At 51.1% G+C, this 282,051-nt stretch overlaps 4 protein-coding genes, 1 long non-coding RNA gene and 1 pseudogene across 18 annotated transcripts; 3 read left to right on the plus strand and 3 right to left on the minus strand.

The window, feature by feature from the left end:
* Positions 1-30,660: 30,660 nt before the first annotated feature.
* On the minus strand, positions 30,661-39,282 carry CCDC177 (coiled-coil domain containing 177). Its single transcript, XM_070065640.2, has 2 exons — positions 38,938-39,282; positions 30,661-38,059 (listed from the first exon to the last, which is right to left on the minus strand). The coding sequence occupies exon 2, from the start codon at positions 38,029-38,031 to the stop codon at positions 35,935-35,937; it is 2,097 nt and encodes a 698-aa protein (XP_069921741.2). The 5' UTR covers positions 38,032-38,059; positions 38,938-39,282; the 3' UTR covers positions 30,661-35,934.
* Positions 39,283-82,824: 43,542 nt separating this feature from the next.
* On the plus strand, positions 82,825-181,118 carry SUSD6 (sushi domain containing 6). Of its 3 annotated transcripts, XM_008248579.5 has the most exons (7): positions 82,825-83,052; positions 126,042-126,097; positions 127,762-127,966; positions 170,642-170,839; positions 171,858-171,996; positions 175,177-175,604; positions 177,299-181,118. In XM_008248579.5, the coding sequence occupies exons 3-7, from the start codon at positions 127,846-127,848 to the stop codon at positions 177,322-177,324; spliced, it is 912 nt and encodes a 303-aa protein (XP_008246801.3). In that variant the 5' UTR covers positions 82,825-83,052; positions 126,042-126,097; positions 127,762-127,845; the 3' UTR covers positions 177,325-181,118. The 3 variants fall into 3 exon arrangements, with proteins under 3 accessions (XP_008246801.3, XP_008246800.3, XP_002721709.3); XM_008248578.5 differs by lacking the exon at positions 126,042-126,097 and having other exon boundaries at positions 82,826-83,052; XM_002721663.6 differs by lacking the exons at positions 82,825-83,052; positions 126,042-126,097 and adding an exon at positions 127,347-127,483.
* A 40,949-nt stretch (positions 181,119-222,067) lies between these two features.
* On the plus strand, positions 222,068-226,865 carry SRSF5 (serine and arginine rich splicing factor 5). 12 transcript variants are annotated; one of them, XR_016226529.1, is made up of 9 exons: positions 222,068-222,308; positions 223,024-223,168; positions 223,443-223,513; positions 223,630-223,728; positions 224,016-224,085; positions 224,359-224,893; positions 225,316-225,389; positions 225,826-225,936; positions 226,029-226,865. XR_016226529.1 is itself a non-coding variant. In XM_008248574.5 (8 exons), exons 2-8 carry the CDS (start codon positions 223,043-223,045, stop codon positions 226,306-226,308), a joined length of 831 nt encoding a protein of 276 aa, XP_008246796.1. In that variant the 5' UTR covers positions 222,068-222,308; positions 223,024-223,042; the 3' UTR covers positions 226,309-226,865. The 12 variants fall into 12 exon arrangements, 7 of the variants coding, with proteins under 7 accessions (XP_008246796.1, XP_089178305.1, XP_008246794.1 ...); XR_016226528.1 differs by having other exon boundaries at positions 222,068-222,183; XR_016226527.1 differs by having other exon boundaries at positions 224,359-225,389.
* Positions 226,866-229,821: 2,956 nt separating this feature from the next.
* On the minus strand, positions 229,822-245,225 carry SLC10A1 (solute carrier family 10 member 1). Its single transcript, NM_001082768.1, has 5 exons — positions 244,847-245,225; positions 237,777-237,987; positions 232,448-232,626; positions 232,150-232,346; positions 229,822-230,067 (listed from the first exon to the last, which is right to left on the minus strand). Exons 1-5 carry the CDS (start codon positions 245,200-245,202, stop codon positions 229,964-229,966), a joined length of 1,047 nt encoding a protein of 348 aa, NP_001076237.1. The 5' UTR covers positions 245,203-245,225; the 3' UTR covers positions 229,822-229,963.
* LOC149120084 (uncharacterized) lies at positions 229,854-232,236 on the plus strand. The gene is made up of 2 exons (XR_016226531.1): positions 229,854-231,166; positions 231,541-232,236. It is a non-coding gene; the product is annotated as an uncharacterized LOC149120084 (long non-coding RNA).
* A 27,284-nt stretch (positions 245,226-272,509) lies between the features above and the next one.
* LOC127484631 (guided entry of tail-anchored proteins factor CAMLG pseudogene) lies at positions 272,510-274,391 on the minus strand (annotated as a pseudogene).
* Between the last annotated feature and the right edge of the window lie 7,660 nt (positions 274,392-282,051).

Here is a 282,051-nt window from a genome sequence, read left to right on the forward strand (position 1 = left end):
CATGGGAGACCAGGAAAAGCACCTGGCTCCTGGCTCCTGCCAGGATCAGCGCGGTGCGCCGGCTGCAGCGGCGGCCATTGGAGGGTGAACCAACGGCAAAGGAAGACCTTTCTCTCTCTGTCTCTCTCTCTCTCACTGTCCACTCTGCCTGTCAAAAAAAAAAAAAAAATTTTATTTTTGAGAGGCACAGAGAGGCATGGAGCTCCCGTCTGCTGGTTCACTCCCTGGATGCCTGCAGCAGCAAGGGTTGGGTCAGGCTGAAGCCAGGAGCTGGGAATTCCATCCAGGTCTCTCACATGGGTGGCCGGGAGCCGAGTATTTGAGCCATCGCTGCTGCTGCCCAGGGTGTGCATTAGCAGGAACCTGGAATCGAGAGTCCCCAGCCCAGGTGGCAGAGACTCCGTTATGGGGCCGTCATCTGCTGCCTCCAGAGGCACTATCAGGCGGTTGGATGGGAATCAGAACACTCTTATATGAGATGCGGGTGTCCCAAGCAATAGCTTAACCCGTTGCGCCACAATGCCTGCCTCCTTTTTAAAACTTAAAAATATATATATTTACTTATTCAAAAGGCAGGGTTACACTGAGAGGGGAAGACAGAGAGAGAGAGATCTTCCATGTGCTGGCGCACTCCCCAAATAGCCACATAAGCTGGGGCTCGGCCAGGCAGGAGCCAGGAGCTTTATCCAGGTCTCCCATGTGGGTGCAGGGGCCCAAGGACTTGGGCCATCATCTACTGCTTTCCCAGGTGCATCGGCAGGGAGCTGGATTGGAAGTGGAGCAGCCAGGACTCAAACCAGTGCCCATATGGGATGCTGGCACTACAGGCAGCAGCTTAACCCACTGTGTCATAGCACTAGCCCGAATTTTTTTTTATTGTAGTAAAACACATCTGACAAAATTTATCATTTGAACCACTTCTAAGTGTGCAGCTCAGCAATGTTAAATATATTCACATTGTTGTATAGCCAATTTTAGATTTTTAATCTTGCAAAATGTAAACTCTACCCATTAAATAATGAGTTCCAGGGCCAGTGCTGTGGCATAGTAAGATAAGCCTCCACCTGTAGCACTAGCTTCCATATGGGAACTGTTTCATGTCCCAGCTGCTCCTTTTCTAATCCAGCTCCCTGCTATGGCCTGGGAAAGCAGAAGGTGGCCCAAGTCCTTGGGCCCCTGCACCTGCACGGGGGACCAGGCTTCAGATCTGCCCAGCTCTAGCAGTTATAGCCAACTGGGGAGTGAACCAATGGACAGAAGACCTCTCTCTGCCTCTGTCTGTCTGTGGCTCTGCCTCTCAAATAAATAAATATTTTTAAGATTTATTTTATTATTTATTTGAAAGTCAGAGTCACACACAGAGAGAAGGAGAGGCAGAGAGAGAGAGAGAGAGACACACAGAGAGGTCTTCCATCCGGTGATTCACTCCCAAGTTGGCCGCAACAGCAGGAGCTGTGCCAATCCTAAGCCAGAAGCCAGGAGCTTCTTCCAGGTCTCCCACGTGGTTACAGTGGCTCAAGCACTTGGGCCATCTTCTACTGCTTTCCCAGGCCATAGCAGAGAACCGGATTGGAAGTGGAGCAGCGGGGACTCGAACCTGCACCCATATGGGATGCCAACACTGGAAGTGGTGGCTTTACCCGCTACACCACAGCGCCGGCCCCAATAAATAAATCTTAAACAACAAAAGAAGAAACAATTAAGTTCCCTATTATCTCCACCCACCTCCAGACCCTGGCAAGCAGCCCTGTAGTCCCGTCTATAAATTGAAGTACTTTAGATACTTCAGATAAATAGAATCACTCAGTATTTATATATATTACTTATTTGGGAGAGAGTGAGAGAGAGCACGCGCTGTCATCCACTGGTTCAATCCCCAAATGCCCCAATGGCTGGGGCTGGGCTGCAGTCAAAGCAGGATCCAGGAACTCCATCCAGACCTCCCCTGTGAGTAGCAGGAACTCAATTACTCAAGCCGAGCCATCCCCTGCTGCCTCCCAGGGTCTGCATTAGCAGGAAGCTGGAGTCAGGAACTGAGGGTGAGTGTTGAACCCAGGAGCTCCAGTTTGGGATGTGGCCGTCTTTTTTTTTTTTTTTTTTTTTTTTTTTTTTTTTTTTTTTTTTTTGACAGGTAGAGTTAGTGAGAGAGAGAGAGAGACAGAGAGAAAGGTCTTCTTTCCGTTGGTTCACTCCCCAAATGGCCGCCATGGCTGGCGCTGCGCCGATCCAAAGCCAGGAGCCAGGTGCCTCCTCCTGGTCTCCCATGCGGGTGCAGGGCCCAAGCACTTGGGCCATCCTCCACTGCACTCCTGGGCCACAGCAGAGAGCTGGCCTGGAAGAGGGGCAACCGGGACTAGAACTCGTCGGGGATGTGGCCATCTTAACCAGTGTCTCCAAGGCTTGGCCAAGCACCCACCCGTGGTGTGAGTGAGTGAGTGAGTGTGTGTGTGTGTGTGTGTGTGTGTGTGTCCTTAGGGGTTTTTTCTAGCACGAGCCAAAATTTCCTTCCTTTTTAAAGCAAATAGCATCCCATCACTTAGATTTAAGAGGAAAACCTGATTGCAATCTTATGCTTCTGATGGGGAGAGCCCTGCCTGTCTTAGAGGACAAGAGAGTCACAGCTGAGGGGAACCGGGTCCCTACCCCAACTTCCCCCAACCCCGGCCCACAGCCTGGTGCTGGTGCTGTCATGTGCACTTCCTCATTCTCCCCAGCAGATGGCAGCATGCCATCTGGGAAAGCGAGCTGAGGCTCAGTAGGAAGGGGCGGGCTTTGGGCTGAGGCGGTCCTGAGTGGTTGGTGTTGTCTCCAGTTGCTCTGTCTTCAAGATGAGAAACAAAAGACTGCTCCAGCCATCGCTGATTACGAATTCACCACGGACCATGCCCTTTCACACTGATTCTCTCGCTTTGTCCTCACAACATCCTTTTCTTTGATTTAGAGGGAGAGAAAAAAAATGAAAGCAGGTGCACTTGGAAGTCCAGGCCCAAAGCAAGTGTTCTCTCTGGCAGCCCCTGAACAAAGGTGCATTTTTAAAGGGAGAGTCATTCATTCACTCATTCAGTAGATCAGGCGCCTCTCTGTCTAGGTCCCAGGAATCTCTCCTCAGGTCTTTTCTGGATTGGCTCAGCTGCGTCAGAGGGTGCTGCTCTCCACCTCTGGCTGGTCCTGCTCACTGAGGACCCTGCCCCAGGCCTGGGCTGTCTCCATCCGGTCCCAGGCTGCCCTCCTGACATTTCACCTTCCACCTTCCCCATGCCCAGGGTCCCACAGAGCACAGACCCGTGACAGGGAGGAGGCAGCCAATGGGGACACCTGGGAACTGGGGAGGCTTTCTGGGGGGTCCTGAAGAGACCCAGCCTCCCCAGGGCCAAGGGAGGCTGTGCACTGACAGTTGTGTGCCCCACGAGCCAGGGCACCCCTTCTTCTGAGAACCGTGTGGTCAGGTGACTTAGTGGTGCGCCAGCATCACAGATTGCACCTACCCCAGCAGAAGGTCTGCGACGTCACCAGGCCACCTGCTCTTAGGGGACAGCGTGGCACACGCGGTCTGTCGCTGACACCGTTAGGTGCCGTGTGACTGTCGACGCTCTCCTGCCTGCCTCCAGCGCTCCCGTCACTCCCAGGCCTTCCCACCGGGGAGAGGTCTTCTGGAAGAATGTCAGCTTTGCACGCGATGAACAGCAACGCCTTGTCTTCATACGTGCTGCATGGAGTCAGTGGCACTTACACCACTGGGCGTGACTAAATGCCTCCTCGTTGCTCCTCTGTAACCTCGCACCTCCACCTGTCTGAGACAGCTTCCTGTGCGTGGCATCCATCGCAGGGCATCTGCCCACCTAGGCCACTGCAGCAGGTGCAAGCAGGGGGCCTGCGTGGTGACCCATCCGAGCACAGCGAGTCCACCTGTAGCATTTCCCGTGAAGGACTTTCTTCTCCGGGGAAGGAAAATGACGTCTTCCCTGGTTCCGCTGCTCGGACTGACCCTGGTGCCCCCACTTCCCTGAGCTCAGGGATGTCACATCACGGCCACGTGAGCAATTGGGAGCTCCACAACTTGGAGGGGTGATGGTGGCACTCTCGCTTGTCCCCTGCAAGCTTTGGTGATGTGGTGGGAAGTGGACACACAGATGGACTGCTCTGGTTTTAACCTGAGTAACTAAACCTCTCCAGAAAGGAATCTGCAGATAAAAATCACGCATGCAACAAAGAAAAGGAAGTGCTGACCCTTCTGCCACTCAAACCAGGGAGGAACAATACCAGACCTAGCTCCCCTAGGTTTGAAAGGCTCCAAACGCCGAGGGCATTTGGAGCAGCGGGTAAGACGCAGCGTGGCGCGGTGTTGTAGTGCAGCAGGCTAAGCCGGCATCCCATAGCAGAGTGCTGGCTCAAATCCCAGCTGCTCTGCTCCCATCCAGCTGCCTGCTCACGCACCTGGGAAGGCAGCAGAAGATGGCCCTGCCACCCTCATGGGAGACCTGGGTGGAGTTGCTGGCTCCTGGCTTCAGCCTGGCCCGGCCCTGGCTGTTGTAGTCACTGGGAGAGTGAACCAGCAGAGGGAATCTCTCTCTTTCCCCCTCCATCTCTCTGTCACTCTGTCTTTCAAATACATAATAAATAAATAAATCTTTTTTTAAAAGCCAGATAAATGCAACTTGGAACACCACACCCCATGTGGGAGTTCATGGGTTCAAGTCCAGCCGATGGATGATCTCTTTGTTGCTCTGTCTGCCTTTCAAATAAAGATAAAGAACTTTTAAATGAGCCCAGCAAATGTAACACTTGGCTCATGTGCAGAGTCTGTTGAGAGAGGCTTCCGACGCCCCAGAGGTTGATGGTGTGGGAGAGAAGGTGGCCACTGCCAACCGAGAGAGAGAGAGAGAGAGAGAGAGAGAGGAGTCAGATGGGGAATGAGAATTTCTAGAAGTACCTTAGCCGACTTATTTCACTTCTGCTTCCTGTGCAATCTGTGACGGGAGAAAAAAAATCCATGACTCATTGAGTCTATAAACGGCCCCTCTGTAAGGACAGAATGAGACTCCTAGGTGGAAGCGTGGAGCCGCGCTCCATCGGGCAGCTTCTCTACTTCCCGCGGCGCATCAGGTGACGACGTGCCTGGCGCTGTGGGCTGTCCCGGGCGCTGGTGCTGGGGGAGGACCGCGGACAGGGGAGCGCGGGTTGACCGTGGGGCCCTGTGCGTGTCATCCGGGGTCTACACGACAGCCACGCTTCCATCACCAGCCAGAGTTCACCAAGGTTGCCCTGCCGATACAGTCTCCAGTTGTTCATAAGGATTTTCCTTTTCCATGGTGCGTGGACGTGGCCCAAAGCTCCTCTTTCCTTTTTAAAAATTTTTGTTTTATTTAAGAGACACAGAGAGGTCTTCCATCCATTGGCTCATTCTCCAAATACCTGGGCTGGGCTGAGTGCCGGAACTCAACCCAGGTCTCGACTGGGTGGCAGGGACTGAACTACTTAAGCAATAAACTTCTCTCTGCCATGCTGTGTGCATTAGCAGGAAGCTGGAATCAGAAGTGGAGCAAAGACTCAAATCCAGGCACTGATACGGGAGGCAGCCACCCCCACCACCTGTTTCCTTTTTCTTTTCTTTTAACATGTATGTGAGAGACAGACAAATAGGGAGAGCTCACATTCGCTGGTTCCCTCCCTCAAATGCTTGCTGTGGCTGGCACTGGGCTGGGCGGAAGCTGGAAGCCAGGAACACAATTTAGGTCTCCTAAGCATGGGGCCTCCCAGGGTCTGCATCGGCAGGAAGTTGGAACTGGGAGCTTGAGCCGTGTGTGAACCCAGGTACTCTGGGGTAAGGCACAGGTGTGTCAGCCTGCGTCTTAACCACTAGGCCCAAAGTCCACCCCAGAGCACCTGCTTTTATTTATAGGTTAAACTCTGTCACACGGCCACATCTACCTGCCGGGGAGTCTGGGAAATGTAGTCTGGCTGAGCTTGCAGGGAAAAGGGGCTGTGGTGGATGCAGATGCTGATGAGCAGGGGGGTGGGGGGCTTCACACTGCAGGGAGCAGCGAGCCTGCAGTGGGGGTGGGGGAGGCTCCCAGCAGCCCAAGCCTCCCCAGAGCCAACAGAAACTGCAGCCCGCCCCTCCTGCCTTCGGCTCTGTGCGGATGCCGTCCCCAATCTCAGACACAATGAAGTGGCCGCATAGGTAACCAGGCCTAACAGATCTGGTTACCCGTGGGTCTGTCTCTGGTGGGGCTTATCCCAAACCGTGGGTCTCCTCTGCAGAGTTCCAGGCGGAAGAGGTTTTCCAGGGCTGTCCGGAAAGTTCCATCACCTAGCCCTGCTGATTTCTCCCATGCTGTCCGCTCAGCAGGGCTGCTCGCTCGGCCCAGGGTGTGCTGGCGACTCCAAACACAGGGCTCCGGAGGCGCTGGGAGACTGTGTACAGCTTGGGTTTCAAGCAATGGCTGGAGCTGAGCTGGTATGAAACCAGGAGCTAGGAGCCTCTTCCGGGTCTCCCACCCAGGTGCAGGGGCCCAAGGACTTGGGCCCTCCTCTGTTGCTTTCCCAGGTGCATAGCAGGGAGCTGGATTGGAAGTGGAGCAGCAGGGACATGAACCAGTACCCATATGGGATGCCGGCACCACAGGTGGAGGGTCAGCCTACTACACCACAGTGCCGGCCCCCTGGGTTTGACATATATAAGCCACTTGTTGGAGAGCTTGTCCCCCTCCTTTGGGTGCGCGTGCACACACACACACACACACACGTGCTCATGTGTGCCAGAGATTGTTCCATTTGGCACTGAGGGCAAAGCCTGTGACTCGGAGCTGGGGAGCTAAGGTCTCCGAGGAGAATCCCTAAGGAAGGTGGAAAGCCGAAGGCCAGCATTGTGGCGCAGCAGGCAAAGCCGCTGCCTGCAGTGCTAACGTCCCATTTGGGCACCTGTTCGAGTCCTGGCTGCTCCTCTTCCCATCCAGCTCCCTGCTAATGCTCCTGGGAAAGCAGCAGAAGATGGCCCAAGTCTTTGAGCCCCTGCACCCGCATGGGAGACCCAGAGGAAGCTCCTGGCTCCTGGCTTTGAATCAGCTCAGCTCCGGCCATTGCGGCCAATTGGGGAGCGAACCAGCGGATGGAAGCCAACCCCCCCTTTCTGCCTCTGTCTTTCTGTGACACTGCCTTCCAAATAATAAATAAATCTTGAAAGAAAGAAAGAAAAGAAAGAAAAGTTGAAAGCCGGGGGCTGCGGCTGCCCTCGCCTCTGCATGGCAGCAGGATGGGTCTCCCTGGGCGGCAGCCTGCTATGACTGGCCATGCTGCCTGCCGCACGCCCTGCAAGGGCTGTGGGTGCTGGCGCCTCTGTCTCCCCACCTCTCTGCAATGCAAACCATTCCCGTCATGGGACTGTGGCCAAGTCTGGCACCAAGCAGTCCCTGTTCCTGTCCCAAGCGTTCGCTGCTCCTAACAGCTCCTAAAGTGGGAAAGATTGGAAAGGAGAGGCATCTCTGCACCGGGGAGCTGTGCAAATTACGGCACAGGGAAAGGAAGTGGTTTCTTACAAAAAAGATTTATTACCTGGATGACAGATCCTGGTGGGCCAGGGGGAGAGGACGGGGTGGGGGAAGAGAGGGAGAGAAAGAGAGAGAGCAAGTTTCCATCCACTGGATCCCCAAATGACCGCAACAGCCAGGGCTGGGCCAGGCTGAAGCCAGGAGCCAGGAACTCCATCCGGGTCTCCCATGTGCGTGGCAGGAGCCCAAGCACTTGGGCCATCTTTGGCTGCCTCCTTCACTTATTAGTAGGCAGCAGCTGGGACCCTAACCGGCGCTCTGATATAGGATGCCGGCATCGTGGGTGGCAGCTTAACCTGCTGTGCCACACCGGCCTAGGGAGTGATTTCTGCAGATGCGACCAGAGGGGTGGGTGGGTGGGAGCTGAGGAGACTCCACTTACAGAACCTGGGGGCTTGCAAAGCTGAGAGAGCCTCTGGGACCAGTACCAGCCGCAGGCACCAGGGCCCAGACCGGGGGTCTCACTGCCACGGCGGGGGGTCAGCGCGCTCTGCTCTTCTTTGCTTCTTTGTGCAATGACCTTGCTCTCTCCCGCTGCAGGGACAGGGCCACCAGCACTCCCCGCTTGGCACCTGTAGAGGGCAGACACAGCTTCTTTCTTGAGCTCCCTGAATTCATCCTGCAGCCCAGGTCACCCCCGACTTGGTTGAATCACGTGTGGGTGGAGGGCGGGCTCAGGCTAATGCACCAAGCAGGGTGGGAGCGGTGGAAAGGGCATGTGCAGAGGACCGACACAGGTGTGTGCATTGTGTGCATGTGTGTGTGCATTGTGTGCATGTATGTGTGTAAGTGTGTGTGCATTGTGCGCATGCATGTGTGTGAGTGTGTGTGTGCATTGTGTGCATGCGTGTGTGTCAGTGTGTGTGCATTGTGTGCATGTGTGTGTGCATTGTGTGCATGCGTGTGTGTGAGTGTGTGTGCATTGTGTGCATGCGTGTGTGCATTGTGTGCATGCGTGTGTGTGAGTGTGTGTGCATTGTGTGCATGTGTGTGTGCATTGTGTGCATGCGTGTGTGTGAGTGTGTGTGCATTGTGTGCATACGTGTGTGCATTGTGTGCATGCGTGTGTGAGTGTGTGTGCATTGTGTGCATGTGTGTGCATTGTGTGTATGCATGTGTGTGCATGTGTGTGTGCATTGTGTGCATGCGTGTGTGAGTGTGTGTGCATGCGTGTGTGTGAGTGTGTGTGCATTGTGTGCATGCGTGTGTGAGTGTGCATTGTGTGCATGTGTGTGCATTGTGTGTATGCATGTGTGTGCATTGTGTGCATGTGTGTGTGCATGTGTGTGTGAGTGTGTGTGCATTGTGTGCATGAGTGTGTGTGTATGTGCATTGTGTGCATGTGTGTGTGCATTGTGTGCATGCATGTGTGTGCATTGTGTGCATGTGTGTGTGCATTGTGTGCATGCGTGTGTGTGAGTGTGAGTGTGTGCATTGTGTGCATGTGTGTGTGCATTGTATGCATGCGTGTGTGAGTGTGTGTGCATGCGTGTGTGTGAGTGTGTGTGCATCGTGTGTGTGTGTGTGTGCGTGTGAGATCTGCAGCCTGCCGGCCCCTTCCGCTGCATCCGAGAACGACTGACGTGGGCGGCGGCGGCCGCAGAACTGCATCCTTGCTGGCCTCCAGCTCCTGCTTCTGGGAGGCTGGGTCAGCAGCAGTTGTCATGGCAACCGTCTACCAAGTGGGTCTTAAAGACTGAGGCTGGAGTGTTTTGACTGATACTTGCCTGTTGGGGGGGAAAAGGAAAAAAAAAAGGAAGGAAGACAAAGCCCAGCTATATGGGTGCCGGTCATGGGAGGGCAGAGACAGGGGTGGGGTGTGTTGTGCTGGGTTTGGGCTTCGCTCCCTGGGCTCACAGGGGAGGGCTGGTGCTGGTTCCGCCTGGGCGTGGCTGTCACGGGGGGGAGGGCACAGGTGTGTGTTTCTGCGCTCAGTATGTCTCACAGGGCACACAGGTGGGAGCTGACCTGCCACGGGGTACACCGGGCTGGTGACACAACTTCTCCCCAAAGCTTCCCTTCCTCCTCCAGCAGCCGCCCAATTGCTAACAAGTAATTCCCACCAGCTTGCTTTCCCTGCCCGGGTCCCTCAGTGACTCCAGATTGCCAACAGAATAGAGTTCAAGGGCCTGAGCAGGACAGTCCTTGTCCTCATGATCTCATCATCTCCTTGCAAACTGGTATCCCCAGATAGCTGCACACCTCTGGACCTTGGCACATGCTGTGTGCCTAGGAGGTCTTCCCACTTCCACTGGAGAAATTTGGCTCCTTCTTGAAGCAAACTCTGTGACTTTCAGACGGGGACAGCGCCAGTCACCTGCCCTTGTCTTGAATCTCCTAGGCCACCTGCTCCCCTCTGGCTACCTGAGGCCATGGCCAGGTCCACCCAGCCCCTCAGTCTACCCCTTGCCAGGCTGGGCTGCTTCCCCTTTAGAGACAAGCAGTTCCAGGGTAGATAAAACCTCCGCTCCTAGGCTCCCTTTGCAGTTTTGAGCAGGACCCATCGTTCCTTCCCTCGACAATGAATCAGTGAGTGCCCACCAGGCAGCAGGCACTGTTCTGAGCCCTCGGCTACACCAGGGAGCAGAGTAGAAGTCCTTGTGCTCATGGAGCTGATGCTGTAGCAGGGGAGACAGACAGACAGACAATATATAGAGGAAGAGTCATTCCATCGTTCATTTCAAGGCACAAAGGGCTATGGGAACAAACAGCAAGTGAGGGAGTTGGGAGCCCCAGGCAGGGGGGCTGGGGCAGGTGACAGTGGGTCATAGGGTAGCAGGATCTGCCTTCTATCTGTCAGCCAGAATCCCTGGAAGACACCCTGGTGTGGGGTGAAGGGGAGCTCTAAGCAGTAGACATCTATTTCTCACAGATTTGGAGATGGCCTTAACAACCAGCGCTGGGCCAAACCAAAAGTCAGGAGCCAGGAACTTCATCTGGGTCTCTCATGTGGGTGGCAGGAATGCAAGTACTTTGGGCCATCTTCCATTGCTTTTCCAAGGCCATTAACAGGGGAGCTGGGTCCGACGTGGAGCAGCCGGGACACGAACCAGCGCCCATATGGGATGCCAGGGACACAGGCGGCTGCTTTACCCACCACGCCACCATGCAGACCCACTGATGGCATTTAAAACTATAAGACTCAAGGAGATCATCCAGGGAGTGAGAGGAGTCAGAACAAAGGGGTGACCCTGCAGCACCCCAGCAGGGAGACAGGTGGCCTCAGAGATGGACAGCGAGGTTGAGATGCTCCAATACCCAGAGGAGGACGAAAGGGAGAAGCAGGCAGGACCGAGGCACAGCCGGTTTATGCTGCTGCTTGGGATGCCCGCGTCCCAAATCAGAGCGCCTGAGATGGGCTGCTCCCCCTCGAGCTCCCTGCTAATGCACACCCCGGGAGGCAGCAGGTGGTGGCCCAAGGACTTGGATCCCTGCTACCATGTGGGAGACCCAGATGGAGTTCCTGGTTCCTGGCTCCCGGCATGGTCCCGGCTGTTGTGGGCATTTGGGGAGTGAACCAGGGGTTAGAAGATCTTGGCTGGCGCCGCGGCTCAATAGGCTAATCCTCCGCATGTGGTGCCAGGACACCAGGTTCTAGTCCCAGTCGGGGTGCCGGATTCTGTCCCAGTTGCTCCTCTTCCAGTCCAGCTCTCTGCTGTGGCCCGGGAAGGCAGTGGAGGATGGCCCAAGTGCTTGGGCCCTGCACCCGCATGGGAGACCAGGAGAAACACCTGGCTCCTGGCTTTGGATTGGCATAGTGTGCTGGCCGCAACGCGCCAGCCATGGCGGCCACTTGGGGGGTGAACCAACGGAAAAAGGAAGACCTTTCTTTCTAACTCTGCCTGTCAAAAAAAAAAAAAAGCCACCTCTCCCCTTCTGTATCTCTGCTTTTCAAATAAATAAAAACATCCTTTTTTAAAAGGGAAGTTGACCACCAGAGACTACTTACTAGCGTCTCAGAGAGACGGGTTTCTGACTGTGCCATTCCTATCACAAGGTCGTTTTTCCGCCTGTGCCCTAATATTAGTAGGCTGTGGTCTAGAGTTGCTCTGTGTTTTTCAGTCATCGGCCTTTTTAACGTAGATGTAAGCATAAATTGGAGATTTAGAGCTAGAGGGTCACACTTGGACCACTCCGATTTCCACCCTGCAGGGGCCAAGACAGACGCCTCCGAAGTCTCCCTCCCCTCCACATGCTCCACTTTATAGACTCCAGCGGGGCCTCCCCAACAGCCCCCTCTTGGCACCTGCCGCACCCCACCCCTGGGCGTCTGCTGTCTGTTTCCCCTCCAGCGCCGGGCATGCTCGGTGCTGGTGCTCCCGTGCAGAGCTCACCTAACTCCTTGGAGCTTCAGGGCATAATTAATAATGAGGACACCCCAGGGACCCTCCAGGAAGGGACGCTATTAATCACTAGATTCCCGGCTGTCATCTGCGAAGCCAGGGTCGGTCTTCTAGGGAGCCTGTGCCAGGGAAAGCGCTCTCTTGGTTGAGACCGCAGAGGTAGAAGCGTGGTGCTTGGACCACAAGGTCGCCTGCATCTCCCCGGGGGCCTCCCCTTGTTGCACCACATGTTCCCCGCCAGGGGGCGCCAGGCACCCTTTCTGCGCAGGTCCCGTGGTGCCCTCAGATAATCTTTCCTTAGGCAGCTGGCTGGAGCCAGCTGTGTCCAAGAGGGGTCTCCTCACCCCAGATCCACCCTCATAATTGTGAAGACAGGGTTAGGAAATGAATCCCACCCTTTCCTGCTCAGGTTTATAACTGGCACTTATTTCTTGTGCCACTCACCTCCTCCCACAAACAGGCTGAGGCGGGGTGGGGAGGTGAGGAGGCATTGTGTGTAGGGGGTTAAGGCACTACTCGCGACGTCCGCATCCCACATCCGTCCAGCTTCCAATCCAGCTCCAGCCAATGTGCCTGGGAACCTAGCGGACAATGGCCCAAGTGCTTGGGCCCCTGCTACCCACGTGGAGACCCGAATGAAGTTCTTGGCTCCCGGCTTCAGCCTGACCCAAGCCTGGCTACTGTGAACATTTGGGCAGTGAACCAGCAGACAAAAGATATTCTCTCTCTCTCTCTCTCTCTCTCTCTCTCTCTCTCATTCTGCCTTCAAATAATTAAATAAATGAATATACATCTTTAGAAGCACAAAACAGGCTAGGCCATATGAGCACAGTGTCCGGCATTCTTACTGCTGTGAAATTGATTCAAGATAGCAATGATGTTGGGCCGGCGCTGCAGCTCACTAGGCTAATCCTCCACCTGCGGCGCCTGCCCTCTGGGTTCTAGTCCTGGTCGGGGCACCGGATTCTGCCCCGGTTGCTCCTCTTCCAGTCCAGGTCTCTGCTGTGGCCTGGGACGGCAGTGGAGGATGGCCCAAGTGCTTGGGCCCTGTACCGGCATGGGAGACCAGGAGAAGCACCTGGCTCCTGGCTTCAGATTGGTGCAGCGCACCAATTTGGGAGTGAACCAACGGAAAAGGAAGACCTTTGTCTCTCTCTCTCACTGTCTAACTCTGCCTGTCCAAATATATATATATATATATATATATATATATATATATATCACAGGTACAACAGTCTATTGGTCGAGGTCCCCCCACAGCAGTGATTTGTGAGGAGGTGGACATGGAAGGGGGACTTCTGGGAGGGGGTGGGGTGGAGAGCAGAGTTTGGAAATACCTCCAATACTCTAATAAAATTAATGGGCTTGTTGTGGTACAGTGGGTTAAGTTGCTGCATGCGGTGCTGGCATTCCATGTAAGCACTGGTTCAAGTCCTGGCTCCTCCACTTCCAATCCAGCTCCAAGCTAATGCACCTGGGAAGGCAGCAGATGATGGCTCAAGTACAAGGGGCCCCTGTCACCCACATAGGAGACCTGGATAGAGCTCCGGGCTCCTGGAAATCTTTTTAAAGTCAGTATTATAATTGTGTTAATGATGATCATAACAATTATCCAGGTAGTAAAGCTAGATAGAATTGCTGTGGGTGAGATGCTGAGAATCAGGGCCCCAGACACTGCTGGCTGCCAAGTTCTCTGCTCATGGGGGCTGGAGTCTTCCTGAAGAACAGAGCTGGCCCTGGGACTGTGACCCCGGTCCTGCCCATCACAGAAGGAAGGGCAGCTCCCAGGGCTAGAGAGGCCTTCGGTGGGTGAGGGGGTGCTTGGGGCTTCAGCTGTCGGCACATCTGGCCAAGGAGGCCAAAGTCCAACACGAGAACGCCACCAGGCCAGCTGTGACCTAACTCGCCGTGTGTTTTCTCGGCAGAACAGTCTATGGGAGGTCAAGGGCTGTCAGGAGAGTGACAGGTCCAGCCCACCTGAAGACTCGGGGCCCCAGGTGTCCATCTGGAGACAGAGACTCCAGATGAGGAGGTCACGGGGGGGCAAGGACCATGCACTGGTCCCAGAGGAGGAGACGACGCCCAGGGAGCTTGCCCAGTGTCCTCTGGCTTCTGTCTTTTTCCAAGAGAAACTTCCCCTCTCTGCCTTCGTCCACGGAGTGGCTTTATGCAGTCCTGGGAGATGTGTGCCCTGTGCAGAAGAAGGGGCGCTCTACTGCCGTGGAGAACGGCCTTGGGTTGCGGACTGGGGGGCGGGGGGGCTCGCAGCCCCTTCCCAGGATCCACCAGCATCTGCAGGAGTTTTTGCACCTGCAGAGTTACGGACCAGACGGCAAGTCGTCATGACCCCATGGGAGGCTGAGGCTGCCGGGCGTCTGATTGGCAAAGTTGTGAAACTGTTCTAAAACACTTGTGCTAACTGCACACACCATCTGCAGTGCTAAGCGGGGGCCAGATGGCTCGCCATCTCATGGTGTTCCCTGAGGGTGTCGCAGGAATGTGTTTTGTTCTCAGCGATCATTTAAGCAGGTTGCAGGCAGGGGCTGTACCCACGCACGGGGTGCCCATCCAGGCAGCCCGCCCAGCCCTGATGTGTGCTGCCTACTGGCGATCGAACACGTTCACCTCCGTTGCTCCACTCTCTCCCCAGCCACCCGCTGGGGCTGGTGCCCGTACAGCTCTCTTTCTAAAGAGGAGGAGGCTGAGTCACAGAGGGCTGGCTGCCTTGAAATCGCATCCCGCCCACCTCCCAGATGCCCACAGCCGCCAGGAACTCAATCCGGGTCTCCGATGTGGGCGGCGGGAGCCAGCACCGCTGCCTCCCAGGGTCTGAATTAAAGGAAGCTGGAGTCAGAAGCTGGAGCCTGGGTATCAAACCCAGGCCTGACCACTCTCCCTAAGGAGCAGAATGATGCCAGGACGGAGTTGTTCAAGTGCCCAGGGAAGGAGGTAATGCGCTAGGTCTACCCAGCGGGGAGGGGTCCTCCGGGGCTCCTTGCTCCGTGTCCAGAGACTTTCCTTCCTGAGTGCACATGAGACGGGTGGACTGGCCCTGGGAGCTCAGGCAGAAATCCTGGCCCACTTGGCGTGCTTTTCCTTACCGTGGGCGTGTCAAGTAGGTTTGGGATTCAGGAGAAAAGAAAAGTAAGAGCCTTAAGGGGAGCCCCCAGGCTGGCCCAGCAGGAAAAGAAAGCTTCCGTGAGGCGCAGTTTGCATTTGCCGGCCTGTGGTGGGACGGGATTCCGGGATCTCTGGGCAGACCCGTCTCCACCCCGCTCACCCCACGCACTGGTGACCCCCTCGTAGCGCCGAAAGGCAGAACTGGGGCCGGAACCCTCGAGTCACCATCTCCTTCCTCTGGCCTCTGCTAGTCCGGAATCAGGGCTAAGTCGGGGCGGAGCCTTGGGTGTTCTGAGATGAGGTTTCATATACACAGCTTCTAGGTTCCTTCTTAAGTTTGTGGCTCGGGGCTGGGCGAGCTCTGCACCCCGCCCCTTCACCCTGCAGCCGTCCCAGGAGGCAAGGTGACCCTGTCACCCCACGCGGCTCCCACAACCAAGCTTCGGCTGAAACCCAGTCCGAGCTAAAGTCCTGGGGTGCTTCTAAGATGGGTTGTCCTCTGAGACGCTGTATCTTCCTGCCAACACTCCTCCCACCCCCCCCACCCCGCCCCTCCCGTCTATTCACTCAGACCGGAGCAGACGCATCCCTGCCGCATGCCTTCCGCTGTTTCTCTAACTCAGAAGCATGAGAAACCGAATACTTCCCCTGAGTCGGGAGCCATGCTGAATAATTCATAGGCCAAATCCATCGCAAATCTCAGGGCGATTTTTCTTCAAGGTTGTGGCTAAGAGGCTCCGAGTGAAAGAAGCGATGAACATGCCTGGCGTTCATGGAGGGAAGAAATCAGACAACCCAGGGTCCCCGTCTCCGGGAAGAGAAACGCCCCCACACAGCGGTTCACTGCAGTGGCCTTGGAGGTGGGGGGCGAAGCTCTGGGCTCTGTGAGCTCTCGCATCTCTGGATGGACGGGTTATGTGTTTATGAGTGGATAGCCAGACCTCATGTGGACCAATCAGAAAGGCGTCAGGGACGCTGGCTGGGAAGGCGGTGAGGCACACGGAGTGTGCCCGAGTCCCAGTGGTGCGCCACCTGCAGGTGTGCGGTGGGAGGGGCTCCTGCTCTGGGCAGGTGGGGGGATGAGACATCTGTGGATGATCCTCCACAGCCATCCTGCCGATGGAGCCATCTTAGGATCAAGATCATCCTCCGACCTGCAGGCCTGGAAGGTTCTGACCAACTCGGACTCAACCACTAGGCGTGAAGAGGCCTCAAAGTAAAACCTCCACTTTGCTTCTCCTAGACTCAGAAATGGTTGGCTTCCCCAGGTGTCGCATCACCCCCAGCCCCTTGCGTTCGTCTTTCTGGGCTGTGCTGCTCCATGGACCCTTCTCCCACTCCTCTGATGCAGACTTCTCATTGTCCACCCGTGCCCAGGCCACCTCCTTCCCTTTTCGCTTTACCTTCACACATGGCCACTTGGTTACACGCTGTGTTTGACAGCCAGGATATCCAGATGTATCACCTGGCTCTCCCTCTCCTTGCAACCAGGAGTCACCGTGGGATGAAAACAAAAGCAATGTTTAACGTGGGCATTTGGCCCAGCTGTGGAGACACCAGTTAGGGGATAGGCGTGTGGCACAGCAGTTAAGTTGCTTGCATTCCAGACCTGAGAGCCTGGGTTGAGTCCTAGCTACTCTGCCTCTGACCCACCTCCCTGCTAACGCACACCCTGGGAGGCAGCAGGTGACGGCTCAAGTACTTGGGTCCCTGCCACCCACATGGGAGACTTGGATGGCGTTCCAGTTTCCTGGCTTCAGTCTGGCCTTGCCCTGGGCATTTGGGGAGTTAACCAGTGGATAGAAGACCTCTCTGTCTGCTTTTCAATAAAATAAAGATAAATAACTAAAACAATTTTTTGTAAAAAAAGATGCCGGTTAGGCTGATTTGTGTCCTGGCTGCTCCACTTCTGGTCTAGCATCCTGTTAATGGCCTGGAAAAAGCAGGGGAAGATGGCCCAAGTGTTCGGACCCTGCACCCACGTGGGAGATCAGGATGAAGCCTGTGGCTCCTGGGCTCAGGCTGGCCCACTCCTGAATGTTGCAGCCATTTGGGGAGTGAACCAGCAGGTGGAAGATCTCTGTCTCTCCCTCTGTCCCTGTAACTCTGACTTTCAAAAATAAATACATAAGTCTTTAAAAAAAGCTGCCAGGTAGGAGCCTGGTGTCCCTCTCCGGAATACTTCCATTTACTTCTGAACTCTGGCTGCTGACTCTAGCTTGCTGCTAATGTAGACCCTCAGAGGCAGTGGTGACGGCTCAAGTGACTGTGTTCCTGCCACACACGTGTAGGAGATCTGGGCTGAGTTCCTAGTTCAGCCAGCCTAGCCCTGGCCATTGTGGATATCTGGGGAGTAAACCCATGGATAGGAGCACTCTATCATCTGTCTATCTATCTATCTATCCATCTGTTCACCTCCTATCTATCATTGATCTGTCTCACCCTCAAATAAATACATTTTTTTTTAAAAATGGCATATGCAACTTTTATGGGAGGAAATTGTTGGTCACCCACTCCCTCTATTTGCTGGCATGTGACAGCAATGCTGGTGAATTATCTTTGGTCAAATGAGAACACCCTAGAAGATGGCAGACTAAGGTAGAAAGAGGGACAGGCATTTGACCTGGCTGTTAGGATACCTTCACCCATATTAGAGTGCTTGGCTTTGCTGCTTCTGAGTCCGTCTTCTGTTCATGGGGACCCTGGTAGGGCAGTGGTGATGGCTTAAGTCGCTGAGTTCCTGCCACTCGTGTGGGAGACAAGTACATAATTAAATAAATCAAAGGTGGCAGCACATACCTGCAAATGGCCTTAGTCTTTGTCTAAAGGGATTTTTTTTAAAGATTTCTTTTTTATTTGAAAGTCAGAATTACAGAGAAAGGAGGAGAGACAGGGAGTTTAAAGAAGATCTTAAACACTTGTTTAAAGAAGATCTTAATCACTTGTACATATTTAATCCTAAGCAAAAACTGGAGAATTCTTTTCTTCCTTCCTCCAAATGCACCCAAAGGTTTCTTCCATATCCTGTTGGCCAGAGTGGTCTCTGGAAAGGAATTCTCACCAAGGGGATTGTTGACATGGCCAGTCTCCAGTCTATGTGAATTTATCTCCATAGACCTCCTGTGAGCAGCAAAGGTTCCACCCCAAGGTGAGGCCCGGTGGTGCTCTAAGCTCATAAAGTGTAGCAACAGTTACCTTCATTAGATTATTTTTGCCTTAAAAACCTAGACAAAAACAATTTTGATAGGAGGGAAATTCATATATAAAGTTAAAAATTTTTATTTATTTTTATTTGAGAGACAAAGGGGGAGAGAGAAATAAAGAGGGAGACGCAGAGATTTCCCATCCACTGGCTTACTTCCCAGCTGGGTGGAAGCTGGGAGCTGGGAACTCAGTTTGGGTTCCCCACGTGAGTGGCAGGGACCCAACTATTCCAGCCATCCTTTGCTGGCTCCCAGGGTGTGCATTAGCAGGAAGCTGGAATCAAGGGCAGAGCTGGGCTTGAACCCAGACTCTGATGTGGGACGGAAGCGTTTCAAGTGGGATCTTAGGTACAATGTCCATGCCAGCCCCTGCATCAAGTTCAACTGGAGAAGGCAGGCAAAGTCTTTTATAATTTGTTCTCCTCTTCTGTGCAGCCGTGGAGGTCTATTTCTAAACCCAGCATAGGACAGAGCTGGTAGATTTCTCTGGTCATGGCACGGAGGGACGTAGGCACCCTCCAAGGCCTTGGCAGCCAAGTCTGCAAGCCACGGACCTGACCCCCAGCCAGCCTTTCCTTGAAGACACGTCCCAAGGGCATCGACCCTGGCAGCATTTAGACGCTGCTGCATTTTTGTTAGTGCTTCCTTCTCTTTTGCTAGACCCTTCTTGGAGTTCAGTGGCTCTCATTACAACTGAGGTTCAGAAGGACACGGCCCGCCTGCCTCACCCCATCAGTCTCTGCTTCCGGGACTGAACTCAGCATCACCCACACTGCTACTGTAGCGAAGACTAACTTTTCAGCACATGAATTCCAGGCACCATATTCAAACCATAACAAAGCCCATCATAGAGAGGAGTCCCCAGGCACCACTAATCCCCTCTGCACACTCCTCATGAGCTATGCAAGCCACTGTTGCAAGTTCATGTTCACTTTTCTTAAACCCTTGTAGTCATGAAGTTCTGCGGTCGTAAGCTTTAAAACAGTCCACATAGGGCCCAGTGCTGTGGCACAGTAGGCTAAGCCTCTGCCTGTGGTACCAACATCCTACTTGGACACCAGTTTGTGTCCTGGATGCTCCTCTTGCAATCCAGCTCCCTGCTAATGTGCCTGGGAAAGCAGTAGAAGATGGCCCAAGTTCTTGGGCCCCTGCACCCTCATGGGAGAAGCTCCTGGGTCCTGGCTCCTGGCTCTGGATCAGCTCAGCTCTGGCTATTTGGGGGAGTGAACTGAGCTCCTGCTCTGATGCCAATAGCAGCTGTCCCTGCAGGCAGGGGAGTGGACAACTCCTGTGGCTTTTGCTTCTTGTGGCCACTTACTGGCCACACAAATAGAATGGACAAAAGGAGGGCCCCGGGCATGCCGGCTGTGCTCTGGATTAGGTCACAGTTACAGTTCAGTTGTGGCTCTTTGGGGAGTGAACCAATGGATGGAAGATCTCTCTCTCTCTCTTGCTCTCTCGCTCTCTGTATCTCCCTCTGTCTATCTGTAACTCTACCTCTCAAATGAATAACAAAATCCTTTAAAAAACAGTTAATATTGTTGGTTTGAAATGATCACTATTTTATATTCCACTGTCACTCCTTATATTCTGCATCTCCTTCTCACTCTGTGTAGCTCTGACTTTCAAATAAATAAATCATTTTTTAAAAAATACTGGTTACACTCAGAATTACAAACTCTAGAAACTGCATCTCCCGGTACGTTGTGTCTCCAGCCTCTTCTTTTTAATAATTATTTTAAAAAATATTTTATTTATTTATTTGAGAGACAGAATCACAGAAAGAGAGATAAACAGAGAGAGAGGTCTTCCATCCGCTGGTTCACTCCCCAAATGGCTGCAGCAGCCAGAGCTGGGCTGATCTGAAGCCAGGAGCCAGGAGCCAGGAGCTTCTTCTGGGTCTCCCACGTGGGTGCAGGGGCCCAAGCACCTGAGCCATCTCCTACTGCTTTCCCAGGCCACAGCAGAGAGCTGGACCAGAAGAGGAGCAGCCGGGACTAGAATGGGAGCCCTTATGAGATGCTGGTGCCACAGGTGGAGGCTTAGCCTACTACACCACGGTGCCAGCCCCGACAGCCTCGTCTATCAGATAAAATGACTTAGCAGGGCCAGCTTCCTAGAGGCCACCCAGACAGTCACACAGGGAGGGCTCTGTGCTTAGGAGGGCCCACTCTTGCTTTTATGTCCTGTTGTTGCTGTCTTGGAAATTCTTAACAAACAGCAGGCCATGCATCTCCATCCTGCCCTGGGCACAAGCCATGCATCTCCATCCTGCCCTGGGCACTCTGCAAGTCCTGCAGCCTCTCTTTCAGTCCAGGGGGCCAAAGTCATGTGCTAAGACAGACGGCAGCTGTCACCATGACCTACTCCAGAGCACAGCCCGCACGCCCAGGGCCTTCCTCTTGTCCACTCAGGAGTTGTCCACTCCCCTGCCCTGCAGGGACAGCTGCTATTGGCCTCAGAGCAGGAGCTCAGTCCTCCAAAAATCCCAGGAGAATGGGGGCAGGTGCCTCAGGGCTCCCTGAGTTTGAGGTGGCAAATGGCCTGATTTGCACGCCGCTGACGCAAATGCAGCCTTCTGGTCCCAGGTTGCACGGGGAGGCAGGAAGACGGACATGACCCTGTGTGTGAGCGGGGCCTACAGAACACAAAGCACCCCCTGGAGAGGAAAGTGGCAGTGTCCAGCAGCCTGGGAAGCAGCCACGTATCTTACCCCACGCGTCCTGCCCATACCCTTCTTCCTTTACAGGTGGTCCCAGGCTTCCCCCAGGGGAGACTCTGCTCTGCCTGGCTGCCAAGTGGGCCACCCAGTCTGACAACACTGGGTGATAAAGCCTTGGGAGGCATTGTGCCCATTTCACACCCAGCAAGCCCTTTGTCCAGGAGCAGAGGGTCAGGGGAAGGAGAAGGACCCCGTTCCCTTATAAGCCCCAGTCTGAATCCCACTGTGCTCAGCCCTTTCCTGAGGTGCCTGCCTGGCCTATCAGTGAACTCTCTCCGTTCAGCTGTGTAACCTTGCTCACCCCTGCCTGAATGTCACTCTCTGGGGCTCTGTCTGGAGAGGGGCCCATCTGTCCTGATGGATGCCGTGCCTCGTTACACCTTGCCACCTGCTGACCACGACTCCCTGTCGCAAGGCTGAATTCCTTCTTGCACAAAGACCAGTTGGATGGCTGGTGCCGCGACTCACTAGGCTAATCTTCCGCCTGCGGCGCCGGCACCCTGGATTCTAGTCCCGGTTGGGGCGCCGGATTCTGTCCCGGTTGCCTCTCTTCCAGTCCAGCTCTCTGCTGTGGCCAGGGAGTGCAGTGGAGGATGGCCCAAGTGCTTGGACCCTGCACCCGCATGGGAGACCAGGAGGAAGCACCTGGCTCCTGGCTTCGGATCGGCGCAGCGCGCAGGCCGCAACACGCCAGCTGTGGCCACTTGGGGGGTGAACCAACAGAATGAAGACCTTTTTCTCTCTGTCTCTCTCTCTCACTGTCCACTCTGCCTGTCAAAAAAAAAAAAAAAAAAAACAGTTGGAATGCAGAGGTTTCAGTGGCCCCTGTTCTGAAAGTGAACCACTGAACCCCCAAACTATTAAAGAGGGCTCTGTCTGCTTAAACAAGAGGGCAGAGGGCGAGAGCGAGGTGCAGTATGAACAAGGCAGGGGCCAGGAAGCAGCCAGCGAGAGAGCCTGGCTCCCCACTGAAGGCGTCTTCAGGGATTCCACCACTTAGTCCTTGTGTGCGGTTTTCCCCTAAGGAAGCTCCAGGGGAGGTGGAGTTGGGAGCAAGAATCGGTGCCATCTGTGATCGGCTTTCAGTCCTTTCTCTAATTCACAGATATGCCCCAACCTTGCTCCTGTGGCTTTCCCCCCGATATATTGTTTAAAATTTTACTTATTTATTTCAGAGGCAGAGAGAGAGAGAGAGAGAGAGAAAGAGAGGTAGGTATCTCCCATCTAATGGTTCGTTCCCCCAGAGACTGGACTGGGCTGAAGCTGGGAGCCAGGAATTCAATCCAGGTCTCCTGTGTGGGTTCAGGGACTCGATTACTTGAGCCATCACTGCTGCCTCCCAGGGTCTGCATTAGCAGGAAGCTGGGGTCAGGAGCCGGAGGCTTGCATTGGACCCAAGTTCTCTGATATGGGACGTGAGTATCTTACCTAGCTTATTTGCTATGCTCAAATGCCTGCCCCAGGTGGTTTTCTCTGACAACTTCCCTCACCCCAGAAAGTCAGCTTCAAGACAGCTCGCTGTAGATGCTGGGTCTCCATTACCATCTCCACTGCACTTGACATTCTGCACCAAGGCTTGGGGAGAGAGAGGGTAGGAATTCCGGTTCTTTTAAGGGTTCTGGCTACTGTGAGGTCAGCTGGGACTTGGGGTATGGTGGGGTGACATCTGCGAGACACACCACCTGGACAAGCTTTAGACGTGTAAAGAATTAGTCCAGTTACAAGGCACTGGCAGCCCATTTAAAAGCCCAAGCATTTCCTGGCTGGATTCTCACAGTTTCTCTCCCCTATGCAGCTACAAAAGATTTTGCAAGAAGAAAGGCAGCCCAGGCTGTACTGTACTCTCTGGCCCGTGTGCAAACATGAAGGTCGTGGCATACGGTTGTCAGGCCCCCGGCTCCCACGGTTTACTCAGCCTCCAAACCGCTCCCCCCGGAATTCAGAGTGCACTAGCCCCCCCCCCCACGCCGCTCACTGCTGAAGCAGCATGAAGCTGGCGTCCCCCGCTGCCCCTGCGCCCCTCTATGCTGTCTGCCCCAGGGCCTCCCTCGGGCTGGCTCCGAGCTGGCAGCCTGCTCACCACTCTGCGTTGTCATGGAGAAGGCTTTAGAAGCATCTTGTTGGGTGGCAGGCGTATTTCTGCCACCTGGAAACAAGTAGGATGGTGGAAAAGCCACAATGGAGGGAGAAGAAGGACTCCCGGGGGGCAGAGCTGGTGCCAGGAACGCCGGCTGCGGCGCAGGGACGTGGAGCCTGTGCAGCCGCCCGATGTTGGGTATTCTGGGCAGGCAGCAGCGTGCCGATAGCCTGGCTTCCTGCAGGACTCTTGGGAGCTCGTGTCAGACAGAAGCTCGCAGCCTCTGCAGACGCATTTGCAGATTGTAGGCAAAGAAGCTGCCTGCAGCCCACGCTGCGGGAGGAGACCAAGAGGGTGCCCAGCAGTTACGCTTCGTGCAGGCAGAAACGCGCTGTCAGCCCATGAACGTCCACAGGCTGTCCTTGACCTGTCTGCTGGGCACCACTCCTCCACTCCCTCACACCCGGTTCCCACAGGGCCTTCGAACAGTCTATTTAGGGGCATCTGCTGCTCTCTAGGTCAACACTGGGTGAATATTGACAATTCCACGTTGTTCAACAGAATTGAAAGCTTCGGGGAAATTTGGCATCTTTTACCAGGATTCGATATAAGGACATTAAAGAAAATCAGCTGTAGATCAACTCTTCCCATTAAATAGAGTCTATGACCTTCTAAATCATTCTAGGGGCCAGTGTTGTGTTGCAGTGGGTTAAGCCATCGCTTGTGGTGCCAGCCAGCATCCCACATCCCCATACTGGAGCACTGGATACTCTACTTCTGATCCAGCTCCCTGCTAATGTACCTGGGAAAGCAGCAGAAAATGGCCCAAGTCCTAGGGCCCCTTTCACCCATATTGGAGACCTGGATAGAGTTCCTGACTCCTGGCTTAAGCCTGGTCCGGCTCCAGCCTGTTGCAGCCAGCTGAGGAGTGAACCAGCTGATGGGAGCTTTCTCTCTGTTTCCCCTCCTCCTCTTCTTCCTCCTCTTCCTCTTCCTCCTTTCCTTCTTCTCTCTATCTCTCCCCCTCCCCACCCCGACTCTGCCTATAGAATAAATAATAAACCTTTTAAAAAGATTTATTTATTTATTTATTTGAAAGGCAGAGTTAGAGAAATGGAGAGACAGAAACAGCAGTTTTTCCACCCTCTGGTTCACTCCTCAAATGGCTGCAACAACCACAACTGAGCTGATCTGATGCCAGGGGCCAAGAGCTTCATCCAGGTCTCCCATATAGGTACAGAAGCCCAAGCACATGGCACCCATATGGGATGCTGGCACTGCAGGAGGCGACTTTGCCCACTATCCCACAGTGCCAGCCCCTAAATACACCTTTTTAAAAAATAAAAAATGAGAGGCTGGCGCTGTGGCGCAGGGTTAAAGCCCTGGCCTGAAGTGCCGGCATCCCATATGGGCTCCAGTTCTAGTCCTGGCTGCTCCACTTCCAATCCAGTTCTCTGCTATGGCCTGGAAAGCAGTGGAAGATGGCCCAAGTCCTTGGGCCCCTGCACACACATGGAAGACCCAGAAGAAACTCCTGGCTCCTGCCTTCGGATCGGCACAGCTCTCACCGTTGCGGCCATTTGGGGAATGAGCCAGGGGATGGAAGACCTTTCTCTCTCTCTCTCTCTCTCTCTCTCTCTCTCTCTCTCTCTTTCTGCTTCTCCTTCTGTCTCTGTAACTCTGACTTTCAATAAATTAATAAATCTTTAAAAAAAGAAACCAGTAGATGAAAGATCTCTCTTTTGTCTCTGTCTCTCCCTCCATCTCTCTCTGTAAATCTGCCCTTCAAATAAATAAATCTATGAAAATAAATAAATAAATCATTCTAAAGTCCGATGCCCTGTGCACACATCAAGTCTTCACCTTCCAAATACCGTACATGGTATCAAAGTGCCTCCAAGTTACAGAGCCTCCTGCCCTTCCCTTGAAAGGGTCTGTGCACTGGTTTTCCTATTTGAGGTACAGACCTGATCCATCCTGATGCCCACATGGAGAAGAGGTATCTCAGAAGCAGCTTCTCATGGAAAAAGATTTGTTAATTGTTCTGATCATAAGCAAAAGCAATCATATATTTTCATTGCTAGTATTTTTTTTTTTTTTTTTTGTAAAGGAGAGGGAGAGCAGAGAGACACGGTGCCATCCTCTGGTTTATAACCCAAATACTTGCAACAGTCAGAGCTGGGCAAGCCTGGAGCCTAGAGACAGGAATCCAGAGAGAGAGAGAGAGAGAGAGAGAGAGAGAGAGAGGTCCTCCATCCACTAGTTCACTCCCCAGATGGCTGCAACAGCCGGAGCTGCGCCCATCTGAAGCCGGGAGCCAGGTGCTTCTTCCTGGTCTTCCATGTGGGTGCAGGGCCCAAACACTTGGGCCATCCTCCACTGCTTTCCCAGGCCACAGCAGAGAGCTGTATTGAAAGTGGAGCAGCCAGGACCTGAACCAGTGCCCATATGGGATGCCAGCACTGCAGGCAGCAGCTTTACTTGCTACGCCACAGCACCAGCCCCAGACCTGGACCTCTTAATCGGTGTCTTAAGCCAAGCACCCACTCCTGTACTTATTTTAATAACCTTTCATAAATCAACCTTGTCCCTTTGTCCCTTTCTATAGAGATTTTTGCTTACCCCCCTCCCTCCCTCTGATGTGTTCTACTTCTTTTAGTGGCTGTAGGAAGTGGAAACCCAGGTCAAATTCTTGGTCCACCTGTGGCAACAGAGGCCTGCTATGAGACCTAGGATCAGGGCTTTTGGCTGGACCCACATCAAACAAATTGCTTCAACCCTGCATTTCTAGCAAGAAGTGGGAAGGGCCTGTGTATGCGACCGGTGTGGCAGTGGGAGTAGGTCCAGCCCTATGGCTGCAGGTGAACAGCTAGAGTTCCTCACGCAACCTCTGGCTCCATCTAATAATGAAAGAAAACAGTGAGCTGTGTATGAACAGCGAGGACTGAATGCAGACAATACCCAGAGAACAAAACTGGGCAGTTGGAGGCTCAAAATCAAAGAAAGCAGAGGGTAGATTTCATCAAGCCATCCTAACGGACAGCTTTTTTTTTTTTTTTTCTGCCTTCAGTGGGATGAAGCCTTCTAGAAAATCACATACCTAGAGAGAGTCAAGGTCAAGTCCTGGACGCATACAACCACCCCAACCAGATCAGAATGCAAGGAACGAGAACGCGTGTAGAGAGGGAGCCCTGGCAGAGTGTCGGTCAAAAGAGGGGTGGAGGCAGATGTTGGGTCCAGTGGTTAGGATGCCCATGTCCCATGCAAGAGTTGCCTGGGTTCAAAATCTGCCTCCAGCTTCTGGGTCCAGCTCCCTGCTAGTGTAGACCTTAGGAGGCACTGGTGATGTGTGGGGAGCAACTGGGACTAGACTAAGTTACTGGAATTAAGACTTATTCTATGCATCTGCTTTCCCACAATATGGCGCTGAGAAGGGAAACAGCTTCTACACAGCTGCCTCCAGTTCAACCAATAAACTGTAGGACTTGCTCCTGATTGGAGGAGAGCAGCGTACTCGGCGTGTGGGTAGCAGAGTTGGGATTGGCGGAAGAGGACTATAAAGGAGGAGAGAGACAACATGCACCAGGAACATCTAAGGGGAACATCTATCTGAAGGAACACCTGTGCAGCCCCCGAGAGAGCCGGCCGGCGGTGTGCCGCTCCCCCGCGGAAGTGGGGAATGTGGCAGGGGGAACTGCCCTTCCACGGAGGTGGAAGGGTCGGTAGCCAACCCGGGAAGAACCAGCAGCAAACCCGGGGAGGGCCGAGCAGACGAAAGAACAGCGCAGGGTTCTGTGTCGTTCCTCCACGAAGACGGGGAGCGACATAATGGTGCCGTGACTCGGATATGAAGCCTAGGCAGGGTTTAGTGTCGTTCCTCCATGAAGAGGGGGAGCGACAGTGATGACTCAAGTATTTGAGTCCCTGCCACCAATATGGAAGACCTGGATTGAGCCCCTAGCTTCCAGCTTCAACCCCAGCCAGGGTCTGTTGTGGACATTTGAGGAATGACTCAGTGGGTGGGAGTGCTCTCCCTCTCCCTCTCCCTCTCCCTCTCCCTCTCCCTCTCCCTCTCCCTCTCCCTCTCCCTCTCCCTCTCCCTCTCCCTCTCCCTCTTCTTTTCCCTCTCCCTCTTTCAAATAAACAAAAGTAAAATAGGATGGGTGGTGTATAACTTCCCTATGGGCTCTAAAATCTCACGATCTGGTGGCCCAGGAAATTGAAGACTCATCCCAATTAACTAAACTCCTATCAGGAAGGAAAGGGTGGCGTGTGTGGGGTGGGCCTGCTTTCTGCACGGTGTTTCTCAAGCTCGAATGTACGCTGTGCATCTCCTGGGGACCTTGCACGGAAGCAGATTCAGAAGGTCTGGGGTGGCGCCTGAGTTCTTCATTTCTAGTGAACTCCCAGCTGATGCCAACGCTGCCCTAGAGCTTTCTACGGGGACGGCAGTGTTCTGTATCTTTGTTGTCTGGGGTGGCGGCCACCAGCCATGTGTGGATACTGAACACTTGTCATGTGGCTAGTGTGATGGAGGGGCTGAACTTTTAGTTTTATTTTAAACTTAACTAGTTCACATGTAAATAGGTATACGGGGTTCATGACTCCTGGATTGGAAAGCAGACGTGTTCCCATGTAAGTGCACATCCTAAGCACCTGGAGAGCTGGTTACAGCCAGAGTAGGGTCCCAGCTGCAGGTGACGTGACGCTGAGCTGCCAGGAATGATACCTATAACACAGGGGTCCTCCCGAGTGTCCTGGTGCCAGACACTGGAATCATCTACTGCTAAGCCCATGTGTGAGATCGCAAAGAGAAAGCTCAGGCCTCACTAGAACAGATGGACCCTGCTGGCACAGAGGGACAAGACGAAGGCTCACGCAGGCTCACAGCTGGAGACAGGACAAGGGCCTCTTGCATTGCTGGCCCTGGGATGGTGCATGCTGTAGAGCAGACACTTCAAGCTCAGCATCACGTGTCCTGGGGGCGGGACCTTGGTGCCTCCGCTTTATCATCTAAGGTGGGAATAGCAATGGTCCCTGCCTCATAGGGATCTCATAGGTGTAGTGCTTTAGAGTCCCCTGTACTTAGCATACAGTCATCACCCTGCAACCCCAGCCCTGGCAAAATCATCCCCTCCTGTTCGGGATTTTGCTTCACCCTTCAGGTTTCTTCAAACAAGGAGCTGTTCCTGGGAGGCACATTCTGCCTGTTCCGCTGTTGCTGAGGGATGAGGATGCTTCTGAGATCCTCTGGGGCCTCTCTCTAGGGCAAACAAGGGTAGCAGGGTTCCCACTTCCCCATGCACAGCCACTGTGGGTCAGCCTACTGTTTTTGTTTTTGTTTTTTTGTTGATTTTTTTTTTTTGACAGGCAAAGTGAACAGTGAGAGAGAGAGAGACAGAGAGAAAGGTCTTCCTTTTGCCGTTGGTTCACCAATGGGAGAGCAGCCGGCGCACAGCGCTGATCCAAAGGCAGGAGCCAGGTGCTTCTCCCGGTCTCCCATGCGGGTGCAGGGCCCAAGCAGGGCCATCCTCCACTGCACTCCCGGGCCACAGCAGAGAGCTGCACTGGGAGAGGGGCAACCGGGACAGAATCCGGCGCCCCGACCAGGACAAGAACCCGGTGTGCTGGCGCCGCAGGTGGAGGATTAGCCTAGTGAGCTGCAGCGCTGGCCTGGTCAGCCTACTGTTCACCCTGCACACAACTGAACATCACGGGGGAGATGCAGCTGCCTGTAGGGCTGGGGGCCAGCAATGGAGACCGGGGCATTGCTGAGGCTTCCCAGAGAAAGCCGTTTGTCGAGGATGAAGTGATGCTAAGGCACATCCACCTTTTTCCTTCCTGCTCCTACGAGTCAATCAGCACACTCCCAGGTTGGGCTAGTCCCACACCTTCTTCCTCATTCCCATGTGGGCAGAGCAGAGATAGCCATAGGTCCCAGAATCCCTGCCAGCTGCCACCACACCCTCCACCACTGGACCCCACTCCCCCTCTGCAATGGTGGTTCTCCAGTCTCTCCTACTTGGTTCTGCTAAAGTTGCTATCACAGAACTTGGAGTATCACCAGGACAAAAGCACACCATCATTTGCCCAAGAAAGACATATATTTTAAAGCATCTTGTCATTTTAGCCATCGTTTAGGAAATCTCAAAATAAAATTTCCAAAATTATCATCAGATGTCAGTTTTATTGCCAAACAAGGTAATTTGGTAAACAAGGCAATCCCACACCCATCCCAAATCCCAGGCTACTGTGTATTACTGGGGGACCACTAGTCCACAGCCACTTCCTTTGCAGTGGTTGGGGGGCTGCTGCCCCAGAAGGGGCACCATGTGGACCTGGTGTCCACCTGGCTGAAGCTCAACCTTCCTTTACTGCCCTCCCGAATCCAGAATCACAGCGCCCACCCGTTGAGCATCAGGGGCCTTCAACTGTGCTGCTTCGAAAGCATTTGCGTCTTTCACGGTCCTCTGCTCTGTTGTCTCCATGTTACAGACTCTTTGCTTTGAAGGTGTAACGACCACACCACACGGACTGCATTTTCTGGACTTTGGGTTTGTCAGTTACCCTGTTCCTCTGCTGTGTTCCCAGATGGCAACATTTTGGCATCCAAATTCCATTTTCCATTCAATCTCTCACCACACATGAGCGGACACTCCGGGAAGGGGACGTATGGTGGCAGCGTGAACACCTTTTGTGACTCACGAGGCCCAGTAATGGATCTGGGAAATACAGATACCAATTCACAGCCCAGAGCCTGGAGGCAGCCTTGGGTCTGGAGGTAGGTGGAAGCCATGAACGACCACCAAGAGGCAGCTCGATCTTTCCAGAGCTTACCCTTTCTTGGAAGGAAAAGATGGCTACAGATTCCCTTCCTCTGCAAGAACATGGAAGCGGGATGGGAGAGGTGTGTGTGTGTGTGTACATGTGTGCTCACATGTTGTGGACAGTCCCGTGAATCGTGCAAGTGTCTGACACAAAAGTGTGCCATCAAGACTGTTAGTCGGAGGAAGAAAGGTGAGAACATTCCAAGATGGCAGCTTGGAGCAGGTTTTCATGCTTACGTGGGACATGACTGTTTGAGAGTACTTCATAAAATGTGTGGAAAACGGAATTAGAAGGTAAATTTATTTTGGTGCAAAAATATTTGAAATCCATGTAATTTTAATGTAAAAAATAATATGCATTTCCATGGATTTTTGAAGACCCTTCATAGGCATGGATTTCAAAAATTTGTTGGCAACAAAATAAACGTATCTTTAAATGTTATTTCTCATGAACTTTTTAAAGTGACCTGATATGTGCTGAATTGCAAAGGAGCAACACTGCAAACGATGACATTTCCGCATGCCTCAGAAAGATGCCATCCCCCATCCCACACCCTAACCGCAGCTGTCAGTTCTACCCTCTGTTCCAGCCCTGACCCATCGAAGCTAGGGCATTAGTAGTGAAGCGGTGCTGGGAGGAGCTCCCTGTAGCCGAGGACACACCTGGGTCAGTGAGGTGCTGCCTTTTAAAAACACATCACCAAAGCTTGTGTTCAGCTCTGATAGATGTGCTACACCAAACACCCAAAGCCAAATATAGCACGTACTCATATAAAAATGTCCCTAAAACAGATTGTCAACTGCTGGGTCCCTGGAACCTCTTTTTTTTTTTTAAGAGAAAATTTTATTTACTTATTTTCATTGTATTTGAAAGGCAGAGAGACACTGGTTCACTCCAAACACCCACAATGCCAAGGCTGGACCAGGCCAAACCCAGGACCCTGGAACTCAATCTGGTTCTCCCACGTGGGTGTCAGGGATCCAAGTACTTGAGCCATCACCTGCTGCCTCCCAAGGTGGGCACGTAGCAGAGAGCTGGATCAGAAGTGTCAGAGCTAGGACTCGAACCAGGCACTCTGCTGCGGGATGTGGGTGTCTCAAGCGGGGTCTTAACTGCTGTGCCGAAGCCCCCCCCCCCCCCCGAGAGCCCCTTTCCAGGCCACCAGAAGCAATGCAAAGCTGCTTTTGTGTTCCTCTGCCAAGTGTTTCCAGGACACACAGGGTGCAGATATGATCACACAGTGGAGGAAAGGCAAGTCTACCCAGCAACTGCAAACACAAGGCTTAAAAGTGGGATATTCTGGCTTACTGAATTTTCTCATCAACTCAGTAATGACCAACGTTCTCTTCTTGTTGAGAGTGGGCATTTGGCACAGTGGTTAAGCTGCCTGGATCCCATGTCCAAGTGCCTGGGTTTGAGTCTGGACTCCACTTCCAATTCTAGTTCCTGCTAACGTGCACCCTGGGAAACAACAGGTAATGGCTCAAGTACCTGGATCTCTACCACCCATGTGGGAGACCCAGATTGAGTTCCAGGTTCCTGGCTTTGGCCTGGTTCAGCCGTGACTGTTGCGGGCATGTGGGAAATGAATCAGAAGATGGTGTGTGTGTGTGTGTGTGTGTGTGTGTGTGTCTGCCTTTCAAATAAATGAAAATGAAAAAAGAAACTTGAAATACTTGAACAAGGTTGACCTCATCTCAGCAAGAACAGCTGAAGGATGGAGCCAGTACCCTTCTGGGCAAACTGCTTGTACAAGGCCTGAGGCTCAGTTCTCTGGATCCACAATTACTATGCATGCTGCTTCTCTCAAGGGCATAACAGATAATGCCCTGCAAGGTGATTAATCTCTTTTTATTGTGATTTAGAGCGGATTAGGAGCATGACGTTACGAATTTGAACTGATTAATCAAGGCACCTCTGAAAGAGAGCAACAGGGACTTGGTGCTGGTTGACAGGTGCATGGTTGGTCCCCAAAAATGGAAAAGGCTTGAGGTTACCTCCCTGGGTGGCAAGGCAGGCAAGCCCAGTGGGGAAACAAAGATATCTGTTCATGATATCACGGCACTCATGATTCCGAGGGCCAATCAGCAAAGAGACTCAGTGTTTCAGCAGCAGCAAGAGCAGTGCCTGGAATACAGCAGGTGCTCAGTGAAAATCTGTTGACTGGCTGGAGGACTGTCTGCCTGATTTGTTCTATACAGATGGACTCTGGTCACCTGTCACATGCCCGTTATTTACCGCTCCCTCTACCTAGTATTAATGTGCTTTCCATGTGGGAGGTGCTAAGCCACAGGCTGCACGGGGACTCAATGGCAAGCAAGAGACAGCCCCTTTGTGCACCACCCTTCTGTTTTCAGCAGACTTTTTTCAAGGGGGCGGGGCAATGATGAATGGTGGCCTCTACAGAATGGACTGAACACAAATCGCATTCTCGTCGCTGTGGTTTGGATATTGCTTGTCCTCCAAAGGATCCCATCCGGGTCCCCAGTGAGGCAGGGGTGGGGTGTGGGACTGCAAAGCGATGGAGCCTAGTGGAAGGTCATTAGGTCCTGTGGGGATTCCACCCTCAGAAAAGAACTGATGCAGGTTTTGCACAGTGGGTTGCATCTTGAAGGAGTGGATTAATTCCCATGAAAACCAGCTGACATAAAGGAGGAAGACTGGCCCCTCCCCCTCTCCTGCTTCCTATCTCCTATTGCGACTTCTCTCTAGCACCCGTCACGTGATGCCATACGCCACGAGGCCCTCACCAGAGACGAGAAGATGCCAGTGCCATGTTCTTGGACCTCCAGAATGGTGAGCTAAATACACTTCTTTTCTTTACAAATTACTCAGCGGCCTGTATTTAGTTACAGCAACACAAAGTGGACTAAGACACTTGTCTAGCTTCAGCTTCTCACAGATTCTTCGTCTTCCCCACATCCTGGTTACTGCCCCCTATTGAAGGTTCAGTCTGTGCTTTCAAGATGAAATTTCCATCTCCCTGTCCAGATGTGGCCTGGGCATTGCTCACTGCCTGAACAGGATACTGGGCTAGTTTCATTGATGATTTCATCTGAAATGGTTTGTCTCGCTTGTTTCCTTGGTAACCAACCCAAGAAAAGCTTCTTCCAATCCATCCCCTTCCTCCTCTCTCCACTTCACATTCCCTCTTTTCTGAACAAGATGTTCCAAGATGGGAAATGTCGAAGACCTGTGGGCATCTCAAGGCTGCAACTTCGTGGGCACAAGGAAACGTCCAGCACGGTGCTTTCAGGCCAGTTCGGGGTGTTTGAATGTCACTCAGGGTCAACACTGCCCATCAGAATATACATCAGGAGCCGCTCTCCACTCGTCTGCCCTGGGCCCCACACAATGTTGTCTTGCTGCATTTAGGAATAAGAAACACCCACAAAGAGCCCAATGAAGATTCTGGAAAAAGCTCCTCTTTCGAAACACGAACTTCTCCTAGAATACAGAGTAGATGGGCCAGAATTTGGGGAAGCCATTCCTTCCTGTGCGGAGGTTTGGTTTCTGTATTTGCTTTCATTCTACGTGGTTATATGGATTTTTTTTATTTCAAAATCTTTGCCTTTGCATGGTGCTTCTGTCCAAGCACAAACCTCTAATTTGCTGACATTCAGGCTGGGCCTTTGCATCACACACAGCACTGTGATCTGCCATGTGCCTTTCAAGACCACCGTGTGCAAGGTCTTCCCCGGGCATTGCACTCTCTGGCCACAGCACAGTCATGTGACCCTCAGTACAGTCATGTGACCCTTCTGTTTACAGCAGTTGCACCTGCAGCTCCACAGCCATAGCACTGCATTCTGATTCATCCGCACAGCGCTTGTGTGCAGAGCAGGGCAGCAGTCACAATCCCCCCACCCTAGAGTCAGGGGGACCAAAGCCAGAGAGGTGATCCACCCAAAGTCACCCAGGGAGTCAGGAAACAAACTGGGCAAGGGCCACATAAGATCATCTGTGTACCTTCTGGTGTCTCATCCCAAAGACCAGATTGTCTCCTCACATGAGTGCACACGCTTTGGGAGTACGTGGTTTTGGGGTGGAACATTCTTGAAGTTTTCAGAAGCCCTACAGCAACTCAGGAACCACAAGGGAAGAACCAGAATCACATGAACCTTTCAGTTCAATGCCCCTGACTCACAAGCCACACAAGTTAGTACAGCTCACTGACAACCTGGTCACCAACAAGAAGAAATGTTAAGGGACAAGTTTACCATTCACTAAATAAGCCTTAGTACACGGCTCCTTTCCTAGATTCACAACATTTTCAGTGCAACAACTAACCCCTACTTCTTTCTACACAACACTTCCTATCCGTGTTTGGCATTCGAGGGGATGGGGTTGGGGGAGGAGATTGACAAGTGATGTGTGTGTGTGTATGTGTGTGTAATAACCAGCCATTGTAGGGAGAATTCTGCCTGGCAGAACACACATGAAACATGTCTAATGTAGCAATTCTCTACCCTGATTCCTTGTATTTTTCCTTTCTGGTATTTTTATTTCCTGATCCTAATTTATCATAAAAAGTGATGTTTTACTTCCGACCTTCTCTGGCAAACGCAGAGTTCACAGGTGGATAAGGCTGGGGGCCAATCTTGGCTTCATGGAAGGGAAGCACTCAGAAGGGTACAGTCGCCTGCTGACAACTGGCCATGGCCTCTTGGCCCTGGTATTGCAAGTATTCCCCCCCAGAGGCTAACTGACCATCTGGCCGTGATGCAACGCCAGGAACCCAAGCTCCCAGAAACCAGCTGGGCTCACAGCAGTCCTCCTGCCTCCCAACTCCAGGTCAAGAAAGGCACAAAGAAGACCAACAGAGAATACTGAGGCGGGGCTTTGGGTCCAGGAGACCTTGAGGTCCCGGGAGAGGAGTACTGATGGCCCCATCTGGTGGATGGGGATGAGGCACCAAGAGAGGGATTAAACACCTTTCGGTTACAGCTGAGAGGGTACCCGGAATTTCAGAGGGGGAAGGGCTACCCCACCAACCACAGCAAGCACAGGCCTCAGCAAAGAGGCAACTCCAGCTTCTGCGGCCATGGTCAAGCGGCCACAGGTACCCTTGTTGTCCTCAGGGCGCTTGGGACGATTCCTTCACAGAGGGCCCCCTGCACCCCAAGCTCTCCAGGGCCCACCCTTGAGTCTGCTTTCAGGGCCAGAGATGCCAGCTGGATCGGCCCTGGCAGGCACATAAGGTAGCTCTCCTTCTTAAGGCATGGCTGCCGTCTGTGAACAGTGGGCGTCTACTGGGAGCTGGGCGTCAGACGCCGCCTCCCCTGAACCCACCCTGCAAGGAAGTCTAATGGGGTGCGACGCTGCTGCCTAAGGACCCCACCTCCTCCAGGGGCTGGGCGCTTCCGTTAAAGCTAAACAGCATCACCAAACCAACCCACTTCCTGTGCCACTTGGGAGAATTAGGAAAGAGACAACAAAAAGACACAAAGGGGCCACTATCTGCAGATGATTGTCTAACTAGAAAACCTAGAGGACTAAGATGGAAACTTGCTCAGGTGGCCAAGTAAAAGGCAAGCGTACCCAACGCGCCACAGCTGCTTGGGTCACTTGGGTGCACCCTGTCACCTTCAAAGAGCTGTGCTTTTTTTTGGAGGTTGCCAAGTTTTGTGCAATTTGCCTTATTCTGAGATGTGGAGGTGAGCCAAGGAGACGCCCCCTCCGCTGCAGCAACCCAATGTTATCCCAGACATCAGCGTCCCAAAGGTGCCTGGAGCAACTAGTGCAGGAGGGGTGGGAGCCATCACCCCCACTCCCTCCGCCCCTCACCCCAGAACCTCTCTAGTCCAACCCTCAAGACACAAAGAGGAATTTGGCAAGGGCCGGTGTGGGAGCCACCAAGGGCAGGCATGGGCAAGGATTGTGCCATGTCATCTCCAAAGGAAATAAGTGTTTAAAAACAAAGGAGGGGCCGACTGACAGGTCCCACACATCCGTCCTCTCAATGCCTCAGCGTCAGCAGCCTAGTGAGGCCATAGTATTGTGCTCCAACTGGGGACTCCCACGGTTTGGTCAAAGCGGCCTCGGGAGGCCCTACCCTGCAGAGCGTGCCACCCTGGCCGGCGCAGGGCTGCAGTCACTTGCGATCCAGGCTGGCGTGGAGCTGGGCCTCCCGCACCATGCGGTCGAAGGAGCGCGTGTTGGTCTCCTCGCGAACCTTTTCGCGCACGTGGAAGGAGGCCCGCGCTGTGGAGCGGGCACTCTCCAGCGCGCTGCGCCGCTCCCTCGACAGCTGCTCGCTGCGCTCCAACTTGCGCCCGATGGCCTGGATCAGTTCCCGCCGGCGGCAGTCTTCGTCCCTCTCCACCTTCTTCTTGTTGGCGCGCTGGGTCCGCTCCTTCTCCAGCCGAGTCTGGACGGCGCGCCGCGCCTTCTGCTGCACCGCCTCCTCGGCTACCTGCGCCGCGTGCTGCAGCCGACGCTCCCCGGCCCGGGCCAACGCCTCCAAGTGCGCCTGGTGCTGCCGCTCTTGGCGCTCGGCCGCCTCCTTGGCCCGCCTCCCCTGCAGCTCCTCCCGCCGGGCCCGCTCCCGCAGCTCCCGGGTGCGCTGCTCCACCATCTGCTCGTAGTTCTCCTGCGCGCGGCCCAAGCTGGCCTCCAGGGAACTCCGCAGGCCCTCCTGCTCCTCGCGCTGCCGCCGAGCCCGCCCCTGCAGCAGCGCCTCGTGGCGCGCGCGCTCCGCCCGGCCGAGCTCCCGCTTCTCCCGCCGCAGCTGGCCCTCCTGCGTCTGCTTGGCGCGGGCGGCGCGCTGAGCGCGCTCCCTGCGCACCTGCTCGGCCCGCTCGCGCCCTTCCTGCAGGCCCTCCTCGCGCTGCTTCAGGTTCTGCTCCTGCTGCAGCTTGCGCAGCCGGTCCTCCCGCGCCGCGCGCTCCACCCGCTCCCGCCGCAGCAGGCCCTGGCGCTCGGCCAGCTCCCGCCGCCGCTCCTCGCTGCGCTCGCACTGCTGTTGCCGCTGCCGGGCCGCCTCGCGCTCCTCGCGGCCCCGGCGGCCTCGCCGCTCCTCCACCTGCGCGGCCCACGCGCGGCGGCCCTGCTCCAGCGCGCGCTGCTTCTCGCGCTCCTCGCGCTCCCTCCGCTGCTCGGCTCGCACGCGCTGCTGCTCCCACTGGCCGTGGGCCGCGGCGCGCTGCTCCAGCAGCAGGCGCTCCTCCTGGTGCCGCGCCAGCATGAGCGCCGCGATCTTCCGGTCACGCTCGGGCACCCCGCGTAGGCCGCGCTCGGCGCGCACTTGGCGCACGATGCGCTCCACGTGCTGCGCCGTCTGCGGCGAGTGGCTCAGGTCGCCGAGGCTGAAGCTGCGGCCGGTGATGGGAACTAAGGTCAAGGCGGTCGGGCGGCCCAGAGGGTTGGGGGCCGAGGCCGCCGACCCCGCCGGGTAGCTGTTCCGGGCCGAAGCCCGCGGCGGCCAGCGCAGCTCCCGCAGGCTCTCCCCGCTGTAGGACGACGACGACGCACCAGACTCGGAGCTGAGGGCGCCCTCCCGCCGGCGGGACAGCGAGTCCAGCGAGTGGCTCTTCCTACCTGTCCGAGAGCCCGCGGGCGGAGGTTGGGTCCGGGCTGGGGAGGGACTGGAGGAGGCCTTGCGGGCCGCGCGCGGTGCCGGCGAGGCCGGGAGGCTGGCGCTGCTGCAGCTGCTGCTGCTACCCGCACTCGGCGCCGGGGCTGCGGCCGCCGCGGGGCCCAACGGCGTGAAGAGGCGCCTCTTCTCCTCGCGCACGATGCGCTCGCGCTCCGCCCGGCACTGCTGCAGCTTGGCGCGCCGCTCCGCCTCGTACGCCTCGTACAGGCCGGTGGCCACCCGCATGGAGCGGCCCGGGGCCTCGCGCACCAGGTCGGCCAGGGCCCGCGGCAGCAGCTCCACGGGCTTGACGGCGCAGCGGGCGCAGGCCTCCAGAGAGCGCGGGCTGGTCAGCACGTAGCGGCTGCCCTCGGCCTCTGGGCAGTCGAAGTTGAAGAGGTCCAGGTGCAGGAGCGGCGACTGCTCCCGCCGCCCGCCTTCTGCTGCGCACGTGACCTCGGCCTTGCCGGGCGCCGCCGCGGACGCAGACGCAGAGGCGGCCTCGGGCTGCTGGGCGCCTTGGGCGTCCGGGGGCACGGACGCCGCGGCCGCGTCCCCTCCCGCCCCGCCGGGCTCCGCGCCTTCCTTCTCCTCCTCGGGCACCGGGTCCACCATGGCTGAGCCGCGTGCTTTGTCGGCGTCTCTGCGGGTGACAGGGAGGGAGTAGAGGAATACATCTGAGAGCTGTCGCCCCCTCCGCACCCACGGCCACCCCTCCCGATTTAATCCGTTTCCTGGATTAGGCTCAGAGGTCTGGTGGAACGTAAATCCTAAACCCGATGGCCTGGAAACCCAGGCCGGGCGGCCTGGGTGGGGGACGCGGGGGCTCGGAGCACAGCCTCAGCTTCCCCCGGCCCCGGCGTGCTGGGCGGAGGTCTGCGGCGATGCCCCCCACCCCTCCCCGCGGCGCCCGGCCCGCTGGATGCAGCCCCTTCATGCTGCAAGTTAAAATGGAAAGATCACGGTGCAGGCAGCGAGGGAGGCGCTGGAGGATTCCCGGGAGGATTAGCGTATTTGTTTGTAGCTTAGGCGGGCTGCCGGGCTGCAGTTTTGCAGGAACACACAAAAAAAGAGAAGAGGCCTGTGCATCCAAAAGTGCATTGCTGCGAGGACCCCGTTTACCAAGGGAAGAAGTTTAGGGTTGATTTCCCACTGCCAAAGGAGACCCATGGCTCAGGGCCCACGGATGATGGCAGGGCTGAAAGAAATCCCCAAGGACGTGCCGGGAGGGGTGGTGGATACTTGCTCCTGCCTCCCGGGCAGGGCTTGCTAGGAGCTCTGCCCGCCTCTTGTACCCCAACCCCCACCGGGTGCATGCGAGGGATGGAGAAGGTGCCTGCAGCCTTCCGAACGCACCCGATCTCCTCCGCAAGTCGGAAGGTACGACAGGGACCATCCACCCAGCCTAGGCTCGGACACTCGCCCCCAGATGCTCACCAGATACCTCCCAGCGCACCCCCAGCGGATGGGCTCTGGGAGCGCCAAGAGCCCGGCGCGCCCGTGCCCGCCGATCCGACTTACCCACGTCCCAGGCTCCGGCCCCGCGCCGCGGGCTTTTGTTCACAGCTCGCCGCTCTCCCCGGCGCCTCTTCAGTCCCCGCGCCGGCGGGGTCGGGTTACTGCCTGCTGCAGCCGCGAAAGGAGCCCCAGCTGCCGCCTCCGGCGTCTCTCCATGGGGTCCGCGAGCGGGGCGCGCACACCCGGGGCGCTACCTACTGCGGGAGGGGGAGTGCGACCGAGTCTCCCCAAAATAACGCGGCTCTGCGCGCTTCGCTCACACAGATTCTTTAAAAAGGAAGCCCCGTTTCCATCGCTGCTGCATCCATCGCCACCTCTATCACCGCCAAGGTACCGCAGGTCCTTTGCCTCCCCTGGCGCCTCCTGGTGGACAGTAAGGGATGTTGGTTCTGTTGGCTTGGAGGACCAAGAAATCAAATAAACATGTATGTACACATGTATTACAGTATACGTAATATTTATGTAGCCGGGATACTTGGGGAGGTATGCGATATCTGTGAACAACTCGTACCTGCGTGCTACACGCTTATGGAATTATATGTTCGTAGATACACATCCATCACCCAGGAACCGGGAGACCTGGAGCTGTTCACTGAGGAGAATGAAGGCATCTCTGCGCTTGTTTCTCAAGGAGACCCTGAGAAGCGGAGAAAAAAAAAGATGATAGCAAATAGCTGGGTAGAAATGCACCCGATACAAACTATGATTTTATCTTTTAAGAAAAACCAAGTGCACTCAGTGTGGGTTTGAGGCAGGCAAAAAGCTGGTAGCTGGTGTTTCATGCAACCTTGATTTCCTGGTTCCAGATAATAGAACTAAAGCCAGTTAGCGCCGGTGCCTGGGTTTTATTTTGAGGCAGCTCCTCCCCACCTCCTTTCCAGAGACAGATGGGAGAAATCCTCGAGGGAGGGACTGAGGGGGACATGGCATCGAGGAGCACAGTGGGCTGTGTGGTCACACGATGCTGACGTGCACAGCGAAGCAGGAAAGTGGCCCGATTTGCCTTGTGTTTTAGGAACAGAGAGGTGGAGGCTTCACAGGGCCAAGAGGAGGCTGGAAGTGCAGGTAGCAGGACGCTGCAGTCGCCCGGGGCAGGAAGGCTTGGGACACGAGCAGGAGTGGGTCTGAAGAGGAGGGGATATGGATTCCATAAACAGCAGAAGAGGCAATGCTCAAAGATAGCTTGGCTCTGGGGCGTGAAGAACAGCAGGGGTCCTGGGGACGACAGCTTGAGTTGGAGGTGCCGCTGCTCACCAGGGGGCTGGAGAGCTTGTGTCAGGAGCTAGAATCTGGGGTGTCATCACCATGTACAAGGGTCTTGATGGCCACAGCGCGAGATCAGCCAACAAGGGCAGGTGGAGCCACAGAGAGAGGCCAGCAAGGCATCTGGGGAGAGACAGATCAGGGAGAGGCAGGAGTGTGGTTTGTGCATTGCAGAGCACTTCGGAAGGAGGATATACCCCTAGCATCAAGGGCTGCAGAGGGCGGAAGGGATTTGCCCAGGGGTAAAACACGCTGAAACTGGAAGTTATCTGTGTTTGGTGACACTGACAAAAACGGTTTTGTATCCTACTGGGAGCCAACGTTCAGGAGATTGAGGTACAATGGGAGGTGACACAGGGAGAGTTACTGATTCTTTTTTTTTTTTTTTAGATTTATTTATGTATTTGAAAGAGTTACACACAGAGAAAAAGAGAGGCAGAAAGAGAGGTACTCCATCCGCTGGTTCACTCCCCAGCTGGCTGCAAGGACCAGAGCTGTGCCAATCCGAACCCAGAGCCAGGAGCTTCCTCCAGGTCTCCCACGCGGGCACAGGGGCAAGCACTTGGGCCATCTTCTACTGCCTTCCTAGGCCATAGCAGAGAACCGGATGGGAGGTGGAGCAGCTGGGACTCGAACTGGCATCCATGTGGAATGCCGGCAATGCAGCTGGCGGCTTCACCCGCTACACCCAAACGCTGGCCCCAGTTACTGATTCTTTTGACAGTTCAATGATAGTGTTAAAACCTCAAAAGGGGCCGGCGCCACGGCTCACTACGCTAATCCTCCACCTTGTGGCACCGGCACACCGGGTCTAGTCCCGGTCGGGGCACCAGATTCTGTCCCGGTTGCCCCTCTTCCAGGCCAGCTCTCTGCTGTGGCCAGGGAGTGCAGTGGAGGTGGCCAAGTACCTGGGCCCTGCACCCCGTGGGAGACCAGGATAAGTACCTGGCTCCTGCCATCAGATCAGCACGGTGCGCCGGCCATGGCGGCCATTGGAGGGTGAACCAACGGCAAAGGAAGACCTTTCTCTCTGTCTCTCACTCTGCCTGTCAAACAAACAAACAAACAAACAAAACCTCAAAAGGGTTTGGGATCTTGTTCTCACCTGCTCATGAGTTAGCCCACCACAGTTTCACTGGTACTGGAGGAGGATCTGAGACTCCTGGGTCAGAAACGAAAGACTTTGCTACTGGTAGCACAGCAGGAAGCAGAAGATCCTGTTTCTGTTAGCTCCCCTTGCTCCACAAGCATCGTGGAGAAGTCGCCGGGCTTCTGTCCCAGCTGCACAGCCCCAAGCTTGGTGACGGCCTGATCTTTTATGGGGAGCCACTAGCGCAGCTGCTCAACCTTTGCCCCAAAAGGAGACATTATCTTTATTACTCTGACCTGGAGGCAAACAGTATCTCTGCCAACTAGGGGTGCTTACTTTACAAACATCCCTGGAACAAACTCCTTCACAAGACACGCAGAAATGTTGGAAAAAATTGTTCTTAACAGGGGCCAGCACTGTAGCACAGCAGATGGAGCCGCCAACTATGACACCAGCAACCCATGTGAGCAGAGGTTCAAGTCCCTGCTGCTCCATTTCTGATCCAGCTGCCTGGTAATGCACCGGGAAGGCAGCAGAAGATGTCCAAGTGTTTGGGCCCTGCCACACACATAGAAGACACAGATGGAGTTCTGGGCTCCTGGTTTTAGCCTGGCCCAGCCCTAGTCATTGTGGCCATTTGGGGAGTGAAATAGAGGATGGAAGATCTCTTTCTCTGTGTCTCTCTGTCTTTGTTTCTCTCTCTCTCTCTCTCTCTCTCTCTCTCTCTTTCTGTATGTGTTTATGTGTGTGTGAACTCAGCCTTTCAAATAAATAAAATAAATCTTTTTTTTTTAAAAAAAAAGCTGTGATTGGTCACATGACTAGCAAGTAGTGGGACTGGGATTTGGATGTGGTGCTGTCTAATCCCGAAGTGAATGCCATGTTTTGTATTTCCACACCACCCTGAGCTTATGCAAAGATGTGGATCCAGAGAAAGAGATGAGCAGGTGGCAAGCCCACCTCTCCAAACAGAATCCCTTTACACGGAAGCCCCTTAACTGCCTCCTCGATCGGTTGATCACATCCATGGAACAGCTATGTAAACGTAATCTTTGTCCCCCAGCACTCCTATTTGTTCATTGGGTAGGAAGTCCTACCTTCCAGGGTTGTTGTCACAGTGCAAAGACCATTTGTAAAGAAACTAAACCAGCACACTGTCAATGCTTGGGGATAAAATTGCGACCATTTACTTTGCTAATCCTGATCTTGCAGATGTGGTCAGAACCCACAGGGAAACATCTGTAGTGTGTGTAACTTCTTAACACGATGCCCAACAAATGTCCCACCCTTGATTGGGGAACATCCCACCACCCAGCAAGGTCATGGCAGGAGAGGCATCTGGAGGGGGCCTGGAAATAGGGCTCCACTTGGGGAGCTGACTTAGCAGTCAGTGGGGTGCCACCCAGCGGTCAGAGCTCTCACCTCCCATCTCCAAGTGCCTGGGCCATTTCAGGAGGTGCGTTCACACAGGTGCGTGCTGATTTCCTTCAGCATGGGCACCCCAGGCTGCTGAAGGTCAGGGTGTTACATCCGATTTCCTTACGACAGCCAGAAAAGGAAGCAGCACAGTTTCAGAACACGCCGCTGCCTCCCGGGGTCAGGGAATGGACGTGATGGGGAGCAATGCAGCCAGACTGAGAGTTCAGATTCCACGTCCACCCAAGTGTCTCACTCTCTCTGAGACTCAACTCCCTGTGTTTATTTTTATTTGTTTATTGTTTTTAAAAATTTTTTATTTGAAAGGCAGAGTTACAGAGAGAGAGGGCGGAGGAGAGACAGAGAGATCTTCCATCTGCTGGTTCACTACCCAAATGGCCACAGCTGGCTGAAGCCAGGAGCTGGAACTCTATCTGTGTCTTCTACGTGGGTGGCAGGGGCCCAAGCATTAGGGCCATGGTGTGCTGCCTTCCAGACACATTACAGAGAGCTGGATCAGAAGCGGAGCAGCCGGAACTCAAACCAGTGCTCATATGGGATGCCATTGTCACAGGCAATGGTCTAACCTGCTACACACAATGCTGGCCACTAACTTCTATTCTGTAAAAGAAGAAGGTGTGACAGAGACTATACAATTCTTACAGATAATAATTTATTAGGGACATTGTCAGAACATTTAATATAAGAGCTCATCAATGTAGATGAAAAACCACTCAGTGCAGACAATATCGGCTCTACCTAAATCCCTTCGCTCAGCACTCACCACTCTGTGCACCGGCGCTCATTCCCCTTCCTCCCTACAGATTCCTTTGGATAGGTTCTTGTCGCTCTAAAGTTCTATGCCAGGAGTTGCTGAACTACCATCTGTGGGCCAAACCAGCTGCCTGCTCGCGCGCTCTTTTCCTTCCTTCCTCTCTCTCTTCCTCTTTCTCTCTCTCTCTCTTTTTTTTTTTTTTTGACAGGCAGAGTGGATAGTGAGAGAGAAAGACAGAGAGAAAGGTCTTCCTTTGCCGTTGGTTCACCCTCCAATGGCTGCCGTGGCCGGCGCACCGCGCTGATCCGATGGCAGGAGCCAGGTGCTTCTCCTGGTCTCCCATGGGGTGCAGGGCCCAAGCACTTGGGCCATCCTCCACTGCACTCCCTGGCCACAGCAGAGAGCTGGCCTGGAAGAGGGGCAACCGGGACAGAATCCGGCGCCCCGACCGGGACTAGAACCTGGTGTGCCAGCGCCGCAGGCGGAGGATTAGCCAAGGGAGCCGAGGCGCCGGCCTACTCTCGTTCTTTCTTTCTTTCTTCCTTCCTTTCTTACTTTCTTCTTGACAGTGAGACACAGACTGAGACTGACAGACAGAGATTTTCTCTCCGCTGATTCACTCCCCAAATGCCCACACTGCAGAGCTGTGTGGCCAGACCAAAGCCAGGAGCCTGGAGCTCCATCTGAACTCAGTCTGGGTCTCCCACATAGGTGACCAGGAAACAAGTACTTGGGCTATCATCTGCTCTCCCCATCCCCACCCGCAAGGTATGCATTAACAGGAAGAGAGAGAGAGGGAGATCTTCCACGTGCTGGCTCACTTCCCAGAGGGCCACAGTGGATTGGAAGCAGAGCTGGGACTTGAACCCAGGAACTCTTCTAAGGGACATGGGTATCTCAAATGGCATCTTCACTACTGCACAAAGCACTCACCGCCACTGCCTGTTTTTTTTTTTTTAAGTGAAACTTTATTGGAAGACAGTCATGCTTATTTGTTTACTAATATAAATACTTTAAAAAGTGGATGGAAACTGGAATTAAAAGATAAGGACCTGCATCCCATTTTGGATGGGTGCAAGTCCTGGCTCTGTTCCCAGTTCCAGTTTCCTGCTGGTGCTCACCATGGGGACAGCAGGTGACAGGTCAATTACTTGGATCCTCGCCATCATTATGGGAGACTTGGATTGAGCTGGAGGCTCCTGGCTTCAGCCTGGCCTCATTCTGGCTACTGGGGGGCATTTGGGGAGTGAGCCAGTAGAAGAGAGCTCTCAGTCTGTGTGTCTATTTGCCTCTCAAGTTAAAAAAAAAAAAAGATAAATTTATCTTATTGTAAAAAATTGAAATTCATTCACACAAAGTGATCTACAAAAGTTCATGGGAAAACTAGAAAATGACACCATGGCACAGCAGGTTAAGCCACCTCTTGGAGCACCAGCTAGAACCGCAGCGCCTCTGCTTCTGAGCCAGCTCCCTGCTAATGTGCCTGGGGAGCAGCAGATGATCACTCAAATACTCGAGTCCTAGCCACTCGTGTGGGAGACTCAGATGGAGTTCTTGACTCCTGGCTTCAGCCTGGCCCAGTCCTGGCCATTGTGGCCCTTTGGGGGAGTGAACCAGCACGTGGAAGATCTCTCTCTGCTTTTCAAATAAATACAATAATTTTGGGGGATTTTTTTAAAGGTTTATTTATTTATTTCAAAAACAGAGTCACAGACAGATAGAGGGAGAGACAGAGAGAAAGGGCTTCCATCCACTGGTTCACTCCCCAAATGGCTGCAATGGCCAGAGCTGAGCTGATCTGAAGCCAGGAGCCAGGAGCTTCTTCCAGGTCTCCCACATGGGTGCAGGGGCCCAAGGACTTGGGCCATCTTCCACCGCTTTCCTAGGCCATAGTAGAGAGCTGGATCAAAAGTGTAGCAGCTGGGACTCAAACTTGTGCCCATATGGGATGTCTGCACTGCAAATGGCAGCTTTACCTGCTACGCCACAGTGCCGGCCCCTACAGCAAATTTTTAAAAGAAGAAAACGTGAATAGGTTTCTATTTTTTGCACCAAAATAAATTTACATTTTAATTCCACTTTTTCTTCCTGCAAATTTTTGGTGCCCCCCGTATTGTCTGCACTGCCTCTGTGCAACAATGGGGCTGGCCTCCCCGAGTCATTTAGCTGAGACTGAATAGCCCACGAAGCTTACACTACTTCCCGTGGAGCCCTGTACAGAAGAAGCCGGCCAGCTCCTGTCTTAAAGATGGCTTGTGGGCCGGCTCCACGGCTCACTAGGCTAATACTCCGCCTGTGGCGCCGGCACACCAGGTTCTAGTCCCGGTCGGGGCGCTGGATTCTGTCCCGGTTGCCCCTCTTCCAGGCCAGCTCTCTGCTGTGGCCAGGGAGTGCAGTGAAGGATGGCCCAAGTGCTTGGGCCCTGCACCCCATGGGAGACCAGGAGAAGCACCTGGCTCCTGGCTTCGGATCAGCGCGGTACGCCGGCTGCGGGGGCCATTGGAGGGTGAACCAACGGCAAAGGAAGACCTTTCTCTCTGTCTCTCTCTCACTGTCCACTCTACCTGTCAAAAAATAAAAATAAAAAATGAAAAAGATGGCTTGTGTATTATCAGTGGGTTGTCTCATGACTCCAAACTCCTGGCAGCACCCTCTCTGGAGTGATGTGCTGCAGGCACTGGCCAGTGAGCCCAAGATGAGGGTTTGCCAGTTTGCCAGCAGAGGGAGCCTGAGGGACACTGCCTTCCTCATAGCCTTCCTGCTGACGACACCGACAGGAAGGGACCGGGACTAAGAGATGCAGCCTGGTTCAGCCTATGTAGCAAGAAACCAACCTTGTCAAGGTGTGGAGCATCCAGCCACTTTGGTGAATTCTTGCAGTGAAGCATTTAAAAATCTTTTAAATGATTTTTTTTAATTTACAGGATTTTTTTCAGTATTTACTTATTTGCAATACAGAGAAAGAGGAGAGAGGGAGAGGAGAGGGAGAGGAGGAGGCGGAGTGGAGAGAGAGAGAGAGAGAGAGAGAGAGAGAGAGAGCTCTCCCATCTGCTGGTTCATTCCCCAAATGTCCACAACAGCCAGGACTGGGCCAAGCCAAAGCCAGGAACTCAGAACTATATCTGGGTATCCCGTGTGAGTGGCAGAGACCCAAATATTACGCCCTCATTGCTGCCTCCCAGAGTGCGCACTAGAGGGAAGCTGGCCTCACGAGTGGAGCTGGAACTTGAAGCCTGGCTCTCTGAAATGGAATGTGAGCATCTCAAGTGGCATCGTAACAGCTATGCCAAATGCCTGCTCCTAAAAGGACTTTTAAAAACTTATGTGTTTGGGGCCAGCATTGTAGCACAGTGGATTAAGCTGCCACCTGCAATGCTGGCATTCCATATCAGTGCCGGGTTGAGTCCCAGCTGCTCCACTTCCAATCCAGACCCCTGCTAATGTGCGTGGGAAAGCAGCAGAAGATGGCCCAAGTGGTTGGGCCCCTGACACCCAGGCGGGGGACCAGGATGAAGTTCTAGGCTGCTGGCTTCAGCCTGGCCTGCTCCCCAAATGACTGCAACAGTTGGGGAGCAAACTAGTGGATTAAAGATCTATTTCTCTGTCTCTCCCCACCCCCACCTGTCATTCCTCCTTTCAAATAAATTAAATAAATATTTAAAGAGATAGCTAGAGATAGTATCTCATCTACTGGTTCACTACTTAAATGTCCACAAGGGCTAGGCCAGGGCTGGGCTGGGCCTGAAGCCAAAGCCAGGAGCCAGGAACCCAGTCCAGATTTCCTAGGTGAGAGGCCGAAACCCAACTACCTGCTTCCCAAGGGCCGCATTAGCAGGAAGCTGGAATCAGAAGCCAGAGCAGGAATTCAGACCAGGGTCCTCTGACGTGGGACACAGAGATCTCAACTGCTGGGTCAGATTCCTGCCTCAGAGCGCAGCATCCTAAGCAGGTGATGCTCACGTTGCAGACTGTCCCGCAGGACAGGAGACCAACCTGCCCTGAACCATGGAGGTGCAGCACAAAGAAAGCTACAGGGAGCTTAGGATGAATCCCCCGGGGTTTGCTCTCTCTTCCAGAAGGGCTGCGCCTCATTCCACCCCCGCCCGTTTGTGTGATGCCGCACACGCAGGAGGGCTGTGTATGTGGGGGAGGGTCGTGCTGCCCCACAGGCATTTCAGCTGTGAGCTATTGTGGAGCTGCTGGAGCATAGCCTATGGCTAGGGGCTAGGCTCATCTCTGCCCATCTTTCTGGGTCTTCTGCCTCTAGCATAAGCTGCCTCCCTGCTTCATGCTTTAGGCCCCTTCCCTTTCCAAAGGGGCTACCCTGAAGCTAATGGTACTGCTCCCCACAGCCTGCTCCCCCAAACTCTATGGGCTGATGGGTAAGGGTGCACCTGCAGGCATGCACGTGCACACACGTACACACACACAAGCACACACCCAGATTTTTGGTTTTTTATTGGACAATCCTAACTTCAACTATTGTGCACCACTGTTTTCCGCAACGGCTTAGATAAGTCATCCCCGAGTCTATATCTGGAGATTCAGAGATGAGTCAGGTTCCATTTCTGGATTCGGTGGCCCCATTGCATGTTTCCCTTGGAGACCAGGCCTTTGCCACCAGGCTCCTTTTTACCCATCCAAATGTGTCAATCACCTAGTAGTAACAAACACAAAATAAAATAATGACTCTGAAAAAAATAATAACCTAAAGTGCAGGGTTAAAAAGCACCAAGCTCAGCCAGGAGGGGTGAGAATGGTGACAAGAGTAAGATGGGGTTCTTACCCTGTGTGCTAGTGGGAGTAACAAGCCCCACACAATCAAGAAGTTAAATAATAAAATCCAAGGTGGTCAGGAAGAGTTGGTCAACAACATGAAGGAGTGATCACAAGGCAGGATGTGTTCCCTGCCTTACCAAGTGGCTCTACAGCACACGGCCTTCAAACCCTTTCAGTCTGATTTCTTCTCTTGATAGAATTCATTTGCAAGGAATATTGCAAGAAAATTTCACAATGCAGTGGCCCAAGCAACAGAACGTTACTATCTCACAGCACTGGAGGCTGTGAGTCTGGCCTGACGTGGTCTCCTGAGGCCTCTCTCCTGGCTTGTGGCCGGCCGCCTTTTTGCTGTGTCCACACCTGGTTGTCCCTCTGTGTTTTCTAGGTCCTACTCTTCTTTCTCTCTCTGTTGCTCTCTCTCTCTCTCTCTCTTTCTCTTTCTCTGTAACTCTACCATTCACATAAATAAATAAGTTTATCTTTTATTTTATTTTTTTAAAGATTTACTTATTTGAAAGAGCTACAGAGAGAGGAGAGGCTGAGAGAGAGAGGTCTTCCATCCGATGGTTCATTCCTGGTTCCTGGCTTCGGATTGGTACAGCTCCGGCCGTTGCGGCCATTTGGGGAGTGAACCCACGGAAGGAAGACCTTTCTCTCTGTCTCCCTCTCCCTCTGCATAACTCTGCCTCTCAAATAAATAAATAAAATCTAAAAAAAAAAAAAAAAGTGGAGCAGCCAGGTCTTGAACTGGCACCCATATGGGATGCCAGCGCTTCAAGCCAGGGCATTAACCCGCTGTGCCACAGCTCTGGCCCCATAAATTTCTCTTTTAAAAAATCTCTAGAAAGAAAACCCACAGGGGCTGATGTTATGGTGTATCAGGTTAAGCTACTGCCTGTGACACTGGTATCCCACATGGGTGCTGATTCTTGTCCTGGCTGCTCCTCTTCCGATCCAGCTCTCTGCTATGGCCTGGGAAAGCAGTAGAAGATGGCCCAAGTGCTTGGGCCCCTGTACCCATGAGGGAGGCCTGGATGAAGCTCCTAGCTCCTGGCTTCAGCCTGGCCCAGCCCTGGCCATTGCAGCCATTTGGTGAGTGAAACAGCAGATGGGAGATTCTCTCTCTCTCTCTCTCTCTCTCCCTCCCACCCTCCCACCCTCCTTCTAACTCTGCCTTTCAAATAAATATATAAATCTAAAACAAAAAAAGAATCATGGAGCCTCCATCCTAATACCTAACATAATCTAATCACTTTCCGAAATGCTACCTCTAATCACCATAGTCAAATTAAGTTTCCATCCTCTAAGTTACCTTGTAACTTAGGACTTGAGGTTTAAACCTATGCCTGAGTTCAGGGGCCAGAACATGTTCAAACCATAACAGGTTCAACAAACAAATTTTGAGAGACACAAAATAATGAAATGGAAATAATGATTCCTGACTATCATCAATCATTAAAATATTAATTGAGCGGCTCCTGTGACCAAGCACTGGGATTAGGGTGGCAGAGCCCTAATGTCATGGTGACTATAATCACCATGATTCTATCACACGGTGCTGGGAAGGAGAGAGGTTGCTGGGCGTGCGTGTAATCGAGCAGAAGGTGGCCACGGCCTCAACTAAGGCAGCACCAGTAGGAGAGAGAACATAGAAAATACTTAGACATCCAGGTGGGCTTTTGGTGTAGGGGTTAAGATGCAGTTAAGATGCTGATAGCCCACACCTGCTCCTGATTCCTGCTAATGTGCACCCCGGGAAGCATCAGTGACGGTTCAAGTGACTGAGTTTCTGACTCCTGGTTTCAGCCTGGCCCAGTCCCTGCTGTTGTGGGCATTTGAGGAGCGAACCCATATATGGGAGCTCTCTTTCTCTCTGCCACTCTTTCTCTGTCTCTCAAATAAATAATAAATAAAAGTTTAAATGAAAGGCATTTATGATACAGAATTAACAAATTAAGTGAGTGATTAGGCATGGGGCCAAAAATCCCGAGTTTTTGGCTTGGGCAGTGGGATTAGGGGGCAGGTAGTGCCATTTGGAGAAAGAAGATGGGAAAGACGATGTGACCAACTTGAACTTGCTTAATGGCCATCTCCAACAGGTGTCTAACCTGAAGGTTAAGAGCATGAGCAGGAGCCAGTGTTGTGGTGCAGTGAGTTAACCCACCGATTGCGATGCTTCTGCTTCCACCCCCTATTTGAGTGCTGGTTCCAGTCCTGGCTGCTCTGTTTCCAATCCAGCGTCCTGTTAATGCACTTGGGAAGCATTAGATGATCAAGCAAGTATTTGGGCTCCTACCTCCCATGTGGGAGACCTAGATGGAGTTCCTGGCTCCTGGTGTCAGCCTGGCCCAGCACTGGCTGTTGAGGTCATTTGGGGAGTGAACCAGTGGGTGGAAGATGCCTCTCCCTCTTTCCTGTCACTCTGCCTTTTAAAGAAATAAAAATAAATAAATATTCTTTAAAGAAGAGCATGTGTTTCAGAATCCAAAGACCATCGTTCAAATCCCAGCTTGTCCATATCCTGGCTGTGATCCTTGTTGTGAGGGGCACCAATTAAAACACAGAGAGACTTTGGGATCAAATTAGGCATCTTTATTAGCCAGCTGGCGACTGCTTTTCTCACAGAGCAAGTCTTGAGAAGACAGCAGCAAGTTGCAGGAGCAGGGAGTTCTTAAAGCAAAACCACATTCTGCTATCAGCAGTTAATTGCAGGAGCAATCGGGAAGCAGTTAGCCAATCAGTAATCAGCACCTATTCCCGCCTGACGTCAGTGGCTGGCGCCAGGTGTCCAGCATCCGATGTCCTCCGTACCAAAGGTTTCCTTAATGTTCAGTCCACACAGCCCACCCACCTTTACTTTGACTGGCTTGAGGTTTTAAATTTTTAGAACACCCCACCTTGTCACATCCTGAGAGAGTTACTTAACGTCACCGAACTGCCATTTGTTAACTATAAAATGGGCGTAATAGTTTCCGCCTTCTGAGGCTGCTGCTGCTGCTGCTGAGAAATAAGTGGGATTAGCTCTGCTCGCCATGCTCCAGGGTCCCCGTGTAACCAGCACGTGTTGGTGCTCTATAAATGGGAAGTCGCTAGCGCTGGATGAAGTGCTGGGCAAACCCACACCTCCTTTTGGTCAGTTTCTTCTGTGCTCACAATCACATCTCTGCCTTGGAGTTCAGTTCTGCTCCGTTCGGAAGCGTTGAGCTCCACTAACTTTGCCTTTCTGGAGATCAGAGGGTTTTCCTGATGCTCAGCTCTTTGATAGAGTTGCATCCGGAGATCCGATGGCTTTGTCTACAGAAGGCAAATCTTGAGAACTGCACTCTCTCAGCTGCAGGTGGCGCCCCACTTCTGCTCATTTACTTGAAGTTCTAGTGTTCATCCCACAAAGTGAGAAATCAGGCCTGAAAAATTACAAGCAAACCCTTACAACCTAGAGGATGTGGCTTGCGCTTAAAGGACAATTTTACAAGGGGTCTTGAAGTGACTTCTTCATTCTGACCCCAGGTACCGACCTGTGCCTGCAGTTCTCTTTGGAGGCCATGCTGTCTCATGTCTGAGTTTCCGTGTGAGGATTTGGCAGGTAGGTGACGCTTGTCCTTTGTCACTTTGGATGTCACCTCCCCAGTAAAGTCTTTCTTGAGTGGCGTTTTTTAGTTTGGGTTGGGCACCTCTCCATTGTATTCTCACCACACCCTGTGCATAGATAGCACTTGGGTGGGGCTACAACAGAGTTTCACATTTATTTAGAGAATTTCAAATATAGAAAATTTAGCACAAATGATCTAATAATCCCCCAATGTCAGTCTTGCTAAACTGTATTTTTTTTTTCATTTCCTTTTTCCATTCACCCAATTAGATGGTGACACCATGAGGAGAGGACCTGTATTTTATGACATTTTGTCCCCAGACCCTGTGCCTGACATAGATAACTAAAAAAAAAAAAAAAAAAAAAAAAGGCCGGCGCCGCGGCTTACTAGGCTAATCCTCCGCCTAGCGGCGCCGGCACACCGGATTCTGTCCTGGTTGCCCCTCTTCCAGGCCAGCTCTCTGCTGTGGCCAGGGAGTGCAGTGAAGGATGGCCCAAGTGCTTGGGCCCTGCACCCCATGGGAGACCAGGAAAAGCTCCTGGCTCCTGCCATCGGATCAGCGCGGTGCACCGGCCGCAGCGCGCCGGCCGCGGCGGCCATTGGAGGGTGAACCAACGGCAAAGGAAGACCTTTCTCTCTGTCTCTCTCTCTCTCACTGTCCACTCTGCCTGTCAAAAAAAAAAAAAAAAAAAAAAAAAAAAAAAAAAAAAAAAAAAGGTTGATGGAGGCGGGCGCTGTGGCACAATGGGTTAAGCTGCTGCTCAGAACGTCTGCATCCCATATGGGAGTGCTGGTTTGAGTCCAGGCTACTGGTCTTCAAACCAGCCCACTAATAACATACCATGGAAGTAGCAGGTGATGGCTCCAATGCTTGGGCCCCGCCATCCATGCAGGACACCTGGATGGAGCTCCTGGTTCCCAGGATTCAGACTCTTCCCCCTCTTTCCTTTGAGTCTTGAGTCAGTCTTTGCAGGGTGAGCAGGGCACCCACAGTCGCCCCAAACAGCGCTGAGGACCATGGGCGTCTAATGGCACCTCGCCCACAAAAGCTCGCTGTGCTAGAAACAGCCCAAGGTGAGGGGAGTAGCAGTTGGCACAGTTGTTAAGATGCTGCTTGGGACACAGCATCCTACTTTGCAGTGCCTGGTTTGAGTTCCAGCTCAGCTCCTGATTCCAGGTTCCTGCTAATGCACACCCTGGGAGTGATGGCTCAGGTGCTTGGCTCCCTGGTACCCACAGAGGAGATCCAGATGGGTTTCTGGCTTCCTGGCTTTGGCCTGGGCCATCCTGGGATGTTGTGGGCATCCGTGGAATCAGTGGATGGGAGAGTTATCACACGTGTTTCTCTCTCTCTCTGCCTTTCAACCAAAATGAAAAATTAATTAAAACAAATAAAGTATTTTTTTTTAAAAGAAACAGCATGCTTCCAAATTTCAGTTCCTTTCTCTCTTCTTTCCAGTTTTTATAAAAAATTGTGTTGATTGATTTGAGAGGCAAAGAGAGTCGGTGTCCTCCCTCCCTCCCTTCCTCCCTTCCTCCATCCTTTTCTTCCTTCCTTTTCTCTCTTTCCCTCTCCTCCTCTCCTTCTTTCTTTCTTTCTTTTTTTTTTTTTTTTTTTTGACAGGCAGAGTTAGACAGTGAGAGAGAGAGACAGAGAAAAAGGTCTTCCTTCCGTTGGTTCACCCCTGATGCGAAGCCAGGAGCCAGGTGCTTCTCCTGCTCTCCCATGCGGGTGCAGGGCCCAAGCACTTGGGCCATCCTCCACTGCACTCCCGGGCCACAGCAGAGAGCTGGATAGGAAGAGGAGCAGCTGGGACAGAATCAGCGCCCCAACGGGGACTAGAACCCGGTGTGCCGCAGGCGGAGGATTAGCCAAGTGAGACTCTCCTTCTTTCTTATGAATGTAGCAAGCTATTTAACATCTCCCAGCCTCAGTTGTGCTATCTGTAACAATAGGAACTGCATTTGCATTGCAAAGTGGCTCTGAGACTCAAACATCTGTATCCCACCTCACAGCACCTGTTGGAGTCCTGGCTGCTCTGCTTCTGATCCAGCTCCCCGCTGATGTGCCTGGAAAAGCAGTGGAAGATGGCTCAAGTGCTTGGGCCCCTGCCACCCACATGGGAGTGGACATGGGATGGAGTTCCTGGCTCCTGGCTTCAGCCTGGCCCAGACTGAATTTATTTGTCCTTCCAATAAAGAAATGTCTTAAAAATAAAAGAGCAGATTCTGAACACTGAGGACCTCAGGCCTCGCTGGCCAGTGTTCTGCTGACTCCGCCCTGGGCAGTCTTGTGCCCTCTGTGCTGATCTTCCTTCTCTTCCTGCATCACTGTGCCTCTTAGCCTCTCCCAACCAGAGCAACGAGGCAACACCCTCAGCCTGTCCTTCCTGCCAGGGGCCAGGGATTGGCGAGGGCACGCAAATGTTTCCTTCCTAGGCAACAGGACTCAGCCCAACCAAGGGCAAAAAATGAACTTGACGTCAGCCCTGGGTGGGGTCAGCCAACAAACGTTCTGTGAGCTTCAAAAGGAGAAAGGGAGGGCCAAGAATGAAGCCGGGCTGCTTTCCCTTTCTTTGTTTGACTAGGCCAGCAGATGAGGGCAACGTTGGCAGACAGAGGAGAGATCCTGGGTGCTCTCTGCCCTCGCGGCGGGGAAGTATGTGCCTGGTCGGACTACAGCCATAGGATGACTTCTCCAGGAATGGTGCTGTCCTGAATGCCGCGCTATTTAAAGGTTTTGTAAACAACTTGAATGCAGATAGGAAGAGCCGAGGTAACGCTAATCTGAACAGGGACATAATAAAGTCATTATAGCCACCATTTATATGCTAGGCATTTCTCACTTTACCACTCACCTTTTTTTTTTTTTTTTTTTTTTTTTTTTACAGGCAGAGTGGACAGTGAGAGAGAAACAGAGAGACAGGTCTTCCTTTGCCATTGGTTCACCCTCCAATAGCTGCCGCGGCCGGCGTACCGCGCTGATCCGAAGCCAGGAGCCAGGTGCTTATCCTGGTCTTCCATGGAGTGCAGGGCCCAAGCACTTGGGCCATCTTCCACTGCACTCCTGGGCCATAGCAGAGAGCTGGCCTGGAAGAGGGGCAACCGGGACAGAATCTAGTCCCCGACCGGGACTAGAACCCGGTGTGCCGGCACCGCTAGGTGGAAGATTAGCCTATTGAGCCGCAGCGCCGGCACCACTCACTTTCAACTTGTTATTCTATTCTCTTGAAGGCCCTTAGAGGGGCCAGTGCTATGGCGTAGCAGGTTAAGCCTCCTCCTGCAGTGCTGGCATCCCATATGGGTGCTGGGTTGAGTCCTGGCTGCTCCACTTCTGATCCAGCTCACTGCTAATGGCCTGGGAAAGCAGTGGAAGACCGTCCAAGTGCTTGGGCCCCTGCACCCACGTGGGAGACCCAGAAGTTCCTGGCTTCCGATCGGCCCAGCTCTGGCAGTTGCAGCCATTTGGGGAATGAACCAGCAGATGGAAGATCTCTCTCTCTTTCTATATTTTTGCCTTTCAAATAAATACATTTTTATTTATTTATTTTTTATATTTTTTTTGACAGGCAGAGTGGACAGTGAGAGAGACAGAGAGAAAGGTCTTCCTTTGCTGTTGGTTCACCCTCCAATGGCCGGTGCGGCCGGCGCGCTGCGGCCAGCACACTGCGCTGATCCGATGGCAGGAGCCAGGTGCTTCTCCTGCTCTCCCATGGGGTGCGGGGCCCAAGCACTTGGGCCATCCTCCACTGCACTCCTGGGCCACAGCAGAGAGCTGGCCTGGAAGAGGGGCAACCGGGACAGAATCCGGCGCCCCGACCGGGACTAGAACCCGGTGTGCCGGCACTGCAGGCAGAGGATTAGCCTATTGAGCCATGGCGCTGGCCAATAAACAAATCTTTTAAAAATGAGTAATAAAATTAAAAAGGCAAGTTCTCAGAAGTACTATAAAAGGTAAAGTGGGGTAATACGGTAGGGCTACTTTACACTGAGTGATTAAACAAGGTGGCTTTGGCATCTTTGAGAAACAGGGCAGGACTGATTTAAATGGATTCCAAGTGAGATGTAATTCTATACTGAGTTTTGACAAATTCATTGGACGGAAACAAAAACCAGAGAGAGAGAGAGAGAGAGATGATAAAGATCCTAAGAAATAAAATGACAATTTTCTTTAAAAAAAAAAAAGCAAAATAAATAAATAAAGGGACAAACATTTAGCACGGTAGTACCCAAGTCCCATGCTGGAGTGGTTGGTTCAAGTCCCAGCTCCAGCTCTTGTCTCCAGCTTCCTGCCAGTGTGCACCCTGGGAGGCAGCAGTGACAGCTGAGTAGCTGGGTCCCTGCCACCCATGTAGGAGACCAAGATCGAGTTTCTGGCTCCTGGCTTTGGTCTGGTGTGGCCATTTGGGGACTGAGCCAGAGGATGGGAGCTCTCTCTTGCTTCTGTCTGTCTCTGCTTCTCCAATAAACAGATTTTCTTAGAAAACACATTTAAAAAATAAACTTAAAAATATGAGAAAGAAGCAATTGGTTGGGATAAATGTCAAGTGCTGCTCATGGACTCAGAATGGCAGCAGCCTAGGTACTAATGCTGCAGAGCTGCCTCTGCGTCTGAGCCCAGGAAGCTGGCCTGCAGCTGACCTGGCAAATCGACACGTCTGGAGTCACCTGATCAAGCAGAATCCGGGTGATGAAGGAGATGCTCTTGTCCTCTCTGTGCAGGTAAGCGGCTGTGAGTTCTGCATCAGAGACAAATGGACTACCCCGACAGCAGCAGGGTGGAGAGCAGGCCGGGTCAGCAAAACCAGTTCTTCCAGATAGGGGAGATGTGGGGAAGTACAAGAGTCCACGTGAAGGAGTTAGAGGAATCGGATTCCTTTTCTTCCCTTTCCTTCTTTTGAAGAATCTGTGTAGACAATTCCTAAATAAGAAAAACAAAGTATTAAAATGAAGGAAGAGAAATTATTTTTTAGATTAATTATTTGAGGGATGGCACTGTGGAGTCGTGGGCTAAGTTTCTACCTGCGATACAGGCATCCCATATGGGTGCCGATTCTAGTACCGGCTGCTCCTCTTCCAATCCAGCTCTCTGCTGTGGCCTGGGAAAGCAGTAGAAGATGGCCCAAGTGCTTGGGCCCTTGCACCCAAGTGGGAGGCCCAAAAGAAGCTCCAAGCTCCTGGCTTCGGATCGGCACAGCTCCAGCGTTGCAGCCATCTGGGGAGTGAACCAGCGGATGGAAAACCTCTTTCTCTCTCTCCCGCTCTCTCTGCCTCTGCCTCTCTGTAACTCTGCCTTTCAAATAAATAAATAAAATCTTTTAAAAAATTAATTATTTGAGGAGAGAGAGAGAGAGACCTTCTATCTGCTGATTCGCTCCCCAAATGGCCACAACAGCTGGGGCTGGGTATGCTGCGGCCAGAAGCCAGGAACTCTATCCAGGTCTCCCACGTGGGTGCAGGGCCCCAAGTACTCAGACCATCTTCTGTTGCTTCCCCAGGCATGTCAGCAGGGAGGTAGACCAGAAGCAGAGCCGCCAGAACTTGAACCAGCGGCTTAACCTGCTGCACCACAATGCTGGGCTTCATCTTGAAATTCCTGAAAATTAAAAATATATATTATTTTCATTTTATTTGAAAGGTAGAGAGAGAGAGAGAAAGACAGAGATCTCCATCCTCGCACATCGCAAATGCCTAGAACAGCCATAGTTAGGCCAGGTGGAAACCAGGTGTCAGGAATTCAATCTACAACTCCCTTGTGGGTGTCAGGGCCCCAGGTACTTGAGCCATAACCTGCTGCCTCCCGGGGGTGCACATCAGCAGGAAGCCGGAGTCGGCAGCGGAGCCAGGACTCATGCCGGGCTCTCCAACACAGGACACACATGTCCCAAGCAGTGCTGTGACCACTGCACCCAGTGCTCACCCTGTAACTCTTCATATTTTTTGAGAGAAGGGTTCCATCTATTCATTTTGCACTGGTCTCTGCCATTGTTAAAATATTTATTATTTATTTGACAGACAGAGACAGAGAAAGTTCCTACCTCTGGTTTACCCCTCAAAAGCCCATAATAGCCGGGGCAGAGCTGGGGCTGGAGCTCGGCCAGGGCCGACGCCTGCGGCCAGGAATGCTATCCAAGTTTCTCACTTTGGAGGCAGGAATCCAACCGCTTCAGCCATCACTGCTGCCTCGCAGGATCTGCGCTGGGGCTCTGCCATTCTCGCTCCTGTCTTTTGCAGGAGAGTGGTGACACAGGCTTGGCCACGATGCACAGATTTTTGCTGCCTTAACTCTGCAGAGGCAGGACCCTGCATCTGCCTGCAGGCCTCCTGGGGCTTGTCTTGAGGAGAGATGTGGTCCCAGGGGGCTTCACTTTGAGGACGAGCAAAGGATGAGCTAGAACTTTGGAGAGATTTGGAGGCCACCTGCCCTGACAGCTCACTTCACCACTATAGGGAAATGCCAGCCCCAAGGGGAAATATGCAGCCAGCAGCCAGGAGGCACTGGTGCTCCAGGCCTTGATGTCCCCACTTACCTGAGGAGGAAGCTGAGGCTCCACAGGGCTCTGTCATTGATAATACAAATAAACAAATCACAAAAGCAGGGCCTGTGTTGTGGCATAGAGGGTAAAGCCACTGCCTTCAACATCCCGCATCCCGCATCCCGCATCCCGTATGGGTGCTTATTCGAGAGCCGGCTAGTCAGCTTCCAGTCCAGCTCCCTGCTAATGCCCTGGGAAAGGAGCAGAAGATGACCCAAGTGCTTGGGCCTCTGCTACCCAGGTGGGAGACCCAGAAGAAGCTCCAGACTCCTGGCTTTGGCCTGGCCCAGTCCTGGCTGTTTCTGCCATTTGGAGAGTGAATCGGTGAATGGAGCATTCTCTCTCTCTCTCTCTCTCTCCCTCTCTCCCTCCATCTCTTCCTCTCTGTGTAACTCTGACTTTCAAATAAATAAATCTTTTTAAAGACCCCACAAAAGTATAAGCATTATGCAGGGGCTACCTCTAGGGACACCCATATCCCATACCCAAGAGTCTTGGCTCCCTGTGCTTCCAATCCAGCTCCCTGCTAATACTCCTGGGAGGCAGCAGATGATAGCCCAAGTATTTGGACCCTGCCACCCGTGAGGGAGACCTGGATGGAGTTCCTGGCTGCTGGCTTCTGCCTGGCACAGTGCCAGCCGTTGTAAGGGCATTTGGGAAATGAACCAGCAGATGGATGATCTCTCTCTGTCATTCCCTCTCTTTCTGTCACTATGCCTTTCAAATAAATAAATAAATCTTTAAGAAAATTACACAAATATCATCTGTTCCTTAAAAATTTATAATAGAGGCCAGTTCTGTGGCTTAGCGGGTAGTTTCCACTTGCAACACCAGCATCCCATATGGGTGCCAGTTCGAGTCCCAGCTGCTCTATTTCTGATCCAGCTTCCTGCTAATGTGCCCGGGAAAGCAACAGAAAATGACCCTAGTACTTGGGCCCCTGCACTTACATTGGATAACTGGAAGAAGCTCCTGGATCCTGGCTTCAGCCTGGCCCGGACCTATTTGGGAAATGAAACAGCAGATGGAAGATCTCTCTCTCTCTCTCTCTCTCTCTCTCTCTCTCTGTAACTCTGCCTTTCAAATAAATAAATACAGGCTGGCACTGTGACATAGCACCATATGGGTGACAGTTCAAGTCTCAGATGCTCTACTTCCAATCCAGCTCTCTGCTATGGTCTGGGAAAGCAGTAGAACATGGTCCAGGTCCTTGGGCCCCTGCACCCATGTGGGAGACCTGGAAGAGGCTCCTGGCTTCGGATGGACACAGCTCTGGCCATTGTAGCCAATTGGGGAGTGAATCAGCAGATGGAAGACCTCTCTCTCTCTCACTCTCTCTTGCTGCCTCTCCTTCTCTCTCTCTGTGTGTGTGTGTGTGTAACTCTTTCAAATAAATAAATAAATCTTTTTTAAAAACCCAACATTCTTTTTTTTAAAGGTTTATTTTACTTATTTGAAAGACAGAGTTACAGAGAGGTAGAGACAGAGAGAGAGGTATTCCATCCACTGGTTCACTCCCCAGTTGGCTACAATGGCTGGAGCTGTGTCCATCCAAAACCAGGAGCCAGGAGCTTCTTCCAGGTCTCCCACATAGGCACAGGGGCCCAAGGACTTGGGCCATCCTCTACTGCTTTCCCAGGCTATAGCAGAGAGCTGGTTTGGAAGTGGAGCAGCCGGGACTCAAACCGGTGCCCACATGGGATTCTTGGCACCACAGGTGGCGGCTTTACCTGCTATGCCACAGCGCCGGCCCCCAACTTTCTTTTAAAAGAACTTTTTTAATTTGAGAGGGACAGACACACACACACACACACACACACACACACACAGAGATACAGAGAGATACAGAGAGGGGGAGAGAGAGGGAGGGCCCCCTCCCATCTGTTTATTTCCTCCACAGCCCTGCAACTGCCAGGGCTGAAGCCAGGGGCCCAGAATGCTCTGCAGGTCTTCCTTGTAGGTGGCAAGAATTCAACCACTTGGGCCATCACTGCTACCTGCCGGAGTCTGCATCAGGAAGAGGCTGAAGTCAGGAGCCAGAGACAGGACTTGAACTTGGAAACTCCCAGGTGAGATGAGGGCATCTTAACCTCTCCACCAAACGCCTGACCCAGAGAGTTAATTATGCAAATTGACTTTTGTCAAAGTACTTCTTGTTTTGTTTTGTTAAAGATTTGTTTATTTATTTGTTTATTTATTTGAAAGGCAGAGTTACGGGAGGTGGGGGGAGACAGAAAGAAATCTTCCATCTGCTAGCTTACTCTCCAAATGGCCCCAATGACTGCGATGGGTCAGGCCTGGGCCAGGCTGAAGACGCCAGGAGCCTGGAACTCCATCCGGGTCTCCCATGTGGGCACAGGGACCCAAGCACTTGGGCTGTCTTCTGCTGCTTTTTCAGGCACGTTAGCAGGGAGCTGGATGGGAAGTGGTAGGCTGGTGCTGATACGGGATGCTGGTGTTACAGGTGGTTTAACCATTGAGTCACAACCCTCGTTCCAAAGTATTTCTTGTTTTTGAACATCCATCTCACCACTTCTCACAAAAGTCTTCTCCTTGGGCTTGCACTGTGGCATAGCTGATAAAGTCGCTGCCTGCAGTGCCACCATCCCATATGGGTGCCAGTTCAAGTCCTGGCTGCTCCACTTCCCATCCAGCTCCCTGCTAATGTGCCTGAAAAAGCAGCAGAAGATGGCCCAGGTCCTTGGGCCCCTGCACTCACATGGGAAGACCTGGAAGAAGCTCCTGGCTCCTGGCTTTGGATCAACTCAGCTCTGGCTGTTTCAGCCACTTGGGGAGTGAACCAGCAGATGGAAGATGTCTCTCTCTCTGCCTCTGCCTCTTTATAACTCTTTCAAATAAAGAAATAAATCGAAAAAAAAAAAAAAAAAAAGCCTCTTCCTCTGAGATACCGCAGAGCAACACTTTCAGATAATCTGTGAAGCTGGGGACCCCAGAGGGTAGCACTGTAGCAATTGTCAGTAGGCCAAGATGATCACAAAGTATTTAAATGCCCCCTAACAAGATGGAAAGGCGCATTCATAGACACTTCCTAAGTGCAAAAGATACAAGGGTGCATTCTCAGATGGCTCCTTACTGCAAATTCCCCAACACATTGCTAGAACTGACAACTACTCCTGCTTGGGGTCAGCATCAAAAATCAGGGTTCAGTGATGTCAATCCCCTCCAGCCACTGTGACTCCTCGAGGCTGTCCAGAGTCTTCCGGCCCTGGGAGGAAGTCCTGGGCTCGAACGGGCCTGTGCAGGCCTTGCTCTCTTCTCCTCTTCCTGCCTCCTTCCTCCATTGTTAGCCCTCCCCAGCAACAGAGATCAAAGGCGCTCCCCAGGCCATCCCGAGCCGCTGCTGGAAAAGCCACATGCACACTGCGGCTTTCTGCTGACTGGGCCTGGGAGCGGTGCCAGGCCAGAGATTTTGGAAAGGAAACCTTCCAAAAGCTGGATTGAGCCTGGAACAGATGTTGCCTGTGCACGGACAGCATGCACAGAAGTGGGCACGCCACAGGCAAGGCTCTGGGATTTGGATAGCTTAAAACAAAGCCACGGAACAAAGACCTGTAGACACAGCACTGATGGAGAGACTGAGGGAGGGCCTGCTGTCAGGGGCGCCCAGGGGGGCCCGCTCAGTCCTCCAAGAGACTCAGACTCCGTGAGTTTCACACATGACAGCAAGGGCACAGAACAGCGCTCCTGTGACTTCCTCCCCGGCACCTGAGCCACGGAGGACTCAAGAGACATCGCTCCCTCTTCCAGATTTACCCTTAGCCTCCTCACTTTTTTTTTTTTTAAGATTTATTTATTTATTTGAGAGGCACAATTACAAACAGAGAGAGGGGGCCGGCGCCGCGGCTCACTAGGCTAATCCTCCACCTTGCGGCATTGGCACACCGGGTTCTAGTCCCGGTTGGGGCGCAGGATTCTGTCCCGGTTGCCCCTCTTCCAGGCCAGCTCTCTGCTGTGGCCAGGGAGTGCAGTGGAGGATGGCCCAGGTGCTTGGGCCCTGCACCCCATGGGAGACCAGGAAAAGCACCTGGCTCCTGCCTTTGGATCAGCGCGGTGCGCCAGCCGCAGCGGCCATTGGAGGGTGAACCAACGGCAAAGGAAGACCTTTCTCTCTGTCTCTCTCACTGTCTGCCTGTCAAAAACAAACAAACAAACAACAACAACAAAAAAAAAAAACAGAGAGAGGGAAAGAGAGAGCAAGCGAGAGTGAGAGCTAGAGAGAGAGAGAGAGAGAGAGGTCTTCCATCTGCTGGTTTACTCCCCAAATGGCCGCAACAGCCGGAGCTGCACTGATCTGAAGCCAGGAGCCAGGAGCTTCTTCCACATGGGTGCAGGGGCCCAGGCACTCAGGACATCTTTCCACTGCTTTCTCAGGTGCATTAGCAGGGAGCTGGATCAGAAGTGGAGTAGCCGGGGCATCACGCTGATCCCAAGCCAAGAGCCAGATGCTTCTCCTGGTCTCCCATGGGGTGCAGGGACCAAGCACTTGGGCCATCCTCCACTGCACTCCCTGGCCACAGCAGAGAGCTGGCCTGGAAGAGGAGCAACCGGGACAGAATCCGGCGCCCCGACCGGGACTAGAACCCGGTGTGCTGGCGCTGCAGGCGGAGGATTAGCCTATTGAGCCGCAGCGCTCTGCCTCCCTGTTTTTTAAAGTGGGAAATGACTGCCTGAAACTCGCAAAGAAGTCAGGATTTGAGGAATGGCAGACATCACGGAGGTGCTGTATCTGTAAACCACGTTTTGGCCCACAAAGCCCAGTGGCACAGATAGAGCTGATGCTACTGCCTAATGGGACAGGTAATTCGAGGGACAGAGAAGTGTGCCAACCAGAAGACGTCCCCTCCACAGCATGCCTGAAATTCCACCACTGCCAATGGGAACGACTGGGTAGCTGATTAGAGCAAAGAAACGAACAAAAAAACAAAAATTAGAGACCTGGGGGCGGGTGTTGTGGTGCAGCTGGTTAAGTCACCACTTGGCTACTGGCTTCCAATATTGGAGTACTGGTTTGAGCCTGGCTGCTCCACTTTCCTTTTTTTTTTTTTTTTTAAGATTTATTTATTTTACTTGAAAGGCAGTTATAGAGACACAGAGGTTGGGGATTCCAACCACTGGTTCACTCCCCAAATGGCTGCAATAGCCGCAGCTGCGCCGATCTGAAGCCAGGAGCCAGGTCTCCCATGCAGATGAAGGGGCCCAAGGACTTGGGCTATCTTCTACTGCTTTCCCAGGCCATAGCAGGAAGTTGGATCAGAAGTGGAGCAGCCAGGGGCCGGCACTGTGGTGTAGTCAGTAAAGCTGCCATCTGCAGTGCCGGCATCCCATATGGGCACTGGTTTGAGTCCTGGCTGCTCCACTTCCAATCCAGCTCTTGCTATGGCCTGGGAAAGCAGTGGAATATGGTCCAGGTCCTTGGGCCCCTGCACCCTGGTGAGAGACCAGGAAGAAGCTCCTGGCTCCTGGCTTCGGATTGGCACAGCTCCATCTGTTGTGGCCATTTGGGGAGTAAACCAGTGGAGGGAAGACCTCTCTCTCTCCCCCCCCCCCCATCTCTGTCTTTCAAATAAATAAAAAAAAGAAATACATGTTTAGAAAAGATCCACTGGGGCCAACATTGTGGAGCAGCAGGTAAAGCCTCCGCCCACAGTGCTGGCATCCCATATGGGTGCTGGTTCGGGTTCCAAAAGCTCCACATCAGATCCAGCTCCCTCCTGACGTGCCTGGGAAAGCAGCAGAAGATGGCCCAAGTGCCTGGGCCCCTACACCCACAGGGGAGACCCCAAAGAAGCTCCTGGCTCCTGGCTTCAGACCAGCCTAGCTTTGACCACTGCAGCCCTTTGGGGAGTGAACCAGTGGATGAAAGATTCTTTCTGTCTCTGTCTCTGTCTCTCCCTCTGTCTGTAACTCTGCCTCTCACATAAATAAATAAATCCTTTTTTTTTTTTTTTTTTTGACAGGCAGAGTGGACAGTGAGAGAGAGAGACAGAGAGAAAGGTCTTCCTTTACCGTTGGTTCACCCTCCAATGGCCGCCGCAGCCGGCGCGCTGTGGCCGGCGCACCGCGCTGATTCAATGGCAGGAGCCAGGTGCTTCTCCTGGTCTCCCATGCGGGTGCAGGGCCCAAGCACTTGGGCCATCCTCCACTGCACTCCCTGGCCACAGCAGAGAGCTGGCCTGGAAGAGGGACAACCGGGACAGAATCTGGCGCCCCGACAGGGACTAGAACCTGGTGTGCCGGCGCTGCAAGGCGGAGGATTAACCTAGTGAGCCGCGGCGCCGGCCAAATAAATAAATCTTTAAAAAAAAAAAAAGATCCACTTGGCTAACCCTACTAACATGTTTCAAGTTCAGCTTTAGGGAAAAGGCACATTATCCCAGTGTAGAGAAAACAGCACTGGACTTGGCATCTGGAAGACCTGGGCTTGAATCCTGGCTCTGACGCCTACCAGCCGATGGCTTGGGGCAGTTGCTTAACTTCTCTGAGGCCGTAACAGGGCTCGCAGGGCTGCGGTGAATGTGGGCATGCTCTCCTAACTGCAACCATGTGCACACGTGTGATGCATCGGGAGCTGCGGCCCCAGGGTCCTCACTGACAGTGCGAGTCTGGGGCCAGCACGGTCCCTTAGCTGAGCCCACGCCTCGGCAGTCATTGTTCCTCCTCACTCAAGGCCTCAGCTTGCTCGTGGGCGGTCCCTTCAGAAGTGGCACTGCACTCCGGGAGAGCTGCTGGGAGGCGGGAGGCTTGGATTTCATTGAGAGCTTCAGAAGTATCTGCATTCAGAAGCCAGTCTTGCCCATGTATTCCTGAGCTTTGAGATTTTTAATATTTATTTGAAAGACAGAGTTACAGAGAGAGGTAGAGACTGAGAGGTCTTCCATCTGCTGGTTCACTCTCCAAATGGCCACAATGGCCAGAGCTAAGCCAATCCGAAGCCAGGAGCCAGGAGCTTATTCCAGATCTTCCACTTGGATTCAGGAGGCCAAGCACTTGGGGCATCCTCCCCTGCTTTCCCAGGCGCATTAGCAGGGAGCTGGATCAGAAGTGCAGCAACAGGGACTTGAACCGGTGCCCATACAGGATGCCGACGCTGCAGGCAGGGGCTTTAACCCGCTGCATCACAGTGCCGGCTCCAAGGATGTTCATCTTCCCGGGTCCCCTGAAATTAATTTTTCTTCGAAAGGATGTCTTACCACCAGAGGAGATCTGGACGTACCCCAGGCAATCTGCAAAGCGGGGTGGGGCAGTCAGGGTCTGGAAGCTTCCGAGGAGAGGCAGGAGGAGGGGCTGTCGCTCCCCCTCTCCCCCGCTTCGTGGAGGAGCGACACTGAACCCTGCGCTGTTCTTTTGTCTGCTCGGCCCTCCCCGGGTTTGCTGCTGGTTCTTCCTGGGTTGGCTGCCGTCCCTCCACCTCCTTGGAGGGGCGGGCCCCCCTGCCACTTTCCCTACTTCCGCAGGGGAGCGGCACACCGCCGGCCGGCTCTCTCGGGGGCTGCTCAGATGTTCCTCAGGTGTTCCTGGTGCATGTTGTCTCTCTCCTCCTTTATAGTCCTCTTCCACCAATCCCAACTCTGCTACCCACATGCCGAGTACGCTGCTCTCCTCCAATCAGGAGCAGGATCAGCTCCTGCAGGTCATCACTCAAGTTGGCGAGAGGCAGCTGCGTAGAAGCTGTTTACTCCTCTCCCAGCGCCATATTGTGGGGGAGCAGATGCATAGAATAAGTCTTAACTCCAATAACTTAGTCTAGTCCGAGTTGCTCCCCACAAGGGGCAAAGTTTCGGACGGTCGGTCAGGAATGTGTGACGGCAGCAAAGAGAGGATGTGCAATGACCCAGAGGTGACAGAAGGGGCCTTGTAGCTGATGGGTCCCTTCCTAAGTCACTGTGGGAATCTCGGAATTTCCTGGCTCCCCTTTCTCTTTGCCCTCCTGCTGCCTCTGAGAGGCCAGCAGGCTCTCCTGGGAATGCTCTGTCTAAGCCCCATCCCATCAGCGCAGAGGAACTTCCTGGGCACATGACCTGTGCAATTGTACATGACCTTGTGCTCACAGGGACCCTGCCGTGGCTTTATTCTTGGCTGTTTCCATCTGGAAGTGTCTACAATTTATCTCTGAACTTGTGTAAGTGCAATGCAGTTGGTCGGCACAGCAGCAGACACCCGGTGACGGGGTCCACAGGGCTGAGCAGGTGTCAGGAGCACAGAGCCATGGACCTGGTTACCCTGCACGCACACGCAAGGCGGGACAGCGTAGGGCACCCAGGGTGTCCCAGGCAGAACCCCGGCGACAGCAGTGGCAGCTGCAGGAGAGAAAAGGAGCCCAGTGAGTTGGCAGTGCTCGGATCACTGAGTGGAGGCCGCTTGTCTGTCCCTGATGGTGTCAATATTAGCTCTTATGTCTCAGCCCTTGGCCAGTAAACTTTATCAGTAAGTTGTTATAAAATGAAAATGTACATACGGACATTGTTATAAAGCGTGTCGGAATTGTCAGAGCCCCTCAAAGAGTTTAGAATCTTCAGTTTTGAAAAGTGCTGTGGGGGCCAGTGCTGTGGTGCAGCAGATTAAAACCCTGGATCAAAGCGCTGGCATCCCATTTGGGCGCCGGTTCTAGTCCCAGCTGCTCCTCTTCCGATCCAGCTCTCTGCTATGGCCTGGGATAGTAGTAGAAGATGGCCCAAGCTCCTGGCTCCTGGCTCCTGGCTCCTGGCTTCGGATTGACACAGCTCCAGCCATTGCGGCTATCTGGGGAGTGAACCAGCGGATGGAAGACCTCTCTGCCTCTCTGTCTCTCTGTCTCTACCTCTCTCTGTAACTCTGTCTTTCAAATACATAAAATAAATCTTTAAAAAAAATTACTGCGAAATTGCAAACATTCAATCTTAGAGAAATGAAACTTAGTCTGTTGCATTTGATGGAAAACAACACTTTCAAATGAAGCGCTGGATGACCCAGTGATTAAAATCCTCCACCTGCAGCACCAGCACACTGGGTTCTAGTCCCAGTCGGGGCGCCGGATTCTGTCCCGGTTGCCCCTCTTCCAGTCCAGCTCTCTGCTGTGGCCAGGGAGTGCAGTGGAGGATGGCCAAGTACTTGGGCCCTGCACCCCATGGGAGACCAGGTTAAGTACCTGGCCCCTGCCATCGGATCAGCGCGGTGTGCCGGCCGCAGCGCACCGGCTGCAGCGGCCATTGGAGGGTGAACCAACTGCAAAATAAGACCTTTCTCTCTGTCTCTCTCTCTCACTGTCCACTCTGCCTGTCAAAAAAAAAAATCCAGAGAATTTCAAAATTAATTTTTCTGATAATTGAAGATGCAATGAAAGGTTGTATAAGTCAATGTTTTAAATAGTACACAAAGAGGCAGGCGCTGTGACGTAGTGGGCTAAGGCTCCGCCTGTGGTGCCGGCATCCCAGATGGGCACTGGTTTTAGTTCTGGCTGCTCTTCTTCTGATCCAGCTCTCGGCTATGGCCTGGGAAACAGTAGAAGATGGTCCAAGTCCTTGGGCCCCTGCCCCCACGTGGGAGACCCGGAAGAAGCTCCTGGCTTCTGGCTTCAGGTCCACTCAGCTTTGGCCATTGAAGCCATTTGGGAAGTGAACCAGTGGATGGAAGACCTTTCTGTCTGTCTCTCCCTTTCTCTGTAACTCTGCCTGTCAAATAAATAAATAAATCTTAAAAAAAGGATAAGCTATTGTTTATTTTTATAAAAAATAAATTGTACACAAAAAGATGAAGCTGCCTTTAGTTTCTTGTATGAAGCCCCGCAAGTTCCAGGAAACATCACAGAAACATTACATGGCAATTGTGTAAACTTACACTTAAAGTTAAATTCAGACTGGCGTGAAATTGATTTGTATGAAGAACTGAATTTGTTTGGAAAAATCGTTGCGTGAGAATTGTCAGCTCTAAGAGCACCAAGATTTATAATTTGAAACAGCAAATCACAGTGTGGGGGGAATCATTGGTCAGTATTCCAATGTCCTCACAAAACAGAAAGCACTCTTAGAAGATTCAGTAACAGTTCCATCAGCAAAGAATTACTTCTCAAAATTAAAATTATTAAAAATCATTGTGACGCGAGCATTTGGCCTCGCGATCAAGATGCCTGTTAGGTTGCTGTGTCCAGTTTTCGAGAGCCTGGGTTTGAGTCCCACCTCTGACCTCTGACCTCTGACCCCAGCTTCCGCTGGTGCAGACCCTGGGAGGCAGTGCTGATGGCTCAAGTGGTTGAGTTCCTGCCATCCACAAGGGAGCCCTGGATTGGATTCTCAGCTCTCAACTTTGGCTCCGATCGGGGGCTGTGGCAGGCATACAAGAAGTGAACCAGTGGGTGGGAGCTCTCTATCTGTCTCTCTAACTGGCACCAGCTTTTTTAACATTTAGAAATTGGTGTTCATTTTCCATCAACCTCTTTGCTTCAGCGACTGTGAAGGTCAGCTTAGAACCAGATTTGGAGGCAGATGCCATCCCTTTTCCTTTTGTAGATGCACCGTTCCATTTGGAAGTCCAAGGTTGGTGCCATCCGGGTGGGCTCCTGCTGCAAGGAATTTGGGGACATCTCCTACATCATTTGCAGGACACACAGGGCTCCAGATACTGTGACAGCTTCCCTATAAGGTATACTGTGGGGGGCCGGCACCGTGGCACAGCGGGTTAATGCCCTGGCTTGAAGCGCCAGCATCCCATATGGGTGCCAGTTCTAGTCCCAGCTGCCCCACTTCCCATCCAGCTCTCTGCTATGGCCTGAGAAAGTAGAGAAGATGGCCCAAGTGCTTGGGCCCCTGCACCCACACGGGAGACCCTGAAGAAGCTCCTGGCTCCTGGCTTCAGATTGGTGCAGCTCCGGCTGTTGCGGCCAACTGGGGAGTGAACCAGCGGATGAAAGACTTCTTTCTCTCTGCCTCCCCTCTCTCTGTGTAACTCTCACTTTCAAATAAATAAATAAATCTTTTTTAAAAATGTACACTGTGGGAGTTTCCATTGTGGAAAGCAGGTTAAGCCACCACTTACAAGCTAGCATCTCATATCAGAGTGCCAGTTTGGGTTCCAGCTGCTCCACTTCCAATCCAGTCTCCTACTAATTTGCCCAAGAAAACAGCAGTAGATGGCCCAAATACTTGAGCCCCTGCCACTCATGGATGTAGTTCCAGGCTCCTGGCTTCGGCTTGGCCCATATGGACCCCTCTCTGTGTAGTACAGAAAACTATTTGTGATATATTTGCCAAGAGCAACTGACATTGCTTTCAATTATATTGATCAAAACTTAAGTTGTCAAAATTATAAATTCCAGTAGCCATTAATAAATGAATTATAGAAAAAGTAAGCCAAAAGAATCTTTAGATGAATCAAAATATAACATGAATAAAATAATTTAATGTATTACATTATTTAAATACGACACAAAAAGTTCAATTTATGAAATTATGTTGTTACTTCTGTATCACTATTACGCTTATTACATTTTACAAGTAATAAAACATTTTGAAAAGACAAAAGCTTCATATTCTTGTACCTTTGGCAGCAATCATGTCCTGCTTTTTGAACAAGGGTATTGAATTTTTCAAAACATTATTTATTTCAGAGGCAGAGAGAAACAGAGCTGCCATCTGCTGCTTCACTGCCCAATGCCTGCAGTGACAGAGGCTAGGCTGGGGACAAAGCCAGGAGCTGGGGATACAATCCAGATTTACCATCTGGGTAGCAGGAACCCAACCACTTGAGCCACTGCTGCTGTCTCCTGGGGTCTGTATTAACGAGAAGCTGGGGTCAGGGACCACAGCCAGGAATTGAACCCAGGCGGTCTGATGTGGGATATGGGCCTCTAGATGCTTATGCTAAACACCTGCTCCCAGGGGCACTGCATTGTTATTTCGCACTGAGCCCTACAAATTACATGGTCAGCCCTACCCCAGTGTTTGAAAGTCCCTCTAGAGCCCAGTGAAGCCCACAGACGTGTTTTTTAAGAGTTCTTCTAATGTCCTTTTTTTTTTTTTTTTTTTTTTGACAGGCAGAGTTAGAGAGAGAGACAGAGAGACAGAGAGAAAGGTCTTCCTTCCGTTGGTTCACCCCCCAAATGGCCACTACGGCTGGCACACTGCATTGATCCAAAGCCAGGAGCCAGGTGCTTCTTCCTGGTCTCCCATGCAGGTGGAGGGCCCAAGCACCTGGGTCATCCTCCACTGCCTTTCCAGGCCACAGCAGAGAGCTGGACTGGAAGAGGAGCAACCAGGAAAAAACCGGCACCCCAAATGGGACTAGAACCTGGTGTGCCGGCGCTGCAGGCGGAAGATTAGCCTAGTGAGCCACAGTGCCGGTCCTAATGTTCTCTTAACTGAGGTTTTGCCCCTCCCCCAGGGACCTGGGGCAAGTTCTGGAGGCATTTTTAGTTGTTAAAATCAGAAAGCTGCTCTTCTAGTGGGTAGAGGTCAAAGATGTGCCAAGCATCCTACAAGGCACAGGACAGGCACCTACAACAAGGATTCTTCCAGCACAACATGACCATAGGGGTGCAGCTGACCACAGACACCTGCCACTCTAAGTGTGGTCCTTGGACAAGCAGCTGCAGCATCCCTGATGGGTTGTTTGCACCCAGACATTCAGGCTCCACCCCAGACCCACTAAGTCAGAATCTACATTTTAACAAGATCCCCAGGGGATTCCTGTGCACACGTGCGCACACACACACACAGGTTTGAGCAGCCTGGAGCTAGAGGATGCAAATCTCTAATGATAGATTTCAGACAGGTCGGGGAGCTGTGGGGCTCCCAGCTAGGCTTATAGCAGGTTCTTCCCTCCCTGTGTGAAAGAATTCAAAGGTAGAGGCGTAAAGATGTACAGGAAAGCAGGATTTATTTCGAGCAAAACAAAAGTGCAAACTCAAGAACTAAGTAGTGGGGCCGGCATTGCAGTGCTGCAGGGTAAGCAGCTTCCTGTGACAGTGGCATCCCTTAGGAGCGCTGGTCATAAGTCCCAGCTGCTCCACTTCCGATCCAGCTCCCTGCTAATGCACCTGGGAAAGCAGCAGAGGATGGCCCAAGGACCTGCATCCACCTGGGAGATCTGGATGGAGTTCTAGGCTCCTAGGCTTCGGTCTGGCCCAGCCCCAGCTGTTGTAACCTTCTGAGTAGTGAACCAGTGGATGGAAGATCCCTTTCCCTCTGTAACTCTGCCTTTCACATGTATAATTACATCTTTTTTTTTTTTTTAAAGAACTAAGTAGTGATGAACTCAAAGCCAAAATACAAGAAGGCCCCAAAGAAAAGCTTCTTACTGGGAATGGTGCTGTGGCCTAATAGGCTAAGGCTCTGCCTGCAGTGCCAGCATCCCATATGGGCACCAGTTCATGTCCTGGCTGCTCCTCTTTCAGTCCAGCTCTCTGCCATGGCCTGGGAAGGCAGTAGAAGATGGCCCAAGTGCTTGGGCCCCTGCACCCGCATGGGAGACCCGGAAGGAGCTCTTGAAAAAAAGAAAGAAAAACTTCTTACCAAGGAAAAACCTCCAACAGCAACAAACGCCTTCAAGAAAAGATATAAGCCCCCTCAACCAGGTCAGGCCTTCCCTTTAGACCATCCAGAGGCAGCAGGGGTGATGTCTGGGGGGCTTCTGCAGACCCTGGAGCATGGGGTCAGGTCCCAGGTCTGTCTGCTGGTAGTCATGGGAACCCTGGAGAAAAGGGAAAGCTTCCAGGAGGGGCAGATGAGTGAGCTTTGAAGGCTCTGCAGGAGGCAGCTACAGCGGGAAAGGGCACATGTGTTCAAAGGCCCATGTGATGGTGTGACCAAGGGTCAGTCCCTCACACAGGAGGCACACGGCCGAGCCCTCAAGCTCGCTGAAGCGACCAGAGCTTTTTCAGTTCACTCCCCAAATGGCCGAAACAGTCAGAATTGCACCGATCTGAAGCCAAGGGCCAGGAGCTTCCTCCAGGTCCCCCCATGCCGGTGCAGGGAGCAAGCACTTGGGCCATCCTCTGCTGCTTTCCCGGGCCACAGCAGAGAGACACGAACCTGCCCCCATATGGGATACCGGTGGGGCAGGTGGAGCTCAGCCTAGCACGCCACAGCACCAGCCCCTGGAAAAGGGCTTTAATGGCCCGGCTTTCATGCCATTTGGCTCCCCTTCTCTGTGTGCTTGCTTGACAGAGGTACAAGTTCAAAACCAGGGTGAGTTCCAGGGCTGAGGGGCTGCAGGACGCACGGTGCCCCTGCACCTGGTCTGCCTGTCACGTGCCTGGGAGGGTCATGGGAGAGAAGCAAGAAACATGAGGAAAACGATAGGGACAGATGGTCACTGTGGTGCTGGCCTGGTGGTACCACTGTGCCACAAAGCCAGCAACCCAGCTCCCTTTTTTTAAAATAATGAATGAATGAATGAGAGAGGCAAACACACACAAAGAAAGAGAGAGAAGAGAGTGAACTCTCATTCACTGCTCACAGTGGCCAGGGCTGGGCTGGGCCTGGTTGAAGCCAGGAGCTGGGTATGCTATGCAGGTCTCCCATGTGGGTGGCAGGAACTCAGTTACCTGAGCCATCACCACTGCCTCCCAGGGACTGCACTAGCAGGAAGCTGGAGTCAGGAGCTGGAGCTGGAAACTGAGCCGAGGTTCTCCAGCGTGGGATGCAGGTATCTTAACCACTAGGTTAAAGGCCCGCTTCCAGGTTAGCCTTTTGTGTGTTAGCATTAAAGCAGAGAGAATAGCGTGATTATTCTAACTGAACAGGCTGTTGTGGGGAAATGTGTTTGTTGTGTCTTTAATCCTGATTTCTTGGACGTTCAGACACACAGCTTGCTTTCAGCTTGGAGACTTGGAACTTTAGCACAGGTGACTCCATTTTAACTTTTAGGCTGGTCTCTTGGGGCCCAGTGCATGCATTTCATCAAAACAATGGCCTTTAATGGCCGGAGCTGAGCCAATCCAAAGTTACGAGCCAGGAGCTTCCTCCAGGTCTCCCATGTGGGTGCAGGGGCCTAAGCACTTGGGCCATCTTCTACTGCTATCCCAGACCATAGCAGAGAGCTGGATCAGAAGAGGAGCAGCCAGGACTAGAACTGGCACCCATATGGGATGCCAGCACTTCAAGCCAGGGCTTTAACCCACTGTACTACAGCACCGGTGCCTAAAAATAATTTTTTAAAAAAGTTAGCACATCTTCAGTGTAGACAATTTATGTTTTCTTCCCCCAGTCCTTAACATAAAGCTACTTCTAGCTCTAGGCCAGGCAGACACTTTTCCAAGTGCTTCCCAGCCTTGCTGCTGAAGGTTGTAGAATCTTGTCCCAGGACATAGTCTCCTTGCTGGCTGGCATTGGCTCAACAAATCCTTTTATCTCAGAGATCCTTCATTTTCAAAAGTTTTGCTTTGAGGTTGGTGCTGTGGCGTAGCGGGTAAAGCCGCCACCTGCAGTGCCGGGATCCCATGTGGCTGCCAGTTTGAGTCCCGGCCACTCCACTTCGATCCAGCTCTCTGCTGTGGCCTAGGAAAACAGTAGAAGATGGCCCAAGTCCTTGGGCCCTTGCACCTGCGTGGGAGACCTGGAAGAAGTTCCTGGCTCCTGGTTTCAGATTGGCCCAGCTCTAGCCATTGCAGCCATTTGGGGAGTGAACCAGCAGATGGAAGACCTCTCTCTCTCTCTCTCTCTTTCACTCTCTCTCTCTCTTTCTGCCTCTGCCTCTCTATAAGTCTGCCTTTGAAATAAATAATCTTTTTTTTAAAAAAAGAGTTTTAGTTTATTTCCAGCACCTTAAATTAATTCTGCCTATCTTTGAACTTGATATAAATAGAATCATACAGTGCATAAATGTTTTGCGTGTTGTTTCCTTGAGTCAAAATTACATTTTCAAACTCATGTTGTTGGGTGAATTGGGAGTGTGTTCATTCTCATCACTGCAGGGCATTTTTTTGTATGGATATCTCATGGCTTATTTCTCCATGCTATTGAAGGTGAATATATGGGCTGTTTCCAGTTTGGGGCTATTACAAATAACAGTGCCATGTACGTTCTTTTAAAAAAATTAATTAAGTAATTTATTTGAGAGGTAGATTGAGAGAAAGAAAGAAAACTTCCATCCACTGGTTTACTCCCTGAATGTCTGCAACAGCCTAGGCTGGGCCAGGCTAAAGCCAGGAGCCAGGAACCCAATTCAGGATCCCCATATGGAAGGCAGGGACCCAAGTACTTGAGCCATCACGGATGCCTCCTAGAGTCTACATTAGCAGGAAGTTGAAACTGGGAATGGAGCCAGGATTTGAACCCAGGCACTCCAACATGGGGTGTGGGTATCCCAAGCTGTTGCTTAACCACTAGGCCAAATGCCTGTCCCTAGCAACATTTTATGAATGTCATTTGGTGAACTTATGCAATTACTTATTTTTTTAGTTATGTGTTTGGGCATATTCTATTATCTATGATTTTTATTTCATGGTACTAAGAGGATGCCATAAAATACTTCTATCCAAAGAGGGCATGGGTGTTCAGGGAATGATTGAGACCCTCTGGCTTGAAGCACACGCTTCTGTTCATAGTCCATGTGTCTGTCCCACAGGGGTGGCCTCTGCTGTCCTGTGCCCAGTGCTGGGAGCACAATGGCTGTGATCCACGGAGGCAGAAGGTTTGAGAACATTGGAGGACAGAGGCCTGCAGTTTTGATCACTCCACTAGGGGGCAGGATTCCACAAGGGGCTGGGCACCAGCTGCCTCTCCTTCCCGGCAGGCTTCCAGTCGAGCTGCTTGCTCCTTCATTTCCCTTGGTAACTAGAGGTCCAAGACTATTGTGAGAAAGAGAAAAAAAAAAAATTATAGTGCATCTCAGTGGTGGCAGAGGGAACATACATACTTCCTGGGCATCAGTGCATCAGACATTTTTCTCCTGGCCGGCAGAACCACGTTTCCTGTTAAATGGAGCCTCTGGGATCCCCCACATACTCCCTGCCTCACTCACCCCTTGTCTGGTGAGCTCTGCTAGCCCTGGGCCCGGGGCTGAGTTCATCTCCACTATTCCTGCCTGGTGGGTTCTGCAGAAACATGGGCTGGGAGCTTCAGGGTTCCAGTGGAAAATATTTCACACTTCAGTTGTAACGTTTAGCAGCTGGTTCTTGGGGTGGGGGGGCTGACTTAGAGTACTTATTAATTCTTGTAGTAAACACCTCTCCTATGACTGATTTCTAGCCATCAATCTGATGTCTCTGAATGTGGGGTTGGGAGGGAGGAGGTACAAAGCGGCATGACTATACTTGGACAGCATTTCCACCTTTCAGATATAGTAGAGGTAAACAAACTTGAAAGCATAGGCGAGACCACTATTTCACCAAAACTTGACAACAATGGGTCTCTGAAATGAAATGAAAGGGCTTATTGCATCATTGCAGATGCAAACCAGAAATGGACCAGGTCCTGGGACAAGATCCTGCAACTCCTAGGAGTGAGGATAAAGAGCAGTAGGGAAAATGTCCCCAAGACCTAAAGCTAAGAGCTTGTTTAAAAATGTGTTTGTTTATTCACTTCAGAATTTATTTGAAAGAGAGAATTTTCCATCCGCTGGTTCACTCTCCAAATACAACAATGGGGGTTGGGCCAAGCTGAAACCAGGAGCCAGGAAGTCCATCTGGGTTTCCCATGTGGGTGGCAGGGGCACCTGGGCCATTATCCACCGCATTCCCAGGTGCATCAGCTGGAAACTGGATCCTAGGCACTCCGATATGCGACGTGGCTGTCCCCAATGGCAGCTTAATCTCCTGTACCACAACACCTACCTTTGATGTTGAGTTTTTAAAATCTTTTTGTATGGTGGCTGCCGGAGCCTCACAGCCCTGCCCCTGCTTCCCCAGTCTGAAGGAAGGGGCCACCCATTCCTCCACCCAGTGCAGCTCAGAGCTGGCAGGGCCAGGCACACAACCTTCTCTTCTCACCTCTAATTCACGTGGAAATGACTGGGATGGTGGTGGGGGGGGGGGGGGCTAAGGGGGGCTCAGAGGAAGGGTGGTGGTGGTGCTGGTGGACATTTGGTGCAGCCGCTATACCACCACTTGGGACTTGTGTGTTCTATATCAGATGCCTGGCTTAAGCCCCAGCTACACTGCTTCTGGGTCCCTGACACTCACGTGCTTGACCTGGATTGAGTTCCAGGCTTCTTATTTTAGCCTGGCCCAGTCCTGGCTGCTGCAGGCATTTGGGAATGAACTAGCAGATGGCACATCTCTCTCCATTTGTCTCTTTTCTCTCTGTGTCTTTCAAATACAATGAAAACAAACAAACAAAAAATCACGTGGACATGAACCATCACCCACATGAGAGACCTGGATTGCATTCCCAGCTCCTGGAGTTGCTAGTCCAGTCCTGGGCAACCACATTTGAGGAGCAGACCAGCAGATGGGATCTCTCCCCTGTCCCTGTTCCCTGCCTCTGAAATAAATAAATATTCAAGGAAATGAATTATCAAGACAGCCCCTAAGGAATTAAGTCCCCAAGGGCATGCAGTGTGGGGTGACCCAGGGCAGGTTAGAGAGGCCTCAGGCCAAGAGCTGCCTCCAGCCCCTTCCCCCTTCCCTGCCGGCTGCCTCCCTGAGCCACTGCTCAGCCTTTGGAGGACAGTAAGCAGGCCAGCTGGCCTGGAGGGTAGGGAGAGCTGGCTGTCTTCCCCTGGGTTCCCAGCTAGGACTGGGACAGGCATGTGACATAGAGGCTCCCTTCCAACTCTGGCTCTTCCCTGTGTGAAAAAAAAATTAGGTCGGGGCAGTGGTGGTGCAGTGGTCAAGTCCCAGCCTATGACACCGGCATCCCATATGGGCACTGGTTTGAGATCTGGCTGCTTGGCTTCTGATCCAGCTCCCTGCTAATGGCCTGGGAAGGCAGCACAGGATGGCCTAAGTGCTTGGGCTCCTGTACCCACGTGGGAGACCTGGAAGAAGCTTGTGGCTCCTGGCTTCTGGCCTGGCACAGCTGGAGAGAAAGAAAGACAGAGAGATCTTCCACCCATTGGTTCACTCCCCAAATGGCTGCCATGGCCAGGGCTGGGCCATACTGAAGCCAGGAGCCAGGAGCTTCTTCCAGGTCCCCCACACGGGTGGCAGGGGCCCAAACACTTGGGCCATCCTCCGCTGCTTTTCATCAATCAGATAACCACCTGGGCTCAGGACTTCCTCCTCTGCAGTGAGAGCCGCCTCTCAGCTCATGCTGGCTGTGCCCCACTGGGTCCACACGTGCTGGACACTGACTTTATATGGTCAGGGAGGCTGAACACTTCTACCCCCCTGTGGGCTGCTTTTCATGGGGCTTTCAAAGCTGCCTTAGGAATCATTTGTCTTTTAATTTTCAAATTTATTTTCATTTTATTTGAAAGGCAGAAAAACAAAGAGAAAGCTTCCACCCACAGGTTCACTTCCCAAATGCTTGCAACAGCTAGGAACTGGCCAAGCTGAAATTAGGGACTTGAACCGGCGCCCATATGGGCTGTCCGCGCTGCAGGCACCGGCTTTACCCACTATGCCACAGTGCTGGCCCCCCTACACAGCTCTTGATCTTTTTAAAAAGGCTTCACTGCACACCAGTTCATTTTATCCTCATAACATTCTCATAAAGTGGAGGAACATTATTATTCCTCACTTTGAACTATAAGGAAACTGAGTCCCCAACCAGATAACTGGCTTATTTTATCTCATGCAGGAATTAGTGTAGGTTTCATATTTCTATTCAAAATTGCTTGCACAGGGACAGGCCTTGGGCACAGCTGTAAAGATGCCACTTGGGACACCACATCCAATATCAGAGTGTCTAGTTCAAGTCCTGGCTCCACTTTTGGTCCAATTTCTTGCTAATACACACCCTGGGAGGCAGCAAGTGGTGGTTCAAGTCCTTGGGTCCCTGCCATCCATGTGGGAGACCTGGAAGAAGCTCCTGGCTCCTGGTTTCAGATCAGCACAGCTCCGGCTGTTGTGGTCAATTGGGGAGTGAACCAGTGAATGGAAGACATCTCTCTCTCAGCCTCTGCCTCTCTGTAACTCTGCCTTTCAAATAAATAAATAAATAAATAAATAAATAAATAAATAAATTTTTTTTAAAAAGAGCTATGTTGGGACAGTTTGGGGCATTGTTTGCTGTTTGTATTGGGGGAGGGCAAGGTTGAACGGTTTATTTGGAGAAGTGTGACCTTTAGAACAAAGAAGAACAAATTCTGGTTGTGCAACATACCTGCTATGTGGTTTGTGACAAATCACAAAAATCTCCCAGAGCCTCACGTGTGAAATGGTCTTAATGGTACTCGACTTGGAGGATTATTGCCAACATTACGGAGTACATGTATGAGGTTCCTCCTAAGAATCCGGCGCACACTGGGTGCTCTGTAAATGGGGGCTGTCATCACTGCTGTCACTTGGAGGCCGAGCTCCTCTGTCCTGCCCTGCAGGTGGCAAATACACAAAAGCTCCTCGTTAGATTCCTGGGGAGGAAGGAGGAACGCCCTGCCCCCTGACTCTTAACACAGGAGTGACCTGCTTGTCTTGGCTTGTCCACGACTGTCCCAGACTTATCAGCGGAAGCCCCACAGGCCAGGGACCCTCTTAGCTTCAGGCAAACCGGGCAGGTTGGCTACTCTGCTCACCACCAATCCCTGAGGCACGTCCAGTGTCCTTATTTATTTATTTATTTATTTATTTATTTTTATTTGAGAGGCAAAAAGAAAAAGAGGGAGAGCAAGAGTACTCCCATCCACTGGTTTACTCCTCAAATGCCTACAACAGCTGGGGCCAGGCCACATTGGATCTGGGAGCCAGGAACTCATGTGCATGGCAAGATTGCAATTATGTGAGTCATTACTGCTGTCTCCCAGGGTCTGCACAGGCAGGAAGCCAGAGTCAGGAGTCAGAGCTGGGAATTGAAACCAGGGACCTCAATATGGAATAACAATAGCTTAACCACCAGGCTGTTCCTGGTGCCTAGATTTAGAATAACAAGATTTGTATGGGACATCTGGAAAGATCTAGGAACAGTGGCTCAAAAAGCCATCCCAAATCCTTTTAAAAATAATGCAGGGTTTAAATAAATAAACAAAAATAAAAAATTATCCCTGGCCTTAAAATTCATTGTTGGTGTAAGAAACAAAAGATCTGGACCAACATTGTGGCAGAGCAGGTAAAGCTACCGCCTGTGATGCTGGCATCCCATGTGGTCATCAGTTCTTGTCCTGGCTGTTCCACTTCCGATCCAGCTCCCTGCTAGTGGCCTGGGAAAACCAGCAGAAGATGGCTCAAGTGCTTGGGCCCCTGCCACCCACATGGGAGACCTGGAAGAAACTCCTGGCTCCTGGCTTGGCCCACCCTTGGCTGTTACAGCCATCTGCGGAGTGAACCAGTGGAAGGAGGATCTCTCTATCTCTCCCTCTCTCTGCAACTCTTTCAAATAAATAAATAAATCTTTTTTAAAATATCAGTTATGAAAGCCATATGCTGTTTGATTCCATTTATATGAAGTGTTCAAAACAGGCAAATCTAGAGAAACAGAAAGTAGATTATTGGTTGCCTCTGGAAAATGCATATGAAATTCCTTTTTGGGGTCATGAGAATGTTCTAAAGATTGATGGTGGCAGGCTGTAAAACCTGCAAATATACTAAAACCCACTGAACTGTACACTCTAAATTTACAAATCTTTTTTGAAGGTTTATTCATTTATTTGAAAGGCAGAGTGACGGGGGTGGGGGGAGATCTTCCTCCTGTTGATTCATTTCCCAGATGCCTTTAACTGCTGAGCTGGGCTAGGCTGAGGCCAGAAGCCTGGAACTTCACTCAGCTCTCCCATGTGAGTGGCAGGCCCCAAGCTCTTGGGCCAGCTTCTGCTGCTTTCCCAGACACATTAGAGGGATCTGGATCAGAAGTGGAGCAGCCAGGAGTCAAACCAGTGCTCTGATATGGGATGCCAGCATTGCAGGTGGCAGCTCAACCCAAAGCATCACAATGCCGGCCCTTAAAATAATTTTTTAATTAACAAAGCAATGGTCCCTCCCAGTGTAGAATCTGTAGGATCTAAATTATTCTAAAAAAATTATTTATTTATTTGAAAGGCTGAGAGAAACAGACAGACACAGGGATATCTTTCATCTGCTGGTTCACTCCCTAGTACCTCCACTAGCCAGGGCTGGCCCAAGTGGAAGACAGACTGGGACTCAACTTAGGTCTCCACATGGGCTCTAACAGCTCAAACACTTGAGCTCTCAGCTGCTGCCTCCTAGGGTGTGCATTAGCAGGAAGCTGGAGTTGGAAGCGGAGCTGGGACTGAAACCCAGGCACTCCCATATGGGACATGGATGTCCCAAGCAGTGCATTAACCACTGAGCCAAACACCCAACCTAGGGCCTACATTATTTTTAACCCTCATCATGAGAAATAAGATATTTCTTCAATGGCATTAAAAATAAGCTGTACTCCAGGCCAGGGAGTACCACCCCCATTTGTAGGTGAGAAGAGCAAGGCCGATGAGCAGAATGTAACAGGCTTGTGCTCAGTTCCAGTGGGGGAGGCCAGTGGAGCCTCGGGCAGGCGGGGTCAAGGGGAGAGCAGAGGCTGAGGAGAGAGACTCCAAGCAGAGGGAAACGAATGCCCAACTGAGCCTCAACCAAAACGCTACAGAAGGGCAGAAGCAGCAGCTCTGGAGAGGCTGCAGAGGTCCCGTGGGGAGGCCATTTTACAACAGGGCAAGAGCTCTGAGCTGGACTGCTGCGCTGTCAGACCAGCAGGTGGTACAGGGAGGCCTGGGGGGGCGGGGTGGTGTGGAGGGACACAGAGGGCTGGGCACAGATGGTAAGGAGCCCTGTACTTGGTCTCTGGGGGGTGGAGTGGGGGGCTTGCCTTCATTCATACTGTGGCTCCAGGGGAGGATTTTAGGTAGCAATGAACAGACCTGCACAGGGTTCCAGGAGCCACCGTATGATATGAGAGGTGGTGGGTCTTCCGGGAGGCCACCGAGCCTGTCGGCGGGGAAGGCGACTGGAGCACAGCTCAGGCTCCCGGCCTGCGTGGTGAGCCGACCCCTGAGGAGATGCCTGCTTCCTTCCCTTCCTCTCTGTCTCTCTCCATGTGCCTTCTCCAATCCTTTCTGCCTCCACCCTGTCCCCTGGCTGCCCGCTTCCTTTGCCCTGGGGCTGCCTCTGTGGTAGAGGCTGGCATGGTCAACTCCGTGGGGGTGTGGGCTGTGCAGTCGCCGCAAGGGGGAGACAGTGAGCAGCAAGGGAGGGGTGTCCGTCATCACCAGTGACTCTGGACCCAAGAAGACAGAGCATAGACCAGCTTATGCACAAGGTAATAGGCTAGGCAGATTGCTGTGGGGCCCAGAAGGGAGGGCTCTCGGGAACAGGTGTGTGCAGGTGGGGAGGGGCGCTTGTCTGAGCTCTTTCAAAGACAGGCCATAATTTATTCACAGTACTTTTCCTGAAATCGAGCTAGAACCAATACTGGTCAGGGGCCCTGGGGGTGTTGGTGAGGGGTGTATCCACGTCCCACCTTGGGAAACAGGGCTACTTAAGCCAAGGTGGAGCAAAAGATAGGAGTCTGACGTTCCAGTAGGGACGGCTCACCATCCACTGAGCACTTCTGAGGCCAGCACTTGACTCAACGCCCTGGGGCACAAAGATAAAAAGCCACAGTCCCTGCCACCAATGGGTCACCTGCTGTATAAGCACAGAAACCGAGGACAGATAGCTGGGACGGCAGTGCCAGTGGGAGATCACCAATAAATGGTGTGCTGGTCGTGGTCCCGGCATGCTGCACCTAGACTCACACAGGATGATGGGCTGGAAAGTAGCCCCAGGAGGCTGCCCCCCCACCCCGCTGGCACGCAAAGCTGGGCACCTGGCAGGGCTCTGTGCCCGGCTGTGCCACTCCTTGCTCGGAACTTGAGCTTTTCAACCCTGATACCCATGGCGGGTCCTTTCGGTGTGCTGAGCCCTTCCCCGGGAAGGCGCCAGTCCGACCCTAGCTGTCCCGACTCCGAGAGGCTGGAGGTGGAACCGCGACCTGCATCTTCACGCTCAACCGCCCGCCCGGCCCCCGGGGTGATCTGAAGGTAGGTAAAGGCTACACACAACTACTTAATAGGGGGGATAATAACCTGCTTCCGAGCTAGGTCAGGAGAGCCATTCAGGAGCTCACAAGACAACACGCGTGAAACAGCCTTGTAAACCTGGTGGCAATCCAGTTCTTTGCAAATAATAACAATCCCCCTAACAGCAATAGTGCAAGACCTGGGGAGCGCGCACCGCCCCGTCCGCTCCGGCTCAGTCAGCGCGGCGGTCCCTTTAAGGCCCCCCCAACACCGCTGTCTGGTCTCCGGCGGGGCGTCTGGCGCGGCCTGCGGCGCGTGCGTGCGGGGGCTCCCAGTGGGGCGACGCCGGCGCTTGTTGCGTGGCCCCTGGCCCCGCCCCGCCCCGCCCCGCCCCTTGGCGGGGACTCCCCCCGCCCCGCGCGGTACAGCTGGGCCAGTGACGCCGCCGCCGCCGCCGCGTTCCATTCTCCGAAGCCAGCGACCGCCTAGCCGTCTCCTTGCCGCCGGCCTCCTGCCCCCGCACCGCCGGCCAGACACGGGCACGCGGGGCCTCGCCTGGACCCGAGAGCGCTGCGGTCGCGCGCAGGCGGCGGGTCGGCTCCCTCCCTCAGGTCTCCGCGCCGCTCCGGGGTGAGTTGTCAGCGCGGCCGGCATTGTGTGTGTCACTTGCGCGCCCGGCCGGCTGTCAGCGGCCAGCGCTGGACGCGCACCGGCCGCGAGGGTCGCGGGCCGGGGGTTGGGCCGGCTGCTCCCCGGCGGCGGCCCGCTTGTCACCCTGCCGCCGGGAGCCCCGAGGAGGGCACCTGCCCCCGGGCTCGCGGCTGTGCGGGGCGCGCCGGGGCCGGTCCGCTTGGCGAGTTCGGTGCGGAGGCGGCGGGCGAGCGGCCCTCCTTTGCGGTTCCCGGCCCCGCGCCGCGCCGAGCCGAGCCGAGCGGCGGGCGCTGCGCTGGGGCAGGGCGGGCTCGGCCGAGGTGCGTTTCCTGAGGAAGTCTGGGGCCGGCGTGTGCGTCCGTGCGCACGGAGCTGCCTGGAGCCCCTCGCGCCTTGTCTGCGCCCGTAGTCTCGAAAAACTTTGATTATCGGGGCCGAAACTCCCCCGAAGCCACTTCCTGTTCTTTCCTCGCTTGCCGGTGCACACTCCTGACTGCAGAGAGTCGGTGTGGGTTCGCCTAGCCTGCACGGCTGCGGAAGTGGAAAAAGTTACCTGGAACGAGAAGCGGAGCAGAGGGCGGTCGTGGGCACAGCCAGACCCGGGCGGAGCGCGGCCCCGGCTGGCGAGGGGCAGGTTCCTGTGCGGGCGCAGCGGCCTGCGGAGCTGCTGTTGGCAGAGTTTTCTCCAAGGGGCCGGCCTTTGTTGCTCTTGCTACCCCGGGGTCGTGTGTGCAGTGTGCGGTGGGATCCCCCCGCCGCGGGTTTGACTAGCTCTGCAGAGGTGGGAAGTGTTGTCTCTCCACCCTGCTCAGCGATTGATCCATTTCTTGCCGTTTTGATTTCTTTGGCTTAAAAAAAAAATTTATATGAGTGATGCACACACACGCTTTCTGTTTTGGGAATTCCACACCCAAATTGTCACCATCTAGTGGAGGCAAGTAGAGACATGTGCTTGGCTCGAGTGCTCAGCTTCTAGGCTTTGCGTTTTTAGCTAGATGCATAGGCAAGCAGAAATGAGTATTTTCAGAGTTGCGTACGGCTGCGCCTCAGTAAAGGAAGTATTTAATAAAGGAGAGTAGCAATCATATGAGCAAGGGCTAAGAGCTTTTTTTGCCTGGTTCCATGTAAGAAACAGCAGACTTTTGAGGTAGGCATTGTTATACTCCCATTTTTCCAGTTGAGACCGGCTAGATACGTGGAACAACTTGTCCAGGGTCACAGAACAGCTCCTGGTGGAGCCCACCCTCTGATCCACTGGGTGATTTTACCAGTTTCCAGTTTGTTTACCTTTTGGTAAAACTGAAGCTGGAGTCTTTCAGAACCTTCTCAGAGGGCCACTGCTTCAGGCCATGTCTCAGGTCAGGAGCCTGCCCAGCGCTTTCTCCAGGGTACATAGTTATGGTCTGTTTGCACCATGTGTTTATTCTTTCTTGTTTTCATTCGGTGCTCGCAAGTATTTATGTAACACAAAATAGACGCCAGACTCTGCCGAGTCCTGGGGCTACTGCAGTGCAGAAGACAGAACCCAGAGCGCACCGCGTTCATTTGCTGTGTGAGGAGCTTCTGCCCAGTGCGTTGTACAGGACAGTATGGATCTGAAACCTGTACAGAGGAAGCAGAGTAGCTTTTCGGATCCTGGAGTGGAAATGATATAGGAGACAAATGCTCACTTGGGGACAGGTCTCTGGGTGGCTCAGTGTTTGTTTATAAACATTTAATTTTTATTTATGTGAGCGACAGAAGGAGAACTCCTATCCATGAGTTTAGTTCCTTTTTTTTGGAAAGCTTTTATTTAATATAAATGTCATAGGTACAGCTTTTGGAATATAGCGGTTCTTCCCCCCATACTCGCCCTCTCACCCCAACTCCCGTCCCACGGGTTCACTTCCAAATGCCCGCAACAGCCAGGGCTGGGCCAGGCTGGAGCTGGAAGGCCGGAACTCAAATCTGACTGTTCCGTGGTGGTGGCAGTGCGGCCTGAGTACTTGAGCCATCACCTGCTGCCTCCCAGCGTGTGGATCAGCAGAAATCCTGGGCTGCGGGAGCCAAGCCAGGACTCAGGTTCAGGCACTCCAGGGAGGGATGCAGGCTGCTGACCCCCTAGGCCGCATGCCTGCTCCTTTGTGTCTAACTCACTCTCAAAGGATAGCGTTTGATTTAGTCACTGAGGCTGGCCTGGACAGAGCCCAGACTCTGAGCTGGTGGAAGAAGAGTGAGCTGCGACAGATGCGGAAGAGACCTCGGCACTGGTCTGGGTTCCTGGCTGGTGTCTCGGGCGTGGTGATTGAACTTCTGCCCTTATGTAATGGTGTACCGTGTGGCAGGGGATTTCCTCCTCCGCTGTTGCCAGGGCAGCAGTTCCTGTTGCTCCCTCCCCAACTCGTACCCTGCACGCATGAATCCTCCAAAGGTAATAATTCACCTGGCTTCTTAAAGGTAATAACTGCGTTCAAGTTTATTACCGCTAAGCATTGTTCCTCTCCTTCCATGCTTGTCCATCTCCCAGATAAAAACTCAAGTTTGTTTCAAGTCTTCCCATATCTTTAGCTCTTCTGGCAACCAGGTTACTATTAGTATGGTCTGTGGGCTTAAAGAAATATGGTATTTTTTTTTTTAAATTAATGAGGTACATAATCTTCCTCATTGTGGTTCCAGAACAGACGAAGTGGGGAGAAAGAAGCAGAAGTGGCTGCTAGCACAGAGGCACAGCCGCAGAGCACAGGTGCTTGTGTTTCCCCTCTCGGCCCCCGTTTACCAAGGGATAATCCACGAGAGGCCGGGGCAGGGCCACAGTGAGCACCGCAGGTCCCTTAGGCGGCCCTATGATTGCATACAGGAGCTGACACTGACTGAGTTGTGGCTGACAAGCGGGATTCCCACTGAGACACTAGGGACGCCTAGTGTAGGGGGATTCCCTCAGGCTGGAGGGGAAAGATGAGAAGGAAGGAGGGCCTAGAGGACAAAATCTTTTTTATTTTTTAAAGGTTGGTTTGCAGCCGGCGCCGCGGCTCACTAGGCTAATCCTCCGCCTTGCGGCACCGGCACACTGGGTTCTAGTCCCGGTCGGGGCTCCGGATTCTGTCCCGGTTGCCCCTCTTCCAGGCCAGCTCTCTGCTGTGGCCAGGGAGTGCAGTGGAGGATGGCCCAAGTGCTTGGGCCCTGCACCCCATGGGAGACCAGGAAAAGTACCTGGCTCCTGCCATCGGATCAGCGCGGTGCGCCGGCCACGGCAGCCATCGGAGGGTGAACCAACGGCAAAGGAAGACCTTTCTCTCTGTCTCTCTCTCTCACTGTCCACTCTGCCTGTCAAAAATAAATAAATAAAGGTTTGTTTGTTTATTTGGAAGGCAAAGGCAGAGAGAGGTCTTGCATCTACTGGTTCATTCCCCAGATGGCTGCAACGGCTGGAGCTGGGCTGATCCAAAGTCAAGAGCCAGGAGCTTCCTCCACGTCTCCCACATGCATGCAGGGACCTAAGGACTTGAGCCATCTTCCACTGCTTTCCCAGGCCATAGCAGAGAGCTGGATCAGAAGTAGAGTGACTGGGTCTAGAACCGGCACCCGTATGGGATGCCGGCACTGCAGGAAGCCGCTCTACCCACTGTGCCACAATGCTGGCCCCCTCCTTTCTCTCTCTCTCTTTTTTTTTTTTGACTTGGAAAACAAACACTGTTTGGATGCACACTTGAGTGTTGAGAATTAGGACATCTGGGTTAAGGGTAAGCACTGATAAATGCATACTCGTATGTGATGATGGAGACTGTCCTGGCTTCTCTTCAAGATAGCGTCCATCCGAGGTCACCCTCTGTCTTAGTCTACTTTCCCTTGCTATGACAAATACCTGAGCCGGTAATTTATGATAAATTATTTGGCTCACGGTTCTGGAGGTGGGGAAGTCTGAGAGTGTTGCTGGTGTCTAGTGAGGCATCTCAAGGGCCTTCCTGCAGCTCCGTCACCAGGTCGCCTAGCAGAGGGCCTCCTCTGGTGAGCAAGCCCGCCTCCCCTCCCCTTCTTCTACAGCCACCAGCGCCGCCCTCCTGTCCTCATCCAATCTTAATTACTCCCAAAGGGCCCTCCTCCAAATATTAGCATGTGAGTTTTGGGATTAAGTTTCCAACACGTGAACTTCTGCGGGACACGTTCAAACCACAGAGCTCACATATCCCATGTAGTAAAATTTCATTTAGTGGAACGGTTTTGTTTAAAAAAAAAATGTTTTTAAGTTATGTTGCGTGTTGCAGGACACTTGGAAATGAGGGCAGTGACAAATACTGCCTGAATGTCGTGGGGCTAGCATACATACATCCCTGTTGATGAGAGTAAAGGACGCAGGTTGAGGCTGAGGCTGGAGGCTTTGTGATGGGTATTTGGAGCTGTGAACAGCTTTGGATGTGAGACCCAGGACGCAGTCAGGTGATCCCTGGGCTGAGGGCTCTGCTGGATCACTCAGTGCTGCATCAGTTGGAGTTTGTAAGGGTCTCTGTAAACACCTTTGATCTGGGGGCTGCCTGGGGTGTCATAGTGGAGTACCTAGGTCCACTTCAGCTTCCTGGGAAGCAGCAGGTGACGGCACAAGTGGCTGGGTCTCTGCACCCACACAGCAGGCTTTGAGTTCCCATCTCCTGGCTTCGCCTTGGCCTGGTCTCTGCTGTTGTGGACATTTTGGGGAATGAACTAGCAGATGGAAGATCGGTCTGCCTCTGTCTCTGCCTTTCAAATAAACAAGTAAAATCTTTTAAAATGTAGAGAGAGGAAGGAAAAAACTCAAAAACAGCCCCTTTTATCTGAAGAGGTAGGGGTCCTGGCAGGCACCAGTATGTTCCTTCGTCTTGTGCTCACAAGAGTCTGACGACTGTCGTTTTTCTGTCCTTTTCTAGTTTTTTGGCCTAGAAACCAGCAGGGTTCCTGCAGTAGCCCTCTCGTCCTCTGGGGCTGACCTGAGTGCTGGTAGACCCTGCCGCCGCCTTGGCGCTGAGCTGCTGAGCTGGGTGGGGCAGCCGGGAAGGACCACCCATGCTACTGTCAGGTCGGGGAGACAGTTGAGTCTCTCTGAAGGTACTGGCTGTAGTGACAGCAGGAAGTGCCTCCACCAGAGAGAACTGAAGCAGGGTTCACAGGCCCTGCTGTTGCCCGTGTGTGCTGGACTCTCTCTCCCCGGCTCTTAGATCGCCAGGGTGGAATAGCCACCCGGGATGCACGTGAGGATTGCATGCCGGACCTACGTGCAGTCCTCCGGACACAGGGTACTGCTGCAGCACTGTGCGATTACCTGGTAGCACTGTGTCCCTCCTACACTGCGTGGTGGTTATTCATTTTACAGAGCCCCAGTGCTTGATTTGGGGGAAGGTAGCCTGGGATTCCGGTGATAGTAATAGGTTCTCAGGGCGTTTGACAATTCTTTATTATGCAGAAGAGGATTTTTGTGTTGAAAAATTAAATGATTCAGGATCCTTTTCTCCTGCAGTTGGAGATTGAAAACAGAAAGGTGGAGAAGAGACAGGGTCAGGGAAAGTCTCCCCTTGTCTTCCTTGTTGAGGAGGGAGAACGCTGAGTGACCTTTCCACACCCATCCGCTGCCCACGATGACTTCCTCCACCCACGGGAGTTTAACATCAGGGCGTGGAATTGCCCTTCATGTGGACTGTGCTGGAATTTTCTTTGGCTAGCCTGGGCTTCGGCTTCTGACAAAGCTGGTAAAGTGAAACTGGCTTCTGGGACTGGGGTAGCAGCCTGTTTATCCAATTCTTCCATCTTCGGCTTCTTCTCAGTCAGTCTGAATAAATGAAGTGGGTGGAATCTGAAAAAGGGAACAATGTGCTTTTGCTTATTTTGCATTTTAAATTGTGGTACTCTCTGAACCACTCAGGGAAGACAGAGGAGAATTTTTTGAGGTTATCAGTATACTGGGGCCAGATTACAGAGAGCTTGGAAAGTAGAAGGGGAAAATCCCCATGATTCTGGCTCCGACACCAACATCCTTTCTGTGTGCTCTGCTTTCCCCATCTTTAGTTGGCAGTCCCTGTACTTCAGTGTTGTGTATTTTTCCCCTTAGTGTTTTACCATAAATGTTTCCTGTGTATACCTTTCATGATTACAACCTATGGACTAGATGAGCTGTGATTTAAATATCTTTCCTTGTATATGTAGATGATTTCTAAGCTTGCTTAAGGAAGTTTTTTTTTGGTGGGGAGGAGTGTGGCATTTTATTTTGTCATATGCTTTTTTTTAAAGATTTATTTTATTATTTATTTGAAAAGCAGTTACAGAGAGAGACAGGAAGAGATAAAGAGACAGGCCTTCTACCCACTGGTTCACTCCCCAAATGGCTGCAGTGGCCAGGGCTGGGCCAGACCGAAGCCAGGAGCCAGGAGCATCTTCTGGGTCTCCCACATGGGGGCAGGTGCCAAGCACTTGGGCCATTTTCCATTGCATTCCCAGGTGCATTAGCAGGGAGCTGGTTATGTCCCAATGTTGGCCCCATGTCATAGGCTTTTTTTTTTTTTTTTTTTTTTGACAGGCAGAGTGGATAGTGAGAGAGAGAGACAGAGAGAAAGGTCTTCCTTTACCGTTGGTTCACCCTCCAATGGCCGCCGCGGCCAGCGCGCTGTGGCCGGCACACCGCGCTGATCCGATGGCAGGAGCCAGGTGCTTTTCCTGGTCTCCCATGGGGTGCAGGGCCCAAGCACTTGGGCCATCCTCCCCTGCACTCCCGGGCCACAGCAGAGAGCTGGCCTGGAAGAGGGGCAACCGGGACAGAATCCGGCACCCCAACTGGGACTAGAACCCGGTGTGCCAGCGCCGCAAGGCGGAGGATTAGCCTATTGAGCCGTGGCGCTGGCCGAACATGTGCTTTTTTAATATAATAATTTGTTGGGCCTGGCGTTGTGGCATGGTAGGTGGAGCCACTGCCTGTGCCAGCTGCTCCAATGGTGGCCTGGGAAAAGCAGCGGAGGATGGCCCAAGTGTTTGGGCCCTGCCACCCATGTGGGAGACTAGGAAGAAGCTCCTGGCTCTTAACTTCGGCCTGTCCCAGCCCTGGCCATTGTGGCCATCTGGGGAGTGAACCAGTGGATGGAAGACCTCTCTCTTTCTGTAACTCTGACATTCAAATAAACAAATAAATCTTTAAAAAAAAAAACTTTGTTGAGATATAATTTACATACCATAAAACCCACCTGTTTTTGAAGTGTAAACTTGATTTTTAAGTTGCACAACATCACCATAGTCTAATTTTAAACATTTTGTTACCCCAAAAGGAAACCTGCTAGTCCTTCCTTATTCCTCTACGGTACCCCCAGCCTAGGCCACCGCTCATCTGTCTCCCTTCAGGGTTGGGCACTTCATATAAATGGAGTCACGTGATATGTGGTCTTCAGGCTGGTTTCTTTCACTTAGCATAGTGTTGTTGAGGTTTATTCCAGTTGTTGCAGGTATTAGTACTTCATTCCTTTTTTGTTGCTGGATAATAGTCCATTGTGTAGGTATGCCACGTTTTGTTTATTTATCCATTCACCAGCTGATAGGCCCTTGGGTTTTCATTTTTTGGTTATAAATTATATTATTATAATTATATATAATATATATTATATTATTATAAATAATCTCACCAAGGACATCCACGTATGTGTTTTTGTGTAGACAGATATTTTCATTTTGGAGGCAGCTATTTTAAAAGGTACATGCATATTTCTTCTTTTAAAAAAAGATGTATTTATTTGAAAGGCAGACTGACGGAGAAGGAGGGAGGGAGGGAGGGAGGGAGATCTTCCATCTGCTCATTCACTCCCCAGATGGCTTCAATAGCCAGGGCTGGGCCAGGCCAAAGCCAGGAGCTTCTTCCAGGTCTTGCACTTGGGTGGCAGGGGCCTAAGCACTTGGGACTTCTTCCACTGTTTTCCCCAGGCCAGTAGCAGTAAGCTGGATTGGAAGTGGAACAGCTAGGACACGAACCAGCACCTATATGGGATGCTGGCATTGCCGGCAGTGGCTTTACCTGCTATGCTACAACACTGGTCCTGGTATTTCTACTTTGATGTTAACTCTCAGTTTTGCAGTTTGTTTGAGGGAGAATAGTGGTATTGCTTGATCCTGTGCTATTGAGGATTTTACCATGAATTAGGAAGGGTTACCACCCAAAAGAAAGAATCTTGTGTTTATGAACTTGAACTCTCAGGGTTGTTTCCAGAGCTTTGGTGCAGAACTTTACACATCCGGGAGTGAAGACAGATGCAACTGTAACTAACTTTGGTGCCCATATGTACAGCTGCTTTAAGAAAATAAAGAGGATTTTCAGCATGAAGCTCCAGTTCTAAATTGTGGCATTGTGTTTTATAGAGAGAACTTTGCCGTGAACCCCAACTGAACCTTCCTTATCAAGTGTAACTTACGGTTCTCAGAAGCTTTTTCTTTCCTTATGAAAAATTCCATGCCACGGTTCTGTGTACCTGCTCTGCTGGGGAGTGAGTGGTTACTGCACAGAAAGCCAACCAGCCAGGTAGGGAGCAGGAGTAGCACTGAGTGCGGTGAAAATAGCTCCCACTGGGCTCATACAGGTGGACTGTGGAGACACCAAGGTTAAAAATACAGATTGGGCCAGACACAAAGAGGAACAGATGGTGCAGCTGGGGGTGTCGTTTCCTCTACAGGATCTACTCCTGGTGGTTTTGCATCATGCCAGCCACATTCTGGAATAAAACAACAGCATGTCTCCTTTTGCCCTTGCCCTACTTGGAACATTTGTGATCAGTAGCTGGTCTTGCATTCCCTGCTCCTAGACCCCTCCTGAGAGCCCTGAAAAGGATGCAGGTGCAGGCCCCCCAGTTGTTTTTTCAGAGGGTCAAGGTCTTCTGTCCCAGAGAAACCTGGGATTTGGGCACATGCCCTCTGTCCAACAAAGCAGACAAAAACCAGGAACATGAATTATCTTCTCTGGGTTCCTGTATTTGGAGTCATACTCAAGGTTCCATCCTTCCAGAAAGTTCCCTTCAGTGTGTGTGTGGATGGGATGGTAACTTCCTTTTTTAAATTTTTACTAATTTGTTTGAAAGGCAAGGAGAGGGACCCATGTTGTGGGCACTGAGTTAAGTCACTGCTTGTGACAATAGCACCCCATATTGGAGTGCCAGTCCTGACTACTCTGCTTCTGTTCCGGCTTCCTGTTAATGTGTCTGGAAAAGCAGCGGAAGATGGTGCAAGTCCGGTGGTCCCTGCCACCCGTGTGGAATTGCAGGACGGAGTTCTTGACTCCTGGTTTCAGCCTGGCCCAGCCCTGGCTATTGAGGGCGTTTGGGGAGTGAAGCAGCAGATGGAAACTCTCTCTTACTTTCTCTTTCTGTCTCTCCCTCGCTCTCTTTCACATTATGCCTTGTGAATAAATTCTTAAAAAAAAAAAAAAAAAAAAAAAACTGAGGCAAAAAGAGAGAGGTGGGGAGGCAGAGACCTCTTACCGCTCTTGTTCACACCCCAGATGCCCACAAGAGCTGGGAACTCCCAAGTGGGTGGCAGGGACCCAGCTGCCCGAGCCATCACTGCTGCCTTCCACAGTGTGCTCAAATTAGCAGGAAGCTGGCATTCGGGCTGGAGCTGGAGCTCAAACCCAGGCACTCTGGTATGGGATGCCTCTGTCCCAGGTCTTACCCGTTAGTACAAATTCTGTTCCCAAGTCCTAGGAGTTTCAAAAGGTGATGTGAAGCAAGATAAAACTCCATCTGAAGGTTTGCATTCCTTTAGATGTCCAGACACCACCAAAACTCTTGACAAACAAACCCAGTTTGTGAAGAGAAACTGCAGGCTCAAGAAATGCTAGAGTTGGATGGCTGGAACTCTGGGCATCATCATTTTCTACATTTTCATTTTATAGAAAAGAAAGGTGGGACGCGGGTGCTCAGCGCTGACTTGTCCGAGTGCTGACAAGGCCAGCGGAGAAGCCAGGGCTCCGGGTTCCTAGTCCAGTGCTTTTTCCACCCAACCGGGGTCACCTCCTTGCTTCTCCCCCTTCTTACCTGCTCCCATCCCAGTAGAGGGGATTGGGAACCCAGAGGATGTGTTAGCAAACTGTGTCCTTTGTGTGACTGTGGCTTGTGAGTTGTGCAAGGGGAATGAGTCTCTTTCTTTTGAGGGAGAATTATCCTTAAATGGGTGCAGTTGTCTTCAAACTGTGCCTGCTTAACTATTTTGTCTGTGCTGTGCTGCTTTGTGGATCAGAAACACCAACTGACCCTAGGCCAGGGAGATGTGTTCTCTGTCCTTTGTTCCCTTTGGGCTCCCTCTTTCCCAGGTGGGACAGGTGGCAGGTGCTGTTCGCATGGTAAGTGCAGTAGGATTGCCAGCATGCTGTCTGGAAGAGCTGATCTCGCCTCCACCCCTACCCACCCATCCCATTAGCAGATCAAAACTCACACTGTGTGATTCTGACTTCCCTGGGCTTATTTTGTGCATCGGAATACAGTGTGAACACACTTCCCTCAACTGTGTCTCTAACTAGCCAGGAAGGAAACAGGTCATATAGGCTGGCGTTCCCCGTCACACACAGGCAGTGAGGAGGGTTTTGTGTTCAGTGGGTACTGCTGTTTCACTTGGCACACTCAAGACATTTCTAGAGAATTAACGAATGGTGTGTTGGCTGGCTCCACGCCTTTATCAATCCTGAATTTCCCATCCACCTCCAGGTTGAAACTCTGACATGGAAAGGCCACTTACCTCTTAGTTTCAGTCCTGTGGGGGTTTTGCTTGTTACACAGCAGAATAGCAAGAAAAACAGGCCCTGGGTTTCATAAGAGTTCCTGGGTCCATCTTTTTTCCCCTTTACCTGCACCCTCAAGTCATCATAATTTGTGAGCTGATAATCTGGTTGGGCTGTGATGCAGCTGGTGCAAGGTGGGTGGATGGTTGCTGCAGAAACCAGAAGGAAATAAATCTAGTCATTGTTTGGCATGAATCGGTGCTTGGCACACTGCTGTGGGCAGAGAACAGACGAGACAGACAGGACTTGCCTACATGGAGTTAGCAGTCTAGCGCCTGTGAGTTATTTAGCATGAGAGCAGTGTTGGAGGAGTCTGCTACCCACAGTAGGCTTTCAGCTCGACTGCTCTCACTTTGTGGGTTTTGTGCTGCACACCAGTAGTCACTGTGGAGGCGGGGTAGGGAGGACCTGGGAGGGATCCCTGGGAGTGCCCAGGGCCTCTCCCTAGCAAGGCTGCAAACTGCCTCTCCTTGCGGAGTGAGCTGAGTCTAGGATTTTAGTCCTTCTTGCTTTCTGATTTCACTTAACCGGGCAGTTTTTAATCTGAGAATGCTTTTGGACCTGAAACAATTTTTTTGCATTGAAAGTGAAAAGCAGATGTGGGTTCAACAGTGAGAAACTGGGAAAAATTGAGACTAAGACAATTCAGTGGCCTGAATTCATCAGGGAATCCTTTTTCTTCTCCATTTCCCCAGGCCTTGTTTTTCAATGGGGATGGTGATTCCTGGTTCTCTTCCTTTGATACCATACTCTGAAGTTTTATAGCCTGCTGCAGGTGGTGAAAGACCTGGGCTCCCAGCATAGGTCCTGATACTTCACCTCTGTGTAGGCACAGGTTCTAGGCTGACATCAGATCGATGCTTGTCTCGTCTACTTCTTTGTACCCACTCCTGGATTAATCGGTTGATTAATAAGTGATTGACCAGGTGTGGGAGGGCAAGGTGACTTTGAAGCCATGAGCCTTGGTGACAAGGAATGAAGAGTAGTATCATCATAGTGGTATGAAAAAATTCTAAACATGGAGACATTGGGAAAAACAGATAAGCAAGGCAGGAAACAGCTGCAAGGACCTTCACCAAGTTCACCCTGCTTGTGGCCGGAAGAGAAGATAGCTCAGGAGCCACAGTAGGTGGGTGTGAAAGAAAGAGGAGGTGTTGAAGGTTGCTCAGAATGTTTGAGTAAGGCCAATCAAAACCAAAGCACAGGGCCCCTGAAGTGTTCTGCTTGAAGATCAGTGAGTCTGTTAATTTTCAGGTGCATGTCTTTGTTTCTGGAATTCTCTTGTTCTTTAAAAAACCTAGGAGACATCAGCCATGCCCTAAAACCAGCTTACGCATTTGCTTGTATGGTTAGGAGAGATAAATATGTTTAGCATCCAGTATGAATCAGGTTGCAGGCAAGAAAGTAGTTATCAGAGGGTGATTTGTTTTTCTTTGTTCTCCAGTGTTGGGCTCTTTCGGGGCCAGCTCTGTTGTTACTGGAGTTTCAAAATATAAATGTGTGGGCCACCTCCTTTGAAGGATTGTGCATGCTTTTGTAAAGGCACATTTTTGAAAGAAGGGCTGTTGTATATGAATGCTGATATACTTTTTTGGGGATCTGAGGGCTCTTTGAAATGGTCACAGGTAAGCAATGTATGTATTTCAAAACTGTTTTGCCCCAAAGTAAACTTACATTAACTTGTTATAACATGTCTGAACAGGATCTAATTTGAAGTATTCAGGAGGGTAATACATTAGTTTAAAAAGAGCTCGGGGCTGGCATTGTGGTGCAGCAGGTTAAGCCACTGCCTGCAGTGTCAGCAGTCCATATGAGTGCCAGTTTGAGTGCCGTCTGAATTGCTTGCAATCCAGCTCCCTGCTAATGTGCCTGGTAAAGCAGCAGAAGACCCAAGTATTTGGACCCCTGTCACCATGTGGGAGACCAGGGAAGAATTCCAGGCTCTTGGTTTTGGCCTGGCACAGCCGTAGTCATGTGGCTGTTTGGGGAGTGAACCAGTGGATGGATGACTCCCTCTCCCTCCCCTCAACCTGTCTCTGTTTCCTGCTCTCTCTGTAGCTCTGCCTTTCAAATAAATAAGTAAATCACAACAAAAAGAGCTGCAATCAGCAACATGAGATTCTGCTAAACGTGAAGCAAGAACAGATGTCAGATTGGTGGTGAAGCTTTGGTGGGAGAATGGTGAAGCTTTATGAAAAGTTTATGGGGGCAGTGCCCCAAAGAAATCAGCAGTTTTCAGATGGGTAACTCATTTTTGGAAGAGATGAGGTGATGTTGAAGATGAAACCCACAGCAGCAGACTGTCCGATTCGATTTGTGAGGAAAAAATTAGTCTTGACTGTGTCCTAATTGAAAAGGGCCAACAATTAGCATGAGAAACAGTAGCCAGCACCATAGAAGTCTGTGGGTTCAGCTTACACAGTTCTGATTGGAAAATTAAAGTGGAGCCAGCTTTCTGCTCGATTAGTGCTAGAACTGTGGCTCCCAGGTCTGCTGCAGACAAGAGCTGGGCTTGCAGTGGAATTTTAAACAAGTAGGATCAAGGTCCTGAAGCATTTCCTCGAAGAATTGGAAGAGGAGACGAACGTGGCTTCACCAGCATGATCCTGAAGATAAAGCACAACCAGAGCAGCGGCTACCGCGGGAGGCAGCGGTCCAGTTAAAGCGCAGTCCGACAGTCAAGAGCAGAGGTCATGATGACAGGTTTTTGGGATGCTCAGGGCATTTTGCTTTGACTTTTTCAAGGGCCAAAGAATGGTCACATCTGTTTATTAGGAGAGGACTTCCAGGAAACCAGCCAAAGTTTTAGCAGAAAAACTCCAGAGTGTTTTTCTCTATCATGACAAAGCTGCAGCTTATTCCTGTTGTCAAACAAGGGCAACTTTGTGAGACTTTTGATGGGAGATCATTAGGCATCGGCCTTACTGTGCATTATTTGGCTTCTTCTAACTTCTTTCTGTTTCTTAATCTTACAAAATCTTCAAAGGGTGCCCGTTTTTCTTCAGTTAATAATGGAAAAAAAGACTGGATTGACCTGGATAAATTCCTAGAACTCTCAGTTCTTTAGGATTGGACTGAATTTATGTATTTGAAAGGCAGAGAGAAAGAAAGGCAGAGAGAGAGGTCTTCCATCCACTGGTTCATTCCCCAAATGCCCACAACATTCAGGACTGCCGGAGCCCAGAACTCTATCTGGTTCTTGAGTCTAAGCACTTGAGCCATCAGCTGCCGCCTCCCAGGATGCATTAGCAGTAAGCTGGATTGGAAGTGGAGCAGCTGGGACTCAAACTGGCTGTCCAGTGACTGTGTATCTGCTGCACCACGATGCCTGCCCAGCTTGGGTGATTTATCACAATTACTTATAAAAGTACCCCTCCCATATAGAATTGTTATGAAAATCAAAAGAAATATTTAAAACAGTGGGCACAGGGCCTGACAGCTATAAAAAGATATTCAAATGACAGTTTGGGGAAGAAGTGATTAATTAGTAGCCAACTCTTGTTTTTGTAGTGCTTGATTTTCTGTCGGGCTGTGCAGCCTTGGGTAAGTCTCTTAACTTTGTTAATCTTTAGTTTATTCAACTGAAGGTAGATTAACAGCAGTATCTATTACATGTGGGAGATCCGAAGGATTAGATGAGACAGGTTAACCTGGCGTCTGGCATATGTTAAGTGCTCAGGACTGTTAGCTGTTTTCAGCTATTCTTTCCACAGCTGTGCATGAAGTGAGGTGGGCTTTGTACTCATTTTAAAGTTACAGCAAATGAGGCACAGGGTAATTCGGTGACTTAGCTTATGGCCAGATGTTGGGTTAGCTGCAGAAATGGTGTTGATGTCTGCATGGACTCCTTAGTGTTTCAGGGTTTGCCGTGGAAGACTGGGCAGCCGCAGACCCTTGTGGCCTTGCAGATGTACAGACAGGAAACACTGGGCAGGGCTGCAGGTGTGGCATGCAGCAGGACACTGCTGGTGTGGACTGAGGGGTTAGTGATGGGGAGCGGCTGCTTTAGGACCATGTCCTTTCCCCACTTGCTAGATGAAGTGGTCCAGAATGACCAAAGGGAGGGACTTGTATCTTCTCTTCCTTTTCTTTGGCATCCTCCAGGCCTTGGTAGGGAACAAACTTCCCCGGCTGCTGCTGTTCAAAAAATTCAGGTCTGGCCTTGTCTGTGACACTGTCCCTGCTGCTGGAGTCCATGCTGACACTGACCCTGCCCGATCCTGTTGGTTCTCACCCTCCTTTGTTGTGAAGTCCTAGGTACGCGTGGGCTCACTTCTCCAGGGTAGGTCTCGCTCTCCGTGCTCAGCGGCTGCCGGGACTGCCTGTCTGCTGTTGGACTGAGGGTTACGCTGAAGGCAGTCTTGGTGGGAAAGAGGTTCTGAGCTGTGTATTTGTATTTTGGGGAGGAAAAAATGCTGAGTGATTTCTGCCCAGTAGTGTTGAGACAGAGAAAGAGAGGGAGAGAGAGACTGATTTTCTCTTCCCCCAAGCTCGGTCTTGGGCCAGAGCTCATTAAGCCCCTGGGTTTTTACAGCACACTTCTCACCTTGTCCTTTGCTTTGTTCTCTCCTTGTTGGGCCTTACCTGCCTATTTACTCTGCTCCCTTCCTGCGTCTCAGGGGTCATGAAACTTTCCAGTTGGGGAAAAATCCAGACATGCAATGCCAACAGTTTTAGCAACCTAAGTTTTACATATTGGACTGGAAGAAGGAGCATGTGTATTTGTACAGACTCTTGCACTTGATAGTTTTTGTATTGTTTACACATGTTTCAAGTATACCCTTTCTAAATTTGCATTAGCGGTGACTGGCAAACACTGTAGTCCACGTTTCTTTGGACTATCTCATTGATGTGGGAATTGGATAATTTCTCCATCAGGATTGAAAAAGTGTGAGGGGTCTACCTTTGAGGCACCTGCTTTTCCATACTTAATAACAACCAGTCACCTGGCCTCTTTAGATACCAGTGCTCTGACTCCTGTTTGCTTGGCAACAGGAAGATCCCAGGAGGATCTTAAAGACTTAGAAGGGACCCATTGCAAAATCAGAATCCCATTCCCCCGCCTTGGTGGAAGCCCCTCTGAAACATAAGTTGTGATTCTTTAGTGTCTGTCTGTTCTTTGGAGATAAGCTCACTTGAACTGATTCTGGTTTTAGGAGAGATGAAGGAAAGTTGTGGAGGAGCTGCTTGTGGCAAACCCAAGCTCTAGGTTGTTTCAGGCCTAGTAGGAGTTCACAGGGGCAGCTCCAGGCCACTTGGGAGAGAGGCATGGTGCACTGCCAGGGAGCTGGCATCTAGGATGCCACCTTTTGGGGACCATATTGCAGATAGTCCCTGGCCTATGTAGAGTCATGCCTGGGCCTTATCAGAAAGGAACCAGATGGTATTTCTAGTAAAGCTGGCAGATGTTCTTACTGTCAGAGTTAATTAAAGTTTTCTTACCCGGGAAACTGGAACTATGGAACTCTTGTTTTTGAGGTTTTGGATGGAGGTGAGGGTGCAGCGCTTACCTCACAGAGACTTAGTGACTTGATTCTATGTCTTCTCATCCCCTCTGACTGCTTCTCACCGAATGAGTCATTTATGGTATGGAGGTAAAAGGGTCCAGGGCTCTCTCTGCTGTAATGTTAATGGACCATATGCCTGCTAAAAGATACCACTGGTGACTAAAGTGGCCATTGTTTGAGTCACTCCTTAAGACATTTGGACGTAGCAGATGTGATACGTAGAAAGAGTCTCCCAGAACAGAAAGAAGACAGACACCTTGGGGAGGGAGCCGAGCGGAAGCGTGGAGTGCATGCTCTGTGCCAGGCACCTGCCAGGTTTTACCTAGGTCTTCACTAGCCCGTCTTCACTTCAGAGATTGGAAAACCCAGTGCTGACACGTTAACTCCTGTAAGATATAGTGTTGGAGCTTGAGCCAAAACGCCTCAGTTTTTTCACGGCAGATAAAGTATATGTGGACCAGAGAGCTGGGGTGGAGGCTTAGGTGGTGAGGAAGACAGAGCGAGCCCTGGAGAGGGGAGGGTGTGGGCAGGCAGGAGCTGCCTGGGGCAGAGTGCAGGAAGGAAAGGTTGCAAGGACGGCCTGGAGGGAAAAGAGAGGTAGGGGTGGGAGGGTGGGAGGTGGTAGCTCTTCCTTGAGACAGGCTCCTGGGGTTTGCTTGGGCCTGGAGGACCAGGGAGCCTCTCAGTTGGGCCGCCACAGGAAGCCTTTTAATCCCTGGTCCTTATACTGGCAGCTCCCCTCTCAGCGGAGGCTGCATTGTTCGCCTTTGAAACACTACATTTATGGAGCCCCATTTGGCCCAATGGGAGGGGCCAGTGATGCCCTGTTACATTCTCCTGATTCCTTGCTGCCTCAGAGGTCCTGCAGGGACAGTTCTGCCATTTCCCTCCTGGTGACCTCTGGCTGCTCCCTCCTGCAGATGGTCTCTTTCCCATCACAGACGAGTTGGAGTCAGGCCTATGGAAGGGAGCCTTCTCATCTGGGTTCAGGCTGGCCAGATATGCCCAGCAGTGATGGTTCTCGCTCCAAGGCTGGGGAGCTTGACGAAGCCTGCCGTCAGCCCCTTCAGCACACTTGTGTTGAGTGTGTGTGTGTGTGTGTGTGTAGACAAAGATGACGGGTAGGTCTCTGCTCTAATGTGGGTGACTAATGAGCAAAGACTCGGGTTGGTTCCATTTCCATGTAAGTGTCCACAAACATGGCAGTCTTGTCCTAAGTATTGTGAGGATAAAATGTAGTAATAATGAATTGAGATGGCTTTGAAAATTATAAAGCTCCAGATTTCTGCAAAACTTATTGCAAGTTAGGCTGATCATAAAATAGTAAGTGTTGGAGCTGGATTATGGCCCATATGAACACCAGTTCAAGTCCTGGCCTGCTCTACGTCCTATCCAGCTCCCTGCTAATGTGCCTGGGAAAGCACTGGAAGATGGCCCAAGTGCCTGGGCTCCTGCCACCCACGTGGGAAACCTGGATGGAGTCCTAGGCTCCTGGCTTCAGCCTGGCCCAACCTTGGCCATTGTGACCATTTGGGGAGTGAACCAGTGAATGGAAGCTTTCTCTGTGTTTTTCTCTGTGTGCCTCCCTCCCTCACTGTAACTTTGCCTTTCAAATAAAAATAAATAAATGAATAACCCATATTGAATACTTTCTATGTGCCAGGCAGTATTCTAAGTACTTTGTATGTGGTATTTTAATTAGGCTTCACACTAACTTTGAAGAAGGTTGCTTATTTGTGTCCATTTTACTGTTGAAAGAGTTGAAAAAAAAAATAAACTCTTGCCTAGGATGGCACAGCTGGTGAGTAGCAGAGGCTGCCCTGTGTGGCCTTGGTAAAGACCTTGTGAGAGTTAGGGAGCACTGGTCCCATCCCTAGGGGAGGCAGCAGCCTGGACTTAACCTGTAGAGACCCCAGAGGAGCAGAGAACGGTCAGGCTGGTGCCAAGAAAACATCAGCGTTTCTGCACGACTTAATCAAATTACGGAAACTGCTTCCGAGCGCGGAGCCTTCTTTCTTGGATAGTAATGCAATTGAAATACATGATGTATGCCAAGAAGGAAGGACAAAACTGGTGAGCTCACGCATGTGGATGGACACTGACTGACTGCAACACAGAGGCAGAGCTTGAAAGCAAACGCGTGCAGGGACCCAGGCAGCGTGGCCCGTGTTTGAACTCTTAACATGCTGGAAAAGAATAACTCTGCCCTCCCTACCCTTTTCTGTGGAATTGTTTTTATTAAGTATATCTGAATTTGACCACGCCTGCGCAGTGCATCCGTCTTTAGCTCTTATTTATCTGAGAAACCGAGGTCATGTTTTGGAGGCGACTTCTGCAAGGTGTGGGGGCACACACACATGTGGATGATGGGAAAGTCAGTCTCATGTCAGAAGCACGCCTGCAAAGAGAGCTCTCGGAGTCGGTGTCTCTGAATTCCCACTTCACCCCGCTCCAATCTGACAACAGCTTTCTTAATAGTCAGTGCCTGTGACTGATAGTGGTTCACAGTTGATGGTTCAGGGGAATTAACCATCCCCTGCTGACCTGTTCCCCAGTGGCTTCAGAAGTCTCCTAGAATGCCCCAAAGCAGTGGTGCTTAAGGAATGCTTCAGAATTACCTGGGCCACCCCAGACCTGTAAAATCAGCCCCCTGGTGGGTGGAGCCCTGGCACTGAAGCCGTCAACAAGATTTCCTCTGCCTGAGTTCCCAGGGAGAGCCAGGAAGCCAAGTCCTGCCCCACCCCCAGAGGGCAGAGATGGGAGCAGCAGTGTGAAAAGTCCTCAGCACTTTGTTTTCCTTCCTAATGTTGCCTCTTCATTTAACATCCACATTTAAAGTGGTTACATTGTATGATATGGAATACCTTTGAACCTCTAACCAGGGATGCATGCTTTGGGGTCAGATTGCTTAGTTTGAAATCTTAGCCCTCTTTTTTTTTTTGGACTGGCAGAGTTTAGACAGAGAGAAAGGTCTTCCTTCCATTGGTTCACTCCCCTAATGAATGGCCGCCACGGCCTGTGCGCTGTGCCGATCTGAAGCCAGGAGCCAGGTGCTTCTTCCTGTTCTCCCATGCAGGTGCAGGGCCCAAGCACCTGGGTCATCCTCCACTGCCTTCCTGGGCCACAGCAGAGAGCTAGACTGGAAGAGGAGCAAACAGGACAGAACCGGCACCCTGACCAGGACTAGAACCCGGGGTGCCGGCGCTGCAGGCGGAGGATTAGCCAAGTGAGCTGCAGCATCAGCCTCTTTCTTTCTTAAAGATTTTTTTTTTTTACTTTGAAAGTTAGAGTTAAGAGAAAGAGATCTTCCATCCACTGATTGACTCCTTACATGGCTGTAGCAGCCAGTACAGGGCCAGGCTGAAGCTAGGAGCATCATCTATGTCTTCCACATGGGTGGCAGGGGCCCAAACACTTGGGTCATCTTCTACTGCTTTTCCTAGGCTATTAGCAGGGAGCTGAATCAGAAGTGGAGCACCCAGGACATGAACCGGCACCCATATGGGCTGCCAGTGTTGCAGGCAGTAGCTTTACCTGTTATGTCACAATGGCAGTGCCTGCCTCATTACTTTCTGTCTGTGTGACCTTGGACAGGTTATTAAACCTCCCATGTGCATCGGCTTCCTTGCCCAAAGATGGAGATGTTAGGTAGCCCCTACCTTGTAAGATTGTTGTGAGGACTGTATCAGATATGAGATGTGAAATGCTTAGATCAGTGTGCAGTAAAGAATCACTCAAGTTAATAGTAATGATGTGACTGTCCTGGGCAGTTGCAGACTTGGGGGCTGGTGCTGTGGTGTAGCAGGTTAAGCTGCCACCTGTGACACCAGCATACCGTATGGGTGCCCGTTTGAATCCTGGCTGCTCTACTTCCAACCAGCTCCCTTCTAATGCTCCTGGGAGAGCAGCAGGAGACGTTCCAAGTGCTTGAGCCCTTGCACCCATGTGGGAGACCCAGAAGAAGCTCCCGACTCCTGGCTTCAGTTGGCCTGGCCCAGCTCCAACTGTTGTGGCCATTTGTAGAGTGAACCAGCAAGGGGAAGATCTCTCTTTCTCTGTGTGTCTCTGCCTCTCTCTGTCAACTCTGCCTTTCAAATCAATAAATACATCTTTAAAAAATGAAGTTGTAGACTTGAATCCTGCAGGATGATGGAACATCCCTCCCCGCATTGGGACTGCCAGGCTGTGGCTTACAAAAGGCTGCTCGCCATCCCTTGGAAGCCTGCCTCAGCTGCGAGAGCCGATGTTCTCAGGACGTAACCTGGTTTTGACTTTCCGAGGCCACCATGTGGAAGAGGACAGTGTGACTGTTCTAGGGCGGCCAGAATCTGTCACCTGTGGGGGGGAAGCACTTGCTTAGGAAATGTCACATTAGAACCAACGACAATTTGTTCTGTGTTCACTCTGGGCCCTTTTCCTCTTAGGAAAGAGGGTGCACCCCCTTCTTCATTTGTGACGATGCCCATCTCAAACTCATTTTCCCCAGCAACGAGCTTGTTTTTAAAACATTGTAAGAAGCCACAAGCCGTGCTTGTTAATTGAAGAAGGACTGGTTGGTCACAAGCACCTCAGTAGTGTGTGTGCTGCCTCTCTCTCGAGGATGTCGGAGGGCAGAGCAGCGCATTTCAGGGAGCCAGGCTGGCCCTCCTGCAGCTCACAGGCCTCTGCCACTGCCCCTGGGAGTGCCCTGCTTGGGCACAAGCCTTTGCCAGCGCCCTTGTCCCCGTGTGTCCTCGCCTCTTCAGGGCGGTCACTCGGTTCCAGAGATGCTGCGGACTCAGAAGCCCTTCTGGCCTGGTTCAGGGTTACTCTGCTCTCCTGGTTCTGTGCCGGTTTTTCACATGGCAGGTGGTGAGGAATCCTGGCGCTCAGGGTGGGTTTTCTCAGTTTGTTCCTCCTCCCTCACTGGAAAGAGAACTCATTGCATAAGAGCAGCACTTCCCTCCCGACCTGCAGCCACACCGTGCTTCCTTCCCCTTTGTCTCCTTCCTGGAATAAGAGCTGCCAGTACAACTGCAGTGCAGCACTCTTGAGATGCATTCAACTGAGAGATGGACAAAGGAATCCTCAGTGCTTCCTTTCTTTATCTGTCATCGATCTCCCTGGCAAAGGAGAATTACAGGAAATCACAACCAGCATAAAAAAAAATCCCAAGGGCAGGTGGGAAAGGTGGACCCTGTGACCCCCATTCCCAGAAACAGGCGGAATGGTCCAGCTGATGCGCTTAGCCCTTGGAGTGTGCAGAGCCAAAGCATCACCTGACAGGAACAGCACCATCTGGGAGTCCAAACGTGAGTCTCCTGCTCTGGTCCCAGACGCCCCTCCAGTCTAGTCAGTGAGCAGCTCCGGCCAGTTCCTCCTTCTCCAGGCTCCTGTCACCACCACCCTGGCCACATCTCGTCTCCCCTTCTGGTCTTCCAGGCTGCTCCAATCACTCTTGCTGGGTCCCTCTCCCTTGAAGGCAGTTCTTGAGTGCGGTGGGCCTGGGTGTAGAGTGAGTCCCACATATGGTGGGAGTGCCCCTTGAGGGCTGGAGCAGTAGATGCTTGTAGAACTGGATTAGGTCAGCCTGCTCTTCAAGCATTTTTTGGCTCCCAGATACCTACTGAGCCAAGGCAGATTCTGTGTCTGTTTTTCATGGCTATGCAAATTGACTTTACCTTAAAGCCACTGAATTCTTCACACTTTGTGGAATGACCAGGGTGTATACTGGGTGGCAGATCGTGGGGAACGCAGTAAGAGCTGGCGCTTGCCTGAAGGACTTCAAGATGGAATCTGCTTTCTCTTTCCTGACCCTTGGCCCCCATCTCGCTTGCTTGCTTCAGCATTCCACCCTAAACCTCTCTCTTTCTTGTTCAGCCTGCTAGGGTTATAGGCCGGGCCAGATCTCCCTTCCCTCCTTTTTAAGGTCCTTCTGGATTATTTGTGGTTTAGTTCAGTTTCTTTCTTTTATTTTTCACCATCTTGTGAAACTGACAAGTAGCTGCTGCTTAATCTTGTTTTCTCATCTTATTTGTACCTTGCAAGTTAGCGTTTTATTGCATCCACATAGTATAGTGTGAAGCAGATACTCCTGCCTTGACTGTGTGCATTGCACATTTGCTACCTGGGTATGCAGCCTCTCCAGCTCCAAGACCTGAGACAGGACAGGACAGGATAGGAGGGGTCAGCCTTGTCTCCCAGCGTTCATTCTGTCTTGCACTTCTCCCAAAAGGTGATGAGAGTCCTTGGGGTGTGATGGTGAGGCTGCCTGCCTCTGTTTGACCCAGATTCTCTGTGTGGTGAATCACCCCAAAAGAAGTGAGAAGTGCCTCCACACAGGGAAGCTTCCGGCCTAGGGAACGGACAGTTGGGGGCTGCAGCCTGAGGTCTTGATGATTTCCCTGACTGGCATTTGTGTTGATTTCCCTGAAGTGTGGGAATTTGAATGTAACCTGCTAATACAGACATTTCTTTCTCTGCTTTGTCAGTGTCAGGGCTTACAGGCTTAGGTTGCATTTTCTCTTCGAATAATAGGAACAATCTTGCATGAAATTAAAAGCGGTGTCCTCCACTTGTGACTTGGGCCGAGTTCTAAGCATCATGCTGACTTTCCCCTTCCCCTCTGATTTCTCAGATCCACATAGGACTGTGCTACAGGTGGATTACATCTGTGGGCTGGTGCCGGTTTCAGCTGCCTAAATTCCTTGTTATCCAGTTTAAATCTGTGGAGCACATCTAAATTTACTGGGATTACAGGAAGTGTAGTTAAAAAGGCCAAAAAAAAAAAAAAAACCACCCACATTAAATTATAACTTGTATGAAAATAAAACCAACTTGAATTTTCTTCTCATAAACTCTCTCTCTCTGAAACACCTCTTTAGGTATTTGTCTTTGGCAAATGGGTTTTGGGGTGACAGCCCCTTAGTGTTGTGATGGACGGATAGAACAAGTCCGCGGGTGACTTGGCAGAATGCGGAGCCTTTAAAAAATTTTTGTTGCTTTTGGAAGGCAGTAAGTATAGAAACCAAGCCACCTGTCTCAGATTTTACCCGCTTCCCATTTCTGTTCTCAGCTGGTAGAGGCTGTGGCTGCAGTCTGCCTAAAGAGATCATGGCTTAGGTTTGTTTAAATGTGTGCAGCAATGTGGTAATGAAGTTTAGTCCTATGCCGGTGGTGATGGTAGACACTTCGTAGCAGGTGCGCAGATGGAGTTGTGAACTAGTTCTTTGCTGGGTACCCAGGAAGAAAGCTGCTTGCTCACTTGATGGGTGAAGGAGTGTGGAGTAGAGAAGGAAGCAGGTAGAGACACCCTCTACCCAGAGGTTACTCTTTAGGGAAGTGTCGTGAGTGAAGTTTTGTGTTCTCTGCTTGCAAGAGAGTGTGCGGCTTCTTTCAAGAAGGCCTTTTACAATAGCACAATGGTCCTCTGGAACTCATGGCGGGATCCTTTTCCACCCTCTCCTGTATTTACAGCAGCTTTGCCCCTAGGGGAACATTCATCTGTTTTTCAAAAGCAGAGAGAAAACAAGAAGTTCTCTTAAACAGTGAGGTTCGGAAGTCAGAACTGCATTTGCCTTTCAGGAGGGTAAGTTCTAAAGGGTTGTTATTTGGGTGGAAGAGGAAGAAGTCTGGTCACATGCTCAGTGTGTGTGCATGCACGCACACACACACACACACACACACACACATACACACAGGCTCACCTCTAGCTGGAGTGTCCTCACCACGCACACACAGGCAGGCACAGGCTCACCTTCAACCCCAGGTCCCTGAGGCCTGTGGGAAGGGGTTGAGGGCGTGAGGTGCTCGTTGTGACTCCTTGATTGTACTGGAGCAAATATGGCTTTTCGGCCCCTGAGTAAGTCAGTTTTTCTAGCAGGCCGCTTTTCTTGCTTTCAGTGTTTGTGTGTAGGGCCCCGAGCTGGTGCTGGTCCTGTAGGCCAGGGCGAGCTTTTGGTGTCTGCACTTGAGTGTGTTGGTCTGCAAGATTTCTGACTGTTGGGATGTTTACTTCACACCCATCTTCAAGGTCTCAGCTCCTGGGAGCCGAGGCTCTCTGAGCAACAAGATGAGATTAGTAACTGGGTTTAACCCTGACGCCCACTAGGCCTCTGGCTGCACAGTTTTAACCAGTTAACTGGGTGTTGACGTGCATCTTTGTTTTGTTATGAGGAGTAACTGTGCCTTCTATTTAGAGTCTGCAGTTACACTGGAAAAGCTAATGAGTGCTTTCTTCCACTCTGATCTGGAGTGGGCGGCAGGCTGAAGGCTGGGGGACCGCAGTGGAGCAAGTGCTGTTGAAGGCGGGGATTGAGGTGACAGTGAGGGCGGATGGGCCCTGTAGCTTCAGTGGCTTGTTTCTCACCCCCAGCCCCCTTAGTCCATCCCCCAAAGACAGGCCAGAGAAGCGGCTGTCAGCTTCCCTGCAATGTCTGCTGCTCACCGCTCGGGTAGTGAGGGCAGCCTGAGGAGGGGTGGGCCTCCTGGGCAGGAGAGTGGGAGAGGCCCGGTTCGGCAGGACCTCCGACTTGCCTCCTGTTTCGGTGTTGGCTGCTGGTTTCCTTCAGCTCTCAGAACAACCCTTCTTCAATCTCCAGAGGGACCGGTCTTTGCTCATTCACACCCAGGCAACCTCAGACTGCCTCTGCTTCCTTTCCCGAAGAAGTGGCCAGCCACTCTGCTTTTTCAGGACCTGTTCCCGCCACGCCTGAGTTCCTGGAAGCCAGTGCTGCTGGACTTCTGATCTGACACAGGCCTGCACGGGAGCCATTGCTGGGTGCTCAGAACAGACCTAGCTCAGCGGGGAGCAGCCCCGGGGCTGGCACTCCCTCCTGGAGGGCCCAGGCTGCTGTTGGATTCTGATGGGAGGTGTTTGAGGAAATAGGCTTCCTGAGAATTAGAGAGCTGGGTTCTGGCGCAGCCGTTTGCAGGCCCTGCATCCCTGGGCAGCTCACAGCTCTCTCTAGAGCACAGTTGCCCTCTACAGTGGATAGACTGAGCTTTGCAAGACGATCCCACAGTTCCTTTAGGCAAATTGCACACAGAAGTCTGCTGTTAGAGACGGGACCAGAGGCAGCAAAGTGTGGGACAGAACAACTTGTCACTCCTGCTTCTCTTTTGCCCTCAAGCCTTGGCCTGTGCTGTTTCTTGTCCTTGGGACGCCCTACCCTCCTTTCCACTCACGTCCATTTGCTCTGCATGGCCAACTCCTCCCAAAAGCCTCTGTCGACTCTCACTGCTGCTTGGCCCCCCTTGGCTTGGGTGCCCTGACCTGTGCTACCATACTCACCCTGCCAGATTACTGACTGGGTCCTAACCTTGCTTCCTGGGACCGGAGACTGGAAGGCATACTGTAAACATTGAGTGAATAAATGACCTCTCCTGGGCCAGCTCTCGCCCACCGTCCCCCAGGTTCTCTTACTGAGCTGTATCTGGTGTTGGAGACCTTGGATTGTGCCAAGAGTTGTTTCTGAGGTGTGTGCCATGTGACAAGGCATTGGGGGGTGGAGTGCCAGTTTCCACCAGGGGTTGAGCCTTGACTTCCTCCTGCTCCTCCCAATCTCCAGCCCTGGGGGAGGGGCTGGCAGGCAAGTACAGATCGCTGTCCTCTGCCAGCTGCCTGGGGCTGGGCCATCTGCTGCTAGTGACAGCGGGTGGGGTGAGAGACCTGTGCGGGGGAGGGAGCACGGGGTGGGCCGCAGGCTGGTCGCCTTTACTGTGCTGACCCCCAGGCTGAGTCCAGGCCCCCTCCTCGGCACGTTGGAGTCTTCTGTTCCGTTGCTCTGTTAGGCTACGCTTCCTCCTGGTCTTAGTTTTGTTCCAGCTGCTGCGGGCCACCCCCACTCTGCTAGGAGAACCCTTGCTGCGTTTTTGTTTACTCTGTGTGCTTTGCCCTTTTGCCTATGCCCTCAAGAATCTTTATGTAATGCAAGATAGCAGCAGTAGCAGGGTGAAAAAAATCTTTAGAAATGAAACTTTGCACCCCTGTGATCGCTATTTAGATGCAAATGATGGGTCTCCACCCTTCAGAGTTTGTACCTTTGGGTTCACCACCTCATTTTCCATTTCCTGGGGAGCCTTTGAACAGTAGAGATGGGCTGAATCTCCCTGGGAAGAGCCCTGATTTAGCTTGTGCTCCCCCACTGGCCTTGTATGGACAAAGGAAAGACACAGGAGAAAGTGACCCTTTGGTGACTTTGGGTTTGGAGGTTCTGAACTGGTGTTTTTGTGTGTGTGCACTGTACAAGAAGCTGGGCTGAGGGGATAGTATAGATGGAGTCTTACTAGTCACTTTGACCAAGTGGGGATGTGGCAAGGCAGGGACTAGAAGGGCAGGTGCCCCCGGGCCTCACCCCTGCCCAGTTCCAGCTCTGTTCCAATGCTTGATCTTGTTCATGGTTCATTGAGGGTGTTCATTTTTTTCAGTCTTTCTCCTCATTTTTTCTTTCAGTTTTTTGGATAATTTCTATTGCTGTATTTTCATGTTTACTAATTTCTTCTGCATTATCTAATCTGCTGTTAATCTCATGTATATATTTTTCACTTCAGACTTTGGTGTTTTTCCCTCTAGAAGTTCAATTTGAATCTTCTTTACATCTTCATTCCTCTCCTCCTGACACTCACTCATGCCTCTTTTGCTGTTCAACAGGTGGAGTGATGTTTATAGTAGTTCTACTGTCTACTGTGCGTAGTTCTATCATCATGCCATTTCTTGATCTGTTTCTGTTGTTTGAATATTTATTTAGTTTTGGGTCATAGTATTCAGTTTCTTGGCCTACGTGTTAATTTTTTTAAAAAGATTTGTCTATTTACTTGAGATGCAGAGACACAGAGAGAAGGAGAGAGAGAGAGGTCTTCTATCCACTTATTCACTCCTCAAATGGCCCCAACAGCCAGAGCTGGGCCCATCCAAAGCCAGGAACCAGGAGTTTCTTCCAGGTCTCCCACACAGGTGCAGGGGCCCGAGGACTTGGGCCATCTTCTACTGCTTTCCCAGGCCATAGCAGGGAGCTGGATCGGAAGTGATACAGCCAAGACATGAACCAGCGCCCATATGGGATGCCGGCACTGCGGGCAGTAGCTTCCCCCACTGCACCATAGCGCTGGTGCCTAGAACTTTTTCTGTTGCTTTACATGTGTACTTTTGAACATATGTGGACTTCATTCTGATTTGATCCTTTCAAGCCTTGCTTTATTTAAGCTTTGTTAGGGAGGATCCAGAACAGCCTTTTGTCTGGAGCTCAGACAGTCTTGGGAGGCAAACCCTTGTGAAGACTCCATGCACTGTGGACATGTTTCCACTTTAGCTGGTGGGAGGCTGAAGTATTGCTGGCTTTGAGTGACTCTGGAGGTGGTGCCACCCACGTCTTTCCGGTGGTTACTTCCTCAGCATTGTTGATTTTCCCAGGCACACATACAGATCAGTACTAAGCCAGGGGCTCAGAGGCACCCCTCTGCAGACCTCTGGAGCTTTCCGCTTGGCAGCCCCCTCCTCTGCTTTGCTCTGCAGTTCCAGCCACCTTGGCCTTTCCAAATTCCCCGCTGTGTCTCAGTGCAATCGCGGAGCTCCTTCAGCCGGGAATCTCTCTAGGGAGTGAGCTGGAGCATTTGTGGGACTCACTGTGTTTCTTCCCTTTTCACAAAGATCACTGCCCCATGGTCTCTATTGTTCAAGGTCTGAAAACCATAATTTCATGTATCTCACCTGGCTTTCTAAGACAGTAGTTCTATCATGTTGGTAGTAGAAGACCTCAGATGGTGACCTCAGACCAATTTTTAACCTTGAAAAATCGTGTTCCTCCTGTGTTCACTTACCATGGATTCATTTAGGTGGATTTTATTGAGAATTCAGCTAGGTTCAGGTCGTGTCAGTTTGGGAAACAGTTACTGAGCACCTGCTATGTCCATAAGAGCAGCGCTGTGCTGCCCGTGGCTTAACCTGCGACTGTGTGCTCTAATCTGCTGAACTCTCTACCAAGGACTGAGTGTATGTTTTCAGGTGTTGTCCTTGATGAATGTGACATGTATACACGTCAAGCATTCTTCATGAACGTCCTGAGTATGGTCCCATGAAACCTGGCTAGCCAGCCGACCTAACTAGTTACAGTTGATGAGCAAGTGGCAGGTACTTGGTGGTCTGCCAGTCCATGTGCCAGGCCTAAAAGGCCTGTGTGGGGAGGAGGAGAGAACATTAAATGTTTGTGGCGGACCCCTGCATCTTAACCTGGCTTTATTCTGTGACAGGTAACCATATGCAAATTTAACTTCTGAAAAATGCATGTCATCAATTCTGCAGTTCTACCAAGTAGGTGCTGTTACTCCACTCTTTTAAAAACAGATTGATTTATGTGAAAGGCAGAGTAACAAGCAAAAACAGACACATACACACACACACAGAGATTTTTCATCTGCTGGTTCACTCCCCTAATGCCTGCAGCAATTGGGGCTGGGTCAGGCCAAAGCCAGGAGCCAGAAACTTTATCTGGATGTCCTAGGTGAGTGGCAGGGGCCCAAGTACTTGTGCCATCATCTTCTGCCTCCCAGGTACAATAGCAGGAAGTTGGATCAAAAGTAGAGTAGCAGCATTTGGATATGGGATGTGCATGTCTGTCTTTTATATATAAAGATTTATTTATTTGAAAGGCAGAATTACAGAGGGAGAGATGGAGAGACAGAGAGATAAAGAGATCTTCCATCCACTGGTTCACTACCCAGCCTCAATAATGGTTGAGACTAAATCAGGCTGAAACCAGGTCTCCCCCATGGGTGCAGAGGCCCAAGTGCTTGGGCCATCTTCTGCTGCTTTCCCAGATGCATTAGTAGGGAGTTGGATTGGAAATGGAGCAGCTGGAACTTGAACCGGGCTCATATAGGGTGTGGCTCAATGCTGGTCCCTGAGATATGCATGTTTTTAAGTGGTGGCTTAAGCCACAGCATTGCAATGCCTGCCACTTCCTCCAATTATTAAAAATGGTTTATTTATTTAACAGGCAGAGAGAGAGAAGACAGAGTATAAAGAGAGAGAGAGTGAAGAAGAGAAAGAGAGAGCGTGCTCTTTCTCTTTTGGTTCACCTCCTAAATGCCTGCAGTAGCCAGGGCTGGAGTCTGGAACTCAGTCTGCATCTCTCAGGGCCCAACTACTTGAATCATCACTACTGTCTCTAAGGGTACAAGAGTAGCAGGAAGCTGGGACTGGGACCAGAGCTGGACTTGAATCCAGGTACTCTGATATGGGATATGGTGTCCCAAGCAGTGTCTTAATCCCTGTGCCAATCACTTAGCCCTGTTAGCCCAGTTTTGTGTGGGACAGAACAGGCTCACAGCAGTAAAGCAGCATACCTGGGCTCTCTGAGCAGTAAGAGGATCGGGATCTGAACTCCCTTTGTGTGACTCTAAGATCTCACTATTCAGTAGACCACACTGATTGACCTATAATTATCTATTTCACTTCCCTTTTTGGGAGTTACAGCTTAGCTTCCTGTTTCGTACTTGACACTTTATTGTGTATGTGTCTCAAATATATATACAAGGATAGAACACTGTTAGCTACTTAAGGAGCATTTTCTCCAAGTGCCCACGTTCTCATGAGATCTACATATAGGTACCGATATCTGTGTTGAATAAAGTTAATGGGTTCCTTATGAGAGAAGTATAGGGTTGGACTTCTTCTTTTTAAGATTTATTTATTTGAAAGAGTTATATAAAGGGAGGAGGAGACAGAGAGAGAGAATCTTCATCTGATGGCTCACTCCCCAAATGGCCGCAATGGCCAGCCTTTGGGCCGGGCCAAAGCCAGGATTTTTCCAGATTTTCCATGTGGGTACAGGGGCCCAAGCACTTGGGCCATCTCCTGCTGGTTTCCCAGGCACATTAGCAGGGAGCTGGATGGGAAGTGGAGCAGCCGTATCTTAAACTGGTGCCCATATGGGATGCTGGCACCACAGGTGGCGGCTTTACCCACTGTGCCACAGTGCCAGCCCCAGGGTCAGGCGTTTAGTGCAGCGGTTGGTACTCAACTTCAGGCGTCTGTATCAGAGTGCCTGGTTTCAAGTCCTGGCTCTGCTCCTGATTCCAGCTGCCTACGAATGTGCATCATGGGAGTCTGCAGGTGATGGCTCAGGCACTTGGGTCCCAGCCACCATGTGGGCCATCTGGATTAAGTTCCCTGGTCCTGGCTTTGGCCTGGCCCAACCCCAGCTGTTGTAGGCATTTGGAGAGTGAACTAGCGGATGAAGACCTCTGTCTCTGCCTTTCTTAAAAAAAAAAAAAGAAAAGAAAAAGAAAAAGAGAGAGAGAGAGAGAGAGAGAGAGAGAGAGAGAAAGGATGTTAGAAATGAGTGCAGAACTCCTGCCTGCCTGGAGGGAAGCAACAAGCCTCCCTCACTGAGAGGTGTTTCTTTCTCACCTGCTGTGTGTCTCAGAATCCATGACTCTGAACATCCAGGATGTTACCTGGGCTTTATGAAGTTCCTCATTTGGTACCTTTGTCTGAATTTGGGCTAATTTGAGACTTTTTGGGTCTCTAGGTGGAGACCTGAGGGATCCCTTGGTGTGAGTTGGCATAACGAGATACTTTCTTGGTTCCTGATTTAGGGCCCCACGTTGGAGGAAACTGGAAGTTGTGGTATATGTAGGGGGCCAGAACAAGAGCACGCAGGCCCTGGTGGAGGGGCTTTGGACACTTAAGAGAGTCTGTGAGGCAGAGGTCTGGCAGGGGCACAGGGCTGATTAGAGGGGAGGAACTGTGGGCAAGCTCCTCCTCCTTGTATTTGCACCTCCTCGCAGTTCACCTTGATGGCTTAGAGGAAGTTTTGAGTGGTTTGTGAGGAAGTAGACAAGAGGAATCATGGTTTGGTTATACATTAGGAGGCTTCCTGGAACTCACAGGAGATGGGGAGCATTTGGAGCCAGAAGACAGGGTCTTGTTTGTCTTGAGCGTGCACCTCGTTGGGGCTGTGGGCTTTGGTGGTTGTGAAGTATGTGTTCCTAGAAACACAGACCTGAACCTCAGGGGACATTTGAATAGGAAGGAGGGAAGTTACAGAAACCAGGACCCTGTTTAAGGAAAAGACTGAGACACCAGGGAAGGTTACCTTGGCCCTGTACTAGTTGGCTTTTTTCCTCTCTTGAATCCTACAGAAGAGGTAGCAAGTTCAGGGGAGGGGGTGATCAGAAGAGAGGCTGAACATTTTTGTTATTGACTACTAAGGAAGTGTTAGTTCAGGGAGACTCTCGGGATGGGTGTGTCGCTGAGCTATGGGGTCAGTCCAGGGAGCCCTAACTGCAGTCATGGGGTTGACTGAGAAGGGTCAACACAGATCCCCGCTGGCTCTCGTGCAGTCTTCTCCCTTCTTTCCCGGCGACTCAGCGCGGATGGTTTTGCCCTGACCATGTGCACCTTTTCACACTGAATTCTCTGCACTCACCTCTCTGAGGAAACCGCTCTTGATGATGTCATCCGTGGGCTCCCAGTGGTCGGATCCCGTGGGGTGTTGGCGTTTCTGGTTCTCATCTTACCAGAACTGCCCTGCCTCCCCACACCTCCTTACAGCTTCCCTGAGTTTTTCTGTCCCTCCCTCGATGTCTGATGCACTGGTTCCTGGTTTTCTGTACATTTTGGGCTCTCTTCCCTTTGTGCACAGAGGTTGGTATTCTTGGGGCTCTGTCCTCGGCTCCCTTCTCACCCAGCTCCCTGTCTCTGTCATCTGTTTGGCATGGTTTCAACCATGCCTGGGCTAATAACTGGGAGGCCCGTGCCAAGCTCAGAGAGTGCTGTGGGGTTTCATACTCATATCTGACTTGTCTGTTAGACTTTCCTGTTGAACGTGTTTCAGGTACCCTCAACTCAACACATCCAAGAATAATCTGAACTAAACTTACATTCCCCGCCAAAATCTCCTTGGTCACCCGTGTCCTTTTTTTCCTGCTGTCATCTGTCCAGTCAGCGAGGCCAGGACCTGGGCAGCGTCCTTTATTGTTGTCACTTACCTCTATTATTTTTTGGTATCTTGTACAACATTTGGCATATCATGGATGCTGAATGAATGAAAACCTTTATTTCATCTGAATTTAATTACCGTGCAGTACTTTGGCTCTTTGGCTTGGATAAAGCTGAACCCTCCTGATTTGGAAAAGGGCATTTGATTTCTGACCACAGTGAAATTATATCAAGCAGATGAGGTTTTTTTTTTGTTTTTTTTTTTTGTTTTTTGTTTTTTTTTTTTTAACTGAAATCCTTTTTGGAGGGATTAGTCGTTGTTAGAAATGGGCGGACCGACCACTGTGCTGCCTTTGGGGGCTGCTGAATGGCACTGCTGGGAGAACTGTTTGTGCAGCTCAGAGTGATATGGGTGAAGAAGCCAGGTTCTGGCTCCGGGAGGCACTGTCCTTTGCGTTCGTGGGAGTACAGGCAGGACGTTACAGGTGAACTTACCCCCCAGTACTGTAGGTTTAGTGCAAAAATAGGCAGCATTTTTCCCTGGGGAGAGTAACATGCCCTGTTTTACTCACTGGTGGATTTCCTAGTCGTGTCCTGGGGTTTTTAATATACAGACTGAGGATGGGGGAGGCACTGTCACAGCAGCTAAGACGCCACTCGCGAGGCACATCCCACATCCGTGAGCCGGGGTTCCCGTCCTGGTGGTTCCCAGTTCCAGCCTCCTGCTGATGTTCATCACGGGAGGCAGCAGATGATAGCTCAAGCTCAAGAAGGTGAATCTCTGATACCCACATGGGCGATGCTGATTGAGTTCCTGGTTCTTGGCTTCAGCCTGGTCCAGCCCTGGCTGTTGCAGACATTTGGGGAGTAAACCAGCAGATACCAGGTTCTCTCTCTCTGCTTTTCAAGTAAAAATAAATAAAAATTTAGAAAATAAAAGGCTGAAGATATATGTTTAACGGCTCTGCGTCACTAAATTTATCTGTGTAGTCCCCTATAAAAAAACAAAAAGGAGAAATTGGTTTAAAGAGTCACAGGATTCGGAGCCAAAAGAGCTCTTCAAGTCTCTAGTCTGACCCTGCGTTGTCAGATGAGTGACAGTAATGATAGCTGGTGATGGCTGTGTTGTGGCCTAGGTTAGCCTAAAGTTAATATTTCGGGCTCTTGCCTTTTACTTAGAGAAGAATTATAAGCACAGGCTCAAACACCGCATGCAGCGTGGTGAAGTTTAGAGTTTATTTAGAGAGTAAGAGGGACACACAGGAACATAAGGGTTTTATTAAGGGAGAGTGGGCCAAGAGGGGTAAACAGGGAACTTCATATCCCCATTTCAGGGGTTCATGAGGAGAGGGAGCAGGCTAGAGTGAGAGCTGGCCGGCCCAGTGCTCTCCAGGTCTCTTTTTCACCAAAAGGGGAGTGGTTACATAGTCTGATTGACAGGTGGGTGGATACAGGTCAGATTGCATGAAGGGGGGTGTGGCCTCCAGCTCCTGAACCTCATCTCCCTGACCAATCCCATATCAGCTGTATTAGTCGCTATTATTTTTGATGACTAAGTGCTTTAGATACATGTCTTCATATAATACAGATTATGTATTATAATCTGAAAATCTAAAATGAAAAATACTTGCTAAACTCAAACTTTTGAGCATAAACGTGGTGCCACAAGTAGAAAATTCCATATCATAAAACTTTGTTTCATGTACAAAACTATTCAAAATGTGTAAAATTACTTTCAGGCTATGTGTCTAAAGGGTATATGAAACATATGAATTTATTTAGACTTGGGTCCCTTCCCTAAGATACATACCTCTTTATGTATATGCAGATATTCCAAAATCTGTAATTCAGAATGCTTCTGGTCTCCAGCGTTTCAAATATGAGATATTCAAGTGCACTTAACAGTAGACCTATGAGATAGGTATTGTGTGCCATTTTAATGATTGGGGGGGGCGCCGGTTCTAGTACTGGCTGTTCCTCTTCCCATCCAGCTCTCTGCTATGGCCTGGGAAAGCAGTGGAAAATGGCCCAACTCCTTGGGCCCCTGCACCCACGTGGGAGACCTGGAAGAAGCTCCTGGCTCCTGGCTTCGGATCAGCACAGCTCCGGCCATTGCGGCCATCTGGGGAATGAACCAGTGGACAGAAGACCTTTCTCTCTGTCTCTCACTGTCTGTAACTCTACCTCTTAAATAAATTAAAAAAAAAAAAAAAAAAAACTTAAAACACACACACACACACACACACACAGGGCCACAGGGCAAGACTGCTGATGTGAAGCATCTTCCTGGCTGACTTATGCAGTTAGAGGCAGAATACAAGTGGCACCCCAGCCTCTTGACCTTGAACACGGATTTCTGATTTTGACCTGAGGGCTCACTCTTTGTGGTCATTTTTGTCTCTTTTTTTTTTTTGCTCTCTATCCCCTTATAATTTCAATGAAATTGAATGAAATAGAGGGAAGGGTGGTTTAGGCTTTGGGTTTTGGGTGAGTTTTTAGAGTTTATTTTTAAATAGGCAGCCTTCCCAGACCGGAATGTAGCAGGCGGCCTGAGAACCAGGAAGTGACACAGACCTGTTTATCCCATCCCACTTGGGGGCCTTTGGAAAGGATCTGCAGACATGGTAAAAAGTAAACATAACCGCATCAGCCCTTCTCTGGGGTTTGCTATTTTTGACCTGGAGGAGGTGTTCACTGCACAGCTGTTTTGAAAACCAAAATCCAGCTCCTAAACATCGCCTTAGCAAAGCTATAATAGATGTCACAGGACAGCAGCATTCTGGAACCCAGTATCATCCCCTCCCCTGTCCTCTTGGTGAATTGTTCGTGTTTCTTTCTTTGTCAGTAGCACTGTTCGTGCAAAACACTGTCCTGGGGCCCTCCCTGATGCATGCATGAGTTCAAGGTCCAGCCCAGAGCTTTCTGTTTCACTTCTCTGCTGCTCCCCTCAGAAGTCTTGGTTCAGATCTTTGGACATCCTGTGTTCTCAAAAAGCACTTTTTTTTTTTTTTTTTTTTTTTTTTTTTTTGTTTTTTTTTGTTAGAAGTCTTCTCTTGGGCCCTAGTGACAGTTTGGCAGTGCTCTATAGATTGTGGATTCTCTAGGTAAGAGCTGTGCCCTGCTTCATCGCTGTGTTCAGCTGAGCCTTTCCCAGTAACAGTCGCTGAATCACACTAGAGGCACTGGAAACAGAGCCCTGAGAGGTCAGGTGCGGCACATCCATGTCCTGTGCTCTGTGTGTCTGGTGATTACTGAGACCTGTTCCGCTCAGCTCTGATGGGAACCAAGCAGATGGCTGTCATGACACAGAAGATTTGTCTTGGGATCTAGGGCCCAGTTACTTCCACTCTGCCAGGCACCTGTTTCTGGCTTGCACGGTGCCCAAACTGGAGGCTTTCTACCTTTCTCCTCCGGTTTCGTATCTGCTACGGCTTTGCCATCTTGTTCTACACAGATGATGTCTTCTGCGTTTACCCTTTTTCCTCTTCATTCAACAAGCTTTTGTTGAGCACCTTGGGGCACTGAGAGGAGCCGAGTTGGTGATCTTTGCAGGAATTGATTACCTGTGCTAAGGACGCCATACAACATTTTAAGTGGCTCAGGGAGGGACGTGCTTTGTTGTCCCATTCATAGTCCAGGCAGTGATGCTGTGGGTTCGGGAGAACCTCCTGTTCCTAAAGAGCCAAATAATAAGACGTTTTCCTGGAAGACTTAGGGAGCCTTTTTCTTTTAAAGGTTTGTTTATTTATTTATTTGAAAGAGTTACAGGGCAGGTAGGAAGAAGATTGCTCTTCCAACTGCTGGTTCACACCTCAGATAGCCACAACAGCCAGCAGTGGACCAGGCTGGAAGCCAGGAGCTTCATCTAGATCTTCTGTGTGTGTGGCAGGGTCCCAAGTACTTGGGCCATCTTTCTTTGCTTTCCCAGACCATTAGCATGGAGCTGGATCAGAAGTGGAGCAGCTGGGACAAGAACCAGCATCCATATATGATACTGGCATCACAGGGAGTGGCTTAACTAGAAGCAAGGGGAGGAAAGACTTCTGGGGCCCTTGGATTCTGTTGTTATCTGTACAGTGATGTTAACACCACCTGTTTCACATGCAAATGAGGGTACTTCAAATTCATGGAAAATGGAATTAAAATTTATTTTGGTGTACAAACATTTTGAAATCCGTGCAGTTTTTTCACAATATGCATTTTTGATGACTTTTTGAAAATCTTTCTGCATGGATTTCAAGGTTTTTTTGCACCAAAATAAATTTTAATTCCATTTCCACAAACTTTTTGAATACCATTGTATATGCACATGTGCATTGTAAGGACACACACACACAGAGTCTTTAGTTGCCATAGACAGTAATAATTATTACCTTAGTCACAAATATAGTCGTTTAATTTGGGCGTGGGGTAGTACTAATGAAGTGACTTGAAAAATATTTTTAGTTCGATGGGAAAGAAGCTGGGAGTTTCCTTGGTTTAACCTGTGGGCTGTTCTTCTGTATAAACTGAGTTTTTGTTTTTGAGCCAGCTGGAGGGGGCCCTTTGAGAGTCTATGGGGTCAACCACAGGCTACTAGAACAGGACTCAGAGCTCGCTGGGTGCCCGCTCTCTCAGACATAGCCCTAAGGCTCTCACACACACACACCTCAGTTTCCAGCCCACAGCAATCCAAGGAGGCGGCAGCATTTTGTCCAGGTCACAGATGGGAGCTGAGACAGGCGTGCCCTAGACCACCCCATTAGCGATATTCAAGCAGTCCAGAGGGCTGCAGGGTACCATCCTCCCGAGAGGGATTTAGCTGAACTCTTTCCTTTGAATGATGAAGAAACAGGCTAGGGAAGCAAATGTTTGTCCTGGGCAGCCCATCAGTCATCGGTGAGGCTGGGACCAGAGGATAGGTTTCCTGCCTTCAGGTTGGGATTTATGGCAAGCTGGCTTCCCCACTGTCAGAGGCGTTCAGCCCAGCTTTGCCTCTCTGCCGCCTCTCCTTCTCTCTTGTCTTGAGTCTTGCTTTCTCTCTTCTGCCCTTCTCTCTTGCATGTTTTCTCTTTCTGCCTGGGCCCCTGTGGCTCTGCAGCCTGATCCTGAGGCTGGGATTTTTTTTTTTTTTTTTTGCTAGACGTTTGTTATTTTTGGAAAGCACTTTAGGAACACTGTGTACGGATGGCCCTTACAAATGTGCTGATGGATTGATTAAGCTCTAAATGGGAAAGTGGACTCTCCTGGGTTTGCTGCAGTGCACAGTGAGGTAGATGCTCAGGACTGGCCTTGGAAAAGACATTGCTGGGGGGAAAGGCTGCTCCTGCAGAACAATGCAGGCAGATTTAATGTGTCTTCCTCCCAGCCAGAGCTTTTGTTGACTTACATTTGCAGAGGAAAGATTTCTGGGCCCCTCCTATCCCCTAGAGACAATCCAGATTCTTAGAACTGAAAGGGCCTTTGGGATCACCCAGGTCTGCCTGGGCACCAGGAAGACTGGCTGACCTACCTGAGGCCAGACCCCAGTTTAGCTGCCCCCTGGCACTTTCTCCTGTGCTCAGGACCCTGCTGTAGCTGTGCTGTTGTCAGGTTCTAGAAGGAGATGTTGGAGACTGCAGGGAGGAGGCTTAGGAATGGGTGGTGGTGTGTCGGCTCGTGTTCCTGCTGTTTGAAATTTGGGGACTGATGGTGGTGATGGGGGGCGTGTGGTGCCCAGAGGATGTGGTGAGTGATTGTGGGGGAGCTAGACAAGTGCAGGAGGAATTTCAAAGCAGTTCACAGACACCTCTGGCCCCCTGCAGGGACTTAGCTGCCCTAAAAGGAAAGCTGAAGGTAGTTTTTTGTGATTTGGAGGGGTGAAATTTGGTGTTTGTGCCATTTGATTTAAAAGCTGGAGATGAAAAGGAAATACAGTAGCATTCCAGCACATTCCAGCAAGAATCTCCAAAGTCCAGTAGAAGAATCTGTGGCTCTTAAAGCACTCAAGTGTTAGCCGTAGAAAGGAAGCAGAAGCCAGAGTAGAAGGACCCATTGGTTCTCAGGAGGGAAAAGCAGAAGGCGTCTATCTGTAAGTAAGTTCAGTCATGTTTGATTGGGGTGGGAAGTAGGAGGCATTTAGGTAGTTTGCCTGCTGTAGTCTGGCCATTTCAGGGTGAGTGGGAGTAACCAGGGACAACTGGAGAGGTGAGGGAGGGTCTGGGCAGCTGTGGCCCTACGGGTTACTTCTCTAACCACACCCTGTTGGGGAACTTTGGACTTCAAAGTGTTGGGACTCCTTATCACTGCTCTCTGAAAAGTAGCTAGGTGGTTACATTCTGTGCTCGCCTCTGGAACAGCTTCTTTGTCCTCTCCCGGATCACAGGTCAGCCTTTGGGTTGGTGGAGGTAGTTGGTGGAAGGAGTAAACTCTGCCCTGGCCGCTCGCCACCACTAACACCTTTCCAGATTAGCCTGAGTCAAGAACGGGTATGTTCATTCATTCCTCCTAACTAGTGGACAGATGAGCCATAGTTTAGGAAATAGCTTGTCCTAAACATTAGCTATAAACTGAGCCCGACCTCACCTCGCCAGTACCTGGGAGCCATGCTGGACTGTGAGTCCAGCCCCTCTTCCCTCCACGCAGGGGCGCTCCAGCAGGACTGCGGCATTCACCCCAGGAGCACTCGCAGCTGGCCCAGCCTGCCACCGCCGCCTCTCTGGGCCTGGAGCCAGCTCTGAAGGTGACTCCAGGGCGCCAGGGTCAGCCTGGCGGCACTGTGGCAGCAGCAAGCGAGTAAGCTGTGTGACCTTTGTGCTCATGCTGCCAGTTCTTCTTCATTCTGGAAGCCTGCTGTGCAGTCACCACATCTCAGGTAGCCCTGCTGTCTTGGCTTCTGGCTAAGACTGTAAGTGTTCTTCCTGGTTTACAGAACATTTCCACATCTTTTGTCCCTTTTGTGGCTCACCAGAGCCTTGCAAAATAGTCAAAGCCAGCAATAGCCCACTTTGCAAATGAGGAAGCAGAGAAAGAATGAGCTAAGTGGCTTCCTCAGGCTCAGAGCCACGGGTTAAGGGCAGTGTCCCCTCCTCCTTGTAGAATTTCCTGGACAGGAAGTGAAGTGTTCACGACATCACCTTCAGCAAGGTAAAGCCACCCAGCTTGTGGTGGTTTGGGTTCACAGAGGCAGGGAAGGTTGGCTCGCCCTGCCCACGTGGGGCTAGCTCATGGGGCCCCCTGCTCCCACTTGCTGCTTGGCTGGGCAGCAGTACCAGTTTCCAAGAAAGGAAGTCGGAAAGGTAAAGGCAAGTTTTCCACAACCCCTCTGCACCCTGTGTTTTGGAGGGGAGGGCTGGCTGGTGGAAGAAGAGGTGGATCACATTCAGGGAAGCGTGGTAATTAAAAGAAGTAATGTACCAAAAGAAAGCAAAAGTGAAATGGATCCTCCCCCTAATACACACACACACACACACACACACACACACACATTGTAAACAAAGTTTTAGCCTTGGTATTTCTTTAGGGATAATGAATATATGGTCTTAATTTGTTCTGAAAGGTTTTTCTTTTCAGTTGGTCTGTAATGCAAGGACAGATTTTTTTTTTTAAGATTTGTTTTATTTGTTTGAAAGGCAGAGTTAGGGAGAGTGAGAGAGAGAGAGAGAGAAGAAGGGGGAGAGAAAGAGAGAGAGAAGGATGGGGAGAGAGAAAGAGGGAGAGAGAGAGAGATCTTCCATCTGCTGGTTTATTCCCCAAATGACTTCAATGGCCAGGGCTGGCCATGCCGAAGATAGAAGCCAGGAATGCCATCCAGGTTTCTCACGTGAGTGACAGGGACACAAGTACGTGAGTCATTTTTCACTGTATTTCCAGGAGCATTATCAGGGACCTGGATTGGAAGTGGAGCAGCCAGGACTTGAACTGGCGCTCATATGGGATGGCAGCGTCCCACGTGGTGGCTTAACCCACTGTACTCATATGGGATGGATGCTCCTGTTCTGGGGCAGTAACCGCTGGCCCAGCTTGCATGGAAGCAGTCTTCTGCTTCTTTGTTGCAATTTTTATCACTGTTTCTATCACCTCATCCCTTCTGCCCTTGATCAAGTCTTAGGCTTGGTGGTGGAATTGACCCCTTAGCTCTGCTGGTTTCCCAAGCAGTAAGGGAAGGGCCAGCTGTTGCTGTAAAAGATGGAAGGAACCGGGAGCTCATTCCTGCACCATCTTCTCCCAGATTCCTCACTGGGTCTTCCCCGCAGTGTTCATGAGTCTAGCGAACATTCGCTGCCTGCCTGTGAGCTGCCAGGCCCTACGCTGGCTGTTGACACTTCCAAGTTGAGTAATTCACAGTCCTTGCCTTCAAGGAACGCTCCACCTGGTGAGGTGTCCGCAGATAACACATGGATGTCATAGCCTGTTAAAGGTGCAGCCGTGGCACAGTGAGCAGGGGTCAGTCCCACGGGGGTGGGCCTGGTGACAGGTGGCAGGTGGCAGGAAGGAGCTCCACCTAGACCAGACCCTTGAGCTGAGCCCTTCCGGGACTGTTCCTGGCCTAGGGAGCAGTCACATTCCTGTGGCTTATTTTAATGTGGATGGGTTTGTTGAGGGAAGAGACAGGCAGTCTACAGGAAAGCCTTGCTACTTTATTTTATATTTCGTCTGTTTGAACAGGGAATGTGTTTACAAAGTACAATGTTCAGGGAGGCTGAGGGAATTCATGCAGGAGAAGGTGTTCTCCTTCCCTGTTAACCTCTCAGTTAACCTCCCCTTCTTGAAGGCAACCCTCAGTCACCAGTTTCTTATGAATCACTCAGAGGGATTTTCTGTGATTCAGGTGTGTGTGTGTGTGCATGCATACCCCACAAAAAGACATACAGCCAAGTGGTTTTCTTTTTTTTTTTTAAAGATTTATTTATTTACCTAAATGGGATGCCAGCACTGCAGACACTGGCTTTATCTGCTATGCCACAGTGCCGGCCGCAAGTGGTTTTCTTCATGGACTAACAAAGTCATTCCATATGAGCATATAGTAAACTGTCCTGTTCTCTTAAAACCCCTAACAAATATTCTGTGCTATGTAACTTATTTAACTAGTCCTCTGATGAACTCTTAGGTTGCTCCAGTCTTTTGCCAGTACAAACAATGCAGTGAGGAGCAGGCACTCGGCGCAGTGGTTAGGATGCCCATGTCTCATATCGAATTCCTGGGTTTGAGTCTTGGCTTCACTCCTGATTCCAGCTTCCTGCTGCTGTGCATCCTGGGAAGCAGCAGTTGATAACTGAAGTGGTCAGGTCCCTGCCATCCACAAGGGAGAGTTGGACTGAGTTCTGAGCTCCTGGCTTCCACTGGGCACAGCCCCAGCTGCTTCAGGCATTTGGGGAGTCAGTCAACAGATGGGAGATCTCTTTATCTTTGTCTTTCTGCATTTCAAATAAATAAATTCTAAAGATTATCATTTTTAAAAGATTTATTTATTTACTTATTTGAAAGGCAGAGTTACAGAGATGGGGGAGAGGCAGTAACAGAGGTCTTCATTCCTGGAACTCCATCTGAGTCTCCCATGTGGACCATTTCCTGCTGCTTTTCCAGGTTTACTAGCAGGGAGCCGGATCAGACAAACCGGTGTCTGTATAGGATCCCAGTGTCGTAGGTGGCGTCTTAACCCCCTACTCCATGATGCCAGCCCCACACGTGTAATTTCTGAGGACAGATTCTATTAAGTAGAATGGATGGGTCAGAGAGAGTATGTGCTTTTTTTTTTTTTTTTTTTTTTTTTACAGTTTCATCAAGTTACAATCCAAAGAGTTTAACACTGTAAAATATGAAGATTCCTTACCACTCATCCACCACAGCTCTGTCCCTGCCCTCCAAACCTCCAAAGTCCCTGCTGGAGTGATCTTCCTAAAGTAATTTGGTCTTACAACCAACCTGTTTACCATTCTTGTAAGCATCACATGGTTTTCAGGGTAAAGGTTAAACTCCCCGGCTCAGCCTCTGCCAGGAAGCGCTGGAGTAGTCTGACCCGCTTGTGTTGAGTACTTCCTTCTTTGCCATTAGGACTCAGTTCAGCACCACTTCCTCTGAGTCGTCTTCCCCTGAGCACCATCCTATGCGGCCTCTTGCAGTCGCTACTTAAATATTTGTTGTGCACATGCTGTGATGTCACAGATGCAGATGTCTGTTGTGGTGAGCCACAGGTGATTATTGCTGCCTTCAGGGACTGATGTCTGCCTGATGTGGCTGCTTCTGAGCCCATTGCCTCCCCTGTCACTCATCAACTCTAGTGACATAGCCTTTGACCTCTTTGGACCTTGGCTTAGGCATCTGTCAAATGTGAAGGTAGAGCTGGATGAGCTGAAGGTCCCTGTGGCGCAGGCCTTATTAATGATTACCGTGGCAGTGGTAGTCAGTATTTGTTGAGGATTTACACAAGGCCAAACAGTTTGCCAAGCACTTTAAAAAATTTTTTTATTTTAATTATTTGAAAGGCAGAGTTAACAAGAGAGAGGGAGAGACCCAGAGAGAGAGAGATCTTCCATCCACTGGTTCATTCCCCAAATGGCTGCAACAGCCAGGGCCAGGCCAGACCAAAGCCAGGAGCCAGGAGCTTCTTTCAGGTCTCCCATGTGGGTGTAGGGGCTCAAGCACTTGGGCCGTCTTTCACTGCTTTCCCAGGTGCATTCGCAGGGAGCTAGATCAGAAGTGGAGCAGCCAGATATGGGATGCTGGCAGTGCAGGCGATGGCTTTACCCATTAGGCCAGAATGACAGCCCCTTGCCAAGCACTTTGAACCTAATCCTTGTGTGAACCTTATAAAAACATTGTGGTCACTGTCCCCATTTTACAGATGAGGAAACTAAGGTGGAGAAGTTACGTGACTTGGACATAATCGAGGACACAGATGTAAGTCCAGGCATTTTGACTCTACCTTTCTCGGACACAGAAATGCACACCCATTGCACATTTCTGCACAGTCTTGTGTACTGTTCTGGGTCGTTCACAGACTCCACCCCCAGACCTCTCTATGAGCCATAACTGTTTTACAACATTAAAGGTAAAAGCTGTGGACAGAAGGCTGCTTGAGGACCAGAGACTGGCTGGGTTTTTGAAACCCAGGCTAATGCTTATTTGAAGACTCTTTCTTTGTCTTTTTTTTTTTTTTAAGATTTATTTATTTATTTGATAACTAGAGTTATAGACAGTGAGAGGGAGAGACAGAGAGAAGGTCTTTCATCTGCTGGTTCACTCCATAAATGGCTGCAATGGCTAGCGCTTAGCAGATCCAAGCCAGGAGCCAGGATCTTCTTCCCACGTGGGTGCAGGGGCCCAAGCGCTTCGGCTACCTTCTGCTGCTTTCCCAGGCCATGGCAGAGAGCTGGATTGGAAGAGGAGCAGCTGGGCAGAGGATTAGCCTACTACGCCCCAGCGCCAGCCCTTATTTGAAGACTCTTGAGAGAGCTGCTCCTCTTTTGGATTGAGACAACTCTTGTTGCTGTTTGCGTTCCCTCTTTGCTGGAGAATATAGGTCTGAGTCAAGGCTTCAGATGAGCATTATGACTAGGTCTGGCTTCTCAGAGCATCCTTTGGGCTGTAGATGGTGGGCTCCCTTATCTGTGCACATAAAGCCTTATAAATGGGTGGGGGATATGTATGGACTTAAAAAAGGAAATATCTTATCAGTTAGAATATTTGGTATACTCTAGAACAAATGCAATGAAATAGGTTAACTAAAATCTAATAGGCATGCATCATTTTATAATCCAGCTGCCTCCTTACAGGTATGCAGCAAATAATCTTGTAAGTCTTGACCTGTGATTTAGATAGATTTTTAAGATACTGATTGCTACCCTTCTGAAGGCTATCTGAACTGGAGAGGCTGATGGGGCTAATTGACAACTGTAGCCAGTCTTCCACCCTCCATTGTTGTTGGGGACAGCCGCAGAATGTGGCCTCTCTGGTCACAGGTGTGTCGGGCGGGCCTTGATGAATTAGTTCATTTTTGAGATTCATGGCCAGGGAGTCAGATCCTCCCGGCTCATCCAGCCCGGGGCGGTTTAGCAGCCAGCAGGGGGTTGGCTCCTGCTGCTGCATTCCTTCTCTAGGCGGTGTTTTTCACCCTTTGAGACACGTGTTCGCTCTCTTTTTTCCTTTTGGTTAGCTGGACTTGTTCCGAGTCCAAGTAGCAAAAGCAGAGCCTCTCTGCCCCTCTCTGCTGGAGCCACCGAGGCTGGCGGTCGGACCGAGGCGGCAGCCCCGCAGAGCTGTGCTGTGCCGACGACAGATGTCCAGGTGACGCGGAGCTCAGCTCTTGGCCCCCTGGCCAGGGTCTGGTTCCCGGACGCTGGTGGCAGCTTGCTGCAGGCCTTGGCGTTTCCCCAGGGAGAAGTTGAAAAGCCTCCTCTGTGCTGTCTCTTTGGCTGGCAGCAGGGATCCAGTGGCGAGAATTCTTTCAACTTTGTATTTGATTATGGCTTCCTTACTCAAGTGCTTGCTTTTAACTGACTTATGACTAAAAGTTTTTGCCTTTCTTAAGTCCTTGTTTCAACTTTTTTGTTTGTTTCTTACAGGTGAATCTACGCCTGGCTGACGTTAGGATTCTTACTTTTGGATTTTACATTTTTTCTTTTTAAAACAACTTGGACGGATAAAAGATGTGCCATGGCAGGATAGCACCAAAGAGCAGCTCAGCGTTGGCCGTGGCCTCCGTCAGACATGGAGCCTTCCTTCCGCTGGTGGTCCTCAGTACCCTGCTTGGAGACGGGCTTGCCTCCGGTGAGTCCTGGCTGCCTCCTGCAAGTGGGAGGGAGAAGACTGAACAATTGTTCCTCCTGGAGGCTGCTGTAGGGGGTTTTATGCTGTGGTACATACCTGGGAGCAAGGCCTGGGGTCTAGTGAGACAGCCATTGGAGGGCTGTGTGGGAACCTGCTGGTAATGAGGTAATGAACTTAGCACCCTTCCCCCCAAGCCAGGACGGAGCTTGATGCACATACAGGTCAGGGCACAGGCCTGGGACTTAGGCTGCTTGTGTTCAGAGCCTGTTCCTACTGCTTGCTTCCCCTGGGACCCCTAGCAGTTTGTTTTACCGCTGGAAGCCTCCGTCTTCTCAGCTGCAGGGTGGGAGAATGATAGGTGATGTGATAGGTGAATGATAGGTGGGAGAATACAGGTGTGGAGATTGACAAGACAATACCGTGTACACTCAGGGATGGTCAACTCTTGCTTGTTTGCTTCTTGTCTTCCTGTGTTTTGCTCAGATGGAGAACGTAGTCAAGTGACAGTAGGACTTGGTTACTGACACTCCTGATGTTCTGATCTTAGACAAGACATGTAACCACTCTGTGGCCCAGTTTCTCTGTGAAATGAAAGGGTTGATCTAGGTAACCTGTAAGGTCACTTCTGGCTCCCCCAGTTTGTACTCTTACAATTCTGTGGGCTTTGTATTGAAGAGGGTGAGCTGAGCGGAGCTCTAGCCAGGGCTAGAAACGCTGTAGTGAGTCTTTTTAAGTTTGTTTAGTTCTTGTTGCCTTCAGCAATGTTCTGTGTGCCAGTAGACCTGGCACCCTTTGTAGAAAAGACGCATTTGAGTGTGTGCAGTAGACCTCTGGGTGATGTCTCAGAACCTGCCTTTGTAGACGGGATCCCTGCTGTCACTGAGCTCACCAGTAATGGGCACCCTCCCCGATTCCATTAGAAGAGTGCGTGGGGCAGTTTCCATGGATGGCATTCACTGGAGAGAGATCTCAGAGCCAGATTCTAGAAGGGGACAGTGGTGGGGAGTGGGGTACGTATATGGTGAACGTAGAGTCCACAGTTCAGTGCTTTCACGTCTACCACCCACTTATCTAACATGATAATGGTGCAGTCTCTCCTAATCTTACTGTTATTTTCTTCTGAATCATTGGGAGAAACAGTTGCTGATGTTTTCAAATTATTATTTATTTGAGAGAGAGACATTGAGCAAGCTCTCATTTGCTCCCAGAGCTGGGAGTCAGGAATGCAGTTCAGGTCTCCCATGTCAGTGGGAGGAACTCAGTTATTTGAACCATCACCTTGCTGCCTTCCAGGGCCTACAAGAGCAGGAAGCTGGAATCGAGAGCCAGAGTTGGGGATTGAACCCAGGCCCTCCTGTTTGCGATGCTGGCGTCTTAACTGCCAGACCTAACAGCCCACTCCCAGCTACTGACTTTTCAGTGCCTCATAACCTTCTCCAGTACACACGTGCAGCTTCCTTTTTCTGCTGCCTTCCCACTGCATTTTGACACTTCACCCAAACCTTTCCTCTTGGCCTTGAGAGGCACTGGCGTAAGCCCCCTGGGCAGTGATAGTTGGAACCCATGGTGTGGGCATCGTGGTTGTAGGAGGTTTCAAAGAAGAAGGCCAGACTGCACCCATGTGTGACACAGTGAAGCAGGGCCTCCATTCATTGAGCAATTCCAAAGCCAACCATGGAGTATAGAGACGGTCTTGTTCACCGCTGTATAGTATAAAGCTAGCAAACCGTGGCCCATAGGCCAAATCCTACTTTCTGCCTGCGTTTGTGTGGCCTGTGAGCTAACCATTTATATTTTTTAATGGTTAGAAGAGGGGCCGGTGCTGTGGTGTTGAAGATTGAGCCTCTGCCTGCATTGTCAGTATCCCAGTGGGCACCAATTTGAGTCCCAGCTGCTCCACTTCCATTCCAGCTCCCTGTTAATGCAGAGTGGGAAAGCAGCAGAGGATGGCCCAAGTGCTTAGGCCCCGGCACCCACATGAGAGACCTGGAAGAAGCTCCTGGCTCCTTGCTTCAGCCTGACCCAACTCCAGCTGTTACAGTTGATTAGGGAGTGAACCAGCAGATGGAAGATCTATCTGTCTCTGCATCTGCCTTTCAAATAAATAAATAAATCTTTAACAAAAAAAGATTAGAAGAAAAATCAGAAGAATGATGTTTTGTGATATAGAAATTATATGAAATACAAATTTCAGTCTGCACAAATGAAATTTCATTGGAAAAAACAGTGCTCATTCATGAATATATGTGTCCATGGCTGCTTTTGTGCTACAGTAGCAGAGGGTGAGTAGTTATGACAGTTCATATGGCCTGCAAAATCTCAAGTATTTGAGCCTTAAACTACCTGGCATTCTGTGGAAGAGATTCACACCTGCCCCCACCCCAGAGCCAGTGGGGCTCCATGGGTATGTGCATGAATGGAATGCTTATTTGAGCAGGACTGCCACAGCCAGGTGGGACTTTGGAGGCTGTGTGCTTATCCAGGGTCTTAGAACTGGTGCTAGGGCCAGGACCAGGCACCCTAGGGCCTGTGGTGCTCCTGTGACCTGCCTCTTCCAAGGCTCCTCCGTGGAAGCCACCCAGTATGTTACACAGTAGTGTTAGTGGCAGAATGTCTCAAGGCCTTAGCTCCCAACCCCACTTATTAAAGATTTATTTGTTTATTTATTTATTTGAAAGGTAGAGTTACACAGAGAGAGAGAGAGAGAGAGAGATCTTCTTGGGGCCAGCGCTGTGACATAGTGGGTTAAAGCCCTGGCCTGCAGCACCAGCATCCCACATGGGTGCTGGTTCTAGTCCTGGCTGCTCCACTTTTGACCCAGCTCCCTGCCAATGTGCCTGGGAAGGCAGCGGAGGATGGCCCAAGTGCTTGGACCCCTCCACCCACATGGGAGACCCAGAAGAAGTGCTGGCTCCTTTCTTCAGATCAGATCAGCTCTGGCCTTTGCTGCATTTGGGGAGTAGACCAGCAGATGGAAGACCTCTCTCTCTCTATCTCTTTCAAATAAATACATTAAAAAAAAAAAAAGAATGAAAGAAAGAAAGATCTTTTATTGCTGGTTCACTCCCCAAATGACCACAGTGGCTGGGCAGGCTGAAAGCAGAAGCCTGGAGCTTCCTCTGGATCTTCCACATGGGTGCAGGGGCCCAAACACCTGGGCTATCCTCCGCTGCCTTCCCAGGCACATTAGCAGGGAGCTGGATTGGAAATGGAGCACCTGGTCTCGAACCAGCGTCCACATGAGATGCTAGTGTCGCAGGCGGCTGGCTGTACCCGCTGTGTCACCGTGCCGGCTCCAAGGCCTTAGCCTCTTCAGCTTCATTAAGCCCCCACCTATCCCCATCCTCCATTTTGTTGGCTCCTCCTCCCTCCTCCCATTACCCACACCATTTTCCATCTACCCACACCTTCCCAACTTTCCACCCAAGGTCTGAAATCAATTATCAAGGTTCCAGACTGGCTGGATAAAGGGATTATTATTCTCCAGTGTGGAAAAATGTGTCTGTTTGTAGTGTGGGCTCAGACCCGGATGGGAAAGTTGGCTCTGTTGTTTTCCTTCCCCTCCCCCATCTGCAAAGAATCCTCCCTCCTTGGCCCTTCCAACTCCCAAGTCATTTCTGCTCCCCATAAAATGCGTGTCCTGGCAGGCAGCAGGGTGCAGGCAGGGGAAGGGGTTTCACCAGCACTTAGATCCAGTGTACCAAGTTGCTGCCAGTGTTTGTCTCTCTCTTCTCTCTCTCTCCCCTCTCTCGCTCCCTCCCTCCCTCCCTCTCTCGCTCTCAGCTTCTGGGGGAGGGAAGTGCCTGCTCCTTGGCCTGAAACCCAGAGCACACCTGTATGGCTGTGCCTGCCTGGCGTGAGCAGCATGCCAAGCAAGTTTGCCAAGAAACCAGGACTCCAAGATACTCTGAAGCCGGGAAAGGTAGTTCAGTTCAGGAAAACCTCTGCTTCCCCTTCGTGCATTTCTCACTGTGGCTGCTCCTCAACACCCTCTCCAGCGACATCCGAAAATGGGGTGCTTGTGAAATACACAGCTTGTCCACTGGGCTCTGGTTGACCCTGAGTATGCTACCATGTCATGCACATTCATGACAAAGTGGGCATCCTTGGGCGCAATTTGCCTTCCTAGTCTCTGGTCCTGAATACCGTAGTCAGCCCTAGTCTTGGTCATAAAGCTAGGTTGGGTAGAAAGGAATCATGTGGATCTGTCCTGTCTGGGCTCAGTTTCCATGCTGTGTCTCCGGTCTGCAGCCACTCGGTTTGGAGTTACAGCAGAGAAGGTCTTAGAGAGACATTGCCTAAGCCTCCAGCGTTCCCTTGGTCATTCCTTTAGATAGGGAGAATTACTGAAAAGTTTCTTTACTGGTGTCAAAAATCATATCTTATTCTTTACAGCCAGTCACACCACGCAGTGGGAAGACCAAAATTAGAAGTAAGACCTGTGTGTGTGCTACCCTCTTGCCCTTCTTGGACTAGAGGAATTGGGGTCCCAGCTGTGCAGCAGTGTCTCCCGGTCTCCTAGCTCTGTACCTTTGCCTGTGATCTTGGGAAACTTGCTGTGTGGCCTTTGGTGAATCACTTGACCCCCGTGTCTCCTGTAAAACAGAAACGACGATCCTTAAGAGTGGTTGGGTTGGTGTTGTGTAGACTAATAAAAATGATTGGCGGGCACTTGGCATGTAAAACGTGCCATGTAATTCCCAAATAATGACAACAAAACAGAGCCGGCGTGTGACCTGCTGTTGAGTCATGCTGCGCAGGAGACGTCACTCAGACAATGTCCTTTGCTGTCTTGAGAACATAGAACGGAAGGTGCAGGGTGGGTTCCAGGGAGGGGATGTGGAGCAGTTGTCAGATTTGACCAAGGAAGGCATTGTTTGCTTCAGGAATCCCCGGGGCAAGTGCATAACCTCTGAAGTCCCAGGGGGCTCCTCTCTGCAGAGTTGGGTGAGTTCAGCCGGCCTGCTGACTCAGAGAGAAATCTTTTGGCCTGCATTCTCTCTTTCCTGAGCATATTTACTGAACAGGCTCAGTACTTTCCTGACTGTTTCTGGTTTGTGCCCCCTCCCCACCAAGTGTTGCCATGACACAGCAGGCCACATTCAACTTCACAGTTGCCTAGGGCAGTTCTAACAGCAGTGGAAGCGGCCGTCTTCGTTTCCGCAGCACAGTGAGAAGGCCAGGCGGTCGGTTTTCATCGCAGATGGAAGATGTTGAGAGCTGGCTTCTCTGGGAGATGACGTGACTTTGGCCCTCAGCCTTACCATGGCACAGAGAAACTGGCAGGTGGCCCTGGCTCATCTCAGCATCTCTGAAGGCCCTGAAGTTGGAGAGGAGAGGACAGAAGGGAGCATCATCTCCACGTCTGATGGCTGTCCCGTGTACAGCTGTCAGAAGCCCTGCGGGCTGGGTGGTCCTGTAGCCGTTTCATAGAGAGAAGCCGAGCCGTAGAGTGGTTAGATGAATTGCTCAGACAGACATGACTGTTAGTGGTGAAGCTTGCTGGGATTTGTGTCCAGTCTTATCTGACTCTTGCTCAGAGAGTCTTGGCTGGGACCACCCTACCTTGCCAAGGGCAGGCTTCCCTGAGGCTGGTGTCTTACGTTTCCTGATGGAAGTGCTCAGACCAGCATTCGGGTTATTCAGACGGCAGAGGGTTCTTCCTGTGTTCTCTCCCCATGGTTTTATAGAAAAGATACAAGAGGCATCCCTGGGTCCCCATGTTTCCCTCTTTGATGCTTTCTGTTCTCATCCACAGTAGCCCTTGTTGTTTGGTTCCAGTTTAGGCACTGAGTTTGCCAAGCCACTTCTGTTCTTGGAAAGGAACAATAGGGACCATAGCAAATTGTTTGCTAAATGAGGATGTAGTTCCCAAAACATCCGCAGAGCTTCTTCCTGTCAGCTGCAAACCCTGCTGACGAAAGTGATGTAATCGCCCCATGGTGTAATTACCTGTGACTATAAAAAGACCTGGGGATTGTGGTAGGAGGCTGGATGGGTCATTATAGGACTTGTTGAACGTTGGCGTCATGAAAAGACATTGAGAAATTGTTCTCTGCACACTAATTGTTGTGCCGTGTGTAGAGAATTGCACAGGGTACACCCTAAGAAAAGCAACCCAGAGCTCCCCCAGCTGAATGTTTAACTGCATCTTGATTGAGTTAAAGACCTCATTGAAGGTGAATTCCACCTGCTGAGCAGGGGTCCCCCACTACCCTGGCCTACCTTGGATAGCTTGGAGGTTATTCTTACCTGCCCAGCACTTTCTGCAAAAGGGAGTCACAGAGTACTAATAAAAAGTTAAGGTTAGCACTCAGAATCTTTAGTGATTCTAGGTAGGATTCCAGGGGAACTTTGATCAGTGTGTCTTTGCAGTGGAGATTCCTTTCCTCTGCATCACTCTTGAGCATGAGCCCGCAGGAGTGGCTTGTGCTGGTGTGGCTGGCCGCCTGGACTGTGGCCAGGTCAGCAGTGACCTTGGCCTGCTTCATGTCAAGCTTTGGGGCCCAGAGGGGCAGCAGTGTTTAGAGACAATCTTTCTGTGGTGCATTGTGAATGAGGGGTATACTAGCTGCTGACGTCTCTCCAGCCATGTTCATCAACTTCACTTTGAACCAGTGTTAACACAGAAATCTGGGGGTTGGCACTGTGGCGTAGCGGGTAAAGCCACTGCCTGCAGTGCTGCCATCCCATATGGGCACTGGTTCAAGTCCCAGCTGTTCCACTTCAGATTCAGCTCTCTGCTATGGCCTGGGAAAGCGTCAGAGGATTGCCCAAGTGTTTGGACCCCTTGGACCCACATGGGAGACCCAGGGGAAGCTCCTGGCTCCTGGCTCCTGGCTTTGGATCAGCTCAGATCCAGCCATTGCTGCCATTTGGGGAGTGAACCAGTGGGTAGAAGACCTTTCTGTGTCTCTCCCTCTGAAGCTCCTGCCTCCCAAAAGTAAATAAACAAATCTTTAAAAAAAAAAAAAAAAGTGGATTAGGCCTGAGACACTGTGGCATAGTGGGTTAACACCCTGGCCTGAAGCGCCGGCACCCTATATGGGCTGTGGTTCGAGACCCAGCTGCTCCACTTCCTATCCGGCTCTCTGCTGTGGCCTGGGAAAGCAGTGGAGGATGGCCCAGGTCCTTGGGCCCTTGCACCCTGTGGGAGGCCCTGAGGAAGCTGCTGGTTCCTGGCTTCGGATCGGCACAGCTCCGGCCGTTGTGGCCAATTGGGGAGTGAACCATCGAATGGAAGACCTCTCTCTCTCTCTGCCTCTCCTCTCTCTGTGTAGCTCTAACTTTCAAATAAGTAAATAAATCTTTAAAAAAAAAAGTGGAAATCTGATCACAATAAAGAGGAGGGAGGGTGAGATTACTTTAAAAAAAAAAAAAACTATTTATTTTATTTGAAAGGCAGAGCTACAAAGAGAAGGAGAGACAGAGAAAGATGTTCTCCACCTGCTAGTTTACTCCCCAAATGGCCGCAACGGCAGGAGATGGACCAGGCCTAAGCTGGGAGCCAGGAGCTTCTTCCAGGTCTCCCGTGTGGGTGCAGGGGTCCAGGTACTTGGACCATTTTCTACTCCTCTCCCAGGCGTTTGAGCAGGGAACTGGATTGGAAGTGGAGCAGCCAGGACTCAAACCAGAGCCCACATGGGATGCTGATACCACAAGTGACAGCCTAACCTGTTAGAGGCAGAGGAGAGAGACAGATATCAGTCTTTTATAAATAAATCTTTTTAAAAAAGATATTAATCTTTAATTTGCTGGTTCACACCCCAAATGTCCATGACAGCCAGGGCAGGGACAGGCTGAAACCAGGAACCAGGAACTCCATCTGGCTTTCCTACCTGGGTGGCAGGGACCCAAGTACTTGATCCATCATTTGCTACCTTCCCAGGTGCGTTAGCAGGAAGCTCCATGGGAAGTGGAATAAATGGGGTTTGAACTGGCACTCCAGTGTGGAATGCCAGTGTCACAAGGGGCAGCTTAACCTGCTACAGCACAACACCAGCCCTGATTATAACGTCTAGAAAAACTCTTGTCCCTGGAGTTTTTTCACACAGCTGTCTTGTCAGGTGGAATGAGATTCAATTCATATATACCTTAAAACAGCAGCTGTGGGACCTGCAGCTCTCATGGGCCCACTAGCTCACTAGCGTGGCCTGGTATTTTATCTGTGGCCTTTCTGCCTCAACTCCTTGCCTTTTCAAGAGGCAGCACAGTCTGAGTAAGATGATTTGGGATTGAATACCACCTTTGTTCCTTGCTAACCATGTTACCTTCGGTAATTTCCCTGACCTCACTGTCTATTTCTCCAGAATGGAGATGATAACAATGCCTGCTTCGTCAGGTTGTTGGGAGAATTAAATAAGACAGTGTAAGTAAGGAACTTGGAACATTGTCTGGCACACAACAAAGTGGTTTGGTTGCCTTGTTGGAAGATCAGATTCTTGCACCAGCTGATAGCATTCTGCCCTTCTGGTTTTTGTGATCCCCCACTGTTAACTGGTTCATACAGGCTCAAGGTTGGAAGTTGCTCCTGGTTCTCAATTTCTTGGGTTCTTTTTGGTTCATTCCAACACAACACATCCTGAGCGGCGTTAGATCCCTGATATTCTCGAGGTTTTCTTAAGCCCCTAAATTCTCAAATGCTACATGTATTCATCCCACACATGAAGACAAGTGGAAAAGAGCAGTAACGCTGCTTCCAGATGTACGTGCTTGGGCTCAGCGAGGTGACCTCTCAGGAGGCCGTTCCTTTCTCTTGTTGGCATTCAGGGCTACCATTTGTTGTGGTTTGGATGTTTGTTTGGGTGTTGAATGTCCCCCAAATGCTCATGTGTTAAAAAGTTTGGTCCCCAAAGTCTTACATTAATGGAACTATGAGGGTGAGAACTTAATGCAGTTATGGTGTTAAGACATAGGGCCCTTGGGAAGTGGTTGGGTTGGGTTAGGGTAGAGTCCCATGACCGATTCATGGTGGCTTCATAAGGAGATGAAGACAGGCCATGGGCTCCCTTGTGCCATGTGCTATTCTTTGCTGCCCTGGGACTCTGCCAGCAGCAACGACTTCACTAGAGACTGAACCAGCAGGGCCAGTCTGATCTTGTACTGTGAACCTGCAAAACTGTAGGCCAAAGTAAACCTGACTGATCCAGTTGGGAACTTCTGGAGTCATTTTTGAAACCTTGCATGTTAAAACCTTGCATGAGTTTGTTCCTTTAAAAATATGTTTTATATCACCAATGGTATAAAAATATAAATAAATATAAGTGATGTGGTATAATGATATAAATACATATAAATGATGTGATTGAAATATAATTTTCAGTAACCAGCTTTTAATTCTATTTTTCTATGAACATCTAAAGAATTTTTGTTTATTTTCATCTACTTGAAAGAGAGATTGATCTTCCCTTTGCTGGCACATTCCCCACATGCACGCATGAATCAGGGCTGGGCCAGACCAAAGCCAGAAGCCTAGAACTCCATCTTGGCATCCCACGTGGGTGTGTGGGTGGCAGGAACCCGAGTACTTGAGCCATCACCTGCTGCCTCCCAGTATGTGCATTAGCAGGAAGCTGGGTCAAAAGCTGAGGTGCTAGGACTCAAACCTGCATGCTAATTATGGGATGCTGGCATGCCAAGTGCTAGCTTAACCTTCTGTGCCACAGTACCAGCCCCAGAGGATTACATTTTAAATGATTCCAAAACATATGTGGGATAATGCAACATTAGAATTAAAAAAAATAAGAAATGTCTTATTTTCTCTTGCCTTGGTAGTCCTTCTGCTTCCACCTCTGTCAAAATTTGTGGGGAGCAGCCCGGACTGGACTGAGTTACTGGAATTAAGACTTATTCTATGCATCTGCTCTCCCACAATATGGCGCTGGGAGAGGAGAAAACAGCTTCTACGCAGCTGCCTCCAGTTCAGCCAATAAACTGTAGGACTTGCTCCTGATTGGAGGAGAGCAGCGTACTCGGCGTGTGGGCAGCCGAGTTGGGATTGGCAGAGGAGGACTATAAAGGAGGAGAGAGACGGCATGCACCAGGAACATCTAAGGGGAACATCTGAAGGAACACCTGTGCAGCCCCCGAGAGAACCGGCCGGCGGTGTGCTGCTCCCCCGCGGAAGTGAGGAAAGTGGCCAGGGGGAACCGCCCCTCCACGGAGGTGGAAGGGACAGCAGCCAACCCGGGAAGAACCAGCAGCAAACCCGGGGAGGGCCGAGCAGACGAAAGAACAGTGCAGGGTCCTGTGTCGTTCCTCCACGAAGAGGGGGAGTGACAAAAATTAAACAAAACAAATGAACAACAACAATAAAAAGAACACCCGCCACCAGCAGGATCACTATCCAAGTGCCCACACAGCAGGAGTCAGGGCTGAGCCAGGCTGAATCTAGGAGCCAGAATCTCAGTTTAGGTCTCCTGTGTGGGTGGCAGGGACTCAAATAGTTGATCCATCACCTGCTGCCTTCCAGGATGTGCATCAGGAGGAAACTGTCACCAAGAGTGGAGCTAGGTCTTGGACTCAGACCCTCTGGTGTGGGATTCCAGCATCTCAACTAGCGGCTGAACCACAAGGCCAAACGCCTGGCCCCTCCTACTTTTCTGAGATCTATTTGACAGCATTTCTTCGTGTGTGTTTTTATATATATATATATATATATATATTTAATTAATTTATTTGAAGGCAAGAGAGCAAGCAGGTGAGAGACAAAGAGGGATCTCTCATCTACTGATACACTCCCCAAAAGTCTGCAACAGCCAGTTAGTCAGGCTTTTACCAGGAACTCAGAACCCAGTTCAGGTCCTTCATGTGGGTGGTAGGGACCCAAGCCATCACCTGCTGTCTCCCAGGGTGCCCATTAGGAAGTTAGAGTTAGGAGCAAAGCTGTGGCTCAAACCCAGGCACTCAGATAGGAGGTGCAGGTGTTCTAAGTGGTATCTTAACCACCGTGTCAAATACCCACCCCAGCATTTCTTTTCTTTTCTTTCTTTCTTTTCTTTTTTTTTTTTCTTTTTTTTTTTTTTTAGATTTATTTATTTATTTGAAAGGCAGAGTTACAGAGAGGCAGGGGCAGAGAGAGAGGGAAGTCTTCCATCCGCTGGTTCACTTGCCAAATGGCTGTAACAGCCAGAGCTGGGCTCCAATCCAAAGCCAGGAGCCAGGAGTGTCCTCTGGGTCTCCCACGTGGATGAGGGGCCCAAGCACTTGGGCCATCTTCCCTTTTTTTTTTTTTTGACAGGCAGAGTGGACAGTGAGAGAGACAGAGAGAAAGGTCTTCCTTTTCCCCTTGGTTCACCCTCCAATGGCCACCGCAGCCGGCACACCGCGCTGATCCGAAGCCAGGAGCCAGGTGCTTCTCCTGGTCTCCCATGCAGGTGCAGGGCCCAAGGACTTGGGCCATCCTCCACTGCACTCCTTGGCCACAGCAGAGAGCTGGCCTGGAAGAGGGGCAACTGGGACAGAACTGGTGCCCCGACCTGGACTAGAACTCGGTGTGCCGGCGCCGCAGGTGGAGGATTAGCCTATTGAGCCGTGGCGCCAGCCCTGGGCCATCTTCCACTGCTTTCTCAGGCCATAGCAGAGAGCTGGATAGGACGTATAGCAGCTGGGACTCGAGTCCAGCTGGGACTCGAACTGGCCACCTATATGGGATGCTGGCACTGCAGGCAGTGGCTTTACCCACTGCACCATAGTGCTGGCCCACTGACCCCCCCATTTCTTTTAAGAGCCTCTTTCTTGGGGCTGGTGCTGTGGCGTAATAGGTAAAGCCACTGCCTGCAATGCCGGCATTACAAGTCCTGGCTGCCCCTCTTCTAATCCAGCTCTCTGTTATGACCTGGGAAAGCAAGCCCAGGAAAGGTGGTCCAAGTCCTTGGGCCCCTGCACTGCCATGGGAGATCTGGAAGAAGCTCCTGGCTTAGGATCGGCTCAGCTCTGGCCGTTGTGACCATCTGGGGAGTGAACCAGAGGATGGAAGACCTCGCTCTCTGTCTCTCTGCCTCTGCCTCTCTGTAACTCTGCCTTTTAAATAAATAAATAAATATTTAAAAAACAAAACCCCCTCTTTGCCTAGATTGATTTGCTTCCCCAGGCCTGGAGATTTTTTCCCCCCGTTTGCCTTGCTAGCTTTGTCAGTAACCAGATCTTTTGAAGTACAGTTGTTTAATCATCTAAAATTCTGGCAAGTCATCCTGGGGGGAGAAACAGATTCTTGTCAGTATTTCTTCTTTGCAGAGCGCTTTTTTTCTTCTTCTTAAATTCACAAAAGTATTTTAGGCATTTCAGCCCTGGGGGAAGAGGGTGCAGAATGTTTCTGGAAGTTACGGCCATGATAACTCTGCTTGTAGCCGTTGTTGTTCTGAGTATCGGGGGACACTTTATGAAATGCAGAGGGCCTAACCAGTTCTTCACGCGTAGTAGACACATGTCTCCTTGGGAGAGGGCAGGACCTGTGTGTTTATGGTCACTGGCTTGAGTTCTGACAGTTTGGTCTTATTGACTCTGGCAGCGCTGAGAGGTGCTGGAGACTTCTTGGGATTGCTGCGGACCAGTGGGAGACGGAGCGGGCAGGAGGAGCAGCTGTCAGTGTTTCCTTAGTGCTGATCCAGCACAGGGAGGCTGGGGACAGGCTCGGGGGAAGGCCGTGGGTCTCTCTTCTTCCCAGAGCTCATGACTTTGGAGGCTGGAGCCAGTGACGTTTGAGCCAGTGCAGCCCCACTAAGGCTCCTTGAGTACTAAGCATGGTGATTCCGGTGTGGCCCGCGAGGTTAACCGGAGAAAGCAGTGGGTTGCATGGTTGTTTGCCTGTACCACTCTCACGGAGGCTGCTTGTTCTCTGAGCCTGGAAGTCTACTTTACATGTCTCTCTGTGTCTTCGTTCGCAGCTCTTGTTCTTTGCTCTTATTTGTATGTTTACACATAAGCTTGTTGAAGGCAGGGACTGAGTCCTTTACATGTTGCTTCTGTGCTGTAACCGAGTGATGGTCCCCTGTAGACTCCAGAGCACATTCTGGGGAATTCCTGGTTTGTCCTCCGTATAAAGACAAGCAGGACCATGTCTGGGTCATATGAGCAGGAGTACTCTGGGGGTGCCTGTGGTTCCCCAAAGGATCCTGTTCCCAGCCGTTTGGCAAGGGTGACAAGAAGCATGGGACTGTGTCTTTGGGTGTCAGGGGTGCAGGTGCTGGGGCTCGTCTGCTGGGAGAGGCACAGGCTGAGTGTACTAACCTACAGTTCCGAGTGGGTCCCCTGAAGTGATGAGGAGGGATGTGAAGGTCTAGTGGAAGGATGTAGGGAAAACCATGCCAGCTCAAACACACCCTGGTATTAGACGGCGGCTGGGAGGTGCAGCCGGGATGGTTTGTTTGTAGCCATAGCTCCCAGAACCTCTGTCCCTAAAGGTCAAAGCTAAGGAAACCCCCTGTCTCCCCCTTCCCTGAACATCAGCATAGTATCTTCAAGCCTGTTCTTTTTTTTTTTTTTTTTTTTTTTTAGATTTATTTATTTATTTGAAAGGCAGAGTTACAGAGAGGCAGAGGTAGAGAGAGAGGGAGGGAGGGAGGGAGATCTTCTATCTGCTGATTCACTTCCCAGATGGCTGCAACAGCCGGAGCTGTGCCAATCTGAAGCCAGGAGCTTCTTCTGGGTCACCCACGTGAACGCAGGGGCCCAAGGACTTAGGCCATTTTCTACTGCTTTCCCAGGCCATAGCAGAGAGCTGGATCGGAAGTGGAGCAGGCAGGACTCGAACTGGCGCCCATACAGGATGCCAGCACTGCAGGTGGTGGCTTTACCCGCTATGCCACAGTGCTGGCCCCAAGCCTGTTCTTGCCCTATCATCTCGTGACTGGAATGAGCCTTCCTCCCATTCTCTATCCTTTAGGGCCCAACTCAGTAGCCTTCTCTCTTGAGGCACCACCCATTCGCTCATCACTAGAAGTAATAGGGTCTAAAGGAAAGCATGGGCTTCGTGTATTTTCTTGAATGGAATTAGCAGGAGCCCTAGTATCAGTCCTTTCTCTTTGAGAGGCTGTGAAGAGGTTTTCCCAGTTGTTGGAACCCTAAGAAATCTCCACTGTCTTTGATCTGAAGGGTCTTTTGATCTGATGGCTTACTAAGACACCTGGTGATTTCAGCGTTGAGGAACCTGAGCCCTGTCTTCCGCAGATCCTGGTTCACATGCCCCATACAATGGCTCCAGCATTACCAGGTTGTGGGGCTGTGTTTGGAGCTTTCATCATCAGCATTAACTTCTCTAGACAAGAACATGTTGACAAAGGGTGACGCAGGAGGTATGGCATGCCAAGGGGGCTTTCTGGGGACCGATACTGGACTGGCTCTCGAGGGAAGCTGCCGCATGCACTTCAGTGCCCCTTGTAAGCCTGCGAGAGGACAACAGTGGCCAGGGATGGTGCTGTGGCCCGAGAGGGCTGCAGAGCTGCTGGCCTAGTCCGCGCCCCAATCTGTTGCTCAGCTACTGCGGCAGCTGCTGGGATCGGGGAAGTCGGTGTGCCACGCTGGAATGCCCGTGGGAGAGGCTCCTGCTCGGTGGGATGGTTCTAAGAGGTCCACACCAAGACCTGAAGACGGGGAGTGAGGTAGCTAGCACGAGAGGGTTAAGAAGAAGTCTTTTGGGGACCAGTGTCGTGGAACAACGAGTGTGGCTTCTTCCTGTGATGCCGGCATCCCATATGGGCACTGGTTTGAGTCACAGCTGCTCTGCTTCCGATCTAGCTCCCTGTTACTGCACCTGGGAAAGCAGCAGAAGTCGTCCCAAGTGCTTGGGTCCCTGCACCCGTGTGGGAGAGCCTGATGGCATTCTAGGCCATCTGGAGAATGAACCAGCAGAAGGAAGATCTTTATATCTCCCTCTCTATTTTTAACTGCTTTTCAAATAAATAATTCTTTTAAAAAATTAGTCTTTTGGGCCAGATGGGCTGGTTTGAATTGTAGTTCTGCCATTAATATGTAATTCTGAGCAAGTTTCTCAGACTCTGGATCCATTGGTCTTCGGATATGTCAAGCTGGGATGAGAACATACAACCATATATATGGGGTTGTTGCCAGGGTGAAATGTTGCTGTTACTGTCATTGTTACCCTGTGGCACCTCACAGGTGGCACTCAGCCAGCATGTTGTGGGGTGTCTAGAGGTAAGAGAGGAGTGTATTAGTATAGTGTCTGCTCTGGGTACTTCCCTTGGAACTGGCCCTGTCACTTCTGTCCCAGTATATTGCATCCCAGTATTTTCCTCCCCCGTGTGGAGTATGTTCAAAGCAGGGGTCGCACAAAATAAGGAGTGCAGCCTTGGTGTGCGGATTCGGCAGTTTAGACTGAGCATCACCAAAAGCAGTTTGGGAGATGCACCCCCCAAAGGTAGAGGCAGGTGCCTTTCCTGGCTGAGCCATCAGAGCCAGGCAGGAGGTGGAAGTCTGGCTCTGCTGGAGTTAAAGAAAAAGGGTTAACGATCAAAGGGCTAAAGAAGAAAACAAAACCCCAGTTAATGGATCAAGAGGTTGAATGAGTCTAAACTGGGAAGTAAAGATCGCTGGAGGAGGATGTTAATTTTAAGTACAAGTCGTGGGAGAAGACTGAGGATGAGAAGAGTGACACGTGACTTCCCTTTGCCCACGGGACAGGAAGGAGCAGCCTCAGTGAGGCTGGGGGGAGGGCCGGGGAGGCATGTCTGACAAGGGCCCCTTCTCTCGCTGCCTGTGTGGGGGTCCCGTGTGGGTCTTAGCTGGCGTCATGAATTCCACTGGTAGGCTGGAGGGTGTGGGGGTTCAGAACTGACTGGCAAAGGAAGTGATTGCAGGAGCAGCTGGAACGGGGCCACGCGGAGGACAGCATCCAGGTTTCCTTGTCTTGAGTCAGGCTGGGTAACTGGAGAAGCGGGGTGAGGCCTGCCTGTGATTTGATGTGTGCGGAACTGTGGTGACTTCCAGCAGAGATGTGTTTCGGGTTTCTTTCAGTAGTGCCCTACACAAAGGAGCCCGCTCCCGCTCCTGCTCCGAGCTGTTGTTCTCAGCACCTTGTCCACAGGCAGCACAAAGCCTTTGTGCGACTGGCCCCTCGCCATGGCATTCAGAAAATCTGTTTCCCCTAACTGCCGACCTGGCCTTGCAGGAATAGCTAAGATGGTGAGTAAGAGGATTAAGTGAGATAATATATGAAAAGTGCTGAGTAAAAATAAAAGTATTCCAGTGGAAGGGATTATTATAATGCTCTTTTTTTCCCCCCAGTCAGCATCTTTTTTTCTGAATTGCTCAGAGCACTCAGTTAACACTAACTGGTTAATCCATCGTCCATCCCTGGGCGGGAGGCATGTACTTACTAGTCTCCTTTATATACAAAGTCAAAGTCAAGTTCCCCATGGAATGCCAGATCTCGAGTAAGTTTGAAACTCCAGGCTATGGGGTCTCAGTCTGGGACCGGGACTTCCCAGAAAGGAATAAGGAAGGCGAGAGGAGAAAGACAAGGATCATTACCAGAGAAGTATTTTTCATGGACTGCTGGTGTTGTAGTCAGAATGTTGAGTAACCCACAAGTCTGACGTCCGTTTTCCTCTGAGAAGCCACAGAGAAAGCTCCCACTGGGAATGAGGCCTGGTCGGAGCCAGAGCAGAGAGCTAACAAGAGTGGGGAGCGGGTATGGGGAGGAGGGGGTGCGACAGATTTCCTAACTGTTCTGTTAGTGGTGTGGCAGGGGGCACCTGCAATGCCCCATTCAGCTTCCTGACACTGTGTCCACTCTCTCTTCGGATGTGTACCAGGAAGTATTGGGGGTTCCCCTCCCTCCCATGGCTGAGGCTCCGGAACACACACACACACACACACACACACCCCACCCTGAGTGTCTGCCCTGGTTCAGTTTTGCTGCAGAACAAGTACTGCAGCCCAGGTTGGTCTTGTACCAAACTTCCATCCAGGGAGGCGTCTGGGCCAGCTGTGGCCCCTCTGAAAGCTGGTCGCCATGCCTAGAGCTGCTGCAGACAGGACCTGTTTCATTCACGTTAGAGCCAAGGCCCTGCAGCGTCCCCAGGACCCGCTCCTTCCTCTGTGAAGACTTCAAGGAGCGGTTCCATTGGTCTCTCTTTGCTCCTGGTCTGTCTTTGCTCTTGGTCTCTCTCGCCCAAGGCCTGGAACCCTGAAAGCAGGAGAAGAATATGCTGAGCTGGGAAGCTCCTCCTTCCCCTCTGGAACCTGGTGGGCTCCCGGCTGGGAAGTTCTAGAGGTCACTCAGGTGTGCCAGTGAAGAGGCGCACACTTGTGGGGAGCCACCAGCCTCAGAATCCTGAGGCCCCAGAGGACCTGGCAACGCAAGTGGCCGGGCATGCCCCCTGCAGCTTCTGATCCAGTGGCTCTGCGAGGAGACTGGAGAATCTTAAAGAAGGACTTGGCAGCTGGCCGGGGATCGTACAACGAGAACTGCAGATTTATGTTTGGGGTGAATAAACCTGTCCCCCACCCTTTTCAGAGGGGTACAAGAGGAGTGTTTTTTTAAAGATTTGTTTTATTTATATGAAAGACAGAGTTACAGAGAGAGCGAGAGACAGAGAGAGAGGTCTTCCATCCGATGGTTCACTCCCTAGATGGCTGCAACGGCCAGAGCTGCGCTGATCCGAAGCCAGGAGCCAGGAGTTTCTTCTGGGTCTCCCACGTGTGTGCAGGGGCCCAAGCACTTGGGCCATCCTCCACTGCCTTCCCAGGCCATAGCAGAGAGCTGGATCAGAAGAAGAGCAGCCGGGACTAAAACCGGCACCCATATGGCATGCCAGTGCTTCAGGCCAGGGCTTTAACCCACTGCTCCACAGCACCGGCCCCAAGTGGAGAGATCTTAAACCCATTGGGGAGAGAGCTGGTTTGGAAATAGGCTCCAATGGGTACCAAGCTAATTCTAAAATTGGGAGAAAGTTGAATGATTAACACAGGGTGCAGGCAGGTCTGCCTCTGACCATCTGCAAGCCGGTCTGGTCCTACAGAGAGTGGCGGCTCCTCCCCCCTGCACTTCTCTGTCTCCTCTGGGGCAGCAGTGGAGAAGTCTGCCCTGGAGGAAGCCCTTCCTCCACCAGCCTCTCCAGGATGAAGAGCAGGTCCCTGAGCTGGGGTCCTGGGCGTCGGCCCCAGCACTGACTCTCAGGAGCTGTAGCTTGCCTGGCCCAAGGGTGGCGGGAGGGTTGGGCCATCTCTCCAGGGAGCTCTTCAGTGCTTCACCTCGACAGCTTTCTCCCCCAGGCTCAGGAACTCTTCTGCTTGCTTGCTTGTTTTCTGGTTTTTTTTTTTTTTTTTTTTGTTGTTGTTGTTGTTTTGTTTTGTTTTGTTTTGGTTTGGTTTTTTTTTTTCTGCATAAGGAATGCTGTTGATAAGCAGTGGTGAGTCAGAATCCCATCCAGAGGCCTGCTTGCCCGAAGTGAAGCTGGGGAGTGTGGCGATCGGAGAGGGGACTTGTGTGCTGCTTCTGTGACACCTGCCTCCAGACAAGGATGGCACGCAGCACCTCTGCCGTCAGGATCGTCCCTGCCCAGCCCAAGGCTCCACTGGCTGTCTGCCAGCCCTGGTGTCCCGGGTGCTCAGTTGTCCCCTCTCATTCCCTGCTGCCTGACGCAGTACGTGGTTCGCAGCCTGTGTCGGTGCCGGGTGGATGGACTGGGGGCATTGTGTCCAAGTACAGCTTTTTCTTTTCTTCGGTTTCCCCCATCTTCTAGGTCCCATGGTCTTCCTCCAGCCTCCTCCCTTCCCTTTCTCTGTGCAACACTCATGTTAACTCTTCAGCACTTCTATAGAGCTGGCCATGTGTGTTGAGTGTTTCAGGGGTTGGGGGGTGCACCAGGTAATCACCAAAGACCCTGGTGAACGCTGCGGGGGCACCTCCAAAGCACCCCCATCTTCTTCCTGTCTCCTTCTGTCGTCTGCTCACGTGGTGCAGGGCAACTCTGAGTTACAGAATGTGTCCACTGTCCCGAGGGAGTTTGCTGTGGTCTTCAGATCGTGTTTGACCCTGTTTCTAGCCCTGATTTCTTGCAGGAGTGGGGCAGTGTTTGTATTGGCAAGCTGAGGGACTCCTGGCTTGGAGGGAATCAGCACACTCTGCCTCAGAACCATTGTCTGGCCCTGCCTTCCCAGCTTCTGTCTTAAGGGACAAGAGAGAGAGTTCCCAACCCTGGTTACTTGTCGCTCAGCCCCTCGGAGCCAGCCTAGGCAACGTTCAGACAGTTGAGCACTGACTAGCCCCAGGTCTCTGCCGAAACAGGGAAAGACCCAGGTTGATTTACTTTGTGTTAAGTAAAATCACCCGCCTTTTGATGGTTCCATTAATTTCCTCCCTTCTGAACACCCTCCTGTTGGTCGTAATTGGAAATCCTGCCTCTGCGTCTTATTTCACCACCACTGCTTTAATCTGAGACAGCTGGGTACTGCGCTCTGCGTTTTCATTTACTGGAAGAAAGGCTTGAAGATGGTCTTAATGACTGGCTGGGATTGTATTCAGGAAGCTGGGAGGGTTGCTGTGCTTCAGTTCACACCCACCTGGGGGCTCAGTCTTGCTCACCTTGCACCTATCAAACTCTGCTTAGTTCCTGGTGTGCAGGGGGAAGAGGTCCCCTGGAGAATACCTCCCTGTTCTAGGCGGTATGTATGCAAACTTCACATAACTCATTTTGGTTAGTCAACACGTATAGGCCTCCTGGGCTGTGCTGGGGACTGCTCCAGTAGCTGAGTGTGTGTCCCTGGCACCCCTCCCAGCCTTGGTGGAAGTGCAGAGGCTTGTGGAGGTGAGATTCCAGCTGAGTGCTGGCTCCGTGCAGACCCTGGGGACCTGTAGGCTCTGGGGCTTTCTTTCTCTGCGTTTTCATGGTTGCATCTCTTGCTTCTGTGCTTCTCTTTGCTTGGCCCCGAAGAGGAATAAATATTATGAACCACCTCTTGAGATCAGAGAAATAACAGGTAGCAGTAGCTCTAACAGCTTATCACTGTTGGCAGTGGACAGGACAGAAACACCTTCTTGTATATTCTGGCATCTTATTGTCCTCATATTAAGCCTGTTGTAGCCAATAAAGGGCCAAGCGGGATTCGAACATAAGTCCTTACATTGCAGCTCAAATTCTCTTTTGTTTCGATGCTATAGTATTTGTTCTGAACACTGATTTCCCATGCTGTGGTCTTTAGTATTGCTCAACCACTCTGTATATACTGGGTCTCTCCTGGGAACCAAGGGCCTTACAATCTAATTGGAGGAAAAGATAGGATGGAGTGTGTCTTAGTTGCCCTTGAGTGTTTCGGGTACTTAGTCGTCTATGATGGCTTCCAGAAGAGCTGAGACTGAAATGAGGCCTGGTGGGAAGACAGGAACCCAGCCAAGGCAGAGCTGGTCAGGGGATTTTTGGTTAGTATCTGACTGCCCGAGACTGGGATATAGGGAAGGTGGTGAGGTTTGGCTCTGCCATCAGACCTAAAAAAACCAGCATTCTCTGGGTAATGCTTCTCCAATATTATTGTGCTTTTAAAATCCCATACCCCCGTCCCCGAGTTACCATTCCATGGATCCAGGGTGTACAACCTGGCAATCTGCATTCTTTTTGTTTTGCTTCAGTTTTTGCTTATTTGTTTCTATTTATTAAAAAAGGCATTGAATCTGCAGGTGGGCACACGTGTACACACTCTGTCTCTCTGCTTCTTCAAAAAACAAAACAAAACCGTTCTAATCATACCTGACATATTTGCTTCCGCTTTTTCTCCAGAGGTAACCAGTGTCATGATCCCATGTACTTCTTTTCAACTATGTTTCATGTTACTTGCACGTGCATTCAGAAGCACTAGAGGATACTGTTTTATGTATTTGAAAAATGTGTTGACCTTCTGTGGCATTCTTTGTTCACTCAACATTGTTTTTCAGATTTATCCACGATAGTGCATTTTTAAATTTACCTTACAGCATTCCATTATTATTATATAATTGTTTATGTATGTGAATATTAACAATTATAAATGTATAGTTTCAAATTTTAAGTTACTGTAGTTAATTACAACTACAGTTTGTAGTGCTGTTTGTAAACATTCTCACCAGTGTGGCTGTAGAGGACTTCATTTTTTTGCTGTCACAAACAGCGTGTTGTATGTGTGTTCTAAACACATGTGCTAGATTTCTCTGGTATGCCCCAGCAGCAGAGTTGCTGGGTGGTTGTAAAGGCACAACCCCAACTTTCTGCACTTTGCCAAATGCTCTCTAGAATAATTGTACCAGTTTACACCATGACTGGTTTATAACAAAATTCCCATTTTTCCACATGTTTTCCAGTAGCTGGTATTGTGACATATCCATTTTTGTCAGTCTCTTAGATATGAAATGGTATTCCTGTGGGTCTTTAATTTTGTGAAGGTTACAAAATTAATTTTTTAAAAATTAAAAATCAAGTGCTGTTTCCTTTTTTTATCTTCTAATTTGTAGATTATTTAAACTTTCTCTTTCACAGTGGTCTTCAAGGGTCCTTGGGACCCTTTTGGGGGATTCATGGGTCAAAACTATTTCCATATTAATACCAAGATGAAGTTTGCAAGGCTTCTTGACATGCTGTCCTATTCTCTCTTATGTTCATGTTAATGAGTTTGCTGCTGTTTTTAAAAAGAATTCATGCCGGCGCCGGGGCTCACTAGGCTAATCCTCCAGGTTCTAGTCCTCGTCAGGGTGCTGGATTCTGTCCCGGTTGCCCCTCTTCCAGGCCAGCTCTCTGCTGTGGCCAGGGAGTGCAGTGGAGGATGGCCCAAGTCCTTGGGCCCTGCACCCCATGGGAGACCAGGATAAGTACCTGGCTCCTGCCATCCGATCAGCACGGTGCGCCGGCCACAGCGGCCATTGGAGGGTGAACCAACGGCAAAGGAAAACCTTTCTCTCTGTCTCTCTCTCACTGTCCACTCTGCCTGTCAAAAAAAAAAAAAAAGAATTCATAAGCATTTTTAAATTTCCGAGTTGTGTTTTCAGTATGGAAAAGTTGGGAGATGTAGCAAGCACACAAACTTTTTGGAGGGCTCAGTGCTTTTCAGTCGTGTAGAGGGGTCTGAGGACAAGGAGTCAGACACAATGCTGCTTTATGGGGCCAATTGTATTAATATTTTTTCCTTTCTGGGATGTTTTCTTTGTCTTAGACATTCTTTCTCAGCCAACATTCATGAAGATGGGCACTTAGATTTCCTTCTGGAAGTTTTGGAATGTGTTTTTATGGGCAGAGTCTGCCATTTCCCAGGCCCTTTAGCCACTAGGAATAGCCTTTAAATGTACACCTTCTCATAAACACACAACCTGAGTGAAGTATTCCCCATATCTGCCCTCTAACAGGGATTTTTTTCCTTTGGCTGGGGGAGGAGGGACAGGTAGGCAGGGATTCAGCATCCCTTCCCCAGGCCCCTTTGTTAAGAGTCTCCTACAGTACAGCTGTCTCTCCTTGAGACGGTGAACTCTCTCATTTTGGATCCTTGGGTTCTTAGGCTTTGCAGCTTGGTATTCCAGAGCCCTAGAACCTTCCAGTGACAGGGATGGATTCCGGAGGCAAATCCCCTCCCAGAGCCCTACCCTGTCCCACCTCACTGATTTCCATTGTACATGTAAGGTCCTGCCGAGGCACCAGTGCTCCCTTTCCTGATGGTGTTGTGGTGGGTAACTGGCTGTCAGCTGCAGCCAAGGGTATAGATCAGGAACGGGGAACCTTTTTTCTGCCAAGGGCCATTTGGAAATTTATAGCATCATTTGCAGGCCAAACAAAATTATCAACTTAAAAATTAGCCTGCTATAGATTTATTGCATTTTTGAGTCCTGTCTGTGGTTGCCTTGGCAGGGCCTTATATGGGCCACAGTCTGGATATTTCCCACCCCTGATGGTCTAACTGATGGCCCCTCCAAGAAAAAAAATCACACTGCTGGCACCCAAGACCTCATCATCTCTTGTCAGACCCTGCTGGGTTTCTGGTCTTTGATGTCTGCTCATTCCTCTCCCCACAAACCCGTCTTCCACTCTGCTGCTGCTGCAGTAGCTGCCAAAATCAGACTTGGCATAGTGCTGCTCCTGTGCTTAACACAAAAGAAGGAACTCGGGGTTCTTCCTAAGACTTCTGTAAGTGCACAGTCCTTACAGCCCTACCCTCCTGTGCGCTCTCAGTTTTCTGTCAGCCCGCCTCCCTGGCCTGTCCTCGTCCTGGAATCTCCCCAGCACCTTGCACGTGCTGCTCCCTGCAGCTCAGACGTTGCTCCCCACTTGTGTGCTGGGGAGGATCCATTTTACCTCGGAGACCCCACAGATCTCAACAAGTGTGAATTCTGAGACAGGATTCCTTCAGTCTCCAGGCTGACTCAGCCTTTCCGGTGCCATTAGTCTGTTTCACTTGTGGCTTTGTTAGGGGAAGAAAGCTGATACATCTCTGCCCCTTCCCTGTAAATTCTGTTTACAAGAGTTGGCCCCAGTCATTTTGCAGCCCAGTTCTTTAGTAGCTGCAGAAGGGGATTTTTTGCGGTTAAGGAGCTGATGTAGACATCCTACATCTTGCCTGCAGGCAAGGACTGCACTGAGCAGCCAAGGGAAGCACCTAGTTCCTCCCTCTCCTCACCCGCAAGTCACTTATTGCTCATCTCGGAAAATAATAAATTGGGGCTGGCACTGTGGCATAGCGGGTAAAGCTACTGCCTATAGTGCCTGCATCCCTATATGGGTGCCAGTTCGAGTCCCAGCTGTTCCACTTCCGATGCAGCTCTCCGCTAATATGCCTAGGAAAGCAACAGAGAATTGGTCAAGTGTTGGGGCCCCTGCACCCATGTAGGGGACCTGGAGGGGGCTCTTGACTCCTGCCTTCTGATGGCCCAGCTCTGGCTGAAAGAGTTACAGAGAGAGGTAGAGACAGAGAGAGGTCTTCCATCCGCTGGTTCACTCCTCAAATGACTACAATGGCCAAAGCTGAACTGATCTGAAGCCAGGAGCCAGTAGCTTCTCCCACGTCTCCCATGCCGGTGCAGGGGCCCAAGGACCTGGGCCATCTTCTACAGCTTTCCCAAGCACATTAACAGAGAGTTGGATTGGAGTTGGAGTAGCCGGGACTCAAACCAGTGCCCATATGGGTTGCCAGCACTGCAGGCAGGGGCCTTAATCTGCTGTGCCACAGCACTGACCCCTCTGCAGGCAAACTACTGGCTAAATGTCTGCTCCTGGGCAGTTGTTTCCAAATAGCAAGTGCTGTGCTGTATCTAAAATATGATTGCATTTGTGTCCAAGTTCCTGCACCACAGTACCTGTTGTTGAAGGTATGTGTGTAAGGGAGAAAGAGAAAGTAGAGGGTGAACTCGCGGTGGTATACTGGGCAGTATCAGTGGAAGCGTTTGGTTGGGCTGGAACTCTGAAAACTGTGTTGACTCCACATCTGGCCTTGAAGAGTTGCCCTACTTCACCCTGCAGCTCCCGGCCCTCCCATTCCCTGCACAACAGGCTCTGCCAAGGCTGAAGGGCCTGGATGTCCAGGCTCTTTCTCTGCCCTGATGGGGAAGCTATTCTGTTTGTTTCCAAGAAGCCTTTTTTGCAATTGGGGAATTTTTTCAGTCCTCTTATGGGAAGTTGCTTCATCATTTCCCCAAAATATACTTTACCTCTTGTTTAGACAGGGTGCCCTTGAAGAGCTTTGGAGCCTGAAGGGCGTGGGGGTGTTGTGAAATCCTTTGTTTGATGCTTTGATGCAAGCTGGAATGCTGGCTGTGTGCACACAGAAGGCTCAGTTTTCCACGGCTGGGTCAGGAGTGGGGTGTGGGCCGTGGGGCGTAAGAGCGAGTCCCTGGAAGCCGTTGTAAGCACTTGGGTCCTGCATGTTGTGAGAGTCTCGGGCAGGCTGCCTCAAGCAGTGTCCAGTGCCTTAAGTGAGCCCGAATGGTGAAGGTGTGTGCTTTCACCTTCGGAGGACTCAGGGTACCCCGAGTGGCAGGGCCAGTGAACAAAGAGGTATGCAGCTGAGGAGCCACGCAGACCCTGGTTCAGAGAAAGCAGAGCGCTGAGACCAGGGCTAGCTCGGGTTGCTGGGAGTGCGCATGGAGGATATTGTGGGAGAGAGAAAGGGGCAGAGTTGGGGAGCCAGGAGGTTGAGGTGAGGCCATGGTCCTGGGTGAGGGAAGCCAGTGGGAGTAGCCTGGTGGGACACAAACATGCGAGGAGTGGAGCAAGCCCAGGTGTGGGGAGACTTGCATATCCAGGAAGAACACTGAGATTGTGGAAAGACACTGGCAGCCTTTAGAAGTTGGTGACAAGAAAGCATCATGAGGAAGAATGTGTTTGGAGGGAAGCCCAGCCCAGGAAGGAGAACTGGGGTGTGCCAGGAGGGAGCCCTAGCTCTGTCCAGAGTTTGGAGGGCAGGTGTGCCGTCAGTGACTAGCAAGGAGGAATGGCCCTGGGCGAGCCTGGTGGCCCCTGCTGCAGCTCCCCAACAGGGGACAGCACCTGGGACACGAGGCTGTTGCTGGCTGAGGAGGATCAGGGACAGGCACCACCTGGAGTGAGGCTTTGACCAGACCCTGCCCCGAATGGAGGTGTTGTCCCTGCAGGGCCCAGTGGAGTCAGTGTGCAGCAGATGCCAGGCCTCCAATGATCATCGTAGAAGAGACTGACCAGTGGTCACTGTCCCGGTGACACAGTCACCTCACACCTGCTCAGCTGCTTCCTCAGACCCTTGGTTGGGTGCATTACCTTCCTCTGTGCCCTGCACCCCCTTACAGAGTGTAAACAAACAACTTGAGTAAGTTGGAATTTTTAAGGGATCAGTTAAAAAGTATTCTTAATGGTGTATCAGTGTAGCAGTTATTCTTGGTGAAAACCATAAGTTGAAAGAAGCAGTTTTATTGAGAGAGATTCTATCTGTTCTATCAGTGAGGGCCAGCAAGCATAAGCATGTTGTGTGGATCCCAAGATCTATTAATTCCAGCAGAAGTGGGGAAAGTTAACGATTGCCGAAGGAGGTACTGCCCGGTTCTCTTAATAGTCAGAAAATGATTGATAGTTTCAGTTCCAGCTGCTGTGCCTGGTCTGGGCCTGCCACTCCCAGCAGACCTGCTCCAGGTGTCCTGGCACAGACGCATGCTGTGGCCTTATTGCCTTGATAAGTGAGCAGTTCCTCTTTGGGGATCAGTCCAGCCTGTAGCCCAGCTGGGTGCAGGCCAAACTGAGGCTCCGCTGTCGGGCTTGGCTCTCTCGGCACTGGGGCCCTCGTGGCTAAGGAGGGGCACTTAGCTTAGAGCCTTGAGTCTTCAGCTTTCACCCCAAGGCATTGCTCTTTAAGCCCCAGGCTTTCTTCCCCTTTTCTCAAAAGCTGTGTTTCAGGATATGGGCAGATCAAGTGTGAAAATCATTCTGTTGTGGTTGAGTGACGGGGTGTCCTTGAAGCGGGCTTGACTTGTGAGTGGCTCTGCCCACATTTGCAGATGTCTCAGTGGAAATTCTCATGTTTGCTTGTTTCTGTCCTTCTGAGATGGAAAGATGGAGGGACCCTGGAAGGACTGAGGGAGGAAGCAGCTGTGAGGGAAGAGTTGTCTGCCGCACTGGGGGCCCTACTGGAATGGGTGGTCGCAGGTGAAGTGCTGCTGGTGCAGACGGGCCAGCCCTGGAGGATATTGTCCGCTTGTGCAGACTCTGTGTCTGTAGTGAGGCACATTGGGCCCGTTTACTGCAGACCAAGTTCTCCCAGTTGAAAAGGAACTGTTGTGCCACCAAGGTTACTCTGCAGGGTCTGGCTGGATGCACCTGCGAAGATTCTTCAGGGCCCTGATTGCATGTTTGACAAGTCTTTTCCATCAACAGGGCATAGAGGTGGGGAAACCCAGGGGGAGCTTTCCTCCTGAGCAACAGGCTTGTGCAGGTGCTGACGGGCTTGACGTTGCAAGGCGCAGTGCAAACCTCTGGGCTCTGGATGCGGTCCTGGTCTCTTTGTAAAATGCAGGTGCGTGTTCATTGCTGAGTGCCGAAGATCCTTGGTCCTGGACATATGCTTCATTTGTATGTGGGCCCACTTTAGCCTGTGTCTTCTCTGGGTTCATCAGAATGATTCTGGGACTTCAGAGCTGGTTGATTGAGAGACAAGGAATCTAAATTTGATATCCTGTGAGACAGTTCCAAAGGCCGGGCAGTTTCCTTTTAAACATTTGTCTTCGGCACAGTCTGTGCTCTGGTACATTGTAAATGGACTCCCCGATTGACCTTGTGTAGTGAATTAGGACTTTTGTGTAGTAGCTGAGAAAGAACCTCTTGAGAGGTTGTGAGGTGTGGCCGCGTGCCAAGCAACAGCACACGCCCTGCAGCATCTGGGTGGCCACATACACCGGAGGGAGCTTGAATGCTTCTACCTTCTGGCGCCGCAGCTCACTAGGCTAATCCTCTGCCTTGCGGCACCGGCACACCGGGTTCTAGTCCCAGTCAGGGCACCGGATTCTGTCCCAGTTGCCCCTCTTCCAGGCCAGCTCTCTGCTGTGGCCAGGGAGTGCAGTGGAGGATGGCCCAAGTGCTTGGGCCCTGCACCCCACAGGAGACCAGGATAAGTACCTGGCTCCTGCCTTCGGATCAGCGCAGTGCACCGGCCGCAGCACGGCGGCCATTGGAGGGTGAACCAACAGCAAAGGAAGACATTTCTCTCTCTGTCTCTCTCTCTCACTGTCCACTCTGCCTGTCCAAAAAAAAAAAAAAAGATTCTGCAATGCAGCCAGTGTGCTGCAAGGGGGGAGGTCACCGTTGTGGGACACTCCTTGACTGTCAGCTGCTAAAAGAAACCACACACATACACACAGCTCTGAAGTCTACACGCCCTCATTAGATTGTTCCAGATTGTGCCCAGAGGATGGGGTACAGTTGGACACTTAGTGGTCTTTTTTGGCTTTTTGAAAATACAGCCTTCTTACACAATGTAGACCTATTGTTTGACTCTGAGGGCCCTGTTCAGGCATGTGGGGGACTACCTGTAGCAGGTGCTGGTGTGACGTGGCCTTGCAGAGACAGAAGTGTCTTTGTCTTCCCAGAGCTGCCAGAGTCTGCTGTCTGGAATACATTACATGTTGACCTCCTCTCCATGTGTTAGTGCCTTTCCCCCTGTGTTCACTCATTTATATGCTAATTCCTGTCATCTTTATTCCATTTAGATACGTTTAACCTATAGGGTTTTAAGCTGTCAGATGGGCTTTTGTTTAAAAATCTGGCCTGCTCAAACATTGCTAGCCCCAGATTTGAGCAGTTTGAAAGGAAAACAACCTCCACAAAGTAAACCAGCTCCTAGACCGTGAACTTTGTCAAATCTCTCCAGTTCAGCTCCTCACTCGCTGAGTGTGGAGTGCTTTAAACAACAGAGTTTTAGAAAAGAACTACCCAGTGCCCTACACCAGGGGACTAAAAAAGAGAGCAGTCTGTCCTGACAGCTTTGCGGGCTCTCCCCTGCCTGGCTGGCCACGGCACGGAGTCGGAAAGCGTACGGTGTCTTTCATAGTTGCCGTTACAACATGTTAATTAAGAGAATTCAGCTGTGGCACCAGCTGGGGAGGTCTGGCTTTGTGGGAGATTGCAATTAGATGCTTTATTTTCTATTTTCTTTTTCCCCTTTCAACTTTGGTAGAGGGCCTTCGAGGAGGGGCTTTTAGTCTCAGCAGTACAAATACTTTAATGTGCCTAATTATGTAATCATACAGTTGCACGCTCTGTGTGCACACACGTCATTTCATGGATTTTTACTCCGTTTTCTAACACGTGAAGCATCCAGCCAGCTTTCTGGTTGGCAAGGAGAACACCGGGCAGGAAGAGGAGGAGGACAGAGGCACGCGTCATTTTCCTCTGATTGTGATCTGTCCTCCTTCCATCCCCTCCCCCCTGCTTTATCGGCATGGCCTTAGCTCCCAAACAGTTCGCATCTCCGCAGTTTCCTGGCAAAGTCAGGATGATTTCCAGAAAGTTGGATTTTTTTAAACTCTATCATTCCTTGCATTTCTAAGTACAGTCTTTCACAGACTACAGCGTTATTTTCTCCCCAGTCCTTGCTCCAAGCAGACACAGGGCCAGAGCTGGACTGAGAGCTCCACATGCAGGCACAATGGGACCCATTGATTTCTGGCATTCAGCTTGTGCACAGAGGACCTGTGACCCCAGCTGTTAGAACCAGGACCCAGGGGCAGCTGCTTTGTGGGACCCAGTCCTCCAGGGATAGGCCATCTGTGCCTTGTGGGAGGATCCCGGGAGAGAAGTTGACAGAAGCCATCTTTGTATCCTCCGAGCGCCCCAGTTGTTTCCGGTGCCCCTCACCTAGGCAGACGTGGTGACGCAGCTGCACTGGAAATCCCACATAGTTTCCCTTGCTCCTCCCCCTCCCCATGTGCCACCGCCGCACCCCCCACACCTCTCCCCTGCCAGCCCACCCAGTGTACTGGAAAGTCTCTTCCAGCAGGAAGCCAGATGCACGTGGTTGGCCTCTTTGGTTGGACTGGTACTTCGGAGCAGACTTTGATTTTTTGTGAATAACATGCTTCTGTGTTTTAGGATGCTAAGAGTTATTAAAATCTCACCTCAAGATTTCATTTTTTTTTTTAAGATTTTATTTGTTTATTTGATGGGTAGAGTTACAGACAGTGAGAGAGACAGAGAGAAAGGTCTTCTTTCCGTTGGTTCACTCCCCAAATGGCTGCAATGGCCGGAGCTGTGCTGATCCAAAGTCAGGAGCCAGGTGCTTCTTCCTGGTCTCCCACGTGGCTGCAGGGGCCCAAGGACTTGGGCCATTTTCTTCTGCTTTCCCAGGCCACAGCAGAGAGCTGGATTGGAAGAGGAGCAGCTAGGACTAGAACTGGCCTCCATATGGGATGCCGACACTGCAGGCAGAGGATTAACCTACTGCGCCACAGCGCCGGCCCCATGATTTCACATTCTACAGCATTGCATCTGAAGCCTTCCCCCGAACCCTGGAATTGTTCTTGACTTCCTGCAACGTGCAGCCTCTTGATCCTCTGCCTTTGTGTGCTTGTTTCCTTCTGTGTTCTTCCACTCTCCCTTACCCTGTGGTCACAGTCCCACTTCCCTTGAGTTCGAGCTCTGATACCATTTCTTTTGTCTTCTCAGGTCTCTTCCCCATTGGATTAATCCTCTTTCAGAATCTCCTGTAGCCCACATTAAATTTTTTTTAAAGATTTATGCATTTATTTAAAAGGCAGAGTTACATAGAGAAGGAGAGACAGAAAGAGATCATCTATATATGCTGGTTCATTTCCCTAAATGGCCACAGCAGTTGGGCTGGGCCAGGCTGAACCCAGGAGCCAGGAGCCTCCTCCAGGTCTCCTATGTGCGTGCAGGGGCCCAAGGACTTGGGCCATCCTCCACTGCTTTCCCAGGTGCATTAGCAGGGAGCTGGATCGGAAGTGGAGCAGCTGAGACTCAAACGAGCACCCACTTGAGATGCCAACACTGCAGGCTATGGCTTTAACCCACTGCACCACAGCACTGGCCCCCATATTGATTTTTAAAGTTTTTGAAATGTCTTTAGTTGATTTGAATGTCAGAGAGATTGTCCATCCATCTGCAGGTTCACTGCTTACATGCCCTCAACGGCTTGGGCCGGGCCAGACTGAACCCAGAAGCCAGGAACTCAGTCTGGGTCTCCCACATGGGTGGCAGGGACCTAATTACTTCTGCCATCACCTGCTGCCCCTGTAGGTGCACGTTAATAGGAAGCTGGAATGCAGAGTGAAGCTGGGACTCAAAACCCAGCAACTCCAACATGGGATGTGGGCATCCCAAGTGGCATCTTAACCACGGTGACAAATGCCTGTCCCAGCCCGTCTTGATTTCTAACACATATCTGTTGTGGTCACTTACTAGACAGTGGGCATCCAGAGAGTAGGGCCAGTGTCTTTTTCCCACCCACCTGTGGTAAACAGAGTACTGATTACCTTTAATAAATCTGGTTGGGGGTCCTTACCCATTTTCACAGAGACTGAAACCTTCTCGAGGACAGACTGTGGGTTATTTGCTCTTGAGTTTCCAGCACCAACCTGGCATGCAGTAGGTGCTCAGTGGCTATTTGTTATATTACTGAAGGGATTCCTGTTAGAAACGTGTAACCTGGAGAGAATGACCAATACCTGTACATCTTTTTTCCTTTCCTTTGAGTGAAGGTTGTTAAGCCTGGTATTTGGAGGACAAGAGATTGAGAATATTTCTGTTCACCAAGGTGGCATTTGGACATAACTATTTGCTGGCATGCAGAGTGGGTGAATCCGTAGCAACCATTACTTTCTGACCAGGAACCTCTGTCGCCAGTCAAAGTGACCTGACAGATGGGTCTGGAAACCAAGAGAAGCTATAGCAGGTGATGGGCACGGTCTTTAGACTAAAAAAATAAAAGTTTGGTTGAGATTCTACTCCCGACTTTAACCTAGTCCAGGCCCAAGTCTCACTGATCTGTAGTTGTTTATTTGTTGTTATTTTCCTTTGGAGAAGAGAGAGAGACAGACAGACAGACAGAGAGGAGACAAAGATACACAGCTTCTATCTGTTGATTCACTTCCCAAATGCCCACACAATGGCTGGGGCTAGGGCAGGGCTTGGCTGGGGTGGGCTGGGAGCCAGGAACTCAATCCAGGTCTCCCACATGGGTTTCAGGAACCAATAGCTTGAGCCATCACCACTGCCACCCAGGATCTGCAATAGCAGGAGGTAGAGTCAGGAACCAGATATTGAACCCAGGTCCTATGGGGTGCAGGTGTCTACTGCCAGCCCGGGTCCCTTCCCAGTCTATGTTCTGAGGTTGCTTTCTTAATGATCAAAGAGAGCCCAGATGGTGTCCTAGGGGCCAGGTGGATAAATGCAGGCGAAGATCATGGGCAAATTCTAGAGCTGACGGGCCAGGTGCCCTGCTATGGACATCTCAGTGGATTCCTGTTGGTTTTAAAGATCTTACAGAGGCTGAAGTATGGCTTCCTCAGAGAACGGCATGTGGGAAGGATTCACCAGGAAAAGCGTATGGGAGGAGCAAAGAGATACCCGGTGCTTGGTGTACTGAGCAGTCCCCAGGTCACCCACCTGGCCTCTCACAGGACCAAAGGTTGGAAGTCAGCAAGAACAAGAAAATGCCTCCCAGTCCGTGGTCAGCTGGTGAGAGCTCCGCTTGCAGGCCACACAAAGGGAAACAAGAAGCCAAGATGAGCCTCTCTTCCTCTGCTGGCCATGGGGAAGCTGGTTTTAGATTTGGGGGTTTAAAGCAGAGAATCCCATCCTGCACAAAACGGAGGAGGACTGTCCGGGTCCATGGACTTGTAGCTTTTGAGTACAGTGTTCATTACCTGTTGGTTCATAGATAAGACCTGTGTTCCTGGCAGCTTCACCCACTCCCTTCTCCTCGCCAAAAACCTTACCGTCCTTTTATCTTCTACAGTCTGTCTCACGATAGGGCCAGGCCCTGCACAAGCCCCCACGGAGTTCTCCACGAGCCTCGTGGCCAGTCACATCCACTCAACCCTCTCCCCTCACTTCTGGGGGTGACCCTCTGGGACCTGCGGAGCTGTGCTGATGGTAGGCCTTGGCCATGGCTGCAGTGTTTCTTCGTGTGTTTGTTTGTTTTGTGTTTTTGGTGGTGGTCAAGGCCCCAGGAGCAGCAGGGGTGGTACGCGGCCGAGATGCCCCAGAGGCCCCGACCGCTGTAGGCCACAGCCCGTGCTGCGACAGCCCTCCTCCCGCAGCTCCCTCCGGGAAGGCTTGAGTTCTCTGCTGTCCCCGGGTCTCCTCCCCCTCACAGCACTGGCATCTCAGATCCTCACACGGCTCCATTGTTTGTCGTGCAGAGAGACGGGTGAAGGGAACTCTCTGTCTCGCCTTTGGCCACCACTTCTCTGGAAAAACATGGCCCCACTTGAGGGATGACCCAAGTCCTCTGGCCACCTGTGAACTCCCCAGTCGTTTTCCCCTCTGGACAGGAGCCGCAGCAGCTCTTGTCCCCACGCACCCCACCGCCATGTCGTCCTCCGTGGCAGCGGTCACCCAGCAGCTTCCCCACACTAGGGAGCGGGTCAAGCCAGTGTGACCTCAGGCTGTTACTACATTTGAGTATTTACCCCGGGGGGGGAGAGATCAATAGGACAACACTGAAGGGCCACTGTGGTGTCCGGTGATGAAGGTTAATCCTCTCCTCTCTCCTGCCACAGACCTCATTAGGTTTGCTTTAACTTTAAGTGTGTTTCTTGAAGGCCTGCTTTGTGTGTACAATACTCAATCCGGCATCAGGAGTTACCGTTACGTGGCAGAATCAGTCCAGCTCTGCTTTAAACTCTAAGCCAGCCCTGAGTTAATCACCACCTGCTCATCAGGTACCCCTCTGAGGGTGGGCAGTGTCTCAGGCCGCAGACTGGGCTTCCTCAGAGGACCTGCCTGTGGCTCCCGGAGGCAGGGGATTCTGTGGGCAGAGATGCTGTGTGGTTTGGATTGGCGGTGGGGTGGAGGACGGAGCCCTGGCGCAGGAGCTGCTGGTGAGGGAAAGATAAACATCCTCCGCCGGCTCGGAACCCGCTGGTGCCTCCTCAGGGGAGATGCGGTAGCACTGGTTAGTTAATACGTGGGCAGCGGCCCGGCCCCCTGGCTCTGCTGTCACCCTATCATTTTAGAGGTGGAGGTGGGGGCCGCCGTGGGCTCTGCTCTGGAGGTCACTTCACTGGGGCATGGCTCTGGCACTGAGTGGCTGAATGGAGGAGGGTCTCCTGCCACCCTCTTCAGTAGCTATCCTAGCAGGGGGAGGGGCCCAGCCTCCAGAACAGAAGGTGAAAGGCTAGCAGGCCATGTGGAGGTTGTTTATCAGCCAGGAGGAGCCCTGGTCTGAGAAGAGAAGCAGTGAAGGGTTCGTGAAGCAGCTGGCAATTCCTGAGCTGGAGCAGGGGAGAACAGACAGTCGCCACCCCCACTCCCACCCCCACCCCCACACATCCTTCTCTGTTTCCTGCCTGCCCTTCTCCAAATACTCAGAGGTTTCTGCAGTGGTCTTTTTTTTTTTTTTCTTACCAAATCCTTTGCCCTACCCCATTCCAAAAGTCACAGATAAGGATTTAATGTGCTGCTGAAAATAAGTGTAAAAATTCATCAGGCATCTCTGATTTGTGCCAGGGATGAAGACGTTTCCAGGTGTGTGATTTTATCGGCCTCTCCAAGTCCCACGGAGCGGGGACTGGCTGGCAAGGAGCAGAGCCGACAGTTGCAGAGTGGGCCCCTGGTCACACCCTGATCCCCCTGTTTGACACCTCCACCCTGGCCTGACAGCATGTGGCCCTTGTCCCTTGTCCGTTAGGCAGGGAGTAATGCTCCTGGTTGGGCACCAGTTTGGAGCACTTTAGTCTCTGACTCTTCTCAACCACTGTGGCCCACAGGAGTTAAAAACAAGACAGAATCTGCAAGGTAAGGCAGTTTCTTCTAAGCATCTACTCTGCTGGGCACTGGGGCTACAAACAGAACAAATCCCTGCTCTGTACTCTGCAGGGGTGAGTAACTGGGGGGAAGGGGCCCTGTGAGAAAGCTGCTGCAGAGAAAGGACACAGCGTCCGCTTCAGAGAGGAGTGAAGGTGTCCCTGGGACACAGAGGAGGACGGCTGGTTACTGAGTGCTTAGCGTGTGCTGGGCCTGACCTGCACAGCAGCCCCGGAGACGGATGCCTTTTGAATCTCCGCATTAGAGATGTGGAAACTGGGGAAGAGGAAGATCTGCCCCCCAGGCTGCTCGGCAGGTGGCCTCTAGAGCTGCACACCACTCCTGGCCGGCTGGTTGTAGATACCACCACTCACACACCCACGTCACTGTACCCTGTGCTGCTGGTTGCTCTTTCTGGTAGTGCCTGGGGACATTTCCTGGAATAGGCAGTTGGGAAACTTGGGACCTAGGAACTTTTGCACCACAGTGGGTGGCGTCCCAGCCGACTGCCTGGACTCAGGTCAGAGTTTGCAGGCCCAGGGGAAAAAAAGCACTTCCTGAATGACTAAGGACTTCTGGTGGTTGCCTGCAGGTATAGAGGAACCGCTCTTTCTCTGCTTGGCTCTGAGGCTACTAGCTGGCATTTCCCCTCTCCTGTGGGGAGCAGGGTGCGAGGAGCCCAGACCCATCTGTCAGTGATTAATCAGATTGGGGGGGGGGGGGAGCCACAGGGGGCAGCCTCCACCTTGGGTGGTGTCTCCTGTATATTCGCCCAGCCCAGCTCCAGCGCCACACCCTGAAAAAAAGTCTAGAGCCACTGCAGGCCAGCCCTCCCCCAGCCTGTGGGAAGTTCTCATGAGAAAAGGGATGGGGCCAGACAATGGGCTTCCTGTCTGACTGCTGGGAAGGTCTGTCTCATAGGAGAGGAAGGTTGCAAGTAGCATGAGAAACCATCTCATGTCCCTCTCCCTGCAGCCTGTTGTAGACTTTTGACTGAGTGGGGGCTCAGGAAGGCAGAAGGCCCGAGAGCGCCACGGATGGAAGCAGCCCTGGTATCTCTTAGGGAGTTGAACCCTGCCTGTGTTCCTGCTCCTGCCTAATCTGCCGGGACTAAGGAGCTTCTGCAGGGACAGGATGTTTCTCCTCACCCTGTGCTAAAATCAGATCCACAATGGCTGCAGGTCTTTTACAAATAAACCTTGGAGGTGGTGAGGCCAGCCATCTAACCCACATTGCCTTGTTTTCTCGAAAGGTACAAAGACAGAGACCTCCCATCCACTGTTTAGCTCCCTAAATGCCCCCAGCAGCCAGGGGTAGGCTAGGGCAAAGCCAGGAGCTGGGAGCTCAGTCCAGGTCTCCCACATGGGTGGCGTAAGCTTGAAACTAGAATCGGAGCAGAACCTGGCCTCAAACCCAGGCACTAGAATATGGGATGCCCTGTGTCTCAGCAGCAGCTTAACCTGCTGTGCCAAACACCTCCCTCCCCTTTTACCTTTTTAACGTGACTACCAGAACATTTAAACGTACATCTGTGTGCACGTGAAGATACTGTTGGATAGCTCTGTGCAAGGTTTGTGATTTCCATGTGTTTGTTTCTCTTGCTCTCTGGTTGTCAGAAGGGTAAGATCGTCTCTGCCTGAAAGGGACACCCCAGGCTGGTAGAGAAACAGGCACGTGAACAGCTTGTGTCATACGTGACCCTGCTTCACTGATCACCTTGGAGTTGGCTGTGTAACGTGTGTTCTCTAGGTTGGAACCTTTGTGGCCCTCCTAGGCACTTGTTTGGAGAGGGCCGACTCTGACTGATAGAATTACAACCTAACAAGGACATTTACGGCCTTGCCTAGGGTGCTCAGATCGCAACTGCAGCTGGTGAGTTGGGTTTGGGGGACCCTGTTTCTTCTCCCCCTGCATTCCCAGGAAAGCTCTCTGGCCACCCTGCCTTTCAACATTTTCATTAAGCACCTGTTTCTGTGTGCCCTGTTGTGTCCTAATTGCTACTGCACCAATATTTTAGTCTAAAGCTGTTCCAAACCTGGAGTGAACTCCTGACCCAGTTTCTGAAGCCCTCAGTTACCCTGCTCAGCAGTGTAGTATTTTCTTGGTAATTGCCCATCAACCAGAAAGCCTTCTTGATGAGTCTTTTTAGAATGTAATGGGATTATATGTATTTATTATTTATTTGAGAGACAGAATGAGGCAGATAGAAAGAGAGCTCCTATCTGCTGATTCACCCTCCAGATGCCCACCACTGCAGGGCCAGGCCAAAGCCGGGAGCAGGAACTCAATCCAAGTCTCCCATGTGGGTAGTGGGAACCCAGCTATTTGAGCCCTCCCTGCTGCCTCTTGGATCTGCCTTAGCAGGAGGCTGGAGTCAGGAGCTGGAGCCAAGTATGGAACCCAGGTTCTCTGCTATGGGCTGTGGTGTCCTTGACTAAACACCTGCCCCACAGAATGCACTGGTATTTTATTTAATTTGCCTCTCCTACTCCCTTCTGATACCTTTGAGGCTCGGGCAGTTGGTGCTGGTCCTCATACTGTCTACTTCCCACACCTTGTTTTGAAGGGGCTCAGGTATTGGTTCTGGTTTTTTTGTTTTTTGTTTTTTTGTTTTTTAAGATTTTATTTATTTGAAAGGCAGAGTCACAGAAAGAGAAAGAGAGGTCTTCTATCCACTGATTCACTCCCCAGATGGCCACAACAGCTGGAACTGTGCCAATCTGAAGCCAGGAGCTTGGAGCTTCCTCCGAGTCTCCCACGCAGGTGCAGGGGCCCAAGGACTTGGGCCATCTTCCACTGCTTTCCCAGGCCACAGCAGAGAGCTGTATCGAAAGTGGAGCAGCTGGGGCTCAAACCGGCAGCCACATGGGATGCCAGGTTGCAGTCAGCCGCTTTGCCACAAGGCCGGCCCCTTGGTTTTGTTTGTTACACTGAATGGTTTCACACCCACACCCAGCTGCCTTTCCTGGAGCTTGTTTTATCTTGATTGTTGAAGTGTTGTAAGGGTGTTGTGTTTGGTTTGCCTCTTCCTCCTGAAAGACTGGTCCCCAAAACAACAAAAGCAGAACTCACTGAGAGTTCTTGTTGGTTTCTGGAGGGTGTTGAGCTGGGGTGACCCTGAAGTGCAAGCTGCTGCCAGCTCCTTCTGCTTCTGCGCCATCTGCATCCTCTGCAGCTGTGTGCATAGCCTTCCCGGAGTGCCTGCTGTGAGCCAGGCCCTCTGCTGGCCCCTGAAGAATTCACTTGCCATCTCCTGAGCACACTGGATCCCCAAGCGGCTATGGGAGACAGTGAAGCACAGACAGGAAGCTAAGTAGAATTGATTAAATTGTGTTCTGCCTGACCTTCCTCTCATTTTCAAATTATGTAGCACTGCTTGATCAGATGAGTCCAGTGTCTTCCCAGGCTAAGAGCAGAGCCTGGAATTCCTCCGTGAGCCTGGAGCTGCCAGAGAACCCCAGGCTCACGTCAGCCTCTGGCCGGTAACAGTGGCTTCCAGAAGCCACCAGGTGATTTGCTGGCTGTGTGGGTGCTGATATTCTTCCCTTTCCTGTTAACCCCAGAACTCCTTTGGGCCAGGACTCTTCCACTGTGGTCTTTGGATAAGAGATTTTGTTTTGTTTTTGTGCTCCTGGGATCTTAAAATGACCTTGTTTGTTCCTACCTCATGCTTATTTTAAAAAAATTTTTGTCCTTTCTTTCTTTATTTGAAAGGCAGTTACAGAAAGAGAGAGAAAGAGATCTTTCATCTGCTGGTTCACTCTCCAGATGGCTACAGTGGCCAGCATTGGGCCAGGCTGAAGCTGGGAACTCTGTCCAAGTCTCCCACATGGATGCAGAGGCCCAAGCACTTACTTGGGCCATCTTCCACTGCTTTCCCAGGTGGCATTGGCAGGGAGCTGGATCAGAAGTGGCGCAGCCAGGATTCAAACTGGCGCTCCGAGGCAGCAGCTTAACCTGCGGCACCACCACACCGGCCCCCATGTCTTCCTCTAAGGCACCCTTGTTTTCCTTCCATGAACCCGTAGCTGCGTCTCATGTTGTCGAGCTAACATACCTGCTTACTTCCTTTGTGTGACCTTTATAGATGGCAGAACTTTTGTGCTGAGTTTGTTTAACTCCGCAGGGTTGCTGTCCTCTTGAAGTCCCTCTAAGAGGTCTTCCCAGCGGGACCCACGTCTGTGGATTGGGCACTTCTGGCTCCGAGTATAAGCGATGCTTCTGCAGTCAGGGCCCTCTGTCAGGTGGTTCCCGGCTCTGCGCGACTTAGTATTTTAGGACGGAGTCTGCCGTTCAACCCAGCTAAACCGTGCTGCTGGCATCTCCGGACCCACCTGCACTTCCCCACTGCAGTGTGCTGGCTTCAGCTCCACCTCCCTTCCTGCTGAAAGGCAGCCCTGTGTGGAGTGCCACTTCCTCCGGGAGAGCCCGTCCACGCTCCCCCACAAGATGTGATCTCTCCTGGGAGAGCTTCCTCCGCTGGCCTGGATCCAGAGTCAGTCTGAGCGGAGAGTTACCTGTGAGAGAACACAGGAGAAACCCCTGCGTCGCCTTTGGAGAGGGGAACCGGATGGCCGGGGACAGGAGAGGGGCTGTGCACCCTTATTTTTTTAATTTTACACTGTATTATCTCCCAAAGCTTTTTCCTATTAAAGTACTGTTTAAATAAAAACCCAATTTATAAAATGTTAAAGAAAATATTGGAGCATAACTTTATAACCTCAGAGTAGGGGAAGTGGCCTTAAATCCCAAGTCCAGAAGCCACAAAAAAATTTTTTTTAAGATTTTTTAATTTATTTGACAGGTAGGGTTACAGACAGTGAGAGGGAGAGACAGAGAGAAAGGTCTTCCATCTGTTGGTTCACTCCCCAACTGGCCGCAACGGCCGGAGTTGCGCCGATCCGAAGCCAGGAGCCAGGTGTTTCTTCCTGGTCTCCCATGAGGGTGCAGGGGCCCAAGGAGTTGGGCCATCTTCCACTGCTTTCCCAGGCCATAGCAGAGAGCTGGATAGGAAGTGGAGCAGCTGGGACCAGAACCAGAGTCCATATGGGATGTCGGCTCCGCAGACGGAGGATTAACCCACTGCACCACAGCGCCAGCCCCACCAAAAATTAATATATATATATATATATATATATATGTGGGCACTTAAAAAAGTCATGGAAAATGGCATTAAAAGATGTTTATTTTGATGCAAAAATCCTTGTAATACATGCATATGCGGGATCTTCAGCAAGAGACTGGCACCATTGTTGAGACATAGTAGGCTAAGCCATCACTTTCAACACCAGCATCCCATTTGAGTGTGGGTTCAAGTCCCAGCTGCTCCATTTCTCTCTCTCTCTCTCTCTTTCTTTCTTTCTTTTTTTTTTTTTATTTTTTTTAGATTTATTTATTTGTTTGAAAGGTGGAGTTACAGAAAGGCAGAAAAAGAGGTCTTCCATCTGCTGGTTCACTCTCCAAATGGCTGCAGTGGCTGGAGCTTGGCACATCTGAAACCAGGAGCCAGGAGCTTCTTTGGGGTCTCCCATGTGGTGGGGGAGGGGTGGGGGAGGGGACCCAAGGATGTGGGCCATCTTCTATTGCTTTCTCAAGCGTAAAAGAGAGCTGGATGGAAAGTGGAGCAGCCGGGTCTCAAACCGGTGCCATATGGGATGCCAGCACTGCAGATGGTGGCTTTACCTGATACACCATAGCATCAGCCCTAACTGCTCCATTTCTGGTCCAGTTCCCTGCTAATGCCCCTGGGAAAGCAGCATAAGATGCTACAAGTGCTTGGGCCACTGCTGTCTATGTGTAAGACCTAGATGGAGTTCCAGGATCTTGGCTTCAGCCTGGCTGTTGCTGCCATTTGGGGAATGAACCAAGCAGCTGGACAATGGATCTCATCCTCTCCTCCCCTCCTCTCTCCTCTCCTCCTCCCTGTAACTCTACTTTTCAAATAAATAAATATATATATTTTTTAAAAGTCTTAAAAAGCTTATTATGTAAAACACTGTGCATGGATTTGAAATTATGTTTGCACCTAAATAAACTTCTCCCTTAATTCCATTTTCTACAAACTTTTTGAAATACTCTGTATTTCAAAAATAAAGTGTGCAGTTTTTTGGTCATATTCCTATTGGGCTGCAAGTACTGATGTGCTGCTCTTTTATATCTTTTTCCAGAGCATAGCACAATGCCCTTTATACAGTAATCAATAAATATTAGCTGAATTGAAATTCAGTCTAATTCCAGCTCACTTCCTTTTTTTTAAAAAAAATGTATTTATTTATTTGAAAATCAGAATCACAGGGAGGGAAAGAGATCTTCCATCTACTGGTTCACTCCCCAAATGGCCAAGGCTGGGCCAGACTGAAGCCAGGAGCCAGAAAATTTCATCCAGGTCTCCCACATGGGTGCAGGGGTCCAAGCACTTGGGCCATCCTTCGCTGCCTTCCCAGGCACATTAGCAGGGAGCTGGATTGGAAGTAGAGCAGCTGGGAGGAACCCTATGGGATGCTGGCACACACAGACAGCAGCTTATGCTACCGTGCCAGCCCTTCTTTTTAAACCTTGCTTTTTTTCCCACCTGGGGCCTTCCATGGTCCTACTCAGACTCTGGAGATGTGGTTTTTATGGGCAAAAATCCCCAGCACCTTGGACCTACTCGAAAGTCCTTTTAGAAGCCGCCTTGGGGCCATGCAGCATACTGAGAGGATGAACTGGTTAGACAGGGCCCAAAGAGGGCCAGGGGGTGAGGGAGGAAGACGTGTGGTGGGCCCACTGCCCTGGACAAGGGAGCAGGGTGCACAGGCCTCTCCGAGCTACTCAGCAGCAGAGGGAGTGCCAGCGCCTGCTGCCCTCCGGGTTAAGACCGTGGGCCAGGTTGAGGGCAGCAGGGGGCAGCGGGCTCATCTGGGCTGTCTCCTAGTTTCAGAGAGGGGGCTGGACTTCTCTCTGGGATCCCTAAGGCAACTATGCCAGCTTTGTTTTGTTACCAGCTCCTGGGTCTCTATCCCAAGGCATAAGCAGCTTGAGGGCTGGCCTACACCAATAGCTACTCCAATAGCTGTTGGAGGCTGGAGGGAAGTGATGTAGGCCAGAAAGTCTGAGAGGACACAGCTACGTGGAGGGCGGTCGGAGGCCCGGGAAGGGGAAGCAATCTTATCATGTGCTGGCAGGCGCTGCCCTGTGACTCCCAGTCTCTCCAGGACATGAGAGACAGAATGACCTTGAGATACTTCCAGCGAGGGAAGGGTATTTGTCAGCAAAACTGAATTTCCCTTGGAAAAACTTCTGATCTTCCTTGTGTCCGGAAGACTTTTGGATAATTGAAGTTCGTGGGTGCCTGGTCATCCTGCCTTCTCCCCCACTCCACCTTACAGACAGCAATCCCCTAGTGCCTCCACTGTGCCCTTGCTGTGCTGGGGCTGGGCAGACCCAGCCACCCACTGCTGGGGGCTTCAGTTCTGCAGTGTTTTCCAGGGTGGAATCAGAGGCCTTGCGACTCCTCTGACTTAATCATTACTGCGGCTGATCTGGACCAGGCTCCCGGTGCCACTTGCCGTCTCCCTAATTGACCAGTTTGAAGGGGAAGGGACCCTGTCACGGGTACCCCTTCACAGCTGCTCAGCTCCTGGGGTAGCAGCAGTATGTGCTGGGAGAGAGAGCACAGGGTTAGAATCAGAAGGCTTGACTCTGACCCGAAGTGCACTGCTTACCTGCCCTAAAGCTGGGCCAACAGTCAGTGCACTTTCCGAAGCTACTGGGTCCTCATCTCCAGAGGGGAGTAGTGATTACTGCTTCCCAGGGCTGCTGAGGAATCACAGTGTGACAGTCCACAGTCCTCCCTGAACAGGAGATGTGGGCCGACGGAGACAGGTGGTATCAGAGAAGGAGCGCTGCAGGGTGCTGGGACAGCTACCCGGGGAGTCATCGGAGGGACACTCTGAGGCTGAGGGCTCCTGGAGCCCTTTCTGGCCCTGGTACGGAAACCAAGGTGAACACTCCTCCTGGCAGGCTAGCGGCGCCTGTCTCCTTTCGTCTGATTCATGGTGTGCGGCAGGTTTTAAGGCAAGCACATTGGTCTCGGTCGCTATGGGATCCAGACTGTATCAGAGTGTGTGTTCAGCTCTGGGTGCAGCTCTCTGCAGGCGGGTGGGGAGTGTTGCAGGCAGTAGGGTTACCCCTGTCAGCAGCCTCCTGTTCCACAGCTTTTCTGGGGGGCTCAGCGCCTGGAGAGCTCACCAGGTACCACTCTCTGTGTCCCCCTCTGTCTTCGCAGTGTGCCCCCTGCCCCCGCAGCCAGAGAATGGAGGCTACATCTGCCACCCCCGGCCCTGCAGAGAGCCCCTGACAGCCGGCAGCGTCATTGAGTACCAGTGTGCCGAGGGCTACATGCTGAAGGGCGATTACAAGTACCTGACGTGCAAGAACGGCGAGTGGAAGCCGGCCATGGATATCAGCTGCCGTCTCAACGAGGGTCAGTGTGGCGGAGGAGGAGGGGTGCTGGGGTGCCGGTCTCTTTAACCCCTGGGGCATGGCGTGTGCTCGCCACCCTGTCCCCATCCGGGTGCTGTGTAGCCCTGCCTGTATCCTGCATCCTGCAGTCCCCCTAACTTTTGTTTCCTTGGAAGACGGGGTGGGGGTGGGAGACACAGGACAGGATGAATGCTGGTGCTTGTCCTACTGTGTTGGGTGGGTGGGGCTCCATGGCTTTGTGAGGCCTCTGCCCTGCTCTGTAAAGCCCCTTTGATGTTCAAGGTCTCTGGTTTGCATCGCCAAGTGCTGGTGACCCTTGACCGTGTTCTGCTAGCACATTGAACACAATGCTAACACCTTGTCTGGTGCCTCCTTCGTTTTGTTTTTCCTTGAATGGAAACGGGACTGTTTTGTTATGGAGCCACAGCCCAGCTGGACAAGAGCCCTCTCTTCCTCCTGCCTCCACCGGCAGGCAGTCCAGCTGCCTTCGGAAAAGTGTGTGTCATGTGCTCTTCTTTGTGCACCACCACCCCCCCCCCCCGCCCCTGCCCCATGACTCTGAGACCAGAATGTGTTTAACCCATGACACCCCAGAGAAGGGCAGTGACCAAGCCAAGGTTTCCAGCTGAAGCTGTGCCACCTGAGGACACGGCCATGTTGCAGCCCAGGCCTAATAACCTGGCCTGCCCCCCTGGGGGGTTGGCGTACAGAGCACCTCAGGGGGAGGAGTGATGTGCCCATTCGACTGATGGTTCTCAGCCTGCCACTGAGGATGGGCTAGTGTGGTTTACAGGGGAGGCTGTCCAGGCTTACTATGATCAGAGGGACCTCACAGGCCCAAAGTGAAGGGAATTTTCTGTTCAGGAAACGGGATAGGGGACGAACTCCTTCAACTCCTTGAGTGCACTTGGCTGCTCCGTGCTGTTCCTCCTGAGGTGGCCCAGTGGCCTGTCTCTGGGTGATGGGTCAGCTTTGGGACCTCAGGTACGGGAGCCTTCTGACAATGGCTTTTTCCACAGACAAAGACACCCACACGTCGCTTGGGGTCCCCACGCTGTCCATAGTGGCTTCCACTGCCAGCTCCGTGGCTCTCATTCTCCTCCTCGTGGTGCTGTTCGTGCTGGTGCAGCCGAAGCTGAAGTCCTTTCATCACAGCAGGTGAGCCTGGTGCCAGTGCCGCCGTGGGGCAGCCTGTGACTGGCCACGCTCGCCAGCCTCTGTGTGTCCGGGAAAGGATCGAGCCTGCCATTTGGTGCTTTGCCTGCGTTACTTTATCCCCACAGGAACGTTCCAGATGAGGAGACTGTGTCTCAGAGTGATTAAGCCGCTCACTCAAGATGGCACCCGGCCGAGGTGATGGCAGAGCGGGATCTGAATCCAGATCTGTTCAGCTCCAAGGCCACGACCTTGCCCGCACATCAGTGTTTTTCTAAGTGTGGCTCCAGCAGCGGCAGCGTCTCCTGGGACTTGTTAGGAGTGTGTGTTTGCAGGCCTTACTGCAGACACTGGAGCGAGACTTGGGCCTTCCCGGGCCCCCGGTGTGATTTGGGAAGCCTCTCCTGGTGACAGATGCACGTGTGCTCCAGCGTGCTCCTGTTCTGGTTCCCAGTCCCGGCCGCACGTGGAGAGGGACATTCCGATTGTAGGAGCTGAAAACACATAGCAGCAGGGTGTTGGCACCCAGACATTCTGGTAGATTTGGTTTGGAGTGGGACCCTGGTGTTTGCATTTTACACAAGCTTCTTGTGTGGCTCTGACATGCGCTGAGGGTAGAGAATGTGTGCCCTGCATCGAAGGAGAAACAGGGAGTAGCTTTTCTTGTCTAGCTTTGACACTTCCCTTTCTGCTTTAGCCACAAATCATCCCACACGGGGGTGGGCGAGGCCGGATGGAGTGGCCCTCCAGTGCACCCCTGCTGGTGGACTGTTCTCCCAGGCTGTCACGGCTCCCGTGGTTGACTGGCCACCCCCACAGTTCCCTGGTTCTTTGTGGGCAGTCCCGGCTTCCCATCCACCCCCAGCCCTGCCGCAGCTCCTGTCCTCACTCAGTAAAATGCTGCTGGCTGGAGTTTGCAGCCCAGGCCCAGGCTGCCTTGAAGGTCTGCAGCTCTGTGTGATTTCTCTTCCTTCCTGTTGTTTTGTTCTGCTTTGGGGGAGGGAGTAGCTGTCATTTTTAAAGGTTGTTAATAGAATACAGAGGGTTTGAAAGAATCACCTATTTCCACATAAAGTCAAAGTGATCTAACCTGCATTTCCTCTGTATTAGGGAGGTCTTTTTTCTTGCTTACTTAACTAGTAAGTCTGATCATAGTAACTGGTTGAATATTTTTTGAGTAGAAGGAGGATTTGGTTTCTTTATAGACCCCATTTATGTGTGACTTCTTAAACAAACAGAACTTATTTTGAGTAACAAAATATGTGTCTACACACTGCTGCCTGTACCACACTGTCATCAGAGTTTGCGCTCCTTCAAAACGCTCAGTGCACTGTGACAGGTGCCACCCCTCTCCTCCCAGTGGGCACAGTGTTGGAGTTTGGAAGTACAGATTTCATCTCCCAGATACAAGTGAGGAGTTGAGAGTGACTAACAGGGGTCGGCCACCAGGTGTGGGCGCCTCCCAGTGCGAGGAGCTGAAAGGACACGACCTCCCCTCCGTGATGTTCTTGGCAGCACTTGACCTGAGTCCGATCCTGAGGAAACAAACAGACCCAGATTGTGGGCGTTCTGTGAGACAGCTGGCCTAGACCCTTCCCAAAGAAATGCCAGCGTCTTGAATGGAAAACTCGTGCACTGTTGTAGATAAAAGGAGTGAAGGAGCTAGGACCGCACAATGGAATGCACGGTCCTTAACTATGAAAACGGACTGCCTCTGAAATAGACAGACTCTCAGGCAGTCTGGAAAAGTTGTATGACCGTATTCTACTAATGTCACATTTGCGGTGTGATAATGTTGAACAAGCTAAGCATCCCTAGTCAGAAAATGCAGAATCCAAAATTCCACTGTGGGCTGACATGATGCCACCAGTGGAAAACTCCACTCTTGACCTCATATGACAGGTCACAGTCAAAACATAGGCACACTAAAAAATATTGAATGAAATTGACCTTCAGAATGTGGATATAAGGTATATTGGAAGCAAAGGAGTTTTGTGCTTACACTTGAGTCCCCAAGATGTCTCATTGTATATGTGCAAGGACTACAGAATCTGAAATCTGAAACACGCCTGGTCCCAAGCATTTTAGATAAGGGATATTCAGACTGTAGTTATGTAAGAGAGGAAGTGCTTAGGAGGTACACGCTAAATAATGTCTTCACTATGTTTTCCAGTAGGTCAAGCATGTGTGTAACAACAGTGATTGCAAAACAAGGCAGCTGCATGAATAAATCTCACAGTGTTGAGTAAAAGAAGCCAGGCACACAGACACAGGCTACTATGTATTCCGTAGATATAAATGTTTCAAATGCACAAAGCTAAACTCGAGTGTTTCAGGTAGTAGAACTTCCTAAAATAAAAATAAAAAGGAAAGGAGTGATTTCCATAGAAATCAGGAGAGTGGCTGGCTGTGATGTGATGAGGAAGCGGAATGGCTGAGAATGGGCGAGGGCAGGCGGCCGCGTTCTTGAGCCCGGTAGGAGTTGCACCACAGTACTACCTTTGGAATGGATCAGTGAGCGCTATGTAGATCTTGCTGTGTGTCCGTCCTGTGTTTGCGTTTCAATTCACTTGTACTTTTTAAAAGATGTGGGCAGGCAAGGCAAGCAGAGTGGCTAAGTCAGAACAAAATTCTTCCGATTTCTAGTCCAGTCCCCTGTTTCAAGACCATAATGCTTTCTCTCCCCCCACCCCCATGGCTTTAGGAAGATACAATTTCTAGAGCATCCAGTGTAGCCCCTTAAAGTGTACAAGGAAGCGGCTGCGGTTTATTCCCATATACGTGCTAGCATCGTTGTCTTGCTTTCTTGTCCAGCTGGGCCTGACGAGTGGCTTTATTTCCAGGTCTGCAGGTGCCTAGCTTTTGCACAGGACAGAGGTCCAAGCACCTGTGCACCCAGAGGTTAGAAGCAGTCTCTGGAAGCAGGTGGAACTGGATTCACATCCCAGCTCTGTCCTTCACCCGCTGTGGGACTGTAGGAAAGTTACCTAACTTGTGCGAGCCTTGTGCATTCCTGCTGAATCCCTGCCCAGCCAGCTCCGTCGAGGGTCCAGTGGGAGAAGATGTCTAAGGCATTGAGCGCTGTGCCCGGCTTGGAGTAAACGTGCACAAAAAGGAGGCTGTTGTTGGGTTACAGCATTTCTCTGACTTGTGTTTATTCTGATTCTCCCTCTTCCAACCCAGGCGTGACCAGGGCGTGTCTGGGGACCAGGTCTCCATCATGGTGGACGGAGTCCCAGTCGCATTGCCATCCTACGAGGAGGCCGTGTATGGCAGCTCTGGCCACTGTGTGCCGCCCGCCGACCCCAGAGTGCAGATCGTGCTGTCCGAAGGCTCTGGGCCCAGCGGGAGGGGCATGCCAAGAGAGCAACAGCTGCAGGACCAGGGTGCCTGCTCCTCCTCGGGCGGAGAGGACGAGGCCCCGGGCCAGTCCGGACTGTGCGAGGCCCGGGGCTCCCGGGGCTCAGAGACAGTGCTGGTGCACCAGGCAACCACCTCTTCCTGGGTGGCCGGCTCAGGGAACAGCCGACTGGCACACAAAGAAGCCGTGGATTCCGAAAACAGTGACATACAAAGCCTTTTATCCCTCACGTCGGAGGAGTACACAGACGGTAGGTGGCCTGTGCTGACCGTGAGTGGCGAGCTGCTCGGGGCCCTTAGTCTGTGAGGAAGGGCTGGGAGCCTCTCTACTTAGCCCGCAGAGCAGGATTTCCCCCTCAGAGTCCCAGGGAGGGCTTGGGATTCTGCACTGTGAAGTTGGATAGTTTGAGTCTCTGAGATTGTTCATGGCCCCAAGGCCGTACTGGATCAAAAGGTGGACAGCTGGGTGGAGGTGGGGTCTGTCCTGCTGCTCTGCTCTTTGTGCTCCCAAAAGGTAAGGGATAGCAAGGAGACCGTGGGGTCATAGATTCTTGCACCAGCTCAGTGAAACCTCACAGTGAGCCCAAGAAGCGTTAGTTAGCATGACCATTTTACAGACATGGAGACTGAGGCTCAGAGAGGGTGTCAGTTGCTCACTGGTAAATGGCTGAGCTGGTTTGAAAACAAATGGGTATTGCTCCAAAATGTGCATGCTTCATCCCACAATGCCACACTACCACACTACCTCCCTGGTCACACCAGCTCCTTTGTGGCAGACCAGCTGTCGAATACTGCCTACTGCCTTTTGCCTTAGCCGGAGCCTGGAGTTTACCTGTTGGCTGCAGTGTGCCCCTCTATACAGTATGTTTAGTGAAATCCTAGCATATCAGGATGCAGATTAAACTAGATGCACTCCTCTTCGTGGAAAGCCTTCCTGGAAGAGCCGGAGAGGAGACCACGCCTCCTGGGTACCCAGGCGCATTAGGAAACCTGAAAGAAGCACAGTTAGACATCCTTGAGTGCAGATCTCGCTTTAGAATTCTCTGGTGACCAGCAGCTTGCCCTCTGCTTGCTGAGCGGCTGGGGAGCTTCGCAAGGGGCCGTGTGGCAGTTGAGCCAGGTTTGGATGTGGAAGCCGCTGACACCCCAGACCGTCAGCCCCACATGCTGTGACACGCGTCTGAGTGCAAGCCACAGCCCTCCTCCCCCGGTTCCCGCCCCTCCTGCTTCTCCCTGCAGCCTTGCTTTGTTCCGTGTGTGGAACAGGCATCTCTGCAGTCCCGTTTTGTGCCTGGTGCTATTTAGGTTTCAGGGAAACCGGAAGCTTGCAGTCTGATGCTGAGGCAGGGAGCGTGGGTGAGTTGGGAAGATGGGGGCAGGGGCTGTCCTCAAGAACTCCCAGAATTCAGGATTGGAGGGTCATTGTTCCGAGGGGCTCAGAAAACATGGCACATGGTGACTAACGTGAGTGTTGCAGGCCGTGCCTGAGCTGTCCCCTAGGGAGTCAGGAGCATCCGGTGCCAGTCTGCTGCTGTGCGGAGACCGAAACCCAGAGCGGGGCTGTGATGTACCCAGAGGCACACAGCTGTGGATGGCTCTCCGGAGGAGCTGGCACTGAAGCAGGGCTCTGTAGCCAGGAAGGGCAGGATGAGGAAAGAACGGGAGGCGACTAGACCGGCAGAGCTAAGGCAAAAGCAGTGATCGCGCTGGGGCCCAGGGGTTTGAGAACTCAGCCGTGCGATCAGATCTCATCGTAGCTGGTGTCGGGAAAGATGAGCCAGAGGACCCAGGAAAGAGGCAGGCATTGTTTGGCCGCCTAGAGGTGTGTGAGGCCCATGTTTGATTGCTTTAACCTGGGTGTGTCCCCTGCTGCTGGATGAGTGGAGAGTCCCACAGAGAAATGCCTGAGCTGACCACTGGGCTTCCCTTCCCTGTCTCCCTGCAGATATTCCACTGTTGAAAGAAGCATGAGGGCTGCCACCGGCCCCTGTCCTCGCTCCGAGGGTCCGCCCTGCCCTTCTTCCCTGTCCTGTGGGTTTGAGCACCCGGTACCCTCCAGCCACCCTGCCCGGATACCTGAGCTGCCACCTGTATTTCTGTGTATCCCTGAGGGCCTGCAGCCACCTCACTGGAAACTCAAGGAAGATCACCGTCGGCCTGCTGCACAGCTGGAGGAACTGGCCCTTTGCCCGGCCCAGCCCGGCCATCTGTCAGGGACATATTTGAATGTGCTGGCTCGAACCCTCCCCCCCTCCCTCCCCGAGCCTGGGAGCCCCCTCCAGCCAGCTCTTGGGCGGCAGCCCCCAGGGCCCATGTGGACCCGAGTGCCGCTGTGTTTACTTGTGCCTTCCCCCCACCCTGTCCAGCCCCCTGTTGTGCAGGCTTGTGGCTCTCTGCAAGCCTTACTGACTGCCACCCGGAGGACCGGGCCTGGCTCTGCCACCCTGACAGGAGCAGATTCGAGTGAGAGCTCTCAAGTCCCAGGGGGCTCTCACTGGGGCAGGAGTGGGTCCCTGGGCTTGCCCTGGGTCAACACCCAGGGCACATTTCCTTGGTTGAGCCTGGAGGATTTGGAGAATCATGCCAAAGCTGTCCCAGCACCTGGCTGTCTAGCTGAGAGGTGCAGGCTCCTGGCCTTGTTGAGTGGAGAGATTCCAGAAGATCCTGAGGGAAGAAAGGAAGGTGGCCGATCATGATTGTCTTCCGAATATGCAAATTCTCACTTCCTGCTTCCAGCAGCAGCCTTCCTGGCCTCGGTTTTTCCATTTCCCTGCAATGTTAGGGGAAGTTGTGTGCTGCCTCCTGGGCTCCATCCCAGGCCACTCTGGCTTCCTTGTCGCCCGCTGGGCCTGGGGCGGGAGAATTGCTGAGTTGCCTTGGGGTGGCTGCCTGGTCACTGGCAGTCGGCAAGTTGCCCCTTCTGGGTTCGTGGTGACAGAGGAGAGGCACAGGCCAGGAGTCCGGTGGCTGCAGGCAGCTCCAGCCCAGTCCTGAGGGTCCTCACCACGGTCACGTGCCTTAGTAGCTGTGCCCAGGAAGTGGCCTGCTGCCTGCTGCTTTGCCTCCTGCTTTGCCTCCGTCTGCCCTTCCTTGCCACCTGTCCGCCTGTCCCAGCTGACAGGTGGCTCCTTGTCTCCCCCGACACCCTGGAGGTAGGGCAGGTGGGTACAGGGCCCTCGGAGGGGAGTCCTGGCGATGAGGGGCCTCTCGCTTTGCCCTCCGTTGAATGCTGACAGGCTGGGTGGGGGGGCCCTGCCCAGCGGCAGTCATCTTCAGAAGGTGGACGTGGCATTAAGGAATGTTTGCTTTTCCTTTTTCTAATCTCTGAAGCACTGGGCCTGGGACACTTGGCAGCTGCCCCTGTGCCGCCCCTCGCTCCTCCCCCAGGCCCGTCTGTATGGGATGGTAACAGTAATAAAGCCCAGTAGACTTACGCACCTGACCTAGAGTTCGCTCCTGGCCTGGGTGGGCTCCAGCATTAGAGGGACAGCCCCCTCCCAGCCCGCTGCTCTCCTGCCTCCATTCACACACAATGCACTTTACTTGCTGGTCATTCCCTGACCTCTCTCACCACCACTTGTTGTCTTCCTTCCTCTCAGGGTAAGGGCAGCACCTGCTGTGCCTGTGGCTACCCACGTGTCCCCCTACCCAGGAGCCCGAAGCTCCGGCTAGTGTGGTCAGACAGGGAAGATGCTGGAAGGGGGGAAGGCAGGAGCTCGAGCGGGGGGAGCCTGGCGGACCCAGCTGCCTTACCGCGCACAGACTCCCGCACCCGCAGTGGCGCCCTTGTCCTCCTGGAACCAGGGTGCAGGGGTGGCCACGTCCTGGTCTCACTGCTGAGCCCCAGCTTTTGTGTCCCACTCCTCTGGAACCCCAGTTCTGCTCCGGAATCCTTTCTGAGCGGCGGCTCACCCTTTTCTCCCTGATTCCTCTGGCATTTCCCTCTGAGAGGCTGCACTTCGTATTTTTGGGTTCGTTCAGCCGCTCGGTGACTGACTAGCTTGGTGCCTGCCTTCTCCGAAGCCGCCTTCCACCTCCTGCCATTGCCAGGGTTGCAAGCCCAGGCTCGCCTACCAGGCAGGAGAGAGAAGGAGGGCGGAGCATAGGGGTGCCCCCGCTGCCCTGTCCTCGCCCCCTCCCCCATCGCTGGCTTTGAGGAGAGCCCTGGGCCTGTGGGTGCAGGCGGGAAGACACAGGCTCCTGCTGGCATCGTGATGACCCTCCCACGGCTGCTTCTCTTTTCCCCCAAAGCAATCGTAACCATTGGCACGTGCTCTGCTCCTAGGGCTTCTGGGCCTTGTGGCTCACAGAGGGATTAGGGGCTCCACAGCTGCCTGAGGTGGGGCCTGGCTGGGCGACCAAGGCCGCGTTAGGTACAGCGCTTTTAGGAAGGGGGCCGCCTCAGGAGCCTGGAGCAGGTGGGAGAAACTGACCACAGCCCTGCCTTCCCGGGGAGTGGGGCAGAAGCCTGGGTAAACGGGCGGCGCCAAAGGACTTGCATTATAAAAAGGGTTTTGTTGTTTCTGTTTTTCTTTGCACACTTGCGCTGATTCAATATAGGTTTCCTGTCCTGGAGATGTGCAGTCGCATCCCTGAGACTTTCAAGGGCCAGAATCTGGTGAAAACCACTCAGTTTCCGGCCCTCCCAGGCCGTGGGTTAGCAGCCAGACCCTGTCTGTTGCCTCTCTGTGCTTCGCGTGCCGTGCTCCGTTTCGCTGGGCGTGCGCTGTGCTGTGGGCCGCGTCCTGGCCGCTTTGTGAGTGAGTTTGGTTTCTGAGGCATTTCAGTGTACATTTGACAAGCACTCCATTTGCAAACAGAACTTCAACAGATACTGCCTTCCCTGTCACCTTGCCCCCACCCCCACCCCCACCCCCCAGCTTTAAATTTGTGCGGAGAAGCCACTGGCGAGACAAAGGTGTATTCTTCCCGCTCCATCCCCGGTAGCGCAGGGTCGGGCAGCCCTCCGCCTGCTCCTGTCCGTCCCTGCCCCAGCTGAGTGCTCGGCCACTTGCTTCCCACAGGACAATGCGGCCTCTGTTTCCGGGAACATCCTCGCGTAGAGAATGGAATATGCTGCAAACATTTCTACACCCTCGCCCCCACCCCCGCCAGGGCAAAAAGGGCCTAGAGGGGAAGTGACGTGTGGACTCCACAGCTGGATTCCAGATGTGCTGGCCTAGGACCACGGCAAGGCCGGGAGCTCCTCTCGGTGGACCTGCTGGGTCTCCTCGCTCTCAGCACGGGGACAGGCAGTGGTGGGCCCCCAAGTAGGGGCTTGGGGAATATTTTGCTTGGCAGATGCGGTGGCCGGTTCCCCAGAGAGGGAAAGGTGGCAGGGCCAGCTTTTCTGGGAAAGGAGTCTAGTTTCCAGTAGGAGTCTGGCAGAATTTTGATTGAGCGGCCAAGCCAGCTGGAGGGGATGCAGGGTCAGAGCCCTCTGGTTGCTAAGCAGGGAGAGAGAGGCAGCTCCCGCACCTGCCCTGGCTTCTTACGGTTATCACACCACTGTGGCACCCTTCGCACAATGGTACTCTCCTAATGGTTTCAGACAACGCGCGCATAATTGACTCTGTGCAGGATGTCACTCAATCAGTTTGGGTTTGCTTTATTTTATTTTATATATATTTTTTGGTATCCTGTACATTGCAGTGGGTGTGAAGATAGTATTTTAATATTTGTACAAAGTTAATTTAATTTTAATTGTTCTATGTATATAACTGCATTTCTAAAATAATAATAATAAAAAAAAAAGTTCTTACGAAGGCAGTTGTGGGAGATGTGATCCTTGCAGAAATATCCTGGCCGAAACCGTAGATTGAAATGAGTGGATGTCAGTTGGTGCCCATGAAGGCACAGGGGTGGAGGAGGCGTGGGGGCATGTTTGGCACAGCGGTTAAGCCGCTGGTTGGGACGCCCCATCCCATATTGGAATGCCTGACTTTGGATCCAAGCTCTGCCCTGAATTCCAGCCTTCCGCTAAAGCACACTGCGGGAAGCGGCCGGTGATGGCTCAAGTACTTGGGTTGCTGCTGCCCACATAGAGTGCTCTGCATTCCAGGCGCCTGGTTTTAGCTCAGCCCAGAACCAGCCATTGTAGGTATCTCTCTGTGGAGAAGATGTGAGGAGAAGGTATTGTGTGATACAAAAGTCTATGGGAAAATGGGATCAATGTATTTTGTTGTAAAAAACTTTTTAAAAATATTTATTTATATGAAAGAATAACAGGGAGAGAGAGCTCTTTTATCTGCTGTTTTACTCTCCAGGTGGTTACAACAGCCAAGGCTGGTCCAAGCCTTTAAAGCCAGGAGCCTAGAATTCCATCTCCCATTTGGGTGGCAGAGGCCCAAGCACTTGGGCCAACACCTGCTACTTTCCCGAGCACATTAGCAGGAAGCTGGGTCAAAAGTGGAGCAGCTGGGACTTGAACCAGTGCTCCAGTGTGGGATACCGCCATTGCAGGTGGTGACATGACAGCTCCGCGATGCCAGCCCTAGTGCAAAAAAGTTTTAACTCCATGCGTACTTTTACCATAATACCCATTTTCTTTTTTTTTTTTTTTTTCTTTTTTTGACAGGCAGAGTGGACAGTGAGAGAGACAGAGAGAAAGGTCTTCCTTTGCCTTTGATTTACCCTCCAGGGGCCGCCGCAGCCCGCGCGCTGCGGCTGGCGCACCGCGCTGATCCGATGGCAGGAGCCAGGTACTTATCCTGGTCTCCCATGGGGTGCAGGGCCCAAGCACTTGGGCCATCCTCCACTGCACTCCCTGGCCACAGCAGAGAGCTGGCCTGGAAGAGGGGCAACCGGGACAGAATCCGGTGCCCCGACCAGGACTAGAACCTGGTGTGCCGGCGCCGCTAGGCGGAGGATTAGCCTAGTGAGCCACGGCGCCGGCCCATAATGCCCATTTGCATGAACTGTTTGCAGACCCCTCACAAGGAAGAGAAACCACAAACATCAAGTGGCAACAGATGAGAGTGGGCCCTGTGCTGAAGCTGGGATCCAGCGGGACCAGACGTGGTGGTCTGGGTCTGGGTGGGTTGTCGCGGGTACTGGGGGGTGGCTACAAAGGTGCTGTGATTGTTAGGGTCAGGGATGTGTAAGGCACTATGGGACCATCAGAAATGCCTCTTGGGCCAGTACACTGAGGCAAAGGGGCAGGATACTACCTGTGTGTAGGTACAAAGGCAGCAGAAAGCATGTCCTGGGTCAGAAACACAGGGCTGATGGGAAAGTGTTCAGAGAGCACCGAGGGAAGGGGGGCAGAGACCAGGTGGTAGGGGTCCTCACCAGCCGAGTGGGGACATTTGCACTTCATTCTGTAGTCAGTTGGAACTACCTTTGTCATTTAATGTAACAGCAACTTGGTAAGATTTACCTTATGGGGGCAGGGAGAGCTCTCTCCATCTGCTTAGGAAAAGTGGATTTAGCGGGGCTGGCACTGTGGCACAGCAGGTTAAGCCGCCATCTGCAGCACCTGCATCCATACAGGCGTCGGTTCAAGTCCCAACTGCTCCACTTCCTATCCAGCTCCCTGCTAATGTGCCTGGGAAAGCAGTGGAAGATGGCCCAATTCTTGGACCTACACCCTTGTGGGAGACCCAGATGAAGCTCCTGGCTCCTGGCTTCAGGTCAGCCCAGCCCTGGGCATTGCGGCTGTTCAGGGATTGAACCGGCAGGTGGAAGATTATGTCTCTCCTTCTCTCTCTCTCTCTGCCTTTCAAATCTTAGACAAACAAAAACACCTGCATTAAGGAGCCAAATTGAAATATTAGAAATTAAAAAAAAAATAATTCCTTTGGGGAAAAAAGTTATTGGTCTTATCTGGGGACAACAGTGGTTTCATGAGGGTGATGGCAGTGAGGGTGGAGAGAAGTTGGTGGATTTGGGATGTCTTTGAAGAAGGTGGAATCAGCAGGGTCTTGTCTGTGTGGATGCAGCAGAAAAAGCCTTGAAGATCACCCAGCCTCTGAAGCAGCTTGGTGAATGGCGGCAGTGGGGAGATGGAAGAGACCGTCTGTAGGAGGGGAAAGTGGTGGGCTCAGTCTGGGACCTGCAGAGTGGGTGGTGCCTCTGTGGCATCCCAGTGGAGACGTCCCCCAGGCAGTGGGGTATTGGGGAGAGAACCCCAGAGGGAAGCACTGGGTGATGGGGACTGACCTGCCTAGGTGGGAGACAGAACTGGGGGGGGGGGGGTTAGACAGGTCTAGCAGTGTGGTGGAACATTCAGACTGGAGGGGCTTAATGTGGAAGAGGAAGTGGAGCCGTGAGAAAAGGACCGGCAGAAGGAGTTGGAAGAGGGGGCTTATTCGGGTTTTCTTTTTCGTTCGTTTTGGTGATTTGAAAGGCAGACCGAGATCTCCCATCTGCCAGCAACAGCCAGGGCTGGGCCACTGAAGCCAGGAACTGGGAGCTCCACTCAGGTCTCCCCTGTGGGTGGCAGGGACCCAGTTACTTCAGCCATTTCCACTGCCTCCAGCAGCTGCGTGTGTGGGAGCCAGGAGCCCCGGGCGGGCCACAACCCACACACTCTCGGGATGAAGGTGTCCTGAGCGATATTACTATTTTTATTTTATTTTTTTAATTTTTTTTTTTTGACAGGCAGAGTGGACAGTGAGAGAGAACGTGCTGCAGCCGGTGCATCACGCTGATCCGAAGCCAGGAGCCAGGTGCTTCTCCTGGTCTCCCATGGGGTGCAGGGCCCAAGCACTTGGGCCATCCTCCACTGCACTCCCTGGCCACAGCAGAGAGCTGGCCTGGAAGAGGGGCAACCGGGACAGAATCCGGCGCCCTGACCGGGACTAGAACCCGGTGTGCCGGCGCCACAAGGCGGAGGATTAGCCTAGTAAGCCGCGGCGCCGGCCAATATTATTATTTTTAATATAGAAGGAGCACGTTAGAGGTTGGAGATGGGGCAAGGGAAGGTGTGGTTGGGTTTGTAAAGACGACTCCAGCCCCAGACTGCCCAGGTTCAAATCCCAGCTGTTTACAAACTCTAGAGTCTGCATGAAGTATTCTAGGCCCTTGTCCTCACTTGTCACACGGAGGTGATTGTACCTTACCAAGTGTGTGCTGTCTGCTGGGCGCGGAGTGACTGAACCTGATCCTCGCTCCAGCCGGGCTCTTTGCTCAGGCTGGAGATGGGCGTGGAGGTCAGTGTCAGGTGAGACAGCGAGCGAGCAGGTGTTCGGGCTCTGAGCAGAGGTGTAACAGGGTACTTTGGGATGAAAAAACCAAGCCACCCTGAAGCTTGCCCTGGGGAAATGGGGCGTGGGGTGGGAGAGCATTTCAGGGCCAGCCTGCCCGCCGTCCAGTCCTGCTCTCGGGAGCAGCAGTCCCTGGGCTGCTGTCTGCACAGGCGCCACTGCCATTTGTGCAGAGGAGGGAGAAGGGAAGGACCCTGCCACCTCCTGAGCACCTTAGCTTTTAAAGGGCAGCGGAATGTGGCGTGGCGGGTAAAGCTGCTGCCTGCAGTGCTGGCATCCCTTATGGGCGCCGGTTCTAGTCCTGGCTGCTCCACTTCCTACCCAGCTCTCTGCTATGGCCTGGGAAAGCAGTGGAAGATGGTCCAAGTCCTTGGGCCCCTGCACCCACGTGGGAGACCCGGAGGAAGCTCCTGGCTGCTGGCTTGCAGCTTTAGCTGTTGCGGCCAACTGGGGAGTAAACAAGTGGATGGAAGACACCTCTCTCTCTCTGCGCCTCTCCTTCTCTCTGTGTAACTCTGACTTTCAAATAAATAAATAAATCTTAAAAAAAAAAAAGTGTGGGGGGCCTGGCGCCGTGGCTCACTTGGTTAATCCTCTGCCTGCGGCGCCGGCATCCCATATGGGCACTGGGTTCTAGTCCCGGTTGCTCCTCTTCCAGGCCAGCTCTCTGCTGTGGCCTGGGAGTGCAGTGGAGGATGGCGCAAGTGCTTGGGCCCTGCACCTGCATGGGAGACCAGGAGAAGACACCTGGTTCCTGGCTTTGGATCGGCACAGCGCCGGCCGCAGCGGCCATTGGAGGGTGAACCAACGGAAGAAAGACCTTTCTCTCTGTCTCTCTCACTGTCTGTAACTCTACCTGTCAAATAAATAAAATAAAATAATTTTTAAAAAGTGTGGGGGTAGGTAGCAGAAGCTTGGTTAGCACTTACCCTGTGCAGGGCTCCGCGTGCTTTGTGTGTGTCTAAACTCAGGGAGCCTGCAGAGCAACCCCACAAGGTCGGTGGGGGGTTATTACTGCCTGGAGCTTCCCTGCCACCTCCAGTGAAACCGAAGCTTCAGGCAGAGCAGCACCTGGGCTGAGGTACAGCCAGGATCCCATCCAAACCCACCCAGCCAGTTCTGCTGGGACATCCCCCCACCCTGTGCCGCAGCCCAGCCCGCCTCCCTTGGGGCCCGGGTGGGGGAGACGTGTCACAGTGCTGCCACCTGCCGGCTGCTTTCCAGAAGCTGTTCTAACCCTGAGCTCCAGCTAGAGGAAAAACTTCAGGGCAGAGAAGCGGCGCCCGTTCGGTGAGGATGACCGAGTACTGTCTGCGCAAAGAATGGGAGGGCCCAGCCAGCGTGGCGCTGAGACGGGGCACCCAGCTCTGCCAACCAAGAAAGGAAACGAGTTTGCAAAGTGCATTCACCAAACGGAACGACTGCTTATTCCAGGGCTGGGGGAGGCTTCCCTGTCCTGGGGAGACAGGTTTGCACAGGTCTCCCATTAGGTAAGGAATGCTGGGGCAGGGGGTGGCAAGGGCCAGGAGCAGGGAGTCCTCAAGGCGGGCTCAGGGCTGCGGTTGTTACCTCTGTCTTGGTGACTGGGGAGGAGGCACAAAGGCAGCAAAGTCACAAAACCTGCCCCGGCCTCTCGGGAAGGGCTGCCTACAGCCAGGCCTGGGGTGTGAAGGGCGTGTGCAGAGGAAGGGAGAGCCCTGCCCCGAGCCCCCCACCCCCTGGTTTGGAAAGTTGAGACCCTCCCAGGTGACAGCTGAAGTAGGAACATGCTCTCAGATGGCTCTTCCTCAGATACTTACCAACATCTTTTATTTATTGTCATGTTTTATTTGAAAGGCAGAGAGACAGAGAAAGAAGCAGAGAGATTCTATCCGCTGGTTCACTCCCCACATGCTTGCAAAAGCCAGGTCTGTGTCCCTGAAGTCAGGAGCCTGGAATTCAATCCAAGTCCCCACATGGGTGGCAGGGGCCATGCACTTGAGCTGTCCCTGCTGCCTCCAAGCGCGCACATTAGCAAGGAGCAGCATTAGAAGCAAGTAGCTGAGCCGTGAACTAGGCATTCCGATACGGGGTGCAGGCATCCCAAGCAGAGACTTAACTGCTGCCCCCCAAAAATATCAAATCATCTAGAAGAAAATTAAAATCACCCTAACATCAAGTCCTGCTCATAATGTGTATACTTTCAGTTGTCGGTGTCTTGCCTCTTAGAAGAGAACACTTTTGGGGCATAACAGGTTAAGCTGCTGCCTGCAGTGCTGTCATCCCATATGGGCAATGGTTCGAGTGCTGGCTGCTCCACTTCTGGTCCAGTTCCTTGCTAATGCACCTGGGAAAGTAGTGAAAGATGGCCCGAGTCCTTGGGCCCCCCTGCACCCACGTAGGAGACCCAGAAGAAGTTCCTGGCTTTGGCCTGGCCCAGCTCCAGCCACTGGGGCCATTTAGGGAGTGAACCAGCAGATGGAAGATCTCTCTGTCTCTCCCTCTCTCTGTAAACTCTGACTTTCAAGTAAATAAATAAATTTTTTTAAAAATAACTTTTTAGTAGCACAAGGGGATTCAAAAAGTTCATGGAAATTGAAATGAAAAGATAAGTTTATTTTGGTGCAAATTTTGAAATCCATGCAGATAAGGAGTCTTCTAAAAGTTTGTGAAAATTACATTACAGAAAACTGCATAGATTTCAATTTTTTGCACCAAAACAAGGTTATCTCTTATTGATACTAATTTTAAACTATTTATTTATTTGAAATGCAAAGTGACAGATGGAGAGAGAGTCATCTTTTATCTGCTTATTCACCACCCAAATGGCCACAACAGCATAACAGCCAAGTTTGGCCCAGGCTGACGCGAGGAACCCAGAGCTCCATCTGGGTCTCTCACATGGGAGGTGGATACCCAAGTACTTGGGCCATCTTCTGTTGTCTTCCCAGGTACGTTGGCAGGAAGCTGGATAGGAAGCAGATGGAACTTGATCGCAGGCACTGCAGAATGAGACGCGGGCATATAACTGTTAGGATTGATGCTTTGATGGCATTGTTAATGAGCTCCTTAGGAAGAAGTACTGGATGTGAAGCTGCTGGGTCAAAGGGAATGCATGGCTTAACAGCTTCTGATATTTCTCAAGTTGCCCATCCAGAAAGTTGTTCCAAATTATACTCTTTTTAAAAAAATATTTTGTTTGCTTACTTGAGAGGCAGAGCTACAGAGAGAAAGAGAGACAAAGAGAGAGGTACTCCATCTGCTAGTTTACTCCCCAAATGGCTGCAGTGGCCTGAGCGGGACCTATCCAAAGCCAGGAGCCAGGAGCCTCCTCCAAGCACTTGGGCCATCCTCCACTGCTTTCGCAGGCCATAGCAGAGAGCTGGACTGGAAGTGGAGCAGCCAGGGCTCGAACTGGAGTCCATATGGGATGCCGGTGCTGCAGGAGGAGGCTCAACCTGTTATACCACAATGCCAGCCCCCCAAATTATACTCTGTGATTCCCACAACCTCACTAACACTGGGGGCTGCTATCTCAGAAATATGCCACTTGCAAGCAAGTGGTGATTTTTACATTTTAATTATTTTATTGGTTTGAAAGGCAGAGACAGAGATTTCCCTCTGGTTTGCTCTCCAAATGTCCGCAGAAGCCAGGGCGGTGCCATGCTGGAGCCAGGAACCTGGAAATCAATCCAAGTCTCCCACGTGGGCGACAGGGAGCCAACTGATTGAGCCACCACCTGTTTCCCTTTAGGGTGCACATCAGCACAAAGCTGGGATTGGGAATAGAGCCAGAACTTGAACCCAAGCATTCAGATATGGAGTGTGGGTGTCCCAAGTGGTATCTCAACTACCTTATCAAATATCCACCCCCAAAATGATATTGATTTCATTCACATTTGTTTCATTGTTTCTAAAATCTGTTAGCTTATTCTTTGTAACCAAGCCATCTTGAAAATCATAAAGAAGTCTTAAGTTTGAGAAAAAAGTCAAAAGAGTGATTTCCTCTCCAAATTTAAAAATATATGTGGATGCATGGGGGACCCGGAAGAAGCTCCTGGCTCCCGGCTTCAGATTGGCCCAGCTCTGGCCATTGCGGCCATTTGGGGAGTGACCCAGCAGATGGAAGACCTCTCTCTCTCTCTCTCTCTCTCTCTCTCTCTCTCTCTCTGCCTCTCCTTCTCTTTCTGTGTAACTCTCACTTTCAAGTAAAATAAATAAATCTTTTTTAAAAAAGTGCACATATGAACTATGCATGGATTTTAAAATTTTGCACCAATATAGACTTACCTTTTAATTCCGTTTTCCACAAACATTTTGGAGGACCCTTGTACACACACAACCATAAATATAATAAAACTTGCCAATCACCGAGGGATCAGGAAGCTGTCACCCCTGGGACTTGGAACACAATTACTCATTACTAACAAGGTTTTCCTGATGGGTTTTCATTCCTACTTGATGAAAAGAACACATGTTCTGGACTTGGATGCTAAGAAAGCATTTGATACCGGCTTGAGGAATCTTGGGAAATGAACTGGATTCAGAAAACAAGAGACACTTGCCCAGGCCAACGTGGATGTGTGTGGGTGGGGTGTGGGTGCCTCAGCAAGGAAGGAAACAACAGCAGGGGGGAGTTCAAATGGGGCAGGAAGCCACAAAACCCCGGGAGAAGGCAGTGAGGGCTGAGTTAAGATAAGGGAAGGTGGGCCACGCTTCCGCCTGTGGCGCCGGCATCCCATATGGGTGCCGGTTCATGTCCAGGTTACTCCACTTCCAGTCCAGCTCTCTGCTAATGGCCTGAGAAAGCAGTGGAAGATGGCCCAAGTGCTTGGGCCCTGCACCGGCATGGGGGACCTGGAAGAGGCTCCTGGCTCCTGGCTTTGGATCAGCTCAGCTCTGGCCATTGCGGCCATTTGGGGAGTGAACCAGTGGATGGAAGACCTTTCTCTCTGTCTGTAACTCTACCTCTAAAAAAAAAAAAAAAAAAAGAAAAGATAAGGGAAGTGCCTTCCTTACTTGGGAGGACACTGGCAGCAGTGGGCACTGTGGACAGCAGGCAGGAGAGCCGAGGTGGGCAGGTGGGAACACAGGAAGGACAGATGTGATGCATTTAGGGAAGGCCAAAGCAGGTGCCCATGTGCCGGGGTGACATGGATGAGAGCAGTGTCTGCCCATGGCGTTCTCGCTCTCGCCACTGCAACCGGACAATGCGTGGGTGTTGTGATGAGGAACCAGGGTTAACATCGGGAAGTGAATCCCCACTATGAGGCCACCCGGCTCTGAAATGATGGAAACTGAAATTTGCACACGACGCTGCCACAGCCTGGCGTCTTCATGTCCCCTCCAGCAACACCTCTGCCCCCAACATTCAGGCTGCTCTGTTGCAAGAGTAGAAGGTGCAACTGGCTTAAACCCCAGCACCGGGCACACCTCAGGCCCCCTGGTGACCTGGTGTCTCCCCCAGGAGCTCTCCATGAGAGCAGAAGAGAAAATGAGCCACAGACTCTCAGTGGTCATTCCTTACAAATGACACCACTGCAGTGCGTGCTCCATCCAGGTCTCCCATGTGGACGCAGGGACCCGAGGACGTGGGCCATCTTCTGTTCCCTTCCCAGGCGCATTAGCAGGGAACTGGACTGGAAGTGGAGCAGCTGGGACTCGAGCCAGTGCTGTGTATGCTATATGCTGATTTGTCCAGGGCCGTGTGGCCCGTTGGCATGAGCTGTGTTGAAATTCCAGGCTCCCAGCCCAGATACAGTGTGTGTCCCCGTCCCTCCAGCTTCAGCCCATCCACTCTGCTCAGCTTCCAAGCCTGGCTCCATCCTAATTTCCAACCCAACTGCCGTTTGCCCCCTGAGCACCCGCTGCCCATTGCTCCAGGAGTCACTGGTGCTTCCCTGTGGCTCCCGGGCCCTGAGAGGCGGGGAAGGGAGAGTAAGGTCAGGTGCACCTCCTCAGGTGTCAGGGTGTCAGGGCATCCTCAGAGACTCTCACGGAGAAACCAACATCAGGGAGCTCTTCACTGCCTGCCTGCCTGTCTGGACAATGCTTGGGCAGCCAGTGCCTCCCAGAGCCAAGACCTGGGCAGCACTTTCTTTTTTTTCTTTTTTTTTTTTTTGACAGGCAGAGTGGACAGTGAGAGAGAGAGACAGAGAGAAAGGTCTTCCTTTGCCGTTGGTTCACCCTCCAATGGCCGCCGCGGCCGGCGCACTGCGGCCGGCGCACCGCACTGATCCGATGGCAGGAGCCAGGAGCCAGGAGCCAGGTGCTTTTCCTGGTCTCCCATGGGGTGCAGGGCCCAAGCACCTGGGCCATCCTCCACTGCACTCCCTGGCCACAGCAGAGGGCTGGCCTGGAAGAGGGGCAACCGGGACAGAATCCGGTGCCCCAACCGGGACTCGAACCCGGTGTGCCGGCGCCGCAAGGCGGAGGATTAGCCTAGTGAGCCGTGGCGATGGGCAGCACTTTCTTTGTAATTCCTGTCCCTGTGCCTGCACTCCTACGGGGACCTCAGTGCATTTGCCCTTGTCCCTCATGCCGAAGAGGGACCCCAAGGCCCTCTCCGCGGGGGGCTGGGTTTCTTGGCTGAGTAGGGGCAGTGCTGTTGCCCCCTCCCTGGGTGCTTGTGAGGAAGGCAGCTCCTGCCATAGCAGAGGCGGCGGAGCCTCCTGGCCCTGATACTGAACCCCCTCCTCTACTGCCACCGTGGGGCAGAAGAAGGAACTGCCAGGTCCAGTGCAGGAAAGGGGCTGCCTGTCACCCAGTGGGATGGAAGGCGGTGACAAATGTCACAGCTCAGCAACTCCCCCTGCCCCAGTGTCCTGTTGCCCTAATCCACCTGTGGCCCGAGGCATGGCCATCTAGCCTGCCCCGTCTCCCTGACCTTCCTCCACATTTGATGAGCGCCTTCAGGGTTCCCTGGCCTGGGTCAGGTGCTTTACTCAGTCACAGTGGCAGCTCTGGCCAGGCAGGCATTTGTTAGCCCTATTTTACCTGACAGGCAAATAAGGCTCCGCGAGACTCCAGCATAGTCCAAGGGCACACAGGGCAGGGGTGAGCGGCTGAGCTGGGGTTTGAAGGCAGGCATGCGCCCCTGCCTGGACACATCACTCCACACCTCTTCTCCCCAGCGTTCTTCCCTGGATAGACGTGCCTAGCACCTGCTCCCGTCCTGCCCAAGAATTCCCTTTGGCCCTTCTCAAAGCCAGGACCCCAAGCCGTTTAGAGCCACGCCTGCAGTCCCAGGTGCCTCGCTCGGAAAGGTGAGGGCGGCTCGGGAAGAGGCTGGGTATCAGCTGGTCCAGCCTCCCCTCAGGTTCTGGAGCAGGGGAGGGGGGCGCACCTGCTGGCTTTGGTTTGCTTCAGCTTCTCAACAGGGGATTTCACCTGTCTGTGCACTTGAGTGGGTCCTCCTCCAAGCCGCCTGGTGAGACAGGAGCCCTCCAGGCTGGGGACCATCCCGTCCCACGCCCAAGCAGGGAGCAGCCACTGGGCAGTTTGGATTTTTCATAATGTCCCTAGTGCCCCCCAGAAAAGGAAACATCACAACCCGAAAACGTCCTGATCAACCTGTCTGGGCACCTAGAACTCCTTCTGGGGCCCCCAAGGAGCAGGGGTTCTTGATAGCTTTGGGATCTGCATGGAAGGAAGGCCTACACTTCCGGGAATGGAAAGACCTACTTCCGGGGAAGAAAGTCCTTGTCAAGGTCCCTGTGGGTGCCTAAAGGTCAACCAATGAGGATCAGACCCGCCTCAGCCTTTAACCCCCATGCCCTGCATCTATAAAAGGAGCCCTCCCAATCTCTGACGCGCGACTTCTCTGGCCCCCGCTCTGTTGCTCTGTTGGGACCGGTGAACCTCGCCCGGGAGCGGAACCCCAATAAAAGCCTGTGAATTGATTCGTCTGCCTGGGAAGATCTGTTATGCACAGGACGTCTTACAGTTCTCAGCTAGGGCTGGGCAAGAGGGGACCGCCCTGCAGAGCCAGTCGCCTCCGCACCCTGCAGGCAGGTGGAGCTGGCTGCCTGCCTGCCTGCCGGGGCTGGATGGCTGAAGGGATCTGGGTGCGTGAAGGAGGGAGGGACCATGGCTCAGCACGAAGGCACGGAGCATACGGGGTGGGGGAACCGCTGTGGTTTCTGGGGTTGGTCTCCGGAGGCCCTCTAGACCTGGGCCTGTCAGGACCATGAAGCCGTAGCCTCTCCAAGGAAGGGCTGCTCCCCGCCCCTGCTTCAGACTTTATTCACTTGCTAATGCATTCAACAAACTTTTTTGGGAGGGAGGGGAGGTACTGACTTTATACAAAGTCTTGTACTGGGCCTGAGGGCACAGTGGGGCATGAGGGTGTCTTTGTCCTCAAGAAGTCTCCAGACTCTGGGGGAGGAAGAGATGGCAGCACTTAAAGGCAGGCTGAGTGGACAGCCAGCAAAAGCTGCAGGGGCAGGTCCGCAGAGGGCCCGGGCAGCCGGGGGAAGGAGGAGCTGGTTCCTTTGGGCATGGGCAGAGACGCCCCAGAGGAGTGGCGTTTTACAGATGGCCTGTGGGCTTCAAAACATCCAGGACGTGGAAATCAGGGAAAGAGCGAGGAGCGAGTCCACACCGGAGATGACAGGGACACGAGCCGGGAGGAGTGCAGCACGTGATTCGGAACCGGATCCTTCTGTCATAGAAGATATTGTTATTTTTAAAGACTTATTTATGGGGTCGGCACTGCGGTGCAGCAGGTAAAGCTGCTGCCTGCGACGCTGGCATCCCATTTGGGTGCTGGTTCGAGTTCCGGCTGCTCCACTTCTGATCCAGCTCTCTGCTAATGCACCTGTGAAAACAAAGGAAGATGGCTGAAGTGCTCTGGGCCCCTGCACCCATGTGGGAGACCCAGAAGAAGCTCCTGGCTCCTGGCTTCAGACAAGCCCAGCTCTCTGGCCATTGCAGCCACTTGGGGAGTGAACCAGTGCATGGAAGTTTCTCTCTCTCTCTCTCCTGTGTGTGTAACTCTGCCTTTAAAATACATAAAATAAATGTTTTCAAAAGATCTGTACTTGAAAGAATTACACACACACACACACACACACACAGGTCTTCTTCCATCTGCTGTTTCACTCCCCAAATGGCCGTAACAGTCAGGGTTGGGCCGGGCCAAGCCAGGAGCCAAGAACTCCATCCAGGTCTCCCACCCTGGGGCAAGGGCCCAAGCACTAGGGCCATCTTCCACTGCTTTCCCAAGTGCATTACAGGGAACTGGACTGGAGGTGGAATAGAGAACTTAAACCGGGGCCCATATGGATGCCAGTATCTCGGGCTGTGGTTTAACCTGCTGCACCACAACACCAGCCCCCATAGAAGATGTTACTGGAGTGTGAGGATTGGATGGGAGTACAGTATCAGTGTCAATTTCTTTCTTTTTAAGGATTTATTTGAAAGGCAGAGAGAAAGAGGAAGAGATCTTCCATCTGCAGGGCTGGACCAGGCCACCAGGAGCCTGGAACTCAACTGGGGTCTCCCATGTGGGAGAGAGGGGCCCAAGCACTTGGGCCATCATCTTCTGCCTCCCCAGGCACCTAGCAGGGAGCTGGATGAGAGGCAGAGCAGCCGGGACTTGAACTTGTACTCATGTGGGATGCCGGTGTTGCAGGTGGCGGCTGAACTTGCTGTACCACCTTGCAGGCCCCTGTGGTAGTGATTTGATGGGTGCATTGTGGGCGTGCGGGAGAGTGCTCTGGATTGTGTCAGACACTTATTAAACTATTTGGAGGGGATTGGGCAATGGACTCTCAGATGGCTCAGGAAACTTTCTGCACATTTGAGATTATTTCTAAATACATTTTTACTCTAAACAACATGACAGTGTACCCTTTGGCCTGGAATTCTCTGTCTGAGTTCATTCCTGCTGCTCTAACGTAATAGCTGTCAGGCAATTTATAAACAACTGGTATTTACTCCTTGCCATTGTGGGAAAGGCCAAGGCCAAGGCTCCAGCTTGTCTGGCGAGGGCCAGGTCTGTGCGTCTCCTGCTGCACCCTGATGTGGCGGAAGAGATGGAAAGGCCGATGGGGTCATAAGGGCAGTGACCCCGCCTAAGAGCAGGGCCCTCATGATGTCACTGCCTCTCAAACCCCTCCCCCCACCTTCTAACACCATCACCCTTGGAGCTCCAGCTCTAACACAAACACTTCTATTCAAAACACAGTGTTCTGGGGGCCGGCGCTGTGGCACAGCAGGTTAACGCCCTGGCCTGAAGTGCTGGCATCCCATATGGGCACCGGTTCAAGTCCCAGCTGCTCCACTTTAGATCCAGCTCTCTGCTGTGGCCTGGGAAAGCAGTGGAAGATGGCCCAAATCCTTGGGCCCCTGAACCCGCGTGGGAGACCTGGAAGAAGCTCCTGGATCCTGGCTTCAGATCAGCGCAGCTCCAGCCATTGCAACCATCTAAGGAGTGAACCAGTGGATGGAAGACTTCTCTCTCTCTGCCTCTCCTCTCTCTGTGTAACTCTGACTTTCGAATAAATAAATCTTTAAAACAAAACACAGTGTTCTACTGGCTGAAGTTTCTCCCACAGATATCTTCGCTCACAGGTGTATAAGATATTCATTGCAATGGTTTAATAAAGCAAAAATTTGAAAATAACCAAACGATCATCCATACGGTTGGTTAAATGCATATGGTCCAAACACAAGTAGATGCAGGAAACAGAAGAGCATAAAATGGCTTGGGACCAATCTGCGCAATACACTGTTGCGTGAAAAAGTCAAGTGCAGAACAGGGTACACAGAATGCTATTGTGTTTACAGAAAGGGGAAAGAGGCGTGCATGTGTGTGTGCATGTGTGCGTGCATGCATGTGTGTATGTATGTGTGTGTAAGTGTTCAGAGGATTTCTGTAACTGGGCACTGGCAGCTTTGGGTGCCCCTGTGAAAGGGGCTCTGGTGCTCGGGAGAGTGACACGGGAAGACGAATCATCTTCCATAGCCTGTGCGTTTTGGAATTTTGAAGCAAGTGAATGCATTACCTGTTCAATACATATGGAAAAAGCTACATGCATGCTACTTGCTTATGGAAGCAGTAGTCCCATGATTTTGAAGATACATCTGATCTGATGCATCTGTGGGAGGGGACACACAGTTCCCTGCAGGGCCTCGCGGAAGGTCAGTGAGCAGTCCTCACTGCCGTTACTTCCATCCGCCTTCCAAGAAAATGAAAATTGTGCGATGGGATCACCAGGGTTACGGATGACCTGCGCACCATCTCAGGTTCCTGTGTGGAAGTCCTAGCCCTCAGTACTTTGGGATGCGACCGTATTTGGAAACAGAGTCCTTAAAAATGTTACTATGGGGTTGTCTCGTCACTGTGGCGTGGTAGGTGACGCCTCGCCTGTGGTGCCGGCATCCCATATGGGTACCAGTTCGAGTCCTGGTTGTTCCACTTCCTATCCAACTCTCTGCTGTGGCCTGGAAAAGCAGTAGAAGATGGCCCGAGTGCTTGGATCCCTGCACCTAATGTGAGAGACGTGGACGAAGCTCCTGGCCCCTGGCTTCAGATCAGCTCACCTACAGCTGTTGCAGCCATTTAGGGAGTGAACCAGATCTCTCTGTCTCTCCCTCTCTCTGTCTCTGTAACTCCGCCTCTCAAATAAATAAATAAATCATTTAAAAGCAAGGTTATTAAGTGAAAATGGCATCATGAAGGTGACCCCCGTCCGCTACGACCGATGGCCTTGCAAGAGGAGGTAATCTGGACCCAGATGCGCACGGGAGGAGGAGGCTGGAGGGGCACCGGGAGAAGACGGCACCTGCGAGCCCAGGGCAGAGGCCGGGAAAGGCTCTTGCCCTCGCACCCGGAGCCAGCTCTGCCTCCAGGACTGTTGCTCAAGGCTCCCACTCTGTGGAACCCTGCGGCGGCCCTGGCAACAAGCACATTCGGTCTCAAAGCAGGGGGTCTGTCCAAGGCGTTCTCCCCCAGCAACGCCAATGCAGGTGACAGACACGAGTCCTGTACGGGGTGAGCCATGAGGGACGCAGCTGGAAAGGTAAGAGGGCCCCCGGCTGGAGCAGGACTGCATCCGGATGGGACTCCATGGGCAAGTGGGAGCCACTGAAGGGTTCTGAGGGGGAGAATATGAGTCTAATGTAACACATTGCAGAGGACTTGGTGGACAATGGATTGGAGGCCCACCTAGGAGACCCCTGCAGGCATCCCTAGCCCTGGGCTGAGCAGCGAGCAGGGCGTGAGTCAGCTCGTAGGAACGGAGTGACCTGCTTGCATGTTTAAGGTCCCGCAGGTTATGGGTTCCGGGCGTTGAGGCTGACTGTATGGAGAGAAGGCAGAGGAAAAGCCAGAAGGGGCCTCTCTGCAGTGAGAAGAAGCGGGATGTGCAGAGAGTGGAACCAAGGGCTGTGATTTGGAAGCGTGTGTGGAGAGCCCCGGCAGAGGGCCGGGAGCTTGGGACCGCGAGCTGTGCCAGTGCCCAGGGCGGTGTCCATCACGCGGCTCAGGACCAAAGCCTGTTCAGGGCTTCGGGGATGTGGGCCTCCCCTGGGAGGGCCGGAGGACAGCCCACTTGTGAGGGTGGAGCCAGCCAGGCAGGAACTCGGCTCCTCCCCCTTCTCCAGACGGCCGCAGAGCCCACGGCTCTGCCAGGTCTGACACAGGCCCAGGCATCAACTGCCAGGAGGGAGAGGTACAACGTTATCGGAAACACATGCACTCATGCCCCCACAGGTCTCCTCGGACACGCAGTAATCACATGGATCGCGTGTCCGTGGTATGCCAAGCTCTGTGGAGGCTGTAGGACTGCAGACGGGAGTGGAATTGACAGGGCCCCTGCGTTTGCAGCCGCGGCTGGTCAGTTGCATCAGGAAGAGCTTCCTCGATAGACTGATGGGTGAGATTGAAAAACTGCAGGGGCTGGCGCTGTGGCGCCGGTTCAAATCCCAGCTGCTCCATTTCCGATCCAGCTCTCTGCTGTGGCCTGGGAAAGCAGTAGAATATGGCCCTAGTGCTTGGGCCCCTCCACCCACGTGGGAGACCCAGAAGAGGCTCCTGGCTCCTGGCTTCAGATCGGCGCAGCTTCGGCTGTTGTCACCAAATGGGGAGTGAACCAGCGAATGGAAGACCTGTCTCTCCTTCTCTCTGTGTAACTCTGACTTTCAAATAAATAAATGAATCTTTAAAAAAAAAAAAATAAGGAAAGAAAAAGTGCATCAGTCAGGCATTTGGTGCAGCAGTTAAGGTATCATTGGAGATACCGCATCCTGTATCAGAGCGCCTGGGTTCAAGTCCCGCCTCTACTCCACATTCCAGCTTCCTGCGAATGTGCATTCTGGGAGGCAGGGTGATGGCTCAAGTCACTGGGTCCCTGCCACCCATGTGGGAGACCAAGATTGTGTTCTTGATTCCTGGCTTCTGCCTGGCCCAGGCCTGGCTGATGCAGGCAGTGAATCAGCAGATGGAACATATCTCTCTCTCTCTCTCTCTCTCTCTCTCTCTCTCCTTCAAATAAAATGAAAATAGATAAATTAAAATGCACAGGGTTACAAATACAAGGTCCAGTTCACCAGCATCCCTGTGAAAGGAAGCAGCTGTGGCTGGAGGGGAAGAATGGGTAAGCAGGTGCGGTCCTGAGGGAGTTGGGCACTGCCCAGGCAGCACAGGGAGCCACTGAGGCTGCCAGCAAGGGAGGGAGGTAACCTGGTGAGACTTGGATGGGAGAGGGCCGGAGTGGGCACAGAGAAGTGAGTTAGCACCGAGCCTGAAGTTTGCTAAAATGCAAGCTCTGTCAGGAGCTCTGGGTTGGGGCCATGTCTTGTGTTTTATTTATTTATTTTATTTGGAAGGGAGAGAGAGAGAGAGAGAAGAGAGCGCTCCCATCCATTGGTTCACTTCCCAGATGCCTGCAACAGTCAAGGCTGGGTCAGACAGGAGCCAGGAGCTGGGGAATTCATCTCGGGGCTCTCAAGTGCTTCCCGGATGTGCCTTAGCAGGAAACCGGATGGGAAGTGCAGCTGGGAGTGAGACCCGGCCCTCTGATACGGCTCGCTGGCGGTTTAACCGCGGTACCCTACACTCCACACTCCCGGATCACGCATTTTTGACAAGCTCCCGGGTGCTGCTGGGGCTGCTGCTGGCCCGCAGACCGCACTCTGCAGAGCGAGGGGCCCATCCTTGTGCGCCATGGCAGTGGCCAGCACCGGGTAAGGGGGCGGGGACCCGGCTGGCCGCCTCTCCCCAGCGGGGGCGACAGCCTCCTGCGACAGAGAGCGGGAAGAACGCGCCCTCTGCAGGCTGGCTCCGACGCTGAGCCTCCAAGCAGGGCCGCGGTTGGCGGCACGGTTTGCAGGGCAGGGGCACCCGACTTCCCAGGGGATAACTGAAAGAGGCTGGAGTTCTGGGTTTCATTTGGATTTGGGATCCTAGCCCTTGCGTGCCTCTCCAGCCCGGAGTCCCAAACCCGGCTGGCTCCACCCGCTAGCGCCATCTGGTGTCAGATGATGAGGTGGCCCGTGCGGACCAGGGGTGGCACTGAGGTCATGCCAACAGAAAGGAGCCCCAAAGTCCAAAATCAAGGTGTGAGAGGGGCCGCGCTGCCCCTTGAAGGCTCCAGGGGAGAATCGTGCCTGCATCCTGCTGGCTTCTGGTGGCTGCCCGCAGTCCTTGTGGTCAGCTTGCTGGTACAGGGGCTGCACCCATCTCTGCCACCGCCTTCACAGGGCGACTGTAAAAATTCGTCCGGAAGTGAAAGACAAGTTTACTTCGTTACAGAAAAATTTGCACCCTAATAAGCATCTTGTAATGCCATTGCAAGAGGACTTTAAAAAGTTCTTAGAGCAGCTGGCACTAGGTAGGAGGTAAAGCCTCCACCTGTGGTGTCAGCATCCCATATGGCCCCTGGTTCAAGTCCTGGCTGCTCCACCTCTGATCCAGCTTCCTGCTAATGTGCCTGGGAAAAACAGCAGAAGATGGCCCAAGTCTTTGGGCCCCCTGCACCTATGTGGGAGACCTGGATGAAGCTCCTGGCTCCTGGTTTTGGATTGGCGCAGCTCTGGCTATTGTGGCCAATTGGGGAGTGAATCAGTGGACGGAAGACCTCTCTCTCTCTCTCTCTTCCTCTCCCCACCACACCCCTCTCTGTAACTGCCTTTCAAATAAAATAAATAAATCTTTTTTTAAAAGAAAATGGAATTGATAAAAGTTTATTTTGGTGCAATTGTTTTGAAATCATGTATATGAGGGGTTTTCAAGAGTTTAGAAAAAATGTGTTTTATGAAAAAGCTATGCATGAATTTCAAAGTACCAAAAATTTTATTTTATTTTATTTTTAATTTTTTTTTGACAGGCAAAGTGGACAGTGAGAGAGAGAGAGAGAGAGAAAGGTCTTCCTTTGCCGTTGGTTCACCCTCCAATGGCCGCCACGGCCAGCGCACTGCGGCCGGCGCACCGCGCTGATCTGATGGCAGGAGCCAGGAGCCAGGTGCTTTTCCTGGTCTCCCATGGGGTGCAGGGCCTAAGCACCTGGGCCATCCTCCACTGCACTCTCTGGCCACAGCAGAGAGCTGGCCTGGAAGAGGGGCAACTGGGACAGAATCCGGTGCCCCGACCGGGACTAGAACCCAGTGTTCCGGCTCCGCTAGGCGGAGGATTAGCCTAGTGAGCCGCGGCGTCGGCCCAAAAATTTTATTTTAAAAATCCATTTTCCATGACCTCTTTTGTCTCTCCAGGCCCAAATTTCCTTCTTCCTGTTAGGACTCCAGGTGTGGGATGGGGGCCCACCCAGGATGGGGGCCCACCCAGTGCAGAGGAAGATGGAGCAGGCAAGGAAAGGAAGGAGGGCTGCAGGAGTGATGAGGCAGGAGCCAGTTCCAGGAAGGGCTGCTCCACTTCCCATCCAGCTCTCTGCTATGGCCTGGGAAAGCAGTAGAAGATGGCCCAAGTGCTTGGGCCCCTGCACCCACATGGGAGACCTGGAGGAAGCTCCTGGCTCCTGGCCTCAGATAGGCACAGCTCTGGCTGTTGCGGCCAACTGGAGAGTGAACCAGCAGAGGGAAGACCTCTCTCTCTCTCTCTCTCTCTCTCTCTCTCTTCCTCTCACTGTCTATAACTCTACCTCTCAAATAAATAAAAATTTTAAAAATCTTTTTTAAAAAAAGTACACTGCTGAATTTTATTTATGCATTTTTTAAGATTCACTTTTTTAAATTATTCAAAAGGCAGAGTTTCAGAGAAGAAGAGGAGAGACAGAGAAAGAGGTCTTCCATCTGCTGGTTCACTCCCTAAATGGCTGCACTGGCTGGGGCTGGGCCAATCCAAAGCCAGGAGCCAGGAGCTTCTTCCAGGTATCCAAGGTGGATTCAGGGACCCAAGCACTTGGGCCATCTTCCACTGCTTTCCCAGGTGCACTAACAGGGAGCTGAATCGGAAGTCAGGCAGCTGCTGGTTCTCAAACTGGTGCCCATATGGGATGCTGGCATCGCAGGTGGAGGCTGAACCTGCTATCCACAATGCCAGCCCCTACCTGTGCCTACGTGGTGATGGTCTATAACTTTCTCTTCTCACCCTAGTGTGCTGTAAGCGTTATGCTACCCTTAGAAGTGAAATGGGTAGCTACTCTCTTATTAATGTTCCAAAACAACTGAAAGATACAGAACTTACTGATTTCTTAACAGTTTGGTAGAACAGACCTATAAAATCCTACGTGCTTGTGACTTGAAGGCAGTTTCTTACTTCTGACTTAGTTGGGCTTGCCATTTTACTGAGGTTTTGACAACTTTTTTTTTTTAAGATTTATTTATTCATTTGAAAGTCAGAGTTACACACACACACACACAGAGAGAGAGAGAGAGAAAGAGAGAGGTCTTCCATCTGCTGGTTCACTCCCCAATTGGCTGCAATGGCTGGAGCTGCGCCAATCAGAAGTCAGGAGCCAGGAGCTTCCTCTGGGTCTCTCACGTGGGTACAAGGACTTGGGCCATCTTCCACTGCCTTCCCAGGCTGGAGATCTGGATCAGAAGTGGAGAAGCCGGGGCGCGAACCAGTGCCCATGTGGGATGCCAGCACTGCAGGCGGTGGCTTTACCTGCTATGCCATAGTGCCAGCCCCAGAGAGCGATCTTTCAATCACCAATTCACTTCCCAAAGGGCTACAACTGCTGGGTCTAGGCCAGGCCAAAGCCAGGAGCCCAGAACTCCATCCGGGTCTCCCACATGGGTGGCAGGGGTCCAAGTACAAGGCACCTTGGCAGGGAGCTGGATTGGAAGCTGAGTTCCATCAGACTGGAACTGGCACTCTGACGTGGGGTGCTGGCATTGCAGGTGGCAGCTTAGCTCTCTGTGCCACAACGTCAGACCCTAACCAGTACCTTAACTGGTAGGCCAAATGCGCACTCCATGTCCCCTTTCCCAATTCCTACAATTGCTCACTTGCGTGACTTTTTTATTCTCCTAAAGAACTAAGTAATTATTTGAGAGGCAGAGTTACAGAGAGGCAGAGGCACAGAGAGAGAGAGAGATCTTCCATCCACTGGTTCACTTCCCAGATGCCCACAACAGCTAGGGCCAGACTGAAGCCAGGAGCGAAGCACTCCATCCGGGGTCTCCCACAGCGTGGCAGGAGCCCAACCTGGGCCAGCAGGGAGCCAGATTGGAAGTGTAGAGCTGCGTGGAATTGAACCAGGCATTCTAGTATGGGATACAGGCACCCCAGGCTGTGGCTTAACCCGCTGCACCTGACCTCTTATTCGTGCTCAGTCTCACCGAGGCATGTCTGTTTCATTAGCCAGGTTTGTTTGTTTGTTTGTTTTTGACAGGCAGAGTTAGACAGTGAGAGAAAGAGACAGAGAGAAAGGTCTTCCTTCCACTGATGCACTCCCCAAATGGCCACCACGGCCGGCGCGCTGCACCGATCCGAAGCCAGGAGCCAGGTGCTTCTTCCTGGTCTCCCGTGCAGGTGCAGGGCCCAAGGACCTGGGCCATCCTCCACTGCCTTCCTGGGCCACAGCAGAGAGCTGGACTGGAAGAGGAGCAACAGGGACAGAATCCAGTGCCTCCCATAGGGGTGTCAGGAACTAAGGTGTTTGAGCCAGGACTCAAACCCAGGCCATCTCACAGGGAATGTGGGTGTCCCCGGCAGGAGCCAGAGCTGGGCGCTGAAACCAGGTATTCTAATAAAGGGCCTGGGCATTTTAACCAACATCTTAACCACTAAGCAACCAGCCCATCCCAGCTGGCTTATTTTTACAAAGAACTCGTCGTGTTTAGAGAGACAGGGTGAGACAGTCTCCTCTACTGTTTGGGGATGTCACCTGTCACCTGCTTTACCACCCACCATTCACCCACTCAGTGTTGTGTTCCCGGTGTTGAAACAAACACCATGGTGACAAAAGCTACCAGGACCTTAGTAACACTGCCAACTGAATTCCCAGGTGCTCTTCTAGGACACTGACAGGCACGGTGTCACAGTGTATTTGATGTGTCGCTGTCTGTGGAATATTCTGGCTAAGTGAAAACAAGAAAGCCATAATACTGTCAACTGTGTAATCCTAATTTTGTTTTTGGTAAAGGGACATTGGCATATAAAGAGGGCCTGAGAGGATGCCAAGATGTTCCTGGGGTGGGTTTACAGTGGTGGTGCTATGAGTGGACTTCAAACAGTTTGAGGGAAAATAAAACTTCAAAGATGCACTTATGGGGCCGGCGCTGTGGTTTGGCAGGTTAAGTCTCCGCCTGCAGCGCCAGCATCCCATATGGGCACCAGTTCAGGTCCTGGCTGCTCCACTTCCAATCCAGCTCCCTGCTAATGGTCTGGGAAAGTAGTGGAAGATGGCTCAAGTACTTGGGCTCCTGAACCCATGTGGGAGATCCAGAAGAAGTTCCTGGCTCCTGGCTTCAGCCAGGCACAGCCCCAGCCATTATGACTATTTTGGGAGTAAACCAATGAACCAACAAAAGATGGAAGACCTCCCCCCGCCCCCCGCCAACACACACACTCTGGCTGTCTCTCCTCCTCTCTATGTATTTCTGCCTTTCAAATAAATAAGTAAATATTTTTTAAAAAGATAAGTTTAGGGGCTGGTGCAATGGCACAGCGGGTCAAATCCCCGGCCTGAAGTGCCAGCATCCCATATGGGCACCGATTCAAGTTCTGGCTACTCCTCTTCTGATCCAGCTCTCTGCTATGGCCTGGGAAAGCAGTAGTAGAAGATGGCCCAAATCCTTGGGCCCTGCACCCATGTGGGAGCCCTGGAAGAAGCTTCTAGCTCCTGACTTCAAATAGGCTCAGCTCCGGCTTTTGCAGCCATTTGGAGAGTGAACCAGTGGATGGAAGACCTCTCTCTCTCTCTCTCTCTCTCTGGCTCTACCTCTCTCTGTAACTCTTTCAAATAAATACAAATAAACCTTAAATAAAAATATAGGCTTATTTGGGTGGAAAAACATTTTGAAATCCATGCACAGATTTTCATAATACGGATTTCCATGAACTTTCTGAAGGCCTCTTGTGGTTTGGATTCTTTTTGCTGACCATAGTCTACTTTTCCCCAGGAGATGCACAGGGAGAAATGGACACAAGTAAACCCTCAGAGTAAATAAGTATGTGTTTTATGAACCCCAGTGTCACTGCACTTGAAAGCAAATGAACAAGGTGCTGTCCACTCAGGTTAGGAAGGTCGCTGAGCCGGCAGAACCCGTTTCGTGAAGAGGCTGTCCTTGTCACACAGGTCTGTAAAGGACTTTGTTCCTCAGGTGTAAGAGGGGGCAGCAGGTGTTACAGATGTGGGCCCCGCCCGGGGGAAACAGAGCACCCAGCAGAGCCTGGGCTGTCCTTCTGGCGCTGGAGCGTGGTGTATAGTGGCACTTTGGGCAGAGGTCTCTAATCTAGCACAGAGGGGTTCAAGTGAGTGCTTAGTTCCCCACAGATAAGATTCCCTTCCCCAGGGAGGCCTCTGGCTCGAGAAAAACAACACACACAGTCCAGAAATAAGCGCTTGATCGAGGAGAAGGAATTCCTAGATAAGGAGAGCAATAAAGCAATGATCATTGATAAGAGAGAGCATCTTTGTGCTGGGCAGGGGGCCTGGAGTCCTGGAACACGATGCTTCTGAGCGAGGGACCCAGTGAGGGCTGAGATTTTTTCAAGACCTGAAGGGGATTTTAACGAGGACAATTCTGCGCAGCCATTGACATTGTGAGCATGTACACAGTGCGGTCTTGATGGACACGCTGCATCTGTTAGGGCATTTTCATTGTTTGTCCAGTTGTTCTACCTTAAAGAAGCTCAAGCTCAGGCTTGGTCATCTGGGGGTTCTTGTTAGCTCATCGGACACTGTGACAGAGGAAGTCCACAATCTGTGCTGGCAGTCACTTTGCTATTCCAAGCAGCACGGGCGTTACCAACACTGCTGCTGAGGGAGTTGGGCTCCCTTCTCTGAGGTTTTGAGGATGCGATAAAAACAACAACAACAACAACAACAACAACAACAACTTACCCCTGGGTAATTCATGAAGACCAGCGGCTTTAGTAAGGCACACTTCCTTCAGCCTTTTTAAAATCAAAATTCATGAACACCTTTTTCCAAGGAAATTTCAGTGATCCCCCACCAAGCTGCCAGATCTTGTTTTGCTGAACCAAGGTCTCCTCCTCCAGGCCAATTCTGAAACCTCTACAAGACCTAAAGGCACTCCTGAGACCAAGGTTTGAGCCTGCCATCTCCTCTCTGGTTGTTACTCACATCTTTTTCTCTCATATAAAAATGATGGTGAATTCCACGTAGCTGTGTTTATCAGACAGCAAAGTAATGAAATCCCACATTCGGATTATGAATACTTCATGGTGAAGAATCCTGGCAAGATGATAGGAAGGAGTGGAGAGCATATTTTATACTAGGAAGCTGTCTAGGAGGGTTTTCTGAGTCCAAAATTTGTAACTACAGAGTTGAAGTTATTGGCCTCGTGTTTGCTAAGTGGAGGTTTTTCTCTCTGTATAATTACACGAAACTCACGCAAGTTTCTGGAATGGGGAAACATTTTACTGTACTGTAAAAGAAGGAACCTTGAGGATGTGTAAGAACAAGCACTTTTGTATTTAAGGGAAAATATTAATTTACCAGTGAAATTATTTTTTAAAATATTTCTTCATTTGAAAGGCAGAGTTACAGAGAGAGAAGGACAGACAGAGGTCTTCCATCCACTGGTTCACTCCCCAAGTGGCTACAGCAGCAGTGAGGGCTGGAGGGTTGGGCCAGGCTGCTTCATCCAGGTCTCCCACATGGTTGCAGGGATCCAAGCACTTGGGCCATCTTCTGCTGCTTTCTCATGCACATTAGCAGGGAGCCGGATCGGAAGTGGAGTGGCCAGGACTCGAACCAGCACTTGCATGGGATGCTGGCTTGACAGTCAGTGGCTTTAGCTGCTACATCACAACTCCGGCTCCTACTTTTTTTTAAATGTCTAAATAAACCCTGAAATCAGCATCACTCTGTCTCAAAAGTATTCTACTGTCTCTTTCTTGATTTTCTTTCCAAGGTACTGTCCTTTGCTTGTGATACAGTATTCTGTTTTAAGATAATCAATGAGTCATAAAATAGTGCTAAGAGCTTCATCCGGGTCTCCCACATGAGTGGCAGGGGTCCAAGCACTTGGGCCATCTTCTGCTGCTCTCCCAGGCCATTAGCAGGGAGCTGGATCTGAACTGGAGCAGCTGGGATTCGAACTGGCGCCCATATGGGTTGCTGGAATTGTGGGTGGCAGCTTTACCCACAATGCCACAATGTTGGGCACCACCCCTTTCCTTTTTGAACAGGTAACGCAAGAAAACATTTCCATGTTTAAAAAAAATGTACACAATAAAGAGTTCATATTCACTTGCACCCAAAGAGAACCATTTTTTAAACTTATTTGAGAGACAGCGAGAGAGATCTGTCCACTTCCCAAGTGGCTGCAGCAGCCAGGTCTGGGATAGGCTAAGACTAGGAGCCTGGAACTCCATTTGGGTCTCCCACATGGGTTCAGTTTAATCCACTGCACCATGCCAAGGATTCAAACACTTCCCATCATCAGATTCAATCTGAAAGAATTAAGAAATGTGATACAAGGAGCAGCAAAACCACATGGAAGTCTTACTAAGGGGCAGTAAGTACTGAGGGGCTGGCACGGGACGGTGGATGACACTGCTGCTCAGAACCGGAACCACTGCTCCTACTCGGGGCTAGCGCCAGCCCCACAAACAAATAAATCTTTAAAAAAAAAGACAATGTTTTTTTTTTTTTTTTGAAAAAAATTTAGAGGAAGAATGTCTTTAATTTTGAAGAGTATTCTTATTTGATATAGATTTTTTTTTGACCAACATTTTATTTTGTCTCAGAATCTTACAGAGATCTCCACTGTGCTCAGGGCTTTATGGCTTCTGCTGAGAAGTTAGCTGGTATTGAATGTATTGGTCCTGTAAAAGGCAGTTTATTTAAAAAAAAGATTTAGTTATTTATTTGAAAGTCAGAGTTTCACACAGAGAGAAGGAGAGAGAGAGAGAGAGAGAGAGAGAGAGAGAGAGAGGTCTTCTGTCCGATGGTTCGCTCCCCCATTGGCTGCAACGGCCGGAGCTGTGCTGATCTGAAGCCAGGAGCCAAGAGCTTCTTTCAGGTCTCCCACGTGGGCGCAGGGGCCCAAGGACTTGGGCCATCTTCTACTGCTTTCCCAGGACACAGCAGAGAGCTGGATCAGAAGTGGAGCAGCAGGACTCAAACTGGTGCCCATATGGGATGCCAGCACTGCAGGCAGAGGCTTTACCCGCTATGCCACAGCGCCGGCCTCCTTTCTAAGGAGCAGTGGCCAAAGCTACACAACCTCTCTCCTTTTGATTGGCTTTCACACCAATGACACCTTGTCCCCCTGCCACCTGAACAAAGGTTGTTGAGAGAACAACGGCTGAGCTGCCCTTGCCTGGTGGACCAGAGTTGCCCCGGCTTCTCCGGTTCCCTCCCCAGGTCACTCTGCATCAGCCTCTAAACTTAGAAAAGTCCCTCCTCGCTGCCTCGGGATGAGGTGCCTACGGTGTGGTCGGTGTGGTCGTGGACTTTCCTATCGCCAGGTTAATAACCCTCGCTCCTTTGATTATAGCTTTGTGTCTTATTCCTCTGTTATTTAGTAGCACAATGCCACCGACTAAATTATGCGAGGTTTATTTTGGCTCATGGTCTGCTGTAAGGTCAAGAGGCTGCCTCTGGTGATGGCTTTCTTACAGGCGGAGCTGCGTGGTGGTGTAGGGTGTCACCTGGCAGGAGACAAGGAGCGCACATGAGGCCTGGCCAAACTGCTTTCACAGTAGACCCACTCTTAGGATAACCACTGTGGCCGGTGTTAGGTGCAGCAGGTTAAGCCACCGCCTGCACTGCGGGCATCCCACGTGGGCTCTGGTTTGAGTCCAGTTGCTCCACTTCCTATCTAGCTCCGTGCTCATGTGACTGGGAAAGCAGAAGATGCCTGGGCCCCTGCACCCCTGTGGCAACCCAGATGAAACTCTTGCTGCCATTTGGGGAATAAACCAGTAGATGAAAGATATTCTCTCTCTCTCTCTCTCTCTCTAACTCTACCTTTCAAATAAATAAATAAATCTTTCAGAAAAAATAGATAACCATTAACCCATTAACTGCATGAATGGGTCATGAATGGATTACTCCATTCATGAGGGCAAAACAGTTCCACCTCCCAGGGGTGAGCATTTGGCAGACGCCAGTTGGAATGCCTACAGCCCGTATCAGAGTCCCAGAGTGCCAAGTGCTGGCTTCGCTCCCAATCCAGCTTCGTGCTAATGTGGACCCTGGGAGGCAGTGGGTGACAGCTCAAGTACTTGGGTGCCTGCCACCCATTTGGGAGTCTCAGTTGGAGTTGCTGGCTCCTGAATTTGGCCTCAATATTGCAGGCTTTTGGGGGAATGAACAAGCAGATGGAAGATCTGTGTTTCTGCCTTTCAAACAAATAAATAATAACATTTGATTTAAAAACATGCTTACCTGGTCCCACCTCTTAATAACTCATAATGGAGAGTAAATTTTAATATGAGTTTCAGAGACCACAGCAAATGTGCTACAATGGAACTTTTCTTTAAAAAAAAAAAAGAAAGTCATATTTAATTGTACATGGATGTATGAGAGTCCCACAAAATGAGATTCTTCCAGTACGTGTATGTGATTTGTGTATCTAGTGGTTCTTATCACCGCTCTATGAATTAGGACACTGTCCCCAGATGACAGGTGAAGACTCTGACGTCAATGAATATTTCCAAAGGACATAGCTAGCAAGTGGTAGAGCCTGGCTCTGAAGCCAGGTTCCCTAAAGATAGAAGCCACCACTTCTGGAGGCTTTTCTGCCTAGAAGGCACCTGCGTAAAGCTTTTATGCTGGGGACATGGAGAGAGCCTAGAGTCAAGACTGTGACGTCCTTTGGTTGAGGTTGGCTCCTCCTAAGAAGCAATTTATTCAGTTGCTGTGTGCGTCACGGTCTCCTGCGTGTGAATGAATTTGACCGACAGACAGGTTTCCTCATAGACAGGTAAGGAAAAATTGGCCACCAATTTGGATGTACAAAGGGACTTCATAAGGTTCATGGAGGGGCTGGCCAAGTATTCCAGTATGGGATATCTTAAGCAGTGTTTTAAACACTAGGCTAATCACCTACCCCGACAATATTTTGGACACATCAAGTTAAAGTATATAATTCATTTCACATGTTATATTTTACCTTTTAAAACTATGGTCACTAGAAAATTTAAAACTATATGTGTGGCTTCATTATTCTTTTATTGGATGGCCTGATTTAGAAAATCATTGTTAGACTAGAAAGTGAAAAAAAAATAGTGTGGTTAAAGATAATTAGAGACCTCTTAGCACTGATTAAAGGTCCTTAGGCTCCTCCCAAGACTACAGTTAGCTGGTTGAGGTTTTTAAGCCTATTGAAGTCTATGAGAAAATTGGCTCAGGTGTTTCATCAGTAATGCAGAGGCCTCTGGGGAGGATCAGCTATTCACATCAGAACACAGAGAGACACTCCAAGTTGGGTTTGGACAGTTCTCCCTCTCTCTCTCTTAAACTATTTATTTTATTTATTTGAAAAGCAGAGTTACAGAGAGAAGAAAGGGGCACTGGGGGCGGGGGAGATCTTCCATCTGCTGCTTCATTCCTGAAATGGCTACTTCGGCTGGGGCCGAGCCAGACCAAGGCCAGGTGCTTCATCTGGGTCTCCCAAGTGGGTGCAGGGGTCCAAACACTGCATTCTCATGCACATTAGCAGGGAGCAGGGAACTGGATTGGAAGTGAAGCAGTCAGGACTCAAACTGGCATCCATAAGGGCTGGTGTTGCAGGTAACAATTTAACTGGCTACACCACAACGTTGACCACAAGACAGCTGCTTTTGAAGCCTCCAGAGAATCTATTCCATGGGTTTGAGGAAGGCCCAGAAATTGCACTGTTGGGGCTGGCACCGTGGCGCACTAGGTTAATCCTCCACCTGCATCGCCAGCATGCCATATGGGCGCTGGTTCTAGTCCCGGTTGCTCCTCTTCCAGTCCAGTGCTCTGCTGTGGCCCAGGAAGGCAGTGGAAGATGGCCCAAGTGTTTGGGCCCTGCACCCCATGGGAGACCAGGAGGAAGCACCTGGCTCCTGGCTGCAGATCGGCGCAGCGCTGGCCATTGTGGCCACTTGGGAGCGAACCAGCGGAGAGAGGACCTTTCTCTCTGTCTCTCTCTCTCTTTCTCTCCCTGTCTGTAACTGCCTGTCAAATAAATATTTTTTAAAAAGGAATAAAACAAAAGAAATCACACTGTGAGTCTGGCTCTCCCACGGGTCTGACTCTGGTGAGTCTGAGTGTGAGGACTGTCGGCTCAGACGCTGCTTCTATAGGCTTGGCAATCCCATTGGAAGGAGGGAGCAGGAGCTGGAGATCAAGCCCAGGCACTCCTTAAAGCGGAGCTCCAGGGTGAGTGTTCGGCTTCCTGGTTAGGACACCCATCTCTCCCTGCCAGAGTACCTGGATCGGATGTCCCATCCCACTCACAATGCCAGTTTCCTGTCAGTGCAGACTTGGGAGAGGCAGCAGGTGACGGCTCAAGTAACTGGGTCCCTGCTACCCTGGTGGGAGACCAGGCCTCAGTTCCTTGCTCCCACCTTTGGCCAGGCCCAGCCCAGGTTGTTGCAGGCATCTGAGAAATAAACCATGAATGGGAGTCTCTCTCTCTCTCTCCCCATCTCCCTCTTCCTCTCTCTCTCTCCCCCTCTCCCCCTCCCTCTCTCCCCCTCTCCCCCTCCCTCTCTCTCCCTCTCCCCCTCCCTCTCTCTCCCTCTCCCCCTCCCTCTCTCTCCCTCTCTCTCCCTCTCCCCCTCCCTCTCTCTCTCTCTCTCCCCCCCCTCCCCCTCTGCCATTTAAACAATTTTCTACAGAAGGAATTGCAGACGCCCTTTGGAAAGTCTTGCTGTGCCCCCAGGGGCTCCCAGGCTCCACAGGCTGCAAGCTGAGCAGAGCAGCCCCAGCAGGCTAGAACTGCAATCCCAATCCCTCCAAGAGGTGACAGACTCTGCCCGCTCCTCAGGTGTGTTTCACCGCCCACCACACCCAGGTTCCGCCCTTCTGAGAAGATGGCTCCTGGGGCTGGCGCTGTGGCACGGAAGGTTAAGCTTCTGCCTGAAGTGCCAGCATCCCAAAGAGGCACCAGTTCAGTCGTGGCTGCGCCCCTTCTGATCCAGCTCCCTGCTAATGGCCTGAGAAAGCAGCAGCAGATGGCTCAGTACTTGGGCCCCTGTCACTCTCTCACTTTGCCTTTCAACTAAATAAATACCTAAATCTGATCTCTCTCCCTCTCTGTATTTCTGCCTTTCAAATAAATAAATTAATCTTTCTTAAAAAAAAAAAAAAGAAAGAAAATGTCTCCTTGGCCTCATACTGCCTCTTATGTGACAAATTGCTTTCGTAAGCCTCTCTGGGTCTGTCCTAAGGTTTTCCCTCAGCCCATAATGAGTATTTATTTCATTGTCACAGCAGGAAAAGTTTGAGCTCTTTGAGATACACTTCTTGGGTTTGTGTACTAACTTGCTGTTAAGCTTTGGAAGGTTGCTTTCAAAGACTCAACGTCCTCTCATGTAAGCTTGACTTGTTTTGTTTTGAGGAGTGAAGTGATTGGAGCACAGTGTCAGGAACAGCTAGCGCTCAATAAATGTGAGTGGTTATTGTTGGCAATTGCCCTAAATTGGGCTTATCTTCTAGATCTTCCTGGGACAGGCAATGCTCATAAAATGCTTGGAGACTCAGAAATCGTTAGACAGAATCTTGAGCCCAGTGGTTACCATCACATGACTCTACTTGTTAGCCCCACTTTGCCCAGCAAAGTCAAATCAGAGACATATGCTGAATTAGGACTGCGGGGAGTGTTGGAAGTCCAAAGTCGCAGACACTCAACCTGTACTCAATTTTGGTTTCAGCTGCTGTGTTTTTAGCCAAGACACACAACTCCACCCCTCCATTTCATACTTGAATTAATCATGGCCCAGTGAAACGAGCAAATGGGTTTTGAGTTTGAATAGACTTGGGTTTGAATCCTGTTCTGTCACTAATACTAGAGGCCCTCAAAAAGCTTGAGGAAGTGGAATTCAAAGCTAAGTTTACTTAGGTGCAAAGTTCTTGGAAAATACGTAAGGTGAAAAAACAATGCATGGATTTCAACATTTTTGTGCCAAAATACATTTATCTTTTAATTTCATTTTCCACCAACTTTTAAAGTACATTCGTAGTATTGAACTTGGGGAAATAAACCTCATTTCCTACTCTATAAAATAGGATTAGCAATATTCCTCCTCAGACCGTTGAAAGGGTCAAATGAGAAAAGCCTGTGAAATTCCTTGCATAGTACCTGGCACACATCAGCCCTGCAAATATTACTGAATGCTGCAAGGTACAGCAGGTACTTGTTAGGATATCTTCCTGTGCTAGACAGAGCGGGGTAAATAGGCATGACTCAGGTAGAAAAGACGGTTTTGTGTGCCTTTGCCAAATCGGAGCCTAATGTTGGAAGACAGATGTGTTGGTCTGGCCTGCTCTGCTGGAAAGTTGGTGGGTGGTTGGCAGTTGGGTCGGTTGGATCTGCCCTAGATCCAGCTTCCCAGCAGTTGGAGGTTAACTGCTTGTTGATCAAACATTTGGGGTGCCAGTCTTGTTGGCCACAATCCTCGTAAACACAATCCTCATCTATGAGGTGGTCCCAGTTTTTTTGGTTAGGTGACATCACCATATATATTTTTAAAAGATTTATTGATTTATTTGATGATAGAGTGATAGAAGGAAGAGACAGAAAGATAAAGAGCTCTTCTGGGGGGCTGGCTCCGTGGTGCAGTAGGTTAATCCTCTGCCTGTGATTCTGGCATCCCATATGGGCACCGGTTCTAGTCCCGGCTGCTCCTCTTCTAATCCAGCTCTTTGCTATGGCCTGGGATAGCAGTAGAAGATGGTCCAAGCCCTTGGGCCCCTGAACCCGTGTAGGAGACCCAGAAGAAGCTCCTGGCTCCTGGCTTTGGGTCAGCGCAGCTCTGGCCATTGCGGCCATTTGGGGAGTGCACAAGCAGATGGAAGACCTTTCTCTCTGTCTCTCCCTCTCAGTGTCTCTCAAATAAAATAAATTAAAAAAATATATATATTTTAAAAGGAGCTCTTTCATCCACTGGTTAACTTCCCCAAGTGGACGCAACAGGTCCAGGCCTCCCATGCAGGCGATGGAGGCTCAGGCACTTGAGCCATCTTCCACGCGTTCCCAGGCACACTACCAGGGAGCTGAGTTGGAAGCAGAGCTGCCAGGCCTCTAACTGATGCTCTGACACAGGATGCTGGTGCTTCCAGCAGTGACTTAACCTGCTGGGCTTCTGCAGCCATGTTTCTATCATGGGACCTCATCTCCTTTGAATGGACGGTATAGACAGCTCATCCAAACTGCTTAAGTCAGACTTTTTTTTTTTCTCCAGGGAACTTGGCATTGGGACTAGGATTCCATTCCCATTCTGGGCTCTACTTTTGAATGGAGGGGGATAGAACTGGGTGACAAGGCTTGGTCGTCTTCTCCCATGTGGATTAAGAGACAGGAAAGCCAAGCTGCAGAGAGTGAGCAGAGAGAGAGAGAGAGAGAGAGAGAGAGGAGAAAGTATACATTACTGAATTCTTGATAGTTCTCACCTCCTGTGTCAGACTCCTTCTCAGGACTGGGCACTTTCTACCCTTGGGTTGCATGAAACATTTAAATTTTTTAAAAAATATTTAGTTATTTATTTGAAAGTCAGAGTTACAGCAAGAGAGGAAGAGATAGAGATAGAGAGAGAGAGAGATCTTCCATTTGCTGGTTCACTCCCCAAATAGCTAGCTGCAATGGCTGAGGCTGGGCCATGCTGAAGCTCAGAGGCAAGGGCTTTTTCCAGGTCTCCTACGTGGGTGCAGGGGCCCAAGGATTTGGACCATCTTCTGCTGCTTTCCCAGGCACATTAGCAGGGAGGTGGATTGGAAGTGGAGCAGTCAGGACTCAAACTGGGGCCCACATGGGATGGCAGCACTGCAGGCAGTGGCTTTACCTGCTATGTCACAGCGCTAGTCCATTTTTTTTTTTTTTAATTAGTGGCAAACAGGAGGCTCTGACTGAGGGCCAGACACTGCCTAAGCCTTCCAGTGGTTTTCCCATTTATTTTTTTAAGATTTATTCATTTGAAAGTCAGAATTACAGAGCAGAGGGAGAGACACAGAGAGAGATAACTTCCATCCGCTGGTTTACTCCCTAAAGATGGCCAAAACAACCAGGGCTGGGACAGGCTGAAGTCAAACGCCAGGAGCTTCTTCTAGGTCTCCCACATGGGTACAGGGGCCCAACTACTTGGGCCATCTTCCTCTGCTTTCCCAGGAGCATTAGCAGCAAGCTGGATCAGAAGAGGAGCAGCTGAGACTCGAACTCGTGTCCATTTGGGATGCCGGTGTTGCAGGTGGCAGCTTAACCCGAGGCACTACAACGCCAGCTCCTTGTGAGACACTTCTGAGACCCTAATGATACACTGGGTCATGTTGTGTGTGAAGTTATTTTGCTCCCAAGCAACAGAAGTCAACCTGAGCTAAGGAAAAAGAGGAAATGAGTGGAAGGGACAGGAGGATTATCACAAGATCCAAGAGGTTTGAACAGCCCAGTTCCAAACAATCCAGAGGGCACTGGCCCCAGGGCATCTGTGGGTGCTGTCTTAGTCTGTTGTCAGCTGCAACTAACAGAATACTATAGGAGCCATTGCTGTGGCGCACTAGGTTAATCCTCCGCCTGCAGCGCTGGCATCCCACATGACCGCTGGTTCTAGTCCCGGTTGCCCCTCTTCCAGGCCAGCTCTCTGCTGTGGCCCAGGAAGGCAGTGGAAGATGGCCCAAGTGTTTGGGCCCTGCACCCGCATAGGAGACCAGGAGGAAGCACCTGGCTCCTGGCTTTGGATCGGCACAGCTCCAGCCATTGCGGCCATTTGGGGAGTGAACCAACGGAAGGAAGACCTTTCTCTCTGTCTCTCTCTCCCACTGTCTGCAACTCTACCTGTCAAATAAATAAATAAAATTAAAAAAAAAAAAACCAGAATACTACATAAAGAAAACAATTTCTTACAGTCCTGAAGGCTGGCAAGTCTCATATTCAGATGCTGGCCCCGTGTGAGGGGGTGCCCACACCTGAGAGGCTGAAGGAGCAGGAGGGGGCAGCTTTTACAACAAGCCCTGTTGCAGTAACTCCAGCGATAAACGTCATTGAGTCATTCATGAGGCCGAGCCCTGCGGGCCTAATCACCTCTTAAAGGCCCCACCTCCTAATACTGCCAGAATAACAATCAAAGTCAGTCAGATGCTGTGTCATAACGATAAAGCCACCGCTTGTGGTGCCGGTGTCCCGTATGGTTTGAGTCCTATATGGTTTGAGTCCTGGCTGCTCCACATCCAATCCAGCTCTCTGATGTGGCCTGGGAAAGTAGTAGAAGAAGGCTCAAATCCTTGGGCCCCTGCACCCATGTGGAAGACCCCGAAGAAGCTCCTGGCTCCTGGTTTTGGATTGGTGTAGCTCTGGGTGTTGCAGCCAACTAGGGAGTGAATCAGCGGATGGAAGACCTCTCTCTTTCTCTCTGCCTCTCCTTCTCTGTGTGTAACTCTGACTTTCAAATAAATAAATAAATCTTAAAAAAAAATGGCATGCAAAATAATGTTCAACATCACTTTAAAAAATTCAATGAAGCAAGAATGTGCTATTGGTGGACTAATCCACAGTGTATGAGCCACATCGACATATTTATTACACATAAGCACCAAATGAAAAGTAGGCATAAACCAAATGTGGCAGGGTTCTGTCTGGTTTTTTTTTTTTTTTTTTTTTTTAGATTTAAAGGAGAGGAGAGGCAGACGCAGAGGCAGAGAGAGAGAGAGATAGGTATTCCATCTAATGGTTCACTCCTCAATTGGCTGCAATGGCCGCAGCTGCACCAATCCGAAGCCAGGAGCCAGGAGCTTCTTCTGGGTCTCCCATGTCAGTGCAGGAGCCCAAGAACCTGGGCCATCTTCCACTGCTTTCCCAAGCCACAGCAGAGAGCTGGATAGGAAGTGGAGCAGCCGGGACTTGAACTGGCACCCATATGGGATGCCGGCACTGCAGGCAGCAGCTTTACCTGCTACGCCATAGCACTGGCTCCACTGTCTGAGTTCTAAGTGAGAGGATCAGGATCCTATAATCCTTGGTTGTAGCCCTCTGTGGGAGCCTCCGGCCAGCCAGTCCCCCTGCACTGTCACCCCTATAGTGTCCACACTTGTGTTCTTCTGAGCCCCGTGGCCCTTTCTCCACTGGTCATTGAAAGGCTCCTTCCAGGGCAAGCACATTCTTAATCTATTCACAGAATGCTGCCTCCACATCTTTTGCTCAATAAAAACCAAGGTGCTTTCTCTGTTTCCATAGTCTCAACTGTCACATGTGGGGACTCCTCTGAACTTGGCTTTAGACACTGCTCTCGTTCGTTATCTGTGACTACACTTCAGTCACATGCACTCTGGTGCCTGAAGGGTCCTCCTCCCAGGACATCCAGGTCCTCAGCTTCCAAATCCATGAACCTTAGGAACTCATGGGCGTTACACCTCTGTTTTCTACTCCCCATTCCCTTCCCTGTATTCTCTGTTGCATCCATACTAGTCGGAGATGAAATTTGATTTTTCTTTTTTTTTTTTTCCTTTTTACAGGCAGAGTGGACAGTGAGAGAGAGAGACAGAGAGAAAGGTCTTCCTTTTGCCGTTGGTTCACCCTCCAATGGCCGCCGCGGCCAGCGCGCTGCAGCCGGCGCACTGCGCTGATCCGAAGGCAGGAGCCAGGTGCTTATCCTGGTCTCCCATGCGGGTGCAGGGTCCAAGCACTTGGGCTATCCTCCACTGCACTCCCGGGCCACAGCAGAGAGCTGGCCTGGAAGAGGGGCAACCAGGACAGGATCCAGCGCCCTGACCGGGACTAGAACCTGGTGTGCCGGCGCCGCAAGGTGGAGGATTAGCCTAGTGAGCCACGGCGCCAGCCGAAATTTGATTTTTATCTCTCCTTTACCCATTGTGTCAAGTGGATCACCCGTTGTTATAATTTGTCGTCAAGATTTCTTCAGGGGGAGATCCAAGGTGGCTGGATAGGGAAAAGATGTGCTGAGTTTGACCATGAGTGGATAACAGAAGAAAATGAGAGTAACTGCTTTCCCAGGGGAGAGTTGGAGAGACACTCGCAGTGGAAATTCCACAGAAAGAAGAGAGACGTCATGGAGCAGAGTGGACAGTACAAACACCACCGCTAACGCCTGCAGGGGGCTGGAGGAGACACCATCTTCTTGGAAGGAGGTGAGAGATGGCTGGTGATATTACCTGAGGGAGAACCTTGTGGACCACACTGACTTGGAGTCTGGCCTGGAGCGCTAGTGCAGGGACAGGGTGCTCACCTAACCCCATGATGGGAGAGCGCATCGTCTTCTTCCCATACCCCACAAGGGTGCCCAGCAACGAGCAGGGAGGAAGCACCACCTTCTGAACGTGAGTGGAGGCTGCAGCGGCTTGCACTGCATATCAGAGGGATAAATCTGCGGTCCCCACTGACTTTGAGTCAGGCTGGAGGGTAGACCCTCTGCTCCCTGTGTCTGACGGAGCCATGCACACTATAACTGTGGGAACTCTGTGACTGCACTATAGGGCATGGGGTGTAGCTGGGTCCCTGGGAAATCAGTGTCTGGCTTCAGAGGGCCAACGTTCTCTGAGTGCCTGGGATGGGTCATTGCAGGGGGTTCCATACTCACACAAATCCTTTGTGTGGTTCATGTGCCAGTGTGGATGGGTTACACAGCCACTATAGGCTCACCCTGGCCAGAGAGGAGTTGAGGCTGTGATCACGCCAGCAAACAAGATCATAACCTCCCCACTGCTAAATTAGAGGAGCTCGGGCCGGTGCTGTGGCACAGTGGGTGAAAGCCTGGCCTACAGCACCAGCATTCCATGTGGGCACTGGTTTGAGTCCTGGCTGCTCTACTTTAGATCCAGCTCTCTGTTATGGCCTGGGAAAGCAATAAAAGATGGCCCAAGTCCTTGGGCCCCTGCACCCATATGGGAGGAGGAAGCACCTGGCTCCTGGCTTCGGATCAGCGCAGTGTGCCAGCGCCAGCCGCAGCGGCCATATGGGGGGGGTGCGGTGAACCAACGGAAGGAAGACCTTTCTCTCTGTCTCTCTCTCTCACTGTCTAACTCTGCCTGTCAAAAAATAAGTAAATAAATAAATAAAATAGAAGAGCTCTACCAGCTCTACCTAGACCCTTGGCACACCCTTGAGCACTGATTGGAGTTCCCTGGCCCCACCCAGCGCATGCCTCTGGATAGCCACTGAAGGAGCAGACATTCCACTAAGCCACAGAGGCACATTGCAAGATAAAAGCCACTGGAGGAGAAAGCCAAGTGTTTCCACAACTGCCTAAAAATAAATGTAGAAATATAAGAAACATGAACAAGGAAGACAATGACTCCCTAAAAGGAACACAATACAGCAAAGTATGATCAGCAGTTGACTTGATGAGATACAACTTTTTTCTCTTTTCCTGTCAAATATTTTCCCTGTCATGAATATGTATTTCCTTTTATAATTGGTCAATTTTATTTATAAACAAATATCAAACCCTGCTTCCTTGTCTATAATTTTATTATCTGACAAAGGGAGTTGGGTAGAGCATTCACAGAGCTGTTTAGCAGTCGGTTCAGGGGTCAGCATAGTGAATACTTGCGTATTTTAACCTTTGCAGGCCATGTAATCCCTATTGAAATTATTCAGCCCAGGGCCGTTGTTGTGGTGTAGCGAGTAAAGCCGCTGCCTGTAGTGCTGGCATTCCATATAGTCGCTGGTTTGAGACTTGCTGCTCTACTTTTGATCCAGCTCTCTGCTATGGTCTGGGAAAGCAGTGGAAGATGGCCCAAGTCCTTGGCCCCTGCACCCGCGTGGGAGACTCCTGGTTTCAGATCGGGCCCAGCTCTTGCTGTTGCAGCCATTTGGGGAATGAACCAGCAGATGGAAGACCTTGCTCTCTAATTCTGCCTTTCAAATAAATAAATTAAAAAAAAAAAAAAAAACAACTATTCAGCCCTTCCTTTGTATACAGCACAATAGACATAGATAATAAGTAAATAAATAGAAGTGGGTTTCTTACCCAAAAACTTTATTTATGGATACTGATCCTTGAATTTCATATAATTTGCATGTGTCACTTTTCTTCTTTTGTTCTTCCTCATTCTCAGGCTAGAAAAACACACTTGAGTGTTTGAGACCCATAGGCCGTAATTTGCTAACTAGAGGAAATCAGAATTGTAACGAATGAAACACATCACAGTTATGCTGGATGTTCCCAACAGAGATGGCCAATCAACTTTGTGTTTATTTTTTTAAAAAGATTTATTTATTTATTCGAAAGAGTTACACAGAGAGAGAAGAGGCAGAGAGAGAGGTCTTCCATTTGATGGTTCACTCCCCAATTAGCCACAACAGCTGGAGCTGCACCAATCTGAAGCCAGGAGCTTCTTGCAGGTCTCCCAAGTGGGTGCGGGGGTCCAAGGGCTGGGCCATCTTCTACTGCTTTCCCAGGCCACAGCAGAGAGCTGGATGAGAAGCAGAGCAGCCGGGTCTTAAACCGGCACCCATATGGGATGCCAGCGCTTCAGGCCAGGGGGTTAACCCGCTGCGCCATAGCGCTGGCCCCTGTGTTTATTTTAATTTGTGATTTCTCTGCATCTTCTTTTCCTTTACTTAAAAGATTTGCTATTCACTTGGACGTCTCAGGAAAAGAATGTCAAGTCATTTTCCTGAAACATTAATGTAGGAACAGGATGATCTGTGGAAAAAAATAGTCAAACAAATCCAGGTCTATAAAAAATTTTCTGTGTTCGGCATTTCTGGAAAAGACAAATATGATGTATCTTTGATATGACAGTAATAAGGAATGATCAGAACGAACAAAATATTGTTGGATCACATAAGAGGCAGAGTAATTCTGCTGACAGAAGACAATTTTTATTGGAGAAAGTGGGAAGAAACACTCCAGGAGGGGGACATGGCATTAGGTAGTCATGGAAAAAACAGACGTTGCAGAAGGCAAGTGTTTTAAAATTGCATCACTAGGCAGTATCATGGAAAAATCGCTTTTGTGGAACTCAAAAATTTTTTAACAGTAAATAACTCAAGTGAGAAACGCTTATAAAAAATTAGTCCTGAAGAAAATCACACCACTGTAGGCTGAAGGCAGCAACTTTTTTTTTGGTAACATACAGCATCATCTTTCTTGTTCTACTTCAAGAAATCTTTTTCACATTTTGCTGATCACAGCAAAAATATAGTGAGTGTAATGATAAGCAGTTGCTTCCACTACAAAATGTAGAAAATAATTGAAAGATCTCATTTTTAACTATGTAGAAACCATGCAAATCCAGTAAGAGCACATATTTTTGTTTTGTTTTGAAGATTTATTTGAAAGGAAGACTTATAGAGAAGGAGGGCGAGAATGAGAGGGAGAGACCCATCTTCCATTTGCTGGTTCATTCCACAAATGCCTGCAACAGCCAGAGCTGGGCCATGTGGAAGCCAGGAGTCTAGAATTGCATCCTGGTCTCCGACTAGAGTGGCCACCATCTACGGCTTTCTCAGTTGCTTTAGCAGGGAGCTGGATTGGAAATGGAGCAGCTAGGACTAGAACTGGTGATCATCCGGGATGCTGACATCACAGGCATTGGCTTAACTTACCGTGGAGCAACACCAGCCCCATGGGCAAGAGATACACTTTAAAATGCCAATGAGTGTATTGAGCCAACAAGGAAAGATAAAGTTTCAACAAATACTTACCATCTTTAAAATCTATCCTAATTCCCCACACCATAGGTAACTTCATAACACTGTTTGCCCCCACTGGGGCTATTTGCATTTAAAACTGTGTGAATGGAAGAGCTGGCCCCATACAAACTCTCCATGCTCTCATCCAGACTTCCTGAGGGCCCCATTCCAGAGGTCACGGGTAAGGCTAGCTGCTCTTCTGCTTGAACTATTTTCTCTCTGTGTAATTCTAGTTCCAAGCATGTAACGCTAGATTCTGGGCCTGCTCAGAAATGGAGTGCCTTGGTTTCCACCAAAAAGCATTAAAGAAGAGTTCTCTTTACACCTAAGATTCTAGGCCTGGCAACCTTATTGAGAAAACACTGGAGTTCAAATACCCACGTATTTGCCCTGTTGCACACCCACTTTAACAGCACAACACAAATTGTGTCGCTGAAGAATTGTAGGCTTTCATGTGTTTCATTACAGAAACCTGAACAGGGCGGATTAACCAAATCCCATTTGGACTTAAGGCAGCTGGAAACCTCTTCAAGCCAGCTCAGTTGCAGAGTGGTGGCAAGGCAGAAAACCATATTCCGGTTTCAATTCAAGAGGGCCTTCACGCTATAGTCTCCATTTTAAGATTTCATGACTCAAAAAACCTTCCATTAAAAAAAATTATTCTGTTCCTTAGGTCTTCTCACTACCGTATGTCCATGGCGATTGACTTGAGCATCAAGGAGCGCCCTGGCCTTGAGTGAAACCACATGAAGCGCGCAGCACGGAGTCAGGGCAGCCAGGTCTTTTTACAGAGCCCGAGTTTCAATCACTCGGTAATCTTCTGGGTACCCGAGGAAAATTCCGGATACAGAAAAGGGTCCAATTTGCTTTAAGAGACTTTTATGGGAACGATGTAAATGATCCGAACTCCACGCCTCAGGAGAAGCAAACGTCTCCAACGGCTACCGCTCCGAAGCACCTGCCGTTCCGCCCCCGACCCCACCCACCGCAGTCTGAGGGTCGCTCTAGGGGTCGCGGTAGGAAGACCCTTGCCCTGCGGAAGCTTCCGGCGCTGGACCCAACAGGGTGTGCACCACAGCCCCATGGGCGGTCCCGGAAGTGACGTAGGGACGCGCCCTCCATTTTGTGGAACGCCAGCGCTACTAAGTGCGTCAGTTGTCGAGAGGCGTAGACGAGTTAAGTTCTGGTCTGCAGGGAGGTTGACGACTCCGTCGCAGACTACGGACCTCTCTGGGTCTCAGCTGCCAAAGATCCTGTCCGGTAGGTGAGTGGCTCACTTTGAGGGCAAGGCTTCTCGGATCGAGGCTTCTCCATGGCCCCTCAGATCGCGAGTGGTCGGGGCTGCTCTCTTTGCGGAGGACGGCGTCTAATGAACGCAGTTGACTCGAGGTGGGCGCTGGGGCACGTCTCCCTTTTGGTGTTGCTTGAGGGGTAGTGAAGGTGGAGGGGTGGTCATGTTTGCGGTCGTTTGTACACAGGGGTTGCGCGCCCCTCCCTGCCACTCTTGCGGCTTCGTTATCCAGCCGCCCCGAGTCGTGGGCCTAGGCGGCTCTGACTTTTGCTCAGGGTGTGGCGCGGGGGCCACCTGCGGGCGGGCAGAATGAGTCCGGAATGGTGGCACCGGGGAGGGAGAGGGAGAATTTGGCTCGCGCTACTCTGCCCGGCGCTGACTCCGCGGCCGCCATCTTGGGGCCGCCGAGTGCCCGCCCTTCGTTGTGTGCGCAGGCGCGGCCGCGGTCTCGCGAGACGCAGGTTCCCGCCCCCTGTGACGCGCCGGGCCTCTGCCATTGGGCTGGTCTCGCGGAGGGCGGGGTCGGCTCCGCCTGCGGTTCTCGGCCTTTCCTAACTGCGGCAGAAGGGAGGGGGCCGGGGCGTCGCGCGGCGGCGCGGCTGCGCAGTGCGAGAGGTGGCAGTGGGCGTTGCGGTTGCTGCGGTCCGGGGCCCCGGGGGTAGGGGGAGAGCCGGGGGGTCGCGTTGGGAGGCGGCCGTGTTGTCACCCTGCCGGGTAAACGTTTTAAGCTACGTGTGATGCGTTCGGTGGCTTCTTCCGGCATTCCTCTGCGCCCTTCATTGGTATTGTCTCGATTGATTGATTCTCTGGCAGGAAGCGCTAGCCGGACACCATGAGCGGCTGTCGAGTGTTCATCGGGAGGCTAAATCCGGCGGCCAGGGAGAAAGACGTGGAGAGGTTCTTCAAGGGCTACGGACGGATAAGGGATATTGATCTGAAAAGGGGTTTTGGTTTCGTGGTGAGTATTCAGAACAAGGGTTGTTGAGTGGGTAAAGCTTTGGGTGAGCAGTACCGTGTCCAGGTAGAATAGTGTGTCTGCAGCATAAAAGTTAGCGAATTGTCTTAAAGAACCCGCTGGCTGACTGGGATCCGCAGCCGAGTCACCCTCTTGATGAGGTTTATCTGCGTGGTCATGTCTTGATGCTCTGCCTCCCCTCCCCTGCCCTGCTTTTAGTGTTTGTATGTTGTGTCCACACATGCAGCCGCGCTAAGCGTCTTACACTTTATTGTAGGAATTCGAGGATCCCAGGGATGCAGATGATGCCGTATATGAACTTGATGGAAAAGAACTTTGCAGTGAAAGGTGAGAGGTTCTTAGTGCAAAATGGAGCAGACCAAGGCGGCCGGGATGTTATCTTAAACAGGGCTCGCTCCCGTACAGCTTGAGTGTATAACGCGGGCTCGTTCTTGTTTCTGTAGGGTAACTATTGAACACGCTCGGGCTCGGTCTCGAGGTGGAAGAGGTAGAGGACGATATTCTGACCGATTTAGTAGTCGCAGACCTCGAAATGATAGACGGTATGTGATGGGCGGAGGACTGCTGCTGATTCTGGCTACCGGGACTTGGTTTAAGCCTGAGGAACCATTAACAGTAAATGATGCTGGGACTTGAGTCTGGTGTGTTCCTGTGTTAGCTCACTGGTCCTGGTGAGTCTGTAATGAGTCACAGAATAACACAGAAAGTGTTGATGGAAGTCACCTGGTGACTTGTCACGGCTGAGTGTTTGAGCTTGTCCAGGGTTGAACACTAGAAGTGCGCTCGGCACTGCATTGCTTCCATTGTGAATACTCATTTTCTTCCTCAGAAATGCTCCACCTGTAAGAACAGAAAATCGACTTATAGTTGAGAATTTATCCTCAAGAGTCAGCTGGCAGGTTTGTTGAAATACGGTTTTTGCGTTATTTTGATGTGGATTTTTTTTAAAAGAAATATTAATGGGTAGCTAATGTTTTATTAATGTTTTAAAATTAAAAGTAATTTTATCTTTAATTAATTTATTTTAATGGAATTGTAATTGTAAAGTTAAATTAATTAATTGTAATTGGGGGATATTTTATTATTAACTAATCAAATGTAAATGTTTTGAGGATATTTTTCTTGTTTTGAAAAATCAATTTTAACCAAATATTAAACCCTTTATTTGCCAGCCTATCTGTGTCGTTGGCCTTATGACGAGGAGTGCCTGTGGGTTATCCTAATCGTTGTCTTGGTCACTCTTGGTTGGGCCTGGTTGACTTTGCCAGTCAGCTCCTACAGTGATCAATTGGCCACCTCTAGATCTGTGTTTGCCGGTCTAGACGTAATCGGTGCACTTCCTTGAAGTGCCAGGTTGCAGCGATCCCAGAGCGTTGATAACGTGATCTGATCCCTAAGTTGAAAGCTGTCTTCCTGTAACGCTTCCGAATAAGAGGTCCTGGTCGAAAAGAGTTGAAAGATACGCAATTAGGTGTTCGTTGGCGTCCTGATCGCAGTGCAGTGGTCCTTGGTAACTGCTCAAGAGTAGAACATGTCTGCATCGCCAGTAGTCCGCTGATAGGGAGGGGCTGTGCGATTAAAGGCTTCCAGCGATTGGGTAGTATCCTTCAAGTGGGTGGCGAAGAGCCAGTCGGGCCTATGTCATGAAGGTTTCTCCGACCGATAAATGGTTTGCTGCTTGACTAGCCTAGGGAAATATTAATAAAGGTAAAGTAAACTTTTTTAATGGCATATGGGGCACAAAATAACTGGTGTCTTGTAAATGTTCTGTTTTTTTTTTTTAATATAAATCTTCTACTTTAGTCTTTACTTTAAAATTTGTATTGTTTCTTTTTGTTTTTTTGTTTTTTTGTTTGTTTTTTTCCCCTTTGTACTGAACTCAGTATAGACTAATACTACTTTAATGTTAAAATCTGAATTTCCTTTAGCATTTTGCTTAAAAGCAATATGCTATTTGCTTATTTCGTGCCCTGATAGATACTTTTTGAATTCTGATAGAATACAAGTGTGGTAAATGCCATGTTTGTATATCTAACATCTTCTCTTTCAGTAGTCTTGTTTTTATACCATGTGCTTGTTTGTGTGTCACCTTTCCTCTTCTCCGCATAACACAATTATCTTGTGTTAAGGATCTCAAAGATTTCATGAGGCAAGCTGGGGAAGTAACCTTTGCGGATGCACATCGACCTAAATTAAATGAAGGGTGAGTGTGTATTGGAGATTGTGAAAGCCTTTAAATACCCTAACTTTTTTTTCCATAGATAAGACTTACGATTTGGATGTACTGGAATGTAGTGGTTCTCCACTGGAGACAAATGTGGCTGCACAGGGGACACGAGGCAGTGCCTGGAGATAAATTTGCTTGTAAAAACTGGTTGAGCGTGCTGCTGGCATGTAGCAGGTAGAAGCCAGGCATGCTGTTACAGCACCCCACAATATACAGGATAGTTAATCCACAATAAAGAATTACCTGGCCAAAATGTCAGCAGTGCCAAGAGTTGACTCTAAGGAGTGTTGTCTGTCAGAAATAAGGCTTGATGCAGCAAGAGCAAAACAGAGGAACTGCTCATCTACACCGTTTGCAAGATAATGGGGTGTATATATTCTGAAAATGGTTTTTTTTCCTCCCATCATTTTAGGGTGGTTGAGTTTGCCTCTTATGGTGATTTAAAGAATGCTATTGAAAAACTTTCTGGAAAGGAAATAAATGGGAGAAAAATAAAATTAATCGAAGGCAGCAAAAGACACAGGTATTTTTAATAATTCCAAATCACAAGGGCTTTTTAATGGGTTTGTGGGGCTTATCACATGGGCTGACACCCCCCCCCTTCTTTTCTCATAGTAGGTCAAGAAGCAGGTCTCGATCCCGGACCAGGAGTTCCTCTAGGTCTCGTAGCCGGTCTCGTTCCCGTAGTCGCAAGTCTTACAGCCGTTCAAGAAGCAGGAGCCGGAGCCGAAGCAAATCTCGTTCTGTTAGTAGGTCTCCTGCGCCTGAGAAGAGCCAGAAACGTGGTTCTTCAAGTAGATCTAAGTCTCCAGCATCTGTGGATCGCCAGAGATCCAGGTCCAGGTCCAGGTCCAGGTCCAGGTCCAGGTCCAGATCAGTTGACAGTGGCAATTAAACTGTAAATAACTTGCCCAGGGGGCCTTTTTTTAAAAAAACAAAAAACAAAAAACAAATTCCCAAACCATACTTGCTAAAAATTCTGGTAAGTATGTGCTTTTCTGTGGGGGTGGGGTTTGGAGGGGGGTGGGGTTGGGCTGGATATCTTTGTAGATGTGGACCACCAAGGGGTTGTTGAAAACTAATTGTATTAAATGTCTTTTGATAAGCCTTCTGCTCACATTTTTGTGAATGTCTGAAGTATATAGTTTGTGTATATTGACAGAGCTCTTTTATAACTAAAGCAAATTTAATTTTTTTGTACTAGAAAAAAATTTGAACATTTTAGTTCCTGGTTATTCAAGTATGTTAATTCAAAATTAGTTTAATGCCTCAATTAAACTAATTAACAGCTTTGGCCATTTAAAAGAGCTCTGAATTTGCTTGTACATAAAGGCTTAATTTGAGTTTTCCTTGTTAGGGTTACGGGTATCCTCCTACCCACCCTTTAACAGCTGCAGGACAGACAAATTAAAAGCAGCTGTTTGTTATTGATAATAAAATACTACAAAACTGCTTTTTGTCCTTGTCTGAAGAAGTCCCCTGCTATATACTCCTCCCACTCCTGTCTTCATACAGTATGTTTTAGGACATTCCAGACTAGTGAAAAGATGCTCAGAGAAGTTAGTAAACTGTTCAGAATCGATGACTGAGTGGTGTTTAGAGTTTCCTCCTATGTTCCTCTCCCCCATGTTTTCCCTTTATCACTTTATTATATTAGCATCAGTATGTTCAGGTAGCAAATGACAGTATTTAACGTGTTCCTTGTCTACTTTGAAGGTTTAATGGTCCAGTTTTAATCCTCACAGATATGTAGCTTTTTAACCGTAAACATAAATGCTTAAGGCACTCTAACCTGCAGCTTCTTTTAGTCCTGAGACGTGTGTTAGAACGTGTGTTCTGGTGAAAACGAGTGAGAACTCCCTTTAAGCCCTGTACTTGAACATTCAGATCCTACCCAGTAAGAACTTTATGGTTCTTAGAAATCTTGAAGAATGGTTAGATTTTAGTCTTCTGTTTGGGTATTGTGCTACAGAAGTATTTGACAACAGATAGCATCTATTTAATAGGAATTATAAGGAACTATTTTAAGTGCCTTATCTTGTGTATTTCTTCAGTCTTCAAAATTACATGAGAAAATTTGGGGACTTTTCCAAGAACAGTGAAACGGTAGTGAATCCAGATTGTGTCTCGATCCAGGAGCCCAGAACCACACACTTATTGTTGCAGCATTTGAGGGATATTGAGGGAGGCAGAAGAACTTTCTATAAAATGTGGGGGTTGCGGAGTGGAAATCTGTATCCTTGTGTAAAGACCACTTCCTGCTGTAGCCAAGACTAGAGCTTAAATGATTGTTTCAATAGGCTGAAGCTAGAAGTTGGTGGCATACTTGTTAATTTGAGGGAATTGGGTTTATATGTATGGCAAAACTTAAGCATTTTTCTTTTGTAATCCTCAGAGGTTGTACAAGAGACCTTGATTGCAAAAAGCAAAGTCCTCACCTTCCCAAGTGGTAATACTCAGTATTGTATACTTGGGCCATGCAGTGGTTACTGTTTTTATTCCAGCCCCCTCCCCACCAAAAAATACCAGAGGCTAAGAAACTGAGTTCAAAAAATTTAGTTTGAACTAAAAAGGAGTGTAAATGTATCCTAAATGTTTTAGGACCAACCTTTGTAGAGTGTGGTGTAACCTTTGTTTTACTTAGATCCTTTTTCATCTAGTTTCATCCTAGTTTCCACTAAGGACAATTTAAGGACAGTCTAACCCCCTTCTTTTCTTGAACAGATCTGGTTTTTGATCTAGGTAACCAAGTCTTAACAGCAGGTGATTGAGAAAATTTGAATAGGCAAATGTGAACATAATCTTAGAAAATGATAGTTTACCTCTGTTGCTCACAGGATGTGAATGACCTAAGCTGGTAATTTCTCTGGGTGTTGAGACTGCTTATTAGACCTGCATTTTTGCCAAATTGGTTCACTTGAAGTTACTGTAGGTTTCATTTGTACCTGATAACTAGCTATAGGAAATCTCTAAGTAATTAGGTATGGTCAACTCTTGCAAGTGTTAATACTCAATAGCCATTTATGTTGTTTACATACAAGCAATAAGCAAAATGTTAAAATTTGCTTAGAGAAAATTTGAAATTTGAGACTTCCAGCTGAAAGTTTTTTGATTGGAAGTAATTCTTTTGGTAAAAGTTAACAGTACCTCCAAAGTTTTTGGGTGGGGTGCATGAGAAGCCATTGATGAGTGATGATATGTTAATGAAATAAAACCCTGTTCCCTGGTTCTCCTTGTTAGAATATTCTCTACCCTACTTCTGGGATTGTATTTTCTAAAATTCTTTTCATCACATTATGGCTGTGAGAAGCTGTATTTAGTTTTTGTGCAATTGCTCTTGTGGTACTTTAAAAAATATTTAAAAGACATTTATTTATTTGAAAGGCAAAGTTGCAGAGAGGCAGAGAAAGAGGTCTTCTTTTTTTAATTTTTTTTTTATTTTTATTTATTTATTTTTTTGACAGGCAGAGTGGACAGAGAGAGAGAGAGAGACAGAGAGAAAGGTCTTCCTTTTGCCGTTGGTTCACCCTCCAATGGCCGCCGCGGCCAGCGCGCTGCGGCCGGCGCACCGCGCTGATCCGATGACAGGAGCCAGGTGCTTATCCTGGTCTCCCATGGGGTGCAGGGCCCAAGCACCTGGGCCATCCTCCACTGCACTCCCTGGCCACAGCAGAGGGCTGGCCTGGAAGAGGAGCAACCGGGACAGAATCCGGAGCCCCAGCTGGGACTAGAACCCGGTGTGCCGGCGCCGCTAGGCGGAGGATTAGCCTAGTGAGCTGCGGCGCCGGCTGAGAAAGAGGTCTTCTATCTGCTGGTTCACTCTCCAGATGGCCACAACGGCCGGAGCTGTGCAGATCTGAAGCCAGGAACCTACATGGGTGTGGGGACCCCAGGAGTTGGGCCATCTTCCACTGCTTTCCCAGGCTGTAGCAGAGAGCTGGATCGGAAGTGGAGAAGCTGGGATTCGAACCGGTTCGCTTATGGGATGTCCGCACTGGAGGTGACGGCTTTACCTGTTACGCCACAGTGCTGGCGCCCGCTTTTGTGTTTCGTGCTCACTTTTGCCTACTTGTCACTTGATGAGGTTCTTAGAAACTTTAGTTTCAGTGTCACGGGGAAGGAATGGAGTCTTTCAGGTCAGGAAGAACTGCAGTATTCTTGAGCATTTGTTTTTCTTTTGGTTCGCAGATCTTGGAATATGATTTGGGTGTTTGATTAATGGATAAATCACCCATTTGTCAGTTCAGTAACTAAATGACTGAGTGGTTCTGGAGATTCAGAGGCAAAAGACAAATTGGGTCTCTGCCTTCATAGAGTTTGCAGTCACAGAGCAAGTCATTTTTAATAAGTATTAGGATCTACCTGTGGTGGGGGGATAGGTGATGCTTTGAGGGGAGATTGTCCTCCAGGGTAAGGCTTGATTGGTGCCATACACTGGAGTGCTGGGAAAAACTGACAAGACAGCTGTTCCTTTTGTTTTTGCTCTGCATTTAACCACCGCGTTTTTCTGAATTGCAGTCTGACCAGAGTCCAGGCCACCAGGGGAAAGACTAGGCTGTGCCCGGGGAGCACTCCTCTCCTTTGGTGGTGCCATTTCCCAGATTTCCTGGAATTTCTTCAGTTGTGGCAGCTTTGTAGATTATTTTTGTTTTGTCTGAAAAGTTAAAAAGGATTAAAGGCGGGGAGAATAACATTGAATAGAAAATTCCATATGAAGAATAAAAGAATACCCACTTACTGCTGCAGTGCCATATGTATAGTTCTATCTCTTACCCCGCCTATGATTCACTCAAGCTGTTAGTACTAGAAATAAGAAATAAATTAGCAGAATAATGAGTCTTAGATATTCCCCCACCAATTTTTAAGTACACTAAGAAAGTAGGGGAGACAGATTAGTGTAAGGAAGGATGGCTTGCATTCTGGGGGTGGTATGGAGGGCACCAGGAAGGAAAGAGCTTGGGGAGGTGTCTAGCCAAGCAGTGTCCAGCCATCCCCAACACGTCTTCCTGTGCAGTTTCCTGCTCATGAAGGGGTGGGCAGCTTTGCAGAAGGGAGTCTGCCCTCCGGGTTCCATCTCTAGGACCCAAAGCACAGCTGCTTTATTCTGACAACAAACCGGGATTCTGAGCTCCAGAGATAGGTTGCTGTGACTTCTTATTGCTGCTGGGGTCTTCTGAGGTGGATCGTGAGGAAATTTTTCTCCTTAGGTCTTGAGAGCTAAAGATCTGGGAGATTGTTCCTGGGGGGCACTCTAGGCCCGAGAACGTGGTTGGTGGTTCTTCGAGGAACGCCTTCACGTGCACAACCCTACTCCTTTTTTCCCCTAAGAGGATGGCAACTTTATTGGACATTGAATCTCTTTTGAGTTATTCTGGTAACTGTGGGGCTTAAATTCTTGCCTAAAATTCTGTAGTTTTGAATCAAAGCTTATAAAATGGATTTCTTTTGGCTACTAGGTAAGATTATATTGTACTTACTGCAAAGTGAGAGAGGGTGAATTTGTTAATAGAATGTAATAGATTTTATTAGGAAAAGTTCTGTATTTTTCTTAGGGGAGTAAGAGTCTAGAAAGGTGTTGAAGAGGCCCTGAAGTTCATGAGAAGGGACAGTTGAAAGGCAGTTAGGAACAAGCTGGTGTCCATCCAGAGTTAGAAATTATGGAAATGTATTATAAAGTAGTTTCCTGAAGAAAAAGAATTAGGGTTACAGGGCACTTTGAGGGGGGAATTCGAGATGTGGCTGAGGTTTGATAGGTTTTTTTTTTTTTTATTTTTTTTTTATTTTTTGACAGGCAGAGTGGACAGTGAGAGAGAGAGACAGAGAGAAAGGTCTTCCTTTGCCGTTGGTTCACCCTCCAATGGCCGCCGCGGCCGGCGCGCTGCGGCCGGCGCACCGCGCTGATCCGATGGCAGGAGCCAGGAGCCAGGTGCTTTTCCTGGTCTCCCATGGGGTGCAGGGCCCAAGCACCTGGGCCATCCTCCACTGCACTCCCTGGCCATAGCAGAGGGCTGGCCTGGAAGAGGGGCAACCGGGACAGAATCCGGCGCCCCGACTGGGACTAGAACCCGGTGTGCCGGCGCCGCTAGGCGGAGGATTAGCCTACTGAGCCGCGGCGCCGGCTTGATAGGTTTTTGAGGTGAGTGCTGTGAACATTTTTGGAAAGGTCTGTGTCAGCCTAGTGGTAATCAGGAGTGAACCAGAAATAGAATTGAGCTTACTGCGCAGCAGTCACTGTTTAGCAGACTCATGCTTAATTTACTGTGTGGCCAGAGTTGAGGAATACGCTGGATTCTGGGTTATATTGAGCTGCATTGCTTTAATATGCCCATGGTTTCAGGGCTCAAGATCCTAGTCCTCAAAAGCCCAGAATCTTGATGAACTTTGGCAAGTAGAAGAGAAATTGTTTTTACAAAAGTAGTATCTCAACTGTCTAATGCTCATGGTTTCCTTTTAAATGGGCTCTCCACTTGGACAAAGTGGTCCAGGTAACCTCAGACCTATGAGGCAAACTCCATCCACTAATGGAAGTTTGACTCTGAGCTAGAAGGCAGAAATAGAATTTTAATTGATAAGGATAGTTTTGGCTGTTGAAGATGGCTTGGGTATTTCTTGCTGCTCTCTTGTTTACTAGTGACTTACTAAGAATGAAAGCCCCATCCAAAAAGACTGCTAAAAAATGTCAGTCTCTGGTCTCGTACTGGGAAGAGAACTTGGAAAGGAATGATTGAGTACTTGCCTTCGGAAGGCTTGATTTTCTCATAGCACCGAAAAACAGCGATGATGAGAAGCCCTTCTGCGAGCTGGAAAATCATGTAGAGGAGAGGAAAGAAGAAAAGCGGTCCAATGACTTCAGGGGCAAAGGTCACATTGAGGATGGTAGAACAGAGTTGAACATTTTGAAATCCGGTCTCCATGCTGATGGTGCGGCTGCACCTGTAGGTGAGAGAAACCCAGCTCTTCAGTAGATGGAGTCTAGACTCTGAAGGGGATATAGCACAAAGATGGGATGGGGGGACTTGGAAAGTAATACCTACCGTGCACTAAGGCGGAAGAGAGCAGAGAGAATGAAGCCCAGCAGGAAGCCAATAAAAGGCATCAGGGCAGAGATGGTCAGAAAATACGGTGTCATGACATACATGATGCTGTTGCCCACATTGATGGCAGAGAGGACAGCAACCGCTATGCTGATGGAGAAAGTGATGATTATCCCCACCTGGGCATGAGGACAAGAGGGCAGTCAGAAAGGTTAGGGGGGATAGGGAGAGCGGGGAGAGGGTTGGGGCTGGGAGGTGGGATGCACACTAAGTCGTTGGTATCTGAAGTGGAAGGGAACGTGGGAGCCACTACTGAAAGCTTGGTCAAGTGCAGGTGCGTGTGACGTGCCTCATGCCTGGATAGCAGGTTGTCAATGAAGTGCTGTGGTTTGGAAGGAGTGAGACTGCTCAGGCTCCGTGAAGTGGTTGTAAATAGTCATTTTTGGAGGCTTTCTACACATTTCTACAATGCTGTCATTCCAAGTATTTCGACTCAGTGGAACTTCACATATTGTCTAAAATCTTAGGGTAAGGACTTTATTTTAGGATGAATTTAATTTCTGGGAATTTCTGGGTCATTTGAAGTGAAGCTAGTAAGCAAAGTGGATGATTCAACCAGATAATACAATTTTAGGCCCAAAATGATCGCAGTCATAAAGTGGCAAGCCTACCTGAGTGACCTGCAAATCAGATATTAAAGTTCCTGGAGTTTGAAAAACGTGCTGTAGTAATAGCATTATTAGAAACTTAAAGGCCTGGGCAGGCATTTGGCATAAGCAGTTGAGATGTCACTTAGACATCTGCAATCAGCAGTGCCTAGCTTGAGTCTCGGTTACATTTCTAATTCTGGCTTCCTGCTGATGCACAACCAGGAGCAGGTGATGGCTCAAGTGCTTGGGACCCTGCCATCCCTTAGGAGACATGGTTTGAATTCCTGGCTCTTGGCTTTGGCCTGACCTAGCTTAGTGTTGTGGCCAGCATCCCAGAGTGAACCAACAAGTGGTGGGAAGATGCTGTTTCTCCACCCCACTCCTAATCTTTGCCTTTCAAATTAGTTGAAAACAACAGTAGCAGAACTGTGGGTCTGCTCTATTCCAGGTAAATGCTGGGAACAGTGGGTGTGGGTGTGGAGGAGTGGTCATTTGGCCTACTAGTTAAGACATCCATGTCCTACACCAGGGTGCCTGGGTTTGATGAATGGTGCTGGCTCCTGACTCCAGCTTCCTGCTAATACACACCCTGCAAGGCAGCAGTGATGGCTTAAGTGGTTTGGTACCTGCTATCAAACCTGGATTGAGTTTCCAGATCTTGGCCTGGCCTAGCCAAGTCCTGACCAATGTGGGCATCTGGGAAAAAGAGCCAGCAGTTGGTAGCTCATTTTTGTCAGCCTCTAAAATAGCTGAAGTTTTTAAAAGGTCATGGTTGCATTAACATTTAAAAGTTAGGTATCAGGTGTTACTGTATAACGTAAGGATGCTAGCTTTGAAAATGCACATCCATGCACTTTCAGAAGGGCATTGTAGAAAGTGATGTACTCCAAACTGGTAACATGTATGCTTGTCTTAGGGCTTGTCCTTTTCATCTTGAATGAAGAAGTATAGCAAATATTGCATTGTTTCTTTTTTAAAGATTGGTTTTATTCATTTGAAAGGCAGAATGAAAGCTACCTTCCATTCATTGGTTCACTCCCCAAATCAATAAAACAGCCAGGGCTGGGCCAGGCTGAAGCCAGTACCCTGGAACTCCATCTGGGTCGCCAATGTGAGTGGCAGGGCCCCAAGCAATTGGGCTATCATCTGCTGCCTTCCCAGGTGCATTAGTAGGGAGCTGGATTGGAAGTGGAGCATTCAGGATTCGACCTGGTGCTCATGGGATGCTGGTGTTGCAAATGGTGACTTAACCTGCTGTGTTCCTGTGCTAGCTTCATGGTTATTATGCGTTTATGGGTTGATTCAGTTTCCAGCTCACTCAATTTATTACATTTTATATTTTTGGGAACATTTTAAAAATTTGTAGTGAAAAATTGCCATTTGAATTTTAAGTGCGTAATTCAGTGACATTAAGTACATGTACAGTGTTGTCCTGGGAACACTAGCATTTATATTGCTCAAATTTTAGCAGGGCAGGTTTGCATTTCTGTTTTAATGCGTGTTGTAACTGATGTGAACACCTGTACCAATTTGTGGTCTTAGCCCAGGACTAAGGACTTTTTACAGTTGTGACTGTAAGCCACGTGCTTAAAGTTTGATTGAAAGACAACTAGTTTCCCTGCATTTTGGATGGATTTCACCTTTTGCGTTTGATGGGTCATACATGGGACATTGGTTAGCAGGAGTTGCCTACAAATCCAGAAGCCATCTCCTGTGTGTGGGTATTCATGCTCACTCTTGGTGTCCCCCACCCTGTGGCTGCAGAGTGGTGGGTATGAGCCCAGATTCTGTGGTCCAGGTGTGACAGCAGGCTCTGCCAGTTTCTGGTATCTGAACTTCGGTGAATCACTCAGCTTTCCTGAGGTTGATGGCCCAGAATCTAGCATCTAAGAATCACTAAGTTGTAGCGCCTATGATTGCTCGTAGTTAAAGACGATTTGCAGAGTTTCCTCCCATTCTTAACTGTGCTACTAGAGGAATTAAATTCACAACCTCTTGCTGAGACAAGTAGCCCTGGGTAGTATCACCTATCAGCATGCCAGTGACCCATGAGGTGGGCTAGTTATTGAAAGTTGGATTGCTTTGATTTGAAAAGTCTTAAGAGGATTAATATGCAGAGGCTACACAATCCATTTGTTCGTTTTTCAACTTCCTGCTCTGTTTCTTGTGCAACAGGGTGTTGAAGGATGAACACAGAACTTGAAGCTGTAATAACAAAGTGCGTTTTGGCCCACTTATTTGTATTTGCTTCCTCACTGGAGTGATAGCAGTTGGAAATGTATTATAAAACAGAGCTGCTGACCTTGTGGTGGTTTAACAGGTTTAGCAAGGGACAGCGTGGGTACAAGTAGGGAATAGAAACACGTGTTTTACAGTGTGATAACTGCAAGTGTTAGTAGATGTTGTGTACTGTAGGAGTGAATAGAGTCGGTGTCCTGCCCGGGTTTGGTTGGCAGGGTCAAAGAAGGCTTCCTGGAGAAGGTGCTGTTTGTGTTCAGACCTGAAGGGAGTGAGCCCAGGGGAAGGTGGTTAGTGGGGTGGGAATTGGGAAGGAGAGTGTTCTAGGGTAAGGGAAGGGCATGCCCAAATTAAAAAGCCGTGACTGGAGGATCAGTTCAGACTAAAGAAAGGCCTGAGCAGCCACAGTGAGGTGGTTAATGTTTAGCCTGGAGGGGAGCAAGGAACCAGTGGAGCGGCAGGGTAGACTGTACTCCACATCTCTGTTCTCAGGGTAGAAGTGGATCAGAGAACAAGGTTAGCAGGCTGTTTGAGTTGTCTGGTAAGAGAAGGTGGAGGTCTGAATGAAGATAGTGCAGGGTGGGTGTGAGTGGGGAGGGAGAGGGGACCTTGACAGCAACCCTGGAGCTGGCTCAGGTGATCAGGTACAGAATGCCACTCTCGAAGGTGGTCACTGGAGGAGGGAGGAGCAGGCTGGGGAGGTGGTGATTATAATTTTAAATGGGTTTTAAATGCCTGTGGTGTATTCATGTAGAGAGATGTGGCAGTTAATATAGACATTGGGAAGTCAGCTTGCAGATGGTGTTCGCAGGCCTGAGGTGGATGAGATCTTGTGGAGGATCTGGTGGGTGAGAGAAGTCCAGGAAAGCAGAAAGGTTGGACTGAATGAATGGACAGAATTAACTCACAAGAGAGAGAAAAGTGGGAGAGGCGGTAGGAGGGTGGGGAGCCTGAAGTTGAAGGAGAAGCTTTTAGGAAGGAGACAGTGGTCCCGCATGTAACACTGGTAAAAGGTCAAAGAGGTGTCGAGAAATGTCCATTGGAGTTGGGAGGGGGTGACTAAGATGCTGCGTGAATGGGACACCAAGAGGGGAAAGTGGAGGAGGGGGCAGCTCAGATAACTGAGATCGATTGTTAAGGGCCGGGTCGCTCAGGAGTTAGACAGGCAGTGTGGTGGAGGTACAAAGGTGTTGGAAAGGAAGTGGGTTGATGGGGAAGGGAGTTTCTCTGAAGCCTGCCTAGCAAGGGGAGGTGGATCCCACAACAAATCCTGGTGATTGGTTATTTTGTTAATGGTAGGGGAGACGTGAACTTAGCAGTGCTGATCTGCAGAGACAGTGCAGAGGTGTTTTAGAGCAAGAGGAGAAAGGCTGCTGCAGGAGGGGCATAGTCAATAAAAGGTCTCTGAGGAGCAAGGTGGGGAGAGTGGGAGATAAAACCCAGGGCTGATGTGGGAGTGATCCGCTGTGCATAGGGGGAGTGACCTTTCCATGTCTTAGAACAGATGGAGAAGGGAACTGTAGCCATGGTACTGGGACTGGGCAAGGACAGAAACAAACTGCTGCAAACGTGGAACTGCTTTGTCCCGGATCTTAAACTGTTGGCAAACCTCGGACTTGCAAGCAGCATGCCATGTGGACAGGCTGAAGACAAACATCCTGGGAGACAGAGATGACAGCGAGTGCAAAGTTCTGAGGACCAAGATGAACAGTGAGGCTGACAGGGACTGAGCTCCAAGGGCAGAGAAGTTGGTGGAGGAAGCAGACTGCACGCCAGGGGTCTGGGATTTCTCTGAGTGAGGCGGTGGCATGATGCTTTGTGCTCTTCCACACCACCTGTGACCTTACCTCTTCACCCGCCTCCCATCAGCTGTACACTGCTGCACCCCTGGTCTCTTCCTTTTCTTGTCTAGTCCGTGAACTTGTCCTCTGAACTTCAGCCCAGGCTCACCGGGTCTTACCCTGTGTTCCTGGTTTAGCTCAGGCCCCTCCCTTCCAAGAAGCCTCCTGACACTCCCCACCCTTACTGGTCTCTCCTTGATTCTGTCAAAACCTCCTTGTACGCTGTTGTTGGTCTTAGTCTCGGATGGGCTCTTTCACTTTGTGCAGATTCTTGACTCAGAGGAAAGTGAGTGCTGGGAGTCCATGGCGTGACCTTAGCATCTAGTAGGAGCATAATATTTTTATTCTGAAAATATTGGTTATACCTACAGTTGGCATTTTAAATTTTTTCTAGCTTTTCAAAAGCACCCTCCTGTTCAGTATGATCCCACAAAGTAGTAGGTGTACCAATAGCAGACCTTTTTAAAAAAGAAAGTCAGGAAATGGACACAGAAAATGCAAATGACTTACTCCAACTTACTCCAACCATACGTTGAGATGGTGGTGGTGTTCTTGCTCCCTGCCCAGTTTGCTCACTAAGATAGGCCCCAGGGTTCTTACCTTGATGACATACGGTACATACTGTGGCCGTTTGGATTTGAGGATGATCCCTATGGTGCAAGGAATGAGAATCATGACCAGTGATATCATGATGCCTCCATAGGGCACCTTGTCCTTCAGGTCCCCTTCATAGATGCCCCTGCTGTAGATGTACAGGAGGAGAGGCATCATCCCCAGGGCTAAGAAGGTGGAGCAGGTGGTCATCACGATGCTGGGTGGAAACAGGGAAGAGTGGAGAGAGCGCCCGTTACCACACTGTTTTGTAGGTGCCTGCTGTGTACTAGGCACTGCTAAGTGCTGCATGCTCATTGCTTCATTTTCTTTGCCAGTAGCCTCCGGTATTTTTCTTTTTTCTGTTTTTGCTGTGAAGTTGATCACTAGAGGAGTTGTGAGTTGGTCCAGATCACTCAGGTACTGACTGAGACAAGATTTGCATCCAGAACTGTGCAGCCGCTTCAGTTCTTTGTGCTTTGTTGCGGAAGGAACCACTATGATCTACTCTTTCTCCTTTGAGCTGTGCTGTACACACAGCCGATTCTGGAGGAAGGTGAGCTCCCAGACCCTGACTGTGATCCAGGAAGAGCACTTGGCTCACACTTGTGAATGTCTGGCGTAGAGCCTGGGGACTGTCTGGGTGTAGCAGCTTTGTTCAACTGAGATAATATGAGACACAGTGACAGCACTTGGTCTCGGGGAATGGATAATATGGCACTTACCGGCAGGCAGAAGGTTAAAAAAACAAGACAGGGAAGTCAGTAGAGGCCACAGTTAGGACCGTAGAAACAGCAGCAGAGAGTAGCAATGGGGAGTAGTTGAAGGACCATGATGATAGAGCAGTGAAGGAGGCAGCGATAGTTAACCAGTTTAAGAAAAGCTTGATGATGAAAAAGTCACCAAGATTCAGTGTGCTGACATAAAAATCAAGCATGCTGGCTGGGGCCGCGGCTCACTAGGCTAATCCTCCGCCTTGCGGCGCCGGCACACCGGTTTCTAGTCCCAGTCAGGGTGCCGGATTCTGTCCTGGTTGCCCCTCTTCCAGGCCAGCTCTCTGCTGTGGCCAGGGAGTGTAGTGGAGGATGGCCCAAGTGCTTGGGCCCTGCACCCCATGGGAGACCAGGATAAGTACCTGGCTCCTGCCATCGGATCGGCGCGGTGTGCCGGCTGCAGCGCGCCGGCTGCGGCGGCCATTGGAGGGTGAACCAACGGCAAAGGAAGACCTTTCTCTCTCTGTCTCTCTCACTGTCCACTCTGCCTTTCAAAAAAAAAAAAAAAAATCATGCCAGCGACCGACTGGATTCCTAAATCTGAAAAAGATATGAAGAATTTACAGCAAATTGTAAACTTCATGGTGAAAAATTAGAAGGATTTTCTTTAAAAGAGGAATAAGCCAAGGGTAATGTCACTTGTTTATGAGCTGTTTGATACATGGGCCCTCACTGGCACAGCAAAACAAAAAATAGGAAAATATAGGGATAGAAGAGAGGAAGCTGAACTTTCAGTTTTTGCCAATAATATTGTCCACAGAGGTGATCCAAGTGATTTGTAACAAGAGAATCCTTGAAGTTCTAAATACATTAAAAAATAATTGGGTAACATTCTAGAAACAAATAATTTACAAGTGGATTTCCTTTTAAAGATACAACCTAACATTCATAGAACTAAAAAATACTTACAAATATATTTAAAAGACTTATGGAAGGAAGTATAGAACTTAACAGAGGAGTGGGTATTGTGGGTAAAGCTGCAGCCTGTGACTCTGGCATCCCATGTGGGTGGCGGTTTGAGACCTGGCTGCTCCATTTCTGATCCAGCTCACTACTAACGTGCCTGGGAGAGCAGCAGAACATGGCCAGATTGCTTGGGCCCCTACACCCACGTGGGAGATCCAGGAGCTCCTGACTCCCAGCCCCAGCTGTTGGAGCCACATGAGAGTATACTGTACTCATGGATGGGAAGACAGCCTTACGGAAATCATCTCTTAAGCCTGTGTAGATGTCAGTGAAGTATTTTTTGTAGACTTGAAAGCCTCCATCAGGCAGTCCATGTAATCTTCTTAGAGCTCAAGGAAGAAAAAATAAGAACTGTACCCTTTCCCCCAGAGGCAGCCAGACCCCTATGTTACCACAGTTCCAGTCTTGAACTTTCCCATCCCTGTCCCCCAGGGTAAACTAAGGATCACAGCAGTCTCAGAAACAGCAGGTTAGGACCTGGGGTCCCTGGACCAGCCTCCAGCCCCTGCACACATGGCAGCAGCACCTGGGTGTCTGGGAACATGGCTCCCACATACCCAAGTAGACGAGGTGCACGGAGTCCCAGAGCAAACTCCAAAAATTCTCACACCAAGCCTAGGTCAGCAGGACTTCTCTGCCCTAGGACAACTGAAGGCCGGCGCTGTGGCTCAGCAGGCTAAGAATCCCATGTGGGTGCTGGTTCTAGTCCTGGCTGCTCCTTTTCCGATCCAGCTCTCTGTATGGCCTGGGAGAGCAGAGGAAGATGACCCAAGGCTTTCTGCCCCTGCACCCATGTGGGAGACCCAGAAGAAGCTCCTGGCTCCTGGCTTTGGGTGGGCTCAGCTCCAGCTGTTGCAGGCATCTGGGGAGTGAACCAGCAGATGGAAGACTTTTGCTCTGTCCCTCTTTGTAACTCTGGCTCTCTCAAATAAATAAAAACTTTTAAAAGTCCTAAAAAAATTTAATTGAAAGTAAAGTACTAAGTAGCGAAATAATTTTCAAAAAGAACAAAGTAGGGGGACTTGACCCTTCAGATATCTGGTCTCCTTAGGAAAACTTGCTCGTGCAAGAAGAGCTAAAGATGAGTCAGTCATAGGTGAGAGCTCACGCATGCTCGGTTCTTGAGAGGTGTGGCATTTCAAGTTAACTACAGATTGAGTGGTGCTGGGAATTTCTTTGAAAAGATAAAACCACACATAAAAAATAAACTGGGTTGATCTCCATGAAAATCAAACATTGAAAACTTTTTGAAAGAAAATACAGAAAAACTTTGTAACCTTGCCAGCAGTAACAGGTTTCATAATAACTGCAAGACAAATCATCTGCAAAAATGCTGGCAAATCATGACATTTTATCAAGGGGTAAAGACAGGCTCCAAACTGAGTAGGTTGTTGCAACATAGGTAAACAATTTTGCAAATCAATAATAAAAAGCCCAAATCAGCAATCTCAAAAAACAGGTGAAGGACAAAGTTGCTCAGAAGAGGATTCTCAGATGGCTAATACACATATCGAGGTTCCGGATCTCCCGTGAAACCAAATTTAAAGCTGTGAACTCCCCAAATGGCAGTAACCTCCAGAGCTGGGCCAGGCCGAAGCCAAGAGCCCGGAACTCCATCCCACATGGGTGGCCGGGCCTTTGTGTGTGGGTCACCATCTCCCTTCTCAGGCACTAAGCTTGGAGCTTGAAGGAGTGCTCTGATTTGGAATACCTGCTTTGCAGGTAGTGGCTTAACCAACTATAACAATGAAGGCCCCAGCAGTCTTGCTTTGACCATATATGCTGTCACATGTGACCCCAGTGGACCATGAACAAGACAGAACCAAAACGTGAAACTCTCAGAAATAGCTGACCACAGAGCCATGGATAAATAACAGCAAACTACAGCAGTTCAGATGTGTGACGTTTTAGTTACATGCCCATCAAAAACTTGTGAAATGATACAACATGAAATAGGGCAGTTTATTGTTTGGATATGCTGGAAGTGATGAACATGAATTTCTGGGAGGTGCTTTCTTCGGGGTATGGTGGAGGGGAATGAGATAGGGCCAGCTGTTTCTTCCTAGGGGAAAAGTCGGCTTGGGTGGTAACTTAAAGCAGAGAAGTCCTGCTGACCTAGGCTTGGTGTGAGAATTTTTGGAGTTTGCTCTGGGACTCTGCGCCTCGTCTACTTGGGTATGTGGGAGCCATGTTCCCAGACACCCAGGTGCTGCTGCCATGAGTGCAGGGGCTGGAGGCTGGTCCAGGAACCCCAGGTCCTAACCTGCTGTTTCTGAGACTGCTGTGATCCTTAGTTTACCCTGTTTACCCTGGGGGACAGGGATGGGAAAGTTCAAGACTGGAACTGTGGTAACATAGGGGTCTGGCTGCCTCTGGGGGAAGGGGCACATTTTGTATTTTTTCTTCGTCCTCGAGCTCTGAGAGCATTGCGTGGACTCTTGCCTTTGGATATCCGTACACCTTGTTTGAGGGGCAGCTCTTGGGTCTCTGGCGATTGGAGGCAGACGCAGAGAGAGCTGCGAGGGAAGACCTCAGGGTCTCTGAAGTGGGCGACTTCTGGGTGGCTTCCATCTCCTTCTGCTTAGGGTTTCTACATTATGGTGGAGAGACCTGGGGGACGCCTTGGATTGTCTGTGGTCCCCATGGCCACTGGCTGTGGTCTCTGCTGTGGCCTGGTAAGGTGTGGGGAGCAGGTGAGCGTGGGAGGCAACCTTCCGCGTGTCCCCAACAAGCTACACTCGCTCCGCTTTGGAGGGCACTTCTCTTGCCTGTGTGTCTCATGCAGGTTTTGGAGCTTGTCTAGTGGCATCTTCGAGGCAGGAGCTGCTCTGCTTGGTTTAGGTGACAGCTTCCTATGATGGCTGCCCCAGCCTCACTCCAACTGGGAGGCAAAGTAGGTGGCTTTGGACTTCCCCAAAGTTCAAGTATAAAATCCGGGTCTTACGGATTTCCTCCGGCTTTAAAAGGGGTGTTGGAGAGTGACTTGCGTAAAATATGCATGCAAACTGGGGCCTGGGAGCTACTTAGCAATCTTTTCAATGTTTAACAATTCAGAGATTTCACAGGAAGCTGTGATAGCTGTGGGCCCTGCCCCTCCTACCCCCAAAGGGGCATCTGCCTCCAGCCCTCTACTCTTGGACGTGCTGGCCCTGAAGGTACTAGAGTAAGTACAGGCCCTGGAGCTGCTCCGACATTAAGCACAGTCTCTCGGGCTCAGTTTCAGCATCTTGAACTAAGGCTCCTTGTGGCACCTCCTGCCAGGCGGCTCACTTAGCCAGGGCAGGTGTTTAGGGCCGCAGCTAGCTGTTTCTTACCAGTGCTGTTCTCATTATAACGCATGTAGCAAGCCTCTGGCGGCACAGGATGGTAGAGGACGAGATTCACACCCTGTCCCTGGAGTGTGAGGCACGGGAGCTTGGGGAAGGTGGCTGTCCCAGTAGAGTGAAAATCTCTGGTGAGGCCTGGGGAGAGGCAGCTCCCAGGTATGTGGACAGAGAGGTTCTGGAGGAGGAGAGCACCAGGGTCGTGTTCAGGCTCAGCCCTGGGGTGGGGCTTAGAACCACAGAAATGTAGGTGCTGTTGGAGAGGCCTCGTTAGCGCCCACTGTGGTATCTGGTCACCCACACTTAAGCCCAGCCCCCCTCGTTGTCCCCGAGGCTCTGCTGCTGCTGCTGCAGGTACACAAAGCCTTAGCTTACCCTTTCCCTCACACCCTACCCTCAGCATTCTTCTACACCAGAATTTAGAGAGCGGCTGGCTTTCTTGGGACAGAGGGCACTTGACAAACCTTGACCACAGGTCAGATCAGTGACCTAGGGCTGGTTTTGCAGCAAGAAGGATTTAGCTTAGATGGGGGAAGAATTTCCTGCCTGGGAGGTGGTTGAACATTAAAGCATTTTCCCAGGAGAGACTGCGCAAGCCAAGTCCTTCATCCTGCCTCCGGCTGTGGGCAGCCCCTCTGAGGGTGGACTCCCGGGGACTGAGAGCCCAGTGCCTTGCAGGTGTCAGGTCCTGACAAGCCCCAGCTCGCCCTCCAGTTTCTCTTAAAAATCTGGGCCAGTACTGCGGTGCAGTGGGTAGAGCCGCCGCCTGTGAAGCCGGCATCCCGTATGGTTTTGTGTCCTGGCTGGTCCATTTCCAATCCAGCCCCCTGCTAATGGCATGGGAAAAGCAGCGGAGGAAAAACAGGGCCAAGTGTTTATGCCCCTGCCATCCATGTGACAGAACTGGAAGAAGCACCTGGCTCCTGGCTTCCTTCTGGCCCAGCCATGGCCATTGTGGCCATCTGGAGAGTGAACCAGACTGGGGAAGATTCTCTCTCCTCTCTCTCTTCCTCCCCTTCTCTAACTCTTTAGATATTTAGATAAATTTTTTTAAAGGAAAAAACACCTGTTCCAGTGTTACTTGGCATCACCAGGAGGGGCTTCTGTACTGGTTGGTTTTCTTAGTGGAGGTCAGCAGGGCCAGAGGCTGCAGGCCCAAGCACGCGGACTCTGAATTGTGCAGTCGTCAGGCGTAGAAGGCATCACCACTGCACACTAACCCAGAGGAAACTGGCTTGAGAGAGAGACTTAAATAATGCAAGGACTTCTGCAGGTGGTTGGAGCAGGTCTGCATTGTCCTCTGGGGCATTCAGAGCCAGGGTCCCCCCTGCTTGGAAGGGTTCTGGCTCCCAGGAGCGATCCCTTGTTCGTTCCGCTGGATGCTTGGTGCGGGGGCGGGAGGGATGCTGCTGGATTTGCTCCTACCTGTTTGGCTGAGGTGGGGGCCCAGCATAACCTGGACAGGTGCTAGGAGTCACCTGGTTGTACCTTTGCGTGAGAGAGTTGCTGCATCTGCTAGCAGGAAGAGGGACGTTAAGGAGCAGACATCCCAGATGCCGAGACTCCTCAGAGGCCTGTTGGGGCTGCTTGCCTGTTCTGTAGGCATTGGAGGTGCTTGCTGGTTCCAAGTCGTGTTTATCTCCCTGTTTGCAACCAGTTGTATCTCCTTTCTCATCCCTGGCCTCAAAGCTGACAACCTGGCCCCCGCGTGCCCTGAATGTCCCCTTAAGACGATCCTTGTGCCCCACCTGAGATGCCTCTGGGGGCTAGGGACTGGACAGGATACTGCCCCTGGACCACTTTGGCCCCTTTGGCTTGTTTCTTAGAGACATCCCCCAGCCCCTGCTCAGCATAAAATCTCTTGCCAGTAAATCCAGCTGCCACCTTGCCCGGGTGTCCACCCGGCACCCCTGCCCCCTGGCCTTGTCTGCAGGCCTCAGTGCAGCTGTTTCCCTCAAACGCGCTGTCTCCCCAGCAGCCCCTGTGGCAGCACGCACCCTCCCCACCCCCATCCTACCTGAGGTTCATGTCCCCTTTCACGGCCAGACTGAAGAGATTGGACATGTTCCCCCCGGGTGAGCAGCCACAGACCAAGATGGCCAAGGCTTCAATGTTGTTCATCCGGAAGACCTTGCCCAGCACGAAGGCGGTGAGCGGCATGATGCCATACTGGGCCACCAGGGCGATGGCCAGCCCCTTGGGCTTCAGGAAGTGAGCCTTGATCTTGCTGAACTCCATGGTGCAGCCCAGCGAGAGCATGATGGTGAGCAGCATGATCACCAGGATGACGCTGAGCGCCAGGTCGGTGGGGCGCTTGCCGAAGTTGGGCGGCAGCGTGAAGTTGAAGGGGGCGGACTCGTTGTGCGCCTCCATCCTCCCGTGGGCCGCGGCAGGACCACCCTGGTTCTCTCCTCGCTCTGTCCTGGCTGGGATGCCTTCTTGAATCGCCTCCCCGGTCAAAGTGTTTTCTGGACAAAATGTAGCTCTGGGCAAATAGAAGGATTATGCAATGAACAGAGCTGTTTCTCTGGTTGTGGCCTCAGAGGGGGGAGAGCTCAGGGCCTTATCTGCCTGGCCTGTCCTGCCTCCCCCCAATTCCCTGACCTCTGTGTCCTGGGTACCACTCACACTCTCCTTTTACCAGGGACAGAGGGCTTATCTCTCCCCTTTGCCCTGTGTTGAACCTGCTCTACAGGTGCTCTGTGCCTGGGGACCCAGCCAGGACCTGCATGAGCTGGAGTCCAGCCCTGCACCTTCCTGCAGCCTCTGTTCTGGTGCAGCCTTTTCTCTGTGTGTGTGTGTGTGTGTGTGTGTGTGTGTGTGTGTATATGTGGTTTTTTTTTTTTAAAGATTTATCTGAGGGGCTGGTGCTGTGGCATAGTGGGTAAAGCTGCCACCTGCAGTGCTGGCTTCCCATATGGGCACCAGTTCAAGTCCTGGCTGCTCCACTTCCCATTCAGCTCTCTGCTATGGCCTGGGAAAGCAGTAGAAGATGGCCCGAGTCCTTAGGCCCCTGCACCCACATGGGAGACCCAGAAGAAGCTCCTTGCTCCTGGCTTTGGATCGGCGCAGCTCCAGCCATTGCGGCCAAATGGGGAGTGAACCAGCGGATGGAAGACCTATCTTGGCCAGCGCCGCGGCTCAATAGGCTAATCCTCCGCCTTGTGGCGCCGGCACACCGGGTTCTAGTCCCAGTCGGGGTGCCAGATTCTGTCCCGGTTGCCCCTCTTCCAGGTCAGCTCTCTGCTGTGGCCCAGGAAGGCAGTGGAGGATGGCCCAAGTGCTTGGGCCCTGCACCCCATGGGAGACCAGGAGAAGCACCTGGCTCCTGTCTTCGGCTCAGCGCGGTGCGCTGGCTGCAGCAGTCCGGCCGCGGCAGCCATTGGAGGGTGAACCAACGGCAAAAGGAAGACCTTTCTCTCTGTCTCTCTCTCACTGTCCACTCTGCCTGTAAAACAAACAAACAAACAAACAAAAAACCTATCTCTGCCTCTCCTCTCTGTGTAACTCTTTCAAATAAATAAAATCTTTTAAAAAAAAAAAGATTCATTTGAAAGAGTTACAGATAGAGGTAGAGGCAGAGAGGTCTTCCATCTGCTGCAACAGCTGTAGCTGGGCAGATCCAAAGCCAGGAGACAGGAGCTTCCTCTAGGCTTCCCACATGGGTGCAGAGGGCCAGGTTCTGGGGCCATCCTCCGCTGCCTTCCCAGGCACATCAGGAGGGGGCTGGATTGGAAGTGGAGCAGCCAGGCCTGGAACTGGCACTCTTTCCAATATGGGATCCTCCATGGGTTACCATTTGTCCCCAAAGCCCAGGAGTAAAAGAAGCTGAGTGTTACCGTTGGTTCTTGGATGTAGGCAGTGAAGTCCATGGAGCTGTGGGCCAGGGTCGGGGCAGGTGGTGTTGCTGGCCTCCAGGAGAGGATCCTTTGTGCCTGTGCTGGGGAAACCCTTGTCTTATCCCCACACCTGGGCTGGTGGGTGCCCCTGCAGTGCTTCCCTCCAAAGGAAGGAGGACCTGCTGGGACAGCAGATGGGCCCTCAGGAGCCTGGAGGGAACTGGCCACGGAGATGAGTTTGTGCCACTGGGAGCCCCATTGTTGGGGACATGAGCAGAAAGCTGGGACGCACAGCCGATCTTTCTGGCTTCCCCGCCTTTGTACCGGGCCTCGTCTCAGGCTGGGAGCCAGGCTCGGGGTGTGCAGCAGCAGCAGGCTGGACAGCGCTGGGCCTTGCTGCTTGCATCCCAGCTGCAGGGGCGGGACCTTCACAGACCCAGCTTCCTCTTGGCAGGCTTAGAGCCCACAGGGCCTTGGGGCAGGATGGGTTCTGTAGTGTCCCATCGCTGAGACAGGCGCCCGGGCCTAGTGCAGGGAGCTCCACAGAGAACAGGGACCAGGGTGTGATCCCCGGTGGGACGGGTGTGGGGCAGATTTTAGCTTGGTGTAATGAGCTACCAGAAAGTGAGACCTCTCCAACAGTGGCTTTGGAGGAGTCTGGAATCCTGCATAGACAAAGGTTAGGTAACAGGAGCCCCACACCTGCATCCCAGCCATGAGAAAGCCGCTCTTCGGGAGTGTGAAATACACCGTATGTACACCTGGCCCTGGGGGAACATGAACTTGAAGTCTCCGATATTTACAGTTTCCTGGTGTTTGAGTTGAACTTGTCTCAAGGGAAGGGAGGCAGAGGCCTGAGCACTAGAAGCTGGTGAGAGTCAGGGTGACCAAAGGGCCAGGGGGTGGCCAAAGGGGGCTGCTTTCTCCCTGGAGGTAGTCGGAAGAGCCCTGCCTCCTGCAGAGATACTAGGGGAATAATCATCAGCTGAGTGTCAGGCACCGGGGGAGAGGGGAAATGATAGAATTCATTTTCCTGCCCTCGGGGACCTATGGTCCGTATGAGACTACAGTGGCCGGGTGGTGCACAATGCAAAGCAGAAGCCATGTTGAGAGTGGAGGCCATGCAGCACTGTTGCATACAGTTGTGCAGCCTGGCACTGCACAGTGCTAGGGACCCTGTTCCTACCGATGTTCTGTGCAGCTGTACGGGGGGCCCTGAAGCCCAAGGAAGACATTAAGTTTCGCATATGCCTGATGCCCAAGGGAGTGCAGAGCAGTCGGTCAGTGTCTGGGAGAGATGGGCGTCTGTTGATGAGACTGTACACGTGGAAAGAGCAGAGCTCCCACCGACCCTGTAATTGGATTCTAAGCCATTCCATCACCCCCAACTCTTCCTCTTCACTTCCTCGGAAATCAGAGTTCTGCTGCCTACTGCATTGCCCTGACCACCACTCCTCCCGTTCTTTCTCTGTCGGCTGTGTTCCCGACCAAGTGCCTTTGCAGAAAACGGAAAGATCTGTTCTAGAAGCTGGCAACCTCCAGCCTTTTTTTCCATATCCTCTCTGCACCCACTCTGATGCCATAAAACTTCGGGGGCAGAAGGGCGTTTTGTGTTCTGTTAATGAGAGCCACATACTGTGTGGCCAATGTCCTTTCCTGCCACTGCCCGTGGCCCCCGCGGCATGCCCCGCCCTCAGGTGGCTGAGAGCACTTGGGTCGCACCCTGCCCAGTTCATGGAGTCAGTGGGCACCCAGCGGTGCTAACTGAGATGTGGCGCTGCTTTCTTGAGGGGTGGACGCCAGCCCCAAGCAAGAGGAACGCAGCTCAGGGTCATCAAGTGATGGGGCACAGGCACAGGGATGCCATGGGGACGAGTCTTAGGTCACCACACTGGCTGGCCATTACAAGACACAAAATTTGACTCCAGTCTGGACCACAAGGACAAAATCTCCTTTGACCTAGGAGAAGGGAAGGTGGCCAAGACTTAGGACATGGCTGTGGCCACTGTGAAGTGGGGGGGCTGTGCCCAGGGTTGAGCAGGCAGACGCCCCCACACCGTGCTTAGGTTTGAGGGTACTCCCTAGACTCCGGATGTCTGTTGGGCGAATGACACGTTCCTGGAAGTAGGAGGTGCTTCCAGCGCTGTTGCTGCCACCAAGGCTTACCCCATCCCCCAAGGAAGAGAAGTCTCAACAAACGTATAGGTCAAAGCCAGTGTGTCTCAGATCAAAGCTGGTTCCTCAAGATTGATCCAAAGTAGCCCACCCACTTCACAAAAGGCAGAAGAGAGGTGTGTGGTGTCGTGACAACCATGGGAAGAAGCTTCAGCCGGCACCGGCACAGTGACTCCTGGGCAAGGGATTTATGGGCAGCCCTGGTTTCTTGAGGCTGATGTGAGTCTGTAGCTTGTGGCCCCACCAGCCTTTTGCATAAGCTGCCTGTTACCAAGTCCAGCGCTTCTCACTCGTGTGCCGTTGCACGGCGAACCTGGAAGTCCTTGGAGCCAGTTCCAGAGGTTCTTTCTCTGATTCTCATCCCAGGTTCCCCTGGTTTCCCAAAGTCACCCCCACGGAAAGAGAATTCCTGGCCTTAGACCTGGGGTCCCTTCTTTCCACAATGGCCTCCACCCACAGACACCGGCTGCTTGCCTGGTCCTCACGGGGTTCAAGATGAAGATCTGTCTCTGTCTCTGGCACAGTGGAGTCCGTGTCTTGTTTACGATGGTGACTTTTCTCAACTCGAGACTTTGTACTGTGCTAACGGCTGAAAAATAAAGAGAGCAGACCCAAGAAGAAAGAAGGTTGAAGGGTGAAGAGGGCCAGCTCCCGGAAGAGGAGGAGTGCCCGAGGAGCTGCTTAGGGCTGGCACCGGGGTTCAGGGGCGTGGCTGCAGTTGTGGGTGGGACGAGGGGCTTGGGAAGCAGACCTGGAGCTGGGAGACAGCTGGACCAGTTTCGCTGTGCTGACTCTTCCGCTCTCCTGGACTGATTGGGATGAGTCCAAACCTCTACCTCCCCTGCAGCGGTCCTGCTCTGACCAGAACCAGGAAGGCATCCACGATGCCCTCGCTGTGAACTTGAAGTGGCTCCGTGTGGTTCCTAATGTGCCTTCTCAATGTGGCCCACTCCGAGTCTGGTTCATCCATCTTCACACTGAATACCCGTGTCACAGATGAGAGGGGTGCTGTTTCTCCCTCTTTGGAAGACAGTGTTTCCTTGGAAGATTTCTATCATCGTCTGGTGAAACCTGCAGAGTAATGTTTAAGAATCAGAAGATGGTGGGGGAGCAATGCTGTGGTGTAGTGCGTAAAGCTGCCATCTGCCATGCCGGCATCCCATTGTTCATGCTCTAGTTTTTTTAGGTCTTCATAGGAACTAATTCTTTTTCTTTTTTTAAAATATTTATTAGAAAGAGCTACATAGAAAGAGGAGAGGCAGAGAGAGAGAGAGAGAGAGAGAGAGAGAGAGGGGTCTTCCATCTGATGGTTCACTCCCCAATTGGCAGCTGGAGCTGCACCTATCCGAAGCCAGGAGCCTCTTCCAGGTCTCCCACACAGGCGCATGGGCCCAAGGACCTGGGCCATCCTTCACCACTTTCCTAGGCCATAGCAGAGAGCTGGATTGGAAGTGGAGCAGCCAGGACTCGAACCGGTGCCGATATGGGATGCTGGTGCTTCAGGCCAGAGCATTAACCCACTTCACCACAGCGCCGGCCACAGAACTAATTCTTATAAGTGCCTTTTAGACTATATTGCCTGCTTTTTCAAGAGATGTAAAATAATTAGAACGAGTATAACCGTTAAGTGATTAGAAACAATACAAAGACTGGACTAAAAATCAGAATTTAAGTTTTTTAAAAATCTATTGTCAGGCCCTCATATACATGTAACACTTAATAGAATTAGCTCATAGCCTTTTTTTAAAAAAAAAATAGAATTCAAGACTTGGGCCATCTTCCACTGCTATCCCAGGCCATAACTGAGAGCGGGGTCGGAAGTGGAGCAGCCAGGACTTGAACCGGTGCCCATATGGGATGCCAGCACTGCAGGCGGTGGCTTTACCACTATGCCACAGTGCCAGCCCCTTGTTTTAATTTTTAAAAGATGTTTATTCAGGGACTGGCACTGTGGCATAGTGGGCTAAGTCTCTGCCTGTGGCATTGGCATCCCATATGGGTGTTAGTTTGTATTCCAACTGCTCCTCTTCTGACCCAGCTCTCTGTTTTGGCCTGGGAAAGCAGTAGAAGACGGCCCAAGTCCTTGGGCCCCTGCACCCACATGGGAGACCCAGAAGACGCTCCTGGCTCCAGGCTTCAGATTGGACCAGCTCCAGTCGTTGCAGCCATTTGGGGAGTGAACCAGTGGATGGAAGATTCTCTCTGTGCCTCTGCCTCTGCTTCTCTGTAACTCTTTCAAATGAATAAATAAATTTTATTAAAAAAAAATCAGAGGGCTGGGGCCGTGGCTCAATTGGCTAACCCTCCTCCTGTGGTGCCAGCATCCCATATGGGCGCTGGGTTCTAGTCCCGGCTGCTCCTCTTCCAGTCCAGCTCTCTGCTGTGGCCCGGGAGTGCAGTGGAGGATGGGCCAAGTGCTTGGGCACCTGCACCTGCATGGGAGACCAGGAGGAAGCGCCTGGCTCCTGGCTTTGGATTTGTGCAGCGCCGGCTGTAGCAGCCATTTTTGGGGTGAACCAACGGAAGGAAGACCTTTCTCTCTGTCTCTCTCTCTCACTGTCTAACTCTAGCAGTTAAGATACTGCTTGGGTGCTGGTGTCTTGGTGCTGTGGGTGAAGCTGCTGCTTGCGACTCCGGCAATCCATATGAGTGACAATTTGAGTCCCAGCTGCTCCACTTCCCATCCATTTCCCTGCTTATGTGCCTGGGAAAGCAGCAGAGGATGGCCTAAGTACTTGGACCCTTACACCAATGTGGGAGACCAGGATGGAGTTTCAGGCTCCTGGCTATGGCCTGGCCTAGTCGTTTGGAGAGTGAACCAACACATGGAAGATCTCTCTCTGTCTTTCCCTCTCTCTCTGTAACTCTGCCTTTTAAATAAATCTTTTTTTTTTTTTTTTTTTTTTTTTTTTTTTTAATTTTTGACAGGCAGAATGGACAGTGAGAGAGAGAGACAGAGAGAGAAAGGTCTTCCTTTGCCGTTGGTTCACCTTCCAATGGCCGCCGCTGCAGCCGGCGCACCGCGCTGATCCGATGGCAGGAGCCAGGATCCAGGTGCTTTTCCTGGTCTCCCATGGGGTGCAGGGCCCAAGCACCTGGGCCATCCTCCACTGCACTCCCTGGCCATAGCAGAGAGCTGGCCTGGAAGAGGGGCAACCGGGACAGAATCCGGCGCCCCGACCGGGACTAGAACCCGGTGTGCCGGCGCCGCAAGGTGGAGGATTAGCCTATTGAGCCACGGCGCCGGCCTTAAATAAATCTTTAAAAAAAATCAAGAAGGACACCATTTGAGACAGCTGTATTTCATATCAGAGTAGCTGGGACTGGGTCCGATCCATTCCCCGTTCCACCTCCTTGCTAACAGACCTCTGAGGAGACAGTGGTGGTGGCTTAAATAGTTGGGTCCTTGCCACTCATATGGGAGACCCAGATTGAGTTCCTGGCTCCTGTCTGCAGCCTCCTCCAGCCCTGGCCATTTCAGGCATTTGGGGAGTGATCCAGCAGAAGGGATCTATCTCTTTCTCTCTCTATTTCTCTGCCTCTTGAATAAGTAACAAAATAGGGGCCGGCACTGTGGCGCAGTGGGTTAAAGCCCTGGCCTGAAGCGCCGGCATCCCATATGGGTGCTGGTTCTAGTCTCGGCTGCTCCTCTTCCGATCCAGCTCTCTGCTGTGGCCTGGGAAAGCAGTAGAAGATAGCCCAAGTCCTTGGGTCCCTGCACCCATGTGGGAGACCCAGAAGAAGCTCCTGGCTCCTGGCTTCGGATTGGCGCAGCTCCGGCCGTTGTGGCCATCTGGGGAGTGAGCCAGTGGATGGAAGACCTCTCTCTCTGTCTCTACCTAACTTTGTCTTTCAAATAAATAAATCTTTTTTTTTTTTTAAATAAAGTAGCAAAATAAAACATGAAATACAAGGTGACAAAACGGAGAGCTAAATTCAGCAAGAACATAGAAAAGCATGATAACCCATTACCACAAGGTCTACATAAAAAAGCAAAGGCAGTTTAAACTTCACCAAGATACCATTTCTTGTCTTACTAAATTGACAGAACTTGAAAAGCGGACTTTCTCAGCAGGGTGTTACTGGTAAGAGTGCAAAGTTATACAGTCCCTGAAGATGAAGGGTTACGAATCTAACAAAATCCTGGAGACATTGAACTCTCTCCTTAGCAAACTCTCCTTTCTAGAATTTGCCATGGAGAGTCTCCTCCATAAATATGAAATAATACATGAACAAAGTTTTGCACTGTGGCACTCTCTGTTTAAAAATATTTACATGATAGCGTTCTTTGCTTTATAATTAAAAAAATTTATTGTATTTATTTGGAAGCCAAATAGAGAAGGAGAGACAGAGAGAGAAAAAAAGATCTTTCACCTGTTGGTTCACTCCCCAAAGGGCTGCAACAGCTGGGACTGGGCCAGGCTGAAGCCAGGAGCCTAGAACTCCATTCAAGTCTCCCACATGGGTGGCAGGAGCCCGAGTTCTTGGACCGTCCTCTGCTGACTTCCTAGGCCCATCATAGAAGCCAGGACTAGGACCAGTGCTGCGATATGGAATGCCGTGTGGTGAGTGGTGGCTTGACCCACTGTGCCGTCGTGTCGGCAACATTTTAACAGCAAAATTTTGGAAGAGATCTGTGACTTGGATCCTGGATGAGTGTATTAAGCAGTTGAAGTATAAGAAGCTCTCTATAGAGTGATTTACAGTGATGCTACTGTTGATTAATAAACAACGTAAGAATAAAAAATACATTTCTGATTCAGCCCTCACTGGAGCCCGAGGAGGTAGGTGCTGGTATGGTCCCTGTAGTACAGAGGAGCCAAGCAGGGCTGTAGTTGAGTAGCTGCCGGCCGTGCACAGCTAGTGCGGCCGGAGGTGCTGCTCGCGCCCAGCCTGGCTCCACGGCCCTCACTGCTCTGCTCTGCTGTGTTCTGCCCTTCTGGGTTTGCCTCACCCTCTGCCCTGGTTTCTCTGCTGCCTGAGACCCAGGAAAGCCCTTGTGATTATGTGTTTGTTCTGGACTGGCCTAGCCCAGCTCTTTCACAGGCTGGATACACCAAACACAATACCCAGACAATGTAATGGCAGTGATGGCGGTGGGGTGGATTTACTTACGGGTCACTTGGGCGTCTGCTCAGACCAAACTGAGCTGTATCTTGTCATGTTCTAACGTGGCACAAAAAGCCTCTGGCCAGCTGTGGCCCAAGGCCCCAAAATTCTACTTGCAGAAAATTACCCCAGAGAAGTAGTGCTTGAGTTCAGCACAGCTATGTAAAGGGATTTCCACTGCAGCGTTGCTCTGTACTTAAAAAATGTGCGTAACAGCCTATGTGGCAGTTAGTAGGTGATTGGCTCCTTTAAAAGAATGTAGGCAGTAAAAACTCCAACTCCCCCCCCCCCACACAGGCAACGTGGACAGTGAGAGAGAGAGACAGAGAGAAAGGTCTTCCTTTGCCATTGGTTCACCCTCCAATGGCTGCCGCGGCCTGCGCGCTGCGGCCGGCGCACCGCGCTGATCCGATGGCAGGAGCCAGGTACTTATCCTGGTCTCCCATGGGGTGCAGGGCCCAAGCACCTGGGCCATCCTCCACTGCACTCCCGGGCCATAGGAGAGAGCTGGCTGGAAGAGGGGCAACCGGGACAGACTCCGGCGCCCGACCGGGACTAGAACCCGGTGTGCCGGCGCCGCTAGGCAGAGGATTAGCCTAGTGAGGCCACGGCGCCGGCTTAAAAACTCCAACTTTATTTTTCTTTCCTTTTCCCCCCTGATTTTCTTTTGTCTTATTTTCAAAAATATTTTTATTATTATAAAGAGAGCATATGTCCTACAGTTCATCTCCTTTATTTTTCTTTTCATTCAAAAGCAATTAGAAAAATGAGGCAGTGTGTTTTAGTGGAGCTGGGGCACACATGATTTCCAGACCCCAGAATACGTAAGAGGCTCCCAGAGCAGGCAGCTGTCCCACAGGAGGAAGTGAAAGAATGAGCCATGGGGAGAGAATCTGCGGATGGAAGACCTCTCTCTCTCTCTCTCTCTCTCTCTCTCTCTCTCTCCCCCCTGCCTCTGCCTCTCTGTAACTCTGTCTTTCAAATAAGCAAATAAATCTTTTGAAAGAAATTGGGAAAGGTGATATAGTACACATGCTGTACCTTATGTAACATCTCGACTGGCTCCACAACCAGACGCATCAATACGTCAGCCAGGAGCCGGCTAGCAGTAGGCTCACGTGGGTTCAGAGTAGGGCTTGCCGTGGAAGGAGCTACAACAAAACGCTTAGATTTCAGAACGCTTGGGACTCAGAGTTGTGAGTTGGGAAGGTGACTGCTTTGTCGCAGGCAACAGAAGACTTTCACCCGAGACTGAGAAAGAATGCGGCACCTTGGCCGGCCCTGGCCCCGGGGCTGGGCGCGAGAGGTTCAGGCGGAAGTGACCGTTTTTCGGGGGCCTAGGTCGTCACGGGGAGCTGGACACGGAGGCTGTGTTCTGGCTGGAGACCCCAAGGTTACCCAGTTGCAGGAGGTGTGTTTGAGTGAAGGGAGATGAGCAGGATGCTGCCTGATGGTTACACATTCGCTGCAATAGAAACACAGAAATCCAATGTTCTAATATGTGGTTGGGAAATGTTCGTGTGTGTTACCCAATCTTCAGAGGTAGCAGGCAGGGAGCTTTTTATAAACTCCAAGGACTGAGGGTATCGGAGCTGGAAAAATGGCTTTGGAAGGACGTTTATCCTGGAGACACAGAGTCGCCTCCAGGGCACTCCTGACCTCTCTCTGCCACAATGCACAAGGTCAGGCTCTGGGACCGCAGAGCTGGGGACCACAGCAGGCTCCGGTGATCAGAGGGTATACATAATGGACAGCTTGGCCCATCTCAAGCCAGGTGGATGGGACCAGCCAGTGGGGGGGGGGGGGCATGAGACCCTGGTGAGACCAGGGCTGGTTTGCTGAGCTGTGAGCTGCAGCTAGGGTGTGGGGAAGAGAGCCCCTCAGTGCCGGTCAGGGTACCCACAGGTGTCAGGGACGTCTTCCTCAAGCATGGGGTTTCCTGAAATTTGCTGTGTCGCTTTGTCCCTTTTTAAAACTTCCAGGGGCTCACCTTGTCCTTTTGTGACTTTCCCTGAGAAAATCCTTTGGGCTCTCTTCCTGGAATCACCCATGCTGTGACGATTGCCACATTCCCCTGGGTTCCTACATCACTTAGCCTGAGCACTGTGAGGCCAGCACCGCCCCCACCCCACCCCAGGCACTTCTTACCCCCCTGCAAGTCTAAGCAAACATTCCAAAGTGCTGGGGAGCTGGGGAGAGAGCAGCGGGCAGTGGGACCCGGGGGTCAGAAGTCCTTTTCAACATTGATTTTTTTTTTTTTTCAGTTAAGCAAAACAGCACACGTTACACAGGCTCATTTTTGGGGACAAGGTAGAAAATAAACATACCAAAGCAAACAAAAATCATACCACCCAGCGATAAGCACTGCGAGTTTAATTCTCAGGGTTCTTAGCCGGGTTCCTAGAGGCCCCCGGATCGTGCGGCGGCCTGTAAGACTTCACAGGTGCGGGTCTTGAATGGACTTGGAGAAGGAGAAAACCCCCCAGCCACAGGCTGCCTCCTGCAGTGTGGCTCTGCTGTGTGTGTCGTGCACCTGCACCTGGGCTTCAAGGCTTGGAACGGAAATCACAAAGTAAAACACCCCATTGACAGTTTTTAGAAGTATTGATTACATGTTGAAATGGTAATACTTTGACTATGTGGAGTTAAGGGAAATGTATTATTAAAGGTAATCTCAACGGCTTCATTTTAAACAATTAAGCTATTGACTTATTTCTTTGAGAGCTAGAGAGACAGCTCCCATCTGCTGGTCCACTCACCACACGTGCACAACGGTGGGGGCTAGGCTAGGGCCAGAGTCGGCAGCTGGGGACTCAATCCGGGTCTCCCACTTGGTGGCAGGAACCCAGTTACTGGAGCCATCACCGTTGCCTCCCAGGGTCTGCATTAGCAGGAAGCTGCCGTAGGAGCCGGAGGTGGGAATCGAACCTACGTACTTCAATATGGAATGCAGGTGTCTTACCCGCTAGGCTCAGTGTCTACTCCTCGCTTTGAAAACTCGGCTTCTAGAAAATCTAAAATTACTCATTCGACCCTCCTCTGTGGCTGGCAGTGTGCTTCTGCTGAGCTGTGGGGAGCGAGAGCGCTCTCATGGGGGTGGCAGGGGTCCTGACAGCAGAGGTGACGGCAATGTAACCGGGGCAGGGGTCAGGGCTCAGCAGCTGGCTCACTGATGAGGGACCCGGAGGGAGGGACAGGGAAATCCATGAGTAAATTTTGGAGCTCCTGAATGTGGGCCGGGTAGAGATACTGAACATGGAGTTGGACGGTATTTCCAGTCCAGGGACAGCAGATAAGCAGCGAGTGAGCACGAGTATCAAGGAACTTCAGAAAAGTCACAGGAAAATGGAATTAAAATTATATTTTTTAACAAGAGCTCCATCAAGTTCAAGACACTTTTGTCAGCGAATGACAGCAGCCACTTTGTCCCTCCATAAAGAGCTGACTGGGAATCTAACCATGTCAATGCAACCTTTTTTTTTTTTTTTTTAATGTTATTAACTAAAGAAAAATGGGTGCTGTTTAAAGATCTTTTTAAACAAGAATTTATTTATTTGAAAGAGTGACAGAAAGAGGTGGAGGAGAGTGGGAGAGGGAGAGAGAGAGAGAGAGAGTGTGTTTTCCTTTTGTTGATTTCCCAATGACCACAACAGCCAGGCAGGGCTGGGCCAGGCTGAAGCCAGAAGCCAGGAGCCAGGATATCCATCTGGGTCTGCCCGTGGAGCAGCTGCCACTCAAAGATTTTTTTTGGGAGCTGGCGTTGTGGCGTAGTGGGTTAAACCACTGCCTGTGGCGCCGGCATCCCATAGGGGTGCTGGTTCTGTCCTGGCTGCCCCACTTCCGATCCAGCTCCCTACTAATGGCCTGGGAAAGCAGTAGCAGATGGCCCAAGTGCTTGGGCCTCTGCCACCCGCATGGGAGACCAGGATTGAGCTCCTGGCTCCCGGCTTCAGAATGGTCTAGCTCCGGCCATTGCGGCCATTTGGGGAGTGAACAAGTAGATGAAAGATCTCTCTACCTCTGTCTCTCCCTCTCTCTCTATAGCTCTGCCTTTCAAGTAAATAAAAATAAATCTTTTTAAAAAAAGTTCTTTTTTTTTCCCAAAGAATGTAAATCTATAGTTTTCTAAGACAAAACTGACACCATGGTTTGAACTTCACCTTTAGACAAGGGTGTCACAGACGCCTATCGCATGCCTAAAGAGATTTCCTGTGTAGCAGGTCTGGAACTGTGGCTAAACCTCATCAGCCAAGGCAGAACACCTTGGCTATCAGTGAATTCTTAGGATTTTTTTTTTTAAGTTTTTGTTTGGTGTTTGGAAGTCAACCCCTCCCCGGTCTGCGAGTTTGGTCAAAACCAGGGCTTCTGTACCCCTGAATTGCTCCAGTGGAACCCGTGCGACGGGTGACTGAACCCCGACACCAGCGGTTTCACAGTCCAAAGTTCCGAGGGCAGAGAGGCCACACGAGTGTCCGGCCTGGGAGCCCCGCCCCCCGGCTGGCCCTGCTGCCCTATCCTCGTTCCACTCCCCCCTCCCACCCCCGGCCCCTGCACCAGTGGCTTGCAGGGAGAAGCTGATGGTTATGACTCCACACTCAGAAGAGAAAGGGTCTCCACGACCCCTCAGAGACAGGGTGATCAGCCATGGACGCCCTCTGGCAAAAGGCTTTCCCTGCCCAGCCAGCAGCCCCTCCCAAGCGGCAGCTTTGGTGTTTCATGAAAGTCGCCCTTAGGGCAGCAGCGCTGGGCTCCGTCACACAACACCTTGCCTTATGGTTTCTGGCACTCATGGCTTTTCTTTATTTTAAGAAATGTTTTTAAAGATTTATCTATTTATTTGAAAGGCAGAGTTACAGAGAGAAAGAGAGAGAGAGTGAGGGAACTTCCATCTGCCGGTTCACTCCCCAAAGGCCACGATGGCCAGGGCTGGGCCAGGCTGAAGCCAAGAGCCTGGAACTCCATCCAGCTCTCTCACGTGGGTTTAGGAGCCCAAATACGTGGGCCGTCTTCTGCTGCTTTCCAGGTGCATTAGCAGGGAGCTGGAACAGAAGTGGAGCACCTGGGAGTTGAACTGGTGCTCATGTGGGATGCTGGTGCCGCAGGCAGCGGCTGAACCCACTGCACCACAACACAGGCTCCCGGGTTTTAAACAGTCTCTCGCAGTCCTCGTTTATGGTGGCACTGACAGTTTTTTGTTTGTGTTTTTCAAAGGTTTATTTATTTGAAAGGCAGAGTTACAGAGAGGCAGAGGCAGAGAGAGAGAAAGAGAGAGATAGAGTGTGTTGGTCTTCCATCTTCACTCCCCCAGATTGCTGCAACAGCCGGAGCTGGGCTGATTCAAAGCCAGGAGCCAGGGACTGCTTCCAGCTCTCTCACACAGGTGCAGGACCTGGGCCACTGCTTTCCCAGGCCACAGCAGAGAGCTGGATCGGAAGTGGAGCAACCAGTACACATATGGGTGCCAGTGCTGCAGGCTGCAGCTTTACCCACCACCCCAGAGTGCCGGCCCCATGACAGTTTTTGAAAAGGTAAAATATCCTGGACACAGAATCATCAGTTAGCTGTTCTTTCTACTGTTTCAACGTTTTCCCATTCAGCCCTCAGATTTCAGTTAAAATGATCCAACCTGGCCGGTGCCGTGGCTCAATAGTTCTAGTCCCGGTCGGGGCGCTGGATTCTGTCCCGGTAGCTCCTCTTCCAGTCCAGCTCTCTGCTGTGGCCAGGGAGTGCAGTGGAGGATGGCCCAAGTGCTTGGGCCTTGCACCCCATGGGAGACCAGGAGAAGCACCTGGCTCCTGGCTTCAGATCAGCACAGTGCGTCAGCCACAGCTGCCATTGGAGGGTAAACCAATAGAAAAGGAAGACCTTTCTCTCTGTCTCTCTCTCTCACTGTCCACTCTGCCTGTCAAAAAAAAAAATATATATACATACATATATATATATATAAAATGACCCAACCCATCTCCCTTCCTCCTTATCCCGTTCTCAAACAACACACCGATAATAACCCCAAACTATAGACAGCCTGTGGTGTGAAAATGCAGAATTAACACTATTGGGAAAAAGGCTGTGGGCTGTGGAGATGCTCCTTGAAAGATATGCATCTTTTTTTTTTTTTTTTAAAGATTTATTTATTTGAAAATCAGAGTTAGAGAGAGAGAGAGAGAGAGAGAGGGAGAAAGGCAGAGGGCAGCGCTCTGGGTTAAAGCCACGGCCTGCAGTGGCTGGCATCCCAAATGGGTGCCGGTTCGAGTCCCAACTCCATTTCCAATCCAAGTCCCTGCTAATGTGTCTGGGAAAGCAGCAGAGGATGGCTCTGCTCCCGTGTGGGAGACCCAGATGAAGCTCCTGGCTCCTGGCTTCAGATTGGCTCAGCTCTGGCTGTTGCAGCCATTTGGGGAATGAACCAGTGGGTGGAAGACCTTTCTCTCTCTCTCTTTCTCTGTCTCTCTACCTCTCTCTGTAAGTCTGTCTTTCAAATAAATAAAATAAATCTTTGAGAGAGAGAGAGAGAAAGAGAGAGAGAGTTGGTATCTTCTACCCACTGGTTCACTCCTCAAATGGCCGCAATGGTCAGAGTTGGGCCGACTTGGAACCAGGAGCCAGGATCTTCTTCCAGGTCTCCCACACGGGTGCAGGGGCCCAAAGACTTGGGCCATCTTCTACTGCTGTCCCAGGCTATGGCAGAGAGCTGGATTGGAAGTGGAGCATCTGGGACTCAAACGGGTGCCCATATGGGATGCCAGCACTGCTGGTGGCAGCTTTACCCGCCACGCCACAGCACAGGCCTTGCAAATTTTAATTTTTGTGTAAGCTAAATCAGTTAAGATATGTACGATGTTGACTCTTGTTTCTGCTGTTCGTTGTCAGTTCTGTTCACTTAGGGTGTGAACAAGATTATTATTATTATTATTATTAGGCAAATTGACGTGGATGGTCTACTTCTGTGGATTTCATGTTCACTATGGCCTTGTCCTTTTTTAAAAGCATTTATCAACTTGTAAACTGCTGATTTCCTCAGAGGCTTTGCTCCCATAAACTGTTCATAAAGCAGCAATGATTTCACCACTCTTACCTCCATGTCTCACCATCAATTTGATGTTTGTTCTTGTTTCAATTTTTTTTTAAGAATTATATTTATTTATATGAAAGAATTACAGAGAGAGGTAGAGTTAGAGAGAGTTCTTCCATTACATTGGTTCATTCCCCAAATGACCATAATGGCCAGAGCTGAGCTGATCTGAAGCCAGGAGCCAGGAGCTTCTTCCAGGTCTCCCAGGCAGGTGCAGGGACCCAGGCACTTGGGCCATCTTTCCCAGGCCATAGCAGAGAGCTGGATCGGAAGTGGAGCAGCTGAGACTCGAACTGGCGCCCATATGGGATGCCAGCACTGCAGGCCGGGGCTTTAATTCACTGTACCACAGCACTGGCCCCCTCTGTTTCAATTTTTTTTTAATTTTATTTTATTTATTTATTTTTTTTTTGACAGGCAGAGTGGACAGTGAGAGAGAGAGACAGAGAGAAAGGTCTTCCTTTGCCGTTGGTTCACCCTCCAATGGCCGCCGCGGCCGGCGCGCTGCGGCCGGCGCACCGCGCTGATCCGATGGCAGGAGCCAGGAGCCAGGAGCTTTTCCTGGTCTCCCATGGGGTGCAGGGCCCAAGCACCTGGGCCATCCTCCACTGCACTCCCTGGCCACAGCAGAGGGCTGGCCTGGAAGAAGGGCAACCGGGACAGAATCCGGCGCCCCGACCGGGACTAGAACCCGGTGTGCCGGCGCCGCTAGGCGGAGGATTAGCCTAGTGAGCCGCGGCGCCGGCTCTGTTTCAATTTTAACAGAATACATGTTGCTCTGATTGAGACTTGCCCTAAACCGATGGCTTACCCTTCTCAGTGTCTTAAGCTGCATCCTGTTAGGACCTGTCTCATCACAAGTTAGTACGAGTCTGTTACAGTACAAGCGGTTTTGGAAGTCCATGCATTGTTTTTCTATAACGTGCATCTTCTGTGAATGTTTTCAAGACATTTGTAGAGAAAAGGTCAGAGGTCAAACCCTGAGGCACTCCAGCATTCAGTGGTTCGCACGGATCATGAGGCTGATGCTCTTGCCCCCACCCATTCTGTGGGGACCTCTTTCTTCCTGCCGCAGCCCACAGCCTGCAGCCCTTTTGGTTTGAGATCATCTCAGTTGGCTTCTGTGATTCTCGCCTGGGCATCTGACTGACGCACGGTGCAGAAATGCTGTGGGATCCGATGACTGGCAAGAGGGCAGGAGGCGACCCCGACACAAGCACCAGGGCTTAGCGGCCGCTTTTACTCTTCTCTTTCTTGACCTGGGCTATGTGAACTTAGGCAGATATTTTGTTATTCTTTTTTTTTTTTAAGATTTATTTATTTATATAAAGTCAGAGTTACACACAGAGAGGAGAGGCAGAGAGAGACAGAGAGAGAGAGAGAGAGAGAGGTCTTCCACCCGCTAGTTCACTCCCCAGTTGGTTGCAATGGCTGGAGCTGAGCTGATCTGAAGCCAGGAACCAGGAGATTCTTCCAGGTCTCCCACACGGGTTCAGGGGCCCAAGGACTTGGGCCATCCTCCACTGCTTTCCCAGGCCAAAACAGAGAGCTGGATCAGAAGTGGAGCAGCTGAGTCTCGAACTGGTGGCCATATGGGATGCTGGCACTGCAGGCAGCAGCTTTACCGGCTACGCCACTTTATAGGCCCCTGTTTTGTTATTCTTTACATCCTATATACAAGCATTATTTATATGTACAAACTCTTTTGTAATATTGAAAATTTAAAAACCACTGGAGGGCGCTGTGGTATAGTGGGTAAAGCCTGCGCCTGCAATGCCAGCATCTCATATGGGTGCCGGTTTGAATCCTGGCTGCTCCACTTCCAATCCAGCTCTCTGCTATGGCCTGGGAAAGCAGTGGAAGATGGCCCAAGTGCTTGGGCCCCTGCACCCGCATGGGAGACCCAGAGGAAGCTCCTGGCTCCTGGTTTCGGATCTGCACAGTTCTGGCCATTGCAGCCAATTGGGGAGTGAACCAGTGGATGGAAGACATCTCTCTCTCTCTCTCTCTCTCTCTTCCCCAGCCTCTCTGTAACTCTTTCAAATAAAATAAATAAATCTTAAAAAAAAAATAAACCACTGGAATGAATTGGAAATCCAGAGTGCAGTGAACTCAGTTTTCCATGTCTTCTTGGTCTCCTTTCTGTTGCTGTAACAACCCCCCCAGGACTGGGTACTTAACAAAGACCTGGCGTTTATTTAGCTCCCAGTCTGGAGGCTGGGAAGTCCTCGCTCCAGGCACTGGGGAGGGTCTTCCTGCAGCATCCTAACGTGGCTGAAAGCGCCACACGGAGAGACAGCAAGGGCACTGAGCCTCTCTTCCTCTTCTACTTGTGCATTGTGGCTGCTTTGCTAAGTTGTTGATGATACACAATACTTGAACATCTTTATAGGGTGAAGTGCACTGGCGCTCTTCCTGCAAAGCCACCAATGCCTGCAGGGCGCGGAGGCCTCGGGACGTCATCTAATCCTACTCCCAAAGGCCCTGTCTCCAAGCCCCGAAAGTACGAATTTTGGGATATGTTTCCAGTGCATGAACTTTTTTTTAATATTTATTTTTTATTTATTTGAAAGAGTTACAGAGAGAGGAGGGGACAGAGGAGAGGTCTTCCATCTGCTGGTTCACTCCCCAAATGGCTGAAATGACCATTCAGTACAATAGTAGGTTACACCACAGCCCCAGTGCTGTTTGAAGTCAGTAGAATTCTGAAACCAAAGAATTGTGGTGTAATGTTATCAATGACGGATGACTGATAATCTGCATTTTAAGTCCTTACGGTTGCTCCTCAAAATATTCCGAATTAAGAGAATTAAAAAGGAACATATGAGAGAAGAAGAAATCTCAGAAAGTTGGAAATATTTTGCAGACTAAGTCAGAAAAAGAATTTTTGAGCCATTTTGGACATTGCTTTTTTAAAAATAGATCATTTAAAAATGATTTATTTATTTATTTGAAAGAGTTAGAGGAGGAGGAGGAGGAGGAGGAGGAGAGAAAGGCCTTCCCCTGCTAGTTCACTCCCCAAATGGCCACAATGGCCAGGGCTTGGCCAATCCTAATCCGGAGCTAGGAGCCAGGAGCTTCATCTGGTTTTCCCATGTGGGTGCAGGAGCCCAGCACTTGGGCCATCTTCCACTGCTTTCCCAGGTGCATCATCAGGGAGCTGGACCAGAAGTAGAGCAGCGGGGACTTGAACCATTGCCCATAGGAAATGCTGGCGGTGGCTTAACCCGTTATGCCACAGTGTTGACCCTTGTACGTTGCTTTATATTTACATTCTTGTAAATGGTCTCCTTATTGGGTTAAATGTGAATGATTTAAGCTTTGTATCACTACCTGTAGGGAATTCCTTATGTGGGCCTAAGGGATTATACAGTTTTGTATAATTACATGGAGAATCCCTGCTCCTACAAAGCACATTAAATAGATTTGAAGGAATCCCAAGTTATCAGCTGCCCAGAAGCCCTGGTGTCACCATCTGATTCTGGAAAGGAGTGTGGGTTTTCCACCTTGCATTGCTGGGAGCTCCTAGAATGTTGTTGAATAAATGACAGAGTTGTGTGTGGTGGATCAACATCTGGTTACTGGAAGAGCCAAACCCCCGGACAAAACCTTAGTTGCTTTTCCCAATTCTGCCAGCAGATGGCAGTACGTCCCCTTTGATGAGATTGCCCTGCGCGCTGGGACTTGTGGAGTTGGTGGCCTGGAGCTGCTAGATGTGGGGAAAGGGAGGGGGTGATGTTTGGGTATGGAGACTCCTTAGAGGAAGAGGGAAATAGCCTCACACAATCCACCACTCCTTACAGCATGGCATAAATACAACCTTGCTAATTTTTCTATGCACCCATATTTCCCCTTGGTAGTTCTGAAATAATGTAAGATTCTCATGCTTACATGACTCAAATCTTTTCTTTCAAACTCCAAGACTTCTAATTGGTTCATAAGAGACGTCTAAGGATAGAAATGTGCCTTCTTCCCCACTTAAGGAGCATCTGTAACGTTGATTGAGGACCTACTGTGTGCCGGGTGTTTTGCTATAATGCACCTTTTATTTCTCACAACCACCCTGCACAATGGTTACCATTAACCTCATCCGAGGAAGAGAAACTGGAGGCGCAGAGAGACAGAACAGCTACAGAACAAGTCGGTACTGAGTCAGTGTCCGAACCCAGCCGGTCGGCTCCACCCTCTGACTGGCGTCCCGCGGCTGCTCAGCCTCAGCACCGCTGGGCAACTCTTTATTGGAGGGAGGCTGCTGTGTGTTGCGGGCTGTTTGGTAACATCGCGGGCGTCCACCCTCTGGATCCCAGTAGCTCCCTCTCCCCCAGTTGGGACAAGTGTAGTTTCTCCAGACGTTGGCAAACGTTCTCCCAGGGCCATGCTCAGTTGAGAACAGCCGATGTGTATGCAGAAGCTTGTGACGGCTCCCAGTGTCGCCTTAGAGCATGGTGGGGGGAGGATGCAGGGGCCTCTCCAGGCCTTCTCGGGTCTTGCTCTGTCTTCCTCCAGCAGCTGCCCCCTTACACGGTGAGGAGTCTGGGGAGCCGAGGAGACAGCCTACCCACTGCACCTCCCACCTTTCTGCACCATATCCCCTCTCCCAGGGCCTCCCTGGGCTTGATGCCAGTTCTGCTGGCCGCTGGACTGTGCACTTCTAATCTTGGAGTCCAGTTTATTGAGGGAGGAGGGTCATAGACGGGGGTGGGGTGGGAATTTGGTTGCCCAGACACAGGTGTGCACACAGGCTCCTCCCGTGGTTCTCCTCCCGATGGTGTTGGAGGTGGGATGAAAGGGGTGGTGGGCTATTGGCCAGCGGTCTCCACTTACATCTTGACTTCGTTTGTGTATGAAGTAACACCTTGACAGTAGGGACTCCATTTTGGAGAACCTGAGACTCCATTCTGGGAAGGCCCCCCACTCCCCACCCCGTGAGACTCTGGTCTGAAACCATGATCTAAAACAGTTGAACAGTAGCAGTCCACTACACCACACTTGGCAGAGCATAGAAACCCCCTAGCATGATTGCTCAAGCTTGGAAGTGGATAGGCTGCACCTGGTTAATGATAAAAATGTAATTTGTCTATGTCCTACATATGATTTAAGCTAATACCTGGATTCATGTCAACATTATAATTGAAATTGTTAAGATTGTAACTGGTATTGTCAAGATTATAATTGATACTAGTTTCCCATAGGTTTTAGGTCAGCTTGACCCCAGTAACCATGTATTCCCCCCCGATCCTAGCAACCATGAATTCCCCTCCCAATTTTGCGGTTTTTGCCTTTATAAACCCTGTTGCTTTGGGCTTCAGGGTCAAGAGTTCTTAAGGGCATGAGCCCACTCTCCACTGCCGGCAATAAAGGACCGTCAAATTTTATCAATGTGTGGTGCTCCTTTGTTTACACTCACTCAGGTACAACACGTACAAAGGTATCAAAATTCTGTGCAAAAATATGGACTGAAGAGAGAAGTTTATTTCAGTGCTTAAAGTTGCAGGGTTACTAGTGTGCCGTAGGAATGGTGTGCTGTGTTGAGCACCCATTGCGTGTCAGGGGCACCAATACACATTTTCCCTGAACATTTTGAAGTGCACCTGCTGCTCGGGTAGCTGGCAGGAGATGCGGTCTTGCAGCTCACGCGTTTTTGTCATATTAGCGTCAAAACCTCAGAATCACCATATCTCTCAACACTGAAGGTTTGGGGGCTCCAGGCTTTCTCCTGAATCATACTTTTTAAGAGAAAATTTCACTACATTATACACTTGCTGATCAGCTTCTGCAAACAGTCATCATTTTATGGGCAGATAGGAGCCAAACAATGAAAGAACGTGGAGAAGGGGGCTCAGGCAGGCTCACCCACCTGCTGAGGGACCCTTGGCTGCAATCGCCTCTGGCCAAGGAGAGGCCAAAACCACAGCTTTTATCTGCCTTTACCAGGTGCTTTGAAATGACTTCAAGGTATACTCGGTCATGAGTAGCACTCGGACAGGTGTGGAAATGTGTGGACTCATTTGGAATCTCTTAAACTACAAAGTCTACTCATAACCCCCATTTGTGACCACTTATAATGCTGAGTTCAGTTTCCTGAACATTATAAATAATATAAAGGTACTTGAAAAAGCTGGCAGAAAGTGAAATTAAAAGCTAACTTTATTTGGGTGTAAAAATGTTGAAATGCATGCATACAAGGTTCTCAAATGTCCATGGAAAATGCATACTATGAAAAAATTGTGAATGAATTTCATTTTTTTGTGCTATATTAAATGTATTTTTTTTTTTGACAGGCAGAGGGGACAGTGAGAGAGAGAGACAGAGAGAAAGGTCTTCCTTTTTCTGTTGGTTCACCCCTCAATGGCCGCTGCAGCCGGTGCTCTGCGGCCGGCGCACCGTGGCCGGCACACCGCACTGATCTGAAGCCAGGAGCCAGGTGCCTCTCCTGGTCTCCCTTGCGGGTGCAGGGCCCAAGGACCTGGGCCATCTTCCACTGCACTCCCAGGCCACAGTAGAAAGCTGGACTGGAAGAGGGGCAACTGGGACAGAATCCGGCGCCCCAAATGGGACTAGAACCCCGGGTGCTGGTGCCACAGGCAGAAGATTAGCCTAGTGAGCCGCAGCGCCGGCCTAAATGTTTTTTTTTTGTTTGTTTGTTTTTGTTTTTGACAGGCAGAGTGGACAGTGAGAGAGAGAGAGACAGAGAGAAAGGTCTTCCTTTTTGCTGTTGGTTCACCCTCCAATGGCTGCCGCGGCTGGCGCACCGCGCTGATCTGAAGCCAGGAGCCAGGTGCTTCTCCTGGTCTCCCATGGGGTGCAGGGCCCAAGCACCTGGGCCATCCTCCACTGCACTCCCTGGCCACAGCAGAGAGCTGGCCTGGAAGAGGGGCAACCGGGACAGAATCCGGCGCCCCGACCGGGACTAGAACCCGGTGTGCCGGCGCCGCAAGGTGGAGGATTAGCCTATTGAGCCACGGCGCCGGCCCTATAAATGTATCTTTTAATTCTATTTTCCACGCACTTTGTGAAGTCCCCTTGTACATGTCTGCCAGTTGAAGATCGCTCATTATCTTACAGAACTTCTGCATCCCGAAACCCAAAGCTAACCCCACAGCCATCATCAACTCTGGGATGAGCCAGGATTAATGTCTTCATTCACTCACATAACAACTATAGAGATTTATTTATTTATTTGAAAGGCAGAGTGATAGAGAGGGAGGAAGAAAGAGCTAGAGAGATCTTCTGTCTGCTGGTTTATTCCCTAAATGGCTGCAATGGCTGCGGCTGGGCCAGGCTGAAGCCAGGAGGCAGGAGCTCCATCCAGGTCTCCCACATGGGTGGCAGATGCCCAAGCTCTGAGGCCACCTTCCACCGCTTTCCCAGGTGCATTAGCAGGGAGCTGGATCGGAAGAAGGGCATCTGGGACTCTAACCAGTGCTGGGATGCTGTCGTCACCAGTGGCGGCTATCCTGCTGCACCACTTGCCAGCTCCAAGAACTATATTCTGAGCACGTAGTAGGTATCGATGCCATGTTTAGCACTGGATAATGAAAACATGTGCTCTGATTTGCAGAGATGTTTATCGTAGAACATGAAGTTTAAAAAGCCAGCTTGGAGTGTGTATTACAGCCACATGTGTGGCTTCAGATAGTTATATGAAAGTCACAGTAACAATTTACTGATTACTGGCGTTCACTGTGCAGCAGATACTAGGCTAAGTTTTCACACACACGATCATTTAATCCTCGCCCGTATGAGGTAGGTGTTAGTATTCTTTTCATTTTGCAAAAGAGACAGCTGAGGCTTGTGTGGGGCTGACACCGCACACGTGACCTTCAGCTGCAGAATTGGGGTCAACTCCGATTACAGAGCCTGAGGTCTTGTCTCCACCGCTGTGCTTTTCCGAAGAAGTACGCACGGGGCTTCAAAAGCTCGTGAAAGTGGAATTAAAAGCTAAAGTCATTTTGGTGCCAAAGTTCTGAAATCCATGCATAGCTTTTTGCACAGATAACCATTCCCGTGAGCTGTCTGAAGATGTCTCACACACTCAGAAGACAGCAGAATGAGTCTGGTGAGAGAAGTTATCTGTGCTGCGGGCGATTAGGGGAAGTTGCAGCGAGGACACTTTGCATTTTCTAAATTTTTAATGAATGACGTAGGAAATTTGTCAAGTTCCAGAAAAAGTTGGGACTCTTGATAAAGATGGCATTTCATTTGTGGAGCACTGTGGGTAAAATTGCTCCCTGGACGTGCATGGCGGCCTAGTCACGTCATTTCTGCCCGCTCCTTTTTCTTGCAGTCCTTTACGTCCTGGTTTCAGTGCAGTGCGTGGATCTCATGTGTGTCTTGTTTAGTCCTAGATATTTCATTGTTTTGGTTGCTATTTTAAAATGGATTTTACCCCCATAATTTTCTCTTCTAATTGGATAGTTCTGTTCGATGTCAAGGTAATTGGTTCTTGAATATTAATTTTCTACTCAGTACTGTGTCGAACATCTTTTTTGATTAAGGTGAAATTCATGTAACATAAAATTAATCATTCTACAGGGAACAACTTAGTGAGAATTCACAAGCCATAATGTTGTGCACCACTGTCTCTGCCTGCTTCCAAAACATTTAATCATCTTCAAATAAAACCCGAGCCCATTATGCTGTTCTACTCTCCGCGAGCCATCTCCTTTCTTCAAATTGATTTTCTAGAAATTGGGGCTTGTGAAACCCATGGATACCACCCAGTTCCATGGCATTACCCAGGGGAGGAGGGGGCTGTGTGGTGACAGGCTCGGGATCTCTGTGTCTCCTGCAGGGTAGGAACGTGGGATTTTTCCACCACGGTGCCTCACTCAGATTCTAAGCTTCCTTCCTGGAAGCCAGCCCTTCCGGCTTCCCAGATAAGCTGAGCCTTGCTGGGCCTGTCCCCCGGGACTCCTTGCTTCTTCTCCTTTTAAGATTAATTCCTCGGAGCCTGCCTGGGAAACCCTGCATGTGAATTTTGCTATGAACCAGCAGGGAAAGCGAAATGAGTCTTAGGTTTCTCAAGTCTTAGACACAGCCCTACCCCCATCCTCAGCCTGCTCGGAAATAAATAGTTCAATAAATTCACACTGAGATGGCCTGCAGACCTCCTCTGTCCAGTCACGAGCCTGGGTCTCACGGCCAAGGGTAATCGGTGCTTCCGCACGGCTGGAGCCGAGCTACGTGCTGCCAGGGCTGGCCAAGAACCCCCGGGGGGCTTGGGGCAGGCGCAGGGGTGGGAGTGAGGGCGAACAAGCCTGGAAGGCAAGTTTGGTTTGCCGTGAACCACCCCAGGCACCAGCATTTGCACCAGGGGCCAACATTTGCATAAGGCTCTATATTATTTGTCTGAATTGAAAGTGAATCTTCAAAGTTCCTACATTCCTTAAAACATTTTTACATTTCATGACACAGTAATGCATGGAACCCTTTGCAATGTTTTGACTGCTATTGCAAATCTCTATTTTAGTCCATTTTCTGTTTGTCTATCGCTGGGTCCAGGAGTGTGTGTGTATGTGTGTGTGTGTGTGTTTTGCTCTGGGTACCATACCCTGGGCTAAGGCTGGCCTTTGTGGTCTCCCATTAGGGAGCACTGGAAACCCCACTGCCTTTAATACAAGCTAGGCAGGGAGCCGGTGAGCAGAGAAACTGAGAACCACATACTGCACAAACCCACCTTCTTCCCTACCAACCCAACAGGGCTGCAGGCTCTGCACACCCATTCCCCATCGTGCACCCGAGCCTCACCTCCCACCGCTCTGATGGCCATGTGCATGCCCACATGGAGATATCATGACACCTTCTTGGAGACCTCCATGTGCACAGAAGGCCTGCCTAAACTCTGCCCCATTTGAATATTCAATTAAGGCATCCTTTGTACCCTATAAAGGGATGACCCACACTTTGGTGAGTGCAGGAGCCAGTATTTTCTCATGGAGGGACATTGCCTGCATACATGCGTGAATGTGTACTACCTCTATTTATTTTATTTTTAAAGATTTATTTTTATTTATTTGAAAGACTTATAGAGAGAAGTAGAGACACACACACACACACACACACAGAGGTCCTCCATCCACTGGTTCACTCCCCAAATGGCAGCTACAGTCAGAGCTGAACCCATCTGAAGCCAGGAGCCAGGAGCTTCTTCCAGATCTCCCACTCAGGTATGGGGGCCCAAGGACTTGGGCCATCTTCCACTGCTTTCCCAGGCCATAGCAGAGAGCTGGATTGGAAGTGGAGCAGCTGGGACTTGAACTGGCGTCCATATGGGATGTTGGCACTGCAGGCTGTGGCTTTACCTGCTATGCCACAGTGCTGGCCTCGAGTGTACTATCTCTTTAAATACATTTTTCCTTTCTGCACCTTTGCCTATGTCTCTGCTTTGAATTCTTCTTTCACGCCTGAGACAAGAACTTGGGAATAAACCCGATGCCCCCGCAACACCTGATTTCAAGCTGATGCGCTGATGGCTCTCTTCGTCTATACCATGTGACTCTTCCCTCTCTTTCCACAGATAGAGCCATGGCCACGGTTTTGGCTTAATCACACGCAGCGTAGCTCAGGCGTGTGGCGAGGTGAACTTAGGTGAAGGAAGAGTCAGCTCACTGTGCCAGGACACTAGCGACTTCTCATACGTGTGTGCTGACCCTGGACCCTCTGAGCACTTGCCTTGGGTCCCCCAAGACTCTACAGTTGATGTCCTAGGTGTACCAAGGACTTGGCTCTGGGTGCCACCTGGATGCGGGTGGGAGTTCCGGAGTGGAGCATGGTGCTAGAAGACGTTCTAGATCACGCCTGCACAGGGGTCAGTTTTCCTTTGCATCTCCCTTGCAGAGCAAACTCGCAGTCCCGAGCCACTGGCCTTTCTGGGCGACTGATCGCACAGTTCCTACCTCGCTCTCTCATTCCCTCCCTGTTTTCCAATTCCCTGTTTCCAGCTCTGTTTTCCAACCAGGTATTTTCTTTATTGATCATTTACATTCCAATTTACCTTCCAAATTCTTATTTATTTGAAAGGGAGAGAGAGGAGAGAGAGAGAGAGGTCTTGCATCTGTTGATTGATTCCCCAAATGTCCACAATAGCCCTGCCTAGCCAGGAGCCCAAAACTCCAAGTTTCCCCCATGGGTGGCAGGGACCCACCAACCCGAGCCGTCACTGCTGCCTCCCAGGGTGCACATTAGCAGGAAGCTGGAGTTGGGAGTGGAGTCGGGGTAGGAGTCAGGACTCAAACCCAGAAGCTGTGAGAGGGGACACTGGCATCAGCTGGGCCAGATGTCCACTCCTAAATGGAAATCTCCATAAGATGTAGTGTGCTGATTAAATAAGGTTTCAACAATTTACCCCGACTTTCTGACAGTATTGTGGAAATTAATATCAACAGCAAAGCTCTGAGTGATAGAAAACAGAGTCGATGAAGGCTTAAAGCTGGATGAAGAAGCAGGAGGCTGGTGTGCAGCCCAAACACTTCACGGAGGGGAGAAGTAGAATCTGGGGCCTGGGTCACTGGGGTCTTAGCTATACAAGGTACCCCCCTCACACAGCCCAGGCAAAAGAAGATTTCTAGGAACACCTTTGACCATGATTTTAACTGCCATAGATTCACAATTATCTCATGTCATAAAGTGTTTGTAGAGAGCTGGTTCACTTCCCACATGGCCTCAGTAGCCGGAGCTGAGCTGATCTGAAGCCAGGAGCCAGGAGATTGGGCCATCTTCTGTTTTCCCAGGCCGTAGCAGAGAGCTGGACTGGAAGAGGAGCAACCGGGACTAGAACCAGAGCCCATGGGGTGCCGGCATTGCAGGAGGAGGATTAACCAAGTGAGCCACAGCGCTGGCCCATGTAATGTCTTTTTTACATTTCAGTTTCTGATCTTTTTGGTATACATCCTGGCTTATGGTAGAAGGAATGGTTCCAACTGTATCTTTTCCTTTATGGTTACCTGGTCTCTCTCTTTTAGCTCCTTTCATTTGTAAAATGGCTTCATTTCTCAGGACAGATTGACACAAACACAAGAACAGTCAGAGGACTCCCTGAGACCCTTGTTTATCTGCTCTCCTAAAAGCACTAGCTCAGCCCCCAAACGCAGAATTACAGATCTGAGAAGGCGGGAAAGGCGTGGCCTGGAGACTCTATGTAAAGTAAGAAAAATCAACTCATGACACTGGGATTCCAGTCTTTGTGCCAGTACAATACAGCCCCAGGCCTTTTAAATCAGGGGACCTGCCATTTCATGCCTAATAATAAAGTGGCTTCACTAACCCGAAAGAGTAGTGGAATTCCATAAGCTAGTTTGCCTTCTTTAAGGACGCCGCGACATGGAAGAGAAACTGGGATCCTGTGAGCTCCTTCTGCCATCTGCAGGCATCGCGGTCCTTCAGAGCCCAGCAGCCGAGCCGTGACGAAAGATCACCGTGAATGAGTGGACAGAGATCTGTGAAGACTTCCCGCGTTTTGCCACAGGTATCCATTGCTCCATTTATCATTCAGCCGGAATTCCAGATAACAGAAGTGCAGCAGCCCCCGCTGTTGTCTCGCTCTTCTTTTCACTCTTGGGACAATGCTTGACCTGTGCCCTAGACGCGAGCTGTAAGAAACGCAACTGCAGCAAACGTGGAGAAGTATTTGCAAACAGAAGCTCTGACGGCAAGAGCGAGAGGAGCCCCCGCCACCGATCGAAGCACTCGGGGCGAGCCGAATTCGTCTGTTGCACTTGCTTCGTCCTGACTGGGTGTTTCGTCCTTAGCTTCATTGCTTCCTCAGCTCTGGAGAGGCACCGTTCCAGCCCACGGTGAGAAGCCCTCTGCACGCTGTGTGCTGCCAGGTCGCCTCTGGTCCACACTCAGGTGGCTCACCAGAGTCCAGTTTGTCTCCCAGCTGAGTCCCCTTACCTCGGCCACACCGTCCTGCGGGTCGGTGTGACCGAATCACCCAGCAGCACTCGCTGTGGAATGCTGTAAGGGTTCGGTTTCTCCCTGTCCTGCTGCTTTGATTTTGCCTGACTTTCTCCTCCCATGCCGCTCCCAGGCCTGTGACAACCCACGAAGCTGTTGATGCGCTGGTCCGAGCGCGCCAGCAGCTTTCTCCACCCTGGGTCGGTCCCCGCTCCACGCCTCAGGCACAGTTTGGTTTCATCTAACATAGATAATGAACCATGATATTACTATAACTACATTACCACTAGATTACCATTAACGAGAGTCCATACTTTCTTAAGCTTTCCTTAGGATTCCTAAGGAATGCGTCAGAGATAAAGTGCCGCTCTCATGCCTTTATATCAAGGGTCCATTCTGTCAACGGACCTTGATCCCCCGGACCAAAGGAACCCTGTTTGGTTTCTTCACTCTGAAGTTCCTTTTCTTCCTCTCCTCCCCTTATAGCACCTTCTTTGGAAGGACATCACGGTGCCCCACACTCACGTAGTGGGAAGCTGTGTTCCACCTTGTGGAGGGCAGCGTGTTCCATATTCTGCGTGGGATGCCCGTCTCTTCTCTAACATCTGTATTATTTATTCTGCTATTTATTTATATCAGTAGAGAGTCTGATTTTATACTTGTGGTTAGTCCAGTACTGGCTTATCTTGTTGATCCAATTGTTCCAGGCTGGGCATTGGTCGCTCTTTCAGTTGGTTCCCGTGTCCCTTCGACATCATGGTGCGTGTGTGCGTGTGTGTGCGTGTGTGTGCGCGTGTGTGTGCACTGCCTTTCTTTCTAGATGTTCTGAGCTCATCATTTGTTTCCTGTCTGAGTCTTAGAAGTAGGGTTTTCAGAATTTTTCCTAGTGCCTTTGTTGGAGGACAGTATTAGAAAAAAGAGTTGGTGACAATCCCTTCTGGGCCTCCCCGCTTTCTCAGGGTACTGTTTTCTTCCTTCTTCACTCGTTGCCTGGATCCCGTAGGCTGGACATTTCTGTTGCACCTTCTTCAATGTCCTCACCCCTGCCGTGCCCTGGCCATGCAGTGTGCTTGAGCACACAGTCATCATCTTGGACCCCTTTGACTTCGCTCCTGCCCTGAGGTTGCCAGGTGCTGAGATGCGTTGAGGTCTCAGCCTGGCTGGACACATTTCCCATTCGCTCTGAGGCTGTTCCATGCCACTGTGCCCGTCCTCCGCCCTACCTCCTGAGCTTAGCAAGGATCATGGCCTCCCACTTCACCAAGAAAGTGGCAGCCAGTAGGGGGCGCAGTCTCTAAATTTCCCTCCCTGCAGTTCCAAACTCAGCTGACCTTTTTTTATCTACCTGCCCACCCTCCCTGCCCTTCCCCCTCCCTGCCCTTCTCTTTTCTCATCTCAGACATACTTTTCTTTTTTTTTTCCCAAAGAATTATTTAATGAGTACCAATTTGATAAGTACAACTTTAGGAATACAGTGATTCTTCCCACCATACCCGCCCTCCCACCTCCACTCCCACCCCACCTCCTCCTCCCTCTCTCATTCTCAGTCCCAGTCTCCATTAAGAGTCATTTTCAGTTAACTTTATACACAGAAGACCAACTCTATGCTAAGTAAAGATTTCAACAATTTGCACACACAGACACACACAAAAAACCCTGAGAACAAGTTTTACAGTTACTTCTCATAGTACAACTCATTGAGGACAGAGGTCCTGCATGGGGAGTAAATGCACAGTGATTCCTGTTGTTAATTTAACAATTATCACTCTCACGTATGACGTCAGTGATCACCCGAGGCTCTAGATATGAGCTGCCAAGGCTATGGAAGCCTTTTGAATCCACAATCTCCGTCAGTATTTGGGCAGGGCCATAGCACAGTGGACATTCTCTCCTCCCTTCAGAGAAAAACACCTCCTTCTTTGAGGCCCCTTCTTTCCACCGGGGTCTCTCTCCGAGACCCTTCATGGAGGACATTTTTTTTTTTTTTGCCACAGAGACAGCCTTTTCTGCCTTCCCTCCACGCCAATACCTGCGCCAGCTCAGATCACCGGGAGGAGGTTTCTGTCTTTGTCTCAGCTGCTCTAGAACTTGCTTCAGCAATGATGCACTTCCATGCACCCCCAAATGCTGCTGCACCTGCGCCTTTGTCTCTTTGCCCACAGCCGTGCCCGTGCCTGCCTCACCCTGAGCACACCCACCTGCAGGAGGTCCTCACCTCTTCTCTACTCTACCATTTCCCCTTCCTCCTTCCCTTCTTCTACCCCACTTTCGGAGAAAGCAAACTCCGTTAGCCAGATCATGGCCATAAACTTGTTTCTGTCTTTTCTGCCGCTTTTACAAGACCATGTCCAGCGATGTGCCACTGTCCTATGGGATCCCTTGCGGGACAGCCCTGCCCCTCCAGCCTCCTCCTCCTTCCAGGTTTCCAGGACAGGTGCGCCCCCTCCCAGTTCTCCTCTGCCTCTCTCTCTGCTCCACCTTGGCCTGTTTCCTTGGACCCTCTTTCTGGGGCTCTTCCTGAAACATCAGGCTGCCCGTTTTGATTCTCAGCCCTGTTCTCCCCGCACCTCCACTTCCCACTAGAGGAGATCATCGACTTTGAGGATTCGGAAAACACCCATCAGTGGTCCTCATCCTTGACAGAGCATCTGAATCCCCTGTGGAATTCCAGGTCCTTTGCTAGATCCATCAGATTTCCCGTAGACTCAACCCAGGTATCTCTGTTATCAGATCTCCCGAGGGGGTGGAGATCTCTGACTTCTGGGTTAATGATTCCCTGGAGGATCCCCCCACGCACTTCTCTCTGCTGAGCTCCAAACACATATTCCCATCTACTTAGAAGAACCTCGGGTTGGTGGGCCTGCAACAGAACTCCTCCTCCCCGGTCCCCCAGTCTCGCAGCGATCCGTGCCCTTCCAGCCCTTCTCTAAGACAGAACAGATACTCACCCTTGGCTTGGCTCCCCCTGCACCCCACTCCCACAGCCAGTTGCTGAACATGCCCTGCTCATTCTCAAATATTTCTCCGGCTCTCTGTCTCCTGGCCATTGCTTTAGGTCAGGTGCTCACCATCCTGCATCTGCGCTGTAGATTACGCCCCTCACTGGTCCGTCGCCTGTGGTTTTTCCACTCCTTGAACTCAAGCTTCCCTATTTTTCCATTTAGAATGCAAATCTAATGATCTTCTTCTTCCACTGTGAAAAGTCCTAGGACAGCCATCCCCCACCTGCTGGCTGTGCTCCAAGGGAATTCTTCAGCCCCTCGCATCAGAACGTGCTGTGCACTTGTTAAAAGGTCCATTCCATTTGGGGAGTGAAACAGAGGGTGGAAGGTCTCTCCCCCCCACCTCTCTCTGTTACTTTGCCTTTCAAATAAATAAATAAATCTCGGACAAATGCAGCTAGGCTTCAGCACAGACCCTGCCTTGCTGAAGAAGCTCCCTGGCAGGTCCTGACGTTCGCTGGGACTCCAGGAAGAAGGCCAACCTCCGGACCTGGCCCATAAAGCTGTTGCACGCCTGGGTGCCAGCGCTGGACGGCTTGGCCTCCATGGATCTCCGCGATGACCAATTAGCAAGCCCATGTCCTCCCTACCAAGGATTAAGGTCTTGCTCTGCTGGTCCACTTCCTTTCCCTTGAAAATGCCTTGCCCTCGGCTGTCTCTGTCTCCTTGCTCCTCTGCCCAGCTCCGAGAAACAAAGACTCAGGGTATCTAAAGCCGAGCAAGACCCCAGTTAAGCACAGGTTTGTCTTACCCCTAAGCACTGGCCGTGCTGGTTCTGGGGACTGATAAATGAGCTGAGTCAACACTCCACACCAGCCCAGCTCGGGCTCCTCCCTCCAGAGCCCCTCTCATCCAGGGGTCATGCACGTCCTTTTATCTTCACTTTAAACGGAAAATATCTACTCTTCCTCCCCGTCCAGAGGTCAGCCTGTTTTCCCCTTGCCCACCTCCTCCCATCAAGTTGCAAAGAGGCCCTGTGATGAATGAGAAGGGAAAGCGGAAGGAGAGGGAGGGAGGAGAGGGAGGGGAGGCAGAAGCAAGACAGGGTGAGGTGGAGTGCGAGCCGAGCGCCAGACCTTAATTTAATCACAGGCCCCATGCTCAATTGAACAGACACAAGGGCTCAGAATGGGTCCCTGGGTGGCGGTGGGGCAATCAGCCCGCTGCAGTTGCTGGGCAAGCATTAATTGCAGATGACAATGTGTAAACAGTGGGGAAGAATGGGGTGTGCAGGTGTGAGCGGCTGGGGCCGGCCCGGGCTGTTTTCACACACACTGCGGCTCCTCCAGGCTCCTCCACCACTGACCTGCTCCCAGATCTGGCTGAGTGGCTACAGTTGGGAGACTGTTGACCGTGTTGGAGCTCAGTGTCCAGCAAGTAGCCGGGGGCAGCGTGGAAGAAGGGAGGCATTGAGAGGGTAGAGGCCTGGGTGATGACCTAGGGGTTGCATGTGTGTGTGTGTGTGTGTGTGTGTGGTGTGCTGCCTGTGCCTGACCTAGACCGCAGCCTGGCCACTGGCTGTCTGGACAGCAAGGCAGGATGTTCAATAACAACGAAAGGTGTCAGGTTCTGCCATCCACCTCGGCAAAGGGAGCCAGCTGGCTGGGAAGCTGGAGAGAGTTCCCAGATGCCCTGTCTTCCTCTGTCTCCCAGCTGAGCTCTGAATGAGCTTGGGGAAGGCTGGGCAAGTCTGAGGCCCCCCTGAACCTGCACGGGAACCCTTTGTCTGATTAGGGAGGGAGTGTTGTTGGAGCCAAGTGGTGGGGGAGTGGGAGAGTTGCTGAAAGAGAAGTCCAGAGAAGCCTGGATATCTGAATATCTTTCATCCACAAAGTTCAAGGCTCTTTTCCAAACTATCTCTGCAAGCAAGCGCTGAAAATGAGGTGCAGAGTGTAGAAGAGGTGTGATTCTGGAAAGAGCCACTTAGAGCAAGCCCCACTAGGTGTCATAGAATGATGACATCACACCATATAATAATGATGAGGGGCTGGCACTATGGCATAGTGGGCTGAGCCTCCATCTGTGGCGCCAGCATCCCATGTGGACACCAGTTCGAGTCCCGGCTGCTCTACTTCTGATGTAGCTCCCTGCTAACGGCCTGGGAAAGTAGTAGAAGATGGCCCAACTTCTTGGGCCTCTGCACCCACATAGGAGACCTTGAAGAAGCTCCTGGCTTCAGATCAGCCCAGCTCTGGTTGTTGTGGCCATTTAGAGGGTGAACCAGTGGATGGAAGACCTTTCTCTCTGTCTCTCCTTCTCTCTGCCTGCACCTCTGCCTCTCAAATAAATAACTGAATCTTTAAAAAAAAGTGATGATGATAATTGTTACTATGAATGCTATTTATTGAGCTGTAATTAAGTGTTAGACACGCTGCTCAACACACTACTTACACCAGAGCACTTCTACAGGTTTGCACACAAAAAACCCAGGAATGAAATGGTAAGTTGATTTTGCTGCAAAATATTTTGAAATCCATGCATAGCTTTTTCATTCTATACATTTTCCATGAGCATTTGAGGGTCTGGGTTTGCTTCATGTGCAGCTTCCTGTTTCTCTTGTCCTCATAGCTCTATTGCAATTCTCTGGGAACAAAGGCAATACTCCCCCCCCCCCCATTTATCTTTCCTCTCCCATGATCCTTGGAATGAGAGATCCTCAGGAATCCTGGAGGTTCAGGCTTCATCTGTGGGCAGCGAGGGCCACAGACTATTTGAGATAGGTGGTTGTCCTTGGGGCTCAGAAAGATAATACTGCCCTCCACTAATGGCTCAGAGAATGGAGGGATGACTTGGAAGTAGAGTTTGAAGGAGTTGTGACAATGGAGTGAGGAGGGAGGAGGGGCTGAGCTGTGTGGACAGGTAGAGGCTTGGGGAGGAGCGGGCAGATTTGAGAGCCATGGAGGAGATGGATCCTCAGGGCTTGAGGCCTGGGAGGCAATGGGGAGTGAAGGGCCGGGGTTCTGGTCGGTGCGACTGGCTGGAGTGTGCAGGCAGCACCCGTGTTCCTGGTAGGGGTACAGTGGAGGAGTCGCTTTGTGGGCGAAGATGATGAGCTCTGATGATGACTGTGCACTCAACAAGGTGGTAGTGAAGAACTGAGACCCCAAAGTCCCCATGGAGACTTTCTGGGAGAGGTTCCGAGCGCTAGGTTCCCCGTGTCTGTTTCTTGGCTAAGGGCCAAGGTGAGTGCTACAGGGTGACGGGTGCTCCTGGGTGATGCCCATCTCATTCTGAACACCTGCTGGGCCTGGCCCTGAGCTGGGGAGAAGGCAGGGTAAACCGACCACACAAGCTGCCGACAGGCTCAGAGGAGGAAAGAAAATGAAGCTGGCTCTAAAACAGCTCACGCACATCCAAGAAACGATGCCAACGGAACTCACTACCATGGATCTGGGTTTTCTTTGGGTTGTCTGTTCAGTCCCTCCCCCTAGCTTGTTTTTATTTTCTGTTTGAGAGAGAAAGATTAATGGCTTTTTTTCCCTAAGGCTGAGGCACTTGAAATGAGATTAAAAACTTAAGTGACTGGGCCGGCGCCACGGCTCACTTGGCTGATCCTCCACCTGCAGCACCGGCAACCCTGGTTCTAGTCCCAGTCGGGGCACTGGATTCTGTCCCGGTTGCTCCTCTTCCAGGCCAGCTCTCTGCTGTGGCCCGGGAGTGCAGTGGAGGATGGCCCAAGTGCTTTGGCCCTGCACCCGCATGGGAGACCAGGAGGAAGCACGTGGCTCCTGGCTTCGGATTGGCACAGCGCACCGGCTGCAGCAGCCATTCGGGGGGTGAACCAACGGAAGGAAGACCTTTCTCTCTCTCTCTCTCTCTCTCTCTCTCTCTCTCACTGTCTAACTCTGCCTGTCAAAAAACAAAACAAACAAACAAACAAACAAAAAAAACAAAAACAAACCCAAAAACTTAAATGACTTTCCAATCGAAGGAAAGTGAATGGTGAATCAGAATTTAAAAACCCGGTTGAGAAGCCAGATATTATACTATTTGTGTTTGAGGGTCCTTTGCCTTTTTTAGATTCTTTTGAATTGTTGATCTATGTATTTGAGAAGCAGAAACAGACAGAGAGGGAGAGAGGGAGAGAGAGATGGAGGGTGAAGAGGGAGAGAGAGAGGGAGGGAGGGAGAGAGCTAGCTCTATCCACTGGTTCACCCCCCAAGTGCCTGCCACAGCTGGAGCTGTAGTGGGCCAAAGCCTGCATCGAAGCTGGGAATGGGGAACTCAGTCTGGGTCTTTCATGTGGGTGGCAGAGACCCCCTTACTCAATCCATCACCACAACCACCCAGGTTCTGCATTAACAAGAAGCTGGGGTCAGGAACCAGAGGCAAGTATTGAACCCAAGTACTCTAATATAGGATATGGGCATCCAGACCAGAGTCTTGACCTCTGGGCTGGAGCCCATTCCTTTAGTTTTTAATAATGATTTCTAGGTTAGTGATTATGGATCCAGAGCCTGAGATCATATCCCCACTCTACCACTTGCCAGCTGCCTGACTTGGGGCAAATTAAGTTCTCTATGCCTCAGTCTCCTCACCTACAAAATGGGTATAATAATACCTTCGACAGGGCACATTTGTTGGGATCAGATGAGTTCATACATAAGCTTGCTGGTAGTCAGCACAAGTTTATATCATTACGAGCACTCGGGGCTTCCAGACCCTCTTTGAGCCTTAGGGCTTCTTGGGGAGCACTCTTGGTTTCCTGCTCCATTGGGCCTTGTCCAGGCAGTCAGATACGTTTCTTGAGCTCTTAAGATGAGGTTTAAACAGAGAGCTGGATGGTCTGCAATTCATTGTCCCTGACTTCTCACCAAGGAGGCTTTAGTGCTAGGGCCAGACTTGGCAGTGGCTCCTCCATGTTGGTGTTTCTTGAATTAGTTATCAAAACTGATGGGTAGTTATAGATTAGCAACTTAATTTGTCAAGTAGGGATATTATTGTTATTAAGATTTATTTATTTGGAAAGCAGAGTTATATAGAGAAGGAGACAGAGAGAGAAATATTCTCCATCTCTCCATCTGCTGATTCACTCCCCAAAGGGCCACAATGCTGAAGCCAGGAGACTGGAATTCTATCTGGATCCCCCATGTGGGTAGTAGTGGGTCAAGCACTTGGGCCATCTTCT

Source organism: Oryctolagus cuniculus, chromosome 20 (assembly GCF_051225735.1).
Source record: "Oryctolagus cuniculus isolate XC-2025 breed Fujian yellow rabbit chromosome 20, ASM5122573v1, whole genome shotgun sequence".
Taxonomy (NCBI): domain Eukaryota; kingdom Metazoa; phylum Chordata; class Mammalia; order Lagomorpha; family Leporidae; genus Oryctolagus; species Oryctolagus cuniculus.

What these genes read in the sequence shown, in the direction of transcription:
- SRSF5 (XM_008248574.5), top strand. Translation starts at nt 223,043, where the DNA reads ATGAGCGGCTGTCGAGTGTTCATCGGGAGGCTAAATCCGGCGGCCAGG. An exon ending in AAAGGGGTTTTGGTTTCGTG is followed by an intron (nt 223,169 to 223,442) that starts GTGAGTATTCAG and finishes ACTTTATTGTAG; the next exon opens with GAATTCGAGGATCCCAGGGA. An exon ending in AGACCTCGAAATGATAGACG is followed by an intron (nt 223,729 to 224,015) that starts GTATGTGATGGG and finishes TTTCTTCCTCAG; the next exon opens with AAATGCTCCACCTGTAAGAA.
- SLC10A1 (NM_001082768.1), bottom strand. Translation starts at nt 245,202, where the DNA reads ATGGAGGCGCACAACGAGTCCGCCCCCTTCAACTTCACGCTGCCGCCC. An exon ending in ATGTACCGTATGTCATCAAG is followed by an intron (nt 232,627 to 237,776) that starts GTAAGAACCCTG and finishes CCTCATGCCCAG; the next exon opens with GTGGGGATAATCATCACTTT. An exon ending in CTCTTCCGCCTTAGTGCACG is followed by an intron (nt 232,347 to 232,447) that starts GTAGGTATTACT and finishes TCTCACCTACAG; the next exon opens with GTGCAGCCGCACCATCAGCA.
- CCDC177 (XM_070065640.2), bottom strand. Translation starts at nt 38,031, where the DNA reads ATGGTGGACCCGGTGCCCGAGGAGGAGAAGGAAGGCGCGGAGCCCGGC.
- SUSD6 (XM_008248579.5), top strand. Translation starts at nt 127,846, where the DNA reads ATGTGCCATGGCAGGATAGCACCAAAGAGCAGCTCAGCGTTGGCCGTG. An exon ending in AAGTCCTTTCATCACAGCAG is followed by an intron (nt 171,997 to 175,176) that starts GTGAGCCTGGTG and finishes CTTCCAACCCAG; the next exon opens with GCGTGACCAGGGCGTGTCTG. An exon ending in GTCGGAGGAGTACACAGACG is followed by an intron (nt 175,605 to 177,298) that starts GTAGGTGGCCTG and finishes GTCTCCCTGCAG; the next exon opens with ATATTCCACTGTTGAAAGAA.